The sequence below is a fragment of the Coregonus lavaretus genome (assembly GCF_964263955.1).
Source record: "Coregonus lavaretus genome assembly, chromosome: 23".
In the NCBI taxonomy this organism is placed as follows: Eukaryota; Metazoa; Chordata; class Actinopteri; order Salmoniformes; family Salmonidae; genus Coregonus; species Coregonus lavaretus.
In genome coordinates this window covers 34234759-34523116 of record NC_140010.1, presented here as the reverse complement: position 1 = coordinate 34523116, position 288358 = coordinate 34234759, and the positions used below count along the sequence as shown (strand labels likewise).

The 288358-nt window shown below is 43.2% G+C and overlaps 6 protein-coding genes and 3 pseudogenes across 9 annotated transcripts in view; 2 read left to right on the top strand and 7 right to left on the bottom strand.

Moving 5' to 3' along the window:
* The window catches only part of LOC311098696 (uncharacterized protein), an 11712-nt gene extending 9951 nt beyond the window's left edge, over positions 1–1761 (bottom strand). Inside the window, exons 1-2 of the mRNA XM_084139232.1 lie at positions 1128–1761; positions 486–576 (exon numbers count right to left, since the gene is read on the bottom strand). Of these exons, the coding sequence (XP_083995358.1) occupies positions 486–576; positions 1128–1517 (481 nt within the window). The 5' untranslated portion in view covers positions 1518–1761. The remainder of the gene's footprint in view (positions 1–485; positions 577–1127) is intronic.
* Positions 1762–50718: 48957 nt separating this feature from the next.
* On the top strand, positions 50719–68844 carry LOC311099098 (nuclear receptor subfamily 2 group F member 6-like). Its single transcript, XM_084139730.1, has 5 exons — positions 50719–51504; positions 52278–53039; positions 60723–60817; positions 62726–63304; positions 66961–68844. The coding sequence occupies exons 2-5, from the start codon at positions 52771–52773 to the stop codon at positions 67233–67235; spliced, it is 1218 nt and encodes a 405-aa protein (XP_083995856.1). The 5' UTR covers positions 50719–51504; positions 52278–52770; the 3' UTR covers positions 67236–68844.
* A 2943-nt stretch (positions 68845–71787) lies between these two features.
* Positions 71788–99631, bottom strand: LOC311150492 (occludin-like; annotated as a pseudogene). Its single transcript has 5 exons — positions 99215–99631; positions 98128–98276; positions 73893–74027; positions 72315–72502; positions 71788–72068 (listed from the first exon to the last, which is right to left on the bottom strand). The product of its transcript is annotated as an occludin-like (transcript).
* Positions 99632–102712: 3081 nt separating this feature from the next.
* On the bottom strand, positions 102713–134380 carry LOC311150491 (occludin-like; annotated as a pseudogene). Its single transcript has 5 exons — positions 133676–134380; positions 132576–132737; positions 116330–116464; positions 103117–103304; positions 102713–102870 (listed from the first exon to the last, which is right to left on the bottom strand). The product of its transcript is annotated as an occludin-like (transcript).
* Positions 134381–146896: 12516 nt separating this feature from the next.
* On the bottom strand, positions 146897–153956 carry LOC311098792 (MARVEL domain-containing protein 2-like). Its single transcript, XM_084139361.1, has 6 exons — positions 153821–153956; positions 151966–153186; positions 150097–150305; positions 149699–149870; positions 149331–149381; positions 146897–149006 (listed from the first exon to the last, which is right to left on the bottom strand). The coding sequence occupies exons 2-6, from the start codon at positions 153097–153099 to the stop codon at positions 148890–148892; spliced, it is 1683 nt and encodes a 560-aa protein (XP_083995487.1). The 5' UTR covers positions 153100–153186; positions 153821–153956; the 3' UTR covers positions 146897–148889.
* Positions 153957–162216: 8260 nt separating this feature from the next.
* LOC311098695 (small conductance calcium-activated potassium channel protein 2-like) lies at positions 162217–216420 on the bottom strand (the record flags this gene model as incomplete). Its single annotated transcript, XM_084139231.1, has 9 exons — positions 162217–162522; positions 164453–164522; positions 167289–167416; positions 176864–176974; positions 177212–177353; positions 188064–188482; positions 189199–189294; positions 194404–194853; positions 215242–216420. The coding sequence occupies 9 exons, from the start codon at positions 216418–216420 to the stop codon at positions 162217–162219; spliced, it is 2901 nt and encodes a 966-aa protein (XP_083995357.1).
* Positions 216421–264159: 47739 nt separating this feature from the next.
* Positions 264160–266132, bottom strand: insl3 (insulin-like 3 (Leydig cell); the record flags this gene model as incomplete). Its single annotated transcript, XM_084187988.1, has 2 exons — positions 264160–264452; positions 265946–266132. The coding sequence occupies 2 exons, from the start codon at positions 266130–266132 to the stop codon at positions 264160–264162; spliced, it is 480 nt and encodes a 159-aa protein (XP_084044114.1).
* Positions 266133–275382: 9250 nt separating this feature from the next.
* On the bottom strand, positions 275383–278651 carry LOC311150489 (potassium voltage-gated channel subfamily V member 2-like; annotated as a pseudogene). The gene is made up of 2 exons: positions 277540–278651; positions 275383–275604 (listed from the first exon to the last, which is right to left on the bottom strand). The product of its transcript is annotated as a potassium voltage-gated channel subfamily V member 2-like (transcript).
* A 3539-nt stretch (positions 278652–282190) lies between these two features.
* On the top strand, positions 282191–283948 carry rps28 (ribosomal protein S28). The gene is made up of 4 exons (XM_084139260.1): positions 282191–282262; positions 282561–282608; positions 283088–283212; positions 283817–283948. The coding sequence occupies exons 1-3, from the start codon at positions 282224–282226 to the stop codon at positions 283208–283210; spliced, it is 210 nt and encodes a 69-aa protein (XP_083995386.1). The 5' UTR covers positions 282191–282223; the 3' UTR covers positions 283211–283212; positions 283817–283948.
* Positions 283949–288358: the final 4410 nt, after the last annotated feature.

The window sequence follows — 288358 nt, the reverse complement described above, 5'->3', positions numbered from 1 at the left end:
AATACTTCTGAACAACGATCAGATTTGATCCTGAATTCAATCCGAGGAGCACTGTCAAAAATGCGCCTTTTAAAGGCAATGTTCCTGCATTGCAGAGATCATATTCACAGTAAACACTGCAGATGTGGGCTCAACAAAAAATTCCCTTTAAACCAAACAAGGCGGCTTGGATTGAACCCCAGCCCTGTGTTGGTTTTAAGTGAATTCAGAATGACGAATAAATCATTTAAATGATAATTTCACTATTTGTATTCTTACTACAACAACAAGCATTTTCCAAAAACTGTGAAGACAAAAAATCATTGCAAAGTTGTAATTTGCACCTTGCTTATTCTTGTCCAAAGAAGTACCAGTTAGGAAAGCTAGGTATAGGAAAGCTCATCTGTGAATTATAAGGATGAGATTCTGTGTGGACGTTTGAACATGTGTAACACTAGTGCAGAGTAGAGCAATGAAAGCATTGGTTCGTCTTACAGTTGTCTTACCATTTGGTGGCATCGCTGGTGTCATGGGTCTGGAGCATCGGTTCATGCTAAGTTGAATCTGACAGCTTTTCTTATCATTATCACACTGAATCTGTGGATATTAATAACAGATATGCATCACATTTTGTCAGCCAAATAACATTTGAGTGAAAGTTTCACCCACTATATACAGTACATGCACATTATTGTTGACACTTATTTTATACATCTATTTTATACAACTGACAAACTTAAATCTGAACATAACTAGTGATTGTTAATGTTTATGACTGTAGTAACACTGTTTTAACCTTTTCAGGTATATATTTGCTGAAATGAACGGATATAATGATCGCTGAAATAATGTATATGATATGCATAATAGACCTGAATATAGTGTGTTTTTTGTTAGGTGTGTTATTTCATGTTCAATTACACTCAAATGAAAAATAATGTAGCATGTTTTATTTGTCTATCCACTAATACAACTAAACTGACATTTTAATATTCAATAAACCAATTACTGTGACCCCACTGTATGTATTGTACTGATGTCGTTGTGTTGAATATAAAAAATGAACCATTCTCTAAAGTATTTCAAAATATCTAAAACATCCACCACAACCCTCTAGCATTGATCTCTGAACCAGTCTCAGCTCTTACCGCTTGGTCTCTGAGATTGGTGATGAATATGCCAGACCTGTTTGCCATTTGACGCAGATTCATCATCTCCCTGTTGTTGCGCATCTTGTCAGTCTGAGTGGCATTCAGGAGAAGCGTCAGGTTCTTTCCATGCTGCCGGAGGTTCATGTTGTTAATGGAGAGCCGGTTGAAGCTCTTCTCCAGGTCTTGGACCCGGCTCTCGGCTGCCGCGTCCAGGGACCTCCCGTAGACCAGGAAGAGAATGAGGCCGACGATGATGAGCGACTGGATCAGAGAGGAGAAGAAAAACAGAACCTTCATGTAGTAGCCGCAGCTCTTCCCTCTGGGCTTCTGGATCTTCCTCCTGGCCTCCAAGCCAAACTTGGCCTGGGAGTAGCTGCTGTTGTACATGGGTGCTCAGCCTCTGAGGCACAGAACAGTACAGCACACCCTTACTGAGAAACAGCCAAGCCCAGACAGAACTAAGACGGTTCAAATGGGTTCCACTTCTTGAGGACCAAATGAAATACCAAATAAATAGAAAAGATGTGAGATATCTTAGGCAAGCAACCAAACTCAGTCCCTGGTAGTGGAGTGGTTTGGAGATAGTATCTGACTTAAGTGACACAGTGGCAGCCCAAACAGCACTCTCCTAAGCGTTGTGTGAGAGTGAGAAGACAGGATTGTGTAAACATCGTCAGGAGTTTTATAAACGCCTCGCCACACTTCCCATTCTGGGAACTTCTTCCTGATCCCCTCCCCACCCCTGGACATCATGTCAGGGGTTAACATAACATTACGCACACACAAACACATACATATAACATCATGCACAAACACACACGCACACGCACACACACACACACACACACACACACACACAGGAGGTGGTTCAGACCATACTCACACATTGTTTTTTACCCCTGGCCCCCTGTGGTGTCAGCCGCCCCTTTGTTTGACAACATGTCAGCACATGTGACAAGAGATAGTGGTCCTGAAATTACATGCTCCAAAGAGAGGAAGAGATAATAATCTTAGGAAAAGTCTTCGGGTATAACAGTCCTAAGTACTATTTAATAAGGTGTACCTACACTGTACCAGTATATGTACCTAACATAGGTTTTAGGGACTCAATCAAGGGTTTTTCTTTATTTTACAATTTTTTACATTGTAGAATAATAGTGAAGACATCAAAACTATGACATAACACATATGGAATAATGTAGTAAACAAAAAAGTGTTAAACAAAACAAAATATATAAACAAATCAAAATATTTGAGATTCTTCAAATAGCCACCCTTTGCCTTGATGATAGCGTTGCACACTCTTGGCATTCTCTCAACCAGCTTCACCTGGAATGCTTTTCCAACAGTCTTGAAAGAGTTCCCAAATATGCTGAGCACTTGTTGGCTGCTTTTCCTTCACTCTGTGGTCCGACTCATCCCAAACCATCTCAATTGGGTTGAGGTCAGGGGATTGTGGAGGCCAGGTCATCTGATGCAGCACAAAAACATTCTAAATAAATCACAGGCAGTGTCACCAGCAAAGCCCCACCCCCCCCTCCAAATGAGAGCCAGTTTCATCATAGCGGTTGACGGTTTTTGCGACTGCACTTGAAGAAACTTTCCGGATTGACTGACCATGTCTTAAAGTAATGATGGACTGTCATTTCTCTTTGCTTATTTGAGCTGTTCTTGCCATAATATGGACTTGGTCTTTAACCAAATAGGGCTATCTTCTGTATACCTTGTCACAACACAACTGATTGGCTCAAACGCATTAAGAAGGAAAGAATTTCCACAAATTAACTTTTAAGAAGACACACCTGTTAATTGAAATGCATTCCAGGTGACTACCGCATGAAGCTGGTTGAGAGAATGCCAAGAGTGTGCAGAGCTGTCATCAAGGCAAAGGGTGGCTATTTGAACAATCTCAAATATAAAATATATTTTGATTTGTTTAACACTGAATTGGTTACTACATTATTCCATATGTGTTATTTCATAGTTTTGATGTCTTCACTATTATTCTACAATGCAGAAAATAGTAAAAATAAAGAAAAACCCTCGAATGAGTAGGTGTGTCCAAACTTTTGACTGTTACTGTACATGTTCACACTCTTGACATTAACCATTGTTCTGACCTTTGTTCTGACCTTTGTTCTGACCATTGTGCTGACCATTGTTCTGAAGATATAATTGGTTCTGAAGATTTGATCTGTATATATTATCTTCCTCCATAACTGCCTTTCTCAAAATGACACATTGTAAAGACCTAATTTCCCAAAACAATACCACATTTTTTATGGGATCATTAACATAGTTTCCGGTCCACGGCTCCACTAGTTAAGTGACAGGACAATAGTAGGCCTACACGTTGTTCCACAAAAATTCTCATCAAAAATCAGAGCCAGCAAGCCTTTGATACTGTGCGTCTCAACCCAACTTGCTGACGTGGGCAGCCATTGTTGCCGTGCCAACCCCCGTCTTTAGAGGAAGCAGTAATTCATCAAGGTATTAGAATTGGCCATTTCCGAGTTTTTACCATCAGGACAGATCACAGATAAAGCTTGGGAACAAAAGCAGGATATCAGGGACAAACACAGAAGTACACACAAAATGTTGAATATTGAGATTGAATTGGGTTGTTTATTTGGAGCATAAACAAACGGTATTCTGGTCAATGCTGTTAGAATAGAATTTGGGTTCGGACCCCGTGCGTAATAAAACGTGCATCCCCTTGGTTACCTGTCTCCTAGAATTCTATTCTGGCGACTCAACTCCTTCACTCTAATGTTGTAGACAGCCCTTTAGGACTATCACAGAACATGTTATAGTTTTCAGCCTATAGTTTCCACCTAGGAATACAGAGAAGGAACTGCCAGATGTGTCATAATAGCCCAGAAGTAAAGCCGCACTGGGAGCCAAACTTAAAATGGAATACATTGAATACATGGAGCAGGGTAAAAAATCTAATTAAAACACGATTTAAATGTATTTTCGGAAGGGCTGTGGTCCCCATTCAATTAATACATTAAATATATACAGTGCCTTCAGAAAGTATTCACACCCAATGTTTCCTCTAAACTGCACATGCGCGGGCACGCAGCTCCCCAGGGACTGGCACTCAGAAGAAAATCAGCCTATGCAGAGAAGCACGAGATTAAATTTCACTCAACTTTCTAGAGTTTTCCCCGTTAGTTAACACTATCAACTTTTCCCTTTACTGTGGGAATAGTGATCGAATCACTGCAATATTAGCCACTTTCAACGCAACATACCGAAACAAAACAAACTATGCAAGACATTTCCTTTTTTTACCCTTTTCGGAGGACAAATATATACAGTGGGGAGAACAAGTATTTGATACACTGCCGATTTTGCAGGTTTTCCTACTTACAAAGCATGTAGAGGTCTGTCATTTTTATCATAGGTACACTTCAACTGTGAGAGACGGAATCTAAAACAAAAATCCAGAAAATCACATTGTATGATTTTTAAGTAATGAATTTGCATTTTATTGCATGACATAAGTATTTGATACATCAGAAAAGCAGAACTTAATATTTGGTACAGAAACCTTTGTTTGCAATTACAGAGATCATACGTTTCCTGTAGGTCTTGACCAGGTTTGCACACACTGCAGCAGGGATTTTGGACCACTCCTCTATACAGACCTTCTCCAGATCCTTCAGGTTTCGGGGCTGTCGCTGGGCAATACGGACTTTAAGCTCTCTCCAAAGATTTTCTATTGGGTTCAGGTCTGGAGACTGGCTAGGCCACTCCGGGACCTTGAGATGCTTCTTACGGAGCCACTCCTTAGTTGCCCTGGCTGTATGTTTCGGGTCATTGTCATGCTGGAAGACCCAGCCACGACCCATCTTCAATGCTCTTACTGAGGGAAGGAGGTTGTTGGCCAAGATCTGGCGATACATGGCCCCATCCATCCTCCCCTCAATACGGTGCAGTTGTCCTGTCCCCTTTGCAGAAAAGCATCCCCAAAGAATGATGTTTCCACCTCCATGCTTCACGGTTGGGATGGTGTTCTTGGGGCTGTACTCATCCTTCTTCTTCCTCCAAACACGGCGAGTGGAGTTTAGACCAAAAAGCTATATTTTTGTCTCATCAGACCACATGACCTTCTCCCATTCCTCCTCTGGATCATCCAGATGGTCATTGGCAAACTTCAGATGGGCCTGGACATGCGCTGGCTTGAGCAGGGGGACCTTGCGTGCGCTGCAGGATTTTAATCCATGACGGCATAGTGTGTTACTAATGGTTTTCTTTGAGACTGTGGTCCCAGCTCTCTTCAGGTCATTGACCAGGTCCTCCCGTGTAGTTCTGGGCTGATCCCTCACCTTCCTCATGATCATTGATGCCCCACAAGGTGAGATCTTGCATGGAGCCTCAGACCGAGGGTGATTGACCGTCATCTTGAACTTCTTCCATTTTCTAATAATTGCGGCAACAGTTGTTGCCTTCTCACCAAGCTGCTTGCCTATTGTCCTGTAGCCCATCCCAGCCTTGTGCAGGTCTACAATTTTATCCCTGATGTCCTTACACAGCTCTCTGGTCTTGGCCATTGTGGAGAGGTTGGAGTCTGTTTGATTGAGTGTGTGGACAGGTGTCTTTTATACAGGTAACGAGTTCAAACAGGTGCAGTTAATACAGGTAATGAGTGGAGAACAGGAGGGCTTCTTAAAGAAAAACTAACAGGTCTGTGAGAGCCAGAATTCTTACTGGTTGGTAGGTGATCAAATACTTATGTCATGCAATAAAATGCAAATTAATTACTTAAAAATCATACAATGTGATTTTCTGGATTTTTGTTTTAGATTCCGTCTCTCACAGTTGAAGTGTACCTATGATAAAAATTACAGACCTCTACATGCTTTGTAAGTAGGAAAACCTGCAAAATCGGCAGTGTATCAAATACTTGTTCTCCCCACTGTATATATTTTTTATTACAGCTTTTCTGCTACATATACATACATTTTACATACATGGTACTTTTATATAAAGCAGTCATATAACAATAATCAATTACCAAACATAAACTCTTTAATCCCACCCCTCAGCCACTCTCATCCAATGTCCCCCTGTAGCTCAGTTGGTAGAGCATGGCGCTTGCAACGCCAGGGTTGTGGGTTTGATTCCCACGGGGGGCCAGTATGAAAAAAAAGAAATGTATGCACTCACTTAACTGTAAGTTCCTCTGGATAAGAGCGTCTGCTAAATGACAAAAATTTAAATATCACCATAGACCCCTCTCGTTTGGTTTCCATGTGCCATATATTTTTCAATTTTGCTGTGATGATTTACATACATTTTCAACCTTTCTAATCATATAGTATCCACAGAGTGTGAGCTAAAGATGAAAACCTTTCCTACGAGTATTATTATATTATTTATTGACTGACTATGGCTTTCCAAATTGTCCAACACTGCTATTTGTAAGGTTAATTTTAAGTGAATGTTGTGATTTTTTAACCATTCCTGGACCTGTGAACAGAAACAAGCTACATAGGGGCAATACCAGATCAAATGATCTAGTGATTCTGTCTCTTTGCAGCAGAATCTAGACGGAATCTAAAGCAAAAATCCAGAAAATCACATTGTATGATTTTTAAGTAATTCATTTGCATTTTATTGCATGACATACGTTTTTGATACATCAGAAAAGCAGAACTTAATATTTGGTACAGAAACCTTTGTTTGCAATTACAGATATCATACGTTTCCTATAGGTCTTGACCAGGTTTGCACACACTGCAGCAGGGATTTTGGCCCACTCCTCCATACAGACCTTCTCCAGATCCTTCAGGTTTCGGAGCTGTCGCTGGGCAATACGGACTTTCAGCTCCCTCCAAAGATGTTCTATTGCGTTCAGGTCTGGAGACTGGCTATGCCACTCCAGGACCTTGAGATGCTTCTTACGGAGCCACTCCTTAGTTGCCCTGGCTGTGTGTTTCGGGTCGTTGTCATGCTGGAAGACCCAGCCACGACCCATCTTCAATGCTCTTACTGAGGGAAGGAGGTTGTTGGCCAAGATCTGGCGATACATGGCCCCATCCATCCTCCCCTCAATACGGTGCAGTCGTCCTGTCCCCTTTGCAGAAAAGCATCCCCAAAGAATGATGTTTCCACCTCCATGCTTCACGGTTGGGATGGTGTTCTTGGGGTTGTACTCATCCTTCTTATTCCTCCAAACACGGCGAGTGGAGTTTAGACCAAAAAGCTCTATTTTTGTCTCATCAGACCACATGACCTTCTCCCATTCCTCCTCTGGATCATCCAGATGGTCATTGGCAAACTTCAGACGGGCCTGGACATGCGCTGGCTTGAGCAGGGGGACCTTGCGTGCGATGCAGGATTTTAATCCATGACGGCGTAGTGAACCCTCCAGGTTCCCTTGGAGAGTTCATCAATGAGCTTGACGCCTTGATAAGTTCATTTCCTGAGGATGGCTCACCCCTCACAGTTCTGGGTGACTTTAACCTCCTTACGTCTACCTTTGACTCATTTCTCTCTGCCTCCTTCTTTCCACTTCTCTCCTCTTTTGACCTCACCCTCTCACCGTCCCCCCCTACTTACAAGGCAGGCAATACACTTCATCTTTACTAGATGCTGTTCTTCTACTAATCTCACTGCAACTCCCCTCCAAGTCTCCGACCACTACTTTGTATCCTTTTCTCTCTCGCTCTCCTCCAACACTACTCACTCTGCCCCTACTCAGATGGTAATGCGCCGTCGCAACCTTCGCTCTCTCTCTCCCGCTACTCTCTCCTCTTCCATCCTATCATCTCTTCCCTCTGCTCAATACTTCTCCCTCCAATCTCCTGATTCTGCCTCCTCAACCCTCCTCTCCTCCCTTTCTGCATCCTTTGACTCTCTATGTCCCCTATCCACCCGGCAGGCTCGGTCCTCCCCTCCTGTTCCGTGGCTTGACGACTCATTGCGAGCTCACAGAACAGGGCTCTGGGCAGCCGAGCGGAAATGGAGGAAAACTAGACTCCCTGCGGACCTGGCATCTTTTCACTCCCTCCTCTCTACATTTTCTTCCTCTGTTTCTGCTGCTAAAGCCACTTTCTACCACTCTAAATTCCAAGCATCTGCCTCTAACCCTAGGAAGCTCTTTGCCACCTTCTCCTCCCTGCTGAATCCCCCCCCCCCCTCCCTCTCTGTGGATGACTTCGTCAACCATTTTGAAAAGAAGGTTGACGACATCCGATCCTCGTTTGTTAAGTCAAATGACACCGCTGGTCCTGCTCACACTGCCCTACCCTATGCTTTGACTTCTTTCTCCCCTCTCTCTCCAGAATAAATCTTGCGACTTGTGACGGCCGGCCGCCCAACAACCTGCCCGCTTGACCCTATCCCCTCCTCTCTTCTGCAGACCATTTCCGGAGACCTTCTCCCTTACCTCACCTCGCTCATCAACTCATCCTTGACCGCTGGCTATGTCCCTTCCGTCTTCAAGAGAGCGAGAGTTGCACCCCTTCTCAAAAAACCTACACTCGATCCCTCCGATGTCAACAACTACAGACCAGTATCCCTTCTTTCTTTTCTCTCCAAAACTCTTGAGCGTGCTGTCTTTAGCCAACTCTCTTGCTATCTCTCTCAGAATGACCTTCTTGATCCAAACCAGTAAGGTTTCAAGACTGGTCATTCAACTGAAACTGCTCTTCTCTGTGTTACGGAGGCTCTCCGCACTGCTAAAGCTAACTCTCTCTCCTCTGCTCTCGTCCTTCTAGACCTATCTGCTGCCTTTGATACTGTGAACCATCAGATCCTCCTCTCCACCCTCTCCGAGTTGGGCATCTCAGGCGCGGCTCACTCTTGGATTGCGTCCTACCTGACAGGTCGCTCCTACCAGGTGGCGTTGCGAGAATCTGTCTCCGCACCATGTGCTCTCACCACTGGTGTCCCCCAGGGCTCAGTTCTAGGCCCTCTCCTATTCTTGCTATACACCAAGTCACTTGGCTCTGTCATATACTCACATGGCCTCTCCTATCATAGCTACGCAGACGACACACAATTAATCTTCTCCTTTCCCCCTTCTGATAACCAGGTGGCGAATCGCATCTCTGCATGTCTGGCTGACATATCAGTGTGGATGACGGATCACCACCTCAAGCTGAACGTCGGCAAGACGGAGCTGCTCTTCCTCCCGGGGAAGGACCGCCCGTTCCATGATCTCGCCATCACGGTTGACAACTCCGTTGTGTCCTCCTCCCAGAGTGCAAAGAGCTTTGGCGTGACCCTGGACAACACCCTGTCATTCTCCGCTAACATCAAGGTGGTGACCCGATCCTGTAGGTTCATGCTCTACAACATTCGTAGAGTACGACCCTGCCTTACACACGAAGCGGCACAGGTCCTAATCCAGGCACTTGTCATCTCCCGTCTGGACTACTGCAACTCGCTGTTGGCTGGGCTCCCTGCCTGTGCCATTAAACCCCTACAACTCATCCAGAACGCAGCAGCCCGTCTGGTGTTCAACCTTCCCAAGTTCTCTCACGTCACCCCGCTCCTCCGCACACTCCACTGGCTTCCAGTTGAAGCTCGCATCTGCTACAAGACCATAGTGCTTGCCTACGGAGCTGTGAGGGGAACGGCACCTCCGTACCTTCAGGCTCTGATCAGTCCCTACACCCAAACGAGGGCATTACGTTCATCCACCTCTGGCCTGCTGGCCCCCCTACCTCCGCTCAGCCCAGTCAAAACTGTTCGCTGCTCTGGCACTCCAATGGTGGAACAAGCTCCCTCACAACGCCAGGTTAGCGGAGTCACTCACCACCTTCTGGAGACACTTGAAACCCCACCTCTTTAAGGAATACCTGGGATAGGATAAAGTAATCCTTCTACCCCCCCTTACCCCACCCCCCAAAAAATAAAATAATAATAATAATAATAATAATAATTGTAAAGTGGTTGTCCCACTGGCTATCATAAGGTGAATGCACCAATTTGTAAGTCGCTCTGGATAAGAGCGTCTGCTAAATGACGAAAATGTAAATGTAAATGTTTGTTACTAATGGTTTTCTTTGAGACTGTGGTCCCAGCTCTCTTCAGGTCATTGACCAGGTCCTGCCGTGTAGTTCTGGGCTGATCCCTCACCTTCCTCATGATCATTGATGCACCACGAGGTGAGATCTTGCATGGAGCCCCAGACCGAGGGTGATTGACCGTCATCTTGAACTTCTTCCATTTTCTAATAATTGCGCCAACAGTTGTTGCCTTCTCACCAAGCTGCTTGCCTATTGTCCTGTAGCCCATCCCAGCCTTGTGCAGGTCTACAATTGTATCCCTGATGACCTTACACAGCTCTCTGGTCTTGGCCATTGTGGAGAGGTTGGAGTCTGTTTGATTGAGTGTGTGGACAGGTGTCTTTTATAATAGGTAACGAGTTCAAACAGGTGCAGTTAATACAGGTAATGAGTGGAGAACAGGAGGGCTTCTTAAAGAAAAACTAACAGGTCTGTGAGAGCCGGAATTCTTACTGGTTGGTAGGTGATCAAATACTTATGTCATGCAATAAAATGCAAATTAATTACTTAAAAATCATACAATGTGATTTTCTGGATTTTTGTTTTAGATTCCATCTCTCACAGTTGTACCTATGATAAAAAATTACAGACCTCTACATGCTTTGTAAGTAGGAAAACCTGCAAAATCGGCAGTGTATCAAATACTTGTTCTCCCCATTCTGTTGGTGGCAAGAATTGTATATAATAATTTAAATTGAAAAACTAGAAGTGTTGACTCAAGTGTTGTTTTTTGTACCAGTTCATAAACCATGTGCCATGGAATCGGTACATCGAAAATCTCTTCCCATTTATTTTGCAACCTGTATGGCGCAGCTGTCAACATTTATGTCCTCAAATGAAACAGGTATACTTTTCTATTTATGCCAATTCCTTTCAGCCAATTTGTATCTTTAATATATGGCAGGCAAACAAGTTCCATACCTTCTCCCTTTTCCACTTGCCTCCTCCATTTTTGTGGTAATGGTGCAACCAGTTGGTTGTAAGTTTGGATTGAGCAGACATTCCAATATATTTTCGATAGCTGCATATGTGACATAACTCCACAGTTTCTATTCATTATATCATTTATAAATATAATACAAATTGTAAACATTTTTCCATAAATTATGTTTTTTTATTAATCAGTATATTTGAGTTTAACCATAACATTTGTTGTAATATTTGTTCTATCTTTTCTGGAGTATAAACTGAAATTGTAACAGCTTTGTATGGCTTGTTTAAGAAAAGGCAATACTTTAAACAAAATGTCATTTTCAATTAGTCGGAAATGAAAAGTTGTAATCTGTATAAAGGCAAAAAGGCCATTTTTGAACAAAGGATGAGCCTTTCTTAATAATCTACTGGAGAAGCATTTTGGGTTTAAGTATAACCTATGTATGAGTGAAGCTTTTAGTGAGAGTTTTAAAGCTTTAATATTTATTCATTTTAGCCCCCCAAACATATTAATTATATAAATAGGCACGTTTAATTTTGTCTGGCTTAGCATTCCAAATAAAATTAAATATTGTTTGCTCATATGATTTTTTTAAACGAGTCGTCTGGAGTAGGCAGTGCCATTAGTAAGTAAGTAAACTGTGATAGGACCAAAGAGTTCATCAATGTGATTTTTCCATAAATAGACAAGTATTTATTATGTGAATACCAAGTACACTACCGTTCAAAAGTTTGGGGTCACTTGTTTTCGAAAGAAATGCATTTTTGGAGCAAACTTGGATTAGCAAACACAATGTGCCATTGGAACACAGGACTGATGGTTGCTGATAATGGGCCTCTGTATGCCTATGTAGATATTCCATTAAAAATCAGCCGTTTTCAGCTACAATAGCCATTTACAATATTTACAATGTCTACACTGTATTTCTGATCAATTTGATGTTATTTTAATGGCTTTTCTTTTGAAAACAAGGACATTTCTAAGTGTTCCCAAACTTTTGAATGGTAGTATATGTCTACTTCACCATCCGCCCATTTAATTGGTAAACTACAAGGTAGTGTAAACACTGTGTCTTTTAACGATCCAATACGTAATATGTTATCCAAGTCATAATTAGGTTTTAGTCAAGAGAGGCTAGAAAAGTGATCAAGATCTTCAATGAGACTGTGCAGGGATCCAGATTGCGGACTTAAGAAAAAACTTGAGTAATCGGCATATATTGACACTTTTGTTTTCATCCCCTGGATTTCTAACCCATTGATGTTCTTGTTGGATCTATTTTTAATAGCTAGCATTTCAATGGCCATAATAAATAGATATGGAGACAACGGACAGCCTTGTTTTACTCCTCTTAAAAGCTCAATACTTTCTGAGAAGTAACCATTATTTACTATTGTACATCTGGGGTTACTGTACATAACTTTAACCCAATGTATAAGAGATTCACCAAAATTAAAGTAATCCAGGCATGTATATATTAATTCTAGTCATATTTTATCAAATGCCTTTTCAAAATCTGCTATGAAGACCAGGTCTGGTATCTTTGATGTTTCATAATGTTCAATTGTTTCAAGTAATTTTCGTATATTATCTCCAATGTATCGTCCATGTAAAAAACCTGTCTGATCATTATGAACCATATCTGGTAAAACCTTTTTTATTCTATGTGCTATGCATTTCGCCAGGATTTTCGCATCACAACATTGAAGTGTAAGAGGCCTCCAGTTTTTTAAATGGACTGGATCTTTATACTTACCACCTGGGTCCTGTTTTAGTGGTAATGAAATCAGACCTTCTTGTTGAGTACCTGAAAGTCTACCATTTTTATAGGAGTAATTAAAAAATGTTAATGCTAATAATGGATCCCCGTCCCCGTGGAAATTCTGTAAACGTTATATGGAGGCCAATTAGATGGTGGTCCGATCGCATTCGGTCTCCTATTAATACTTTTTTTTAAACTTTTGATGCCAGCAAGAATGAGACCAGGAAGTAATCAAGATGGCTAGCTTGATTAAGCCTCCTCCATGTATATCTCACCAGGTCAGGGTTTTTCAGCCTCCATATATGCACTAGTTCTAATGTATCCATGATATTCGTGATCTCCTTAAGTGCTTGAGGGTGATAGTTTGTAGTGTGATTTCCTTTACGATCCATTGAGGTACTTAAAATTGTATTATAATCTCCCACCATAATAATAGATTCATTCGTTGCTTGTGAGCTCAATAGATGATTATATATATTTTAGAAGAAGTGTGAATCATCATTATTTGGCCCATATACAGTAGATTAATTAGCCAGATCTGTTTTTGGTCCAATAGCATATTTAAAATAATCCATCTTCCTTGAGGATCTGTTTGTACAGTTTGCACAATCGGATCAAAGTTTTGTATTAATTAGTATAATCACCCTTTTTGAGTTTCTTTGCCCATGAAAAAAATATTTTTCTCCCTCCCAGTCCTTTTTCCACCCAACCTCATCTACATTTGTAGAGTGAGTTTCCTGTAAACAATAGATATTATATTCTTTCTCTTTAAGCCAGGTAAAAATTGATCTTTTTTTATGATCTGCTGAGCCATTACAATTGTAACTGGCTATAATTATTTCCCCACTTACCATGATGATACCCAAGTTTCAATTATACTTACCACAACCAATGTTTGTAAACTTACCATTAAAAAGCACCATGATGATTAAGTGTCCATATAGCTGTACCATAATATTTGCACTGTTAAGCATACTGTAGCTGCAACTTTGTAAACCTCCAATTGTCCTAATATTCCACCCACTAAAACCCCAATTTCTAGGTCTGTTGTCACTAAGACCATCAAACCATCTCCCTAACTCATGACGCACCTTTGTGTCCTAAGGAAAACTCTTGGCCGCCAATTGGCGTAGGCCAGAGGGAAATATGGGCAGTCCCATGATAACATAATTCAATACTGCCACTCTTCACTAACACATTCTACTGCATATCTATATGGGAGAATTTTAAGAGAACTAACCAAATAACATGGTAAAACAGTCAGAAAAATAATAATAACAACAATAATAGATCATATTAATAGAAATAATAACAGCACAATCTTATAAATGCATGCTCATATTTAGAAAGTCCTAGCAAGGCTATAAGCATGTCAGCCCAGCCTGCTCAGTTCCAATTGTTCAAAATGTTTTGAAAAAATGAAGAGAAAACGACCTATATATATGCAAGACTTATTAGTATGCAATACATTTTGTTGTAGGCAGAGCACATCCGATTAGGATTCTATTCAGGGGCGCAACGTTCACTGGGCACGGGGGGATATGACCCCCTCACATTCAAAAATTGCATTTTTGTCCCCCCCAGTTTTATCATTGCACTGTGATACAAAAAAGCGGCATCGGTGTGCTTCAGGACCATGCGGACGCCATCAGAGCGGCGGGTAGGCTGTTTGACAGTTTCAGCCGACTGGATTTAGGACCAAGCAGATACCACAGAGCTTGCAGACAGGCTGTGTGAAGGCAAAGCTTCTGACCAGCATGGTGCTGCTGTCTGCAGCTGCTGTCTCTCTGTGTTACGCTTTTTCTCAGAGTTGTAAAAGCAAGCTGAACAGAAACTGGCTACTCTTTATTTGACTGATGTAGCTGGCAAGGTAACTGCTGTTGTCAGATAGCAGTATATAACAGCTGTTGTGGGTATGGAAATGTTTTGTAGCCTTTTTGTCCTGTTTCAACAGAAGTCAATTCACTTGGCTAGTTTTCGCCAGTTGATATACCATTAGAGCTAGCCAAAAGTTGGCTAACGTTAGCTAGCTAGCTCACTAACTCTAGGTATAATTTTTTGCCTCAATCACACTAGACCTGAATCAAACGATGAAACCAGCGGCCAACCGATTGAAGACTGATCTTCAGACGTTTTTTACCAGCGCAGTGTGAGTTTTTCTATTCGATTCAGTATAGCAATGTAACGTTATTGATCTGTCAGTTTCCCTAGCTAATTCCCTACTTTTCACACTGACATGATATAAACAGCGCTACACACTACACTATGTTATGATCTTGTGAAGGCTGGCTGAATTCTGGCAAAGAGTATGTTATTTTATCTCAGCATGTCTACAGATTCTCCCTTTTTCCTGTTTTTGTTTGCTTGGAAACGTTGATACTGGAGACTGTTATCAGAAGAAACTGTGTAACCTAGCATTTATAGCAGCTAAGAAATGCATTGCCATTAATTGGAAGGTTGGTTATCCTCCCACAATGTCACAATGGATGGCAGAAATGTCAAGTTATGTATCACTAGATTTGATTAATTACAAGATTAAGAGTATACTGTACAACTTCCATAAGGTCTGGGTGCCTTATATGGAATAGCCTACTGTATGACAAAAGGGGTCTGTATTGAAAATATACTATTATTTTAGTCGAGCAGTCGCAAAATATATATATATTTTTCATGGCACATGAGACACCTGTGTGATTCGTGCCTCTATCAGTGGACTAATCCATTGAGGAGGCCTTGGGGATGCCACGGTCCAAGAATATGGGGAATGTGGCTCAGATGCACAAGACACTTCTCTCTCCCACCATTCCGTGGGTATTCATAACTTCATTGTGTGCATTGTTTGCTATGTCTATCAATTCCCCATTACATACATCACCGGTAGTAGCCTACGTTTACTGTTAATTCCAAGAATTTCTAATCTGCAATGTTTGTTTGGTTATGGTAAGTTTGTTCATGCATTCAAAGTATTATTATTACAGTAATTTACTGTTCGTTCTCATTGTCGGAGTGAACATGTGTTTTGCAGAACTCACAACCTATGCTACACTTGTGAGAAACAAGTTTTTGTTTATTTCATGACATTTACAAGTTTTGTCAATTTATTCAATCGTCTTTTGTTTGAAACACTCCAGTCAATGTTGAGCAAGGATACGCACCTGATTACACATATAGAAGTAGCACTAGTCTACCTGGCCTGCGCGCAACTGTATGCCTATAAATGTGCCCATTTGGGGATGTCTGATAGTATTTCAGAATCTTTATTTTTTTATTTTTTTTATTTTAGTCATTTAGCAGACGCTCTTATCCAGAGCGACTTACAGTTAGTGAGTGCATAAATTTTTTTTTCATACTGGCCCCCCGTGGGAAACGAACCCACAACACTGGCCTTGCAAGCGCCATGCTCTACCAACTGAGCTACACTGGGCTTTTTCTTAACTCAACACCACTATTGAGCTGTGGAGCTTCTCAAAGTAATTTTTCTTCACCTCAAACAGCAAGTAAACAAAGTCTGTTTTTAGAATCAATTCAGGATGACAATAGTTCCTTAAAGTATTTGAACAATATTTCCAGCTCTCTCCCTTTCGATAACCACTCGGCATTAAAGGGAAAAATGTAATGCTCTGATCCAGTGATAAGTATTTTCTACCTGCAGGCTGCAATGTTTTTATGTGTTGGTTTTATGTAGGTTATTATTACATATTTGGCAATGGCAATAAAAGTTACTTTTAGATTTGTATAATTTTCATTTAGATTTAGATAGAATGTAGATTAACCACTGACAATGATTTTGAGATACGAAGACTATTATAAATGAAATAAAACAAAGATTTGCATATGAAAATCATTACTGGTGTGCAGAATGGTATAAATGGTAAGATAAATTGGCACTCCAAATAAAAAAGGTTGCCGACCGCTGGTGCAGCCTATTACCAGCAACTTCAGGAACGTAACGGCAAAATCTGTGAAGGCCAGCAGCAGTGGGAGAAGGAGGGTAGGGAACAGGGTTTTTTCTTCTGGTTAGGCTATCTTGATCTCTGGCTCCCTCTTGAGTCATTTGTGTGTCTTCATTATTTAATAAAACAGCGTGCTTAAAGCATAAGACAAGTTCAGTACATACAGTTGATTTTATTAAAACACATAGGGTGTGTCTATATAGTATACGGAAAAATACACGTTTTCAAATTTCGAAGGACTACTCTTGGACCGAGATTTATTTTTTGTCGGGGTAAGCCCTAGTAGAAATGCAGGAAATGAGCTTTAGATGCCCCAAAAAATTCTGAGGGTGGACCCCCTGCCAGGTTATGTCCCCCCCACTTCTAAAACCAAAGTTGCGCCCCTGATTGTATTGCATTGACAGGCATGACTCAGCCCCCTACTCTACACAGACTGGTGTGCCATAACCAATCAGAGCTGCAGTAGGCCTATATGCAAATACACCATTGCCATATATCGATCTGTGCCTTTCACTTTGAACTGGACTGTTTTACAGCATGAGTGGTCGCGATTATTATGCGCTTGTTTTGAGATCAAAGCGAGAGCTGCACGTAGCTACATGTGCACATTTGTTCAAATTCTTTGCTAGTTAGTGAGTTATTAGCCCAGTTATAGATAATGTGTTGTCAGCAATGTGAGAGTGATTGCTTCCTACAAGAGCACAAAACGTTTACATTTCTAGCCATCTTTCAAAAGCGAGTCAGGTAAATACCTTTTTTTTATGTATTAAAGGGAGCAGTGTTGTATTTTCAGACAGGGTTGAATAAGCTAAGTAGCCAATTGGCAGAGTGTAGCATGATTTGTCTGATTCTCTGTAATAATGGTATGGGAATAATAATGCATTTTATTTTGTAAAGTGGTTTCTTACATCCAACAACACAACAAAATGTTCACTCACCTCCTTGTCTGAAGGACAAGTGGATAAACAGGTTATTGTTAAGCCCTGCATGTTTTTTTCAAAGTCTCATGGAATGTAGGCCTACATTGAACACCACACATTGGTTGTTACTGTAGGCTGAATGATAGAACTGCTATATCTATGTTAAAATGTTATGTGATGCATTTTCTCCATTGTTTTTTATGGTAGGCCACTCTGGTAGGCCTACATTATGACCAAATAGCCACATTAGCCTGACTGGCCACTGTTAAAACAGTAAATTAAAGCGGGTACAGCCTCAGTGTTCACAGTAAACACGTGCCAGAAGTTGCACAGAAATTTCAAGTTTGCGCTCAGCAGACCTGAAATTTGCTAAGTGCGAAAAATATTAGAGGCAACATTTTCCACATTTAGTTGTGTTACAGCCTGAATTTTAAATTGAGATTTTGTGTAAATGGCCTACACACAATATCCCATCATGCCAAAGTGGAATTATGTTTTTGACATTTTTACAAATTAATAAAAAATGTAAAGCTGAAATGTCTTGAGTTAATGGAACCCCTTTGTTATGGCAAACCTAAATATGTTCAGGAGTAAACATGATTTTATTTTTTTACACCCAGTCACTACTAACTCAGTTGCTGGAGAGGAAGGACCGCTCAGGGATTTTACCATGAGGCCAATGGTGACTTTAAAACAGTTACAGAGTTTAATGGCTGTGATAGGAGGAAATTGAGGATGGATCAACAACATTCTAGTTACTCCACAATACTAACCTAATTGACAGAGTGAAAAGAAAGAAACCTGTACAGAATAAAACAATATTCCAAAACATGCATCCTGTTCCAACAAGGCACTAAAATAATACTGCAAAAAAATTTGGCAAAGCAATTCACTTTTTGTCCTGAATACAAAGTGTTATGTTTGGGGCAAATCCAATACAACACATTAATGAGTACAACTTTCCATAGTGTCAAGCATAGTGGTGGCTGCATCATATTATGTGTATGCTTGTAATCGTTAAGGACTGAGGAATTTTTAAGGATTAAAAAAACTGAATGGAACTAAGCACAGGCAAAATCCTAGAGGAAAACCTGGTTCAGTCTGCTTTCCACCAGAAGCTGGGAGATTTCACCTTTCAGCTGGACAATAACTTAAAACACAAGGCCAAATATACAGTTGAAGTCGGAAGTTTACATACACTTAGGTTGGAGTCATTAAAACTCGTTTTGCTAACACACTATAGTTTTGGCAAGTCAGTTTGGACATCTACTTTGTGCATGACACAAGTAATTTTTCCAACAATTGTTTACAGACAGATTATTTCACTTATAATTCACTGTATCACAATTCCAGTGGGTCAGAAGTTTACATACACTAAGTTGACTGTGCCTTTAAACAGCTTGGAAACTTCCAGAAAATGATGTCATAGCTTTAGAAGCTTCTGATAGGCTAATTGACATAATTTGAGTCAATTGGAGGTGTACCTGTGGATGTATTTTAAGGCCTACCTTCAAACTCAGTGCCTCTTGGCTTGACATCATGGGAAAAACAAAATAAATCAGCCAAGACCTCAGAAAAAGAATTGTAGACCTCCACAAGTCTGGTTCATCCTTGGGAGCAATTTCCAAATGCCTGAAGGTACCACGTTCATCTCTACAAACAATAGTACGCAAGTATAAACACCATGGGGCCACGCAGCCGTCATACCACTCATGAAGGAGACGCGTTCTGTCTCCTAGAGATGAACGTACTTTGGTGCGAAAAGTGCAAATCAATCCTAGAACAACAGCAAAGGACCCTGTGAAGATGCTGGAGGAAACAGGTACAAAAGTATCTATATCCACAGTAAAACGAGTCCTATGTCGACATAACCTGAAAGGCCGCTCAGCAAGGAAGAAGCCACTGCTCCAAAACCGCCATAAAAAAGCCAGACTACGGTTTGCAACTGCACATGGGGACAAAGATCGTACTTTTTGGAGAAATGTCCTCTGGTCTGATGAAACAAAAATAGAACTGTTTGGCCATAATGACCATCGTTATGTTTGGAGGAAAAAGGGGAAGCTTGCAAGACGAAGAACACCATCCCAACCGTGAAGCACGGGGGTGGCCGCATCTTGCTGTGGGGGTGTTTTGCTGCAGGAGGGACTGGTGCACTTCACAAAATAGATGGCATCATGAGGAAGGAAAATTATGTGGATATATTGAAGCAACATCTCAAGACATCAGTCAGGAAGTTAAAGCTTGGTCGCAAATGGGTCTTCCAAATGAACCCTGACCCCAAGCATACTTCCAAAGTTGTGGCAAAATGACTTAAGGACAACAAAGTCAAGGTATTGGAGTGGCCATCACAAAGCCCTGACCTCAATCCTATAGAACATTTGTGGGCAGAACTGAAAAAGCGTGTGCGAGCAAGGAGGCCTACAAATCTGACTCAGTTACACCAGCTCTGTCAGGAGGAATGGGCCAAAATTCACCCAACTTATTGTGGGAAGCTTGTGGAAGGCTACCCAAAACGTTTGACCCAAATTAAACAATTTAAAGGCAATGCTACCAAATACTAATTGAGTGTATGTAAACTTCTGACCCACTGGGAATGTGATGAAAGAAATAAAAGCTGAAATAAATCATTCTCTCTACTATTATTCTGACATTTCACATTCTTAAAATAAAGTAGTGATCCTAACTGACCTAAAACAAGGAATCTTTACTCAGATTAAATGTCAGGAATTGTGAAAAACTGAGTGTGAATGTATTTGGCTAAGGTGTATGTAAACTTCCGACTTCAACTGTACATTGGAGTTTCTTACCAAGATGACATTGAATGTTTCTGAGTGGCCTAGTTACAGTTTTGACATAGCCCTTTCCTGCAGTAGAATGACCAGAAGCGCCCTCTAGTGGCCTCATATATCTTTCATAATTAATAAACATCATTAAAATATATATATATATAAATGTCAACGGTTTTGTTATATTTCAGTCTTCTGTGATGTATATAAAGTGTAATATTGGGATGCAAACTCAAAATGTAATACATTTCAACTCTATATCTGACATGGTACAGGTGTCTTTTTTTTTTAAAGCCCATTACCCTGTGTGTGAGGTGTATACTTTTGTTTCAAAGTAGATTTGTTTAAGACTACCAAGAAACACTGTGGGACACTGATTTAGCCCACTGCAGTGAAAGGTTAAAATAGCTTGAAAATCTATGGCAAGACTTGAAAATGGCTGTCTAGCAATGATCAACAACCAACTTGACAGAGCTTGAAGAATTTTTGAAAGAATTATGTGAAAATATTGTACAATCCAGGTGTGCAAAGCTCTTAAAGACTTACCCATAAAGACTCACAGCTGAATCACTGCCAAAGGTGATTCTAACATGTATTGACTAAGGGGTGTGAAGAATACTTATGTAAATGAGATATTTCTGTATTTAATTTGCAATTTGCTAAAATGTCTAAAAACATGTTTTCACTTCGTCATTATTACATTTTAGTCATTTAGCAGACGCTCTTATCCAGAGCAATTTACAGTTAGTGAGTGCATAATTATTTTATTCCCATAATGGCCGCCCGTGGGAATCGAACCCACAATCCTGGCGTTGCATGCGCCATGCTCTACTAAGTGAGCTACACGGGATTATGGGGTATTGTGTGTAAATGGGTCTACTTCATCCATTTTAAGCCTGTTACACAACTAAATGTGGAATAAGTCAAGGGGTATGAATACTTTCTGATGGTAGTGGGGAGCAATTTTATAGTTTTTTCACTGGTCCATTATTTTCCCATTTAGGTCTATAGCAACCTTATATTATTTGCAGCCCTCCTGTGTGAAGGGGAGGAATGGCAGAAAAGACTGTCATATGACCCTAAATATTTTGATGTGTGGTGTCATTTGGGAGTGAAATTGATAGACTACATATAGACTACAGCTGTAGCTCAGCTGGTAGAGCACAGCGCTTGTAACGCCAAGGTAATGGGTTCGATCCCCGGGACCACCCATACACAAAAATGTATGCACGCATGACTGTAGTCACTTTGGATAAAAGCGTCTGCTAAATGGCGTATTATATTATTATTGCTTCTGTTGACCGTGAGAACCACAGGTTCTTTCAAGTTTTGCACTGCATCAAGTTTTGCACTGTATGTTCTAAAGGTTTGTATAAAAATAAAGTGTATAGGTTATTAGGCTTACTATTTCCTTTTTCATGGCATCTAAACTGATTGGATCCCCCACACCTACAGAACGAACGTGCTTGTCAAGGGCTGAGGTGTAAGGTGTGTAGAAGTCAGGCGCAGGACACCGAAGCTAGTCCAACAAAGTTTACTGAAGTTTACCAATAGGCAAAAATACAGAGAACGGCCTCAACAATAAACAGAGGCGAGCAATTACGCAAACTGTGCGTAAAACAAATAAACAAGAAAACAGGTACAAAACACGCAGCACAACGGACAGGCGAAAAACAACACACAATCTAACCTAAGCAAAACACGGAACTTATAGGACAAGTAATCAGCACACAAACGGACACAGGTGTAAAAGACAGACGAAAGCAATCACACCAAGAAACATGGAGCGGTGGCAGCTAGTACTCCGGGGACGGCGAACGCCGAAGCCTGCCCGAACCAGGAGGAGGAGCAGTCTCGGCAGAATCCGTGACAGTACCCCCCCCTTGAGCCGTGCGCTGACCCCGGCCTTGGGGACGGCCAGGAGGACGCGGACCCGGGCGCGTGGGATGCCCACGGTGGAACTCAGTCAGGAGGGACGGATCTAGGATGTCCCTCCTAGGCACCTAGCACCGTTCCTCCGGACCGTACCCCTCCCACTCCACGAGATACTGGAGACCACTCATCCGGCGCCTCGAGTCCAAGATGGTCCGGACCCTGTACGCCGGGGCCCCCTCGATGTCCAAAGGGGGCGGAGGGGTCTCTCCTATCTCATCTTCTTGGAGTGGGCCAGCTACCACCGGCCTGAGAAGAGACACATGGAACGAGGGGTTAATATTCTTGTACTCAATAGGCAGTTGTAACCTGTAACACACCTCGTTCAACCTTCTCAGGACTTTAAAGGGCCCCACAAACCGCCGACCCAGCTTCCGGCAGGGCAGGCGGAGGGGCAGGTTTCGAGTCGAGAGCCAGACTCGATCTCCCGGTGCGTACACCGGTCCCTCACTGCGGTGGCGATCGGCGCTCGCCTTTTGTTGACGGATGGCACGCTGCAGATGGACATGGGCAGCGTCCCACGTCTCCTCCGAGCGCCGAATCCACTCGTCCACCGCAGGGGCCTCGATTTGGCTCTCGTGCCATGGTGCCAGGACCGGCTGATAACCTAAAACACACTGGAAAGGTGTTAAATTGGTGGAGGAGTGGCGGAGAGAGTTCTGGGCCATCTCTGCCCAGGGGATGAACCTAGACCACTCCTCCGGCCGGTCCCGGCAATAGGACCTCAGAAACCTACCCACATCCTGGTTGACACGTTCAACCTGCCCATTGCTCTCTGGGTGGTACCCCGAGGTAAGGCTTACCGAGACCCCCAAGCGTTCCATGAACGCCCCCCAAACTCTGGAGGTGAACTGGGGACCTCGGTCAGACACAATATCCTCGGGGACCCCATAGTGCCGGAACACATGGGTAAATAGGGCCTCAGCGGTCTGTAGGGCAGTAGGGAGACCCGGCATTGGGAGGAGACGACAGGCCTTGGAAAACCGATCCACAACGACCAAAATGGTGGTATTCCCCTGGGAGGGGGGTAGGTCGGTCACAAAATCCACCGATAGGTGGGACCATGGTCGTTGTGGAACGGGCAGGGGATGTAACTTACCCCTGGGCAAATGTCTAGGCGCCTTACACTGGGCGCACACCGAGCAGGAGGAGACATAAACCCTCACATCCCTAGCTAACGTTGGCCACCAATATTTCACGCTAAGGCAGTGCACTGTCCGGCCAATACCTGGATGTCCAGAGGAGGGTGATGTATGAGCCCAATAAATCAGACGATCACGAACCTCGAGCGGGACGTACGTCCGTCCCACAGGACACTCGGGGGGAGTAGGGTCGGTACGCAGTGCCCGCTCGATTTCCGCATCGACCTCCCACACCACCGGAGCCACCAAACAAGACTCCGGCAGTATGGAAGTAGGCTCAATGGACCTCTCCTCTGTGTCATACCGCCGGGACAGGGCGTCTGCCTTACCGTTCTGGGACCCTGGGATGTATGTGATCTTAAAAACAAACTGGGTCAGGAACATGTTCCACCTAGCCTGACGAGGGTTCAATCTCCTAGCTGCCCTGATGTACTCCAGGTTACGGTGATCAGTCAGAATGAGGAAAGGGTGTTGAGCCCCCTCAAGCCAATGCCTCCACACCTTTAGGGCCTGGACTACAGCTAACAGCTCCCTGTCCCCAACGTCATAATTTCGCTCCGCCGAGCTGAGCTTCTTGGAGTAGAACGCACAGGGGCGGAGCTTAGGTGGCGTGCCGGACCGTTGTGACAGGACTGCCCCTAAGCCGGCCTCGGACGCGTCTACCTCTACTTGGAATGGTAAAGAGGGATCCGGATGCGCCAGCACCGGGGCCGAGGTGAACAGGTTCTTCAGCTTGGCAAATGCCCTGTCCGCCTCAGCTGACCACTGCAACCGAACCGGACCCCCCTTTAGCAAGGACGTAATGGGAGCTGCAACCTGTCCAAAGCCCCGGATAAACCTCCGGTAGTAATTAGCAAAACCCAAGAACTGCTGCACCTCTTTGACAGTGGTTGGAGTTTGCCAATTACGCACGGCCGACACACGGTCTACCTCTATCTCCACACCAGACGCGGACAACCGATAACCCAAAAAGGAGACAGACTCCTGGAAGAACAGGCATTTCTCTGCCTTGACATACAAGTCATGCTCCAACAGTCTTCTCAACACTCGGCGCACCAGGGCTACATGCTCGGCTCGTGTGGAAGAGTACACTAGGATGTCGTCGATGTATACTACCACACCCTGCCCATGCATGTCCCGGAAAATCTCGTCAACAAAGGATTGGAAGACTGAAGGAGCATTCATTAACCCGTATGGCATGACGAGATACTCGTAATGACCCGAGGTGGTGCTAAATGCGGTCTTCCATTCATCCCCCTCCCTAATGCGTACCAGATTGTACGCGCTCCTGAGATCCAACTTTGTGAAGAACTGCGCTCCGCGTAATGATTCTGTCATAGTCGCAATCAGTGGAAGAGGGTAACTGTACTTAACCGTGATCTGATTGAGACTACGATAGTCAATACACGGGCGCAAACCCCCGTCCTTCTTCTTCACAAAGAAGAAACTCGAGGAAACCGGGGAAGTGGAGGACCGTATGTATCCCTGTGCCAAGGACTCGGCTATGTAAGTTTCCATAGCCGCTGTCTCCTCTTGAGACAGTGGATACACACGGCTCCGCGGAAGTGCCGCTCCTGTTTGGAGATCTATCGCACAATCCCCCTGTCTATGAGGTGGTAGCCGTGTAGCCCTCGTTTTACTGAACACAAGTGCTAAATCCTCATACTCAGGGGGAATGCGCATTGCGGGCACTTGGTTCGGACTCTCTACCGAGGTCGCCCCTAAGGAAACACCTAGACATCTCCCTACACACTGGGCAGACCACTCCATAAGAGCCCTCTGTTGCCACGCAATGGTAGGATCATGGGTGCTTAACCAGGGAAGCCCCAGCACCACGGGATACGCAGGAGAGTCAATCAGATAAAACTGAATGGTCTCCTCATGACCCCCCTGCGTCGTCATCTTTAGTGGTGCTGTGACTTCTCTGATCAGCCCCGACCCCAACGGCCGGCTGTCTAGGGCGTGAACAGGAAAGGGGGCTTCTACCGGCCGAAGGGGAATTCCTAACTTATAACAAAATGCACGATCAACAAAATTCCCAGCTGCGCCTGAATCTACTAGCGCCTTATGCTGGGAATGAGGTGCCACCTGTGGAAATCTCACAGGTATACTCATGTGACCAACAGAGAGCTCTGGGTAAGTGGGGCGCCTACTCACCTGAAATGACTCCCCAGTGCGTGACCTGTTGTCCCCTCTCCCAGGAGACCCTCCCCAGCACCTGGCCGCGGTGTGTCCTCCACGGCCACAGTTGGTGCAGGGGATGGCCCCCCTCGGGTTCTCTCTCCTCCTCTCTCTAGCGCCAGCACCCCCGAGCTCCATGGGAATCGGCTTGGAGGTGCTGGAGGGTGGAATGGACGACCCCCACTCGGGACGTCCGCGGGTAGCCAGCAGGGTGTCGAGACGGATGGAGATGTCTACCAACTGGTCGAAGGATAGGTTGGTGTCCCTGCATGCCAGCTCACGACGAACGTCCTCTCGTAGGCTACACCGGTAATGGTCGATGAGGGCCCTCTCATTCCACCCCGCATCCGCCGCTAGAGTCCGGAACTCCAGGGCGAACTCCTGTGCGCTCCTCTTCCCCTGTCGGAGGTGGAACAGACGCTCCCCCGCCGCCTTCCCCTCAGGTGGGTGATCGAAGACAGCCCTGAAGCGGCGGGAGAACTCCGCGTAGGTGATGGTAGCGGTGTCTATTCCCCTCCATTCGGCGTTGGCCCACTCCAACGCCTTGCCGGATAGACAGGAGATGAGGGCGGAGACGCTCTCGTACCCCGAGGGCGCTGGGTGTATGGTAGCCAGGTAGAGTTCCACCTGCAGGAGGAACCCCTGACACCCGGCTGCAGAACCGTCATATGCCCTCGGGAGCGAGAGCCGTATGCCACTGGGTTCCGGTGCTGAGAGAGGAGGACTGGCCGTTGGTGATGGGATGGTGTGAGAAGGCGTGGGCACCTCTCCAGTCACCAACCGGCGCAGAGTGTTGGACACCTCGTTCATGGCGGCCACAAGTTGCCGGATCATGGTGTCTTGATCGCTGATCCGATCCTCCAGCGACTTGGGTGCCGCCACTGCTCCTGCTGACTCCATGATGGTGTGTAGTTCTGTCAAGGGCTGAGGTGTAAGGTGTGTAGAAGTCAGGCGCAGGACACCGAAGCTAGTCCAACAAAGTTTATTGAAGTTTACCAATAGGCAAAAATACAGAGAACGGCCTCAACAATAAACAGAGGCGAGCAATTACGCAAACTGTGCGTAAAACAAATAAACAAGAAAACAGGTACAAAACACGCAGCACAACGGACAGGCGAAAAACAACACACAATCTAACCTAAGCAAAACACGGAACTTATAGGACAAGTAATCAGCACACAAACGGACACAGGTGTAAAAGACAGACGAAAGCAATCACACCAAGAAACATGGAGCGGTGGCAGCTAGTACTCCGGGGACGGCGAACGCCGAAGCCTGCCCGAACCAGGAGGAGGAGCAGTCTCGGCAGAATCCGTGACAGTGCTATACAGCACAAAACCCGCCACATGTTCTCCAATCCAGACCACCCACTCCACCACTGCTTTGATCTCCCATCAGGTCAGCGAAATCAGTCAATTAAATGGCGCGCAGTGCATGCTTTGGGAGGAGTTTCATCCCATGGGCTATCATTATTATGAACAACTCCCCATATGGGCACACTGTAAAACCGGATAATGTCTGGCTACTCAAACATTTTGAAGAAACCGATTACATAAAAAAAACAAGTTAAGAAACTTAAATAGCTGAAGTGAGCAGTACTACCTACATATGAGTAATACAAATGCAGTTTGTTTTTGTAAGGTATACTTAAATTTAACGCCCCCACTAAGCCACGCCTCCAATAATTTCCCAGTGTGCCTTGCCTTTTCGATTGACTTGTAGAGTTACCACCCATGACTGTATTTGTTAATGACAGAGACATAGTTGTTAAATTCGTTCACTTTCAGTCCTGTGGCTTTCACCAAGCGAATATTATCATTATAATTGAACCATTACATATATCATAAGGCCTTATACAGTGGCCTGAATCTCATAGTCCACAGGCCACGTAAGGCCTGCAAATAAATTAGCAAAAAAAAATTCCAACCAGGATTTCTGGAAAACCTGGGAAATGTACCCAGATTTTGAAACCGTAACTGTAAATCACATTACGCTGGCTTGCAAAGTGATGTGTAATTCCTATTGGAATCTAGCCAGTGTTAGGCTATCCCACAGTTAACATTTTTATTCACCTGCAACCTGCATTTATAATGACTGCCAGGGTTAAGAACAGTGGGAGGAAACTACCTCAGCCATTTAAACTGGAACAACGAATTCAGTAACGGGTACAATAATTCAGTGATTGGATTAGTTTAGAAAATAAATTATAGAAATACTTCTCATTTAGTTTTGAGTCAGTGCCACATACACATTTTAAGCAATTGTTACACGCCTCAGATTGAGATGTGGACAGCAGATAATAAACCTGAATTAACAGGATAAAATTATGAGACGGAGAAACGTTAGTGGTGTTCAGTAGTAGGCATTCTCCAAGATTTATAAAAATATTATATTTTCTTCATCTTTTTTGTTGTTGTCAAAATCAATTATGCATTACAACTCGATTGTAGTATTAAATCTTCCCATTCCATATTCCAGTATTCAAAAAAATAAAAGGTCTCAGGTTCAAAAAACCTATCACCATACTTCAACACATTCACATTATATATAACTTACTGTACTATCAGTGTCAATCTCGAAAAAGTTGTAAATTACTGGAGGCCTGTGCTAAACAATGCTACAACAATTACACTATAAACCACCAACATGTAAGCTAACATTGACCGAAACCAACTAGCCTAGAGCTAGCTAGTGTCCAGCCAAGCTAAATTCGGTTAGCATCAAGCTAGCGAACTGTTAAATGTCATTGTTGTACAAATAAACACTTTAACACATTTTATCGTCACCTCGCACTTTTACATATATTCCCTGATCTAAACTGAGCCTTGGTTCATAGAAAATAAACAAATAGGAGCTAAAACGTTGTTGAAAAAAAGGACAAAAAGTTCAGACGCCATCTTAATGCCTTCTCTTACATATGTAAACCATTAGCAACCTAGCCAACTTCCATTACTTACAATGGGGAAAATACCAACTCCCTCCAATTGCCTTCAAACGTCACCAAACTCATGAACTATGTAATTAACCATGTTACCTCAATATTTTGAGAGTCATATTGCACTGTTGCACATTACATACCTGAATTAACAGGATAAAATGATAAGACGGAGAAACGTTAGTGGTGTTCAGTAGTAGGCATTCTCCAAGATTGAAGAAGAAACCCCCAAGACCTCACAATCTCACTAACGCTCCCATTTGACATCACAGCTCCCCCTAGTGGCACTACTCGTATACATTAATGTAAATGCAAATACCTAGGAGGCCTAGAAAATGATATAAGGGATGGCCCCATAAAATAACTAACAAAATAAAACATCAAAAATATGACCATACATATTTGTGTGTGTCACACGCTCCCTGACAAAAAGAAAATGGCTCCTGACATTTAACCCTTATTTACATCTCAAGTATAAGTGCTTCACTTTAGATTCTTTCTTGCTTTCCTAATACACTTAAGTGGGAATATGGTGAGGCACTAGTGTGGGGTAAGGTAAGGTTTGGTAGGGCTGTGCAATGTGGTAAAGTGTAATTCTCCAGACTGTCGTAGGTGGTACCCCATAAAACTCTACAGTGTTGATTGCAGTGTGTAGGATGGCTGCCCTTGCGTCCGGTAAGTGAGTAGCTGTGCAGGCCTTCTCTCACGTGTGGGCCTCCTAGCCTGTTCAACCGGAGTGTTAACTAGTGGGGGGGTTCACTATGTGTCTTTTCTCTCCTACCGATGTTCTCTGTCCATTTCCATCTTCTGTATCTGACCGTACTGGTTCAGCAGGTAAGTATTCCTCTTCTTGTTCTCCTTCAGAGTCTTCTGGTCTTCGGATTTCTCTTTCGGTTGCAACAACTCGGGTAGGTACCATGTCTTGTGTGGGTCCTACATGGGCTGGATTTCTCTGAGGCTCATAGGTAAGTCTCACATTGTCTGTTCTTTGCTATTTTCTTACAGGTATTCTCAGCCAGTAATGTGCTCCTGAGCTTTCTTTGTCTGAATCTGTTGTATCACTGTTTTGGGTCAGCTCTCTCTCTTGTTCAGCTCTTTTGTTTCTGCTTTTTCCTATTTTCTCTTTAGGTGGGTTTGTCTGTGCAGGCTGCGGCGGTAAGTCTACAGGTAAGTCGTTGACTAGGTGCAGGAGATTCTTGTTCCCACCGGTCTCTGGGCAGACTTTGTACACCAGGTTGTCACTCACTTGCTTTTTCACTACATATAATGGGCCTCATTCACCAACCGTTCTTACGAGGTAATGTGTTCTTAAACCCCACTTACGCACTTTTTACGAAGATTCTGACATTCACTAATGTTTTCTCATCTTGGATTTGTTCTTAGCTAAGAACAAAATCCACGCACACTCAAGAGCATTCTTATGCACATTTGAGTGATGACAGTTTGCTCCAAATAATTGGTTACTGCATTTTATTTAATTCTACAGTTATTTACAATGATAGTATTTTACTGTAATGTATTTCTGATCATTTGTTGAAAAAAAATCATAGTATGCAAAGAAACACTAACACTGCAATTTACATCAGCAATTAAGCTGATTAAATCCTGCATTATGTGGTGATTGATCGCGCTATTTATAGGGCCAAAATGGGCCTGTTTCTGCACATCAGGAATGCTATCAAAATGGCACATCTATTGCTGCCTGACGACATTGCAGAGCGTGCTCTGAGAAGGGAACGCATCGTTGAGGATCACGTTGATTTATTTGCAGAGACTGACGAGTACTTGATCGGATGGTTTAGGCTTCCAAGACACGTTTTAATGGAGCTGTGTGATACTTTCGAGCCAGCGCTGCGAAGCCATACCCAACGGTCCAATCCCGTACCACCTCATGTGCAGGTACTCTCCACCTTGGGATTTTTAGCCACTGGGACATTTCAGCGGGAGTTAGCAGACCGGGTGGGCATATCACAGCCATCCATCAGCCGCGCTCTCCCACGAGTTGTGGATGGAATAAATCAACTGGCCACACAATATATTTTCTTCCCCTACACAGCGCAACAACAGCTGCCGGTCAAGAGAGGGTTCTACTCTATTTCGGGTCTGCACAACGTAATCGGGGCAATAGACTGCACTCACGTGCGCATTAAGGCACCCTCACCAGACCCATTCCCATACCTAAACTGCAAGCAATATCACTCAATCAATGTACAAGTCATCTGCGACTCAGACAACCATCTCTTGAACGTGGTCTCCCGCTTCCCAGGAGGTGCACATGACGCTTACATTTTGCAGAACAGTTCTGTGGGAATGTGCCTGGAACAAGGAGCTGCTGGAGCCGCATGGCTCATTGGTAAGCATCGTTCAGTAATTTCAAATTCCAATAGTTGGTTTCAAAGAGTGGGTTTCTTCATTCATGACTTGTTTCATTAGGAGATCGGGGGTATGCCCTTGTGCCCTGGCTAATGACGCCACTAACAAACCTTCAGACGCACCAAGAGGCCTCTTATAACCAGAGGCACGCACGCACCCGCTCCACCATTGAGCGAACCATTGGTATTCTGAAGGGACGCTGGATGTGTTTGGACACAGCAGGTGGTAAGCTGCTTTACAAGCCAGAGAAGGTGAGTAGGACTACTTGTTTTATTCAGGTTTGAAAAATGGAGAACATGTTGTAGAATAATCTAATTCTAACAATTCATTTTATTTAGTTTTTCTAGCTTTTGATCATCTTTACACCGTTTTTAGGTTTGCAGAATAATCATGGCCTGTTGTGTGTTACACAACATTGCTATGAAGCGTGGTGTTCCACTTCCACTTCAGTCACCACACCAGGATGTGCGTCCTGACCCATTGCTGGGACCAGACAACCGACTTGGCGTGGAAGTCAGACAACAAATAATTTATTGTTTTTGATTTGTTTTGTCCTTTAAATACCACTAATTAAACACATGAAATTACACAGGTTTCAGTGCGTGTTCTTTATATTTTCTAATGTGTGTTTATGTCTTTGAGTGTTTCTGATATTGTGGCCAGAGTAGAAGCAATTTCACAGAGACTTTGCACAATCCGCTCCTGGTTATCCAAGACCGCATCGGAGATGACACGTGCAGTTGGACAGGACCTGGGGGCACGTACAGAGGCAGGCCTACTGCAGTAAGGCCGAATGGTGTCAGGTTCCTCTTCACAGAGGGGTTGCCTGGATTGGAGATCTGTAAATAACAAAAACGATACTGAAAGTAAAACAGTCAGAGTGCACTGATGTTTTGTTGTTGTTGATGTTTCAGTTTGTTCAATATAGGCCTACTGCAAAAACAATAGGATTTCAAACTGAATAAACTAGGAATTCAGGTGAGGTCTCATTCACAGTCACATAGGCCCAAATTTGGTTTGACAAACTGGTGTAAAATTCCTTTCCAATGGTTTCACCGTTGCTTTCAGTTAAATTATGTCATGAAATTGTATAAATTCAGAAAGACTTGCTTACCGTCTGATTCCCTGGTGGGAGATGGACTTGGAGGATATGAAGCTGTTGACATAGGGCCCTGGTCAGTGTCCAGTTGCTCCGCTGATGGCACACCTGAGAGTGCCGTCTCACCAATAATGGCCCCGATGCGCTGGTCAATCTCAGATAACTCAGGGCCTGCATGCCCCCCTCCAGTGGTCAGCATATGTCTCTTATGTTTGGCAATGGATTTTTTGGTCTCTGATTTTAAGTAAAACCATTTCTTTTTTACATCTTCAATTGAGCGACGTTGTCCAGAAACAGAGTTCACGTAATCCGTGATCTCCTTCCATGCCTCCGTTTTGTTGGTGGCTTTAAAACCACTACTAAATATCAGGCCTCGTTTGGCATTTACCTGTTGCAGTAGAATTTCTATTTCAGAATTACTGAAGTTCCTTTTCATTTGGTGATCGGTGGCCCACCACCGTCTGTACGTCTTTTGGACATTCTCCAACTTTTTTTGCACACGGCCCTGAAGTGTCATGTCCTTATATCTGAATTTGCGGGGCGTTTTCTTATGCTAATTAGGAACAACTGGCACACGCTTTCAATTACGAAGACGTGGGATTCATCAATCCTAAGAACACAGGTGCGAACAAATCTCTGTTGTTTAAGAACATGTCATGAATCCGACGTAGACTTTTCTTAGGGAGTTTATTAAGAACAAAGTTTAGAAAATTATTAGGTAGATATTGGTGAATGAGGCCCATTGTCCTTTCCCAGTATGACCTTAACTTTCCAGGACCACCTCTCTCACTCAAGTTTCATACGAGGACTCTGTCGTCGGATTGCAGAACCACTCTCCTCATGTGACGTCGTAGTACTTTTTGCCTCTTGCACTTGCCTGTTTGTTGTTCTCAGACACAATTCTGTATGCTTCGGTCATTCTTTCAGTCCGCTTTTCAGCATAACTTCTAGGTGTGCGTGACTCCTCTCTTGTTGCCAGGTCAAACAGCAAGTCTACAGGTAGGCGCGGGTGGCGACCATATAGTAAGTAGAAAGGTGAGTATCCAGTCGCTTCATGTCTGGTGCAGTTGTAGGCATGTACAACTTGTGGAAGATGCTCTTTCCACCTGTCCTTCTCCTTTTCCACAAGCGTTCTCAGCTTCTGAAGTAGGGTCCTATTGAATCTTTCGGCCGGGTTACCCTGAGGGTGATAGGGAGATGTCCTTGAGTGACCCACTCCTGTCATTTGCTGCAGTGTTTTGAAGAGTTCGTTCTCAAACTCTCAACCTTGATCATGGTGTAACTTGGAGGGGTATCCGAACCTTGGGATGAAGTCATTGAATATATTTTCAGCTGCTGTTCTTCCGGACTTGTTCTTGGAGGGGTATCCGAATCTTGGGATGCAGTCATTAAATATATTTTTGGCTGCTGTTCTTCATACGGGATAGCGTGTCTGCATCTATATTGACTTTGCCTGGTCTGTACTTAATGTTGAACCTAAAGTCTGACAGTTCCCCAACCCATCTGTGGCCTACTGCTAGCTTGGCTGTGCTCATGACATATGTCAGGGGATTGCTATCCATGTAGATGGTAAAGTAAGGGGCCTAAAAGAGATAGTCCCTGAACTTTTCACACACAGCCCACTTCAAGGCAAGAAACTTGAGTTTGCCAGAGTGAAGGTTGTAATTATTCTCAGCTGGTGAGAGGGTTCTTGATCCATACCCAACGACCCTCAGCTTTCTGTTTTGGCGTTGGTAAAGAACAGCTCCAAGCCCCTGTTCGGAGGCATCAGTGTGGAGCGTGACGGGCAAGTCAAAGTCGGGGTAGGCTAAGACAGGCGGACTGGCTAACGTGTCAATCAGTTGCTTTGGTGTGTCTCGGTCCATTCCACTGTTGTCCTGGATGACAACTGAGCACCTTTTCCTTTCTCTTCCCGTGGTTTACATGATGGGACTACGGCTGTACTGTTTCTTCACTTGGAGTAGTTCGTAGATTGGCTTCGCGATTCTTGAGAAGTCCTGTATGTAAGTTTGGTAGTAACTTAAGAATCCGAGTAGTTTGCGAACGTCCCCAACAGTACCGTCTTTTTGTCTCTCAAGGCAAAGACGGCTTCCGGGTCCTTAGGGTCGATCTGAACTCCATCTGCAGAGACCAGACGTCACACGTACCTGACTTCTCTCCAGAACAGTTCAGACTTGGTTGGTCTCAGCTTCACTCTGTGGCGTTGAAGGGCTTTCAGTACTCTTCAGAGTCCTTCCACGTGCTTTTCGAAGGACTTGGCGTAGCAAAGGACATCATCCAGGTAAGGAATGCAACATTCGTCTCACAGGGTATCTAGCATCTCCTCCATGCTCCTCTGGAATGCTGCAGGAGCATTTGATAAACCAAAAGGGATTCTCAGCCGTTCATACAGACCCAAGGGGTGATAAACACGGTCAAGTGTCGTGAACCTTCAGCCATGAACCCTTGGTGGTTATCTTTGCCTTGGTCCAGGATTAAGAACCAGCTATAACCACCTAGAGTGTCCATGAGGTCCTGAATCTGAGACAGTGGGTGCCTATCTGGTACAGTCTTCTGGTTCAGCAACCTGTAATCGATGCATAGTCTGAGTGTCCCATCTATCTTGCGGACGCATATGACCGGTGCAGAGTAAGGCGACTTGGACTTGACTATCCACCGTTTAGCCAGCAGGTCTTGGACGTATTCTTTCACCTCCTTGTAGAGCGGCTTTGGGACAGAGGTGTATGTTCTCTGGACAGGGTTGTCATCCTTAAGGTTGAAGGTCATCTGTAGGCTCGGGATACATCCAATGTCGTCATCATCACGGGTGAATGCAGCTCATTCCTCATAGAGCATCTGTCTCACCATCTTCTGTTGTTCCTCCTCGAGATGGCTGACATCAACTGGGGGGTGCCACAATCTGCTGCGTCACCTCTGTCACTGTTTGGGTTTCCTGCAGTCCACACTGTTGACTCCCACGCCTGGTTTCCTCTGGTGGTCTGGTTGGTCTGTTTCAACTATTTTTGCTATGGGATGGATGATGCTGATGGCAGTTTTCTGAGGCAGGGTAACGTCATGCTTGGTGTAGTTACCGATAGGAACTTCAACATAAGGGTTCTCAGTTTTGTAGATCTCAATCAGTCCCTCTCCAACATCCGGCTGCTCCAGCTGTGTGCTTACTTCGTTTGGTTCAAACAGCACCACTTGGTTGGATAAATCAAAACTGGCACCTTACACTTGACATAAGCGACTTGGCCTGGGCGGATGACAACATCCTGGAACCCTACTTTCACCTCAGCATGTTCATCGTCAGTGCTTTGGGTGCGTATGAACTTACTATTGCATTAGATTGTTGTCACTGGATCTCCAGAGCTGCACCGAGCAGGCTGGCTATTGTAAGCAGCACCTGTGCTCCACTATGTTGTCCCTTTATCAGCTCTTGGATGACATTGAACCCTAGGAGTGGTCTCTCTAGTGTCATGTGACTAACCAGAAACGGTACCTTTATTGACAGATCTGGATCACCATTTCCCGGGAGGTCCATCTTCACCTCAACCCAACCATCGAAAGGGATAGCATCTACGTTGACAGCCATGACATCAAGGGGCTTTGTTCCCATGAGTTCGGTCAGTGGTCTGACTCTTTGATCAGGTAAGTATTTTTCCTTCCATTTGTGGTCCAGAATACTTACTTGCGCACCAGTGTCTAGTAGAATGTTTACTGCATAGCCATTCATGTAACACTTGAGTATGCATTTTTTTCAAACTATCTACTTTGTCTTGTGTTGGCTGACTGGTATGTGATGAAATGTGCAGTTTACTTGATCTGTATTGGGCGCGAGAACCGCATCAGGCTGGGACTGTTGGTTTAGGCTGGTCACTGGCTGTCCCCCTGCAATGACCAGACCTCGTTTCCCGAACGCTTAAGTTTTTTCAGACAACCCACGGCTCAGTGTCCCTCTTCTCCACATGCAAAGCAATGGTGGCAGTCTGTTGCACCTCTCTCTATATATCTTGAACATCTGTATGGTCTCTCTCTTCTTTGGAACGCTGGCTTACTGGAAGCACATTGACACGACAGAACATTTTGCTTCAGTCCTACCAATCTGTATAGGAACTGCTGAGGTGTCTCATGTTCGTGTTGCTTCGCACACATCAGTTCCTGGAAGAGTTCAGTGCTGCTCTTTTCTCCTAAGTGAGACTGGAGCTCTGCAACACCCATTTCATCCTTACTTATTAGCATGTCTTGAAAGTGTCCTGGTTTGATGATGCGGAAGACGTCTCTAATGATTTCAGCTTCATTGTGTTTTTCGTTTAACCCCTCTTCTATTTGTCTACATACGCTCTTATAACTAATGTCAGATGTGTTGTACCCTATTTGACCCCCATGTATTTTAAACTCCCTGCGCTGCAGATATGGTGTTGTGGGGGTCTGGACAATTCAACTCTAAAATTGCTTAATTGTTTCAAATAATTATTATATACGTGACGATAGTCACATCTATTATAGGTATTGGTTGAAGCTCAGTGTTAAATTCAAATCTCCCTATCATCATATATAAGGCAATATGACACCAATCTCTGTGAAAATTCGCAAATCAACTTGATTGGAGGTACACAACACACTCCCCTTCTCTCGTCATGAGCCGTCCGTCCATTACCGAGAACCACATACCTGATTTTTTTACAGGGTCATTAGCAATTGCGTTTTAAGAGTATTTCTTGCACCTACATAGCTCTAATTTGAGACGTCGGATTAAAACGAGACCGTAGCTTTCATAAAGTGACCATTGGACTTAAAAAATGCCGGATTGACTAAGTTTGTAGGTGCAATATTTTTTATTAAATGTATAATTTATCGCTCTAACGTGCACATTTCTGTTCATTAAAAAACAATGATGCGCTACCTTTTTGTATCATTTCTGAAAATGCTAACATCTCTTTTAGCCGAAACTCAGAGTTCTAATTGTAAAGTGGTTATCCCACTGGCTATAGGGTGAACGCACCAATTTGTGAGTCGCTCTGGCTAAGAGCGTCTGCTAAATGATGTTAATGTGCCCTTGAGCAAGGCACTTAACCCTAATTGCTCCTGTAAGTCGCTCTGGATAAGAGCGTCTGCTAAATGACTAAAATGTAATGTAAATGTAATTCTAACACCTGGGCGGTTGCTCGGCAACAACACAGCTGCTTGCACCATGCTGCCTGTCAAAAGAAGTGTATGCGAACAAACCTAGGTTACATAGCTAGCAATATGGCGGTATTCAAGCTAAGGTTAATCAATAAATGCTAACAGATACTTCGATTAGCTAGGTAGATAACTAGCTAATGTTATCTAGCTAATGTTATCTTGCTTGTACAAAGTCCAGCAGTTAGCCTCTGTAGCTAGTCAGCTGAAAGCTTGCTAGCTAACGAGCAGGCAAATAAAGGTAGCTAGCCAATTAATGTGGATTTGATTTGATTAGCTAGGTAGATAGCTAGCTACCTAGCTAATCCCTACGGTGAAGCATGGTTGTGGGAGCATCATGCTGGGTGGATGTTTTTCAGCAGCAGGGACTGGGAGACTAGTCAGGATTGAGGGAAAGATGAACGGAGAAAAGTACTGAGAGATCCTTGATGAAAACCTGCTCCAGAGCGCTCAGGACCTCTGACTGGGGTGAAGGTTCACCTTCCAACAGGACAACGACCCTAAGCACACAGCCAAGACAACGCAGGAGTGGCTTCGGGACAAGTCTCTAAATGTCCTTGAGTGGCCCAGCCAGAGCCTGGACTTGAACCCGATCTAACATCTCTGGAGAGACCTGAAAATAGCTGTGCAGCGACGCTCCCCATCCAACCTGACAGCGCTTGAGAGGATCTGCAGAGAAGAATGGGAGAATCTCCCCAAATACAGGTGTCGTGGAAATTATCACCAGGGACACCTGAAGTCAATCTTAAATTAATAATTGTTTTATTAACAGCAAGCTGGAGAGGTCACAGTCAAACTTCGATGCATAAAGTACCGGTCTGAAGTGAGCTCTGCCGGGGCATTCTCGTTAGTTCTCTTATATACTGCTTACACAGACAAGTTATATTTGCATGATTTAGCTTATTCATTATTCATAATTCATTCATAATTAACGTTTGGTTCATGCATGTGACCGACCAATAACTGACAAGGCTTTTTCTTTCTAAGCTGAGACCTTGAAACTGAGATATCCCTTTCCGTTCTCAAAACAAGGTTCTGGGCATACTGCCAAATTGCAGATACTGATAGTGAGGATTCCTCCCAGGCACGTTCAATCAGTCACTTGCATGAACACAGAAATTGGTTATTAGAACAGCACAAACATAGAACACAGAAATTGGTTATTAGAAAAGCACAAACATTACATTTTCCATCACACAGGTGTGCCAAGCTTGTAGCGTCATACCCAAGAGGACTCAAGGCTGTAATCACTGCCAAAGGTGCTTCAATAAAGTACTGAGTAAAGGGCCAGAATATTTATATAAATGTAATATTTCAGTTTTTCATTTGTAATACATTTGCAAACTATGGGTTATTGTGTGTAGATTGATGAGGGGGAAAAAACGATTTAATCCATTTTAGAATAAGGCTGTAATGTAACAAAATGTAGAAAAAGTCAAGGGGTCTGAATACTTTCCGAATGCACTGTATACTATTCTTCAGATATACTACATATTCTATCCATATAGTGTCTATACGTCCCATCACATACAGTGGGGAAAAAAAGTATTTAGTCAGCCACCAATTGTGCAAGTTCTCCCACTTAAAAAGATGAGAGAGGCCTGTAATTTTCATCATAGGTACACGTCAACTATGACAGACAAATTGAGATTTCTTTCCCCAGAAAATCACATTGTAGGATTTTTAATGAATTTATTTGCAAATTATGATGGAAAATAAGTATTTGGTCAATAACAAAAGTTTCTCAATACTTTGTTATATACCCTTTGTTGGCAATGACACAGGTCAAACGTTTTCTGTAAGTCTTCACAAGGTTTTCACACACTGTTGCTGGTATTTTGGCCCATTCCTCCATGCAGATCTCCTCTAGAGCAGTGATGTTTTGGGGATGTCGCTGGGCAACACAGACTTTCAACTCCCTCCAAAGATTTTCTATGGGGTTGAGATCTGGAGACTGGCTAGGCCACTCCAGGACCTTGAAATGCTTCTTACGAAGCCACTCCTTCGTTGCCCGGGCGGTGTGTTTGGGATCATTGTCATGCTGAAAGACCCAGCCACGTTTCATCTTCAATGCCCTTGCTGATGGAAGGAGGTTTTCACTCAAAATCTCATGATACATGGCCCCATTCATTCTTTCCTTTACACGGATCAGTCGTCCTGGTCCCTTTGCAGAAAAACAGCCCCAAAGCATGATGTTTCCACCCCCATGCTTCACAGTAGGTATGGTGTTCTTTGGATGCAACTCAGCATTCTTTGTCCTCCAAACACGGCGAGTTGAGTTTTTACCAAAAAGTTATATTTTGGTTTTATCTGACCATATGACATTCTCCCAATCCTCTTCTGGATCATCCAAATGCACTTCAGACGGGCCTGGACATGTACTGGCTTAAGCAGGGGGACACGTCTGGCACTGCAGGATTTGAGTCCCTGGCGGCGTAGTGTGTTACTGATGGTAGGCTTTGTTACTTTGGTCCCAGCTCTCTGCAGGTCATTCACTAGGTCCCCCCGTGTGGTTCTGGGAATTTTGCTCACCGTTCTTGTGATCATTTTGACCCCACGGGGTGAGATCTTGCGTGGAGCCCCAGATCGAGGGAGATTATCAGTGGTCTTGTATGTCTTCCATTTCCTAATAATTGCTCCCACAGTTGATTTCTTCAAACCAAGCTGCTTACCTATTGCAGATTCAGTCTTCCCAGCCTGGTGCAGGTCTACAATTTTGTTTCTGGTGTCCGTTGACAGCTCTTTGGTCTTGGCCATAGTGGAGTTTGGAGTATGACTGTTTGAGGTTGTGGACAGGTGTCTTTTATACTGATAACAAGTTCAAACAGGTGCCATTAATACAGGTAACGAGTGGAGGACAGAGGAGCCTCTTAAAGAAGAAGTTACAGGTCTGTGAGAGCCAGAAATCTTTCTTGTTTGTAGGTGACCAAATACTTATTTTCCACCATCATTTGCAAATAAATTCATTAAAAATCCTACAATGTGATTTTCTGGATTTTTTTTTCTCAATTTGTCTGTCATAGTTGACGTGTACCTATGATGAAAATTACAGGCCTCTCTCATCTTTTTAAGTGGGAGAACTTGCACAATTGGTGGCTGACTAAATACTTTTTTCCCCCACTGTTTATATTTATACTCTGGACTCTGACATTGCTCGTCTTAATATTTATATATTTTTTCATTCCATTCTTTTATTTTTAGATTTGTGTGTATTGTTGTGTATTGTTATATATTACTGCAGTGTTGGAGCTAGGAACACAAGCATTTCGCTACACCCACAATAACATCTGCTAAATATGTGTATGCGACCAATAACATTTTATTTCATTTGACACACACCCATAATTCACACCTACTCATTCAAGGGTTTTTCTTTATTTTTACTATTTTGTACATTGTAGAATAATAGTGAAGACATCAAAACTACTAAATAACACATATGGAATCATGTAGTAACCAGAAAAGTGTCAAACAAATCAAAATATATTTTATATTTGACATTCAATATAGCCACCCTTTGCCTTGATGACAGCTTTGCACACTTTTGGAATTCTCTCAACCAGCTTCATGAGGTAGTCACCTGGAATGCATTTCAATTAATAGGTTTGCCTTCTTAAAAGTTAATTTGTGGAATTTATTTCCTTCTTAATGCGTTTGAGCCAATCAGTTGTTTTGTGACAAGGTAGGGGGGAATACAGAAGATAGCCCTATTTGGTAAAAGACCAAGTCCATATTATGGCAAGAACAGCTCACATAAGCAAAAAGAAATGACAGTCCATCATTACTTTAAGACATGAAGGTCAGTCAATACAGAACATTTCAAGAACTTTCAAAGTTTCTTCAAGTGCAGTCGCAAAAACCATCAAGCGCTATGATGAAACTGGCTCTCATGAGGACCGCCACAGGAGTGGAAGACCCAGAGTTACCTCTGCTGCAGAGGATAAGTTCATTCGAGTTACCAGCCTCAGAAATTGCAGCCCAAATAAATGCTTCACAGAGTTCAAGTAACAGACACATCTCAACATCAACTGTTCAGAGGGGACTGTGTGAATCAGGCCTTCATGGTCGAATTGCTGCAAAGAAACCACTACTAAAGGACAACAATAAGAAGAAGAGACCTGCCTGGGCCAAGAAACACGAGCAATTTGACATTAGACCGGTGGAAATATGTCCTTTGGTCTGGAGTCCAAATTGGAGATTTTTGGTTTCAACCGCAGTGTCTTTGTGAGATGCGGTGTGGGTGAACGGATGATCTCCGCATGTGTAGTTCCCACAGTAAAGCATGGAGGAGGAGGTGTTATGGTGTGGGGGTGCTTTGCTGGTGACACTGTCTGTGATCTATTTAGAATTCAAGGCACACTTAACCAGCATGGCTACCACAGCATTCTGCAGTTATACGCCATCCCATCTGGTTTGGGCTTAGTGGGACTATCATTTGTTTTTCAACAGGACAATGACCCAACACACCTCCAGGCTGTGTAAGGGCTATTTTACCTAGAAGGAGAGTGATGGAGTGCTGCATCAGATTACCTGGCCTCCACAATCCCCCAACCTAAACCCAACTGAGATGGTTTGGGATGAGTCGGACGGCAGAGTGAAGGAAAAGCAGCCAACAAGTGCTCAGCATATGTGGGAACTCCTTCAAGACTGTTGGAAAAGCATTCCAGGTGAAGCTGGTTGAGAGAATGCCAAGAGTGTGCAAAGCTGACATCAAAGCAAAGGGTGGCTATTTGAAAATATATTTTGATTTGTTTAACACTTTGTTGGTTACTACATGATTCCATATGTGTTATTTCATAGTTTTGATGTCTTCACTATTATTCTACATTTTAAAAAATGGCAAAAATTAAGAAAAACCCTTGGATGAGTAGGTGTGTCCAAACTTTGACTGGTAGTGTATATATACTGTATATATTTCTGTAAAGATTTTCATTCATAGGTTGAATGTCAATAAGAAGTAATATACACTGCTCAAAAAAATAAAGGGAACACTTAAACAACACAATGTAACTCCAAGTCAATCACACTTCTGTGAAATCAAACTGTCCACTTAGGAAGCAACACTGATTGACAATAAATGTCACATGCTGTTGTGCAAATGGAATAGACAACAGGTGGAAATTATAGGCAATTAGCAAGACACCCCCAATAAAGAAGTGGTTCTGCAGGTGGTGACCACAGACCACTTCTCAGTTCCTATGCTTCCTGGCTGATGTTTTGGTCACTTTTGAATGCTGGGGGTGCTTTCACTCTAGTGGTAGCATGAGACGGAGTCTACAACCCACACAAGTGGCTCAGGTAGTGCAGCTCGTCCAGGATGGCACATCAATGAGAGCTGTGGCAAAAAGGTTTGCTGTGTCTGTCAGCGTAGTGTCCAGAGCATGGAGGCGCTACCAGGAGACAGGCCAGTACATCAGGAGACGTGGAGGAGGCCGTAGGAGGGCAACAACCCAGCAGCAGGACCGCTACCTCCGCCTTTGTGCAAGGAGGAGCAGGAGGAGCACTGCCAGAGCCCTGCAAAATGACCTCCAGCAGGCCACAAATGTGCATGTGTCTGCTCAAACGGTCAGAAACACTCCATGAGGGTGGTATGAGGGCCCGACGTCCACAGGTGGGGGTTGTGCTTACAGCCCAACACCATGCAGGACGTTTGGCATTTGCCAGAGAACACCAAGATTGGCAAATTCGCCACTGGCGCCCTGTGCTCTTCACAGATGAAAGCAGGTTCACACTGAGCACGTGACAGATGTGACAGAGTCTGGAGACGCCATGGAGAACGTTCTGCTGCCTGCAACATCCTCCAGCATGACCGGTTTGGCGGTGGGTCAGTCATGGTGTGGGGTGGCATTTCTTTGGGGGGCCGCACAGCCCTCCATGTGCTCGCCAGAGGTAGCCTGACTGCCATTATGTACCGAGATGAGATCCTCAGACCCCTTGTGAGACCATATGCTGGTGCGGTTGGCCCTGGGTTCCTCCTAATGCAAGACAATGCTAGACCTCATGTGGCTGGAGTGTGTCAGCAGTTCCTGCAAGAGGAAGGCATTGATGCTATGGACTGGCCTGCCCGTTCCCCAGACCTGAATCCAATTGAGCACATCTGGGACATAATGTCTCGCTCCATCCACCAACGCCACGTTGCACCACAGACTGTGCAGGAGTTGGCGGATGCTTTAGTCCAGGTCTGGGAGGAGATCCCTCAGGAGACCATCCGCCACCTCATCAGGAGCATGCCCAGGCGTTGTAGGGAGGTCATACAGGCACGTGGAGGCCACACACACTACTGAGCCTCATTTTGACTTGTTTTAAGGACATTACATCAAAGTTGGATCAGCCTGTAGTGTGGTTTTCCACTTTAATTTTGAGGGTGACTCCAAATCCAGACCTCCATGGGTTGATAAATTTGATTTCCATTGATAATTTTTGTGTGATTTTATTGTCAGCACATTCAACTATGTAAAGAAAAAAATATTTAAAAAGATTATTTCATTCATTCAGATCTAGGATGTGTTGTTTAAGTGTTCCCTTTATTTTTTTGAGCAGTGTATATGTGTGGTATGACTTTACAATGTGCAGCTACATTATGCACCACATAGCTATATAAGAATCGGTTCCTAATCTACTGAAACTTTTCATGGCCAAGCTGTTTTATTTAAAAATGTTGGGTATAATTTTGACCCACCCTTTGTTTTTCAATTCATTTGGACAGTGAAACTATAACTGTTAATTTGTCTCCATGCTCCAGCATTTTGAATTTGAGATTAAATGTTTTATATGGGGTGACAGTGCGGAATGTTACCTTTTATTTAAGGATATTTTTTTTATACATATCTGTTTTATCGTTTAGAAATTAATGCACTTTATGTATCTAGGTCCCCCATTTGAATGTGTAATAAGTATTTGGACATATTCACTTATAGTGTATTACATTTAGCCAAAAGTTTAGTATTTTGCCCCACATTCCTAGCACGCAATGACTACATCAAGTTTGTGACTCTACAAACATGTTGGATGCATTTGCAGTTTGTTTAGTTTTTTTCTTTCAGATTATGTTGTTGTGCCAAATAGAATTGAATAGTAAATAACATATTGTGCCATTTTGGGGTCAATTAAACATTTAAGTTTCTTATTTACAATACAAGTGACTGGAAAATGACATAATACATTATTTATCATTCAATTCTATTGGGCACAACATAATCTGAAAGAGAACCAAAACAAACAGCAAATGCATCCAACCCATTTGTAGAATCACAAGCTTGATGTAGTCATTGCGTGCTAGGAATATGGGGCAAAAAAACTACACTTTTGATTAAATGTAATACACTATAATTGAATTTGTCCAAATACTTATGACACCTTCAAATGGGGGTCCTAGATATATAAAGTGCATTCATTTCTAAACGATAAAACACACATGTTTGAAAATACCCTCAAATAGAAAGGTGACATTCTGTACTGTCGCTTATTATAACACATTTAATCTCAAATTCAAAATGTTGGAGTATAAAGCCAAATTAAAAGTTTTAGCTTCACTGTCCAAATAAATTCAAAAACCAAGGGTAGGTCAAAATTATTCCCAATATGTTTAAATAAAACAGTTTGTCCATGAAAAAGTTACAGTAGATTAGGAACGGATTCTTATATAGCTATGTGGTGCATAATGTAGCTGCACATTGTAAAGTCATACCACACATATATTACTTGTTATTGACATTCAACCTATGAATGAAAATCTTTAAAAAACACACACATATATATATATATATATATATATACAGTGGGGAGAACAAGTATTTGATACACTGACGATTTTGCAGGTTTTCCTACTTACAAAGCATGTAGGGGTCTGTACTATTTATCATAGGTACACTTCAACTGTGAAAGACGGAATCTAAAACAAAAATCCAGAAAATCACATTGTATGATTTTTAAGTAATTCATTTGCATTTTATTGCATGACATAAGTATTTGATCACCTACCAACAATTAAGAATTCCAGCTCTCACAGACCTGTTAGTTTTTCTTTAAGAAGCCCTCCTGTTCTCCACTCATTACCTGTATTAACTGCACCTGTTTGAACTCATTACCTGTATAAAAGACACCTGTCCACACACTCAATCAAACAGACTCCAACCTCTCCACAATGGCCAAGACCAGAGAGCTGTGTAAGGACATCAGGGATAAAATTGTAGACCTGCACAAGGCTGGGATGGGCTACAGGACAATAAGCAAGCAGCTTGGTGAGACAGCAACAACTGTTGGCGCAATTATTAGAAAATGGAAGAAGTTCAAGATGACGGTCAATCACCCTCGGTCTGGGGCTCCATGCAAAATCTCACCTCGTGGGGCATCAATGATCATGAGGAAGGTGAGGGATCAGCCCAGAACTACACAGCAGGACCTGGTCAATGACCTGAAGAGAGCTGGGACCACAGTCTCAAAGAAAACCATTAGTAACACACTACGCCGTCATGGATTAAAATCCTGCAGCGCACGCAAGGTCCCCCTGCTCAAGCCAGCGCATGTCCAGGCCCGTCTGAAGTTTGCCAATGACCATCTGGATGATCCAGAGGAGGAATGGGAGAAGGTCATGTGGTCTGATGAGACAAAAATAGAGCTTTTTGGTCTAAACTCCACTCGCCGTGTTTGGAGGAAGAAGAAGGATCAATTTATAACATTAAAAATGCATCCAACCCATTTGTAGAATCACAAGCTTGATGTAGTCATTGCGTGCTAGGAATATGGGGCAAAAAAACTACACTTTTGATTAAATGTAATACACTACATTTTTGACATGCGTTTTTCTGGATTTTTTTGTTGTTATTCTGTCTCTCACTGTTCAAATAAACCTACCATTAAAATTATAGACTGATCATTTCTTTGTCAGTGGGCAAACGTACAAAATCAGCAGGGGATCAAATACTTTTTTCCCTCACTGTAGATGTTAGTATATATTTAAAGCTTTTTCAACAAACTGGTTCCTTTTATTTTTATGTCAAATGGTCCAGGACCATCCTCAGACAATTGCTTTTATTTTTTGTGTAATTCTAATTTCTGGAAAAGGCTTAAAATAAAGGTTAAAATCTAGGTCATGTGACATGATCAACCAAAACAAATCATTATACATCATCCTAATCACTTTACAGACATTTTCCCCGAACCCAAAAGTAGAGATATTTCTAAATAAAAAGTTGTGCTCTAAAGTGTTAAAAGCCTGAAACAAATCTAAAAACTAAATAAAGTTATCTTTAGTATGATGTCACTTTAATCTAGGATATCTAATACCAATCGCATTGTATGGTTATGAATAGTCCTTCCTTTAATGAAGGCTGATTGAGTTTCACTGATTATATAATCTAGGCTTTATTTAAGCCTATTAGCATAGACATGGGCTAGAAGTTTATAGTCATCTCCCCTCACCTGGTTGTCTAGGTCTTAAATGAAAGGGAAAAACAAAAAACAGCAGACACTAGGCCCTTCATGGAATGAGTTGGACACCCTTGACGTAGAGAATCCCGCACATGCGGAGGCCCTCTCTGACCTTTAGGTCCATGAAAAATCTGCAGCCACTCCGTAGAACAGGGGTGTCAAACTCATTAATCGAAGGGCAGAGTGTCTGCAGGTTTTTCATTTTTTCTTTCAATTAAGACCTAGACAACCAGGTGAGGGGAGTTCCTTACTAATTAGTGACCTCAATTAATCAATCAAGTACAAGGGTGGCGCGGAAACCCGCAGACACTCAGCCCTCCGTGGAATGAGTTTGAGATGTGCCGTAGAAGAATTGGATCCCTGTAGGTGAGTCACAGAAGAGAGGGGGAGTGTGGTAAATGTTGTAGTAGCTGGTTACCAGACTATTGTTTTACCCCTCCTGAGACAAATAAACAATGTGGTGCTAAATACTTGTGTGTGTATGGGAAGTCTGTGCTTTACATGTCATCATGCTTTAAAACACACTTTCATCTAAAGGAGGTTGGCCAATGGCAAGGCTGGTCCTATAGCTTATAGCTTATTTTTGTACATATATTATGCGATTTTCATTATGTGATATGAAGATATTGTACCATTGTTGAGTCTGGAGAATATCCATTCATTAGTCTGTGCGATATCAAAGCATGAGTGATAAAAAAAGAAAAAATGCTAAGGGTTTTTCTATTTCAATATAAATACTTTCTTATTCAACTATCAGGCTTTGACGGCCACAGCCAGTCATTCAGACCTAATTTAATTTGAAAATAAATGACTTCGGTAAGTGCCAGCCTTCTGTAGGCTTGTGATAAGACTACTGTGTTCATAGGGACTTGAGGTATTTTGAATACTGTATGCAGATTCCACATTTAAACCATTGCCACTGCCTTTTAAGCCAAGCAGGATTGGTTCCTTCCAAACACCATATTAACTCTCATCAGAGGGCCTTCTGTGAGAGAAAATACTTAATCCCTTCTCAATCCAGCATATGTTTTCCTTTGACATGGACAAAGGGCCCTGTATTTGTTACCAGACTTGCCCATTCCTTTGGGTTCAAAGGTGAAGCTGGTCTCAGAGAGAAGCTGTCCCTGCAGGTCAAACGGTTTGACAATCATTGGAGCGCGATGAAAATGTCCTCCTCGTGTAAACCACTGTGCCGTCCATGATCAGTTTATGTTAAAACCTAGTACTTTCCATATGCCGCTATGCTTGAGTTCACAGTCGCCAACACCCAGGGTTCAAATAACACATTGACTATTGCGAGTGCCTTAGGCTGGACCAATTTCTAACATTTACGGGGGTGTCCTGGTTTGTTGTGAGAGTGCCCAGCACCCACGTAATCTGAAACCCCACCAACACACCCCTGGACCCCCCTCATTAACCCACACCTACAACAACATCAAGCGAGCTATTTTGTGTGAAGAGTTTCTCATGTTAAAACAAAGTAGAGCTAGCCTTACAACAAATGGAGCAAACTATTTCTGGTAGGAAACTTCAGTCAGTTCTGTCCTCTTCCTTCAGCTAATGATCAGTCAGTGGTTTGATCTGCAATAATGGAATGAAGCTGCCATGCTACTCTGTATCTCAAATTACAGAGATCAAATGTATGTTTTTGGGGCTGTAACTCTCAGTAGTACTATAATACCCTGTGTGAGTGACTAATATCAGGTTACACTTAGTTGGAAAGCAATGTAGTAGGTAATTAGGCCATACTACTACCACTGGGTAAGCACTGTGTGTGTGTGTTTGTGTGATGTTTACGCCTGGCTGTCGGTTCAGTGTCAGTGGAGCTTGGCAGACATCATTGCAGTCTTTCCTTACTGGACCGCTCGCCGAGAGCAACCACATTCCTGACTGGTGGTTCAAAGGCCAAAGCACCCCACCCCCAATGCACTCACACACATGCACATGCACACACAAAGCATGTGAGCACTAAATAGATTCACACACTGACGCACACACACACGCACACACACACAAACCACATGAGTCCACACACTAACTCAAACACCAGACACATACCAAACAGCAAGTAAAGGCTAAATGTATCTCTTCCGCATTACTTTTGGATCTACAGCAGCTATCATCGATGTGATCGTTGAACAAGGAACAAGCACTCTTAGGAATGTACCAAGCCCTTGCTATGGTAGCAGGCTGTTAGTAGTACCTTGCCTTGACAAACTGCTGCTGTGGAGGTTGAAGCAAGGAGTAGTGGTTTTAACAGGCTTTTGCTAATATAACGCTTATGTCGGATTATAAGAAATTATTGTTATTTCATGACGCAATTCATGTAGCTCATCCCAAAAGGATTGGTCGTAATAATGGATCTTGAAAATGTTGTGGAAGAAAAGGAAGGTCAACACTTTTAATAGTGGTCCTTTGTAGCTCAATTGGTAGAGCATGGCGCTTGTAATGCCAGGGTAGTGGGTTCGATCCCCGGGACCACCTATATGTAAAAATGTATGCACACATGACTGTAAGTCGCTTTGGATAAAAGCGTCTGCTAATTGGCATATTATTATTATTATTATATCTTCGGCGCCCCCATCCCCCTCCACACACACTCCCACACACATTCACTTCCACACACATTCACAAGGAGCCATTATTTGGGGAGGCTAATCTTGACCAACAATAGATGTGACAATCAACAGACACACAGGCTTAATTAAAGTGACTTTCATTCAGCTTAACACACCTCTGATGATCCATTAGCCACACAATGGCCAGGACAATACTACACTGTCCCAGTGACACACACACACACACACACACACACTCACACACACACACAGCCAGGGGGAAGGTTTTGGGTTCAGGAATTTCTTGGAATTATCCATATTATCTGGATCTAAACAAGGAAAAAAGTTATGTTGGTGACACTTTTTTAGGTACTTGAAAACGTCTTTCTGTAACAGTAAAATATAAACTTTTCTCTCAGTTCAAATACCATCATATAAAAGCGTCTGCTAAATGGCATATTATATTATATTATTATCATAGTAATATGTCTGATCAGATCCATGACATGTTTCTCTGCACTCTTAGCCAGGATTGTTTTTCTTCTCTCCTGCCCTTGTTTCTTTATCTAGGATGACCCTGGGTTTAGCGAGGCAGGGGGGTGAAAGTCAGTGTGACCTTTGGGGCTAACCTCAGACACAAATCACCATGTCCTTCACAGAGCAAGGGAGCAAGGGGACAGAGAACCTTTGTGAAATGGCGATGACCAAAATGTGGCGTTTTTTTGTTGTTGCACAATGAGATGGGTCTTAAGCTGTCTATTCATGGGCCAGGAGCTAAGATCAAAGTGCAAGCAATAATTTGCAGGGTTAATGCATTACACAGAGAAAACATTTGTAGGCCTACTTCATATTACTGAAGTCAAAGTTTGTTGAGGAATCTGTGTTTTGTTATCAACATTTTCAGGGGGGATTCAGCTTTGAAATGTAAAGATTTAATGTAGCCTATTGCATAACCTGCCTGTGGGAACAGAGTAAATAAACAAGTAGCTTGACATTTTGCCATAAAAATCCCAGCCAATGTGATGGGAGCAGATACAGAGCCATGCTAAGAGGTGTCTTGTTTATTTGTCGGAGGGCTTAGAGTTGTTTGGCATGGTCGGCGGTAACTCTGGCCGTGTGCTTAGATTGAGGCCTTGGGGTCATGCCTCTCTCCAAGGAGAGCGAACCTCCACATTATTTTTCTGTGTGTGTGCGGCAGCCCCACAGCACACTATCTGCTCTTTGACTCCAATGTCCATATAAGGCAGCTGGTGCCATGGCAACCGCAGGGATTGAATAGCAGTGTCAAATCCCTGAGCTCACAGATGACCCCCTCCCCACTCCCTCTCTCTCTAACTCCCCCTTGCTTGTTCTCTTGCTCTGCTCTCTCTCTCTCTCTCTCTCTCTCACACACACACACACATGCTGAGGAAAACTGAGGGAGAAGGACAAACACACAGACACAGAGAGAGAGGATGGTCTGTGGGGTGGCTTGCAACAGCCAGTCTGTCTAGAGCCTAGCCTTTTTACATTTTAATTCAATTTGTGGACTCTGGAGCCAAAGGGAGAAGAGAAAGCCCTGTCCCTTCCCCCTTGCCTCAGCCACGGGAAGCACCTACACGGACTGAGCACAGGGCTAGGCCACAAGTCATTAGTGCTCGGTGGGAAAGAACTGACAAAAGACTGGAGTATGCGCTTAGAGTAGCTCCACTGGCTTCTGAGGCGTGGAAAGGAGGCTTTTTGGATTTCTACCTCATCTGTGCTCTCTATTTTTGGAGCGGCTGAATCAGAAACTGGTCTAGCCACTACCACAAAGGATATTGCTAAAGCCTAGCCCTCTGCAACAACAAACAAGGAAGAGAGGGCACTTCCTTGAGCTGAAGATCATTTTGAAGAGAGCCAGAGAGACTGGTTGATTTAGTTAAACAGAGGGGGTAGATGTAGCCACAGTTGAGACTTGATAGTAGTTATTTGTGTGCCTTGATGATATTGGCACACAGTGAGCCGTGAAAAACATCAAGTTGTTTTGCTAATGGTGACCTGGAAGAGCTCTTTGTCAACCAGAATGTTGTTGGTGCTCAGAGGATTGCTGGAAAACCCGTCTCTTGCCTCGCTCTGTCTGTACCCTCACTCCCTCCGTGGCTGTAAGAGTGATCTAGCAAAAACAAGACATTGAAATTTTATATGAATGCACTTCCAAAGGTAAGCATACAAGGCTTTTGTATTATTTATTTCTAATGCCAGGATATAAGTAATATATTCCAGAAAGGCAGAAGGACTAGGACTCTACATTAACACTATAAGGAAGGTAAACGGCATGACTGTTTTATGAGGGGTGGCCACTGCTTCGTCTCCAGGTATGTGCTAAGGACTAGCGAGGTCCTTTTTCAGCCATTATTCTTGCCAAAGAAAGAAGGCAGTGAGAGAGAATGTCCATCTCTAGTCATGTGCAAAGTGCTAGTGAATGCGTAACCCATTCTAGACACTAACTACCTTTAGCGCTTATCGACAAAAGTATATTCTGTTCCGGGGAGTTTTGTTAAGAGCTTCGGCGCTCGTTCTGAACTTTAAAATGCATGGCTTGCAGTAAGATTGTGGAAACATAAGGACTAGCATGCTCTGAACACCTGTGTGCAAGCATAACTGGGGAGGAAGTGTAGTTCGTCAACTGGAGGCACACATAGCATATGGATCTGTGCAAAACAAATATTTTTTATTTGAAAGATTCTTTCTTGCTGATATTAAAGATAAGGGGCATATCAGTATATGTTTCGAAAACCGCTTCGCAAGTGATGATTATTTACGTTTCTTCACGTTAAAACACAGTGTCGGAATTGTAGTTCACACGCAGCCAACCGTGTGCGAAGCTAACCGGTGAAAACCCTAAGGATAATAAGGGTTTTCGAGAGCTAGTGAATGGGATGTGTTTTGGTCCGTCCGAAAATGTGTGTTTGATTCATTGTTTCCTGTGAAAGGTTCTGTTTCTTGGCTGAAGTGTTAACCATTCGACTTCTATAAGACAACCGTCGGAGGACATGGACCAAAGGAAAAAACACAAAAAGAGTGAATAATTGAAAAAGGAGAAAGAAAAACAGGGGGCATTGGAAGCCACAGGCATGCAAAACAAAAGTTTCTAAAGTGAAAGGCTTAACTATTTCCAGGTCATAGTGAAAGGGGAGGAGACAATACAGCTCTATTGTTTTTTTTGGGGGGGGGGACAAACATTCTACACCATTTATACTCTTCTATACATTAAAAGAGGGTGTGGGTATTTTTCAAACAGACTATTTTATGTTCCGACACAATTTGAGAACCAAAAAGCTAAACAAATTATTAAATGAGAAGACAGAGAACCTTCAAATATTAAACTCTGAACAGCGGAGCACAAAAGAAAGTCAGAAAGTTTAGACAGCAGCAACCAAAAGCTTTGGCTGTCTCCCATTCCTTCTGTGGTCTGCTAACCAAACAATGGCCATGGTGAGTGGGGGCTGGGGAGATCCCAATGGGGGCACTAATGGGCTGGGGGAGAAGGGCTATCTGAGGGGAGAGGAGGAGGACGGTTCGCCCCAGGCAGGGGGCAGCGACATGGAGGCCGGGGACGAGGACAAGGCATGTGTGGTGGACTGTGTGGTGTGTGGGGACAAGTCCAGTGGGAAGCACTACGGTGTGTTCACCTGCGAGGGCTGCAAGAGCTTCTTCAAGAGGAGCATCCGCCGCAACCTCAACTATACCTGCAGGTGAGACTTAATGGATAATTGTGATTATGTAATTATGGATTCTCAAAGTGGATTGATAATTATAATAGAGCTGCACATGTAACTTTTTGGCCGACCCGACCAAATTCACATAGAAATGTGTGTTATAGATCTGTCATTCTCATTGAAAGCAAGTATAAGAAGTGGTAGATCTGTTCTATGTGCCCTATTTCTATGCTTCCCGTTCTTAAGTTTCATTTTTGAGTGTTTTAATTTCTGTTTTGTACACCAGCTTCAAGCAGCTGAAAATACAATATTTTTGGTTATGGAAAATATATTTCACAACGGTTTAGATGGTATAATGATTATCTACACTATACTTGCTTGTTTTGTCACATAAACTGAAATTAGGCTACCTATTAGAATTTTAGCAACCAGGAAATGGCGGAGTGATTTCTGCATAGTGCATCTTTAAAGTGCTCAAAGCAATTTACATTGTAAGGGGAAAATGCACCTTTTCCTCAACCAAACTGTAACATACACCTGGGTAATTAATATGAATAGCTATGTCACTGAGCCTTTATTTCTGATCCCTTAGTTTGTCTGTTATGGATATCCCATCTGTACAAAGCAAATGGATGCAAATAGCTAGAATGAGTCTTGCATTAAAACATTGTTCACTGTACAGAGCTGTTACAATTTCCCACAGCAGTGTGCATACCGGATTTGTGTCATCCCTCACTTAAAGGAAAATATCCCTCAAAAACAATTTTTTGGACTTTGTTTCATTAGTCTGTCTGTTTCATTAGACTGTTGACACAGTCCCAACATTTTTGGCATGTCAGCAATCAAGTTTTCAAGATATAGAACTTTCAAAATACAGAAAGTGTCACAGTATGATGCGTTTTGCATCATATTTTGAAAGTTCTATATCTTGAAAACTTGATTGCTGACATGCAAAACATTTTAGGACTGTATCAACGTTGAACTAATGAATCAAATACCAAAATACCGTTTTTGAGTGGTATTTTCCTTTAATTGAGAGCCTTTCATGATATGAAAGGTCTCTGAAGAGAACAGCTGAATTAAACATTGTATGACACACCATCATTGTTTATTGGCAGATGTCTTGATTGTCAATATTATTAGTAGACAACAATATGCAACAATTGAGGGTTGAATATAAACCTATATTGCATTTAATGGTATTGTTCAGCTCTATATTGCGATATTTTGTAATGTACTGTGCTGTTTTGCGGTGTGCTATTTATTGATTTACTTTTTTTTCCCCATCTGCCAGAAGATATCATACAAATTCATACATTTTCTTGTACAAAACTGGCCTCGAAGTCAGATGATTGAATTTCTTCCCCAATGCAATTTAGTCATCCTTACATCAGCCACTCTGCCCATATGAAAGATCCATGAGCATGATACAATATTAATGCCATGGATCATTTAAGGAAAGACAGTGATTGGGTCATACAGTATATACACAGCAAATTGGCCAGTGTTACCTAGTGTTGATCTTTCAGTGTAACATTTCTAGTGTTAATTCAGAAGTTAAATTAACTCTGTAAGAGTGAAAATAACACTCAGTGGTGTAAAATAACCCCAGTGTTGGTGTTAATAACCAGTGTTGAGTGTGATTGTGTCAGTTTTACTATGCGGAGAGTAAAACATTCCCATCAAAACCACATCCATCATTATCAGATTTCCCAGCATGCTCTACTGCAGGTAGATTTTTTTTGGTAACACTTCATTTTAAGGGGTCCTTATTACACTGTAACAAGTATTGTAGTTAATTGTGATTACTCATAGTTACACTGTAATAACAACATGTAACTGGTTGTAATTGCGGTCTGTAATTACAGAGGCGTAACAACAAATGCTTTTTACCATGCTTGTTAGAAATGGACAAGTTTCCACTAAATTCACCAATTTAGTGTTTTGTTTCTTCTCAGATGCATCTGACGCAGTAATAACTGTCACAAGGTTGTAATCTCTTGTGGACAGATGTGCTGGGTGTCCGAGATTACAAAGGTTGGAAGCTCAAAAGGCTTTAATTACCTACCTGTGAATGCGCACTCTTCTAAATCTCTACTCAATGTTGTTGCTAGCACTTGCCCCCAAAAAGTGTACCATCTGGGTTAACATGGTTGAGTTTACAATAACAGATATAGGTCAATCTCACTGACTGGGGTCTACCATGCTGGTGTCATCCCAGATGATAATTTAAAAAATTACTTATAATTAATGTGTATGTTACCCATTATGACAACCTGAACCTCCTTGCCATCCAAGTAAGAATATAAACCCACAAGTACCTCACAGAGTACATGTAAAATCTGCATAAGTACAATGTAATTACTTGGTGTTACACAGGATTTTGCTAGTTAAAATGAAGTGTATCTTGACGTGTACTTACTTGTAATTATTGTGTACCTACAAAGTACATTACCCATTCTAGCAATCTAATCATCAGCTTCTGAAAGCGCCATCCAAGTGAGAAAATAAACACACTAATACAACAGAGTGCATATCTGTAATATCTGCATAAGTACAAGGTTGTCGATAGTTCTTACACAGAATGTAGCTATTTAAAGTGAAGTGTAACTTTATAGTTACCTATGAGCAATTTCTATATAATTACTTATTATTCATTACCAAGTGAAAATACCTACAAACAAAAGAGCTTCTACTTTAGTAAACTTTATTGAAACATGAAAAAATATCTTACATTTCTTTCAAAATAATAAGGATTTTATTGTTAGATTAGTAATTTGATTAATTTGATTAAACAAAGATATATAGGCTCACTCAATAACATAAACATAACTATTTAAGTGGTGAATCAAATCTGTATCCTATAGTATGGTGAGTAGCCTAGATAGCTAGCTAATTTAGAAAAGGGGAGTGTCTTTCTCTGACCTTTTTAACATTACAAGTAACAATGGAATTAGACAATTATGTCTGACTGTCTTCATCCGTTTGTTTCTTGTAAGCATCCTGGAGTCTGAGACTTGTGGGAATATGTGGTAGAGAAGAAGAATGTATGACAATTTAGCATAGACACTATACATTGCCACTAGTTATCATCATCATGATTTCTATACTTTAGGCATATACAGTGGGGAAAAAAAGTATTTAGTCAGCCACCAATTGTGCAAGTTCTCCCACTTAAAAAGATGAGAGAGGCCTGTAATTTTCATCATAGGTACACGTCAACTATGACAGACAAATTGAGAAGAAAAAAAATCCAGAAAATCACATTGTAGGATTTTTTATGAATTTATTTGCAAATGATGGTGGAAAATAAGTATTTGGTCACCTACAAACAAGCAAGATTTCTGGCTCTCACAGACCTGTAACTTCTTATTTAAGAGGCTCCTCTGTCCTCCACTCGTTACCTGTATTAATGGCACCTGTTTGAACTTGTTATCAGTATAAAAGACACCTGTCCACAACCTCAAACAGTCACACTTCAAACTCCACTATGGCCAAGACCAAAGAGCTGTCAAAGGACACCAGAAACAAAATTGTAGACCTGCACCAGGCTGGGAAGACTGAATCTGCAATAGGTAAGCAGCTTGGTTTGAAGAAATCAACTGTGGGAGCAATTATTAGGAAATGGAAGACATACAAGACCACTGATAATCTCCCTCGATCTGGGGTGCCACGCAAGATCTCACCCCGTGGGGTCAAAATGATCACAAGAACGGTGAGCAAAAATCCCAGAACCACACGGGGGGACCTAGTGAATGACCTGCAGAGAGCTGGGACCAAAGTAACAAAGCCTACCATCAGTAACACACTACGCCGCCAGGGACTCAAATCCTGCAGTGGCAGACGTGTCCCCCTGCTTAAGCCAGTACATGTCCAGGCCCGTCTGAAGTTTGCTAGAGTGCATTTGGATGATCCAGAAGAGGATTGGGAGAATGTCATATGGTCAGATGAAACCAAAATATAACTTTTTGGTAAAAGCTCAACTCATCGTGTTTGGAGGACAAAGAATCCTTTGTTAAATCCAAAGAACACCATACCTACTGTGAAGCATGGGGGTGGAAACATCATGCTTTGGGGCTGTTTTTCTGCAAAGGGACCAGGACAACTGATCCGTGTAAAGGAAAGAATGAATGGGGCCATGTATCGTGAGATTTTTAGTGAAAACCTCCTTCCATCAGCAAGGGCATTGAAGATGAAACGTGGCTGGGTCTTTCAGCATGACAATGATCCCAAACACACCGCCCAGGCAACGAAGGAGTGGCTTCATAAGAAGCATTTCAAGGTCCTGGAGTGGCCTAGCCAGTCTCCAGATCTCAACCCCATAGAAAATCTTTGGAGGGAGTTGAAAGTCCGTGTTACCCAGCGACAGCCCCAAAACATCACTGCTCTAGAGGAGATCTGCATGGAGGAATGGGCCAAAATACCAGCAACAGTGTGTGAAAACCTTGTGAAGACTTACAGAAAACGTTTGACCTGTTTCATTGCCAACAAAGGGTATAAAACAAAGTATTGAGAAACTTTTGTTATTGACCAAATACTTATTTTCCACCATAATTTGCAAATACATTCATTAAAAATCCTACAATGTGATTTTCTGGATATTTTTTCCTCATTTTGTCTGTCATAGTTGACGTGTACCTATGATGAAAATTACAGGCCTCTCTCATCTTTTTAAGTGGGAGAACTTGCACAATTGGTGGCTGACTAAATACTTTTTTCCCCCACTGTAGCTAGCTAGGTCTTGCTAGTTGTTGTGTTATCCAGCTAGCAATAATAGTGCTTGTGTTGACACAAGTATGTCTCACGTGATACCCTTGGGGTACGGACACCCTGAGAACAAGGTTCAGGGAAGATAAGACCATCGAGCCCAGCTAGCGTTGGCTAGTGAGTAGCGACCATAGCATATTTGCCAGCTTTAGGTAGGTAGCTAGCTAGTCAAGGTTAAAAAAACTATCTAGCTAGCTAGAGTGCTAGCTAATCCCAAAAAACTCAAGAGATTGCATGGAAAGTATATTATGTAGATGGTTACTAGCTAGCTAGCGTTTTTGTTTTGTTTTTTTGTTCTTTGTATTTTTTTATTCAGACATTTTCAAAAATCAAAACAGGCAGAATTCTGCTAGCTAGCCTAGTTAGTAGGTCCAACAAAAAAAACGACAGCTAACGTTTGCTAACACCAGGCTAGCTAGCTAGCAAATGCTAGCTAACTTGTAATCTATGCTAAATCGTCCAGCAGAATTCATGTATCCAAAAAAGCAAAACAAATTGCATGGAAAACCTACTTACTCTCTCCTGTGTTGACATTTTTCTCCAACAACACTTTGTTTCTTTCGCGGCAATCTTTCATGTATGGATTTTGCACACTGACCTTCTTCTCGACCCCTCTGGACAGAACTTGACATGATGCCTTAATTCCTGGGATAAATAAATAATTGCACCAATGCATCTCATCCAAAACTGAGAGTGTTCCTCAACAGTGAAACCTTTGCAAGGTTACATGATGGAATAAGAGTTTGTTTTATGACCATTTTAAGTGCATTTATAAACCCTTATTCAACCAAGCTTAATAGATGTGTTGGTTGTTTAGCAACAAAACTGACGCATGAGTAACTATGGGGCAAAACAGATAGTTGGCTTAGGTTGTTGACAACATGTAAGCTATATTTTGTCTAATGTTTTTGAAAACATAAATATATTAGCAAAATGAGCACTTGCTGTCGCTCAAATACATTTTTACAGTTGTTGGTTAGCTCGCTAGCGAATTTGAGCCATATTAGCATTGACATGAAATCAGTCAAACACCTCAAAACAAGATATGGTATCCAGAACAAGATGAAACGAGCCACTACCGATTCCCCACATGGCAGTTTCTTGTCATTCTTGCTAACACTGGCCATACAGAATCACAACAACACGCTGACTTCTGCCACATGGAAGCGCGCACATCGTTTTTGTGATGTTGTCAGCTAACCCATCTATAGGCTTACAATTTGGCAAGCACGAATTACTATCTCACAATTTTAACCATAGCTTTTTATGAATGTGTAAAAATTAAAATAAAATATAGTTAAAGTAATTGACACATTGTCAAATGCACCGTTAAATTATTTAACAATGTAAAGTTTGTTTTTATGTGAACCGTTTGTGAACCTGTTTTTGCCATTGGGTCTGGGCATCAGACTCCAGATCTTTATTGCAGAGTTGTGTCAATGAGGTGTTTGTTTTTCAATTGACTTACGCTTATCACATGGTTTGTGCAGGCTGAAATATGGTGTGTTGGGATGCTATCGGAAACATAAACATTTGTAACAAGCATGGTAACAAGCATTTGTTGTTACATCCCTGTTACCACCAGTTATATGAAGTTATTACGGTGTAACTATGAATTATTACAATTAGTTACAATACTTTTTACAGTGTAATTACATATGTAATTACATTGTAATAAGGACCCCTTAAAATGAAGCGTTACCCATTTTTAGGATATTTTCTTATATTTGTGTTTTTGCATGTTATATTTGTGTTTTCGATTGATTGATTAGTCTTATGCTACACAAAGATATATAACATACATTTTTTATAAACTAATCCAATCAGTTAGTTAGATTTATTGCACCTGTTACTGAAATGGTTGTTCCAGTTTAAATGGTTTAGGTAGTCTCCTCACAATGTTCCTAACCCTGACAGTCATTGTGAACGCAGGTTGCTGGTGATTTTTCTTCTCCAAATGTTGGATATCCTAACTCTGGTTGGATTCCAATAGGAATTACACATCACTTTGAAAGCCAGCATAATGTGGCTTGCATGTCTGATGTGGCCTGTAAACCAGAAGGTTCCTTACACCGCTGTGTTAGGTTCAAACTTGGCAATCAAAGTAAGGCCTTATGATATATTTATGTATTGTAAGAGTTTGCTGTCCATAGGATCATAGGACTGAAAATGAACGAATTCAACAACCATGTCTCTGTCACCAACAAATATGGTGACGCGTGATAACTTTATAATTCACTCGACAAGGCAAGGCACACTGGGAAATTATATTGGGGGCGTGGCTTTCAAATCGTTGTTTTTGGCCACTCATGAGTGGAAGTGTTGCACAAGTTGCTAACATAAGAGCATGTGGCATTAAACATGTGTAGATATTATTGTAATGTCCTTAATCCAACATGAGTGACCTTGTTAAGAGATACTGATCTCTTTGCGTAATGGTTAAAAATACTATATGAGGTGTTTTTGTGTAACACCATTGGTGCAAACTATATACACTTCCTAGTGTTAAAAATACTATATGAGGTGTTACTGCATAACACTAAATGTGTTAATTCCTTAACACTGACACACTTTTCAGTGTTAATTTAAAAGTAGAGAATTGGCCGTGCACTTATATAACCTGGTTCTGTAAACCAGCTTATAGCTATAATATATTTAAATAGAAGCTTATTTTGAATCACATCTTGTTTTATGCTTCATCTTTTTACAGCTACCCTCTATTAATGTTATGCAATCATTTAGATATGGTCTGGTAACTCACAACTGCCTGGGAATGTTTTATATCACATTGAAGTGACCTTCCTCCATTAAAGTGATGGTACACATACTGTATATGCTACTATAGATTTCTGCCAAGGGTTATGTAGCTGTTGTAAGTGTCAGCTAAGCTAAATGTCCTTATCATTTGTGGATGGCATAGCAGTGATGACATGTTTTGATCTTATATTTCAGGTCGAATCGAGAGTGCCAGATTGACCAACATCACCGTAACCAGTGCCAGTACTGTCGCCTGGAGAAGTGCTTTCGAGTAGGAATGCGCAAAGAAGGTACTTTTCCTGTCCACATACAATAGAACACCTGCATATATAGGTTTCTGTGTAAATTCATGCAGAATATGTTTATGTTGACTTAAGATACATGAACTCCAGGCAAGAAGAGACAGTGTAGATTTCTGCCCTAAAAAAACAAGTTTATTTCAAAGTTATTTTTTTTTACCATTACATGGTCACCCACATGAAACAATACTACAGTTTATTATAGAAGTATTATCCCTCGATCATGTGTAGTACTACCTATAGAATGTTCTAGTATACTGTAGAATACTATAGTAAATACTACAGTATTATCCCCCGCAAAAACACTGTAGTAAATACTACAGTAATGTCCGCACAAACGCTACAGTCCGCAAAAACAATATATATAAAAAACTAAATTAAATACTACAGTATTTAATTTGCATATACCTTGCCCATTCCCTTCACCCATACCACAATTTGTGCTCAAGGAGAAAGCATCCACTTCTATGTCAAAGATAAGAAAACAAAAACACACTATAGTAAAACCTACATTAATTTCTGTAAAAACACTACAGTAAATACTACAATCTGCAAAAACACTACATTAATTACTATAGTATATACTACAGTTTCTATACTATAGTTAACTGTAAATATTACAGGATCCACTGTAGTGGTTTTGCAGACTTTAGTCTGCAAAAACCCTACAGTGAATACTATAGTATTTTTTCATGTGGGCCATAGTGCATGTCACATATAACTACCCTGGCCCTATCATAGCTAAGCTTGCCATGCGTGCAGTCTCGATGCAATGCACTTTGTCATTTAATCTAGTGCCTGTGTGAGTGAGTGAGTGAGTGAGTGAGTGAGAGAGTGAGTGAGAGATATACAGGAGCAAGCCACCTGCGCCCCTGAGCACCAGTCATTCACACAGATCACTGTCTGTATCTCAACTGTAACTATAGCCCCAAGTTATGTAACCCAGTATATGCAGTGGTTGGTTGTTTTTCCATAGTCATTTGAATATATATAACATTCCATCTGTTTGGAAGTGGTGATGGTTCCACCGTTACCCTGGTTGTATGTCATCTTATACTTTAGCCTAATGAAGCCCTAAGTAAAATACAGTATCCCTATGCCATTGATATGAAGCATTATTGTAGCCTAAGGTAAAGGGTCTGTAGCTTGAAGCTCAGAACGATATAGCCCACAATGATTTAATTGAGCTGTTGCAGAAAATGTAGAGGAATGCAACTCTAAATGCTGCCTCTTCAGTCTAATATCGATGACTCTGCCTTCCGTTATCTGCATATTAGAGTTGAATTTCCCTTTCCCCCTCAAGGTTAAATGACTCACTCAATGGCTTAATACGTTAACTATGGTTGGGAGCATTATAGCAGTATTTGATATAGCCACGCTCTATTTCATCCTTACAAAGAAGCAAAATCATTTCATTTTCTTTCTGAGAGCAATCAATCTGAAAACAAAAGCCATAATGTCATATTTTATCCCACTTTTGGTAATACAAATCTTTACACAGTAAAAAATGAACTCCAGAGGAGAATTAATCAGAGGAAATGAAATTGTAATGGATAATTCTGCTTGCTGTCTTTGTTTTATTCTTCGAGATAACCTTCAGTTGGAGGATTCTCGAAGAATGCGTGTCCTCCGTTTCGCCCTCTTTTATTGAGGAATCTGTCTGCTCCCCATTGTGCTCACTTTAATCTGGAATTAGATGGTCCTTATCTGGTCAAGACCGTCTGTTGTTAATCTGCCAAACCTCCTACTGCGAGAGAGCATACCCAAATCATTTTCAACTTCTCCCCCCCTGCCCTCCCTACTTTTCACCCCAAATCCTAATCCCTTTCGTCCTCCCCATTTCCCTGCCCCTTCTTAACTCCATCCCAACCCCCCTTTGTGGCCCCATCCCCACCCCAGCAGTTCAGCGCGGACGTATCCCCCCATCACACTCCGGCCTCAGCCCCACGGGCACCCCAGTAGGTGGCGGTAGTGGCGTAGGAGGGGCCGATTTCTACAACAACAATGGTGGGCAGCCTGTGTCAGAGCTCATCTCCCAGCTGCTGCGTGCCGAGCCCTACCCCAGCAGCCGCTACGGCCACCAGTACAACCAACAGGGCCAGGCCACCGGCGCGGGAGGGGCCGTCATGGGCATTGACAACATCTGCGAGCTGGCAGCTAGGCTGCTCTTCAGCACCATTGAGTGGGCCAGGAACATCCCCTACTTCCCAGAGCTGCCTGTGTCAGAGCAGGTGGCTCTCCTCAGGTTGAGCTGGAGCGAGTTATTCATCCTGAACGCAGCCCAGTCCGCCCTGCCCCTCCACATGGCCCCACTGCTGGCCGCGGCGGGCTTCCATTCCTCGCCCATGTCGGCCGAGCGGGTGGTGTCCTTCATGGACCAGGTGAGGGTGTTCCAGAACCAGGTGGAAAAGCTGAGCCGGCTCCAGGTGGACTCTGCCGAGTACAGCTGCCTTAAGGCCATCGCCCTCTTCTCGCCAGGTGAGATGTCTGTTTTATTTTATTCCCACCTTGTACTGTATGTGGATTTAGATGACTGAGTCTGTTGAGATTTGTTTTGACATGCTGATACTTTTTGGCATGCATGTCAGACTTTTCAACCTACATTCTGAGACTTTTTGGCATGCATGTTAGACTTTTTGACCTATACAGTGGGCAGAACAAGTATTTGATACACTGCCGATTTTGCAGGTTTTCCTACTTACAAAGCATGTAGAGGTCTGTAATTTTTATCATAGGTACACTTCAACTGTGAGAGACGGAATCTAAAACAAAAATCCAGAAAATCACATTGTATGATTTTTAAGTAATTAATTTGCATTTTATTGCATGACATAAGTATTTGATCACCTACCAACCAGTAAGAATTCCGGCTCTCACAGACCTGTTAGTTTTTCTTTAAGAAGCCCTCCTGTTCTCCACTCATTACCTGTTAACTGCACCTGTTTGAACTTGTTACCTGTATAAAAGACACCTGTCCACACACTCAATCAAACCGACTCCAACCTCTCCACAATGGCCAAGACCAGAGAGCTGTGTAAGGACATCAGGGATACAATTGTAGACCTGCACAAGGCTGGGATGGGCTACAGGACAATAGGCAAGCAGCTTGGTGAGAAGGCAACAACTGTTGGCGCAATTATTAGAAAATGGAAGAAGTTCAAGATGACGGTCAATCACCCTCGGTCTGGGGCTCCATGCAAGATCTCACCTCGTGGGGCGTCAATGATCATGAGGAAGGTGAGGGATCAGCCCAGAACTACACGGCAGGACCTGATCAATGACCTGAAGAGAGCTGGGACCACAGTCTCAAAGAAAACCATTAGTAACACACTACGCCGTCATGGATTAAAATCCTGCAGCGCACGCAAGGTCCCCCTGCTCAAGCCAGCGCATGTCCAGGCCCATCTGAAGTTTGCCAATGACCATCTGGATGATCCAGAGGAGGAATGGGAGAAGGTCATGTGGTCTGATGAGACAAAAATAGAGCTTTTTGGTCTAAACTCCACTCGCCGTGTTTGGAGGAAGAAGAAGGATGAGTACAACCCCAAGAACACCATCCCAACCGTGAAGCATGGAGGTGGAAACATCATTCTTTGGGGATGCTTTTCTGCAAAGGGGACAGGATGACTGCACCGTATTGAGGGGAGGATGGATGGGGCCATGTATCGCGAGATCTTGGCCAACAACCTCCTTCCCTCAGTAAGAGCATTGAAGATGGGTCGTGGCTGGGTCTTCCAGCATGACAACGACCCGAAACACACAGCCAGGGCAACTAAGGAGTGGCTCCGTAAGAAGCATCTCAAGGTCCTGGAGTGGCCTAGCCAGTCTCCAGACCTGAACCCAATAGAAAATCTTTGGAGGGAGCTGAAAGTCCGTATTGCCCAGCAACAGCCCCGAAACCTGAAGGATCTGGAGAAGGTCTGTATGGAGGAGTGGGCCAAAATCCCTGCTGTAGTGTGTGCAAACCTGGTCAAGAACTACATGAAACGTATGATCTCTGTAATTGCAAACAAAGGTTTCTGTACCAAATATTAAGTTCTGCTTTTCTGATGTATCAAATACTTTTATCATGCAATAAAATGCAAATTAATTACTTAAAAATCATACAATGTGATTTTCCTCTACATGCTTTGTAAGTAGGAAAACCTGCAAAATCGGCAGTGTATCAAATACTTGTTCTCCCCACTGTATGTCGACCTGCTACATTTTGAGACTTTTGACTACTGTGCATACTTACATATTCAAACTATTTACTTGCATGCTGGGACTTTTGACTAACATGCTGAGACTTTAACATATGCACTACATGACCAAAAGTATGTGGACACCTGCTCGTCGAACATCTCATTCCAAAATCATGGGCATTAATATGGAGTTGGTCCCCCCTTCGCTGCTATAACAGCCTCCACTCTTCTGGGAAGGCTTTCTACTAGATCTTGGAACATTGTTGCGGGGACTTGCTTCCATTCAGCCATGATCATTAGTGAGGTCGGGCACTGATGCTGGGCGATTATGCCTTGCTCGCAGTCGGCGTTCCAATTCATCCCAAAGGTGTTCAATGGGGTTGAGGTCAGGGCTCTGTGCAGGCCAGTGAAGTTCTTCCACACCGATCTCGACAAACCATTTCTATATGGACCTTGCTTTGTGCACGGGGGCATTGTCATGCTGAAACAGGAAAGGGCCTTCCCCAAACTGTTGCCACAAAGTTGGAAGCACAGAATCGTCTAGAATGTCATTGTATTCTGTAGCGTTAACATTTTCCTTCACTGGAAATAAGGGGCCTAACCTGAACCATGAATAACAGCCCCAGACAATTATTCCTCCAACAAACTTTACAGTTGGCACTATGCATTGGGGCAGGTAGCGTTTTCCTGGCATCCGCCAAACTCAGATTTGTCCGTCGGACTGTCAGATGGTGAAGCGTGATTTATCACTCCAGAGAACGCGTTTCCACTGCTCCAGAGTCCAATGGCGGTGAGCTTTACACCACTCCAGCCGACGCTTGGCATTGCGCATGGTGATCTTAGGCTTGTGTGTGGCTGCTCGGCCATGGAAACCCATTTCATGAAGCTCCCGACAAACAGTTCTTGTGCTGATGTTGCTTCCAGAGGCAGTTTGGAACTCGGTAGTGAGTGTTGCAACCGAGGACTGACGATTTTTACGCGCAACGCACTTCAGCACTCGGCGGTCCCGTTCTGTGAGCTTGTGTGGCCTACCACTTCGCGGCTGAGCCGTTGTTGCTGCTAGATGTTTCCACTTCACACTGTATTTCTAATGGGAAAGCATATCACTCTACATCAGGGCTTTCCAACCCTGTTCCTGGAGAGCTACATTCCAATATGTTTTCGCTCTAATCTAGCACACCTGATTCTAATAATTAGCTGGTTGATAAACTGAATCAGGTTAGGTACAACTGGGGTTGGAGCGAAAACCTACATGAGGGTTGCTCTCCAGGAACAGTGTTGGAGAGCACTGCTCTATGTTATCTAAGGATAACCAAGCACCTGTTGACTGAATGAAATGACAACGCCTGAACACGGGTATACTGGTAGATTTGAGGAGTGTGGTACCCTCACCTGGCACAACAATGCAAGTGCAGAGTACAATCACAGGCCTTATGTAAATGTATGGTAGTGTGGTGTTTTTCAACTCCGGTCCTCGAGTAGCCTACCCAACAGCACACATTTTATTGTAGTCCCGAACTAAAACACCTGATTCAACTCATTGAGGGCTTGATGATTAGTTGACAAGTTGAATTGGGTGTCCCGTTTAAAAATAAAATGTGTGTGCTCAAGGACGAGATGAGAAAAACTGTGGTAGTCAACATTGTAATTGAAAGGTCTGCACTGCACACTTACCCTGAGAGCATAACATGTTGACATGTAAATAAAACAATTTTGAATTACCCAAATCAAAAATACCCAAACAAAAGATAGAAATGATACAATGTGTACAAAACGGGAAAACAGAAGCGGTACAACCTAACCTTTTTAGTTGTCGGATACAATCTTTTTCTTGTTGGTGCAAACTGAAAGCAACCGTTCATCTTTATTTAGGGTCCCGTCTCAGTTAAGTACTGCTCCCTCCTACTTTGTCTCACCTCAACTATCTCTTCCTCCCTTCTTCCCTCTCAGATGCCTGTGGCCTGACAGACCCGGCCCACGTGGAGTCTCTGCAGGAGAAGGCCCAGGTGGCTCTGACAGAGTACGAGCGGATGCAGTACCCAGGTCAGCCCCAGCGCTTCGGCCGCCTGCTCCTCCGCCTGCCCGCCCTCCGCGCGGTGCCCGCCAACCTCATCTCCCAGCTCTTCTTCATGCGTCTGGTGGGCAAGACGCCCATCGAGACGCTCATCCGTGACATGCAGCTCTCCGGAAGCTCCATCAGCTGGCCTTACGTCCCTGGACAGTAACCCCCAAAAGGAAGTCTCCGTCTGGGCAGTGACGACAAGAACCACAGGTTCCTCTGACTCATCAGGATCCATCTGTGTGATCCTATGCTAGCGCCAGCTGGACATCATACATGTTGTACTGCCTCCATGAACTGAGCTCTCCATACCAGCCTAGTGCCAGCTGGGTCTATTGCCAGCACACTGGTGCCAACACACCTATTGTGCACCATTATGGCAACCCAAGTCAGCCATGCCATCCGCATGCCATAGTGACTTACATACACACATTAATGTCCCGCCAATAGAGGTCACTGAAACCATGCCTCATTTTCCACATCTCATTGCCTTTGGTGCAAAGACTTTTGACAACTACATCAGACCTTTGGTTGGGTTTCAAACCAAGACAGAGATCACACTTGGTGAAATTCTGGAGAATTCTGGTAGAAAAGCTTCATATATGCAAACACAAAAGTGGTAAGAGGAAAGGAGAAGGTGCTAGTGGCTGAAATGGAACTGGGACAAGACATGTCACCCAAATCTTCATCGTCCACAGAAATTTAACTCAAAACTGAATTGTCCTTAAAGCTAGAATCCTTACTTGCTACATCCATTTTTGGACTTATAAATTAATTATATATATACCCATTTATTCTGCAAGAATATAACTTATAAATGCCTCATGAGCTTAGTTCAACACCAGAGCCCAAAATATGAGCTTGTTTGTAAAACATGTAAATGTAAACAAACACTGTATAGCCTCAAAACATCATTAAAACGACATTGTTAAAACGTACATACAGTATCTCCAGGCCTATCCCTCAGCTTTTTACCAAAACAGAGGCAGGGTACCCGCTTTGTTATTGTTTCAATTAATGATTCTAGCTTTAAAGAGGTTATAGATTTGACATTTGAACTAGTAGATCAGCCAAGCAGATAAAGTGGAGAGACTTACAGAGGGACTCAATAACTGTTTCCACCTATCTCTCATAGGGCTCTTACTTGTTGTACTGGGCAACTTTTAAAACACCACAGTTACACAAATATGGATTGATACCTCACAAGACAACACAATACTATCGACGGATTTCTTCTTAAGGCAACCTCTCTGTCATTGTACAGTTGTTCACCACAAACTGCCTTCTTTTCAACGACTGCCTTTTCAATATTCAATATGAATTCGAACACGGCAGTATGAGTAGATCATTCATCTGGACATATTCTTTAAGATGACCACCGTTTTTTTCAATACGGACTGATATTTCAACTACACCTGAAGAGGATGAATGACACGCTGATTGTTGAAACAAGACTCAAGTGACAAAAAGTATTTCATCAAAAAGGTGGTGGCCAAATGGTTTCCCTATGACATATGACCATGTTGAAAACAAAGAGCAAATACAGTTGGTACTTTCAATATGCCAAGAAATCGCATCAAAACCAATTTTAAGTGTAAGAAGTGTATATACTGTAAAGGTGGGGAACCAAAGGCTTTAACATTTTTATCGATGGTATAATTTTTAGATGCCAGGTTGTCCTGCTGCATGTCACAATTTAATTTTGGATCTGTTAAAGTTCTACAAGGTGTTTCATATCTACGAAATGGGATTAGAAAGTAAAGTTCTGTTTTTAATGTTGAGTTCACAGTTTCTTTTTTTAAACATGAATATTTTCATGTGAAAATACCTCTACCATCCCTCGAGATGTGTCAAAAAGATGTGATTCTCCATGGCGGTGAAAATGACACTACTACACTGGTGTAGAACAAGAGGCTACTCCTGAGCCAATTGTGAAACCACCACAAAGCAATGCATTCCAGTAGCTCACTACACAGCACTTAGGTGATATGGGAGTTTGTTGTCATGGCTGTTTGGTGATGGGACTGCTGCGGCCAAAATGACAAGGTGAGTGTGTGGATCGTTTCTCTCCTTAGTTGTGTCAGTTACCTCCATAAGAATGTCAGTTAGATGTGGGCAATATGTTTTGTACTCACAAGCTAATAAGAGATGTAATGAATTATTTGTATATACACTAGATGAGTTTGGGTTATGTGTTGAAGCCACCGCGTCTCGATCTTGGCACTCCCCCACCTTGTTGAAAATATTTTGGAAGCTATAGAAATGCATTTATTAATGTCTACATTCATTTTTGCCACATTTATTATTTTACAGACGCCTTAATTCATACTTTTAAATTACATTATGTGAGGTAAACAAAGTATAATTTTTTGAGATGACTAATGTTACCATCCCTACTACAACAAAAAATACTTAAATACATGTAATTTTGTCATTTAAACATCTAATTGACATACTGTAGAAATCCATTTGTTCCTATGAAGGACTGCTCCTACTGGGGAGTACCAATATGGCCGACCAGTGGCTTCAAAGCCTCTCAATGGCCAATACATAGCATCAGCAATCCAAGATTTATATACAGTTGAAGTCGGAAGTTTACATACACTTAGGTTGGAGTCATTAAAACTTGTTTTTTCAACCACTTCACAAATGTCTTGTTAACAAACTATAGTTTTGGCAAGTCGGTTAGGACATCTACTTTATGCATGACACAAGTAATGTTTCCAACAATTGTTTACAGACAGATTATTTCACTTATAATTCACTGTATCCAGTGGGTCAGAAGTTTACATACACTAAGTTGACGGTGCCTTTAAACAGCTCGGAAAATTCCAGAAAATGATGTCATGGCTTTAGCAGCTTCTGATAGGCTAATTGACATAATTTGAGTCGATTGGAGGTGCACCTGTGGATGTATTTCAAGGCCTACCTTCAAACTCAGTGCCTCTTTGCTTGAAATCATGGGAAAATCAAAAAAAATCAGCCAAGTCTGGTTCATCCTTGGGAGCAATTTCCAAATGCCTGAAGGTACCACGTTCATCTGTACAAACAATAGTATGCAAGGATAAACACCATGGGACCACGCAGCCGTCATACCGCTCAGGAAGGAAACATGTTCTGTCTCCTAGAGATGAATGTACTTTGGTGCGAAAAGTGCAAATCAATCCCAGAACAACAGCAAAGGACCCTGTGAAGATGCTGGAGGAAACAGGTACAAAAGTATCTATATCCACAGTAAAACGAGTCCTATATCGACATAACCTGAAAGGCCGCTCAGCAAGGAAGAAGCCACTGCTCCAAAACCGCCATTAAAAGCCAGACTACGGTTTGCAACTGCACATGGGGACAAAGATCTTACTTTTTGGAGAAATATCCTCTGGTCTAATGAAACAAAAATAGAACTGTTTGGCCATAATAACCATCGTTATGTTTGAAGGAAAAGGGGGGATGCTTGCAAGACGAAGAACACCATCCCAATCATGAAGCACGGGGGTGGCAACATCATGCTGTGGGGGTGCTTTGCTGCAGGAGGGACTGGTGCACATCACAAAATAGATGGCATCACGAGGATGGAAAATTATGTGGATATATTGAAGCAACATCTCAAGACATCAGTCAGGAAGTTAAAGCTTGGTCGCAAATGGGTCTTCCAAATGGACAATGACCCCATGCATACTTCCAAAGTAGTGGCAAAATGGCTTAAGGACAACAGAGTCAAGGTATTGGAGTGGCCATCACAAAGCCCTGACCTCAATCATATAGAACATTTGTCGGCAGAACTGAAAAAGCGTGTGCGAACAAGGAGGCCTATAAACCTGACTCAGTTACACCAGCTCTGTCAGGAGGAATGGGCCAAAATTCACCCAACTTATTGTGGGAAGCTTGTGGAAGGCTACCTGAAATGTTTGACTGAAGTTAAACAATTTAAAGGCAATGCTACCAAATACTAATTGAGTGTATGTAAACTTCTGACCCACTGGGAATGTGATGAAAGAAATAAAAGCTGAAATAAATCATTCTCTCTACTATTACTCTGACATTTCACATTCTTAAAATAAGAATATCCTAACTGACCTAAGACAGGGAATTTTTACTAGGATTACATGTCAGGAATTGTGAAAAACAGAGTTTAAATGTATTTGGCTAAGGTATATGTAAACTTCCGACTTCAACTGTACATCAATAGATGTAATACTTGCCATGAAATCGTTTATTAATCTCTGAAAACAATGTACAAACCATGGGAAGACTAATTGATCAACAAACCTACTGAATTGTATACGGCTTTCTTCAAAGAAAAACTACTGTAAATATCGTTTTTTACAAATGTCGGGAATGAATGTGTTGCATGATCACATTGCAAAACATTATATTTTAGAATGATTTACAATATTTCCTTATAAAAATATGTTAATTGTTATTCTACATTAAAAACATTAAAGACAGAATATTATACAGCACAATAACATGCAAAAGGTAATGCATAGCTTTTGTAATCTGGAATAGGTGTAAACAGCCTCATCATTTCAATCTACCTATTGTAAATCATTTTCCAAGAAAGAACCATTACAGTGTTGCATCTTGAACCAGTGTGAGGCGACATCAGACAAAGTTCCTATTGTTCATGCTCTTTACCTGTTGTCACCATCATACGATATTCCATGAGAGCATGAGTTGGTGTCTTTTGTCGAGAACTGCTGGAAAATATAGGATAGTGCTTAATCCTTGATGTACAGTAACATGAGGTATGCCCCCCTGGGGCAGTTTTCACTCACCCACTTCAGGTCCTTTAGCCGGTTGTATTCATCAGCCACTCTCTGAGATATAGAGGAGAATGCTAAAAAATAGCAGATGTCCAGGGTGTCCAGCTCTCGGCTCAGTTTTTGCATCTGGTCGCTGATGTCATGGATCTCGGCACACGGGCTCTTGTAGCTCACCAGGTAGGAGTCAAACACTTTCTTATACTGTCTGCCTGTCTGATGTTATCTCAGGGTACATGCTGAAGAGACACATTACACAGGAAAAAAGGAGACACATTTTGATCAATACTGCAATTTTCTTGAATGGCATCTTGAATGTAGCGCTTTCTGTCATGCTTTCCCACTAGCATATGACATGGCTGAAACAGCACACACAGCAGATAATGGTTGGATGCTGTCTGTCTGTTTTAATGTTTAATCTATCGCTCAATCCCTTGTTCCATCCATCCATCCATCCATCCATCCAACCAACAAATATGGCCCACCTATGCAAGTGGTCACGTTGGTCTTGGTCCAGTTCATTACCAGTATCCCCACCAGTGGTGTAGCCGGTCTCACATTGGGTCTCCTCCTGTGAAGGGGGGGTAGGTTCCCGTTCCCTCTCCCTGTGAATGGGGTCTTCCTCAGGCTCTCTGCCCCCATAGGCACACGTCCATTGGTGTTGTCATAGTAACTGGAGATAATATCAAACTGTCACTAAAGTTGTTAACCTTTGTAACGTCCCTCTTTATGTTTGATTATTTATGCTTATAAGAGGTCGGGCGTTTGATATAGTTTAGTTGAACTTTACTTTGAGTATGCTGGCATTATATGGTTATTCACAGGGCTTCCAAGCACAACTATTGGTCCTGTGTAAAACATGGAACTGGAATCTTTCTTTACAAATACACAGACTGGATTATGGAATAATGTTCACAGCTTTACAACCTTTAAAACAACATGAAAACATGATGGTGTTATTATTTAGAGCATTCAGTCAATACTGCATGAACGTTGATATGGGAAAATCATTTCTTTGGATTGACAACAAAGCAGAGGTGGAAGGTGACACGTTGATAACCACTAGGCAGAGAACATCTAAAAATAATGAATTCATTTTCAAACTGTTATGAGCTGTTTTTGTATCGTTTTCCTGTTTCTAATCAGACTTTACAGCTGTGGATTGGGGTAATATTATTGTTACCAATAAGAATATTGTGACTATTGACTATACAACTTTGGTCTAATTGACTAGGCCAAGACTAAGGCAATTCACCCTGGGTTGAGGCTATCCACTATAGGTAGACACTATGGTAACTCACCCCCGTTAGAGACTATCTACTCTACATCGAGACTATAGGAACTTTGGGTCGAGACTATCCTCCCCAGACTAGCCTATTTACCTGGACTGGACTATTCATTTCTGTTCTATAGGTCACTATAATTAAACTATACTGAACAAAAATCTAAACGCAACATGCAACAATTTCAACGATTTGACTGAGTTACAGTTCATATAAGGAAATCAATCAATTGAAATAAATAAATTAGGCTCTAATCTATGGATTTCAATGACTGGGCAGGGGCCCACCCACTTGGGAGCAAGGCCTACCAACTGGGGAGCCAGGCTCAGCTAATCAGAATTAGTTTTTACCCGCAAAAGGGCTTCATTACAGACAGAAATACTTCTCAGTTTCATCAGCTGTTCAGGTGGCTAGTCTCAGACGATCCCGCAGGTGAATAAGCCGGATGTGGAGGTCCTGGGCTGGCGTGGTTACACGTGGTCTGCGGTTGTGAGGCCGGTTGAACGTACTGCCAAATTCTCTAAAATGACATTGGTAGAGAAATTAACATTAAATTCTCTGGAAACTGTTTAATCATCTTCTTGATATGCCACACCTGTCAGGTGGATGGATTATCTTGGCAAAGGAGAAATGCTCACTAACAGGACTGTAAACAAATTTGTGCACAAAATTTGAGAGAAATAAGCTTTCCATGCGTATGGAACATTTCTGGGACCAACACTTTACATGTTGCATTTATATTTTTGTTCAGTATAAACAGTATCACGCCTTTTGACTCACACATTGCCATTGTAGGTCTCCTCACTGTAGATGCAGACTTTTCCGGCTCCGTTGGAGACAACACTGTTCTCTATCCTGAGGTCAGGGACAGCCTTCTCTGATAGGACCACAGTAGTACTCTGCAACATAGTCCACCTGAAACAACATAATAACATTGGTAATTGTTTAAATATTTCATACATATTTGTTTTTGTGCTTGTGAGGGTGTTTTGCCTCAAAATAAAATGCCATGTTGTTCAACACGAATGCTATGAAACAGAACGTCGCAGTAGACACTTAAATGCATCTTGACCAGAATGTCAAGGGCATTCTCATTAGGTCTTATGTCTCAGGTCTAAGCCTGTGCACCACTTATACACCATAAGAGCAGTAGAGAGTAGAACTGGAGAGTAGGGCATGCCAGGTAACTTGTTTTTTTTTATTATAGATGTTCAACAGTACACTGAACAAACAACACAAGCCCTTTTCAATGAAAACACACACACAGACACGCACACACAACTTCCCAAAACAGCCCAAGTCAAAGTGAGACATTCTGACTGAAAATGAACTCCAACATCCATCAAACTCAGGGGCCAAAAGTCTCTTCCTCCAGGTGTCTGGGATGATCAGTGTCTTGCCTGGAAGCCTTTCTTTCCTTCTATTCTTAGAAGGGAAGTCACAGTCACTCAGGGGGGAGGCGGTGCACAGAAACCTGGATTGGAAATTCACTGAACTACTTTCTGCATGGAAGGAAGGGTCATGTGAGCGATGAAGGCAGAGTGTCTTTCTGCATCACCAGGGGCAGAGAGAAGTGAAGTTGAAACTATTTTTGGAGTTCCCCAGAACCTCTGAGTAAGCACGGAAGAGAATCAACCAAATGTATCTGATAAAATGAACAAATACAACAGGACTTTCTGATAACACTTTTTTGAAACGCCTGTGTATCATGCATTATAGACAGTACCTTCTAAGACTTGCTACAAGCAGTCATAAGAACTGAAGGTCAAGGCTCCTTATAGGAACCTTTAATAAATTCATAAAGGCTGTAAGTAGATTCATAATACACACCAAAGTTGTCCTTGTATGCCACAACCCAACATCAAGCACTTCCAGCAACGACCTACTTCTCTAAAACATAATCACTGGGAGCAGATAGACAACAGAGTCTGGTGAGACTAGGAGTCTATGGCATGGATCAGATGGGCTGCGCGCCATTACTGTTCCCAACTGGAGTATGTTTAAAACCTCAAAGGCACTGTCTAGTGAAAGAAATCAATTCAAACCACATACAAACAGCATGATCCTTTTGCCTGTTGTATAATTCCTTCAGGCATCTACGCGATCTCCTCCTCTCACCTTTTCCCTTAGCTTGTGGACTTCAGAGCACAATACAAATCAGTTGTCTGTGACCAGGCGAAAAAACCTTTCCAAGCCAAACCTTCATATCATAACCTCTAACCGCTACACACAGCCTACATCGTTGTCACCATAGTAGCCAACGTCATAGTCAACATAGCTACTAGATCTAACACATTAGTAAACCCCCTACAATCATGCAGTACAGTGTACAGTCAGCAAGCAGTTTAGCAGTTAAACCAGCGGGCACCGGTGGCAATAAATTAATGAAACCAAAAGCTTACCTTGACTTGGAAGAGTTCCAATGTTGGATAGCCATAGCCAGCTAGCTAACATAGCATCCCTCTCTGTTTGAGCCGGGTGTTTGAGTAGGCTAAATTAGCTAGCTACAATCGCTAGCTAAGTGAAACTGAAAGTGAAAAGAATACAACAAAATATCTCTCTCTCTCTCTCTTGCGTCTCCTTCATCTTAAAATAAATAAATGTGTTCAAAAATTGTCTTTCTCTCTCTTTGAGTCAACTACTAACCACATTTTATGCACTGCAGTGCTAGCTAGCTGTAGCTTATGCTTTCAGTACTAGATTCATTCTCCTATCTTTTGATTGGGTGGACAACATGTCAGTTCATGCTGCAAGAGCTCTGATAGGTTGGAGGACGTCCTCCGGAAGTTGTCATAATTACATGCACAGTCATTTAGCAGACGCTCTTATCCAGAGCGACTTACAGTTAGTGAGTGCATGCATTTTTTTCATACTGGCCCTTCGTGGGAATCGAACCCACAACCTTGGCGTTGCAAGCGCCATGCTCTACCAACTGAGCTACACGGGGCCTATAACTACGGTGCAAGTCTATGAAAGGGGGTGAGAACCATGAGCTTCCTAGGTTTTGTATTGAAGTCAATGTACCCAGAGGAGGACGGAAACTAGCTGACCTCCAGCTACCCCATGGTGATAACCTACAGAACGCTGTTGAGGCTACTGTAGACCTTCATTGCAAAACAGTGTGTTTTAATCAATTATTTGCTAACGTGAATATATTTAGTATACTTTATCTAAAAATGATAACTTTTGTAATGTTTCACTACTTTAATTTGCAATGCAAATAGTCCAGGTAGCCATGATTAGCTGTTCAGGAGTCTTATGGCTTGGGGGAAGAAGCTGTAAAGAAGCCTTTTGGACCTAGACTTGGCACTCCGGTACCGCTTGCCGTGCGGTAGCAGAGAGAACAGTCTATGACTAGGGTGGCTGGAGTCTTTGAGAATTTTTAGGGCCTTCCTCTGACACCGCCTGGTATAGAGGTCCTGGATGGCAGGAAACTTGGCCCCAGTGATATACTGGGCGTATGCACTACCCTCTGTAGTGCCTTGTGGTCGGAGGACGAGCAGTTGCCATACCTGAAGGTGATGCAACCATTCAGGATGCTCTCGATGGTGCAGCTGTATATTTTTTTGAGGATCTGAGGACCCATGCCAAATCTTTTCAGTCTCCTGATGGGGAATAGGCTTTGTCGTGCACTCTTCATGACTGTCTTGGTGTGTTTGGATCATGATAGTTTGTTGGTGATGTGGACACCAAGGAACTTGAAGCTCTCAACCTGTTCCACTACAGCCCCGTCGATAAGAATGGGGGCGTGCTCAGTCCTCTTTTTTTTCCTGTAGTCCACAATCATCTCCTTTGTCTTGATCACGTTGAGGGAGAGGTTGTTATCCTGGCACCCCACGGCCAGGTTTCTGACCTCCTCCCTATAGGCTGTGTCATCGTTGTTGGTGATCAGGCCTACCACTGTTGTGTCGTCGGCAAACTTAATGATGGTGTTGGAGTCGTGCCTGGCCATGCAGTCATGGGTGAACAGGGAGTACAGGAGGGGACTGAGCTTTGAGGGCACTATGGTGTTGAACGCTGAGCTGTAGTCAATGAATAGCATTCTCACGTAGGTGTTCCAGGTGGGAAAGGGTGGTGTGGAGTGCAATAGAGATTGCATAATCTGTGGATCTGTTGGGGCGGTATGCAAATTGGAGTGGGTCTAGGGTTTCTGGGATAATGGTGTTGATGTGAGCCATGACCAGCCTTTCAAAGCACTTCATGGCTACAGACTTGAGTGCCACCGGTCAGTAGTCATTTTGGCAGGTTATCTTAGTGTTCTTAGGCACAGGGACTATGGTGGTCTGCTTGAAACATGTTGGTATTACAGACTCAGTCAGGGACATGTTGAAAATGTCAGTGAAGACACTTGCCAGTTGGTCAGAGCATGCTCGGAGTACACGTCCTGGTAATCCGTCTGGCCCTGCGGCCTTGTGAATGTTGACTTGCTTAAAAGTCTTACTCACATTGGCTACGGAGAGCGTGATCACGTAGTCATCCGGAACAGCTGATGCTCTCATGCATGCTTCAGTGTTGCTTGCCTCGAAGCGAGCATAGAATTGATTCAGCTCGTCTGGTAGGCTTGTGTCACTGGGCATCTCACGGCTGTGCTTCCCTTTGTAGTCTGTAATAGTTTTCAAGCCCTGCCACATCCGACGAGCGTCAGAGCCGGTGTAGTACGATTCAATCATAGTCCTGTATTGACTCTTTGCCTGTTTGATGGTTCGTCGGAGGGCATAGCGGGATTTCTTATAAGCGTTCGGGTTAGAGTCCCACTCCTTCAAAGCGGCAACTCTACCCTTTAGCTCAGTGCGGATGTTGCCTGTAATCCATGGCTTCTGGTTGGGGTATGTACATACGGTCACTGTGGGGACGACGGCATCGATGCACTTGATGAAGCCAGTGACTGATGTGGTGTACTCCTCAATGCTATCGGAAGAATCCCGGAACATATTCCAGTCTGTGCTAGCAAAACAGTCCTGGAGCTTAGCATCTGCATCATCTGACCACTTCCTTATTAACTGAGTCACTGGTGCTTCCTGCTTTAGCCTTTCAGGGCCAAGTCTAAGTCAAGTCTCAAGTCTTTTAGGGCCAAGTCTAAGTCAAGTCTCAAGTCCCTTTTGGCAATGGCTTTCTGCCTGCTGTGGTTAGGTCTATAAACCTTGTAAATTATTTGAAGAGACTCCCTTGTTCATTAGTCCACACTTTTATGAAAGAAAGCACATCATGCACTATTTAAATCAAAATGTAGACAGTTTACATTAATAAAAGTAACTGTACTGGATATGAAAAAAAAGCAAACATAACATTTTAAAGTGCATGGTATTTTGTGGCAGCCATTGTCTATATTTCACTTCATTCTGTCACACAAACAGAACATCTGTAGGTGAGGGAAGATATATTACAAGTATCAATGTAAACTAAAATGAATGACAACTGTTCAATAACTGCACTACTAAAGTGTCCTATATATCAAACGTAATGACCTTTATCCCTAAAATATGCTTGAGCTTTGGAAAGTATTTGGCATGGATTCTCCAAAAATCCAAGCAATCAACTTCATTTTCATCAGAAGTTACTTGAATGTAGCAAATAATCTCTGCACTGACAGATGACTTTATCTTGCTGATCTTGCTGATCTTGTTGCGGTAGCCAGAGAACAGTCTGGAGGTTTTGGCAGGTGGTTGTTCTTCTTCTTCTCCACTACTGCTCTCCGTAACGGTGACTTTCCGTGCCTCAGCCAAAACAAGGTAAAAAAAAAAGTCCTACAATTATGTAAATAATCAAGAATATAACAGTATATATTGTACATGAAAACAAATCATTATTATTTGAATGCAAGTAACATAGAAAACATTGCATGTTGCAATGCATTGTACCTACCAATCAGACTCTCCTTCAATTCAGCTTTATCTTCATGTGGTATAAGGACATCATGATCAAGCCAGAACAGGCAGAAAGATGGGTCCAGCAGTGTAGCCATTATGTATACATTGTCACCAAATGGAAGTTCTGTTGACTGTTCATCCGAGTGCTCCATTTTGACATTCACAAACACCCCCTGGAATCGGCGTTTGAGTGACTGCTGCAGTCCAAATTTCCAATAGCTCCAATAGCTGGCTCCATTCCCTTGGTGATAAGCAGAGCTCCTTGTGTCCTTGGGCCTCAAGTAGAGTATTGAGGCTTTGTTGATTCAGATTGGTGACTGCTTTAACAAGGCAGAGGATGGGATTCCATCTGGTAGACACAGCAGCAGGGATACTACGATTGGCTCCGAACTCAGCTTCAAATGCTTCTTTCAGACCACAGGTAGTATGTAGTAAGCTGCAAAGTTTAGTTACCTTAGCAATCAGACTGTTTATGATTTTTGTTTCCTTTAGTCCATCTCTAATCACCATATGTAATGAATGGGCAAAGCACTGTAAGCGCTGTTGCCTGCAGTTGGTTTGGATAGCTTCAACATCAGCATTGTACTCTTCACAAAATTCTTCCCATAGGCTGGGGTTATCCACATCATGATCATCATCATCATGATCATTACTTGCTTTTGGGAAACAAACTGTGAAGGCCTTTTTCATATTTGCAGCGTTATCACATATGATATCATCTAATTTATGTTTTATGCCAACATTATCACATATTACTTCAAATGTATCTCTGATTCTTTCCCCAGTGTTTGACCCTGTGAATCTATCATAGCTCAACAGAACTGACTCCAGTCTGGGAGTTTTTTCTCTTCCATGGCCATGTAATGGGCCGTTACTCCCATGAAGGGCCTCATGGTCCTGTCAGTCTATATATCTACAGTGACAGACATTGATTCTGTCTTCTCTAGGGTACTTTTGATTGTAGCCTTTTTGTTCAGTGTTAAGTCATGCAGGTGCCTGGTCAACGTGGGCCTACTTACTGGTCTATATTTGTCATCTACCACTGATATGAAATGCCTAAAGTGAGGGTTGTCCACTAAGGACATAGACAGGTTGCAGGAAATGATCAGGTCTTGCAGTATAGCCTCTGTTATGGCATTCTGCCTGGGGTGGCCCTGGCTGTACACATGGACACCTGTGGTGGTCAAGAATGAGTCAATGCTGCTCTGTCCTTCTGTCCCTGCGCTGGCCACCTTTGCTTTGCAGAATTCAGTGAACCTGCAGATGAACAACATGATGGATATTTGTTGTTGACTTGAGATGGAAGTACAAGGACACAAACAAATATATATGGTCTATGGGATTTTTCAGCAGAAATGTCCAAGAAGTTGCATGCTTTGAACTCTCGTTTTATAGTAAGTTACCTCCAAGGACCAGGCTACAACAGAAAGTATATTACATCTCAGAGTGATATGCATATCGCCGAGATGTAACTTAATAATCTCTGCTAACAAGTAGGCCTAGCTATCTGACAACCCACCTCTTAACCTTTCAAGAAATATTAGACAGTAATACATTTCCTGTTAGCTAAAAGATGACACACAAGAAAGCTAGCTATATCAAGCTGGCATCTGCTAAACAGGCTATTATTAGTCTAACCACATTGTAACGTTGTTAGCTAGCTAGCCTAACTGACCTTTCGCGGTGGTTGCGCCATCATCTTTAATGTTAATTCCACACGTTTAGCAAACAGCATTTCGTTTTTTGCCACTGGCATTATACTGCAGGTTCTTGTAACCAAATTGAATAACGAAAGCCTCACCAACTGATGACATTGTTGCTGATTACAATTGTTTAGCTGTAGTACTACAGTGACGTACAAATGACACAGACGTTCTAGAACGCTTTTGAGCCCTCTGTATTAAACTACTTTCTCTTTGTTACAATGCCGCCTGTTCCATGTTATCTGACAGAATGCACAACAAAAACTTATCCCAGTACTGACTTGCATTGTTCACAACTCTCTCATCTAGAGTCCAAGTCAAGTCTCAAGTCAATTGATCACGAGTCTAAGTCAAGTCGCAGGTCATTTTCTTTGCGACTTAAGTGCGACTCGAGTCCGAGTCTCAGGCTTGAGTTTCCATCTCTGTGAGATACTCTACCTCAGGTGAGCAAAAACCTCGAGACTTCCTTAGTATTAGATTTTATGCACCAGCTGTTGTTTACAAATATACACAGACCGCCACCCCTTGTCTTACCGGAGTCAGCCGTTCTATCCTGCCGATGTAGCGTATATCCTGCCATCTGTATGTTATCCATGTCGTCGTTCTGTCACGACTCGGTAAAACATAAGATATTACAGTTTTTAATGTCCCATTGGTAGGATAACCTTAATCTTAGGTCGTCCAATTTATTTTCAAATGATTGAACATTGGCTAATAGGATTGATGGACGAGGCAGTTTACTCGCTCGCCGTCGGATTCTTACTAGGCACCCCGACCTACGTCCACGATATCTCAGTCTCTTTCTCATGCGAATGACAGGGATTTGATCCTTGTCGGGTGCCTGTAGAATATCCTTCGCGTCCGATTCGTTGAAGAAAACATCTTCGTCCAATACGAGGTAAGTAATCACTGTCCTGATATCCAGAAGCTCTTTTTGGTCATAAGAGACGGTGGCAGAAACATTATGTACAGAATAAATTACAAATAATGCGGACAAACACACATAATTGTACAATTGGTTAGAGGGCTGTAAAATGGCAGCCATCTTCTCCGGCACCATTGACTAAGGCCCTTCTCCCCCGATTGCTCAGTTTGGCCGGGTGGCCAGCTCTTGGAATAGTCTTGGTGGTTCCAAACTTCTCCCATTTAAGAATGATGGAGGCCACTGTGTTCTTGGGGACCTTCAATGCTGCAGAAATGTTTTGGTACCCTTCCCAAGATCTGTGCCTCGATACAATCCTGTCTCAGAGCTCTACAGACAATTCCTTCGACCTCATGGCTTGGTTGTTGCTCTGACATGCACTGTCAACTGTGGGACCTTATATAGACAGGTGGGTGCCTTTCCAAATCATGTCCAATCAATTTAATTTACCACAGGTGGACTCCAATCAAGTTGTAGAAACATCTCAAGGATGATTGGTAGTGGGTTCGATCCCTGGGACCACCCATACACAAAAAAAAAAATGTATGCACGCATGACTGTAATTCGCTTTGGATAAAAGCGTCTGCTAAATGGCATATTATTATTATTATTATTATTATTATTATTATTATTATTATTATTATTATTATTATTATGATCAATGGAAACAGGATGTACCTGAACTCAATTTCGAGTCTCATAGCAAAGGGTCTGAATACTTATGTAAATAAGGTATTTCAGTTTTTTATTTATAATACATTTGAAAAAATGTCTAAAAACCTGTTTCCGCTTTGTCATTATGTGTAGATTGTGTAGATTGATGATGAAAAAAAGAATGTAATACATTTTAGAATAAGGCTGTAATGTCACAAAATGTGGAAAAAGTCAAGGGGTCTGAATACGTTCCGAATGCACTGTAGGTTCACAATAATTACAAGTAGCCCTCAAGATACACTTTATTGTAACTAGCTAAATCCTGTGTACCTAGTAATTACATTGTACTTAGGCAGATATTACATGTACTCTGTGTTGTACTAGTGTGTTAATCCTTCCACTTGGATGGTACCTCCGGAAACCTTCAAATGAGGACCAGTTTGTCAGCATGGGTAATGTACTATATATAAGTACACAGTAATTACAAGTAATTACCTCTCAAGATACACTTAATTTTAACTAGCTACATAGTCATTACATCGTAATTACTATAGTAATAGTAATTCAATTTTCTTAGGTAAATATTACATTTAATATGATATTACATATTACAGTACGCTGTGTGTAATTTAAAACGGTGTGTGTTTATTGTCCCACTTGGATGGCAAGGAGGTTCAGGTTGTCATAATGGGTAACATACACATTAATTATGAGTTAATTTTGTAATTATAATCTGGGACGACACCCATATGAGGTTGACCTATATCTGATCTGTTTCTGTAAACTCAACTAATTAAGCCAGATGGTACACTTTTTGGAGGCAAGTGCTAGCAACAACATTGAGTGGAGATTTTGAAGAGTGCATTCACTGGCGGTAATTAGAGTCTATTGAGACTCCAACCTTTGTAATCTCGGACACCCAGCACATCTGTCCACGAGAGATGACAACCTTGTGACAGTTGTTACTGAATCGAATGCAGCTGAGAAGAAACAAAACACTAAATTGGTGGAAACTTGCACATTTGCAACAAGCATGGTAACACACATTCGCTACTTGGTAACTTTGAGTTATTACAATTAACTTCAATATTTATAAGGACCCCTTAAAATGATGAAAAATGAAAAAAATGAAAATGAAAAGTGTTACCCAGGTCACTCCTCACAAGGAGCTATTGCTACCATATCCACAACTATGAGGTTATAGTACCTCTGTGAATTGTTAGCCGTTAAAAATAGAATGTCTGAATGAGGGAATAGTTAATTTTTTTCATTGCTCTGTTTTCATCTTTCTGTTTGGATTCATGTTTTACAAACTGTCAATGGCTCTTTCAATTTAATGCACAACAACTATTTCCATATGGTCAATGTGTGCCATATAACTGTTCAAACAACACAGTGCCAGGATTGGCCGAAACCATTTAGTGACTACACAGCCATGAAATGACTAATGGTGTCACGGTTTACTAAGCCAGAACCCAGAAGCAGACCAGGACAAGGTGAGTTGAAACGAAGGTGAGTATTTATTTAACAGATTCAAAAAACGATGTAGAATAATCCAGGGGACAGAGCGGACGGCGGAGATGAGTTGGTGGAGGTGCAGTGGTAGATCCAAGAAAGGCTTGGCAGCCACCGACAACCAGGCAGGGGTTGGGTGAAGGTTCCGGGAGATTGACTGCAGATAGAAAAAAAACGGAGGTAAGTACACGGCAAGCCAACAAGGTGCAAAACAACAAAACTAACGCTAGAAACTCCAAGGCTGATACACTGACAAACATACTGTTCATGGCTAACGATCCGGCAGGGAATGGATGTCAGGTCAGGGCTTAAGAAGGGTGAAGATCAGGACCAGGTGTGCAGACCGCTGATGAGATGCAGGTGCGGTTAATCGGGAGATCTCCCGCCTAGCAACGTCGCCCGGCAACCAGGCCGGGAGCGTTCACGAACCCTCAGGAAACTGGAGATTCCGAGCAGAAAAATGGCAACACAGGCAGGAACCGACTCAGGATGCAGGGTTCATGACAGTACCCCCCCTCCGACAAACGCCACCGGGCGGACTACCTGGAGCGCCAGGATGGAGGCGGTAGAAGTCACGAAGGAGGTCAGCATCAAGAATCTGGCGCCGAGGAATCCAACTCCTCTCTTCAGGACCATACCCCTCCCAGTCCACGAGATACTGGAAACCCCGGCCCCGCCGTCTGGAATCCATAATGCGGCGCAACGTGTAGGCAGGACCACCTCCGATCATCCGAGGGGGAGGAGGAGGAGGCGGAGGGGGTAACAGAGGACTGAGGAGAACAGGCTTGAGGCAGGAGACATGAAAGGTGGGATGGACTCTGAGCGTTCTAGGTAACTTGAGTCGAACCGCAACAGGATTGATCACCTTCTCCACCACAAATGGACCAATGAACTTCGGTGACAGTTTCTTAGACTCAGTCCGCAGAGGAAGATCCCGTGTGGCCAACCAGACACTATCTCTGATGGTATAGGTGGGGGCGGGAATCCGGCGACGATTCGCCTGGAGCTGATACCGGTCAGAAACTCTAAGGAGGGCCTTTCTGGCCCGATGCCAGGTCCGGTGGCAACGACGAATGTGGCCCTGAACAGAGGGCACTGAGAGATCCTTCTCCTGAGAAGGAAACAAGGGAGGTTGGTAGCCATACAGGGACTGGAAGGGAGACATCCCAGTGGCAGATGTAGGGAGAGTATTGTGGGCATACTCAACCCAAGGCAACTGAGAGACCCAGGAGGTGGGGTTGGAGGAGACAAGGCAGCGTAGCGTGGATTCCATCTTCTGGTTGGCTCTCTCCGCCTGACCATTAGATTGGGGGTGAAAACCAGATGTGAGACTGACTGTAGCTCCAATGGCCAAACAGAAAGACTTCCAGACAGCAGAGGTAAACTGAGGGCCACGGTCGGAAACTATGTCACTGGGCAACCCGTGGACCCTGAAAACCTCCCTAACCAGGATCTCGGACATCTCAGAGGACGAGGGAAGCTTGGAAATGGGCACAAAGTGGGCGAACTTGCTGAATCTGTCCACGATAGTCAGAATGACCGTGTTCCCCTCAGAAGAGGGCAACCCAGTGACAAAGTCCAGGGCCAGATGCGACCATGGTCGCCGGGGAATAGGGAGGGGGTGAAGTAGTCCAGAGCTGGGCCGGTTGGCACTCTTATTCTGCGCACACACTGGACAGGCAGCAACAAACCTCCGAGTATCTTCTCCTATGGCCGGCCACCAAAATCGTCTGCGAAGTAACGCCATCGTCCGGGCCACGCCAGGGTGTCAAGCCATCTTGCTGGCGTGGGACCATTGGAGGACAGCAGAACGAACCGACTCAGGCACAAACAAACGACCGGGTGGACCGTTACCGGGACCGGGCTGCGTCCGAAGGGCCGCCATAACCTCCTCCTCAATCCTCCACATAACTGCTCCCACGACACAGTTCCGGGGAAGAATCGTCTCGGTCTTGGCCCCACTCTCCTCCGTCTTGGAGAACATCCGTGACAAGGCGTTCGCCTTGCCGTTCTTATACCCAGGTCGGAACGTCAGGGAAAAATTAAAGCGTCCGAAAAACAAAGCCCACCTGGCCTGACGGGAGTTGAGACGTCTAGCCGATTGCACGTAAGCAAGATTCTTGTGGTCGGTCCAGACAATAAACGGTTGCTCCGCCCCCTCCAACCAGTGGCGCCACTCCTCCAAGGCAAGCTTCACCGCGAGAAGCTCCCGGTTACCCACATCGTAGTTCCTCTCCGCAGACGAAAGACGACGAGAGTAGTAGGCGCAGGGATGGAGTTTCCCGTCAGTGGAGCATCGCTGGGACAGGATGGCGCCAACCCCCACATCAGACGCATCCACTTCCACGACGAACTGACGGGCCGTGTCAGGTTGAGAGAGAATCGGTGCGTTGGTGAATCGCCTCTTCAAATCCAGGAACGCTCGGTCCGCCTCAGGGTTCCAACTGAAGGTCCTGGTACTGGAAGTCAGGGCAGTTAAAGGAGCGGCCACACGGCTGTAATCCCGGATGAATCTGCGATAGAAATTCGCAAACCCCAGAAACCTCTGGAGCTGCAATCTCGTACCGGGCTGGGCCCATTCCAGAACCGCCCTAACCTTCTCCTGGTGCATCCTAATCTCTCCCCTGGAGATGATGTACCCGAGGAAGGATGTAGTGTGGGCGTGAAATTCGCACTTCTCGGCCTTCACGAACAGGCGATTCTCCAACAATCGCTGCAGAACCTGCCTGACATGCTGGACGTGGCTGGAAGGTTCCTTCGAGAAGATAAGAATGTCATCCAGGTAAACAAAAACAAAGAGACCGATCATATCTCTCAGGACGTCATTCACCATACTCTGGAACACTGCTGGAGCATTGGTCAGTCCAAACGGCATCACCTGATACTCGAAGTGACCCATCGGTGTATTGAAACCCGTCAACCACTCGTCCCCCTCTCTGATCCGGACCAGGTGATACGCATTGCGTAGGTCTAGCTTGGTGAACACAGTAGTACCCTGTAAGGAGTCGAAGGCAGAGCTCATCAAGGGCAGGGGATACTTGTTTTTGTCCGTGATATCATTCAACCCCCGATAATCAATACACGGTCGAAGAGAGCCATCCTTCTTACCCACAAAGAAGAATCCTGCCCCCAGGGGTGATGATGAGGGACGAATGAGACCAGCTGCTAGGGACTCCTTGATGTAGGTCTCCAAAGCCTCACGTTCAGGTCGGGAGATGCTGTATAACCGTCCCTTGGGATAGACAGCTCCAGGGAACAGGTTTATGGCACAGTCATATGGTCGGTGGGGAGGGAGTGACAGAGCCCTCTGCTTACTGAACACTTCCCCCAAATCGTGATATGTCTCGGGAACCAGGGACAAATCTGGGGGTCTAGCCTCAATCACCTGACTGGGAACAGAATGGGAACAGGCAGTCTTGAGGCAGTTAGCATGACACTCAAGGCTCCAACTAGTTACCTTGCCAGTCACCCAATCGAACGTGGGATTGTGTTCTTTCAGCCAGGGGTATCCAAGGACCAGAGGAACATGGGAAGAAGGCAGAATGAAGAATGAGATCACCTCAGAATGATTCCCTGACAACAGCATCTTAACCGGTTCAGTCCTCATCGTGATACGTGCCAGACTACTGCCGTTCAGAGTGGTAGCTTCAATGGCTTCCGGTAATCGCTCCTTGGAAAGCCCCAGCTGTTCCACCACTTCGGCATCAATAAAGCTTCCATCGGCACCTGAATCGACGAAAGCGTTAATCGCTAGACTCTGATTCCTGTTCATGAGGGTAGCCGGGAAACGGGGTCTGACAGAGGTATTGAGAGGTTGAAACTGGCTCGCTAAAAGTCCTCCCAACTTTAGCGAGCCGAGCAGTTTGACGACCGCCGGGAACAAGTGGACGGGCCCCATTGCTTCTCCCTCCTTCTCTCTCGAACTCGGTTATACACCCGAATAGACAAGGCTACCAAGTTGTCCAGGTCACTAGGCTCCGGATAGGAGATCAACTCATCCTTGAGCTGCTCCGACAGCCCCTGGTAAAAGGCCGCTTGCAGAGACTCCTCATTCCACCCACTCTCTACAGCCAAAGTCCTGAACTCGTTCACGAAGTCGGCAACGCTGCGAGTTCCTTGGCGAAGCGAAAACAGGCGCCTAGCTGCATCCATACCTCGGACGGGATGGTCAAATAGCTTCCTCATCTCGGCCGTGAACTCCTGGTATGAGGCCATGCAGGTGTCCTGTTGTTCCCAAACGGCTGAAGCCCACTCCAGAGCTCGACCACGCAGCAACCCAATGACAAAGGCTATCCTAGCCTTGTCTGTGGCATAAGAGTGGGGCTGTAGATCGAACACTAATCCACACTGCATAAGGAAAGAACGGCATCTTCCCAACTCCCCCTCATATTTATCAGGCGTCGGAACCTTGGGCTCACGGAAGGGCACAGCTCCAGAAGCGGCAGGCGAGATGGGTGAAACCGGTCGTGGATTCTCCACCGGCAAACTGAGCTGAGCCTGGATCTTCGTCAGACTGGTAGAAAAGTTCCGAACGGACAAAGCTATCTCCTGTAGCGCCGTGCTATGTTGTCCCAACATCTTCTCCTGATGGGTAATGGCATGGCGAACAGAGTCCAGGTCCGCTGGGTTCATTTCTGGCCGGATCGTTCTGTCACGGTTTACTAAGCCAGAACCCAGAAGCAGACCAGGACAAGGTGAGTTGAAACGAAGGTGAGTATTTATTTAACAGATTCAAAAAACGATGTAGAATAATCCAGGGGACAGAGCGGACGGCGGAGATTAGTTGGTGGAGGTGCAGTGGTAGATCCAAGAATGGCTCGGCAGCCGCCGACAACCAGGCAGGGGTTGGGTGAAGGTTCCGGGAGATTGACTGCAGATAGAAACAAAACGGAGGTAAGTACACGGCAAGCCAACAAGGTGCAAAACAACAAAACTAACGCTAGAAACTCCAAGGCTGATACACTGACAAACATACTGTTCATGGCTAACGATCCGGCAGGGAATGGATGTCAGGTCAGGGCTTAAGAAGGGTGAAGATCAGGACCAGGTGTGCAGACCGCTGATGAGATGCAGGTGCGGTTAATCGGGAGATCTCCCGCCTAGCAACGTCGCCCGGCAACCAGGCCGGGAGCGTTCACGAACCCTCAGGAAACTGGAGATTCCGAGCAGAAAAATGCCAACACAGGCAGGAACCGACTCAGGATGCAGGGTTCATGACAAATGGACTTTATGAATGATACATCTCACGTCACAATAGGACTCCAGGACCTTATATGGGTCCTAAAAATGCCTGTTATCCGCTGGCTGGTTAATGATCAATCCGAGTGAAACCAGGTGTGCCATAGACAAACACCCGAGAGACAGTGAAAAGAGGTAATGTGACTCCATAAACTACAGCCACTCAATGATCACAACACAAGGCTATGTTTATTCTTCCAACCACTATCTTGAGAGCTGATATCACCTTTAGGTTATCCCCCAATGGTGACCATCCACCTTTGCTATCTATTTAGCTGTCCAGGTGATAGGTTGGGACCTAAAAGGAATGAAGGCCAGGCACCACAGGCTAAAATGACATTTTTGCATGTACTTATACATTTTGTGATTTTGGGGTATTTTGGTCCAGTAAAAGTAAAAATACAAATGTCAAAAAGTTGATGAAAATGTATATTTTCATTAGTTTATCATACTACCGTCATCAAAATGTAAGAAATTGTAACCACTTTTAAATGGACATACATCCATAATTTCAATACTCACTACATTGAATCACACATTTCATAGAGAATGTTACAAACTGGACTATATGTAGTGACTTACTTTGAAGAGATGGTGATTGAGTCTAAATAGGTGTATGGCGTTTGGTAGTCTAAATTCAGTGTCCTTGTCTTTAACTGCAATTTCCTGAAAGTCAGACTCTTTTCCACACATCAACTCATTTTTCTCAGCCTCAGAAGCATCTGCATTAACCAAATTGCGTGTGGTTATTTTCTAGATTAAATTTTCTTCTGTTAAAAAAAGGGCAAAAAATGCATTTTATGTACCTTTCTTTAGTATTTTACAGTTAGAAAGATGAAAAAAGTATTTATCCACAATCGACTATTTGTAAGTTTGGAATGTCTTAACAAAATGAAACCAGAATATCTAGGCTGAATTCATCCAATGTCCAGAAAAATGTATTTGCGTGATATGCAAATATGAACATATTTAATGAGACATCACCTAATTTGTATATTTTCAAACAATATACAGTACCAGTCAAAAGTTTGGACATAACTACTCATTCAATGGTTTTTCTTTATTTTTTACTATTTTCTACATTGTAGAATAATAGTGAAGACATCAGAACTATGAAATAACACATTTGGAATCATGTAGTAACCAAAAAAGTGTTAAACAAATCAAAATATATTTTATATTTGAGATTCTTCAAATATCAATCAATCAATCAATTTTATTTTATATAGCCCTTCTTACATCAGCTAATATCTCGAAGTGCTGTACAGAAACCCAGCCTAAAACCCCAAACAGCTAGTAATGCAGGTGTAGAAGCACGGTGGCTAGGAAAAACTCCCTAGAAAGGCGAAAACCTAGGAAGAAACCTAGAGAGGAACCAGGCTATGAGGGGTGGCCAGTCCTCTTCTGGCTGTGCCGGGTGGAGATTATAACAGAACCATGCCAAGATGTTCAAAAATGTTCATAAGTGACAAGCATGGTCAAATAATAATCAGGAATAAATCTCAGTTGGCTTTTCATAGCCGATCATTAAGAGTTTGAAAACAGCAGGTCTGGGACAGGTAGGGGTTCCATAACCGCAGGCAGAACAGTTTAAACTGGAATAGCAGCAAGGCCAGGCGGACTGGGGACAGCAAGGAGTCACCACGGCCGGTAGTCCCGACGTATGGTCCTAGGGCTCAGGTCTCTCAGTTGGCTTTTCATAGCCGATCATTAAGAGTTGAAAACAGCAGGTCTGGGACAGGTAGGGGTTTCGTAGCCGCAGGCAGAACAGTTGAAACTGGAATAGCAGCAAGGCCAGGCGGACTGGGGACAGCAAGGTGTCATCATGCCCGGTAGTCCTGACGTATGGTCCTAGGGCTCAGGTTCTCAGAGAGAAAGAGAGAACGAGAGAATTAGAGAGAGCATACTTAAATTCACACAGGACACTGGATAAGACAGGAGAAGTACTCCAGGTATAACCAACTAACCCCAGCCCCCCGACACATAAACTACTGCAGCATAAATACTGGAGGCTGAGACAGGAGCGGTCCGGAGACACTGTGGCCCCATCCGAAGAAACCCCCGGACAGGGCCAAACAGGAAGGATATAACCCCACCCACTCCGCCAAAGCACAGCCCCCGCATCACTAGAGGGATATCCCCAACCACCAACTTACAATCCTGAGACAAGGCCGAGTATAGCCCACAGAGGTCTCCACCACAGCACAAACCAAGGGGGGGGCGCCAACCCAGACAGGAAGATCACGTCAGTAACTCAACCCACTCAAGTGACGCACCCCTCCCAGGGACGGCATGAAAGAGCACCAGCAAGCCAGTGACTCAGCCCCTGCAACAGGGTTAGAGGCAGAGAACCCCAGTGGAGAGGGGAACCGGCCTGGCAGAGACAGCAAGGGCTGTTCGTTGCTCCAGCCTTTCCGTTCACCTTCACACTCCTGGGCCAGACTACACTCAATCATATGACCTACTGAAGAGATAAGTCTTCAGTAAAGACTTAAAGGTTGAGACTGAGTCTGCGTCTCTCACATGGGTAGGCAGACTGTTCCATAAAAATGGAGATCTATAGGAGAAAGCCCTGCCTCCCGCTGTTTGCTTAGAAATTCTAGGGACAATTAGGAGGCCTGCGTCTTGTGACCGTAGCGTACGTATTGGTATGTACGGCAGGACCAACTCGGAAAGATAGGTAGGAGCAAGCCCATGTAACGCTTTATAGGTTAACAGTAAAACCTTGAAATCAGCCCTTGCCTTAACAGGAAGCCAGTGTAGGGAAGCTAGCACTGGAGTAATATGATCAAATTTCTTGGTTCTAGTCAGGATTCTAGCAGCCGTATTTAGCACTAACTGAAGTTTATTTAGTGCTTTATCCGGGTAGCCGGAAAATAGAGCATTGCAGTAGTCTAACCTAGAAGTAACAAATGCATGGATTAATTTTTCTGCATCATTTTTGGACAGAAAATTTCTGATTTTTGCAATGTTACGTAGATGGAAAAAAGCTGTCCTTGAAACAGTCTTGATATGTTCGTCAAAAGAGAGATCAGGGTCAAGAGTAACGCCTAGGTCCTTCACAGTTTTATTTGAGACGACTTTACAACCATCAAGATGAATTGTCAGATTTAACAGAAGATCTCTTTGTTTCTTGGGACCTAGAACAAGCATCTCTGTTTTGTCCGAGTTTAAAAGTAAAAAGTTTTTTGCCATCCACTTTCTTATGTCTGAAACACAGGCTTCTAGCGAGGGCAATTTTGGGGCTTCACCATGCTTCATTGAAATGTACAGCTGTGTGTCATCCGCATAGCAGTGAAAGTTAACATTATGTTTTCGAATAACATCCCCAAGAGGTAAAATATATAGTGAAAACAATAGTGGTCCTAAAACGGAACCTTGAGGAACACCGAAATGTACAGTTGATTTGTCGGAGGACAGACCATTCACAGAGACAAACTGATATCTTTCCGACAGGTAGGATCTAAACCAGGCCAGAACTTGTCCGTGTAGACCAATTTGGGTTTCCAGTCTCTCCAAAAGAATGTGGTGATCGATGGTGTCAAAGGCAGCACTAAGGTCTAGTAGCACGAGGACAGATGCAGAGCCTCGGTCTGATGCCATTAAAAGGTCATTTACCACCTTCACAAGTGCAGTCTCAGTGCTATGATGGGGTCTAAAACCAGACTGAAGCATTTCGTATACATTGTTTGTCTTCAGAAAGGCAGTGAGTTGCTGCGCAACAGCTTTTTCTAAAATTTTTGAGAGGAATGGAAGATTCGATATAGGCCGATAGTTTTTTATATTTTCCGGGTCAAGGTTTGGCTTTTTCAAGAGAGGCTTTATCACTGCCACTTTTAGTGAGTTTGGTACACATCCGGTGGATAGAGAGCTGTTTATTATGTTCAACATAGGAGGGCCAAGCACAGGAAGCAGCTCCTTCAGCAGTTTAGTAGGAATAGGATCCAGTATGCAGCTTGAAGGTTTAGAGGCCATGATTATTTTCATCATTGTGTCAAGAGATATAGTACTAAAACACTTAAGTGTCTCTCCCGATCCCAGGCCCTCGCAGAGCTGTGCAGATCCAGGACAGCTAAGCCCTGGAGGAATACGCAGATTCAAAGAGGAGTCCGTAATTTGCTTTCTAATGGTCATGATCTTTTCCTCAAAGAAGTTCATGAATTTATCACTGCTGAAGTGAAAGCCATCCTCTCTTGGGGAATGCTGCTTTTTAGTTAGCTTTGCAACAGTATCAAAAAGAAATGTTGGATTGTTCTTATTTTCCTCGATTAAGTTGGAAAAGTAGGATGATCGAGCAGCAGTGAGGGCTCTTCGGTACTGCACGGTACTGTCTTTCCAAGCTAGTCGGAAGACTTCCAGTTTGGTGTGGCGCCATTTCCGTTCCAATTTCCTGGAAGCTTGCTTCAAAGCTCGGGTATTTTCTGTATACCAGGGAGCTAGTTTCTTATGACAAATGTTTTTCGTTTTTAGGGGTGCAACTGCATCTAGGGTATTGCGCAAGGTTAAATTGAGTTCCTCAGTTAAGTGGTTAACTGATTTTTGTCCTCTGACGTCCTTGGGTAGGCAGAAGGAGTCTGGAAGGGCATCAATGAATTTTTGTGTTGTCTGAGAATTTATAGCACGACTTTTGATGCTCCTTGGTTGGGGTCTGAGCAGATTATTTGTTGCGATTGCAAACGTAATAAAATGGTGGTCCGATAGTCCAGGATTTTGTGGAAAAACATTAAGATCTACAACATTTATTCCATGGGACAAAACTAGGTCCAGAGTATGACCGTGGCAGTGAGTAGGTCCAGAGACATGTTGGACAAAACCCACTGAGTCGATAAAATATCTACCCTTTGCCTTGACGACAGCTTTGCACACTCTTGGCATTCTCTCAACCAGCTTCACCTGGAATGCTTTTCCCACATATGCTTAGCACTTGTTGGCTGCTTTTTCTTCACTCTGCCGTCCGACTCATCCCAAACCATCTCAATTGGGTTGAGGTCGGGGGATTGTGGAGGCCAGGTCATCTGATGCAGCACTCCATCACACTCCTTCTTGGTAAAACAGCCCTTACACAGCCTGGCGGTGTACTAGGTCATTGTCCTGTTGAAAAACAAATGAGAGTCCCACTAATCCCAGTACCTTTTTCTTTTGTAAACGTTTCAGTATGTTCTCTGTGAAGTAGGCTACGGGAGTTATGTAACTTTTTCCACCTTGGCTTAGTGCTAGCGCGCTAGCGGACCGACATCTTGAATCTATCTATTTTGGATTTCGTCCCGGTGAAGCACCACCCTGTCACTTTGGTCCCTAACTCAGCCTGCACTCTTTAAAATGTTTTACCATCGGATGGGCCCCAACCATCAATCTGTAAATCTTTGCTCTCTCTTTGCTTTTAATCTGTGGTTATGTTTTAGTTGTGTTGTTTTAGTTGTGTTGTAGCTGGTCTCCAGTAGTTGGGCTCTAGCTTGCTGACCATAACCGTGGTAGTTGGCTAAGCTGGCTAGGCTAATAGCTTGTTGGCTAAATAGCTAACGTTAGCTGGCTGGCTAGCTTGCTGGCTAAGATAGCTACAGTGGGGGAAAAAAGTATTTAGTCAGCCACCAACTGTGCAAGTTCTCCCACTTAAAAAGATGAGAGAGGCCTGTAATTTTCATCATAGGTACACGTCAACTATGACAGAAAAATGGAGGAAAAAAAATCCAGAAAATCACATTGTAGGATTTTTAATGAATTTATTTGCAAATTATGGTGGAAAATAAGTATTTGGTCACCTACAACCAAGCAAGATTTCTGGCTCTCACAGACCTGTAACTTCTTCTTTAAGAGGCTCCTCTGTCCTCCACTCGTTACCTGTATTAATGGCACGTGTTTGAACTTGTTATCAGTATAAAAGACACCTGTCCACAACCTCAAACAGTCACACTCCAAACTCCACTATGGCCAAGACCAAAGAGCTGTCAAAGGACACCAGAAACAAAATGGTAGACCTGCACCAGGCTGGGAAGACTGAATCTGCAATAGGTAAGCAGCTTGGTTTGAAGAAATCAACTGTGGGAGCAATTATTAGGAAATGGAAGACATACAAGACCACTGATAATCTCCCTCGATCTGGGGCTCCACGCAAGATCTCACCCCGTGGGGTCAAAATGATCACAAGAACGGTGAGCAAAAATCCCAGAACCACACGGGGGGACCTAGTGAATGACCTGTAGAGAGCTGGGACCAAAGTAACAAAGCCTACCATCAGTAACACACTACGCCGCCAGGGAATCAAATCCTGCAGTGCCAGACGTGTCCCCCTGCTTAAGCCAGTACATGTCCAGGCCCGTCTGAAGTTTGCTAGAGTGCATTTGGATGATCCAGAAGAGGATTGGGAGAATGTCATATGGTCAGATGAAACCAAAATAGAACTTTTTTTTACTGCTCTAGAGGAGATCTGCATGGAGGAATGGGCCAAAATACCAGCAACAGTGTGTGAAAACCTTGTGAAGACATACAGAAAACGTGTGACCTGTGTCATTGCCAACAAAGGGTATATAACAAAGTATTGAGAAACTTTTGTTATTGACCAAATACTTATTTTCCAACATAATTTGCAAATAAATTCATTAAAAATCCTACAATGTGATTTTCTGGAGAAAAAAATTCTCATTTTGTCTGTCATAGTTGACGTGTACCTATGATGAAAATTACAGGCCTCTCTCATATTTTTAAGTGGGAGAACTTGCACAGTTGGTGGCTGACTAAATACTTTTTTCCCCCACTGTATATGCAGGTAACATTCCTTGATAACTGGTTAGATGGCATGATGTATTTCCAAAACTTTGGTTTACTTAAATGTAGCTGTAAGCTAGGTGTTGATAGCAACTGGCTGACTAATTCAGTGCTAACGTTAGCAGGCTGGTAGGGCTAACGTTACCAGGCTAGCAGGGCCAGTTGGCTAGCAACTTTGCATGTTGATTTGTAACAATACATTCTTAAAGTATTTACTTGTAAGTTGGCTAAAAATGTAATTCAAACCAGTGTAATTCAAACGAGTGCAAACGATTTGGTTTAATTTATACATTAAGTTATTTCTGTTGGAGTTTACATTATAGGGAATAGGCTGAATTGCCAGGTCCTCCATATTACATCACCCCGGAACATTTTCTGACATGACTTCGGCATTCTTCGGAATTCTGATTGTAATAACTCCAAAAATATAAAAGTGAGGTGTAACTATTGCAGTATTGCAAATCCATATGTTACATGTGGTTGCGTTTATGCTTCCTACCCTTTAATTGTAGAGCACTGGGTCAAATATAACATTTTTGTGATGTAGGGGGTGATTAAATAAATTAGTTACATATACTGAACAAAAATATAAACGCAACATCTAAAGTGTTGGTCCCATGTTTCATGAGCTGAAAAAAAAGATCCCAGAAAATGTCCACATGCACAAAAAACCAATTTCTCTCAGATTTTGTGCACAAACTTGTTTATATACCTGTTAGTGAGCATTTCTCCTTTGCCAAAATAATCCATCCACCTAACAGGTGTGGCAAATCAAGAAGCTGATTAAACAGCATGATCATTATACAGGTGCACCTTGTGCTGGGGACAATAAAAGGTCAATCTAAAATGTGCAGTTTTGTCACACAACACAATGCCACAGATGTCTCAAATGTGCAATTGACATGCTGACTGCAGGAATGTCCACCGGAGCTGTTGACAGAGAATTTAATGTTAATTTCTGTACCATACAGTGCATTTGGAAAGTATTCAGACCCCTTCCCCTTTTCCACATTTTGTTATGTTACAGCCTTATTCTAAAATGGATTAAATAAAAAAAGAATCTCATCAATCTACACACAATAACCCATAATGACAAAGCAAAAACAGGTTTTTATAAAAGTTTGCACATTTATAAAAAATAGAAAACAGAAATACCTTGTTTACGCAAGTATTCAGACCCTTTGCTATGAGACTCAAAATTGAGCTCAGGTGCATCCTGTTTCCATTGATCATCCTTCAGATGCTTCTACAACTTGATTGGGGTCCACCTGTGGTAAATTCAATTTGTTGGACATTATTTGGAAATGAGCAAAAACCAAGCCATGAGGTCAAAGGAATTAATCGTAGAGCTCTGAGACAGGATTGTGTCGAGGCACAGATCTGGGGAAGGGTACCAACAAATTTCTGCAGCATTGAAGGTCCCCAAGAACACAGTTGCCTCCATCATTCTTAAATGGAAGAACTTTGGAACCACCAAGACTCTTCGTAGAGCTGGCTGCCCCGGCCAAACTGAGCAATTTGGGGAGAAGAGCCTTGGTCATGTGGGTGACCAAGAACCTGATGGTCACTCTGACAGAGCTCCAGAGCTCCTCTGTGGAGATGGGAGAATCTTCCAGAAGGACAACCATCTCTGCAGCACTCCACCAATCAGGCCTTTATGGTAGTGGCCAGACGGAAGGCACTCCTTAGTAAAAGGCACATGACAGCCTGCTTGGAGTTTGCCAAAAGGCTCCTAAAGGACTCTGACCATGACAAACAAGATTCTCTGGTCTGATGAAACCAAGATGGAACTCTTTGGCCTGAATGCCAAGCGTCACGTATGGAGGAAACCTGGCACCATCCGTACGGTGAAGCATGGTGGTGGCAGCATCATGCTGTGGGGATGCTTTTCAACTGGGAGAGACTGGGAGACTAGTCATGATCGAGTCACCATGTCCAAGAGAGATTTAGATGGTTAAAAATGTCACGCCAGGGTAAGCCTACATTTCCCTGTTTGGCCGCTAGTTTTTATGGGTATTATGACACCTCTACTGTGGGGCTCTATAAAGCCCTTTGTGGAGAAAAACTTACTCTGATTGACTGGGCCTGGCTCCCCAGTGGGTGGGCTTATGCCCCTGCCCAGTCATGTGAAATCTTTAGATTAGGGCTTAATGAATTTATTTAAATTGACTGATTATATGAACTGTAACTCAGTAAAATCATTGACATTTTTGAATGTTGCATTTATATGTATGCTCAGTAGAGTTATACCAACCAACCACATTAAGGATTTCCTTGGCCAACATGAGTAGGAAGAGACTATTGCAGGGAATTTCAGGCCCTATTTACCACAATAAATTGAATTCTCCACTTACCCATGTTCCTCTGGTGGCCTGAGCAGTGACCGGTCCCAGATCATGTTGGGTTTGACGTGGCGCATTATCTTACTGTGGGTTTTGTAGGCATAATATGCAGCTACACACAGTGCCTCCACTACAAAGAACCCAAGCACCAATGTCACAGCCTGAAACAAAGGATAGATTAGATGTGTTCTTATCACTACAGATTATTAATTTATTTAGGTGATGAAAGAGTATCTATAAAGAAATTCAATATAATAATTAGCCACACTGATTTACATGTATTAACTTTATAAAACACAAAAAGGGGACAACAGTATTTGTATAGCATGTAATAGTAAACTATGAAGGTTTACAAAGTAAAGATGTACAGTATATTGAAGTAAAGATTTGACTAGGGTTGTGACGGAGTCACACATTTGTTCCTCTCCTCCATTCCTGACCGTCACAGAGTGTGCCCTGTTTTTGTAAGCCATTGGTTGAAGGTATTTTATGATACTAGTTTCCTATAAAACCTTGCTGAAACAAGGAGCAACAAAGTTTTATTAAGTTACCACGGAAACGGACTCAACCAGCCGTCTTCAATCAGCTGCATGTTCCACAACACAAACTTCTAAAACTGGCTAGTTTTGTCTCCTCTCATCTCTCCTTATATCGAATGTTAGATGTGAACCAGACTTACTTTTACTTTACTGCTTTTAGGTAAAGTTTGTTGACTTGAAAATGAAGTTCATAAAAAACATATATATATCCCACTGGGCACAGAAGTCAGTTCAACATCTAGTTTTGATTTACATTTGGTTGAGTTTTCAACTAACGTGAATTCAACGTGAAATCAATAAAACATTTTATCATGTCATTGGATTTATGTTCAAAGTTGGGTAAAAAAACGTTTTAATGCCCTTACGTTGATGACTTTTTGTAAATCCAATCAGTTTTCTACATTGATTCAATGTCATCACATAGATTCTTTGGGTTGAAATGACGTGGAAACAATGTTGATTCAATCAGTTTTTGCCCAGTGGGATATTTTAATGTCTTCATCCATAATCGTCGGTTACAAAATTATACAATTACCGTGTCAGCCCTAGCTTAGACCCACCTCTTCAGGGTCCATGTAGCAGTAGTGTTGGAGATACTGGTTGTATATGGGGAAAACCCCGGGGAACCCCGCTCCCACACTCCCACTCAGACCGGGGCTTCCCTTGATGTTCTGGCACATCATCAGCATAGGGTTATAGAGCATGCTTTGAGAGCTCTGTGACATGGGGTTGACCCCGATCCCAAATACAATGTCAATGATGCCCTGCAGCATTGCCAGGACCACATCACAGATTAACATGGTCAGGTAAAACCTCCTACCGCATATGGCAAGCGACTGAGAGAAACTCCCCACATGGAACCTCAGAGAAACCAGGAAGTTAATGGCCTCAATGGATATCATGGCTGACTTGGACGAGTAGGGGGTCATGTAGGAGTGTGATGAGGTGTGAATGAAGGAGTCAGGGGCAGGAGGTAAAACACCGAAGTCCAGAATTTATTCAGTTTACATAAATAAAACGCACCAAGCATTAAAACGAAACTATCACAAGGGAAATATTCCACCTCTGTAGCTCAGCTGGTAGAGCACGGCGCTTGTAACGCCAAGGTAGTGGGTTCGATCCCCGGGACCACCCATACACAAAAAAAAAATGTATGCACGCATGACTGTAAGTCGCTTTGGATAAAAGCGTCTGCTAAATGGCATATTATTATTATATTATTATTATTATTATTATTATTAACAAATGGAAGAGTAGCTCAACCGAGCTACTCGCTCTCACAAAGAAACAATCACTCACAAAGACAAGGGGAACAGAGGGAACACTTATACACATACTACTAAGGGGAATGAGCACCAGGTGTGTGTGATTGACAAGACAAGAAATGACAAGTGGAGTGATGAGAATGGGATCGGCAGTAGCTAGTAAGCCGGTGACGACGAACGCCGAAACCTGCCCGAACAAGAACTGGTGGCAGCCTCGGCGGAAGTCGTGACAGTACCCCCCCCTTGACGCGCGGCTCCAGCATAGCGCCGACCCCGGCCTCGGGGACAGCCAGGAGGACTCGGAGCAGAGCGAGTCGGATGGCGACGGTGGAAATCCCTCAACAGGGAGGGATCGAGGATGTCCCTCCTTGGGACCCAGCACCGTTCCTCCGCATCGTACTCCTCCCACTCCACGAGATACAGAAAAAAACGAGTCCTATATCGACATAACCTGAAAGGCCGCTCAGCAATGAAGAAGCCACTGCTCCAAAACCGCCATAAAAAGCCAGACTACGGTTTGCAACTGCACATGGGGACAAAGATCGTACCTTTTGGAGAAATGTCCTCTGGTCTGATGAAACAAAAATAGAACTGTTTGGCCATAATAACCATCGTTATGTTTGAAGGAAAAAGGGGGATGCTTGCAAGATGAAGAACACCATCCCAACCATGAAGCACAGGGGTGCCAGCATCATGCTGTGGGGGTGCTTTGCTGCAGGAGGGACTGGTGCACATCACAAAATAGATGTCATCATGAGGAAGGAAAATTATGTGGATATATTGAAGCAACATCTCAAGACATCAGTCAGGAAGTTAAAGCTTGGTCGCAAATGGGTCTTCCAAATGGACAATGACCCCAAGCATACTTCCAAAGTAGTGGCAAAATGGCTTAAGGACAACAAAGTCAAGGTATTGGAGTGGCCATCACAAAGCCCTGACCTCAATCCTATAGAACATTTGTGGGCAGAACTGAAAAAGCGTGTGCGAGCAAGGAGGCCTACAAACCTGACTCAGTTACACCAGCTCTGTCAGGAGGAATGGGCCAAAATTCACCCAACTTATTGTGGGAAGCTTGTGGAAGGCTACCTGAAATGTTTGACCGAAGTTAAACAATTTAAAGGCAATGCTACCAAATACTAATTGATTGTATGTAAACTTCTAACCCACTGGGAATGTGATGAAAGAAATAAAAGCTGAAATAAATCATTCTCTCTACTATTATTCTGTCATTTTACATTCTTAAAATAAGAATATCCTAACTGACCTAAGACAGGGAATTTTTACTAGTCAAATGTCAGGAATTGTGAAAAACAGAGTTTAAATGTATTTGGCTAAGGTGTATGTAAACTTCCAACTTCAACTGTACATCAGTAGATGTAATACTTGCCATGAAATAGTTTATTAATGTCTGAAAACAATGTACAAACCATTGGAAGACTAATTGATCAACAAACTTACTGAATTGTATACGGCTTTCGTCAAAGAAAAACTACTGTAAACATATTTTTTTACAAATGTCGGGAAGGAATGTGTTGCAGGATCACATTGCAAAACATATATATTCTAGAATGATTTACAATATTTCATTATAAAAATATGTTAATTGTTATTCTTCATTAAAAACATTAAAGATAGAATATTAGACAGCACAATAACATGCAAAAGGTAATGCATAGGTTTTGTAATCTGGAATAGGTGAAAACAGCCTCATAATTTCAATCTACCTATTGTAAATCATTTTCCAAGAAAGAACCATTACAGTGTTGCATCTTGAACCAGTGTGAGGCGACATCAGACTTTAGTTCCTATTGTTCATGCTCTTTACCTGTTGTCACCATCATACGATATTCCATGAGAGCATGAGTTGGTGTCTTTTGTCGAGAACTGCTGGAAAATATAGGATAGTGCTTAATCCTTGATGTACAGTAACATGAGGTATGCCCCCCTGGGGCAGTTTTCACTCACCCACTTCAGGTCCTTTAGCCGGTTGTATTCATCAGCCACTCTCTGAGATATAGAGGAGAATGCTAAAAAATACTACTACACTCTTAGAAAAAAGGGTTCCAAAAGTGTTCTTCAGCTGTAGGAGAACCCTTTGAAGAATCCTTTTTGGTTCCAGGTAGAACCCTTTTTGGTTCCAGGTAGAACTCTTTTGGGTTCCATGTAGAACCCTCTGGGGAAAGGGTTCTACATGGAACCCAAAAGGGTTCTACCTGGAACCAAAAAGGTTCTACTCGGAACCAAAAACGATTATTCAAAGGGTTCTCCTACAGCTGAAGAACACTTTTAGGTTCTAGATAGCACTTTTTTTCCTAAGAGTGTACTCAAACAAGGTTATTCATAAAAGTTACAGGCACTGTCAGTTTTTCCACAATTTAAGAGGAAACGTCACACAAATCAATTTTCCAACTCATAAGGCTGGTTACCCGGGGCTTTTTATTATTTGCGTATCCTTAAGCTGATTCAGAAAGCGAAAGAGCAAAGGTTAAAATACCACCTACTCCTTAGTAGTACAAATTCTAGGTGAAAATATTGAAAACTTGACTCCTTTTACTGTTTTTTTTCTTTTTCTAATAATCTGATTTTGTTCTAAAAAATTAGTTACAAATATTTTATTAAAAAGTAAGCCTGTGTGCGTGTGTGTTTGTGTGTGTGTGTGTGTGTGCTGTAATGGTGCTTGTAGTGGGGCTTGTTGAAATGAATTACCAAAAAGTTACTTTTCACATTTCTACACAAATATCAGAATAGTGGAATGTAAGACAAAATATATCCATATTGTTTTTGCCCAAAAGTCTAATAGCAGATGTCCAGGGTGTCCAGCTCTCGGCTCAGTTTTTGCATCTGGTCGCTGATGTCATGGATCTCGGCACACAGGCTCTTGTAGCTCACCAGGTAGGAGTCAAACACTTTCTTATACTGTCTGTCTGTCTGATGTTATCTCAGGGTACATGCTGAAGAGACACATTACACAGGAAAAAAGGAGACACATTTTGATCAATGCTGCAATTTTCTTGAATGGCATCTTGAATGTAGCGCTTTCTGTCATGCTTTCCCACTAGCATATGACATGGCTGAAACAGCACACACAGCAGATAAGGGTTGGATGCTGTCTGTCTGTTTTAATGTTTAATCTATCGCTCAATCCCTTGTTCCATCCATCCATCCATCCATCCATCCAACCAACAAATATGGCCCACCTATGCAAGTGGTCACGTTGGTCTTGGTCCAGTTCATTACCAGTATCCCCACCAGTGGTGTAGCCGGTCTCACATTGGGTCTCCTCCTGTGAAGGGGGGGTAGGTTCCCGTTCCCTCTCCCTGTGAATGGGGTCTTCCTCAGGCTCTCTGCCTCCATAGGCACACGTCCATTGGTGTTGTCATAGTAACTGGAGATAATATCAAACTGTCACTAAAGTTGTTAACCTTTGTAACGTCCCTCTTTATGTTTGATTGTTTATGCTTATAAGAGGTTGGGCGTTTAATATAGTTTAGTTGAACTTTACTTTGAGTATGCTGGCATTATATGGTTATTCACAGGGCTTCCAAGCACAACTATTGGTCCTGTGTAAAACATGGAACTGGAATCTTTCTTTACAAATACACAGACTGGATTATGGAATAATGTTCACAGCTTTACAACCTTTAAAACAACATGAAAACATGATGGTGTTATTATTTAGAGCATTCAGTCAATACTGCATGAACGTTGATATGGGAAAATCATTTATTTGGATTGACAACAAAGCAGAGGTGGAAGGTGACAAGTTGATAACCACTAGGCAGAGAACATCTAAAAATAATGAATTCATTTTCAAACTGTTATGAGCTGTTTTTGTATTGTTTTCCTGTTTCTAATCAGACTTTACAGCTGTGGATGAGCACTAGGGTTGGGGTAATATTATTGTTACCAATAAAAATATTGTGACTATTGACTATACAACTTTGGTCTATTTGTCTAGGCCAAGACTATTCATGCTAAGCCAAGGCAATTCACCCTGGGTTGAGGCTATCCACTATAGGTAGACACTATGGTAACTCACCCCCGTTAGAGGCTATCCACTCTACATCAAGACTATAGGAACTTTGGGTCGAGACTATCCTCTCCAGACTAGCCTATTTACCTGGACTGGACTATTCGTTTCTGTTCTATAGGTCACTATAATTAAACTATACTCAAACAAAAATCTAAACGCAACATGCACAATTTCAACAATTTGACTGAGTTACAGTTCATATTGTTACGTGAATTATTTAACAAACTATTTCAGTGTCTCTGTGCGTCTCCCAAAAGGTTGTAAGTCTTTTGGATTTAAGAAACGGACAGAGTCCCAGTCTGCATAGTCAGAGATTTAATCATTGAGAATTCTGTCATCACAATTTCAGAGTCCATCTTTTATACTCACACGTCATACAAAAATCCCTCCTCTCTTTAGGCGGGCTGTAGTTTTCCACTTTAAAACTGCTCTCCTGACCATCACTACACACACACACACACACACACACACACACACACACACACACACACACACACACACATGCACTCTTCCAAGCCTAACAGTTTCTCTCCTCCCTAAATTCCTCAGTTATCTTGGTTTCTCAGTTGTCTGTAGACAGTTCTCCTTGTCCTTTGTTGTCTGGTCTAACTCTTACTCACATTGCTAAATAGTAGCTCAATGTCATAGTCTTTACTGGTCCTACACTCACACATTCTAACACATTTCACACAGTTTCAGGGTGTAATAATTAGTCTTTAATAATTATTCTATCAATCCACCCTTTGACTAAATATTACACACATACTCACAAAATATATGTTGTTATAGAAATGAATCACACACATTGAAGCATATAAGTTGATTTGCATATAAAAACATTAAAAATTGTCTCATTCAATACAGGTTCATCAGGGTTACCCCATGATTAAAAGCGTAACGTTACTCTTTAGCAATGGTACCTAACCTGTTTACCCACTATCTGGAAACAACAGTCTAAGCCTATAGTGAAGAACATTTGCTTCATCACATCCTGCATCATTGGTTAACTAGTACATCATACTTAAAACAAGACTTTAATACACAAAAGATCATTACAATAACTTTGAAACTAGAGATTTGTAGTTCTAGGTAAACATCCAGTCACAGTTCTTCGTTAGATTTTCACTGCAACCTTCACACATTAGAACTAAGAAAAGTTTCATCCAGTCTCAAACTATCTGAATAGTCGTCATCTTCCACCAAGCCTGGTGGGTCATATTCTTCATTCGGTTGGTCGGAGTCCAGGATTGGGCCGTATCTCACCATCTTCTGTGATACTGCATGCTCCAACGCCTTGCTCACCAACCCTCGGACACAGGGAATAAGACAACATCCACAAAGAACAAGTATACCCATAGAAGCTATAGCTGCACCCAGAATAGTTACAACAATAGTTTTCCATTTACCAAACATTTGATCAAACCAACCAGTCATTGATGTATTCACCCCCCAGTTCTCAGCCCATCCTTTACTTAATGTAGTGAGACCTGCCAGTGCTCTAGTTACTGTACCATCTGGGGCTGTATTGTTGGGGATAAACATACAACAATGACCTCCCACCATCTTGCAAATCCACCCTTCTCTGCTAAACGCATTTCGAGAACCAAACTATTCTGCAGGTCATGAGTGAGATGGCGGATAGTTGGCCTGAGATTCTCTTCACTGCATCCCCTGTCTAATTAACGAACCTTTGTAGATGTAATTAATCCAGTCAACATTTTTATCAATTGTAACCCACCAGAAAAACGTTGTTGTAAACCCTTCTCCAATTTGATCTGTGATTCACATTACTTTGGTGTCTATAACATTGATAATCTCTGGGGTTCATGGTGAATTGGGGTGCCTTAGTATTATCCTTTTTAAGAGTGGTTATTTTAATATCAGAACAATTAGGTGGGGTTTGGTTTGATCCCAAATCTATCACACAAGAGAACATGGTCTGAGGCATAGGTGCAGTTCAAAGGTTGGCCTACCTGCTGAACAGGCATAACAATTAGTTTGACCCAACGCCCTAGCTGTGTAGTTCATCCACCTTACCCAGATGTTCTCATTTGAAATTCCTTCTACTTCTCCTTGGTTCATTTCCTGCAAGAGGAAATATTCTACCCTTGGTGGGTTAGTGCTATTTAGGATTCATTCTGAGGGCCTTCCAAGGGGTATTAGACTATTTGTTGATACCTCTGGTGATAACATTGGATCTACCTGCTGATCTGTCTCGGAGGTGGAAGATTCATTTCTCTCCTGAAAAATGAACCTCAAACATATATCTGCCCCGAAATCATCAACACAGGCCCAATAGTTCCTTGCTATGTCATCTTGCATAATTGACTTTACCGTTATCACCAGTTCCGTTTTACATTTATCATGGGTTTGTTTAATTCCCCATCGGTGTAATGCGTCCATTCCATTCTCATAGTATGTTCCCCAGGTATGTTTAAACACCCTTGCCCAAGGACATGAGCGTTCCCCAGTGCAAATGTATTTACCATACCTTCTAGGACCTAACTTTGTTGTACACGCCCCGTTCTTACCAAAGCCTCCAAAACCTCCTATCTCTTCATGGGAGAAGTCGAATGGTATCTTGAATCCCCCATCTTGTCCTAAACTGACTTTAACTATTAAAATAATCATTCCCCCAATAGTCTTTCTTGGTTTCAGTAATTCTATGAGATCGAATCAGTGCATCATTTCCCTGTTTAGGTTGACCTGGATAATCCATAATATGGTTAAAATGATGATGCAGCTCAGAGTCCCCCAAAATCCCCAAAACCGCCATCCCAATCCTGTCCCTGACCCACCTGCCTGGTACTTCCCCATACCCACAGCTCTATAAACACCCCACAGTGATGAAAGGTCGGGGTAGTGTTTCTTCGTTAACAGAGTTTACCCCTGAACCCTTGTGGGGCAGTTCTTCTCTTTAACTCTGTGTGTGTTCAACGGTGTTGGTATGTGGGTCTACCTTTTTGCAGTTGGTAACGTGGACCCAAGTGGCTCTCTCAGCTATTCTTATAGCGAAGGCAGTTACCAAAAGGACTTGGTATGGTCCCTCCCAGCGTGACTGCTTTCAATCCTTTTTCCTCAACGATTGGATCCACACCCAGTCTCCAGGTTATATACTATGAATCAACTTCTCCTTTAATTATCCTGTAGGAAACAAATTCTTACACATACGGGTATGGTTAACGAACAATTTTCTCATGTGTTCTGCTAGTATATTCTCTAGTTCTATGTCTGCCTGTTCTGGTCCTGCCAACTGTGGCATTCTGTAAGGTCTTCCAAACACTTTAAAATATATATATACAGCGGGGGAAAAAGTATTTAGTCAGCCACCAATTGTGCAAGTTCTCCCACTTAAAAAGATGAGAGAGGCCTGTAATTTTCATCATAGGTACACGTCAACTATGACAGACAAATTGAGAATTTCTTTCTCCAGAAAATCACATTGTAGGATTTTTTATGAATTTATTTGCAAATTATGGTGGAAAATAAGTATTTGGTCACCTACAAACAAGCAAGATTTCTGGCTCTCACAGACCTGTAACTTCTTCCTTAAGAGGCTCCTCTGTCCTCCACTCGTTACCTGTATTAATGGCACCTGTTTGAACTTGTTATCAGTATAAAAGACACCTGTCCACAACCTCAAACAGTCACACTCCAAACTCCACTATGGCCAAGACCAAAGAGCTGTCAAAGGACACCAGAAACAAAATTGTAGACCTGCACCAGGCTGGGAAGACTGAATCTGCAATAGGTAAGCAGCTTGGTTTGAAGAAATCAACTGTGGGAGCAATTATTAGGAAATGGAAGACATACAAGACCACTGATAATCTCCCTCGATCTGGGGCTCCACGCAAGATCTCACCCCATGGGGTCAAAATGATCACAAGAACGGTGAGCAAAAATCCCAGAACCACACGGGGGGACCTAGTGAATGACCTGCAGAGAGCTGGGACCAAAGTAACAAAACCTACCATCAGTAACACACTACGCCGCCAGGGACTCAAATCCTGCAGTGCCAGACGTGTCCCCCTGCTTAAGCCAGTACATGTCCAGGCCCGTCTGAAGTTTGCTAGAGTGCATTTGGATGATCCAGAAGAGGATTGGGAGAATGTCATATGGTCAGATGAAACCAAAATATAACTTTTTGGTAAAAACTCAACTCGTCGTGTTTGGAGGACAAAGAATGCTGAGTTGCATCCAAAGAACACCATACCTACTGTGAAGCATGGAGGTGGAAACATCATGCTTTGGGGCTGTTTTTCTGCAAAGGGACCAGGACGACTGATCAGTGTAAAGGAAAGAATGAATGGGGCCATGTATCGTGAGATTTTGAGTGAAAACCTCCTTCCATCAGCAAGGGCATTGAAGATGAAACGTGGCTGGGTCTTTCAGCATGACAATGATCCCAAACACACCGCCCGGGCAACGAAGGAGTGGCTTCGTAAGAAGCATTTCAAGGTCCTGGAGTGGCCTAGCCAGTCTCCAGATCTCAACCCCATAGAAAATCTTTGGAGGGAGTTGAAAGTCCGTGTTGCCCAGCGACAGCCCCAAAACATCACTGCTCTAGAGGAGATCTGCATGGAGGAATGGGCCAAAATACCAGCAACAGTGTGTGAAAACCTTGTGAAGACTTACAGAAAACGTTTGACCTGTGTCATTGCCAACAAAGGGTATATAACAAAGTATTGAGAAACTTTTGTTATTGACCAAATACTTATTTTCCACCATAATTTGCAAATAAATTCATTAAAAATCCTACAATGTGATTTTCTGGATTTTTTTTTCTCATTATATCTGTCATAGTTGACGTGTACCTATGATGAAAATTACAGGCCTCTCTCATCTTTTTAAGTGGGAGAACTTGCACAATTGGTGTCTGACTAAATACTTTTTTCCCCCAGTGAGGGAAGAAAAGTATTTGATCCCCTGCTGATTTTGTACGTTTGCCCACTGACAAAGACATGATCAGTCTATAATTTTAATGGTAGGTTTATTTGAACAGTGAGAGACAGAATAACAACAAAAAAATCCAGAAAAACGCATGTCAAAAATGTTAAAAATTGATTTGCATTTTAATGAGGGAAATAAGTATTTGACCCCTCTGCAAAACATGACTTAGTACTTGGTGGCAAAACCCTTGTTGGCAATCACAGAGGTCAGACATTTCTTGTAGTTGGCCACCAAGTTTTCACACATCTCAGGAGGGATTTTGTTCCACTCCTCTTTGCAGATCTTCTCCAAGTCATTAAGGTTTCGAGGCTGACGTTTGGCAACTCGAACCTTCAGCTCCCTCCACAGATTCTTCTTGAGCCACTCCTTTGTTGCCTTGGCCGTGTGTTTTGGTTCATTGTCAAGCTGGAATACCCATCCACGACCCATTTTCAATGCCCTGGCTGAGGGAAGGAGGTTCTCACCCAAGATTTGATGGTACATGGCCCCGTCCATCGTCCCTTTGATGCGGTGAAGTTGTCCTGTCTCCTTAGCAGAAAAACACCCCTAAAGCATAATGTTTCCACCTTCATGTTTGACAGTGGGGATGGTGTTCTTGGGGTCATAGGCAGCATTCCTCCTCCTCCAAACACGGCGAGTTGAGTTGATGCCAAAGAGCTCGATTTTGGTCTCATCTGACCACAACACTTTCACCCAGTTCTCCTCTGAATCATTCAGATGTTCATTGGCAAACTTCAGACGGCCCTGTATATGTGCTTTCTTGAGCAGGGGGACCTTGCGGGCGCTGCAGGATTTCAGTCCTTCACGGCGTAGTGTGTTACCAATTGTTTTCTTGGTGACTATGGTCCCAGCTGCCTTGAGATCATTGACAAGATCCTCCCGTGTAGTTCTGGGCTGATTCCTCACCGTTCTCATGATCATTGCAACTCCACGAGGTGAGATCTTGCATGGAGCCCCAGGCCGAGGGAGATTGACAGTTATTTTGTGTTTCTTCCATTAGCGAATAATCGCACCAACTGTTGTCACCTTCTCACCAAGCTGCTTGGCGATGGTCTTGGAGCCCATTCCAGCCTTGTGTAGGTCTACAATCTTGTCCCTGACATCCTAGGAGAGCTCTTTGGTCTTGGCCATTGTGGAGAGTTTGGAATCTGATTGATTGATTGCTTCTGTGGACAGGTGTCTTTTATACAGGTAACAAACTGAGATTAGGAGCACTCCCTTTAAGAGTGGGCTCCTAATCGCAGCTCGTTACCTGTATAAAAGACACCTGGGAGCCAGAAATCTTTCTGATTGAGAGGGGGTGAAATACTTATTTCCCTCATTAAAATGCAAATCAATTTATAACATTTTTGACATGCGTTTTTCTGGATTTTTTTTGTTGTTATTCTGTATCTCACTGTTCAAATAAACCTACCATAAAAATTATAGACTGATCATTTCTTTGTCAGTGGGCAAACGTACAAAATCAGCAGGGGATCAAATACTTTTTTCCCTCACTGTATATATATATATATATATATATATATATATATATATATATATATATATTTTTTTTTTCATTTTTTTTAGTAATTCGTTATACCATAGGCCACAAAGTGTTTCCTAACCTGCTCTACCATCCATCCCTCCCGTTGACACATGGCTCTGCCCGTGTGTCAATATTGCAGCATATCTAAACAGTAATTTCGAGAGAATTGGTAAGCTGTCTTTGACCCATATTCCTTCCTTATTTACTGCACCTTGCTTCACCCATCTGTGAACTTCCTTAATTGGGGCCTTACTGTAGCGCTCTATAAGTATATCTCTATCTATCGAAACGTCCTCTTTTGACAGCTGACTGGGACCAGAGAAGTGTTTTAACCCTGCTGACAACATTTGATAATACCTCAACTTACTTCTATCCCGTAAAAGTAATCCAAGATTAGTACAATTGACTAGCAACAGGTATCCCTCATTCAGGGAAAGCTCTCTCTCTCTTCTGTTATTTTATGGTTAGAATCATATATATTATTACCAAATTATAAATTTCTTCACACTTTTCACAGTACTATAAATTACCCTCAACTTGGTAAAATAAACTATCTTAAAGTCCTCCTCTCATGCCTTTAGAATTTACCAGTGTGGATGATCAATTAACACCAGAAAGTCAAAACAGAGTTCAGAGGCCATTGAAATCATTCAACGAACTGTTCCATCCCATAGTATACTAAACATTACCATCATCCTAAATATTTCATAAATGTTACTTATCCCAAGTGTTCATTAAGTCCTCATGACATTTATTCTCATAAGAAATCATATATACTCTAAACTCAGTAAAAACAGATTTTTTTCCATAAAAGTCACTGTGTGTGCTCCTTTAAGATTTATCACCTTTGACCTGTTGAAATCCCCCTAAAATTGAAATAACAACCCTTTATAAACATCATACAAGGTGTGTTGTTTTTTATTTGAAAAACCCAATTGAAAAACAACAACAAAAATAGCCAGGCCCCACTTAATTTGGTAGCTCACTTTTATGACCTAAATACTGCCTAACTCCACTAAACTGCTCCCCCTAGCCCTGGGCAACATTCCAATGAGATAAGCGAATCTCTTTCTCCTGGAAGAGAAATTATACATTTTGTTAACCTTCAATTGCCATCAGTAATCTAAAGATGGTAAGTACACACAAAACATGATACAGATATCCCCAGTCCTAATTCATCAATAATCGTTTGTATCAATCTAATTTCTCATAACTGATCCATAAAACCACTCAAAATTCCTTGAGTATACAATGATTATGTTTATTTGATTACCCTTCAGATCATATCCTCTTTAAATCTCACAATGATTATTGAACCCCTAAATCTGCTCCATGTGATCTCATCTCAAATGATCCATTATCAATTATTTGATCAACAATCTGTCTCCCCTTCTATTGTTCCTGTCACCCCTGTAAATGTCATATTTCATTCATTAGCCAATACAATCACATACTCTGTGTAAGTAAGACATTATATTTTATCCCAGGCATGCCCTTAACATAATGCTATAGGATACTTCCATCAATCCTGGAAGACACTACATAATACCACGTTTCATTAAGTTCACTACACCTTCTAATATAAACCTATATCCCCTTTCTATTAATTTAATCATCGCAACCTGTTGCATTGATGTTTTTTAAATATAAACCTATTGTTTAATAAATCCACTGTTTGCATTGAACACATCTCTCAGTCTCTCTAGGTATTGACTAATGGTCTCACTGTCTCCCTGCTTACACTCGTGGACTTTGGAGAAGTCGGCATGTCTGTGACAATATTCTCTCAGATTATCACAGAGTTGTGCCAATTTATCTCCATAAGCCCCTCCTTCTGCCCACTCTAGAACCAGCGCATTCCCATCTCCGGAAACCCAGTTTCCTCTCACTGCCGCCCAGTCCTTTAACACTATCTGTCTGACTGCCCTCTCTAGTTCCCCTGTATTCAGCTTAAAGCTGGCGGTCAGCCCTTCCATATCTCTTCTGAACTGGTGTACCCCCGTTTTAGGGTGGGGTTTCCCTTCCACTGCTCTCACTATATCTCTCTGCTTCGTTAACTAAATCCTGGCATTAGTAAATTCTATCCACACACCACCAAAAACGAATAACATTTTTGCATACACATAACTAGAAAACATGAATTTAATGCCATTCTTGCTTAAACAATGCAATTCAACATTTCTCATCACCCAATTTCTATTACTTTTTTCACACAGGAAACCCTGTACAATCTCTATCCTCTATTGCTGACTTTCCATCTAACATTACTTTTCAACATTTCTCAAATCTAATTACCTCTGTTATCAACTAAAATTATAGCCACCTCTTATGAAACCCCAATCTGTCATTGTTTAGAATACAGCAGATATAGGTAACTGTAGTAGTAGGCTACAAATAACACCAAACACCAAACACATGCCGTAGTTGACCAGAATATATTACATTTATCTCCATAGTATTAATATCCAATGTAGTGATTGACGTTCCTTAATGGAAACCCTAAATTGGTTTTGTACAATATTATAATAATTATGTCTCACCCATGATGCATGTCTACGTTTGGGTAAGCAAGTTAATATATAATTATTATTCCAATTATTATTTTATGAAGTCTCTAGCCTCTCATTCAACACAAATCCCCATCATCAAATATACTCCCAGCAGAACTGGGAATAACAGACTGTGATTTCCAGGACACTGCCCCTTTGTTTCTGGCCTCACTATCTCCCCGAGAGTTGGCACTCTCTTAAGGTCTCTCTTATTCCTCTTTTTCTCTCCCAATCTGCTCTTGGTAAACTGCATACTTTTTTAACCTCAATCAGTGTTGCTGTGCCGTTCTCCACCCTATCAAAGTATTTTTAATGGTCCTGCTTATCTCTGGTCTCATTCCACTGAGGAACACTATATTTTTAATTGCTGATGGTAGGGTGTATCATTCCCCTGTCTCTGGTCTGGCTCGGGTATGCCACTGTTTGCGTTAAACACATCTTTAACCCTCTCTAAGTACTGGCTGACAGTCTCACTATCCTCTTGTTTACACTCATGTACTTTAAAGAAGTCTGCATGACGATGGTAATGTTCTCTGAGGCTATTACACAATTCAGTTATTTTCCCAACATACTCTCCGTGATCGGCCCATGGCAAAATTGCCCTCTGGGCATCCCCTGAAACCCACTGTCCTCTAATGGCAGCCCAAACCTTACTATTCCTGTTTTGGGGTACGTCATTCCTTCTACCGCTCTGGCCACGTCCTCTGTGTTCATGGCCTGTCTGCTAAATGGCATATTATTATTATTATTACTGTATACATCTAAGGTTGCTGGGGCCCCTTCATTCCCTGCCAATAGATTAGGTAAGGCTATCAGTGGGTACTGGCCCCCTCCTACTCTCTCATCTCCTGACTCATACTGACTCCCTCCTGAGCTTAGCTCTGAATCCTCCTGTTCCTCTCTTTTCTGTTTCTTTAGATCATTACCACAATTTACATGCATTTGTTTAATCATGGACTCTAGTTTAATTACTCTCTTTTCTGTTTAATTTAGATCAGTACCACAATTTACATGCATTTGTTTAATCATGGATTCCAGTTTAATTACATAAAGTCGCCCAGTAAAGCCTTTTTTTTCCCAATTAGGTCCATAATACACATTTCGTTTGTCTCCAATTTCCATGTATTTCTCGTCCCCAGTAAATTCTGGGACCTCTTGTGAGGATTTGCCTCCCATGGTTGGTACTGTTAAAAATCCCTTAGCCACCTCTTCTATATAACAAGTTATTCAAAACAGTTTCACACCACACCTGGAATCACCCCTTCCTGTATAGGTACAACAGGTTGACTAGTCCCCCAGAATTATCTCCTACTCTACGGAGGAATTTATCCCCACAATGTAATCTTGATAATTCCTGACAGTCCCATACAACAGGAATGGGTTCTCCCTCCTCTCTATACAACCACATGGAATTATTCATAGATGTCACTTTTGAGCAAATATTAGGTCTCACACGTATACAACCTTACATGATTATTGGTTAACACCATCGGTAACCCAGAGTTTGTAAGGCTCCAGTTTCATGAAACGGATAGAGTTACAGCAAAATCTACAGTTGTTTGTGACTTTTGACTTTACTAATATTCTATTTCTCACACATGCTATTTTAATTCCTTCTGGTGTACTTTTTGTATTTGTTTAACCCAGATTATTTGTTGACTGTTCTATAATCTCTTACAGGTTACATCCCTTAGGTGTACTTTTAATAGTTCCTTCTATTTCAACACCGGGTAGTTTCTTTTGGTAATTGGCCTATTACCATGAATCGTTACGGACCCACCAACCTTAAATTGGCTACAACCTTAAATCGGCTACCGGCTACAATCTTAAATTGGCTACCTTAAAATGGCTACGCATTGATCAATTTGCTACTTTAAATTATGACGTTACCCTCAGTCAATATTTTAGCAAGTTCTCAAATCAATTTCACCAAGTAATGAATAAAGAATACTGACTTTATCCTTGCAGCCGAGATTCAATGTAGGTTTGGATTCCGTCACCGTCTCTGTCATTAATCAGGTGTCTTCTGGCCTGTCTTAACCCTTAATGTCAAAGGGCAGGACTTTCTATTTACGAATGTATCATTCGCCCGTCGATGGTTTTCAGAGTTACCTGGAATGACAGAGGCAGGTATTGGATTCCGGCTCAGAAGGACCAAGCTGTTACGTGAATTATTTAACAAACTATTTCAGTGTCTCTGTGCGTCTCCCAAAAGGTTGTAAGTCTTTTGGATTTAAGAAACGGACGGAGTCCCATTCTGCATAGTCAGAGATTTATTCATTGAGAATTCTGCCATCACAATTTCAGAGTCCATCTTTTATACTCACACGTCATACAAAAATCCCTCCTCTCCGTAGGCGGGCTGTAGTTTTCCACTTTAAAACTGCTCTCCTGACCATCAGTACACACACACACACACACACACACACACACACACACACACACACACACACATGCACTCTTCCAAGCCTAATAGTTTCTCTCCTCCCTAAATTCCTCAGTTATCTTGGTTTCTCAGTTGTCTGTAGACAGTTCTCCTTGTCCTTTGTTGTCTGGTCTAACTCTTACTCACATTGCTAAATAGTAGCTCAATGTCATAGTCTTTACTGGTCCTACACTCACACATTCTAACACATTTCACACAGTTTCAGGGTGTAATAATTGGTCATTAAAAATTATTCTATCAATATAAGGAAATCAATCAATTGAAATAAATAAATTAGGCCCTAATCTATGGATTTCAATGACTGGGCAAGGGCGCACCAACTGGGGAGCCAGGCCCAGCTAATCAGAATGAGTTTTTACCCACAAAAGGGCTTCATTACAGAATGAAATACTTCTCAGCTTCATCAGCTGTCCAGGTGGCTGGTCTCAGACGATCCCGCAGGTGAATAAGCCAGATATGGAGGTCCTGGGCTGGCGTGGTTACACGTGATCTGCGGTTGTGAGGCTTGCCAAATTCTCTAAAATGACATTGGAGGTGGCTTATGGTAGAGAAATGAACATTACATTCTCTGGAAACAGCTCTGGTGGACATTCCTGCAGTTAGCCTACCAATTCCATGTTCCCTCAAAACTTGAGACATCTATGGCATTGTGTTGTGTGACAAAACTGCACATTTTAGAGTGGCCGTTTATTGTCCCCAGCACAAGGTGCACCTGTTTCATGATCATGCTGTTTAATGATCTTCTTGATATGCCACACCTGTCAGGTGGATGGATTATCTTGGCAAAGGAGAAATGCTCACTAACAGGACTGTAAACAAATTTGGAAAATTTCTGGGATCAACACTTTACATGTTGCGTTTATATTTTTGTTCAGTATGAACAGTATCAAGCCTTTTGACTCACGCATTGTCATTGTAGGTCTCCTCACTGTAGATGCGGACATTTCCGGCTCCATTGGAGACAACACGGTTCTCTGTCCTGAGGTCAGGGACGGCCTTCTCTGATAGGACTACAGTAGTACTCTGCAACATAGTCCACCTGAAAGAACATAATAACATTGGTAATTGTTTAAATATTTCATACATATTTGTTTTTGTGCTTGTGAGGGTGTATTGCCTCAAAATAAAATGCCATGTTGTTCAACACAAACGCTATGAAACAGAACGTCTCAGTAGACACTTAAATGCATCTTGACCAGAATGTCAAGAGCATTCTCATTAGGTCTTTTGTCTCAGGTCTAAGCCTGTGCACCACTTATACACCATAAGAGCAGTAGAGAGTAGAACTGCAGAGTAGGGTATGCCAGGGAACTTTTTTATATTTTTTATAGATGTTCAACAGTACACTGAACACACAACACAAGCCCTTTTCAATGAAAACACACACACAGACACACCCACACAACTTCCCAAAACAGCCCAAGTCAAAGTGAGACATTCTGACTGAAAATGAACTCCAACATCCATCAAACTCAGGGGCCAAAAGTTTCTTCCTCCAGGTGTCTGGGATGATCAGTGTCTTGCCTGGCAGCCTTTCTTTCCTTCTATTCTTAGAAGGGAAGTCACAGTCACTCAGGTGGAAGGCGATGCACAGAAACCTGGATTGGAAATTCCCTGAACTGCTTTCTGCATGGATGGAAGGGTCGTGTGAGCGATGAAGGCAGAGTGTCTTTCTGCATTACCAGGGGCAGAGAGAAGTGAAGTTGAAACTATTTTTGGAGTTCCCCAGAACCTCTGAGTAAGCACGGCAGAGCATCAACCCAATTTATCTGATAAAATGAACAAATACAACAGGATTTTCTGATAACACTTTTTTGAAACGCCTGTGTATCATGCATTATAGACAGTACCTTCTAAGACTTGCAATAAGCAGTCATAAGAACTGAAGGTCAAGGCTCCTTATAGGAACCTTTAATAAATTCATAAAGGCTGTAAGTAGATTCATAATACACACCAAAGTTGTCCTTGTATGCCACAACCCAACATCAAGCACTTCTAGCAACGACCTACTTCTCTAAAACATCATCAATGGGAGCAGATAGACAACAGAGTCTGGTGAGACTAGGAGTCTATGGCATGGATCAGATGGGCTGTGCGCCATTACTGTTCCCAACTGGAGTATGTTTAAAACCTCAAAGGCACTGTCTAGTGAAAGAAATCAATTCAAACCACATACAAACAGCATGATCCTTTTGCTTGTTGTATAATTCCCTCAGGCATCTACGCGATCTCCTCCTCTCACCTTTTCCCTTAGCTTGTGGACTTCAGAGCACAATACAAATCAGTTGTCTGTGAACAGGCGAAAAAATCTTTCCAAGCCAAAACTTCATATCATAACCTCTAACCGCTACACACAGCCTACATCGTTGTCACCATAGTAGCCAACGTCATAGTCAACATAGCTACTAGAACTAACATGTTAGTAAACCCCCTACAATCATGCAGTACAGTGTACAGTCAGCAAGCAGTTTAGCAGTTAAACCAGCGGGCACCGGTGGCAATAAATTAATAAAACCAAAAGCTTACCTTGACTTGGAAGAGTTCCAATGTTGGATAGCCATAGCCAGCTAGCTAACATAGCATCCCTCTCTGTTTGAGCCGGGTGTTTGAGTAGGCTAAATTAGCTAGCTGCAATCGCTAGCTAAGTGAAACTGAAAGTGAAAAGAATACAACAAAATATCTCTCTCTCTCTCTCTTGCGTCTCCTTCATCTTAAAATAAATAAATGTGTTCAAAACTGTTCAACTATTGTCTTTCTCTCTCTTTGAGTCAACTACTAACCACATTTTATGCACTGCAGTGCTATCTAGCTGTAGCTTATGCTTTCAGTACTAGATTCATTCTCTGATCCTTTGATTGGGTGGACAACATGTCAGTTCATGCTGCAAGAGCTCTGATAGGTTGGAGGACGTCCTCCGGAAGTTGTCATAATTACATTTACATTTTTAGTCATTTAGCAGACGCTCTTATCCAGAGCGACTTACAGTTAGTGAGTGCATACATTTTTTTCATACTGGCCCTTCATGAGAATCGAACCCACAACCCTGGCGTTGCAAGCGCCATGCTCTACAAACTGAGCTACACAGGGCCTATAATTACTGTGCAAGTCTATGAAAGGGGGTAAGAACCATGAGCTTCCTAGGTTTTGTATTGAAGTCAATGTACCCAGAGGAGGACGGAAACTAGCTGACCTCCGGCTACCCCATGGTGATAACCTACAGAGCGCTGTTGAGGCTACTGTAGACCTTCATTGCAAAACAGTGTGTTTTAATCAATTATTTGCTAACGTGAAAATATTTAGTATACTTTATCTAAAAATGATAACTTTTGTAATGTTTCACTACTTTAATTTGCAATGCAAATAGTCCGGGTAGCCATGATTAGCTGTTCAGGAGTCTTATGGCTTGGGGGAAGAAGCTGTAAAGAAGCCTTTTGGACCTAGACTTGGCGCTCCGGTACCGCTTGCCGTGCGGTAGCAGAGAGAACAGTCTATGACTAGGGTGGCTGGAGTCTTTGAGAATTTTTAGGGCCTTCCTCTGACACCGCCTGGTATAGAGGTCCTGGATGGCAGGAAACTTGGCCCCAGTGATATACTGGGCGTATGCACTACCCTCTGTAGCGCCTTACGGTCGGAGGCCGAGCAGTTGCCATAGCGGAAGGTGATGCAACCATTCAGGAATGTTCTCGATGGTGCAGCTGTATATTTTTTTGAGGATCTGAGGACCCATGCCAAATCTTTTCAGTCTCCTGAGGGGGAATAGGCTTTGTCGTGACCTCTTCATGACTGTCTTGGTGTGTTTGGACCATGATAGTTTGTTGGTCATGTGGACACCAAGGAACTTGAAGCTCTCAACCTGTTCCACTACAGCCCCGTCGATAAGAATGGGGGCGTGCTCAGTCCTCTTTTTTTTCTGTAGTCCACAATCATCTCCTTTGTCTTGATCACGTTGAGGGAGAAGTTGTTATCCTGGCACCCCACGGCCAGGTCTCTGACCTCCTCCCTATAGGCTGTGTCATCGTTGTTGGTGATCAGGCCTACCACTGTTGTGTCGTCGGCAAACTTAATGATGGTGTTGGAGTCGTGCCTGGCCATGCAGTCATGGGTGAACAGGGAGTACAGGAGGGGACTGAGCTTTGAGGGCACTATGGTGTTGAACGCTGAGCTGTAGTCAATGAATAGCATTCTCACGTAGGTGTTCCAGGAGGGAAAGGGCGGTGTGGAGTGCAATAGAGATTGCATCATCTGTGGATCTGTTGGGGCGGTATGCAAATTGGAGTGGGTCTAGGGTTTCTGGGATAATGGTGTTGATGTGAGCCATGACCAGCCTTTCAAAGCACTTCATGGCTATAGACTTGAGTGCTACCGGTCGGTAGTCATTTAGGCAGGTTATCTTAGTGTTCTTAGGCACAGGGACTATGGTGGTCTGCTTGAAACATGTTGGTATTACAGACTCAGTCAGGGACATGTTGAAAATGTCAGTGAAGACACTTGCCAGTTGGTCAGCGCATGCTCGGAGTACACGTCCTGGTAATCCGTCTGGCCCTGCGGCCTTGTGAATGTTGACCTGCTTAAAAGTCTTACTTACATTGGCTACGGAGAGCGTGATCACGTAGTCATCCGGAACAGCTGATGCTCTCATGCATGCTTCAGTGTTGCTTGCCTCGAAGCGAGCATAGAAGAGATTCAGCTCGTCTAGTAGGCTTGTGTTACTGGCCATCTCACGGCTGTGCTTCCCTTTGTAGTCTGTAATAGTTTTCAAGCCCTGCCACATCCGACGAGCGTCAGAGCCGGTGTAGTACGATTCAATCATAGTCCTGTATTGACTCTTTGCCTGTTTGATGGTTCGTCGGAGGGTATAGAAGGATTTCTCATAAGCGTCCGGGTTAGAGTCCCACTCCTTGAAAGCGGCAGCTCTACCCTTTAGCTCAGTGCGGATGTTGCCTGTAATCCATGGTTTCTGGTTGGGGTATGTACATACGGTCACTGTGGGGACGACGGCATCGATGCACTTGATGAAGCCAGTGACTGATGTGGTGTACTCCTCAATGCTATCGGAAGAATCCCGGAACATATTCCAGTCTGTGCTAGCAAAACAGTCCTGGAGCTTAGCATCTGCATGATCTGACCACTTCCTTATTAACCGAGTCACTGGTGCTTCCTGCTTTAGCCTTTCAGGGCCAAGTCTAAGTCAAGTCTCAAGTCTTTTAGGGCCAAGTCTAAGTCTAAGTCAAGTCTCAAGTCCCTTTTGGCAATGGCTTTCTGCCTGCTGTGGTTAGGTCTATAAACCTTGTAAATTATTTGAAGAGACTCCCTTGTTAATTAGTCCACACTTGTATGAAAGACAGCACATCAGGCACTATTTAAATACAAATAAATGTAGACAGTTTACATTAATAAAAGTAACTGTACCGGATATGAAAAAAAAGCAAACATAACATTTTAAAGTGCATGGTATTTTGTGGCAGCCATTGTCTATATTTCACTTCATTCTGTCACACAAACAGAACATCTGTAGGTGAGGGAAGATAAATTACAAGTATCAATGTAAACTAAAATGAATGACAACTGTTCAATAACTGCACTACTAAAGTGTCCTATATATCAAACGTAAAGACCTTTATCCCTAAAATATGCTTGAGCTTTGGAAAGTCTTTTGCATGGATTCTCCAAAAATCCAAGCAATCAACTTCATTTTCATCAGAAGTTACTTGAATGTAACAAATAATCTCTGCACTGACAGATGATTTTATCTTGCTGATCTTGCTGATCTTGTTGCGGTAGCCAGAGAACAGTCTGGAGGTTTTGGCAGGTGGTTGTTCTTCTTCTTCTCCACTTCTGCTCTCCGTAACAGTGACTTTCCGTGCCTCAGCCAAAACAAGGTCCAAAAAAAAATCTTACAATTATGTAAATAATCAAGAATATAACAGTATACATTATACATGAAAACAAATCATTATTATTTGAATGCAAGTAACATAGAAAACATTGCATGTTGCAATGCATTGTACCTACCAATCAGACTCTCCTTCAATTCAGCTTTATCTTCATGTGGTATAAGGACATCTTGATCAAGCCAGAACAGGCAGAAAGATGGGTCCAGCAGTGTAGCCATTATGTATACATTGTCACCAAATGGAAGTTCTGTTGACTGTTCATCCGAGTGCTCCATTTTGACATTCACAAACACCCCCTGGAATCGGCGTTTGAGTGACTGCTGCAGTCCAAAATGTCCAATAGCTTCAATAGCTGGCTCCATTCCCTTGGTGATAAGCAGAGCTCCTTGTGTCCTTGGGCCTCAAGTAGAGTATTGAGGCTTTGTTGATTCAGATTGGTGACTGCTTTAACAAGGCAGAGGATGGAATTCCATCTGGTAGACACAGCAGCAGGGATACTACGATTGGCTCCGAACTCAGCTTCAAATGCTTCGTTCAGACCACAGGTAGTATATACTAAGTTGCAAAGTTTAGTTACCTTAGCAATCAGACTGTTTATGATTTTTGTTTCCTTTAGTCCATCTCTAATCACCATATGTAATGAATGGGCAAAGCACTGTAAGCGCTGTTTCCTGCAGTTGGTTTGGATAGCTTCAACATCAGCATTGTACTCTTCACAAAATTCTTCCCATAGGCTGGTGTTATCCACATCATCATCATCATCATCATGATCATTACTTGCTTTGGGGAAACAAACTTTGAACGCCTTTTTCATATTTGCAGCGTTATCACATATGATATCATCTAATTTATGTTTTATGCCAAAATTATCACATATTACTTCAAATGTATCACTGATTCTTTCCCAAGTGTGTGACCCTGTGAATCTATCATAGCTCAACAGAACTGACTCCAGTCTGGGAGTTTTTTCTCTTCCATGGCCATGTAATGGGCCGTTACTCCCATGAAGGCCCTCATGGTCCTGTCAGTCTATATATCTACAGTGACAGACATTGATTCTGTCTTCTCTAGGGCACTTTTGATTGTAGCCTTTTTGTTCAGTGTTAAGTCATGCAGGTGCCTGGTCAACGTGGGCCTACTTTCTGGTCTATATTTGTCATCTACCACTGATATGAAATGCCTAAAGTGAGGATTGTCCACTACGGACATAGACAGGTTGCAGGAAATGATCAGGTCTTGCAGTATAGCCTCTGTTATGGCATTCTGCCTGGGGTGGCCCTGGCTGTACACATGGACACCTGTGGTGGTCAAGAATGAGTCAATGCTGCTCTGTCCTTCTGTCCCTGCACTGGCCACCTTTGCTTTGCAGAATTCAGTGAACCTGCAGATGAACAACATGATAGATAGTTGTTGTTTACTTGAGATGGAAGTACAATGACACAAACAAATATATATGGTCTATGGGATTTTTCAGCAGAAATGTCCAAGAAGTTGCATGCTTTGAACTCTTGTTTTATACTAAGTTACCTCCTAGGACCAGGCTACAACAGAAAGTATATTACATCTCAGAGTGATATGCATATCGCCGAGATGTAACTTAATAATCTCTGCTAACAAGTAGGCCTAGCTATCTGACAACCCACCTCTTAACCTTTCAAGAAATATTAGACAGTAATACATTTCCTGTTAGCTAAAAGATGACACACAAGAAAGCTAGCTATATAAAGCTGGCATCTGCTAAACAGGCTATTATTAGTCTAACCACATTATAACGTTGTTAGCTAGCTAGCCTAACTGACCTTTCGCGGTGGTTGCGCCAGCATCTTTAATGTTAATTCCACACGTTTAGCAAACAGCATTTCGTTTTTTGCCACTGGCATTATACTGCAGGTTCTTGTAACCAAATTGAATAACGAAAGCCTCACCACCTGATGACATTGTTGCTGATTACAATTGTTTAGCTGTAGTACTACAGTGACGTACAAATGACACAGACCTTCTAGAACGCTTTTCAGCCCTCTGAATTAAACTACTTTCTCTGTGTTACAATGCCTGTTCCATGTTATCTGACAGAATGCACAACAAATATGTATCCCAGTACTGACTTGCATTGTTCACGACTCTCTCATCTAGAGTCCAAGTCAAGTCTCAAGTCAATTGATCACGAGTCTAAGTCAAGTCGCAAGTCATTTTCTTTGCGACTTAAGTGCGACTCGAGTCCGAGTCTCAGGCTTGAGTTTCCATCTCTGTGAGATACTCTACCTCAGGTGAGCAAAAACCTTGAGACTGCCTTAGTATTACATTTTATGCACCAGCTGTTGTTTACAAAGAGTCAGCCGTTCTATCCTGCCGATGTAGCGTATATCCTGCCAGCTGTATGTTATCCATGTCGTCGTTCTGTCACGACTCGGTGAAACATAAGATATTACAGTTTTTAATGTCCCGTTGGTAGGATAACCTTAATCTTAGGTCGTCCAATTTATTTTCAAATGATTGAATATTGGCTAATAGGATTGATGGACGAGGCAGTTTACTCGCTCGCCGTCGGATTCTTACTAGGCACCCCGACCTACGTCCACGATATCTCTGTCTCTTTCTCATGCAAATCACAGGGATTTGATCCTTGTCGGGTGCCTGTAGAATATCCTTTGCGTCCGATTCGTTGAAGAAAACATCTTCGTCCAATACGAGGTGAGTAATCACTGTCCTGATATCCAGAAGCTCTTTTTGGTCATAAGAGACGGTGGCAGAAACCTTATGTACAGAATAAATTACAAATAACGTGGACAAACACACATAATTGTACAATTGGTTAGAGGGCTGTAAAATGGCAGCCATCTTCTCCGGCGCCATTGACTAAGGCCCTTCTCCCCCGATTGCTCAGTTTGGCCGGGTGGTCAGCTCTTGTAAGAGTCTTGGTGGTTCCAAACTTCTCCCATTTAAGAATGATGGAGGCCACTGTGTTCTTGGGGACCTTCAATGCTGCAGAAATGTTTTGGTACCCTTCCCAAGATCTGTGCCTCGATACAATCCTGTCTCAGAGCTCTACAGACAATTCCTTCGACCTCATGGCTTGGTTGTTGCTCTGACATGCACTGTCAACTGTGGGACCTTATATAGACAGGTGGGTGCCTTTCCAAATCATGTCCAATCAATTTAATTTACCACAGGTGGACTCCAATGAAGTTGTAGAAACATCTCAAGGATGATCAATGGAAACAGGATGCACCTGAACTCAATTTCGAGTCTCATAGCAAAGGGTCTGAATACTTATGTAAATAAGGTATTTCAGTTTTTTATTTGTAATACATTTGCAAAAATGTCTAAAAACCTGTTTCCTTTTTGTCATTATGTGTAGATTGTGTAGATTGATGATGAAAAAAAGATTGTAATATATTTTAGAATAAGGCTGTAATGTCACAAAATGTGGAAAAAGTCAAGGGGTCTGAATACGTTACGAATGCACTGTAGGTTCACAATAATTACAAGTAGCCCTCAAGATACATTTTATTGTAACTAGCTAAATCCTGTGTACCTAGTAATTACATTGTACTTAGGCAGATATTACATGTACTCTGTGTTGTACTAGTGTGTTAATCCTTCCACTTGGATGGTACTTCCGGAAACCTTCAAATGAGGACCAGTTTGTCAGCATGGGTAATGTACTATATATAAGTACACAGTAACTACAAGTAATTACCTCTCAAGATACACTTAATTTTAACTAGCTAAATAGTCATTACATAGTAATTACTATAGTAATAGTAATTCAATTGTCTTATAAATATTACATTTAATATGATATTACATATTACAGTACGCTGTGTGTAATGTAAAACGGTGTGTGTTTATTGTCCCACTTGGATGGCAAGGAGGTTCAGGTTGTCATAATGGGTAACATACACATTAATTATAAGTAATTTTGTAATTATAATCTGGGACGACACACATATGAGGTTGACCTATATCTGATCTGTTTCTGTAAACTCAACTAATTAAGCCAGATGGTACACTTTTTGGAGGCAAGTGCTAGCAACAACATTGAGTGGAGATTTTAAAGAGTGCATTCACTGGCGGTAATTAGAGTCTATTGAGACTCCAACCTTTGTAATCTCGGACACCCAGCACATCTGTCCACGAGAGATGACAACCTTGTGACAGTTGTTACTGAATCGAATGCAGCTGAGAAGAAACAAAACACTAAATTGGTGGAAACTTGCACATTTGTAACAAGCATGGTAACAAGATTCGCTACTTGGTAACTTTGAGTTATTACAATTAACTTCAATATTTATAAGGACCCCTTAAAATGAAGTGTTACCCAGGTCACTTATGAAACCAGCTCCTCACAAGGAGCTATTGCTACCATATCCACAACTATGAGGTTATAGTACCTCTGTGAATTGTTAGCCATTAGAAATAGAATGTCTGAATGAGGGAATAGTTTAATTTTTTTCATTGCTCTGTTTTCAGCTTTCTGTTTGGGATCATGTTTTACAAACTGTAAATGGCTCTTTCAATTTAATGCACAACAAATATTTCCATATGGTCAATGTGTGCCATATAACTGTTCAAACAACTCAGTGCCAGGATTGGCCGAAACCATTTAGTGACTACACAGCCATGAAATGACTAATGGACTTTATGAATAATACATCTCACGTCACAATAGGACTCCAGGACCTTATATGGGTCCTAAAAATGCCTGTTATCCGCTGGCTGGTTAATGATCAATCCGAGTGAAACCAGGTGTGCCATAGACAAACACCCGAGAGACAGTGAAAAGAGGTAATGTGACTCTCCATAAACTACAGCCACTCAATGATCACAACACAAGGCTATGTTTATTCTTCCAACCACTATCTTGAGAGCTGATATCACCTTTAAGTTATCCCCCAATGGTGACCATCCACCTTTGCTATCTATTTAGCTGTCCAGGTGATAGGTTGGGACCTAAAAGGAATGAAGGCCAGGCACCACAGGCTAAAATGACATTTTTGCATGTACTTATACATTTTGTGATTTTGGGGTATTTTGGTCCAGTAAAAGTAAAAATACAAATGTCAAAAAGTTGATGAAAATGTATATTTTGTTAGTTTATCATACTACCATCATCAAAATGTAATAAATTGAAATGGATCCAATTGTTTTTCCACCATTCGTTCTTATCATAGGGTATTTTAGAAACGCTTAAAATAAGGGCTGTGTTTCGTGTAGGCTTTCCCTGGCGTGATGTTTTGATAACTGTGTAAATCTCTCTAGGACAAGGGGACTTTTATCAATATATTCGCCTGTATTTACCCCCCAAAAATGGGTAAGGGTACCAACGCTAATTAGCTGTCACGGTTTCGGCCGAGGCTGCTCCTTCTCCTTGTTCGGGCAGGCTTCGGCGGTCGTCGTCCCCGGAGTACTAGCTGCCACCGTTCGTTGTGTCTGTGTGTGTTTGGTTTGGTCTGATTTGTTACACCTGTTGCTCATTTCGTCTTGATTATGTGTCCTTTAAGTTCTCGTTGTTTCTGTCTTGTGGTTGTGTGTAGTTGTTCTATGTCAGCAGGTGTTGCCAGTCAGTTTGTGCTCTATGTTATTAGAGAGTCCGCACGTTGTGCGTTTGTTGTACTTTTACGCTGAGTGCGTTTATTTTTCCCTTGTTCAACCGGCTCTGTTTATAGCCGTTGTTTCTGTGGACTTTATTAAAGTGTTTTTGGACTTGCATCTGCATCCTGCAATTGATTCCACACCACACCTACGCCAGGCCTTGACAGAACTACACACCATTTATGGAATCAGCAGGAGCAGCAGCAGCGACCGAGTCATGGGAGGAGCGCGTCCGCGGACAGGATGACAGGATAGCCCAGATCACCAACGCATTACAAGGAGTAATGAATACCCTGCATCGCCTGGAGACCAGTTGGGCACCCACGCCTCCTCCCACTGTACCACCAGCACCGGTTAGTCCCTTAGTCCACGCTCCGGAACCCAGTGGGATTCGGCTCTCGCTCCCGAGGGCGTATGATGGTACCGCTGCCGGGTGTCAAGGTTTCCTCCTACAAGTAGAACTCTACCTCGCCACCGTACACCCGGTGCCCTCGGGACACGAGAGCGTTTCCGCCCTCATCTCCTGTCTCACCGGCAAGGCGTTGGAGTGGGCCAACGCCGAATGGAGGAGAATAGACCCCGCGACGATCACCTATGCGGAGTTCTCCCGTCGCTTCAGGGCTGTATTCGACCATCCACCTGAGGGGAAGGCGGCGGGAGAACGTCTATTCTACCTCCGACAGGGGAAGAGGAGCGCACAGGATTTTGCACTGGAGTTCCGGACTCTAGCGGCAGACGCAGGGTGGAATGAGCGGGCCCTCATAGACCACTTCCGCTGCAGCCTACGGGAGGACGTCCGTCATGAGTTGGCCTGCAGGGACACCACCCTCACGTTTGACCAGTTAGTTGACATGGCCATTCGCCTCGACACCCTGTTGGCCACCCGCGGACGTCCTGAGTGGGGGTCGTCCATTCCACCCTCCATCACCTCCGAGCCTAGTCCTATGGAGCTCGGGGGTGCTGGCGCTAGAGAGGAGAGGAGAAGGAGCCCCAGGGGAACCAACCCCTGTACCTACTGTGGCCGTGGAGGACACACTGCGGCCAGGTGCTGGGGGGGGTCTCCTAGGGGGAGAGACAGCAGGCCACGCTCTGGGGAGTCCCTCCAGGTGAGTAGGCGCCCCACTTACCCAGAGCTCTCTGTTGATCACCTAACCATACCTGTTTGCTTCCCACAGGTTGCACCTCATTCCCAGCATAAGGCGCTAGTAGATTCAGGCGCAGCTGGGAATTTTATAGATCGGCGATTTTGTGCTGAGTTAGGGATTCCCCTCCTTCCAGTCAGTAGTCCCTTCCCTGTACATGCTTTAGATAGCCGTCCGTTGGGATCGGGGTTGATTAGGGAGGTCACAGCTCCACTTAGGATGGGGACGCAGGAGGGTCATGAGGAGACTATTCAGCTATATCTTTTAGACTCTCCTGCGTATCCGGTGGTGCTGGGGCTTCCCTGGTTGATTACTCATAATCCCTCTATTTCGTGGCAACAGAGGGCTCTCAAGGAGTGGTCTGTCCAGTGTGTAGGGCGATGTCTGGGCGTTTCCGTAGGGGCGACCTCGGTGGAAAGTCCAAACCAACTGCCGGCATTGCACATTCCCCCCGAGTATGATGATTTAGCAATTGTGTTTAGTAAAGCGAAGGCGACGCAATTGCCACCACATAGACAGGGGGATTGTGCGATAGACCTCCAGGTAGGAGCTGCGCTTCCGCGGAGCCATGTGTATCCTCTGTCTCAAGAGGAGAAGATAGCTATGGAGACTTACATAGCCGAGTCTCTGAGACAGGGATACATACGGCCCTCCACTTCCCCTGCGTCCTCGAGTTTCTTTTTTGTGAAGAAAAAGGATGGAGGTTTGCGCCCGTGTATTGATTACCGCAGTCTCAATCAGATTACTGTGAAATACAGTTATCCACTCCCTCTGATTGCGACTATGACGGAGTCTTTACACGGGGCGCGTTTCTTCACAAAATTGGATCTCAGGAGCGCATACAACTTGGTGCGTATTAGGGAGGGAGACGAATGGAAGACAGCATTTAGTACCACCTCGGGTCATTACGAGTATCTCGTCATGCCATACGGGTTAATGAATGATCCTTCAGTCTTCCAATCCTTCATTGATGAGATCTTCCAGGATATGCAGGGGCAGGGAGTGGTCGTGTACATTGACGACATTCTAGTGTATTCTTCTACCCGAGCCGAGCATGTAGCCCTGGTGCGCCGAGTATTGAGGAGATTGTTGGAGCATGATCTGTATGTCAAGGCAGAGAAATTTCAGTTTTTCCAGGAGTCTGTCTCCTTTTTGGGTTATCAGTTGTCTGCGTCAGGGGTTAAGATGGAGGTTGACCGTGTGTCGGCCGTGCGTAATTGGCAAACTCCAACTACTGTTAAAGAGGTGCAGCGGTTCTTGGGTTTTGCGAATTACTACAGGAGGTTTATCCGGGGTTTTGGACAGGTGGCAGCTCCCATAACGTCTCTACTAAAGGGAGGTCCGGTGCGCTTGCAGTGGTCTGCTGAGGCGGATAGGGCTTTTGGGAGACTGAAGGACCTGTTTACCTCGGCGCCGGTGTTGGCGCATCCGGATCCCGCACTCCCATTCCAGGTCGAGGTAGACGCGTCTGAAGCCGGTATAGGGGCCGTGCTCTCGCAACGATCTGGCACGCCCCTGAAACTCCGCCCCTGTGCTTTTTACTCTAAAAAGCTCAGTCCGGCGGAGCGAAATTATGACGTGGGGGACAGGGAGCTGCTAGCCGTGGTCCAGGCCCTAAAGGTGTGGAGGCATTGGCTTGAGGGGGCTCAACACCCTTTCCTCATTTTGACAGACCACCGAAACCTGGAGTACATCCGGGCAGCTAGGAGACTGAACCCTCGCCAGGCTAGGTGGAATATGTTTCTGGCCCGGTTCGTTTTTAAGATCACGTACATCCCTGGGTCCCAGAATGGTAAGGCAGATGCTCTGTCCCGGTGGTATGACACGGAGGAGAGGTCCGTTGAGCCCACGCCCATACTCCCGCCGTCTTGCCTGGTGGCACCGGTGGTGTGGGAGGTCGATTCCGAAATCGAGCGGGCGTTGCGTACCGATCCTAGCCCTCCACAGTGTCCTGTGGGTCGGACGTACGTGCCGTTCGAGGTTCGGGATCGACTTATATATTGGGCTCACACGTCACCCTCCTCTGGACATCCAGGGATTGGCCGGACGGTGCACTGCCTTAGCACTAAGTACTGGTGGCCAACGTTAGCCAGGGATGTGAGGGTTTATGTTTCCTCCTGTTCGGTATGTGCCCAGTGTAAGGCACCCAGACATTTGCCCAGGGGTAAGTTACAACCCCTGCCCGTTCCACAACGACCCTGGTCTCACCTCTCGGTGGATTTCGTTACTGATCTTCCCCTCTCCCAGTGAAATACCACCATCCTGGTCGTTGTGGATCGGTTCTCGAAGGCCTGTCGTCTCCTTCCCATGCCGGGTCTTCCCACTGCCCTACAGACCGCTGAGGCACTATTCACTCACGTCTTCCGGCATTACGGGGTACCCGAGGATATAGTGTCTGATCGAGGCCCCCAGTTTACCTCTCGAGTCTGGAGAGCGTTCATGGAGCGCTTGGGGGTCTCGGTGAGCCTTACCTCGGGGTACCACCCGGAGAGCAATGGGCAGGTTGAACGAGTAAACCAGGATGTGGGTAGGTTTCTGAGGTCATATTGCCAGGGCCGGTAGGAGGAGTGGGCGAGATATGTTCCATGGGCCGAGATGGCACAGAACTCTCTCCGCCACTCCTCCACTAAACTAACCCCTTTCCAGTGTGTGTTAGGGTACCAGCCGGTTCTGGCACCTTGGCATGAGAGCCAGATCGAGGCCCCTGCGGTGGATGAGTGGGTGCGGCGCTCGGAGGAGACGTGGAACGCTGCTCACGTACATCTGCAGCGGGCCATCAGTCGACACAAGGCGAGCGCCGATCTCCACCGCAGTGAGGGACCGGTGTACGCACCGGGAGATCGAGTCTGGCTCTCGACCAGAAACCTGCCCCTCCGCCTGCCCTGCCGGAAGCTGGGTCGGCGGTTTGTGGGGCCTTTTAAAGTCCTGAGGAGGTTGAACGAGGTGTGTTACAGATTACAACTTCCTATTGAGTATAAGAATATTAACCCCTCGTTCCCTGTGTCTCTCCTCAGGCCGGTGGTAGCTGGTCCACTCCAGGAGTGTGAGATAGCAGAGACTCCTCCGCCCCCGCTGGACATCGAGGGGGCTCCGGCGTACACAGTTCGGTCCATCCTGGATTCGAGACGCCGGATGGGGGGTCTCCAATTATCTCGTGGAGTGGGAGGGGTACGGTCCGGAGGAGCGGTGCTGGGTGCCGAGGAGAGATATCTTAGACCCGTCTCTTCTGACTGAGTTCCATCGTGGTCATCCCACGCGCCCTGCTCCGCGTCCTCCTGGTCATCCCCGAGGCCGGGGTCGGCGCACGGCTGGAGCAGCGCGTCAAGGGGGGGGGTACTGTCACGGTTTCGGCCGAGGATGCTCCTTCTCCTTGTTCGGGCAGGCTTCGGCGGTCGTCGTCCCCGGAGTACTAGCTGCCACCGTTCGTTGTGTCTGTGTGTGTTTGGTTTGGTCTGATTTGTTACACCTGTTGCTCATTTCGTCTTGATTATGTGTCCTTTAAGTTCTCGTTGTTTCTGTCTTGTGGTTGTGTGTAGTTGTTCTATGTCAGCAGGTGTTGCCAGTCAGTTTGTGCTCTATGTTATTAGAGAGTCCGCACGTTGTGCGTTTGTTGTACTTTTACGCTGAGTGCATTTATTTTTCCCTTGTTCAACCGGCTCTGTTTATAGCCGTTGTTTCTGTGGACTTTATTAAAGTGTTTTTGGACTTGCATCTGCATCCTGCAATTGATTCCACACCACACCTACGCCCGGCCTTGACATTAGCTGCTAATGTGGCTATCATAAAGAACTACAAATGCCATGATCTGGACGAGACTTCCGAACTGAGGCAAAGGTAAAAATCTCTGGATTAAATATCTAATGTTAGCTCAATTTAGTAATACATAAATTGTCTGCATTTCTTTAAATAGACAATTCTGTGAACTGTCTTGTGCAAGTTTGAAATTGACACAATACCTGTTAGCAAAGGTGTCAGCTAGAGATGACGTGCAGGAGTTTGCAGGGATTTGTGGTCTTGCATGATGTCTACTTTGATGCTAATTTGCATTTTTGAATCTGAGAGTAAATAGAGTCGAATATATTGATAAAAGTCACGATGTCCAAGAGATATTTAGATGGTTAAAAATGTCACGCCAGGGTAAGCCTACATTTCCCTGTTTGGCCGCTAGTTTTTATGGGTATTATGACACCTCCACTGTGGGGCTCTATAAAGCCCTTTGTGGAGAAAAACTTACTCTGATTGACTGGGCCTGGCTCCCCAGTGGGTGGGCCTATGCCCCTGCCCAGTCATGTGAAATCTATAGGTTAGGGCCTAATTTATTTATTTCAATTGACTGATTATATGAACTGTAACTCAGTAAAATCATTGAAATTGTTGAATGTTGCATTTAATATTTTTGCTCAGTAGAGTTATACCAACCAACCACATTAAGGATTTCCTTGGCCAACATGAGTAGGAAGAGACTATTGCAGGGAATTTCAGGCCCTATTTACCACAATAAATTGAATTATCCACTTACCCAGTCCTGCACATCATGTTCCTCTGGTGGCCTGAGCAGTGACCGGTCCCAGATCATGTTGTGTTTGACGTGGCGCATTATCTTACTGTGGGTTTTATAGGCATAATATGCAGCTACACACAGTGCCTCCACTACAAAGAACCCAAGCACCAATGTCACAGCCTGAAACAAAGGATAGATTAGATGTGTTCTTATCACTACAGATTATTCATTTATTTAGGTGATGAAAGAGTATCTATAAAGAAATTCAATATAATAATTAGCCACACTGATTTACATTTATTAACTTTATAAAACACAAAAAGGGGTCAACAGTATTTGTATAGCATGTAATAGTAAACTATGAAGGTTTACAAAGTAAAGATGTACTGTATATTGAAGTAAAGCTTTGACTAGGGTTGTGACGGAGTCACACATTTGTTCCTCTCCTCCGTTCCTGACCGTCACAGAGTGTGCCCTGTTTTTGTAAGCCATTGGTTGAAGGTATTTTATGATACTTGTTTCCTATAAAACCTTGCTGAAACAAGGAGCAACAACGTTTTATTAAGTTACCACGGAAACGGACTCAACCAGCCGTCTTCAATCAGCTGCATGTTCCACAACACAAACTTCTAAAACTGGCTAGTTTTGTCTCCTCTCATCTCTCCTTATATCGAATGTTAGATGTGAACCAGACTTACTTTTACTTTACTGCTTTTAGGTAAAGTTTGTTGACTTGAAAATGAAGTTCATAAAAAACATACATATATCCCACTGGGCACAGAAGTCAGTTCAACATCTAGTTTTGATTTACATTTGGTTGAGTTTTCAACTAACGTGAATTCAACGTGAAATCAATAAAACATTTTATCATGTCATTGGATTTATGTTCAAAGTTGGGTAAAAAAACGTTTTAATGCCCTTACGTTGATGACTTTTTGTAAATCCAATCAGTTTTCTACATTGATTCAATGTCATCACATAGATTCTTTGGGTTGAAATGACGTGGAAACAATGTTGATTCAATCAGTTTTTGCCCAGTGGGATATTTTAATGTCTTCATCCATAATCGTCGGTTACACAATTATACAATTACCGTGTCAGCCCTAGCTTAGACCCACCTCTTCAGGGTCCATGTAGCAGTAGTGTTGGAGATACTGGTTGTACATGGGGAAAACCCTGGGGAACCCCGCTCCCACACTCCCACTCAGACCGGGGCTTCCCTTCATGTTCTGGCACATCATCAGCATAGGGTTATAGAGCATGCTTTGAGAGCTCTGTGACATGGGGTTGACCCCGATCCCAAATACAATGTCAATGATGCCCTGCAGCACTGCCAGGACCACATCACAGATTAACATGGTCAGGTAAAACCTCCTACCGCATATGGCAGGCGACCGAGAGAAACTCCCCACATGGAACCCCAGAGAAACCAGGAAGTTAATGGTCTCAATGGATATCATGGCTGACTTAGACGAGTAGCGGGTCATGTAGGAGCTGGAATAGCTGTAGCTGTTTCCGTAGAATCCACAAGAGCCACTGCCAGCCCCTATAAAGCCCATTCCTATTCCTGCTCTGTGCATGTCCCAGACCAACATGGAGGCTACACAGGCAAAAATTAGGAAACGCATGATGACTGTGGCTCCCTCCATGGTTTTGACAAGCCCAGGAGCAGAGAACCATTTGTAAAAGTGCTGGGGCATCTCCTCCATATAGAAGTTGCTATTTGGGGAGTGCATGCTCCTGTGGGTGTAGAATCAATTGGAGGTAGTAGTGTAGGGAGGGCTACAGATGGGTGGGCTGTCATAATGCCGCGGCTCATTCATGATTCAGAGAAAAGTGAGGCTTGCAAAACAAGAGAAATACACCATATCATGCCATCCTAATATACTATCATTATAAATCACATCTTATCACAAATTATATAAATCATATCATAATATAAAATGACATCACTTACTATTACAACCAATTGGAATGACACATAGGCTAGATCTGGAATGTCTCTCTTCTCTCCATGTGTTTGCCCAACCTATAATATTCTCTTTAGGTTTGTTGCCAACAATGCTCCCTCTCCCTCAGTGAACCACAGAACTTATCAGTCCACTGCAACTCAACTCAGTGGACCTCAATAATTCAGACAGACATCAGAAGGCAGCTGCAGCAGGTGCAGTCATGCATGCACAGCGAATTGGCCAGTGTTGAATTTTCAGTGTAACATTTCTAGTGTTGATTCAGGAGTTAAATTCACTCTGTAAGAGTGAAATTAAAACTCAGTGGTGTAAAAGAACCCCCAGTGTTGGTGTTACACTGTGGAGAGTAAAACATTCCCATCAAAACCACGCCCATCATTATCATATTTCCCAGCATGCCCTACTGCAGGTAGCTTTTTTAGGATTGTTTTTAATATCTGTTTTTGCATGTACATTGATTGATTGATTGATTAATCTTATGCTACACAAAGATAAATAACATACATTTTTCTCAACTATTCCAATCAGTTAGTTAGATTTATTGCACCCATTACTGAAATGGTTATTCCAGTTGAAATGGTTTAGGTAGTCTCCTTTATCAACTTTCCTAACCCTGACAGTCACTCTGAATGCAGGTTGCGGGTGAATAAAAATCCCAATTGTTGGTCATCGCTGGCTGAATTCCAATAGGAATTTCACATCACTTTGCATATCGGCATAATGTGACTTGCAGGCCTGATGTGGCCTGTAAACCAGGAGTTCCCTAACACCACCCAAAAATGATTTACTGTAACACTACAGGTGCTAATTTCTTACACTCAGAAAGTGTAACAGCTTCAGCACTAAGCAAAGTGAGTCCAATTTATCTAAATCAAGTGTTATGTTTTACACTGTAGGTGTTGCGTATTACGCTACAGTAGAGCTATGCAAACACCACAATCAAGTTAATCTGAACACTTTAAGAGTTGAATGGGGAACACTGCAACAGAGATCAACTCTTTAACAGTTTCAAAAGTGTTATTTTAACACCAGTTCAGTGGGACTCATATGTTCACAGAAACTAGTGTACATTGAACACTTTCCGAGTTACATGTACACCATTGATTTTGCTGTGTGGTGTTTTCCACAAGGTGCTCCACTGTGTTCTCTACCTCTCAGCTGCTTACTTGTCGTCCAGGTGTCATGTGTCCTGTCCACAGACCATGTGATGAGTATACAGGTGAAGCTATGACATAAGCAATGTAATGAATGATGATAGTGTCTGTGCCCTTACGGTTACCCCTGTCACCACTCTAACCTGAATGACTATGTATAGTCCTACACTTGCGCACACACACATACATACACACGCATGCGTGTACACACACACAAGCACACACAAACAAACACAGCTGTGTTCTCTCTCTGACAGGCAGGATACAGTAAATAATTCAAGAGTGGAACTGGGCAGACTCATGAAAGGCTGACACACATCAAAGCAAGCAAGTTCAGGCTTCAGTCACCCAAAATACACGTTACTGCTATATTCGATGGCCACTGTCCATATCCTGTGTTAAATTATTACTATTAGTGAAAACTAATTATAATTGTTTTGCATAAAATACAAAAAATAGGTCTACAGACCACATTAAAAACACAATAATAATTTGCCCAACTAACAAACTGCAGGCCTATAAAGAAAAGTAACAAGAGGCCTATAAAGAAAAGTAACAAGAGGAAGCTTTTAAATGGTTATATCCTGTAAATGGTTAAATCCTGTAAATGGTTAAAGGCACCCTCCAGAGGAAGTTGCCGCCTCTATTTTGAGGTAATTCCTGCCCTAGAGCGGAAATACTCGTTTAGGTTCCACCTCCGAAGAATGGTGTATGCTCCTAATACATATTCTCGAATTGGGTGTAGGAATGTCGTGGTGATTTTCACGTGGAGTGGAGAAAAAAAACCAAATAGGGCACTGCCAGCTGTCAGTGTAGCTAGCTAGCATGCAAACCTTATCTAGCTAGCTAGCATGCTAACCTTACCTAGCTACTTAGCTAGCTATCTTGCTAACCTTGTTATCTGTTGTTGCTGTTTTTTTTAACTACACCATATTCAAAAGATTAGCCAACTGGCTAGGCTATGGCTGGTTGTGGAGATGGATTTGTCATAAGCATTTAGGAAAAACTTCACCACAGATGGATGGGGGAAACCAGTAATTTGACTTCGCCATCTATTGTAATCTTCAATGTTGAACGATTTGGGATAGAGAGGCGTTTTTCTACATTGTATGGACACGGTACAGCAAAGCCAAGCCAGACCATGCTCATGGTTTTCACAGGGGAAGTGAAATTATATGCTACAATGACTTTGCACACATACTGTAAATAGATACATAAATAAATGGATAAATGAATGCACACATAAATAGATATATAATTATTTAAATAATTAATTCCACTTTCTTTCATTTTATTCATTTATATTATTTCTTCATTTATTTATTTATGTATTTCTTCCTCCATATGAAAATGAGGGGGTGTCAAGCAAATGCATGTTGTTTTTTTTACTATTTTCTACATTGTACAATAATTGTGAAGCCATCAAAACTATGAAATAACATATATGGAATCATGTAGTAACCAAAAAAGTGTTAAACAAATCAAAATATATTTTATATTTTTCAAATATCCAACTTTGCCTTGATGACAGCTTTGCACACTTGGCATTCTCTCAACCAGCTTCACCTGGCATGCTTTTCCAACAGTCTTGAAGGAGTTCCCACATATGCTGAGCACTAGTTGGCTGCTTTTCCTTCATTTACATTTTAGTCATTTAGCAGACGCTCTTATCCAGAGCAACTTACAGTTAGTGAGTGCATACATTTTCATACTGGCCACCCGTGGGAAACGAACCCACAACCCTGGCATTGCAGCACCATGCTCTACCAACTGAGCTACAGGGGACTTACTCTTCACTCTGCGGTCCGACTCATCCCAAACCATGTCAATTGGGTTGAGGTCGGGGGATTGTGGAGGCCAGGTCATCTGATGCAGCGCTCCATCACTATCCTTCTTGGGAAAATAGCCCTTACACAGCCTGGAGGTGTGTTGGGTCATTGTCCTATTGAAAAACAAATGATAGTCCCACTAAGCCCAAACCAGATTGGATGGCGTATCGCTGAAGAATGCTGTGGTAACCAGCAAAGCACCCCCACACCATAACACCTCCTCCTCCATGCCTTACGGTGGGAAATACACATGCAGAGATCATCTGTTCACCCACAACGCGTCTCACAAAGACACGGTGGTTGGAACCAAAAATCTCAAATTTAGACTCTAGACCAAAGGACACATTTCCACCGGTCCATTGCTCGTGTTTCTTGGCCCAAGCAAGTCTAATTCAAACGCATTAAGAAGGAAAGAAATTCCACAAATTAACTTTTAAGAAGGCACACCTGTTAACTGAAATGCATTCCAGGGGACTACCTCATGAAGCTGGTTGAGAGAGTGTGCAAAGCTGTCATCAAGGCAAAGGGTGGCTATATTTTGATTTGTTTAACACTTTTTTGGTTACTACATGATTCCATATGTGTTATTTCATAGTTTTGATGTCTTCACTATTATTCTACAATGTAGAAAATAGTAAAAATAAAGAAAAAGCCTTGAATGAGTAGGTGTTCTAAAACTTTTGACCGGTAGTGTAGATATGTATCAATATGATATGTCACCTTTTTTTGGTGTGGAAATTGCAGATCAAATCAATAATATGCTGCTGTGCCGCATGCGCACTATAAAAACACACAAAAAGAACAAATGGAACATTGTCCTTGCTTGACTTGTGAGCAGTTTTGGAACACTGAGCCATTGACTGTCTGGCTGCACCAGGTGGCTGTGTTTGCTTTTGACAATAAGGCACCAGACTACAGCCATATAGTTTTGAACCTAGAAGACCAAGAGACGGGAGTAGGCAAGGAGTCGACTGGGATTGGCCAGAAAATCATGGTAAGCTAACATTACTGAGTGAGTATCAAGGTAGCTAGCTTGGCTACAACTGATAAAGTTTTACAGCCAGACTCAGTTTTACATTTAGCTAGCTAGATAATGAACTAAACTGAAATTTTCATAAACCATTATTATCTAGCTAGCTACTGTAGCTAAATATCTGTCAGATGTGAAGGAAGCAGGACCGTGGCATGTGTCAGAAGCAATGCATGTTGGCTAGCTCATGTTAGCTAGATCACTTATTAAGCAATAGAGTGAATCCTTAATTTATAGGGTTGTCATTTACCTAGGTAGCTACCTAGGATAATTCTCGACATCATCCATCTTTGAAGCAGTTTGCTTGCAACATTAGGTCTCAACAATCACATGCGTCTAAGCTGGCAGCTAGCTAACTACAGTCAAATAAGGAGGAGAATGATGTCATGGTGGAATAAGTCACCTATGTGAAGCTAGCCACAATACAGATTAGCCACAATGGTGGAATTTGCTTTTCGCCTTAGCAATTTTTAGTGAGATGAGACGTGGAGCATAGTATAAATAATAGCTTAGCTAAATCAAATCAAATCTAATTAAATTGTATTTGTCACATACACGTGTTTAGCAGATGTTATAGCGGGTGTAGCGAAATGCTTGTGCTTCTAGCTCCGACAGTGCAGTAATATCTAACAAGTAATATCTAACAATTTCACAACATATACCCAATACACACAAAACTAGTGAGGCATGGGATTTAAAAATATATACATATATGGACAAGCAATGACAGAGCGGCATTGACTAAGATACAGTAGAATATTATAGAATAGAATACAGTATATACATATGAGATGAGTAGTGCAAGATATGTAAACATTATTATAGTGACTAGTGTTCCATTTCTTAAAGTGGCCAGTGATTTCAATAGGCAGCAGTAGCCTCTAATGTGCTAGTGATGGCTATTTAACAGTCTGATGGCCTTGAGATAGAAGCTGTTTTTCATTCTCTCGGTCCCAGCTTTGATGCACCTGTACTGACCTCGCCTTCTGGATGATAGCGGTGTGAACAGGCAGTGGCTCGGGTGGTTGATGTCCTTGATGATCTTTTTGGCCTTCCTGTGACATCGGGTGCTGTATGTGTCTTGGAGGGCGGGTAGTTTGCCCCCGTTAATGCGTTCGGCAGACTGCACCACCCTCTGGAGAGCCCTGCAGTTGTGGGCGGTGCAGTTGCCATACCAGGCGGTGATACAGCCCGACAGGATGCTCTCAATTGTGCATCTGTAAAAGTTTGTGAGGGTTTTAGGTGCTAAGACAAATTTATTCAGCCTCCTGAGGTTGAAGAGGCTCTGTTGCACCTTCTTCACCACACTGTCTGCGTGTGTGGACCATTTCAGTTTGTCGGTGATGTGTACGCCAAGGAACTTGAAGCTTTCCACCTTCTCCACTGTGGTCCCGTCGATGTGGATAGGGGGGTGCACCCTCTGCTGTTTCCTGAAGTCCACGATCATCTCCTTTGTTTTGTTGATGTTGAGTGAGAGGTTATTTTCCTGGCACCACACTCCCAGAGCCCTCACCTCCTCCCTGTAGGCGGTCTTGTCATTGTTGGTAATCAAGCCTACTACTGTTGTATCGTCTGCAAACTTGATGATTGAGTTGGAGGCATGCTTGGCCACGCAGTCATGGCTGAACAGGGAGTACAGTAGGGGGCTGAGCACGCACCCTTGTGGGGCCCCAGTGTTGAGGGTCAGCGAAGTGGAGATGTTGTTTCCTACCTTCACCACCTGGGGGCGGCCCGTCAGGAAGTCCAGGACCCAGTTGCACAGGGCTGGGTTCAGACCCAGGGCCTCGAGCTTAATGATGAGCTTGGAGGGTACTATGGTGTTGAATGCTGAGCTATAGTCAATGAACAGCATTCTTACATAAGTATTCCTCTTGTCCAGATGGGATAGGGCAGTGTGCAGTGTGATGGCGATTGCATCATCTGTGGATCTATTGGGGTGGTAAGCAAATTGAAGTGGGTCTAGGGTGACAGGTAAGGTAGAGGTGATATGATCCTTGACTAGTCTCTCAAAGCACTTCATGATGACAGAGGTAAGTGCTACAGGGCGATAGTCATTTTGTTCAGTTACCTTTGCTTTCTTGGGTACAGGAACAATGGTGGATATCTTGAAGCATGTGGGAACAGCAGACTGGGAAAGGGAGATATTGAATATGTCCATAAACACACCAGCCAGCTGGTCTGCGCATGCGCTGAGGACGTGGCTAGGGATGCCGTCTGGGCCGGCAGCCTTGCGGGGGTTAACATGCTTAAATATCTTAATCACGTCGGCCATGGAGAAGGAGAGGCCACAATCCTTGGTAGTGGGCCTCATCAGTGGCACTGTGTTATTCTCAAAGCGGGCGAAGAAGGTGTTTAGCTTGTCTGGAAGCGAGACGTCGGTGTCAGCGACGTGGCTGGTTTTCCTTTTGTAGTCCGTGATTGTCTGTAGACCCTGCCACATATGTTGTGTCTGAGCCGTTGAATTGCGACTCCACTTTGTCTCTATACTGATGTTTTGCCAGTTTAATTGCCTTGCGGAGTGAGTAGCTACACTGTTTGTATTCTGCCATATTCCCAGTCACCTTGCCATGGTTGAATGCGGTGGTTCGCGCTTTCAGATTTGCGCGAATGCTGCCATCTATCCACGGTTTCTGGTTAGGGTAGGTTTTAATAGTCATAATGGGCACAACATCACCTATACACATCCTTATAAACTCAGTCACCGTTTCAGTGTATATGTCTAAATTATTTTCGGAAGCTACCCGGAACATATCCTAGTCCGCGTGATCAAAACAATCTTGAAGCGTGGATTCCGATTGGTCAGACCAGCGTTGAATAGTCCTTAGCACAGGTACTTCCTGTTTGAGTGTCTGCCTATAGGAAGAGAGAAGCAAAATGGAGTCGTGGTCAGATTTGCCGGAAGTTCGAATAGCAATGGTCGAGGATTTTAGCAGCGCGAGTACAACAGTCAATATGTTGATAGAGCTTCGGCAGGCTAGTCCTCAAATTTGCTTTGTTAAAATCCCCGGCTACAATACATGCAGCCTCAGGATATGTGGTTTCCAGTTTGCATAAGGTCCAGTGAAGTTCTTTGAGGGCCGTCGTAGTATCGGCTTGAGTAGATAATACGGTCTGTATTTGATTGTGAGATATTCTAGGTCGGGTGAAGAGAAGGACTCGAGTTCCTGTATGTTACTACAAGTACACCATGAGTCGTAAATCATGAAACACACACCTCCGCCCTTCTTCTTCCTGGAGAGATATTTATTCCTGTCTGTGTGATGTACTGAGATCCCATCTGGCTGGACCGATTCCGACAGAATATCCTGAGAGAGCCATGTTTCCGTGAAACAGAGTTTGTTACAGGCCTTGATGTCTCTCTGGAAAGAAATCCTTGCCTGTAGTTCATCGAGCTTGTTAACCAGAAACGTAACATTAGCGAGTAGAATACTTGGAAGCGGTGAGTGGTGTGCGCACCTCCTAAGTCGAACCAGCAGGCCACTCCGAGTGCCTCTCCTCCGCCGGCGATGTTTTGGGTCAGCCGCTGGAATCAGTTCAGTTGCCCTGGGGAGAGCAAACAAAGGATCTGCTTCGGGAAAGTCGTATTCCTGGTCGTAATGCTGGTGAGTTACCGCCGCTCTGATATCCAATAGTTTTTCCCGGCTGTATGTAATGATGCAAAACACTTTCTGTGCTAATAATGTAAAAATAATACATAAAAAAACAAAATACTGCAAAGTTTCCTAAGAGCTAGTCGCGAGGCCACCATCTAGCTATAAATTCACAGGAGAGGAGGTAGGGGGCCCAAGTGGGTAACTGGGGGCCCTGCCTTGATTGGGTAATTGATTAATAAAATACAATAAACTGCATAATAACTGACTTGTCAATTGTGTGAGACAGGGGCTGGGCCCAAGAGGCAAAAAACAAACCAACAAACTATTACGTTATTATTATTATTATTATTATTATTATTATATATTTAAAAAACAATATCCAACCACAGGAGCCCACTTTCAATGTTCAAAATACACCCGAGAGCATAATTTAGCCACAGAGGATCAATAATATAAAAATATAAAAAACAGTGGATTACATTCGATTACAAGCTCATATAGGAAACACCAACATACAGTGTCTTAAAAGGGTGTTGGGCCACCACGAGCTGCCAGAACAGCTTCAATGCACCTTGGCATAGATTCTACAAGTGGACCTATAAATAAAAACAATGCCCTGGTGCCTATGATTTCTTAATCCGGCCCTGGTGTCCATCTCTCTATCCTCAGGTGAGTCTGCTGCGCTATGGATCTTGAGAGCAGCACATCAAAAAACCTGCCACCCTGTTGTCAGCTATCTGCAGACAGTTCCCTGAGGAAGGATGCAACTATCAAGGCTTTCAAAGGCCACATTTTGGAGATGACCAAATGCAATAAAGCTTTGCATAAACAACTCATTAAAATATATATTTTCTTTATTACAAAATAATAACTTTTTCATAGCATGTTTGTCACGTTGGTCTTCACACAAACTTTTACTAACTTCTGTGGTAACAAAGACAAAGACAACACTTATCTTATAATTCAAAAGGATTCGGAGAAATGCAAGTCTCATGTTCAGGGTGATTACAGTTTTATTCATGTATATCAGACACATCACACAGGTGTGTCAACTAAAATATACTGTATATCCCAGACAAAATTGAATGGGACAAGTAGCCAAAGTGAATAGAAGTCAGTGATTGTGTCCGTAGCAGTTTGTATGAATTTGAGTGGTAACATACAATACGTGTTGACAGCAGTGGAGGCTGCAGAGGGGAGAACGGCTCATAATAATGGCTGGAACAGAGCGAATGGAATGGCATCAAACACATGGAAACCATGTGTTTGATATATTTGATACCGTTGCACCTATTCCACTCCAGCCATTACCACGAGCCCGTCCTCCCCAATTAAGGTGCTACCAACCTCCTGTGGTTGACAGAATGGCTGTGAGACAGAGAGAGAAAGAGTGTTGCTGTGCTCCCAGGTAAGGCCCTTCCTTCCGGTACCACTGAAGGCCCCAGTATTCAGTCAGGCAGCTTGAAGATGTGTCACCATACAGGCCCATGTCACAGCATGCAGTGGCCTGATGACAATGCATTATGTACCTTTCATCGCCAAAGCCGTGTTAAGTTTTACTGCACATGTTGAACAATTCAATTATTTTGTAAGTGTCATTGATATATGGAAATTCACATACAATATTCAGTTAATTAGCATTGACTAATAGGGGTAGGCAACCCTGGTCCTGGAGTTCTCCATGTTTTTGATTCAACCGATCTGGAAGACCAGGTGTGTTGAATTTAGGCAATTACTGAACTGATCCATTAGCTCAGTGATAGAACGTTCAATTGAACGGAAGCGGTGCTGTACTGAACGACCAGTTGAAAAACAGGGAAGTATTGGGTTGTGGGTTCAAAATGCACCTTAAAATACGTCACTCGTTGCTTCAAGCCACACCCCGGCACACCCACTGAACGGAGCAAACGTAGCTCAAAGTCTGTTCAAGAACGTTTTGGGAAAATGTGTCATTCAGTACAAACCGTTCCGCAACATGTAAAACGTTCAAACGAACTGAACGCACCCCTGCAGCACTCCAGGAACATGGTTGCCTACCCCTCCTCGAGGGTTCTGTGGTGTAGCAACTACTGTGCAAAGTATTGGGTAACAGCTTTCTTCCAGGGCCCATATTCACAAACTGTCTCAGAGTAGGGATAGTGATCAAGAATAACCTCCCCCTTGTCAATGTAATTGTATTCAGTGTGAAGGCAAAACTGATCCTAAAATCAATACTCCTACTCTCAGATTCTTTGTGAATATGGGCCCTGGCCTATCAACATGCTGGCCTGTCAGCAATGCCACTCCACCTGAAATGCAACAAAAACATGAATAAGAATTAGCTTAGTCAGTCAGTAACTTAGCTAACTAAATCAAATCAAATTGTATTTGTCACATGCGGCGAATACAACAGGTGTAGACCTTACAGTGAAATGCTTACTTACAAGACCTAACCAACAATGCAGTTTTAAGAGAAATAAGTGTTAAGTAAACAATAGATAAGTACAAAAATTAAAGCAGTAAAATAACAGTAAAAATAACAGTAGCGAGGCTATATACAGGGGGTACCGGTACAGAGTCAATGTGCGAGGGCACCGGTTAGTCGAGGTAATTGCGGAAATATGTACATGTAGGTATAGTTAAAGTGACTATGCATAGATAGCAAACAGAGAGTAGCAGCAGCGTAAAAGGGGTGGGGGGGGACACAATGCAAATAGTCCGGGTAGGAGTCTTATGGCTTGGGGGTAGAAGCTGTTAAGAAGCCTTTTGGACCTAGACTTGGCGCTCCGGTACCGCTTGCCGTGCGGTAGCAGAGAGAACAGTCTATGACCAGGGTGGCTGGAGTCTTTGACAATTTTTAGGGCCTTCCTCTGACACCGCCTGGTATAAAGGTCCTGGATGGCAAGAAGCTTGGGGATCTGAGGATCTGAGGACCCATGCCAAATATTTTCAGTCTCCTGAGGGGGAATAGGCTTTGTCGTGCCCTCTTCACGACTGTCTTGGTGTGTTTGGACCATGATAGTTTGTTGGTGATGTGGACACCAAGGAACTTGAAGCTCTCAACCTGCTCCAGGTAATGAAACACACATGTAAATGTGCACAAGCCTAACTATATGAAAACAACACAGCCTATTTGCAGTGAAATTAGGAGGGGCATTTTTCTTGCCAACTTTCAGTCACCAATAAACAGGCAGGGGCACAAAGTAGTTTGACATAAACTGTTGAATATTCAGGAACTAGCTAGTCTTTAAAATATAGCTAAAATATACAATTAAAAATATTTTACTGAGTTACAGTTCATAAAAGGAAATCCATCAATTTAAATAAATAACCCACTTTGAAGCCAGGCCCACCTACTGGGGAGCTAGGCCCAGCCAATCAGAATGAGTTTTTCCCCACAAAAGGGCTTTATTACAGACAGAAATACTCATCAGCACCCCCCCTCCTCAGACGATCCCGCAGGTGAAGAAGCCGAATGTGGAGGTCCTGGGATGGCGTGGTTACACATGGTCTGCAGTTGTAAGGCCGGTTGGACGTACTGCCAAATACTCTAAAACGACGTTGGAGGTGGCTTATGGTAGAGAAATTAACATTACATTTTCTGGCAACAGCTCTGGTGGAAATTCCTGCAGTCAGCTTGCCAATTGCATGCTCCCTCAAGAGGTTCTTTCTCCATCGTTTCGGTGCTTCCCTTGTCTTTGTTTTGTCTCGTGGGCATATCACCACTCTTGGCTACAGTGGTAATCAGTATGGGTGAAGTTATGAGGTTTTAGGATAAGTTTGTTAAAGATTTATCGGGAGGTCTCAGTCACGCTTCTTCCTAGCTTCGCTGCATCACGTGACCTCCTACAGGTGGAGTTATTAAATAACATTCCAAATTCTGTATCACCAAGCAAAAAAAATTGTCGTGCAAACTGATAACGTTCACTTACCTGAAATATCTGTAATGACATGTTTCTTCTTGCATTATCACATTGTTAAATTTTCTAAGTTAAGAATTTCTTTTCAAAGTTTAACATTACAGGTATTCTCACTTTGAATATACATTCCGAAGCTATCATCTATTCCTTACGCATATACATCTCCTCAAACTATCAAAATCGTTAACCATGTAAACACAAACCTCAGCAGCAGAGCTGTCTTGAGGATGTGCATAGGCTGCTATTTAGCCATATTCAGGATATTTTCAGCTGACCTTTAAACTTGGCGATACTTCCTTTGTTTCTTGATTTAGAATAAACTTGTGTCTTATAAATGTCTGTGTGCAGTTAGAGGTGGTACTCCAAAAATCAGGGAATATTCCGAAAAACATTCAATCCACATGGCCGAGGTCGCGTCACATAGAAATGACTAGTTCCTGCAAAAATGCTCGGAAATGCAAATTGTGTCATGTGCGAGGATGATGCGAGGATGATGGCGGGGAACATCCTCACGCGGTACAAAACATGGATTTAATGGATTTTTTGTAGAACCCCCTGCAACTGGACACGGACATTTATAAGATACACTTTTTTCCCTGAATTGAGAATTAAGAAAGTATTGCCAAGACTAGGTTAGTTGAAAAATATAATGCAGCGTTTTCCGTTAGCAACTTTGGAGTCATCACATATTGGCGTTACAAGCCGTAACTACAAGAATGTGCACCCTACCTTCTCTTGTGAATGCTCCAAAACGATCGCTCGCTCCTTCAAAATGTGGAGAGATATGTAAAGGTGGAGGAGAGATATGACACTTCTGGAAGATGTTGTAATTTGCACCTGCTGTATAGGCTAGCTGCATAACTCTTGACATTAATAGATTTTTATTAACAACAAAAAAGAAAGTTGCTCAAATAAATGTTTATACATCCATTCTTCTTTCCCCAGCTAGCACATAACGTTCTGAGAACCATATGTTTCTTAGAGCTTGGTTGTCCTATAGTTATTTTGCATACAACCTCCCACAACTTTCTGTGAATGGTGCAGGATAGTTGCTTGGCTTTGGAGCATTCTCAGCACATTTAAGGAACTTGACAAAGGTTATTTTCTTGATATTTCATTAATAATATAAGCCATTTAGCAGATGCATTTATCCTAAGTGACTTACACTAATGCGTACATATCTTTTACATATGGGTGGTCCCGGGAATTCAACCCACTACCCATGCTCTACCAACTGAGCTACAAATGAACACAATACTTATTACTTTAACAGAACCTTTCCTAAAATTTAAAAAATTGTTACATTTAATTAAAATGTTGGTAATGTTCTAGGAACATTCTCCAACTGGGTTGACATTGGGAATATTCTCAAATAGTTCAGAGAATATTAAGAAAAAATGTTCTTCTGTGGGATTTTAGTACTTCAGCATAATGTTTCCTACAGGTTTCCTCATGGTTCTATTTAAAGCCATGTTCTCAAATTGTTCCAAGAATGTTAAGAAACAATGTTCCTCTGTGAGAATTTCAGTACTTCAGCATAACATTTTCTACAGGTTTCCACATGGTTCTATTTGAAGTTATGTTCTCAAATTGTTCAGAGAACGTTAAGAAAACGTTCCATAAAAAAACACAATAAAACTTTTGTAACGTTCAGTGAACGTTCTAAGAATGTTATTTAAAAACATATACATTCTGTTCTCAGTATCAACAAAACTCTCTATCCTCTATCTTGTTAAGTGTGTTCAGGTCTGTTGGCCGTCCCCACTAATTGGCCACACCTGATCTTAATGAGTGCTTGTTTCCTTTGAAATGGGGTCCCTTTGAATAGACTAAAAGGAACAGCCTTGTATGCGTAAAAAAACATGGCATGCTATCTCCATCCTGGTGGCGCAGTGGACTTATTCCATGGATTGATTATAGGTTTGAATCTCATTGATGCTGTGTCACAATAAAAAAGAAATGTGTTTGCACGATTAATGCCTTTCCATGTGTCCTATCTGTGCTTGGAGTTAAAAAAAGGTTAACCCAAAATAAGCTAGCAGTGTTATTCAAAGTCTTATTGAAACATTCAGTGAAAGTTTTAAGGAAGTTAATTAAAACCCTCCAATTAACCTATAATTTCCATTATCAGAGCGTTAATAAAACCTCCTACGAAAACATTCAAGGAACCAGGGTAAAACGTTCTCAGAACCTCCCTGCAACCTAAAACTAAACGTTCCCAGAACAGGCGAAATTGTCACTTCTGTTCTCAGAGCTTTTTAAAAAACCTTCAGTTTTACTGGTCAGGAAATGTATGGCTTCGTTCCCACAGCCAATGTGAAACCAAAAACATACATTCCCACAACTTCCAAGGAACCAAATGTGCTAGCTGGGGCATGTCATTAGTTTACTGTATTATAGCTTGAAATTGATTGTTGGTACTCGACTGCCCTTTTTAGCATTTAAATTTCATATGAAAAACTCTCCAAAGATTTGATAGTGTATTGCCCTGTAGGCCTACAAGTGTAAATGCAATGTTAGTCGATACAATGGGAATTTATCGCGTTAGCATTGTCCACAAAAGTCCAAAGGTATGTATAGAATTGCGCTCCGTTTATGAGTTCATTCACTTAATGACTGAAACTCACACACAATATTCCTGGGAAAGTAATCTTTACAGTAGTACAAAAACTGTTGTAGGCTATAGTGTAACAACACACAGTTTACTGATTTGTACAGATATTTACTGAAACCTACATAAGTAACACACCACAAACACAATTAGTGCAGACATAAACTCACAGAGAAGACAATAAAAGACGTGACAGGAACAGAATAATAATGGCCCCTTTGTTCCCTCAGTGTACGTGCTGTTTCTTCACGTCCTACCCTTTGCCATTGTGTCTTGGTCGAAATTGCGGATCCTGTTCTTGATGTGGTTTAATTTAGCTTTCAGATTGTCACATCGTTCCTTCTTCTCCAGGAAGGCAGGGTCCTGTGAAGTCACACAGAAACACACATCGTGTCGACTGCAGCTCCATCACTCCACCTCTTTCCCACATAGCCCCAGATTTTTTTGTAATGTAGATGTGGTAAATTAGAATTTCCAGAGGCCCCATTTCAAAGTGGTAGCAATATTATTTACATGAATGTGCAGCTTTATTGAAAAAATATAATATTACCTGGGTGTTTACACAACAGTAACAATTCTAATAAATCTCAGTTAAATGTTAAAATGATTGCTGAATGATTTTGGAATTGTTTCAGCATGAGCGAGGAAATGTGAGAGGAATGTTAGGGACCTCTGTCGATCACTTACAGTCTTTTTTTGCTCGTACTTCTTCAAAATCCGCTGGATTCTCTTCTGCTCCTACATGATGGACAGAACAAACACCCACAATTCAATTGGTTAAAAGGATGACAGATATTTATGTTTAAAAATAGTATCATGCAGATGACACATGCTATTTTTAGTGGAAGCCTTTGTGCAGTACATGGAATGTAATGTACCTCTTATTGATCAGTGACTGTGACAATGAGATTACAAAAATGCTCATTATATTGAGTTCAAGTGTAGTTACACTTCCAGATAGAGGAAAGTATTGTGGTGTATCTTATCATAGTGAGATATCGAAATCACCATCAAGGCTCAGGCCCAGATTTAAAGTGGTAGATGAAATCACTCACCTCATGACTATTGCCATCTTTGAGGAGTTTACCCATCATGGCATCCAGCTCTCTGAACTTCATGAGGGTGTCACTGATGTCTTTGTGAAGGTCTTTGTACTCCTGATACTGGTCGTTAAAGACAGCTTTGTATTTCTCCCTATCCTCCAAAGAGGAGATTTCTGGATACTTCCTTTAGGAATAAGACAAGACACAAGACTATGTTAGATAATGCTAATGTATTATTACCTACCATACCATTATTACACCTAGCCTAATACAATTAAACAAAATACGAGCACTCCATGTCATTTTAAAAGTCACTAATACCATTGATTCTGTCTCTTCATATGCACCTCAGCTTAACATCCTTGCTCAAAATCTGTATCAGGATATTAGGCATAGATCCTCTCACTCACATGACATAGTCTGCGATGACTCTGGACTTCTGGGCGTACCCTGTGGGGTTGGCTCTGTTACGGCTGCCTGGCTCCTCTTGCTGAAAGTCTGTGATGTGGAGGAGTTTGGTTGCCCTCACTGAGCTGTCCATCTCATCCTCAAACACAATCCTCTTGGTCTGGGGATTGGGAGATTTGATCTGGGCCACAGGGATGGGCCTCAGATGCTCCTGAAGCCAAAGTTGAAGCATAGGGTATCATGCAGCAACTCAAAGTATATAGGCTACCAGAGCATCCAATGACACATGTACACTTGTGCTGAAAGGGTGAAAGAAACCTGCCTCATTCGTAAGTGATCACTCTACAGTAGGGATGGGCAACTGGCAGCCCGCAGGAATTCAGTCGGGGTCTCAACTTACAGTTGAGAGTTAGAATAGTACAATACACAAGGTGCAATTTTGAAATGTTGTGCATCAGCAGTTTTTTTCTTATGTAAGTCACTGACTGACAGTCGCTCAATTAGCCCATGTCAGCAAAAAAAATAGAAGATTGGTAAGTTAGTCTTGCCAGCAAACTAAACTTGTAGGAATCATGGTCGAATTACTGACCGGCGGACCCCCATTGATTTTGCTATAGTCACTCTCACTCAGATATCATATTAAAAACTGCTAAATAAAATCTCCACCACAGGAGGTTGGTGGCACCTTAATTGGGGAGAATGGGCTCGTGGTAATGACTGGAGCCGAATTAGTGGAATGGTATCAAATACATGGTTTCCATGTGTTTGATGCCATTCCATTTGCGCCGTTCCAGTCATTAATATGAGCCGTCCTCCCCTCAGCAGCCTCCTGTGATCTCCACCCTATGGCAAAAATGTGTAGAATTGCAGGAAACTAGCTGTAAACTGCACATGTGGGTACTCAGACCCGCGAGCCACTTCGGCCCCCCTTTTTGTGTCCCCCACCTGCTCTACAGTAAAAAGTTGCCCATCCCTACTCTACAGTAACTGCAACTGTGTGAAGTTATCTATGTATTTAGCTGTATGACAATTGTTCAGCTTTATCTAAATTAATCCTTTTAACGGTCTCCCTCCAGATATGCAAAACGTATGGTAGAGAATCATAATGTTCCTATATGTCTTCAGTTGGTAAACTAAGCTTATTTGGCTACATTAGCTCAGCTGAATGACGCAATCACTGTTTTTGCTCCTCGCCTTCCGCCTGTGCTTATCTGGCATGAAATACATTAACTCTGTTGTTCTTTACCTTTAGTTGGTTGCTGCTAGAATTGATAAAGCTGGACTCCATTTACAAACAGTAATAAACTTGGGCTGTAACAGCCAGCGGCAGTGCTATATGAAACAATGGTGTCCCCATACGTATCCACATGAGTAGTTTCACTGCTGCTGTTTTGAGACCCAATGTATTGTTGGCTCATTCCCAGTCATAATGGTACTTTCCATGACCTCTAAGTGCTGATTGATCCATGCTTACATACTATACATCAGTAGTAGTTTCACTGCCATTGTTTTGAGACCCTAGGCATTGTTGGCTCATTCCCAGTCATAATGGTACTTTCCATTACCTCTAAGAACTGTTTGATCTGACACCATTCCCACAACAACTTTCAGATGCCAATGGGCAATAGAAATACCATGAGTCAGGTTCCTGCAGTAATAAGTTTCATACCTCAGTCAGAGGAAAGGGCAACGTAGAGAGTGTCAGATTAGATTAATACACTAGACATTAGATTAATACACTAGATTTACCTCACTTGAATGGTGAGATGAGTGTCTGCTAAATGACAAAAAAAAATTATACAAAATAAATACACAAAAGATGATAGAGGATCAGTGAGCACTGGGATTTAAAAAAAAATCCAACCACCCACCTGGTTCTCAAAGAACTCCACCTCCCTGCGGGCGGCCTCGTGCCTCCACATCTTCAGACACACCAGGAAGCTGATGAGGTACATCAGCATGTTGATGAAGATGAAGGCCGTGCCAGCCATCTGGCCCCCGTCCACCCGACACAGGCTGGACATTATGGGGTTAATACCTATAGTCATGTAACACAACCCCCCACGGTTGAGATCATTCAGGTACACGATACCAGCAGCCATGTAGAGGAGGAACAGGGCAACGTTGATGATGCCTTCAGTGAGAGGCCACCAGGGTGAGTCCAGGAGGATGGTGCGGTAGTACATAGTCATCCCTATTACCAGTAGGAGGATGGTTACAATCCACGCCACCCCAACCACTGCTAGCACGAATGGAGTCATAGGTCCATTATAGGAGTACCCCGATGTGCCATATCCATTGTTATACGCACCATTGTACAGTCCATAGGCGTTCGACCACTCACTGTCCTTATGGATGGAAGCACAGACACAGGCGAGGACCATACCCCCAAAGAGAAGCTCAAACCCAGCCAGGAGTCTCAATAACCCAGGCCAGGATTTCATATAGGAGTATTTCAGCTTGTAGACCTCCACCTTCTCAGCATAGTACTCAGCTGGATGGATACTGGTCAGCTCTGATTCCTCTGGAAGATAATGGAGTAGGTCATTGTCTATAGGAATGTCCCTCAACAAGGGCCTATGAGAACTCTTGCTGGAGGTCCCCAGTGAGTCCTGAGTGTCCCAGTACCTCCTCTCCAGTATGGGACTGACAGGTGGACTCACCCTGGTCCCATTGGGCACAATCTTGACCCCTGTGGAGCCCAGGTCAGAGTCAGCATCACCCTTGCTCCATTTCTGGAGAATACTGCCCCATGATTGGGGGAGGAGAGTTCTCAACCTGTCCTTAAGGGTTCCCTCGTCCCCACCATCTCCCACTCCTTGTACGTATGGGGGAGTGCTGGATGAGTGGGCAGTGGAGTTTACGTCATCTGAAAGGTCGTCCTCTAAGGCCCTCTGAGGTGTTAGCTCTAGCGGGACATTGTTCAAGGAGTTTTTCTTCAAAGAGGAGTTCCCATCCACACTCTCCGGGTCTCCTCTCTTGAATATCTTATTCCAGTTTTTCATACTATGGGCTGATATACAGTAAGGGGGCTCTGGGTTTAGCTAATCATTGAGGATGGAAGAAATATTAATTTTCTTGTTGTAGAGGAACTGTGTGAATCATAGAGGAGCAAAAACACAACAGGGTTAGGCCTATTTTAATAAGGATTTCACATTTTTGAATACGTGTGCTGTGTATATTTTTGCTTTTAATAATGGTTGATATTGACAAACATTTCGACCAATTAATCCTACATGACATTTTCTACTCACTCCCCTTTATGATGTAGCACAGATACTCATATATGTCAGCTGTAAATAGTGCTCCATAAGAATGTTTGATCTTAAGAAAGAAAATGAAAGAAAATGGTGGAATGTTTGTGAAACACTTTGTTTTTTTAGAGCGCTAGGAAAGCAGCATACAATAGCCACTCACAGGAGTTTGAGGAAAACTCATTTATCACATTGTGCAGTCAAAGTCACTCACAAAATTGCTTTCTGGTCCAAACCCTACATCTTTACAGTCAGCTACTCAACACACAACACAAAAGAGACTTAAAACTGACCTTTGGCTCCTTCACAATAAACGTACACTTAACGTCTACACAAAACTTATATCTGTCATCATAAAACCTTCAAATAAAGTCTTAAATAAATCCCTTGATGATTTTCTTTATGGTAAAAATCGGATATATATAATGTAATGTGGAAGTTAAAAACATCCTTTAAAATGTAGGCAGCTTACCTTGTTGTTGCTAAGGGCAAACTCCACACTGGCCAGTTGTGAGTTTAGCAGACGTTTGAGTGCTGTGAGGCAGAAACCATTCTCAAAATGGATGCCTCTACAGCAGGCCCAGCCAGACCCTCTCAGGTGACTCAGCTGTGTTATCGCAGGCGATCGAGCTGAGAGGGAAGCAGAGCTTAAACATTAAACCTGAACAGCCCTCTGTTGATGCTGCTGATTGGCTGGCACCGCTAGGCTAATCTCTGTGGGAGAGCGGGTATAAATATTTACATTCAAAAGCTAGAGACAACTCTGAGAGAACACTTCCCAAACTTCTCAGATGCTCACTGTATTTTACTTCAACAGGTGTTTTGAATATGATTTGGAAGAGATCAGACTTCACATTTCCCTATGAAATAATTACGTTTATTCTGAAAAAGATTATCTCTGGTAATACAAAATAAATTCGACACATTAATCAAGGGCATCCCCCCAGTTTGATATCAATCCTACTGTATTAATCACATTACAACCACTTTCTAAGATCTGCAAAATAGCTTATCCCATAATCATAAATAGAGCCAAGTCTGGCACTAGAGGGCACCATACTCCAGTTCTGAGAGCACAACCCCCAGCAGCCATGTTCCTGCCTCTCCTGCCTCTGTTTCCTCAGTCATATACTGTATAAAAAGGCTTTGGACCTGATTTATCCCTGTCTGATTTGGACATGGCTGGACTACAGGTCTGTCTTTACTCACTTTCAGCTTTGTCAGGTTCAGTGCCGGGCCTGAATCCCTCTGTGCCTCGATCCAAACCGGCAGCTAGTAACACCTCACCTGTAGTGAGGTGTTTCCCTCCAGGGTTGGAATGATTTAGGAGCTGCTGACGCTGAGCTAACTAGATCTTGCTTCCACAGGAATTTGGGCCTAATGCTTGCCTCTGTGTGTATGTTCTTCAGAATCTGCCATGACTGTAGCATTAGTCAAAACAATGGCCAGCTCTACCTGTATTAAGCCATCCATCAATCAATCTGATTCAATCCTCACTCACAGAGGTTGATGTTACATTCCACAGCGTTTCCGTATGAAATAAGATTTAAAAACCTAATGATATCAAGAAATAATCATTGTCTTCTCTCAACAATGCACTTAGAGCAATTCAATTATGTTGCACTCACTGACATTCCAACTGACACTATCATGAGTGTGGATATGAGAGTGCATTGCGCAATGACATTGTTTTATCATCCAGCTAGCTTTTCCTCCATGGTCAACAATATTGTACAGTATTAAGAACGTACCCTAAGCTAACTATACAGCTAGCTTGAAATGTCGCGGATGGACCCATCCAATACCTTTTGGGTGGCTCAAACCATTGGAATGTTGTCAAGGAAGGCGGTCGCGTGTGTTAGCAAAGCAGAGGTCCCGAGTTCGAGCCAGGTATGAGCCGACTATTGCGGGTAAGTGGTACTCGCTAAGCAAGCAACGTGACGTTCGTAACATGTGCACATTTATATGGGGAGAAACCTCAAGGCAAGGACATCTGAAGTGAATAGCCCCAACCCCCCTCACATACAACCTCCTACCCCCTGAGTGAGCACTGTATCCCCCCACGGTCTTACCGGCCTCAAGCCACCTCATCTAATCGTGTCCTCTGCTATCCTCTGTGCTGACACCACAGGGGCATGTTCAGTTGGGAACACATAGACATGGAATGCATAGAATAGATATGAATCTCTTTTCCAGATGGCAGAGGATCTTGTCTGTTCTGTACATTAAGCTTCTAGTCAGCTGGTGTTGTTGTGTTGATGTTGTGTTTTTGTGCAAGGTGAAGGTCACTTATTCAGTTGAGAACAATGTTGATAGCATTGCAGATAGAAATGTAACATAGATAGAGAATGAACAGATGGGAACTCTCTTCCACATGACAGAGAATCAGATCTGTTCTTTACATTAAGTTTCTCTGTAACTGATATTATGTTGTTGCTCTAAGTGTCTTTCCCTGTTTATTAAATGGCATTGGTATCTCTGACTTTGATCACTGAGTAGAGGTTGATGTAATGGATGACAAAACACCAATCCAGACGGCTGCCGAGTGATGCAAATGTTCGCTATTACTGTAGATGGACACGCTCTAAATTGAAAAATGGTGAGATATGATCATAGATCTGAATCTCTGGCCTTGGTTGGAGTGATTGTGCCAGATGGAGGACATGTCCAACACACATGCACACACTGCTTCATGGCTCCGATCCTGATGCATGGCCCAGGGCACCGGAATGGGCCTCTCTCTCTTCACAGCTAAATGAAGCAGAGGAGCCACGCCAGCCTGCCACAGACAAGCTCATTTGTAATGTTTCATCCTGTTTCCCTCAGACCTCCGAGTGAGCAGGATGATGGATACAGAAATGGGAGACGCTCGCTCAAAGAAACATCTCCACAGGAAACCCCTATCCTCCTCCTCCTCCTCCTCCTCCTCCTCCTCACCACTGTCCATCGAAAAAAAGACAGAAAATATAGATACATTCCTATCCTCTTTGATATCCCCAAGTGTATGCCCAACCACATTGGCTGAAAGTGATTGGAGGAGTATTAGCATATTGCACCTGGTAGTAGCCTCCGGGGCAGAAAGGGAGAGGCAGTGGGCACATAATTCAATAAATGACTTCCTATGCCAATGACTTCCTATGCATCCCAAAGGGACCTTTTTACACTTCAAGTCCTCTGTGAGGGTTGCATAATACCGAGGGGTGAGTGGCCACACTTATTGGAAAAGAGGTGTGTCTTGACCTCTCCCATGATTGGCCACTCTGTATAATTAGCGTCAGAGGATAGTTTTATACATGTAGACATAAATAGCCTTGTTAAGCCGGGCCTGTACATTAATGGGTGTGGCCCCGTAGCCTGTCCATTTGTGACGACAGCTCATAGTTCACCTTAGAATGGGGCCTAAGCAGCCGGATGTCCCCTGGAAGACTGTGTTTATGTTTCAATACAGACTCCGGTAATGTTTTAGGACGTTCCACTCCACAGGGATTATTTACAGGAATAGCACACGTTTTCTGTGGCTGACACAGCACCATTCTGGCTCTCTGTCGGCACTTGACACAGCATGTTCCAGTTTCTCTGCTCCTGGGGGCTCCACTCAAAAACAAATGTGCTCGTGAGAGGTTGGGGAAACTGTCAAATATGGATTTACAGAGTATTCAGAACTGATGCAAAAAACACATTCAGTCATAATTACCACATGAAATGTGTTATGATGATACCTTATTCTATCAAAAGGGAATCTGAGGTGCAGTATGTACTGTAGGTGTGGTTGCAGAGGTAGTGAGGGTGATCAATACCACACACTTGTTTAACTTAGAAGTATTTACAGTACTATTTAACACTTTGTCAAATATTTTTCTTTCAAAATATTATTTATCCCACTGTTGACAAAAATTGGAGAGCGAAATCATAGCTGAAGATAGTCCTTAATGACCAGATGTTCTCCTCTTTGTGGTACAACTGTCACCTGCAAATGAAATAACAATATACTGTATACAGAGAACATACCATCACCGATTGCCATCCATTAAAGCTGGTTTATTCCGCTACTACAAATGCATTATGTGGCGGTGTACACACAATAATGGTATACGTTACTTGATGAGTTTTCATCCTGTTTAACCCAGTTTAAACACAGTCAGATGCCAGCTTTGAGAAGTAGCCTGTTCTCTTTGATAGACGTGAGAATTTGTTATTAAATTCAGATTAGCCTAACCAGATATTATCCGCATATGAATATGAATTTCCCTCTCTCTCTTTGTAAATTTGTGGAATTTTTAGCGAGGATTCTATTTTCAGAAAACAAGGCCTCTGTTTTGCTGTAACAGCTATTGTATTGATGTTTGGGCAGTTAACGTGTAGAAAAAGCCAGGGGCATGTCATAAGGAAATATAATGTCTAGAACTGAGTTCTCTAGTATAATGTGAAATACAGAGAGCAATACCCTCTGTATACATTACTTTACTATTTATATTTCTGTAATGTTCTGAACATTGCGCCCTGCTGCATCTGCCCCTACGTTATTACATTAGTCCCATTTGCTCTGTGACATCCACAATGAGGTCATATTCACGGGACACCCACTCTTGCTGCTTTCAAACCCCATGGGGCAAAACGGACATCTGTCAGTAAATTCGTTATGGCTCCAATCTTTCTCTCTCCCTCTCTTTTTGCTTCCTCTCTGCAAGCTGAAGTACCTCTACTCTCTGGAGAGGACATTCAAGCACCTGTGATGTCTGTTTACTGGTGCTAAACTAAGTATCACGTACTAAATGCAATCTGGAGATGGACGTGGGGGTTCCCCCATCTATTGACTGAATTTTCATACCAGTAAAATGGTTGTTGAAGAAAAAATATAATGAAAAATATAATTGAGTATGGAGCTTTTATTTTTGGTGATGACAGATGGAGTTAAATCTCAAACATATAAGGAGGGTAACCCTGGTATGCTTGGAACAGGTGAGAGCACAATCGAGTAGCCCTCCAATCATCTTGAAGGTGCAACACTGATTTAAAGAGAGAGTGTACGTAATGGAGTGATATCCCTCAGTTGGAGTGGATGGTTAGAGTGTAGGGGGGCAGTGAAGAGTCATGCTTGATTAACTCAATAAAAAAAGAAAAAAAAGATTCATGCTTGATTAAGTCCAATTCACATCAACCTGAACATGTTTTTAAACCAAGAGCTCTCTTTCTGAACAGCCTGACCGCTAGTGGATGCTTACAGGTACAAACTTGGTCGACTCGTCGGAGGAAGACAGACTACAACGTCTAACCGACTTTCTGACATGGTTTGTTCTCCTTACTAAAGCCATATCGTAATACAGTGTTTTCTTGAGTGATAAAGTAAAAACAATTATTTTATGGGAGATCCATTACCTTTTTGAAGAAGGTCAAGGTAATGAGTATCTTGTACACCTTGTGGTACTGTGAACCAATTTACTGTCTATAACCATCTAAGTATTTATTTAGTACTTTTTTATATACAGTACCAGTCAAAAGTTTGGACACACCTACTCATTCCAGGGTTTTTCTTTATTTTTACTATTTTCTACATCATAGAATAATAGTGAAGACATCAAAATTATGAAATAACACATATGGAATCACATAGTAACCAAAAATATATTTTAGATTTTAGATTCTTCAAAGTAGCCACCCTTTGCCTTGATGACAGCTTTGCAAACTCTTGGCATTCTCTCAACCAGCTTATACTGGAATGCTTTTCCAACAGTCTTGAAGGAGTTCCCACATATGCTGAGCACTTGTTGGCTGCTTTTCCTTCACTCTGCGGTCCAACTCATCTCAAACCATCTCAACTGGGTTGAGGTCGGGGGATTGTGGAGGGCAGGTCATCTGATGCAGCACTCCATCACTCTCCTTCTTGGTCAAATAGCCCTTACACAGTCTGGAGGTATGTTGGGTCATTGTCCTGTTGAAAAACAAATGACAGTCCCACTAAGCGCAAACCAGATGGGATGGTGTATTGCTGCAGGATTCTGTGGTAGCCATGCTGGTTAAGTGTGCCTTGAATTCTAAATAAATCAAAGACAATGTCACCAGCAAAGCACCCCCACACCATCACACCTCCTCCTCCATGCTTCATGCTTCACACATGCGGAGATCTTCCATTCACCTACTCTACATCTCACAAAGACACAGTGTTTGGAACCAAAAATCTCAAATTTGAACTCATCAGACCAAAGGACAGATTTCCACCGGTCTAATGTCCATTGCTCGTGTTTCTTGGCCCAAGCAAGTCTCTTCTTATTATTGATATCCTTTAGTAGTGGTTTCTTGGCAGCAATTCGACCATGAAGGCCTGATTCACGCAGTCTCCTCTGAAAAGTTGACGTTGAGATGTGTCTGTTACTTGAACTCTGTGAGCCTCAGAAATTGCAGCTCAAATAAATGCTTCACAGAGTTCAAGTAACAGACACAACTCAACATCCTCTGTGGTCCTCTGTAGCTCAATTCGTAGAGCATGGCGCTTGTAACGCCAGGGTAGTGGGTTCGATCCCTGGGACCACCCATATGTAAAAATGTATGCACACATGACTGTAAAAGCGTCTGCTAAATAGCATATTATTATTATCAACTGTTCAGAGGAGACTGTGTGAATCAGGCCTTCATGGTCGAATTGCTGCAAAGAAACCACTACTAAAGGACACCAATAATAAGAAGAGACTTGCTTGGGCCAAGAAACATGAGCAATGGACATTAGGGTGCCTACTTTGAAGAATCTCAAATATAAAATATATTTTGATTTGTTTAACACTTTTTTGTTTACTACATGATTCCATATGTGTTATTCATAGTTGTGATGTCTTCACTATTATTCTACAATGTAGAAAATAGTAAAAATAAAGAGAAACCCTGGAATGAGTAGGTGTGTCCAAACCTTTGACTGGTACTGTATATATGGATAATTTAGCTATTGTATTTGGAATTTTAGGTATATACAGTACCAATCAAATGTTTGGACACACCTACGGATTGACTGACCTTCATGTCTTAAAGTAATGATGGACTGTCGTTTCTCTTTGCTTATTTGAGCTGTTCTTGCCATAATATGGACTTGGTCTTTTACCAAATAGGGCTATCTTGTGTATACCACCCCTACCTTGTCACAACACAACTGATTGGCTCGAACGCATTAAGAAGGAAAGAAATTCCACAAATTAACTTTTAACAAGGTACACCTGTTAATTGAAATGCATTCCTGGTGACTTCCTCATGAAGCTGGTTGAGAGAATGCCAAGAGTGTGCAAAGCTGTCATCAAGGCAAAGGGTGCCTACTTTGAAGAATCTCAAATATAAAATATATTTTGACTTGTTTAACACTTTTTTGGTTACTACGTGATTCCATATGTGTTATTTCGTAGTTTTGATGTCTTCACTATTATTCTACAATGTAGAAAATGGTAAAAATAAAGAAAAACCCTGGGATAAGTAGGTGTGTCCAAACTTTTGACTGGTACTGTGTATATATATATATATATATATATATATATATATATATATATATATATATATATATATATATATATATATATATATATTTTTATTTTCATTTTAAAACAGGGAATGCATTTGTTATACAGTAACACATTACTGCAACTCTCTAGATTTACAACTCTAGAAATTCTAGGTTCCTAATAAAAAAAGTAGCATAAAATCAAAATGTAAATCCAAAGTCATCCAAAAGGTTTTGCTCAATCGTCATTTTTGCACAGAACCATGCAAGGGGAGGGGTTGGTTTCTCAGTTCGATCGGTATCGTGTGCGTGTCGCCGTTTACCAGCAGACTTCAAGCCATGCCATTATCTGAAGACCTGTGGAAGCTCTGATTTGTAATGATGGAAAAGGTAGACTACATTTCATAGTTTTGTGTGAGTATGAGTGCGCAGCATTCAGCTGGAAGTCAATTCTCTCTTAAACACATTCTCACTCATTTTTCTCTCCACTCTTTCTCTTTCTCTCTGGCCTATTCAGATTTTAGTGATTAGTATAAGTAGAAAAAGAAATAGTTTTCAAAACATTTAGAGATATCGTGTAATGGAGGCAATGTTATGCATTACATTAAGACAATTTCTTTGAGTTTTTGAAGAGGAATGTATCTGAAAAAGGAATGCAATGCTTGTATTCAGTGTTAACATCATAAAAAACTTGCTCTGAAATTAGTAATTAAATAACCCTCTACTATTTGTACATTCAGGCACTGAAAAATCACATGTCAATATGTAACTAAAAAAGATAGTCACAGTCAACTTTCCCTTGGTAAGAACAAGGAAACTGAAACTTTGAAGTTGGCATTCATGTAAATCTTCCTACTCAGTAGTAATGTCATGTGCATTCCCCTTGCTCTCCTTTTGTATGACCCCCCCCCCAGCTTTCAAAGGCCCTCTTATACCACCACCTTGACTTACGTGGAAAACGATTACTCTTGTAAAAGGGAAGTCTTCCGTTTTTAAGTTTCCCTCCATGCAGACGCAGGTGTCCTCCAGCCCCTCCCCCCCCAGGTGTGATAGCCAGCTCTCACCCCAGCAAACCTGAACTCAAGTCAGTTTAACTATACAAGGGCTTTTACAAAAAAAGCTTACTTGAACAGCCATACAATGGCTAAAACATAAACCATATCTCTACTTGTCTTTTTTAAGTCATTTAGGTTGTTGTTTGGAGGATGTGTCAAAGTTTTCGCATTGGAGCAGTTTCCAGTTCAGTCCTGCCCTGGGAGTTCAGTCACAGCGGTGTTGGTTTTTGGATGTGAAGGCAGAGTGGGGTTTAGGGGGGTTAGGGGAACGTTATGGGGCTCCAAAGGAGAAGTTGTTGTCGGGGATGTTGCGGTTTAGGGCAGTTTCGAGGGCGAGGTCTAGCCGCTGTCAGAGGAGGTGTGTGGCGCCGTGGAGGGCGAGCGGCGCCGGCGGGCGGTGGATGTCCAGGAGCGCTCTGAACGTTCGGAGCGCTCTGATCCCAGCGAGGCAGGCCGGAAGCGTTGCAGGAAACTGTCCAGAAATTCCTGCTGCTGCTGGGTTATGGCTTGGGAGATGAGGCAGGGCAGCGCCTGTAGGCTGCCCGTCACCGAGTCCAACTTGTCCTCCAGCATGCCGATGCGCTTGTCCAGCTCCTCGCTGCGCTCCTGCAGCTCCGACACCAGGTCGTACATCACGTTCTGGGTCTGCAGGAGGAGGGGAGAGAGGTGGTGATGGATCTATTATGGCATACTGTATGCTAACTGAATTTACTGTGTACATAAAAATGTAGTCGTTTGACACTCGCCATAAATTACGCTAAAACTTAAATATTGTGTTCTATCAGTATTATTGATATGGTCCATAAATTGCAATAAAACATAAATATTGAATTCTATCAGTATTATTGGTATGGTTCATAAATTGCACTCAAAGCATATGTATGTAAATACTGTAATATTGTATGTTGCAACTTTCTGCCAAAGGGCCAAAGATGGAAATTAGCCTGGTAACTTTGATCTCACATCAGTTGCGCATGACCCCTTACGAGGTAATAATGAACAAATTAATAAATAATTAAATCATGCTAGAATTAACGAGCAAACAACTAGAATCTGAATCTAAGGATCTCAATATCAGAGTTGACGGGAAAGATAAAAATATCTGGGGTAGAAGGGGTAGTAACTAGGGCAAGAATGTATTTATGAGGATCTTTTTTTATCAGCAATTTCTAAACACTCAATCACTGAAAGTCTATTTATATACAGCAGGGTTCCCCAACTGATGTGATTTTGTTTTAGTCAAATATTATATATGTTTGGGCTACATGCAGCCAATTTGCAGTCTACAAATTATTATGTTCCGGCACCCTGACCATCCGCTCAAGCGGCTGAATCTAATTGATGATCCCTGATATACATATGCATTTTGGAAGTGTTCTACCTCCGTAAATTCCACCGGTCCTAGTTCTGGGACAATTCAGGCTCAAGGATGTCTTTCAAAATGTAGACTAATACAACAGGACCCTAGCCCCGCAGTTAAATTAATGAGAGAATGCATTTCTCTGAGCTAATTGGTCATTTTTCATCATCATATTCTGTCATTAGCAGAATCATAAACTGAGGGAATAATCTACAAATGACTTCACGGAAAAGCAAAGCCCTGCTGTCTGTTGAACTGAATAGGCTACTGTCCAGCAAACAGGGGACGTTCTAAGGACATTAGGCGACGTTCCGATAAGGTCCCTTTAAGGGTTTTGGCGAGACATTATCCCACTGACGTTCTGAGAACGTTCTAGGAACATTTAAACATGATGATAACCTTGGGACCATAAGAAGACATTCAGTACAGGTTATTTTAATGTCCATTATGGAACGTTACGTAAAGGTTCCTATTTGGTTCTGATAGGACGTTATCCAAGGGGACATTTCATGATGGTCAAGAGGACGTCGCGTGATGGAACTAGACAAAACCTCCAGGGGACCGTGACACAACATCTCAAGAACATCCTAAAAACGTCCTCGGGGACATCCCCAGAACAAACCCGGGAACTAGATAAAACCGTCAGGGGACTATGACACAATATCCCTAGAACGTCCTAAAAACGTCCTTGGGGATGTCCCCAGAACAAACCGGGAAAATAGACAAAACCTCCAGGGGAACATGACAGAACGCTCTAAGAACGTCCTATAAACATCCTTGGGGACGTCCCCGGAACAAACTAGGAACTAGACAAAATCTCCACAGGACCATGACACAATGTCCTGAGACTTAAGGCAACCATTTTGTGACGTTCCGGGGACGTCCTAACGACTCATTTTTATTTGCAGGGTAATGACCACTGAGAAGTTGAATAACGCACATACAGTTGCAGAGTTTACCTGTTATTTACATGGCTATCCAATGCTCTATCCCCTAGGCCTAGACAGACTGCTTTAACCACATGTGTAGAGAGAGGGGTGGGGGTCCGGCAGTGCAAACACACATTAAAGCACCAGCTTCAGAACATTTTAAAACAGTCACCTGGAGTGCTAATGCCACACACATCAATGTGGTGGCCGGCGGCCAGCTGCGGCCCTTTGAAAAACCCTGCTGCATGGTCTTTATAAGCCAGGGCCTGGATCGGGGTCTTCTTACCTTAGCCAGGTCCACTAGCGTGTTGGCTTGATCGTTGAGTTTCCTCTGCTCCATCTTCACACTGCGTAGTCTGGGCAGAGGCAGGGGGGGTTGGAGAGGGGAGAGAGTGGGGATAGAGGGCAAGGGGCAGGGGTTGGGAGGGTGGTAGGTGGGTCATCAGGGTGAAAGAGGAAGGTGGATGGGTGAAAGGGGGGGGGAAGAGCAACACATCTTTGTCAGGAGAACGCTCTCTGGGAGCACGTGGAGGAGAGAGAGCAGCCTGCATGCATATATAAGCATTCTCAGTCTTGATCATCGCCATACCAACACATGCAAAAACGCAAAGAAATCTATGAGTCAAAACAAAATAAAAGTCCCCCCCACACATTTTAAAAAAAATATTTGTTTTTAAAATAAAGCCTTTCATAAAGGTGACATGCCTCTGTATGCTTCCAGCTGTTACATCTTTACAGCTAGCTCAGTGGCAGGCCGTCAGAGAAACATCAGTCATTGGGTGAGCTTGCAGTGACTTGTGTGTGACGTGCACTTATGGTGTGGAGGGTGCATGTGAGGGAAGGGCCAGAGCCTGTGAATGTGGCATACAGTAACTCTTGCAGTGGCACTTTAAATTCAATCTATGGCACTGACCGATAAAACACTGAAAAAAGTGGTTACGTTAAATTACTTTGTTCATTTAGGATTTTGACGTACTACACTTCCTAAATACTGCAGCTGCCTTCTTGATCTGGTCGCCCTTGGAAATGGGATTTCTTATCTAGGATAAGGTAAATAAAGGTTAAAGAATGTTGTATCACTTTCAATGAATACTGAAATAGAGATTTGTGCATTGGTTTGGAGTGATGACGCCAGTAATGACATCACGCCAGTCAATCTATGGATCAACATTCTGGTGACTTGATCAGGTAGAAAGTCCTCTATAGGGCTAATTCTGAGGCAATAACATTCAAGGACATTCATTCATGTGCAAATTGAGAGATCACAGCAAAGGCTCTGTTTTCAGCTTCATCTAATGAGAGAGGCTTGGTTTGGCACTGTCCTTTCTAGCTTGTGCCTGTGAGGGAAAGGCACCTAAGCTGGGTACAAAAAATGCTCTAAAACTGTTTTCCAGGGTACTACTATGGTGAGTAAAGATACCACTTGAGTTGTGCTCTTTATTGTGAGTGTCTGATATGGCTGAGTGTTGATTTACCGTTTTAAAAAAAACACTCCAAAACAAAAACAGACTTTTTAAACCCTCAAGATAGGTGTTTAATACAAAATCAGGAGCAAGGATGGGTCTGCCAATGCAGGTTAATATAGCCTACATATTGTAGCTATATTAATCATGGTAACATCATAGATGGCGACTTCATTGATGAATGGACTCTGGCCAAGCCGACAAGCTTATACTGCCAGATGCCTCTGACTTTCTTCAGACACCCCACTACCATGTCATCATCAGTGGTAATGTTGATGCTTTTTGTCATTCCATTCAGAGGATGGGGGTAAATGGAACATTAAAAGGAAACCAAAACAATCGGCATCCAGCATTTGAAGGTTCATGCATGTCAAACGTAGACATGGAGAGAGAGAATGTAGAGAAAACAGGAGGAACATAGAAGACTCAACTTACTTCTGAGCTCTGCAGTGATAGAGCAAAACAAAGACAGAACACAGTACAAAGTTTTAAACCCCACAACATCCACGAAACAAGTGAACCATTACACTTCTCACTGTAAGCACAGGGTAAGGGTTGGGGAAGGGCAGGGAAGGAGGGCCATTACAGTACATTGTAGTGTAGACTGAGGATGGTGTGTGTGTATGTGTGTATGTGAGTGTGAGTGAGTGTGAGTGAGTGTGTGTGTTAGAGCTTTGCTACCCAACCCGAGCCCGACGGGCCCCGTCATTATACATCGGGTTAGGGCCGGGTAGGGCCTGTTTTTTCCTCAATAACTAGGGTACGGGCAGGGCTCAGGTATCACTAAATTGATCACTAACATTTTGAAGCTGAGCCATTTGCGCGTGCTCTGCTGCGCAGTACTAAGATCATAACATGGTGTCATATTAAGATAATAACATGGTGTCAGAAGTGCTTCAACCTCATCAAATATAAGACATGACAGATTATTTCACAGAAAATAATAATGTTCCTTGAGTTTAGAGTGACGAAAAGTAGCTAACAGCTAACTGCTGTCTCATGTCTCTTCATTGACCAGAGCAGCCCAAGCGGGATCCTATGGATACTCACAGACTCAGAGCACCATGAACAGTGCGCATGCAGAGCGAGCTGCGCGCTGGGAGCGAGTGACAGACAGAGAGGAGCAGCTAATGGATTTACTAACGGAGGAAGTTGTTTTAGATTTTGGGTTTCAGGCAGGGCCTTAAATTTGGCAGAAGCAATCAGGCATGGGTAGGGCTCGGGCTTAAAATTCATGCCCGTGCAGGGCTCTAGTGTGTGTGTGTGTGTGTGTGTGTGTCAGGTGCAGCTGCATTTTGTGTGTGTGTGTTATTATTTTAGTGTACTACTGAATAACACAACTAGCTAACTGAACACATAGGATATTGTCACAGGAAATGGCAGAGAGAGTAGGAAAATAAGGACATTATAACAAACACTACCAGTGATGCTGCTGGCTAGAAGTGCTGTTAGGAATACACAAATACAGCTAAATACTGTTAGTAAGATAGCAGTGCAACTAAAACCACTATTACTTCCTACTGCCTCAACAACAAATAACAATAAAGACAATAACATATATTTAACAACTTTGAACAGGTGGTAAAAAACAACTAAGTGTTCACATACGTTTCAGGCATGCTTACAAGGAAGTCATATTCTTTGGGAAACGGTACTTACTGATGGATGGCCTGTAGAAACTTGCGCTGGTGTTTGCGCACCTTAGCGTGATCTATCTTCTTGACCAGCTTAGTGTGTTTGTAGATGAGCCATGTTTCCCTGAGTACATTGGCAGCTGTGTTCTTTACCTGCGGACCAATGAGGAAACGCATGTGAACCCTCACAAATCAAATCAAATCAAATCAAATCAAATTGTATTGGTCACATGCGCCGAATACAACAGGTGCACACATTACAGTGAAATGCTTACTTACAGCCCTTAACCAACAGTGCATTTATTTTTAACAAAAAAAGTAAAAATAAAACAACAACAAAAAAAGTGTTGAGAAAAAAAAGAGCAGAAGTAAAATAAAATAACAGTAGGGAGGCTATATATACAGGGGGGTACCGTTGCAGAGTCAATGTGCGGGGGCACCGGCTAGTTGAGGTAGTTGAGGTAATATGTACATGTGGGTAGAGTTAAAGTGACTATGCATAAATAATTAACAGAGTAGCAGCAGCTTAAAAAGGATGGGGTGGGGGGGCAGTGCAAATAGTCCGGGTAGCCATGATTAGCTGTTCAGGAGTCTTATGGCTTGGGGGTAGAAGCTGTTGAGAAGTCTTTTGGACCTAGACTTGGCACTCCGGTACCGCTTGCCGTGCGGTAGCAGAGAGAACAGTCTATAACTAGGGTGGCTGGAGTCTTTGACAATTTTGAGGGCCTTCCTCTGACACCGCCTGGTATAGAGGTCCTGGATGGCAGGAAGCTTGGCCCCAGTGATGTACTGGGCCGTACGCACTACCCTCTGTAGTGCCTTGCAGTCGGAGGCCAAGCAGTTGCCATACCAGGCGGTGATGCAACCAGTCAGGATGCTCTCGATGGTGCAGCTGTAGAATTTTTTGAGGATCTGAGGACCCATGCCAAATCTTTTCAGTCTCCTGAGGGGGAATAGGCTTTGTCATGCCCTCTTCACGACTGTCTTGGTGTGTTTGGACCATGATAGTTCGTTGGTGATGTGGACACCAAGGAACTTGAAGCTCTCAACCTGTTCCACTACAGCCCCGTCGATGAGAATGGGGGCGTGCTCAGTCCTCTTTTTTTCCCTGTAGTCCACAATCATCTCCTTTGTCTTGGTCGAGGGAGAGGTTGTTGTCCTGGCACCACACGGCCAGGTCTCTGACCTCCTCCCTATTGGCTGTCTCATCGTTGTCGGTGATCAGGCCTACCACTGTTGTGTCATCGGCAAAGAGGCAAGGTGTCACGGTTTCGGCCGAGACTGCTCCTCCTCCTGGTTCGGGCAGGCTTCGGCGTTCGCCGTCCCCGGAATACTAGCTGCCACCGTTGTATGTTTCGTGTGTTGATTGCTTTGGTCTGTCTTGTACACCTGTGTCTGTTTGTGTCCTGATTACGTGTCCTATAAGTTCCTTGTTTTGTGTTAGTTAGATTGTGTGTTGTTGTCTGCGTGTCGTTTGGAGCTGCGTGTTTTGCGCTCTGTTTGTTTTGTTTAGTGTTTACGCATGTTTGCGTATTTCCCTCGCCTCTGTTTTTCGAGGTCGTGTCTTGTATATTTTTCACTTTGGACTAGTAAAGTTTGTTGGACTAAACCTCTGTGTCCTGCGCCTGACTCCTCCACCACATCCACATCGGTTCCTTCTGACAGAACAACACACCCCATTTATGGAGTCAGCAGGATCAGCGGCGGCACCCAGGTCGCTGGAAGAACGGGTCAGCTATCAGGACACCATGATCCGGCAACTTGAGGCCGTCCTGGGTGAGGTGTCCAACACTCTGCGCCGGTTGGCTACTGGAGAGGTGCCCACGCCCTCTTACACCATCCCATCACCACCGGCCAGTCCTCCTCTCTCAGCGCCGGAACCCAGTGGCATTCGGCTCTCGCTCCCGAGGGCATATGACGGTTCTGCAGCCGGGTGTCAGGGGTTCCTCCTGCAGGTAGAACTATACCTGGCTACCATACACCCAGCGCCCTCGGGATACGAGAGCGTCTCCGCCCTCATCTCCTGTCTATCCGGCAAGGCGTTGGAGTGGGCCAACGCCGAATGGAGGGGAATAGACGCCGCTACCATCACCTACGCGGAGTTCTCCCGCCGCTTCAGGGCTGTCTTCGATCACCCACCTGAAGGGAAGGCGGCGGGGGAGCGTCTGTTCCACCTCCGACAGGGGAAGAGGAGTGCACAGGAGTTCGCACTGGAGTTCCGGACGTTAGCTGCGGATGCGGGGTGGAATGAGAGGGCCCTCATCGACCAGTACCGGTGTAGCCTACGAGAGGACGTTCGTCGTGAGCTGGCCTGCAGGGACACCAACCTATTATTCGACCAGCTGGTGGACATCTCCATCCGGCTCGACACCCTGCTGGCCACCCGCGGACGTCCCGAGTGGGGGTCGTCCATTCCACCCTCCAGCACCTCCGAGCCGATTCCCATGGAGCTCGGGGGTGCTGGCGCTAGAGAGAGGAGGAGAGAGAACCCGAGGGGGGCCACCCCCTGCACCAACTGTGGCCGTGGAGGACACACCGCGGCCAGGTGCTGGGGAGGGTCTCCTGAGAGAGGGGACAACAGGTCACGCACTGGGGAGTCATTTCAGGTGAGTAGGCGCCCCACTTACCCAGAGCTCTCTGTTGGTCACATGAGTATTCCTGTGAGATTTCCACAGGTGGCACCTCATTCCCAGCATAAGGCGCTAGTAGATTCAGGCGCAGCTGGGAATTTTATTGATCGGGCATTTTGTTATAGGTTAGGAATTCCCCTTCGGCCGGTAGAAGCCCCTTTTCCTGTCCACGCCTTAGACAGCCGGCCGTTGGGGTCGGGGCTGATCAGAGAAGTCACAGCGCCACTTAAGATGACGACGCAGGGGGGTCATGAGGAGATCATTCAGTTTTATCTGATTGACTCTCCTGCGTACCCCGTGGTGCTGGGGCTTCCCTGGTTAAGCGCCCATGATCCTACCATTGCGTGGCAACAGAGGGCTCTTATGGAGTGGTCTGCCCAGTGTGTAGGGAGATGTCTAGGTGTTTCCTTAGGGGCGACCTCGGTAGAGAGTCCGAACCAAGTGCCCGCAATGCGCATTCCCCCTGAGTATGAGGACTTAGCACTTGTGTTCAGCAAAACGAGGGCAACACGGCTACCACCTCATAGACAGGGGGACTGTGCGATAAATCTCCAAACAGGAGCGGCTCTTCCGCGGAGCCGTGTGTATCCCCTGTCTCAAGAGGAGACAGCGGCTATGGAGTCTTACATAGCCGGTCCTTGGCACAGGGATACATACGGTCCTCCACTTCCCCGGTTTCCTCGAGTTTCTTCTTTGTGAAGAAGAAGGACGGGGGTTTGCGCCCGTGTATTGATTACCGTAGTCTCAATCAGATCACGGTTAAGTACAGTTACCCTCTTCCACTGATTGCGACTATGACGGAATCATTACGCGGAGCGCAGTTCTTCACAAAGTTGGATCTCAGGAGCGCGTATAATCTGGTGCGCATTAGGGAGGGGGATGAATGGAAAACAGCGTTTAGCACCACCTCGGGTCATTATGAGTATCTCGTCATGCCATACGGGCTAATGAATGCTCCTTCAGTCTTCCAATCCTTTGTTGACGAGATTTTCCGGGACATGCATGGGCAGGGTGTGGTAGTGTACATCGACGACATCCTAGTGTACTCTTCTACACGAGCCGAGCATGTAGCCCTGGTGCGCCGAGTGTTGAGAAGACTGTTGGAGCATGACTTGTATGTCAAGGCAGAGAAATGCCTGTTCTTCCAGGAGTCCGTCTCCTTTTTGGGTTATCGGTTGTCCGCGTCTGGTGTGGAGATAGAGGTAGACCGTGTGTCGGCCGTGCGTAATTGGCAAACTCCAACCACTGTAAAAGAGGTGCAGCAGTTCTTGGGTTTTGCTAATTACTACCGGAGGTTTATCCGGGGCTTTGGACAGGTTGCAGCTCCCATTACGTCCCTGCTAAAGGGGGGTCCGGTTCGCTTGCAGTGGTCAGCTGAGGCGGACAGGGCATTTGTCAAGCTGAAGAACCTGTTCACCTCGGCCCCGGTGCTGGCGCATCCGGATCCCTCTTTGCCATTCCAAGTAGAGGTAGACGCGTCCGAGACCGGTATTGGGGCAGTCCTGTCACAACGGTCCGGCACGCCACCTAAGCTCCGCCCCTGTGCGTTCTACTCCAAGAAGCTCAGCTCGGCGGAGCGCAATTATGACGTTGGGGACAGGGAGCTGTTAGCTGTAGTCCAGGCCCTAAAGGTGTGGAGGCATTGGCTTGAGGGGGCTCAACACCCTTTCCTCATTCTGACTGATCACCGTAACCTGGAGTACATCCGGGCAGCTAGGAGATTGAACCCTCATCAGGCTAGGTGGAACATGTTCCTGACCCGGTTTGTTTTTAAGATCACATACATCCCAGGGTCCCAGAACGGTAAGGCAGACGCCCTGTCCCGGCGGTATGACACAGAGGAGAGGTCCATTGAGCCTACTTCCATACTGCCGGAGTCTTGTCTGGTGGCTCCGGTGGTATGGGAAGTCGATGCGGAAATCGAGCGGGCACTGCGTACCGACCCTACTCCCCCCGAGTGTCCTGTGGGGCGGACGTACGTTCCGCTCGAGGTTCGTGATCTACTTATTTATTGGGCTCATACATCACCCTCCTCTGGACATCCAGGTATTGGCCGGACAGTGCACTGCCTTAGCGTGAAATACTGGTGGCCAACGTTAGCTAAGGATGTGAGGGTTTATGTCTCCTCCTGCTCGGTGTGCGCCCAGTGTAAGGCGCCTAGACATTTGCCCAGGGGTAAGTTACATCCTCTGCCCGTTCCACAACGACCATGGTCCCACCTCTCGGTGGATTTTGTGACCGACCTACCCCCTTCCCAGGGTAATACCACCATTTTGGTCATTGTGGATCGGTTTTCCAAGGCCTGTCGTCTCCTCCCACTGCCGGGTCTCCCTACTGCCCTACAGACCGCCGAGGCCCTATTTACCCACGTGTTCCGGCACTATGGGGTCCCCGAGGATATTGTGTCCGACCGAGGTCCCCAGTTCACCTCCAGAGTCTGGGGGGCATTCATGGAACGCCTGGGGGTCTCGGTGAGCCTTACCTCGGGGTACCACCCAGAGAGCAATGGGCAGGTTGAACGTGTCAACCAGGATGTGGGTAGGTTTTTGAGGTCCTATTGCCGGGACCGGCCGGAGGAGTGGTCGAGGTATATCCCCTGGGCAGAGATGGCCCAGAACTCTCTCCGCCACTCCTCCACCGGTTTAACACCTTTCCAGTGTATTTTAGGGTATCAGCCGGTCCTGGCACCGTGGCACGAGAGCCAGATCGAGGCTCCTGCGGTGGACGAGTGGATTCGGCGCTCGGAGGAGACGTGGGACGCTGCCCATGTCCATCTGCAGCGGGCCATCCGTCAACAAAAGGCGAGCGCCGATCGCCACCGCAGTGAGGGACCGGTGTACGCACAGGGAGATCGAGTCTGGCTCTCGACTCGAAACCTGCCCCTCCGCCTGCCCTGCCGGAAGCTGGGTCGGCGGTTTGTGGGGCCCTTCAAAGTCCTGAGAAGATTGAACGAGGTGTGTTACAGGTTACAACTGCCTATTGAGTACAAAAATATTAACCCCTCGTTCCATGTGTCTCTTCTCAGGCCGGTGGTAGCTGGTCCACTCCAAGAGGATGAGATAGGAGAGACCCCTCCACCCCCTTTGGACATCGAGGGGGCACCGGCGTACACGGTCCGGACCATCTTGGACTCGAGGCGCCGGAGGAGTGGTCTCCAGTATCTCGTGGAGTGGGAGGGGTACGGTCCGGAGGAACGGTGCTGGGTGCCTAGGAGGGACATCCTCGATCCATCCCTCCTGACAGAGTTCCACCGTGGGCATCCCGCAAATCTAAAAAATCTTGGGTGGTCTCTGGGGAGATAAATCTAGCTAGCTATGTCAGCCATTGGCTAGGCCATCAGAAGCTTGATAGAATGCATCTGCCATTAACTGTATTAGGGCAAAATGTTGGAGTGACTGTGGAATCAACCAATCACATTGACTTGTAATGGGTGGGACCGTTTTCACAAAAAGTATTGAAACTGTTGCCTTCACGAAGGCTAACAGGTCGATATGCAATAGCGAGCAGTAGTTTTCCCACAGTCTAGCTAGCTAGCTTCTGTTGTAGGCTAGTTTGCAGCAGCTGCAGCAGGTGTTATCGAAGAGGATGTTGTTGCTAATTTGTTAGCTTCTCCCTTTTCAAGAATAACTTTCAACAAGAAGTTAAGTTTCAAATGATCATAATCTGGTGAGTGGAACTGTGTTTTTTTATTGCAACTCGCATGCTGTTAGCCATCTCTTTGAAAACAACTTATGTGTGTGAAGCATTTACACTTTAGATCACTGGTTACTTTGTGTGCTAAACGTGAAATGCTTAGCCTAATAGTTGTGTTTTTGTATTCTTATGATTGGGACCTTATGTCTCAGTGAATGGACTGCTGTCTTTCCATCTGCCCTATGCAGTGGTGTAGTGGTGCCTGGAGAAGTGGGTCCTGTGTTAAGGAAAGGTGCCCAGTGTGAAAAATCCTGTTTTCCTATAGATTTTTCAGATTTTCACTCTGAAAATAACACTTTTTCAAATAAAGAAATTACAAAAATTTGAGGTCTGGGAAAAATCTAAAATATATATTTTGGGAGGGTGTAGTAGCCCTTTAATTAAATTGAGCAGAACAAATGCACTCCCCATTGATACAAATCAGCATTATATCATTCTGTCAGGTACAGTGGATTGCGAAAGTATTCACCCCCCTTGGCATTTTTCCAATTTTGTTGCCTTACAACCTGGAATTAAAATGGATTTTTGGGGGGTTTGTATCATTTGATTTACACAACATGCCTACCACTTTGAAGATGCAAAATATGTTTTATTGTGAAACAAACAAGAAATAAGACAAAAAAACTGAACTTGAGCGTGCATAACTATTCAACCTTCAAGTTGGATGGTGTACAGCAATCTTTAAATCATACCACAGATTCTCAATTGGATTGAGGTCTGGGCTTTGACTAGGCCATTCCAAGACATTTAAATGTTTCCCCTTAAACCACTTGAGTGTTGCTTTATCAGCATGCTTAGGGTCATTGTCCTGCTGGAAGGTGAACCTCCATCCCAGTCTCAAATCTCTGCAAGACTGAAACAGGTTTCCCTCAAGAATGTTCCTGTATTTAGCGCCATCCATCATTCCTTCAATTCTGACCAGTTTCCCAGTCCCTGCCGATGAAATACACCCCCACAGCATGATGCTGCCACCACCATGCTTCACTGTGGCGATGGTGTTCTCAGGGTGATGAGAGGTGTTGGGTTTGTGCCAGACATAGCGTTTTCCTTGATGGCCAAAAAGCTCAATTTTAGTCTCATCTGACCAGAGTACCTTCTTCCATGTGTTTGGGGAGTCTCCCACATGCCTTTTGGTGAACACCAAACGTGTTTGCTTATTTTTACCTTTAAGCAATGGCTTTTTTTCTGGCCACTCTTCCGTAAAGCCCAGCTCTGTGGAGTGTACGGCTTAAAGTGGTCCTATGGACAGATACTCCAATCTCCTCTGTGGAGCTTTGCAGCTCCTTCAGGGTTATCTTTGGTCTCTTTGTTGACTCTCTGATTAATGCCCTCCTTGCCTGGTCCGTGAGTTTTGGTGGGCGGCCCTGTCTTGGCAGGTTTGTTGTGGTGCCATATTCATTCCATTTTTTAATATTGGATTTAATGGTGCTCCGTGGGATGTTCAAAGTTTCTGATATTTTTTTATAACCCAACCCTGATCTGTACTTCTCCACAACTTTGTCCCTAACCTGTTTGGAGAGCTCCTTGGTCTTCATGATGCCGTTTGCTTGGTGGTGCCCTTTGCTTAGTAGTGTTGCAGATTCTGGGGCCTTTCAGAACAGGTGTATATATACTGAGATCATGTGACAGATCATGTGACACTTAGATTGCACACAGGTGGACTTTATTTAACTAATTATGTGACTTCTGAAGGTAATTAGTTGCACCAGATCTTATTTAGGGGCTTCATAGCAAAGGGGGTGAATACATATGCACGCAACGCTTTTCAGTTATTTCTTTTTTAGAATTTCTTGAAACAAGTAATTTTTTTCATTTCACTTCACCAATTTGGACTATTTTGTGTATGTCCATACATGAAATCCAAATAAAAATCCATTTATATTACAGGTTGTAATGCAACAAAATAGGAAAAACACCAAGGGGGATGAATACTTTTGCAAGGCACTGTAGGCCTACATGGCAGTCAACATTTTATTGGGAAGGTTTTTTGAAATGTTCATGCAGACAGTGCATGGTGACTGAATTGCACATCACAAATAGCCTAATAACCAAGACTATGGACCAAACTTTTTCAATACATCGTTTGCATACCCATTGTTGCCTTAGTTAGCAGTTACTATAAGTTGAAACGTCTTTCCTACCTACCGGCTAGAGATGTCATTCTTCTGTGAGCTGCTCCATGGACAACCAATTGAGAGATGCGCGCTCTTGCTGCCTGCAGATGATGTTCTGCTGAAACTATGTGTGCTGAGCGCATGTGAATATATTTCACATGCTTTGCGATTGTCTAGGCTACTTTGTGCATGATTTCTCTATTGTACTACATAATTAATAAATCGTATACCTTCACTACACTACTTTGATATGCAACAGAAGGGATTGTTTCAATAGGCGATATGATATTAGTGTTTCAAGAAAGGAGTATATATATTTGGCCTGGCTAATTGCTTTTATGCGCTGACTGAATGGAAGCTGATAGTTATGAGTTTTTTACTCCCCTGGCCTCACTGTCCGAGACAGAGTCCAGACCGAGTGAAAATGTATCTGAAACCAAGACAAGACTGAGACACTCAATATGTGGTCTCGAGACCGGACTCGAGAACTACAACACTGGTGTCTCGAATAACACCTGCTTTGTAACATATGCTCTATATGGATTTACTTTTAGGGAATTGAGAAAGGTAGACTTGTAGGGAACTGAGAAAGGTAAACCGATGAAAATACATCTTATAATAATCATAATAATATTTAATATATGCCATTTAGCTTTTATTCAAAGCGACTTTCAGTCATGTGTGCATACATTTTACGTACGGGTCGTCCCAGGAATCAAACCGACTACCTTGCAATTACCAGTAGTGTAAAGTACTTTAGTCAATTTTTGGGGGTATCTGTACTTTACTTTTCTATATTTTGGACAACTTTTACTTCACTGCATTCCTAAAGAAAATAATGTACTTTTTACTCCATACATTTTCCCTGACACCCAAATGTTTATGAATGTCTTTACTTTTACTCAAGTACGACAATTGGGTACTTTTTTCACCAATGGGCATTATAAGCGCCATGGTCTACCAACTGAGCTACAAAGGACCACCTGGACATTAATTTGTTCTTTTTAACAGTTATTAATACCGTGTTCCGTCAGGAACCATAAACGACAGTTCTTGTATTATTTCTAGACAACCTCCCATACAGTAAGTGATGTGACATTTACTTTAGTGCTCAGTGGTGGAAGATCAATGATGCCACTAAAGTGAGAGCATGAGTGACTCACTCGTTTGCAGAGTTGTGTGTCCATCATGAAGTTGTGGACATGCTTCTCAGCCTTGGTCAACTCCAACTTCCTGGCTACCACGGCGACCACCAGCGCAGTGCAACCCGCTCCCTATTGGTCAGAAACATAGTCAGGCCCATAAATCAATTAACCTCTGAAAGGTGACTGCTGAGTTGAGTCATTGTATTAGTTTGGAGGAAATGTTGAGCTGCTCTAGAATAAAGCAAGTTGCAGAAACAAGATTTCAGATTTCAAACATGGCTGTTTCGTGGGAATAGTATGCCTAATAGTCATTAAATATTGCATGAAACACACACAAAACCTCATTTCTAATGACCGATAACATACCATGATCCCTGTAAGCAGACATACGCCTTTCCCACAGTACGTGTTAGGTACCATGTCTCCATAGCCAATGGAGAGGAAGGTAATAGAGATGAGCCACATGGCTCCCAGGAAGTTACTGGTCACTTCCTGTGTGTCATGATACCTAAAGTAAGGAAGAGAGAAACAGAGGAAGATACCCATCAGTGACACCCAATACTGCAAAGGGAACCTGAGCATGCTGGAGAGGCCGTGAACTAACAGAGGTGGTTGCTGTTAAAGAAGCTATACAATGTGTGCAAAGGGTTTCACCTTTCGTCATGCCTGCACTCCACATCTAAAAGGCACCCAATCGATGTTGGAAACAAAATGGTCAAACGTTATGAAGTTGTGCCATTGCATTCCAATCTACCATAGTTTTTTAGTCAATGCTCTGTGGTAAATTAAGATCAACATTCAATCATTCAATGAGTAGCCAAATTATAATGATATGGAAGGGAAAACATAATTGATTTAAATAATCATTTTAAAGAATCTGATAAAATGCTCATGGTGGTTTGAGAATTCTCCACAGCGAAACACTGAACATATACTGTATGTATCAGTGTCTATCAACCAACATGAGAAGATAGATGATTTCACTTGAGAAGCATTTAAAAATGGACATAAATCCAGATGTACACGTGAAATTACAAGATGATTGGAATGAGGAAGTAACATACAGTAAGTTATGCAGCTATGCATTTAAGCGTTATGAGAACCGAAGGCAATTAACTTTAAGTTTGAGTTTTACAGGATTTTAATACCAACTAACCACTGGTATTCTAAAATACTATAACCATTTTGATCAGCGCTCATCCCCAACAAATACAAAATCAATGCAACCAAATAATTTGCCTTTACAACATTTTGGAGTGTCAATTCTCGTTTCTTCCAACATGATGGGGAAAAAGAACTTTGGATCTCGAGTGTGAAGAGATTTAACTACCCAAACAAAGGTTTGGTTATGAACATCATCCCTTCAAACTTCATCACTTCACTTCATTTTTTGGTTTGTTGAAAATGGCAGCCAACCATGCGATAGCCAAATGCCCCCCAAAACACAGCAGATATATAATTGATTGAACATTGATAAAGACATTCCTATCCCTTTGCATTGTGGGGAAAAGTTCCAAAATATACATGTCCAGCCCAACCCTCCCTTTCTTTACATACCATTTCCCTGATTGGCTAAGGAGCTGTCTAGGAGGAGTCAAAATACTGAGGCTCATTGCTCAACTGGATTACTAACAACTCTCAAAAGTACACAGGGTGACTATTAAGGATATAGAGCAAATGCCAGATTGCTGGTCCATTTTTTATGTAGTGGGCCTGTCTAACTTTTTTGTGCAAAATTAGAATTATCTGGCTAATAATGGGGGCCTCAAGGAATACAATGGGCCAGTGTGGGGGCCTCAAGGAAATAAATGGTCCATTGTGGGGGCCTCAAGGGAAAAAAAGAGCTGGTGTTTTGAAATGCTAGAGACGATATCTGGTCTGAGTCCGCCCCTGATATAGAGGATGATGTTTTCTGCTCCCAGAGATTTTTTTCGAAAGGGACCCTTGTTATACCAATTAAGAATATGCTAATGACTCGATTATGCAGCAGTGACCCAGCATATGGAATTAAAATGGCCGGAACAATTCCACCTATTCAAGGCAGAAATACAGTTTGGAACAGCTGGGGCAGATGAACTATGTTGGAACTCAAAAGTTTCCTCAAAAGAAAGGCTTCTTAAAAAATCTCCTCCTAGACAGTTCACTTTCATTAACAAACGAATCATGCCTTCAGCAGCTGCTAAACTCTTATCTGCTTAACTCAACTCTGCTTTCATGCTCAATGTCAGGAAAAACATCATTATCCTTTTTTTCCTCAGAGTGAATAGTGTGGGTTCAAGCTACCGTATGGCATGCAAAAAAGCAAGTCGATACAATACCATGCAGGCATTAAAAAGATGTCCGCATCCTGCATGCTGAAAAGCCAGTATATTGAGAGCAAAGAAAACGACGACAAAACCTGAGGTCTATTTAGAAATTAAAACCATCCTTGACAAATATCGCAATATTGTCAAGTGGATGGGGGTTGAATATTTACTAAGACAGTGTTTTATCTGTAAGCAGGAGTAAAAACGCATTAAGAAGCTCAATGTTTTTGACGTCCCTGTCTCTTTCACCTGGATTCTTAGCCTTCAATAGCATGCCTTCTGACAAGGCTTAGAGCAAGGAGGGAACCGCTATAGTGACTAATTCGCTAATTTTAGACAATCTATGATTAAAACGGGCAGAGACATGAGTCATTCCAGATCACTAATTCTGTGACAGAACCTTGTAGAAGTCGTGTCTGTCAACATAATACACTGCTTCCTATTTTACCATCTGAATAATGTGAAGTTAAGTTGTAAAGGTGAAATATGTCCTTAGAGTTATTTGCTACTACGTCGTGTTAATTGTTTGGTGAATCATGATGAGTTCCACTCAATCGGCTTGGTTCATCAGGGTTGGGTAGATATGTAGTTTACTCACTGAAACTGTCTCAAATTGCATGGATACTCTTGACGGCACCAATAACGCCTTTGTAGGAGGAGTACTGTGAAAGCGATTAGAGCATTACACAATTCTAGAGGTTCGCTTTCCATTTCCGTAATGGTATAACACGGTGTAAGTTTCCCTGTATCGGGATGTATTTGCTTTAAGAATAAGTTTGATTGTGAATCTCTACTTTTAAGGCTGGACATCGTTTGGTGCGGAATTACATTTTTTTGTTGCATACAAAACTGTAGGTAGGTTTTCACAAAAATCCCAGAATCTTGAAAAGGACACAAATAGACAAATGTCCATAGACTACAGTAATATGGGCACTAGAAGCTATGGACGCAGAACCAATCGATGGCATTTAGAAGCTCTCAATATACTGTGTAGAGTATTGGCATAGCATGGAGAAGAGCTGGCACCACTTTCGACCTAGTGCGAGACAATTGGAATTGTCTGAAATAAAATGTCTCCCACCCTTGCAAAATATCCCATAGAAGTAGGCTTTCAAAACATCCTTGTGTTATAGACTTTTCATTGTTTGTATGATCGCTTTCTCAAAAAACTCTGTATTTCCTTACTTCGTCAGCAACTCTATTTGCAAGTACACACAGCTGAGAAAACTAGACATCAATGCACCTTCCAAAAAGGCTTTAGAACATGTGAATACTGTAGCTCAGTTGGTAGAGCATGGCGCTTGCAACACCAGGGTTGTGGGTTCGTTTCCCAAGGGGGGCCAGTATGAAAATGTATGCACTCACTAACTAAGTCACTCTGGATAAGAGCGTCTGCTAAATGACTAAAATGTAAAAAATGATTCACACTGTTGAAAACAACCTGACCTGTGACATCACCATATATCTACCGCATCAGCCAACACAAAAGAGACCATTGAAGAATGTCAATGTCATAAACAACATCACTGTCCTGGGTGGTGTTGAAGTACCAGCCTGGTCTCATAGACTAGATGTAACATAATACATTTAAATCTGGGACACACAAATTAGTACAATATACAGTATGTTACATTTGGTATTGTTACATACTTCAGAATTTTGGCAATTAAGCCCTTTATCTATTTCCACAGAGTCAAATGAACCAGTGGATACCATTTTTATGTCTCTATGTGCAGTTTGAAGGAAGTTGCTAACTAGTGTTAGTGCAATTACTAACCAGCGTTAGCCCAATGAATGGAAGTCTATGGGTAACTGCTAGCAAGGTACTGCTTTTTACTCTTTGTGTCATCTGGTCTTTTAACCCTGGCCATCTCCCCCAGCATTCTTTATCTCCCTCTCTCACCGTGTGTGGATGACCTCATGCAAGAGACAGATGGTTTGTCCCGGGGATATACAGTGGCAATAACTGACAATGCGTCCTCTAAGCTATTGGAGGGATTTCATGAACAAGGGATAAAATCAAAAGGCCTCTCTCAGTCATTACTCAAAACTTGCCAAAATCCTGTTGTCAGTTCAATGTAGTAATAAAATGTAACATATACACATTTACCAAAAAGATTGGTTGGAAAGAATTGTTTACTGTTACATACAGTATAAAGACAACATTACACAGTAGACAATGATAATGCCAAAAAAAGCATTATTTGTTGCTTGTATGGCATGCAAGTCTGATTAAACAATTAGACTGATGACTTGAAATTATCTGGCCAGGTTTTGAAACATTTTGTCTCACATTTTGTGGCACAAAGTCTCCACGCTACTCTCCACGCAGCCAGAAACAGTATCGCACTTGCAAAAAAACAGATTGGCTGGTGAAACGCATACTCGGCCCTCTGACCAGCAAACTGTCAATCAACACAGGTCAGGTGAGCCAGTTCATTCAGAAGGTTTTGGGGGGTCACGAGTGTGAAACTGAATGGGGAAAATATAATTTTAATAGGCTACATATAGCCTACCATTTGTATTTATATTAATACCTTTGCTTATTCGATCTGGTCAATAACATAGGCCTACGGCATTGGACCAAATCCTTATTTAAAAAACATCTAATCTGTGCTTCAGAACCAAAATGTTCCATGTCTTATTGACCAATGACCAGTCATTAGCATTGGCGCGCAAAGGCGGAAGCACATATCCAGATTAGTAACCAGAAAGTGCTTCTTTCAATTTCTCCAGTTTTGCCTGGCAACAACAGAGTAGCCTACCTACATTAATATTATCCATATAAAGTACCGTTTAGCAATCTGCTACGGACACATCTCTGCCACAACAATAGGCTACCTGGTGAATGTATTGATCATTTTCATATTTCAGATAGGCCTAGCTTGGGTGGGTTATAATTATATACCTCAGTTGTGGTACTGGCTATCTAAATATAGCTGTAACATCGCACTACCTTCAATACTTATGGGAATGAATTACGATATTTGTGAGGAAGAAAAAGGCTACAGACAGATCATGCTTTCCATCTGATCCTGCAACCTCCACTGCATACAAGCAATCATTTATATATACACTAGGTGACTAATTGGGGGCGTTGTGTTGAAGCCTCCATCTTGGCACTCCTCCACCTTGTAAAACATATTTTGGAAGCTATAGAAATGCATTTATTAATGGCTACATTTGTTTTTGCCACATTTATTCTATTACAGACACTTTAATACATACTTTTAAATTATATTATGTGAGCTAAACATAAAATTGTAATATAAAAAAGTATACTTTTTTTATTACTAATGTTACTGTCCCCACTATAACAAAAAAAATACTTAAATACATGTAATTTTGTCCTTGAAACATTTAATTGAAATGCTGTAGAATTCCATTCATTTCTATGGAGGACTGCTTTTACTGGGGAGTGTCAATATTGCTGACCGGTGGCTTCAAAGCCTCTCAATGGCCAATATATAGCATCCGCAATCCAGGGTTTATAAACATCATTGCATACAGGTAGGCCATATGAACCTGCTTGCTCTGGACTCCAGAGAAGTGACAATGTGACATGATATCCCCAGTTGATATTGACTGCTAACATGAATGACTTTCAGCTCAAAATGCAGGTGTAAAACACAGTTTATTTCTGTATCTTGCGTTTTGAAAAATGCATCACCGTTTATGGCTGAAATGACAGGCTACATTTGCACAGCGATTTTGCACGCGAGTTCACCCTATGTGCGCGTGCGTGGGCGGGGGTTGCAAGCTTTGAACAACTCCTTTTTTGGGGTCGCAGGTCAAAACGTTTGTAAACCACTGAGCTAGCGAACAGATTGCTGATTTGCTGTACAGCTATAGGATCGGGTGCAGTGCAAACTTTAAATTGTAGGGAGAGAGGATTGCCATAAATAAATATGTAGCTCCAAAAGTTGTTTGGTGATCAAGAATATTAACTGTTTACTTTGCAAGCTCACCAGCAATGGTGCATCAAGCAACAATTACTAGCATAAGCCTACTGGTCAATTGGTATGTCAAAATTGCTTGAAATTGATAATTTACTTATGAAGCTTGCATTTGGAATTTGTTGTTAAAATTAATTATTGCATAATTAAAATGTGTTGTACACAAAATAATGAAAAGGGCTGTCTGGTTTATATTTGTAGTTGAACAAGTTATTGCCTGTATAGAATTTTCTTTACTTGACTTAGAATGCACAACTTGGACTTGACTCGAGACTCGACCCGTTCTACTTGTGACTCGACTTGAGACTTGGACCTTGACACTTGAGACTTGCTTGTGTAATAATGAATTGGTCCCACCTCTGCCCTGAGCAAGCTACATTTTGGACAGGCTAATTTGCTCCTAATATAAGCCTCTGTAGGGGATAGAACATTAAAATGGGACTTGTCATATGCCTTAGCTTGTCCGTGTACAAACACCAGTCTAATTCATCATACTGTATCAAGCAAACTAATCGTAGCACATTTAAGGATTTGTAACGAGTGTTCATAAGTCTCCTTGATTTTGAGCAGTGGCATATATTATTTTGGAACAAATATGTTGAAATGTAAGAGGGGAGGGTGCCAGCGGCAGTAAACATATATAGATAGGATTAAACTCAACTGGTGACCTAATTAAAAAACTGAAAACCTAATTGTGTTCGCACATCCAGCCAAAATGCAAAGCAAGCACTCCACAAGGATTCTAGCAATATTTTCAAGGATTCTAGAAATTATATCTTTTCATTACCATTTACTAAACAAAATTGTAATAAAATCTATTTGAAACTAAGTCTCAATACTACGCAAGTGAAACAAGCCATAGCACAGCCAAAGCAACAAAAAATAAGAAAACCAAGCAAAAGTGTCAGATAGCACAAGACAACACAGAACATATCTCCTTTAAACAGCCATTGTGGCCTGAAGAGGAAAGCTTTTGTAGAGCCTCATGGAAAAGTACTGTAGTAACTACAAAAGCTCTCTTTGATAAACATAAACATCCTCCATGTTTCGGAACTTTGTTAGGTCATGCTTGTCCATTGTCAGTAAAAATACTGGATGGAATATCAATGGCATGATAAATACAGAGTGGGGGTATACTCCAATAGTACACAAAATACAACTCAGAATAACTTTTCTTGAAGGTCTAGAAGTCTACTTGGACCATCTTTCACACAACATACAGTGTGTACAGTTTGTGTGTGTGGAGTTAATTTTATATCACCACATAATGAGAACATTTTGAGAGTTTATGAAAGGCAAATTAATCCAATAGGGCCATTTCTGAACCAGAGATGCATACGCGCAAACTTGAACAGACCTACATATCCTTCATGGAATCTTTGTGGAATTTCAAGGTTTCACACACATATCTCTCAAGTCAGGATATGGCCTGTACTTCATTAACAGCCAAATCCGAATTTGAGAAAAGCACACAGAACTTGAACTTTTTACACAAACACCAATGCGTGATTTACACAAAACTTTGAGTTGTCGTGAAAGTTCAAGTTCAAACATACACGTACGTATCTCAGGTTAGGATTCCACCCTAGGTGTGTACTGTATCTTGTGGCAGAGTGACAACACACACTGGATATCAGTCAGTAACCAGCCAGTAACTCAACCCTGTTAATCTGTGGCGAGGGAAAGTCTCCTAACTTTCCAAAGCTTGTTACATGGCCAGAGGTCCTCAGGAAGACCGAGATGAGAAACAACGGTCTAATGTAGCCTTGAAAAATTGTGTTTCGTTTTCAGAGAGCGAGGGAGAGGGAGAGACAGTTAGAGAGAGGAGATAGGACCTGAGGGGAGACAGGCAAGGCATGCAAGTGTATCTGAGTTCTGACTGGATTAGGCCTGCTGGTTATGGATAAGGAAAGATAAATAAGTGGGGAGGATGAGGAAAAACTGCAAGCATGCCACGTTAGATGGGTACAGTAGTAGTAGTATGATATCCATAAAGGATCATGACGCAAAAGGGAGGGAGTTTGATAGGAAAGCCATAAGACTGAGGAGCTTAGATAAAGTAGGGAGCTCTGGAGCTGCAGTGACCAGCAGTGCTTCCATCTACTGTACCATCACGGTTCCTGCCAACTCCGCTGCCCAACCAACCAACCAACCCTCCCATCCACCCACCATGTGTCTTTCCTTCCCCCCGTCTAGGTGTATTCCAGACAGACTCTGTGCTTGTCCAATCTCACACTGTTCTGCCCTTTGGCTCAGGAGTGTGGCCAATGTAACGGCGCATCAGCAGATTAATTTCCAAACTTACGCACAGCACTTTGGAAAACAAGCGCCTCTTTTTTGGATGGGTTGGAATTATGTGATCGAGAGCAGTAAACATGAAGACTCCCATGCTGTTTCATTGTTTACCACAGGTGAGCACTCAATCCATGTTTTGAAACCTCAAACTGGAGACACTGCCTTTGCCTTGAAGAAAAAATACTCCTCATGACTCCATTTTGGAAACTGTGCTAGAATGGATAGCAACACTCTCACTATTCCCCATCCTAGCTGAAGAGCTTTTCGTGTAATGTTTATGGGTTAATGGGGTTATTATAATATGGTTAAATGTTAGAACTTTGGTTAAAATATTTGTCCAAATCAAGCCCAAATCCACATTAACGATTTTGTACCAGACAAATGACTTGACATTTATTTTCACCTCAAATAAGCACGGATGTCTTGTATGAATATTTATCTCAGATGAAATTCCTTTGCCACGTCTGGAGCAAACTGAATCAGCTGGGGAAGTGACAAAAGCCTGTAGAATACCTAACCATTACAACATCATTCAATCAATTCTGTGAGGGGAGACACACCATGAAATGGTGATGTGTGTGTGAACCCAAAGGACTAAAAAGCTTTTGTTCCTCAGCAAATCTTTTGAAGTAGATGCTAAAAAGAGTGGGTACATTATGGATCTATAACAATTGCATAAGGAAGAGGAATAAAAAAAATTGAATTGCCCTCAGGCTTGTTCGTGAAGGTGACTTGAAGGAGCTGCTCCATTTTATCACAAATTCCCTCCTCCTCCGCCTCCTCCTCCTCCTCCTTTTTACTACCGTAAAACAGTTTAGAAAGAGACGCTTGGTTCAAAGTGCTGCTCAAATCATAGGTTTCCCCTATGCTCATAGCCATTAAAAGCCTGGATGTGTTTTATATATATATATATATGGGTACCACATTAATCCCAACTAAGGGGGAAATACCTAGTCCTCCTTTGCCATACTCTGTTTGGAAAGGATAACAGTTTTATTTTGGGGGGCTATCCCTTGCCCACTCCCACCCCCCTCCCTCCCCCACTCAGGGCAGCAGTGGCGCCAGCTCAGTGCAAAATGATACGTTTTCCACTACAGAGCGAGAACTCACATGGTATCCCTATGGAGCAGCATAGTGGGGAAATAGAAAGTACAACACAACATTATAGACACATACACACGCACTCACACACACAAGACAAACACATACACATACATACACACCCAAACAAACGTAAACATGTTACTTTCAAATTGAAACCATAACTGGACTGCCTCATATAACATGCACTGCTGCGGACTAATTTGGCACGGAGTGGTGGTGGGCATATCATCTATCCTGACCCTATTAGTCACTCTATCGTGTTGACTCCAGCCGCATGTTGGGCCCAAGTACCATAAATATCCTTAGTACCATAGATACTGACTGTAGAGCTTGGTTACATTTCTCTATGTTTTTCCTTTGTAGTGTTGGGAGATTACTAGACAGATAAAACCCCATCAACAATGTCATCCATACTTTCTATTCATGATTTTCACTGTATTTGGCAACACCTGTATCTCTCATTGTTAAATTAAGACTTAAATACCAGTATGTCCATATTTGTGACAGTACCACTTTAAAATGGTGTTATGCAAGTAACTTCAGCAAGACACTATTCATTCCTGTAGACTATGATGAATAGAGTGTTCTTTTGAATGTGTGCCAACAAACTACTTGGTGAACTTGGATGCGAGTTGCACCTCACGCTACTGCTTTTCTTTTTCATGTGGAGGTGGAGCCAAAGGTCAAACACTGTTTTCTCTGCTGGCCCCTACGGCTCGAGGGTACAGGGGGAATTTGTTAGTGAGGTGTTAACAGAGGGAGGAAGTACGAGAGGATGTGGGAGGGAAAGGGAGGAAATAAAAAAAGCAGGCAAGACGTAGGAGAGCAACTGACCGAAAGACTGACTGACAAAATGACAGATTGGCAGCGAGCATTCCTGTTGACTGATTTGTTTGTTTGACTTTTTGACTTGCAGCCCTTTTCTCATAACGAGCCTTACAGGAGCTGACATCAACCCATCCCACCTCCCTCAGCCCCTACAAACCAAACAAGACAACTTAACATCAAAGAAATTATAAATTTCTCATTTTCTCTGCATAAAGCACGGGGTCTGAAAGTGTGCGCTCTTCCCTGCCTCCTCCATTTTCTCTGAGATCTGTGAGAATCCCCACCGCCCCCTTGAGATAAAGCCTGATGTGCAGTTTTGGAGGGAATGGGGATCCTTGGGGCTGCTCAGCATTACCAAAACAAACCATTCAGCAAACAAACAATTAGACACTCATGAATTATGGAAAAGCTGCTAAAATAGCGTAAAACAAGGACTAGGGACTCGTGTTGAGCTAATGAAACTTTTATTTTCTCACTCAGGCAGTAGTGTGTGTTTGTTTGTGTGTGTGTGGGGGGGAGGGGGGATACGACTCATCGAGACATTCCTGTGGACTAGTGAGAATGAATAGAACACGACAACACAACAGGACACCGATAACAGAAAATGAGACGGAGGGAGAAAGAGACGGGGGAGTGCCGACACACACAGTGCACAGCGGTGGGGCGTGCGTTTCTGTGGCGGGTGGAGGTGGTTTTCCCTCTCTAGGGAACTCCCTAGCTGTTGTTTACCTCTCGCAGACGCGCACCGTCCAGGCGGCGATGATCCAGGAGGAGATGCTGAAGACAAGCAGCACGGTGCCGGGGCAGATGGTCATGAGGGTCTTCATGACGAAGCGCGTGTTGAAGTTGATCTTGTTGAGGGCGCCAATGCTGCGCGACGAGGCGTCCGTGAAGAGCTTGCTGTGCAGCAGCATGACACGGCCGATCAGGTAGAGGCGCAGGAACATGGGGATGGAGAGGATGATGTCCACGTCGGCGTTGGCCGTCGACGGCGTGTAGGTGAAGGCAATCCGCGCCGTCCACGTGAAGCGGTAATGGCCCGGGATGGGGTGGATGGCGCACACCAGCAGCTCCAGCACGATGAAGAAGATGCGTTCGTATGTCATGGCTATCCTCCAGTCGTCAGCCCCATTGTCCACCATGAACAGCTGCGGAGGAGCACAAAATATCTTAGTTATGCACTATTTTACAGTCTTTATATACTTTCTTTTACAGTCTTTATATACTTTCTTTTACAGTCTTTATATACTTTATTTTACAGTCTTTATATACTATATTTTACAGTCTTTATATACTATATTTTACAGTCTTCATGTACTGTATTTTACAGTCCTCATTGGTCACACTTAACAGATGTGGGGTTAAAACCATGTATTTACCAGGTAATTATATAAGCAAGTAGTTTCTTACTGCAGTGTAGGTACACATTGTTACACAGTGCTTAGCTTTATACCAGGTTTTTAGACCATACAAACTTCATTAAATATTTAATAGATGCCCCTCTTCATATTTTAAATAGTCTTAAAATAAGTACCAGAGAGTACATTGTTGAGAGTACATTGCATTGTTGTCTCACAATTTCTCAGTAAATATCATATTATAAATCAGCTCAATTAGGACGGTAAAATATCTAATATACCCAATTAAGTTGACCTGTATAAATCAACTATAATATTACGATTTATTAATAATAGGCATCATAACACTCAATACAGTAGGATAATCAAACTCAATAACACTGCATGCTATACTGCATCCTTGAAATGTCATTTTCGAGCAATTCGGGCAATCGCCACACCACCACATAAATGACGGCATAATCAAATGGTATTTCCTGCAACATTGTTCCATTATTTCGACTCACCTGGATTTCCCGGGCATGGTACATTATTATAAGACCAAGCAATATAACAGTGGAAAGGCTGATAAGGCATTTCAGTGCAAATGAGTACGACGATTCCTGTAGTAAGAGAGAAAGATATAAACAAAAAAAATTTAGAGACAGTAATATTGACGACAAATATAAATATAGAAAATATATTAACATTATATTTAGTTCTTTATTGATGATTCATGTAGAACCTATGTTGACTTTCAGAAGAGTGATCATACCTGGGCTTTGCCTAAGAACTGTAAATGTAAAAGCATTAATATAAACTGCCTAATAAATCTTCAACTAAGTCAAGCAGTCTCAAGCAGTCTTAATGGTGGGCAAAGCATGTTGATTTTAGATTTCTAGTTGGACGGAGCAAACAATACCAAATAAATCCATCTAACTTCTATCTTCCAAAAAGGTTTCCCTCTGGAGTGACTGTATTAGTAGAGAAAAATAAGCAAAGCAGCTGGGGAGAGGAACACTGACAGCGCGGGCAAAAACAAACTGGTGAAAACACACCACCTATTATTAGCGTAAAACCTAACGAGAGAGCTGAGAAAAAAAAACAGCACCACAAAGTGTTGTCTCAAAACATGACAGTGGCAGAAAGTAGAGGTGAAACATTGGCTGTCTACAGTATGCTAACTACTAATTCATAAACGTCGCCACTAAGAGGGGAGAGAGGTATTTTCAATCTAATAGTAGATGCAGAAACGGCGCAGTTCTGTTGTGCATCACCTAGCATTAGCAGGACGTGACCCCACAGTGAGTGGTGCAAGTGATGAATTAGTCGTTTGGATGCTAGAGCTGCAACGCATATAAAGGAATCATAGATCTTTGGAATGAGGGCCTGCACTATTCGAGCTCCCGATGTGGGTAAAAAGCAATTTGATAAATCAGCTGTAATAGTGGTGGTGAGTAAAACGTGTTATGGTAATGACGGGGGGTTGTAATCACAATTCTGACAACAGCGACAAAAACAACAACGGGAATCATCATTCATAAACGTCACTAGCGATTGTAAAAGCTGCCCATTACTCGGTTGTCAAGGCCCGCGGACGTCCAAGTCGTTGTAAATGGATATTCATATGCTCTCTTGGGGTGTGGTCAAGAAAGAATGCGTTAGAATATGAGCCATTACACTGACCATGCAGCCAACAGACATGGTAATAGGCAGAGAGCAAATTAGCGAATGTATTTTTAGCAATCAACTAAATTGCTTTGGCTCTTAGGTCTCTGGCACCTCTCAAGACATTCTAATGTCTGAAATTATTTTTGAGAAGTCCCCAGTGAAATAACATTGAGTAAACCAATTAATCCACCTGCCAGAAGTTCAAGGATTCTTCAGTCCCAAAGCTCACTCCCTTTAATGCATCCTCCCCCCCCCTCCCCCCTTAATGGCTCAGAAAACCTTGATGTCCATGTGATGTGACATGCAAGATAGAAAATGACTCATCTGTATTGTAACAAGTCTTATGTGGGAGGAGTGCCATGTCGCTCAGGGATGGGGTCAGCTCAATTTCAACTCAGGTCAACTCCGAAAATGAATCTAAATTTACTTAAAAAATGGGTTAATACCCAGCAAAGAGTGGACGTCCTAAGGAAATTAGGCGATGTTCCCATTAGGTCCCTTTAAGGGTTTTGGTTCTATGAACGTTATAGGAACATTAAAACATGATGTTAACCTAGGGACCATAAGAGGACGTTCAGTACAGGTCCGGGTTTGGTCGCAGTATAACGTAATAAGGTATTTTGATGTCCATTAGGGACGCTACGAAAAGGTTCCTATTTGGTTCTGAGAGGACGTTATCCATGGGACATTCAATGATCACAAGGGGATGTTTCATGATGGTCATGAGGACGTCGCATGTTGGTCCCAAGGGAACGTTCTCTGGGGGACCTTTGTGTAGTTCCCTTTAATTTATCAGGACGTCACTGAGGACCATGTCAGGACCATGTCAAGACCTTTTTAGGACATTATCAGGACTTTCATTTTACTAGTATAATAATAATTAGGTGGGTACTTGTCAAATTTCACACATGTACAAGTGTGTATTAATACACTTGTTTTTTGCATATCCCAACTCTCCCTGAGACACCCTCGAATGTTGGTGGAGCATACTTTTCTGTTTTAATGTTACAGCTTTATCACTATGATAAATATAATACTTTTTCTTAAAAGGTGCTCAGCGAAATGACGTTGCCACAAGCAGCACCGTAGATATTGAGATGAGAGTGATCCAAGACTTTGCTCTCACACAGTCACACACAATATCTGCGCAAAACAGCAGCCGTGAACCAAGAGATTGTGAGTTTAAATGTTGAATAATAGTTCCTGTATAAACAAAGACAAAGAGCTGTGACTGGATCAGTGGTTCACCAATCAGGTCCTTATTGGAGGACAAGGGGTGATTTGTAATGAAGCTAGGGTGACCGTGCCCTGTGTAGAACAAAAAATAAAAAAACATTTTTGGGGGGGGTTTCTTTGCAACCATCAGGTGACGTCCCCGGGACAAACCGGGAACTAGCCAAAACCTCCAGGCGACCACTTCGTGAAGTTCTGGGGACGTGCTAACAACTTATTTTTGTTTGCAGGGTAGAAACCTTATAAACACCTATAGGCAATATTGGATTCATCAATTCAATTCAAATCAATTTACGGAATTGGCTGGACTTGACCAAAACCTTGCTGCTCTATCTTTACCTCATGCAGTTGTAAAAAAAAATACAGTAGCTGTTACAGCTATTACTTAGGCCAATCAATGCTGGCTCGTAGCATTGACTATGTGGTGACGCTAGCCAACAGTACAGCCTTGTAAACATTGGGGCCAAACCTTTCCCTAAATGCACTGTGAAAAGAATTCTGGACAGAAAGCACTGCCCAAATCCAAACTGATTGGTTGATAGAGCGAATGATAGGTCTGGGAGTCATGACCAGGCCGATGCGACCCTGAAATTACAGCAGCCTGCCGCCATGTTGGGTTGTCCTGACACTCCCATGCGCTGGTCAGGGATAATGTCCCAGCAAACAGGGGACGTCCTGAGGGCATTCGATGACCTTCCCATTAGGTCCGTTAAGGGTTTTGGCGCAACATTATGACGTTATCACATCGCGTGATGGTCCCAAGGGAATGTTCTCTGGGGGACCTTTGTCTAGTTCCCTGTAAGTTCCCAGGACGTCACTGAGGACCATGTCAGGACCTTTTTAGGAGGTTCTCAGGGCTTTCATTTTACTAGTTCTTAGGACATTGCGTGATGGTCCTAAGGGAACGTTCTCTGGATGACCTTTTTATAGTTCTCTTTTTATAGTTTTATAGTTGTCCCAGGGACGTTCTTGGGACGTTGTGTAATGGTCAGCTAGTTCCCGGTGACACAATGTCCCAAGAACTTCCTAAAATGTCCTTGTGGACATCCCCGGGACCAACCGAGAACTAAACAAAACCTCCAGAGGACCATGACACTACGTCCCAATAACATCCTAAAGACGTCCTCGGGAACGTCCACGGGACCAACCGGGAACTATAGAGGGGACCATGGCACAATGTCCTGACGACTTTAGGCAACCAACCGGGGACGTCCTAATGACTCATTATTGTTTGCAGGGGTCAGACACTTTGAAGTAGCTCTCTCAATTGTGATTGGGCAGCATCTTGTTTGACTGCTGGCTTCAAAGAGATTCTCAGAATACCAGCAGCTGTAAGGTTCTGTATTTATTTTCTTAGTTCACCTTGTGTTCTTGAACGTAGCCCTGTTTCTTTGTGTTCTTGAACGTAGCCCTGTCTTTCATTTTTGTTCATTGATTTCACCTGTGTTAGTTACTCACCTGGTCTCATCAGCTCCTTATTTAGTTCAGTTCTTCCTGTTTGTGCCTTGTGAGGTATTGTTCATTTTGACTCTACTAAGCCTTTTCCTAGCTCATTTGTGAGAACCAGTTTTAGCCTTCAGTCCTAGTTTTTGATTCACTTGCCTGTTTGCCTACCTGTGTATGACCATTGCCTGCCGGTGACCACGATTCCTGCCTTCTGCGAAGGCGTAATAAACACCTGCCACGCTCTGCGCGTGAATCTACACCTTTTTCTCCCTGAGTATTCATTACAGCAGCAGCCTAGTGAAAACAGCCCTTTGGCTAAGCTCTGCCCTCTGATACTGCAGCAGTTGTCTATTCCAATACCAAATCAAACCATTCAAAAAGGCCATCCTCATGAATATAATGTTGAGGCAGGTTTCTTTTTTAATCACAAGAATTCTCATTCTACTTTAATACACATATCTTTATGAAGTTTACTGTGTGTTCACCATGTTTAACATTACTGCATATCTAAACATAGCATAGGAAGGTCATTCCACCGAAAGAGTACGTTTTGGGTAGTGAAGTAAAAAAAGAACAAATGTAGCCTAATTTTAACATTCTGACAAAGATGTTCAACTTAATAAAAAACATGTTTTCCCATTTCGAGACGTTAAATACAAAAAGACTATACTAAGTGCCAATGAAGTGCCAAATAATGTAACAAGGTTGATGTTTCATCTTAAATCAGCAATAAATCCCCTTGTGACAGGGGGAATGGAAGCTTTTTGTGTGCAACAAGGAGGGGCAATTGAATACAAGCCTCACCCCAAACATATTTTTGTTTATTTCTAGCCTATCTATCTATGGCATGTTATGTTACGCTTGACGCACTCAGTTTTCCACGACAAAACCCCATAAAATGGCTAAAAAGAGTAGAAACAGCTCACCTGCTTTTACACTATGATTTGACTATTATATGCTCAATGTTTCACAACGCAGACCACGTGTAACTATGCCAGCCCAGGACCTCCACATCCGGCTTCTTCACCTGCGGGATCGTCTGAGACCAGCCACCCAGACAGCTGATAAAACTGAGGAGTATTTCTGTCTGTAATAAAGCCCTTTTGTGGGTGGGCCTATACCCTCCCAGGCCCACCCATGGCTGCGCCCCTGCCCAGTCATGTGAAATTCGTAGATTAGGGCCTAATTAATATATTTCAATTGACTGATTTCCTAATATGAACTGTAACTCAGTAAAATCATTGAAATTGTTGCATGTTGCGTTTTATATTTTTGTTCAGTATACTTAAAATATCAAAGGGACCAAAACGTACTCTATACGTGGAACGACCCAAGCGTATTGGAGGTAGGCAACAAACAAAAAGACCACCCACACTAATTACCTTGCCGTAAACTCCCCAGGACAGTTCTGTCTCCGTCACCATGACGACAATCCCAAACATCCCGAAGATGAGCGCGTAGTCACTGAGTCTCTTTCGCTTCTCAAAGAGCGCCCTCCGGTGGCCGAGCCTATAGCCGATGTCCTTGTTCTTCTTCACGGGAGCACCGTTCCCGTCCCTGACCAAGCTCTCGTTGGACGCCTTACTGGGGTCCTCGCCGTTGCCCTTGGAAACCACCACCTCCAGGCCAGAGCTGTGCAGCGTCTGGAGGGGCTGTGTCTCGGAGTCGAGCTCTGCTAGGTTGCGCCGCGACGACGCCAGGCTGCCCAGTGGTTTCACTACGCCGCCATTGTACTTGCAGGTGTTCATGGCTATCTGAGGGAGTCGGCCGCTGCTCTCGGAGAGGGAGGGCTTGGATCCAGCATGGCTCAGCTTCTTTTGCTCAGTGGTTGCCTGCCGGACAAAAAGACAAGAGGATGTTAGAGAAACAGAAACCAAATTCAACAGTGCATCATTGTCTGAGGGTGGAGGAATTTCTCTCCAATCGGTCTGGTGTCAGAGAATGGGAAATTACAGTATTGTCCTCTTTTGAGGAGCACCTTTCCTTTATAACTTCAATTTGAGTAATGTCCCATGGGCTGGAGCCAGAAGCACGAACTAGAAACACTGCTCTGCACTAAATCAATGCTTAGGGATGGCAATCTCTGTGTTATGTGTTCTGCTATACAAGGCACACATATCAGCTGTCCCTCACAAAAAGTGCATCCAGATCAACAGGGCAAAAACACATGAATGGTGAATGAAGATGGATGTATAAATAAAGCCATATAACTAATAGTGGACCCTACAAAGTGCACAAAGTTTCATCTTTGCGAGGCACAAATTTCAGTATGAAAGATTAATGTGCTGAGTGACCTTGTTTCCTGTTAAATAAACACTTTTTCCTGCAGAGATGGAGTGTCCAAAAGACTGAGACTGAGTTGCTTTTCTTTAAATCAGACAAAGGGAAAACAAGGACAGTCTTCAGCCAAAGACGCATCTTCGTTTCATCTGCTTGTCAAAAACAGCATCTAAATTGAAGCGGATTCCTGCTCAGACCTTTCTGTGCTATCTTTGAACCAGAGTGTGATTGCATTGCATCACTGGTTCAAGGAGAGGCAAGAGTTAAATGGGGTGAGAAAGCAGAGGTGCAGAAAATGTACAGCATGTACAATGCTAGCTAGTAGAGTACTACACTGGCATTCCAGTGGCATCTCCACAGCTCTTCAGGGAGTTCACTCAGATTATCATAATGGCTTGTAAAACTTGACTTCACATGGAACAGTGCATTTTCCGAAATAACGGGGGTGTTTGACAACACTGCCTTTTATTTGGCTTGAGTGAGCTCCCTAATGCCTCTAGATGTTTGGAAATAAAGTCTGATTGCCCATAATGGAAATGAACTAAGTCCGGCCCAGTGATGCTATCGCCTGACACAGACCAGACTAAAGGTTCAGGATTAGAGGGGGCCAGGGTGTTCTAATCCCCTTTACTGTATTAAATAGTTTTATCATCCGCGCCATTAAGACCCCTTTTTGAAACGTATCTCAGATAGTGGCACATTCCTACTATAAACCCAGCAACAATAAAGGTTGCTTGATGGGAATTGGAAGACCTCAAACTTCATTATATATATTAGCACCTCCCTTTTCACCTAGAAAAGGTGGGACAATTACAGTTACCCAGCGACGCCTGTTTGTCATGATTCATTTCCCCAATAAAATTACCCTTCTGAGGCTGAAAATAAAACACAATGACAAAGTTTGCTTTGTTAAATGATTAAATGACAATCGATCAAAGCAAATGTACATGACTGCCTTATCAGACCAAGGGAAGTAAACAGAGAGGAACCATGACAGGTTATTCCAATAAAATAATGAACAGTATTGATGGAACGAGATGGAGAGAACTGGAGGAATACGCTTCTCCTCTTGGCTTCAGGCTCTCTTGGTGGCTGAAAACATACCACTGACTGCTGACTGACTAACTCCTAGATGGGGGTGTCCATACCATTTAGGAGACAGCACAAGAGAAATACAAGAAGGTGAGATGGAGGTACAGTAATACCTAACCTTTTTCTACAGGCAAATCTCACATGGATATCCCAAAAAAGCTCATACTGTACCATCCTCACAACTCACAACACATAATCTATTCCATTTTGACATTTTAACTACTGTTCCTCTATTGTGATGCATTTCATTTAGGTGAATTTCCATGCATTTCAGTTAATTGTATTTGACTTCCATAGAATAAATAAAAAGTGTGATGCATGTAATAAATAAAACCACACCCGGCTCTTTGCCATGCAGAGCGTGCTCTCTCCCGTTTCCCATCCCGACAAAAAGTGTGGGTCCCAAATAGTTCATTACCCTATATAGTACTCTATGGGCCCTGGTCAAAAGTAGTGCAATATATAAGGAATAGGGTGCCATTTGGGACATGAAGGGCACAACAGGCCGCGGTTGCCCTTGTCCGCTGATCCTCCTTCAGAACGAGACATGGGGTAGTTGTCTGTCCCGGCGAACGCTTCAATTTCATTCTGAATGGCACACAGCATCCAGCCCGTATGAAATGGAGCCTCTTAATCAAATTGAAAAGCCACAGCGCAGAACTGTTTAAATGAAGCACTGCAACTCTCTGCCTCTCCTCCTCTAACTCCCCCCCTCCTTCACTCCCCTCTCCAGCCGGCTCCAATCTAATAGAATACCCTCTTTTTGGACTTGGAGCTACTTCACCGCAGTTTTGAATGCACACACAAGCCCTTGAAATTGAAATAGTGCACTGTACAGTCAACCCGTGTGTGTGTGTGTGTGTGGGGGGGGGGGGGGGGGGGGGGTTGGGTGTGTGTACGTGTACGTGTGCATAAGAGTGTGTGCATCACAGGAGGCTGCTGAGGGGAGGATGGCTCATAATAACGGCGGGAACGGAGCGAACGGAATGGCATCAAACACCTGGAAACCATAGGTCTAATGTATTTGATACCATTCCACTGATTCCGCTCCAGCCATTACCACGAGCCCATTCTCCCCAATTAAGGTGCCACCAACCTCTTGTGGTGTGCATGTATGTGTGTGTATGTGTGTGTGTGTTTGTGTGTGCATGCGTGCATGAAAGCCTCGGCCAAGCATCAGACCAGGCCTGAGACTAACGCAGAAACAGACGGTCTGCAGCCATGGATAACTAAAGAACCCAACTGAAAAATGGTGGGGAGAGTGCCTGCCTGCGAGCCAGCCTGTACGCCTGCATGCTTGCCTGCCTGTGTGTCTGCCTGTGTTTATTCGGACATGAGGCGCATGTGTGAAGGAGAGCCGACTCACGGAGGGAGAAAACAGAGGGAGACAAGGGGGGAGGGAGAGAGGGGGAGTGAGGAAAAGAGAGAAAGACAGGACAGACCCCTGGGGACGTCCCCAGCCTGCTCCTGTTGAGACAAAGAGCTGTAGGCTATAGCTGCCGGATTGTCACGTTGCACAGACACTGTCATATTTCTGTGACAGGCCAGCAGGCACCAGGGCTGGGCTGTCCAACCCGACCAAGAGCACCAGCCAGGATCTCAGTACGTCTAATTAGTGAAAATGTAATACACCACCACCTATTCAGACTATGCCTGTCTATGTGGCCTTTTCAGCAAATGTTCTAAGGAAAGATCTAAATGTACTTTGATACAGTAAAACTACAACGTTTCAATGTAAACACTGTCACGAATTACTTATAGAATCCTTGCTGTATACTATATAGTATACACAGTAAACAGTATAAACTCACTGTATACTGATATATGTTTAGTCTTTCTAAGGCAGTACAAGAAGTGTTTTCCTCAGTGGAATCAGTATGGGCCGTCCTTTGAGAAAAGCCTGTGGTGAACATTACTGCAGTTTGATAACAGGCACAATTACAAGCTTCCTGAAGCAGCATTATCATCCCCCTCTCTTCCTCGGAGATGAAAAAAAAAATGAATTATGGCTTAAACAAGACAAAACCCCCCACGGAGACGACAAGACAGGTATTTTGCCTGTGTTGAATGGTCATTGTTAGGGCTAATAATGCACTAGGCATTCAATAGCATCACAATAGTGCTCTAATTAGGACGCACCAAGGTGTCACAGTAGACACAGAGAATAATACTGTGATCAGAGTGATATAACTAAAGGGTTTGGGACTCTCTTGGGAGAACTATAGGACCTCATTAGTAGCATGTTTTACTTGTTCAATTACAGACAATTCAGAGAATGAATTGGAATTCTGTTCTTGGTTTCAAAAATTGTCCATAGAGCTCATTGAAATTGTACTAAATTCCAGAATTTGCTAGAATTGATAGTTGACTTGACTCCCTGAACGTGTTCAGTGCGTAAGTCGATTGCAGAATGTAAATGTAAACATAGATAATGGTAGCGCGTACTACCCGCGTATTAGTACATACAGATGTAGGATCTTAATTTGAGCCAGTTTGCTACAGCAAAGAAAATGTGAATTATTATGTGGATTATAATTAATGGACATTTTTGTAAGGGTTGATACATTTTTCATGAGGGAAAATCAAGTCCAACATTTCTACGTGGAAATTACAAACCTCAAATATACTACAACAGGGTGATCAAATAGAGATTCTTCATCTGTACACTACGACTTTTCTGTAATGCCTTAGACCACTGCTCCACTCAGGAGGCCCCTATACATACATATTTAAAACAACAACAATACAATACAAAGACAATATGAATGGCCGCTCCCATCAGTGGGTGCTCTGATCAGTGGGTGTGCTCGCCCCCACCCGCCCCGAGACGCCAGCAAGGCGAAGCTCCCGCCCCCAGCCCAAAGGGATTTTCCAAGGGGGGAAGGACCAAGCCCCGGCCGACGCCCGGGCGGGTGTGAAAGCGAGCGCGCCAGCATACACACTGCTCAATAACAAACACAAAACATACAATAATCACATTCCCACTCTCGCCCCTGATTGGAGGACCTCAAACATTTATACTGTGCATGTATTTATTCCCACACTCATTAATTCCAACCTTCAGACAGCCACAGATCAACCCATCTTTCCCAGTAAGTCATCATTCTACCATTTCCTTCTGAAATACATCCCTCCAGTCTACCATGGTGTCTCATTAGGGACTTGAACCTCCCCATCCGCAACATTTATGCAGAAATTGCCCCCAAAATAAAACATTTACCCAAGAGCACAATTATATTTCCTATTGACTGACTGTGGTCATTCAAATCCACCAACAATACAGTTTTCAGGTCCAACTGCGCCCTGCTATGTAAGGGATAAATGCAGATGTTCTGTACATTACCTTGGAAATAATGGGCAACTCAGCAGGATTTTACTGGAATTGTTGAATACCCGTTTCTGATTGCCTAATAGGGCATTCTAGAATGGACATTAAAACCAGATAACGAGACAGTTGGAAAAGATATTGGGACAGTTGGAAAAGATCAAATCAAATCAAATCAAATCAAATCAAATTGTATTGGTCACATGCGCCGAATACAACAGGTGCAGACATTACAGTGAAATGCTTACTTACAGCCCTTAACCAACAGTGCATTTATTTTAAACAAAAAAAGTAAGAATAAAACAACAACAAAAAAAGTGTTGAGAAAAAAAGAGCAGAAGTAAAATAAAGTGACAGTAGGGAGGCTATATATACAGGGGGGTACCGTTGCAGAGTCAATGTGCGGGGGCACCGACTAGTTGAGGTAGTTGAGGTAATATGTACATGTGGGTAGAGTTAAAGTGACTATGCATAAATACTTAACAGAGTAGCAGCAGCGTAAAAAGGATGGGGTGGGGGGGCAGTGCAAATAGTCCGGGTAGCCATGATTAGCTGTTCAGGAGTCTTATGGCTTGGGGGTAGAAGCTGTTGAGAAGTCTTTTGGACCTAGACTTGGCACTCCGGTACCGCTTGCCGTGCGGTAGCAGAGAGAACAGTCTATGACTAGGGTGGCTGGAGTCTTTGACAATTTTGAGGGCCTTCCTCTGACACCGCCTGGTATAGAAGATACCGGTACACCTTCCATTAATGACACAATAAGCGCCTACACATGCAGACTGTACTTGCTACAAAGTTACAGAAAGCTAAACCAACAACCATACAAACCGAAATTGGATACATTGTAAACACAGGTCCAACGAGGAAAGAACTTAGCTAGCCTTCTAGCTAGCGTTGATTTACTTTTGCAGAGACATCTTTTTTTGGAGCATCTGATCACCTAACGTGGTGAGTGATGAACATTAATTTATCTGGTCCCGGCTACTGTTGTAGGCATGACGCAAGTGGCGCTATGCTGTCAAATACTTCCACATTTCTAGTTTGACCAGCTGTTTTCAGCAACTGATATTTTTGAATTTGGTTGTCATATTGGCAGGTTTACTAGCAACACACTATTTAGCTAGCTTCTAACCTAGTGTTTGATATGCAATGCAATCTCCTTTTAATTAACAGTGTTGAGTGTCCTGATGAGAAGGCAAACTTTTCTAGCTATGTCAGGCAAAATCTGGCATTATCAGCTTATTGTTTTGGATGTATCCAAATGAATGTCAATAGAAAACAGCTACTTTGCTGTTGTTCTGGCTGCAGAGGTCGTGACTGTGTAGACGTAGCTAGTTGGCTAGCTAGCAGGAAGCTCCGCCTCGTCCCGCTGCGTCGTCCATTATTTCCAAAGTAATGTACAGAAAGTCGGCATTTATCCCTTACATAACAACCATTCCTGGACCTGACACCAAAAAGCCACCGATGGACAGTACCAAAAGAGATGCTCTATTGATTCTGTTTCCGCGTGGCAGAGTCTGCACAGGGCTGACTGTTCAATGGCAGATAAACTGGCCATACATCTGTTGCACCCATGAGTGAAGGCCGCTACACACACAAACTACACAAACACAGCAATGGAGCGTTGTTTTCCACGTAGTTCTACTTACTTTAGTGTGGCAAACATTTTTGAACGGACCGTATATGATGTCCAGTCGCTCTGCTTGCGTAGGACCCTTGAGAATGCTGTACCAATTCAACTGATATGTGGTAGTAGTGTTCCAACAATTAAATGTGTATAGGGGACAGATTGGAGTGGCAGCAAGTCTCAAACCTTTAATGGTTGAGTATTTGCCAAGTCCTTGGTCTGTTTTGCCCTGTAGTCACTGCAAGTTTGGAAGCCTTTGTTAAGGTCTCTAGAAGTGGAAGTGCTTCATATATATTTGGTATATATCCTGTACTGTATATGGGTCATTCTACAGAAGTGGGGCAAATTGGGGTTGAGAAAATAGCATTTTTTCCCCCTATTTTTCCCAAACTCTCAGCACGTCTTCCAACATATGTCAGGTAGACATCAATACTACTCACACACTTTGTTTGTCTTGCATATTTGAAATATTTAACTGAATTCCTTACCACCCCACAAAATTTGTCACTACCGAAGCATAGTGAAAAAAGTAGAAATAAAGGTTGAACCATGCACAGTAGTGATCATTTTGATTAACCTTCTATTACAGATTCATTTTAGAAATGTTATTTGCTTACCAAATTAACTAAATAGTAAAAACATTTTTTACCTAATTTTCAAAACCTTTCAATTGAATTTAGAGAAATATAATCTCTTTTGTTCTCTGTAAAATGTTCAATGTTGATTGTATAAATCTGAAACTATGTCACGACTTCAGCCGAGGCTGCCTCCCCTCCTTGTTCGGGCAGGCTTCGGCGTTCGTCGTCACCAGCTTACTAACCACTGCCGCCCCAATCATCATGACAATTGTCTCGTCTTGTCAATCACACACACCTGGTTCCTATCCCCTAATTAGTCTGTGTATAAGTGTTCCCTCTGCCCCCTTGTCCTTGTGGGTGATTGTTCATTGTGAGAGTATGTAGTTCGTGGAGCGACTCATAACATTGTGTTGCCAGGGTAGATTTTCCCCCTGTGCCTATGTATTATTGGATTCCGTTACAGTGCAATTGCCAGGGATGTTTGTTTCCCCTGTGCCTGTTTCGTTGATCGCTATTCGAGTGCATTTGTTTGTCAACAAAGGAATAAACTCTGTATTCTGTGATTACCCTCCTGCGCCTGACTCCTTTCACCACACTCATCACAAACTTGTTGATTGATTGAATTACTTATACATCGAATTCATTATGTTGTTAGATGTTTATCACTTTACCTATTTTATTTTGGCAAAATAAAATGCATTTTGGTGTCAAGTGTCAATCATAGAGATAAATGGACTGTAGATGGGTATAACTCATTTGAGTATAGACATTGTCATTGAGGGCTTCCACTATTTAAAAGTAGTCAACTGGGCGGGGATTCCTATGGGTTGGGAGTGATTAGCCAACTATCATAGAGCATTGTCTTCTTCAAATTGGGTAAGCCACAGACTAAGGTAATATCCAGGAGCCAAGACCAAGATTTATATCAGGACATTGGTCCCAAGATCCAGACACAGTGAGTTGAGACCATGACAAGTTAAAGACCGAATTTATGTGGTCTTGAGTGGTCTCAAGACCAAGACCACTAGATCAAGAATCCATGGGCCCTTTCTTCAATTGTAAGAAACACGAGTAAACTCGAGAACAGTAGAGTACAGTAGAGCAGAGCACAGCACAATACAGTACAGTAAAGTAGAGCAGTGGTTCCCAACCGGCACACATTTCCTAATCTTGATAATTTTTTTCAACACTCACTTATAAACGTGACCTGTGGAATGCACACGGAGTTTCGACTTGGGTGCACCAGTGCCATTCAGATAATAAATTGAATGGCACATGGTGAAGCTACATTTGTATCGTTGTTTCAAGTCCAGTACGCTTAGGCTGTTGTTAAATTTGTATCATTTGAGGGGCGCGCATCACGAGCAAGTAATTTGTATAATTTTACTTCGACTGTAAGAACCATTAGCACAGGCAAGTCTGATTAGGCTTAGCTATACCACAGCCTCTGCCATAGAAACAAACGGAGCATGGCTTTGTGTCCGTGGTTGCACCTTTACAATGCAGAAAACTGCTCAAACCGTTCAAAACTATAGACCTATTTTACCGGAGCTAGCGCAGGTTTGCGGGGTGCTCTTAAAGGGGTACATACATTTGTCATCATGAGTAAGGAACTATGCAAACTATGAAAATAGTTCAAATAAAGCCTATTTAATCTATTTTTTAAATGGTCACAGAAAATAGATGATTTGCAGTATGGATCAGATGAGTTGGAGGTCATTACCATTAAATAAATTAATAGGGAAATTGTAGGTGTGCCGCAAGAAATGTTTATCCTATCAAGGTGTGCCACGGTTCAATAAAGGTTGGGAACCACTACAGTAGAGTACAGTACAGCACAGTACAGTAAAGCACAGTACAGTAGAGTACAGTAAAGCACAGTACAGTAGAGTACAGTACAGTACAGTACAGTAGAGTACAGTAGAGTAGAGTACAGTACAGTAGAGTACAGTACAGTATAGTAAAGCACAGTACAGTAGAGTAGAGTACAGTACAGTAGAGTACAGTACAGTACAGTAAAGCACAGTACAGTAGAGCACAGTACAGTAGAGTACAGTACAGTATAGTAAAGCACAGTACAGTAGAGTAGAGTACAGTACAGTACAGTACAGTAAAGCACAGTACAGTAGAGCACAGTACAGTAGAGTACAGTACAGTACAGTACAGTACAGTACAGTACAGTAAAGCACAGTACAGTAGAGCACAGTACAGTAGAGTACAGTACAGTACAGTACAGTACAGTAAAGCACAGTACAGTAGAGCACAGTACAGTAGAGTACAGTACAGTACAGTATAGTAAAGCACAGTACAGTAGAGCACAGTACAGTAGAGTACAGTACAGTAGAGTAAAGCACAGTACAGTAGAGCACAGTACAGTAAAGTACAGTACAGTATAGTAAAGCACAGTACAGTAGAGCACAGTACAGTAGAGTACAGTACAGTATAGTAAAGCACAGTACAGTAGAGCACAGTACAGTAGAGTACAGTACAGTACAGTATAGCATATTATAGACGTCTAGGTTTTGTCAAAATAGATGTCAATGTTTGGCCTCTTGGAGGGTTGGAGCTGGCTATGCATCTCAACACACATTTTTTCCTGAAGTGTGCACTTGTCCACTATCCACATGGTGGTCCTCTGTAGCTCAGTTGGTAGAGCATGACGCATGCAATTTTAAAATGGTGATAGCCTCAATTGCGCTGCCCATGCTGTCACAGTCGCCATAATGGCACAGATACAAAGATGTATCTATGTATCTCTATGGTGTTTATTGTTTCAGTTGTGAATGTTTCGGTTTGGTCAATTATTTTGGACTTTAAAGAAGTTAACATATGACTGGCTATCTTTCATTTGGACAGATGTACATCCCAGCAAACATATATTTTAGTTCCAAAACCGTACTTTGTATATTTCCTGATATATTAGCTGTTCGGTAGTGACACTAATTAAAAATACATGAAGATTTACCAACTTGCTCATTCATTTCCCCAAAAAAATTTGCAGACAGACTACTCACCATGTGGCCATAGTGGAGAGGGGTGCAATCCCATCACCTGGTTATATTTGTAGGGGTGTGGCTTAAGGCACGTTCATTATACAGTCTTTCATGTGTGTGTTTCAGTAGTGACATTACATTTATATTTTAGTAACTTAGCAGATGCTCTTATCAAGAGCGACTTACAGGAGCAATTAGGGTTAAGTGCCTTGCTCAAGGGCACATCGACAGATTTTTTTACTAGTCAGCTCGACATCAAAAGGTGGGAAAGCATTTTTTAGAGAAAGATGCAACTGCAAATGGGGACAAAGATCGTACCTTTTGGAGAAATGTCCTCTCGTCTGATGAAACAAAAATATAACTGTTTGGCCATAATGACCATCGTTATGTTTGGAGGAAAAAGGGGGCTGCTTGCAAGACGAAGAACACCATCCCAACCGTGAATCACGGAGGTGTCAGCATCATGCTGTGGGGGTGCTTTGCTGCAGGAGGGACTGGTGCACATCACAAAATAGATGGCATCATGAGGAAGGAAAATTAAGTGGATATATTGAAGCAACATCTCAAGACATCAGTCAGGAAGTTAAAGCTTGGTCGCAAATGGGTCTTCCAAATGAACAATGACCCCAAGCATACTTCCAAAGTTGTGGCAAAATGGCTTAAGGACAACAAAGTCAAGGTATTGGAGTGGCCATCACAAAGCCCTGACCTCAATCCTATAGAAAATTTGTGGGCAGAACTGAAAAAGCGTGTGCGAGCAAGGAGGCCTACAAACCTGACTCAGTTACACCAGCTCTGTCAGGAGGAATGATGAAAGAAATAAAAGCTGAAATAAATCATTATCTCTACTATTATTCGGACATTTCACATTCTTAAAATAAAGTGGTGATCCTAACTGACCTAAGACAGGGAATTTTTACTAGGATTATATGTCAGGAATTGTGAAAAACAGAGTTTAAATGTATTTGGCTAAGGTATGTGTAAACTTCCGACTTCAACTGTAGGTGTAGCAACAATGCCTTTGTACTGTATTCATTTAACAATATGTTTGTTATTGCCTCGGATCGAATTAGAACATAACATGATGTAAAAAAAAAATGTCCTAAATTTAGAGTCTTAACTGTTTTTAAAAATAGTTTTTTGGGGGTAGGACTGCAATTTGCACCACTTCTGTAGAATCATCCATTTACAGTGGGTATCATAAGTATTCATCCCCCTTGGATTTCCTCACATTTTATTGTGTTACAAAGTGGGATTAAAATTGTCATTTTTTGTCAACGATTTACACCAAATATTCTGTAATGTCAGAGATTAATGAAAAATAAAACACTAATATACCTTAATAAGAAAAGTATTCACCCCCCTGAGTCAATACATGTTGTCAGCGATTGTGCAATACTTGCCCATTATTCTTTTCAAAATTCTTCAAGCTCTGCCAAGGTGTTGGGGATCATGGCTAGACAGCAATTTTCAAGTCATGCCATAGATTTTCAAGCAGATTTAAATCAGAAATGTGACTTGGCCACTCAGGAACATGCACTGTGTTCTTGGTGAGCAACTCCAGTGTAGATTTGGCCTTGTGTTGTACGTTAATGTCCTGCTGATAGGTGAATTCCTCTCCCAGTGTCTGGTGTAAAGCAGACTGAAGCAGGTTTTCCTCTAGGATTTTGTCTGTGATTAGCTCCATCCCGTTTCTTTTTATCCTGAAAATCTACTCAATCTTTTGCCGATGTAAAGCATACCCAGGGATGACAGAAGGGCATAAGTATAAGCATCTGCCTCTGGTTCCAAAGGGCCAGCTGCATGTTCGAATCCAGCAATAGAAAGGTGTTTTATATATATTTTTTAAGCCTATTCCAAACCTTAACCCTTACCTTAACCATTCGGAGTTAATGCCTAACCTTAAGAATTCAGAGTTAATGCCTAAACTTAACCTTAAACACTTGAACGTTTGGAACAACTGCGACATTTGACGTTTGAGAAACATGAATGAAGATCTAATTCTGACGCGAGACTGTGAGAGCTAGTTGATACACACAGATAGACAGACACATGCACGCTGACAGTCTTTCCCTGTGTGTCCCTCTGTTTCGCGGTATGACTCATCCCACCTCCACACACACATTTCAGAATACACACATTCAGGGAAGGCACACACATGCTTGTGCAGGCACACACGCGCGCACACACGCATGCACACAAACACACAAACACATACAGTGGGGGAAAAAAGTATTTAGTCAGCCACCAATTGTGCAAGTTCTCCCACTTAAAAAGATGAGAGAGGCCTGTAATTTTCATCATAGGTACACGTCAACTATGACAGACAAATTGAGGGAAAGAAATCCAGAAAATCACATTGGAGGATTTTTTATGAATTTATTTGCAAATTATGGTGGAAAATAAGTATTTGGTCACCTACAAACAAGCAAGATTTCTGGCTCTCACAGACCTGTAACTTCTTCTTTAAGAGGCTCCTCTGTCCTCCACTCGTTACCTGTATTAATGGCACCTGTTTGAACTTGTTATCAGTATAAAAGACACCTGTCCACAACCTCAAACAGTCACACTCCAAACTCCACTATGGCCAAGACCAAAGAGCTGTCAAAGGACACCAGAAACAAAATTGTAGACCTGCACCAGGCTGGTAAGACTGAATCTGCAATAGGTAAGCAGCTTGGTTTGAAGAAATCAACTGTGGGAGCAATTATTAGGAAATGGAAGACATACAAGACCACTGATAATCTCCCTCGTTCTGGGGCTCCACGCAAGATCTCACCCCGTGGGGTCAAAATGATCACAAGAACGGTGAGCAAAAATCCCAGAACCACACGGGGGGACCTAGTGAATGACCTGCAGAGAGCTGGGACCAAAGTAACAAAGCCTACCATCAGTAACACACTACGCCGCCAGGGACTCAAATCCTGCAGTGCCAGACGTGTCCCCCTGCTTAATCCAGTACATGTCCAGGCCCGTCTGAAGTTTGCTAGAGTGCATTTGGATGATCCAGAAGAGGATTGGGAGAATGTCATATGGTCAGATTAAACCAAAATAGAACTTTTTGGTAAAAACTCAACTCGTCGTGTTTGGAGGACAAAGAATGCTGAGTTGCATCAAAAGAACACCATACCTACTGTGAAGCATGGGGGTGGAAACATCATGCTTTGGGGCTGTTTTTCTGCAAAGGGACCAGGACGACTGATCCGTTTTAAAGGAAAGAATGAATGGGGCCATGTATCGTGAGATTTTGAGTGAAAACCTCCTTCCATCAGCAAGGGCATTGAAGATAAAACGTGGCTGGGTCTTTCAGCATGACAATGATCCCAAACACACCGCCCGGGCAACGAAGGAGTGGCTTCGTAAGAAGCATTTCAAGGTCCTGGAGTGGCCTAGCCAGTCTCAAGATCTCAACCCCATAGAAAATCTTTGGAGGGAGTTGAAAGTCCGTGTTGCCCAGCGACAGCCCCAAAACATCACTGCTCTAGAGGATATCTGCATGGAGGAATGGGCCAAAATACCAGCAACAGTGTGTGAAAACCTTGTGAAGACTTACAGAAAACATTTGACCTGTGTCATTGCCAACAAATGGTATATAACAAAGTATTGAGAAACTTTTGTTATTGACCAATTACTTATTTTCCACCATAATTTGCAAATAAATTCATAAAAAATCCTACAATGTGATTTTCTGGAGAAAAAAAATCTCAATTTGTCTGTCATAGTTGACGTGTACCTATGATGAAAATTACAGGCCTCTGTCATCTTTTTAAGTGGGAGAACTTGCACAATTGGTGGCTGACTAAATACTTTTTTTCCCCACTGTACTTAATACCAGGCCCCTCTGCTTTCAAACATACAAACACTTGCCGACCCAGTAAACTACATCATCCTATTATGTAGCCCTCATGACTATTTGACATCATAGGGCCAAACAGTCATAAATTCTACTCTGAGATTATTACAACAGGCAATATCCTTCATTGGTGCAATCACACAACTTTGTCTCACGGCGCTGAATTTACTGTCTCGGAATGCAATGGCAATGCATAACAATCCAACTTCAGTGTTCATTTTGAATGATGTAAGTCATTTTGAAACGAGCCTCCACTAAATTCCGACAAAGGCTGTTTCTTTCTCTCCCAAGGCAGAAACATCAATAGCAGGGAGAGTGCAGCACAACCTATAGTATAGGATGGATCAATACCATAACAAACTCAGTAAAGATTGACTCGAGAACTCGGTGGATACGTCCAGCCTTAGATTTATGATATGAGGAGGACAAGACAACAGAGTTTCAGCTTGGCAAGGGAGAGAGAAAGAAAGAGAGAGGGAGAGAGTTTTCCATGGTTCTGAGAAGAGAGAAAAGTATCATGGAAACTCTCCATTTCAAAGAGCAATGCATTAACATGGAGATAAGACCCAGGTTGTACTTAGCGTTTCACATCTGTTTTGTGGTAGGCTTTACCTTAAAGGGATACTTCGGGATTTTGGCAATGAGGTCCTTTATCTACTTCCCCAGAGTCAGATGAACTCGTGGATACCATTTTTATTTCTCTGCATCCAGTTTGAAGGAAGTTGCTAACTAGCGATAGTGTATTGCGTTAATGCTAGTTAGCATTATCTCACGAAACTACCTTTTACTTTCTTCATACTGGAAGCAGAGACATACAAATGGTATCCACAAGTTCACCTGACTCTCCCGATGTATCCCTTTAATGCCTTATTCCTTCACATAACATTTGTTTGAACTTTTTCACCTTCTTTGTTCAATATTCTTGGGAAAAAGACAGCTGCAAACCTTTTTCCATGTGCAACTGCAATCACCTCCATTGTGCATCTGGACCCTACTCAGACAACGGCTGCTATACCTCAGAGTCCAGAAGGACAATTACAGAAACACACAAGTTGAAACAAGATATCTGTCCTCCAGGCCTATTCTAAGAGAAAGCCCTTACCATATGTCACGTAACATGGCTCTGACTCCGGCAGCACCCTTTCCCAGTAGAAACTAATTGAATTTCCTTATCTGCTTTATAACCTCTTTTTCTGCTAAATGAAACAGAAGCCATTTGGAATAGCAGCACATTTGTATTTACCCGCCCACCCCCCGCCCAGACACTTACAGTCAGTTCACTAACATACTGTACTACTCGCTCAACCCGCTGTTGTTTTGAGGTTGTTGTAAGGTTGGGAGGCCCACGTATAATACACGCGGCTATCCCTATATGCTCAATAAGATTCTCCCCATGCCCGGCTATTAAGTCCAACATGATAAAAGTTCTGGGAATTGTGGTCACAGCCCCCAGCTACAGTTTACTTCTATGGTGTGTTTTTAATCCCCTCAGGGTCCTTTAGTGGAGAGAGAGAGAGAGAGAGAGAGAGAGAGAGAGAGAGAGAGAGAGAGAGAGAGAGAGAGAGAGAGAGAGAGAGAGAGAGAGAGAGAGAGAGAGAGAGAGAGAGAGAGAGAGAGAGAGAGAGAGAGAGAGAGAGAGAGAGAGAGAGAGAGAGAGAGAGAGAGATTACAAAATGGACTCCCCCGGAACTGGCCATGAAAGGGTTAAAAAAAATAAGCTGGTGCGGTGACAACAGGAGCTGGGATGGAGTCCGTGAAGGGGTTAACAATCAGATGGCCGTAATGGAGGGAGTCCATTAAGGGGTTAACAATCAGACGGCACTAATGAAGGGCTGTGCAGCTGTATGTACCACAGAGCCGCAGGATGAAACCACGAGGGCTTTCACTGTAGAAACACAGTGGGGGGGGGGTTCCGTATTCTTCTTATCTATACTTGTTTTAGTGTCGCACAACACAACAAGGCCTTAGAGATGGAAAGGTCTATAGCCACACTGACTGTTCACAATAATAACATATCAAACCACATAGCAACCACATAGCGATGAACATCATCATTGTTGTGTGTGTTCACAACAACATATCACACTACATAGCTATGAATGAGTGTTTGTTTGTGTGTGTGTGTTCACAATAAAAACAACATATTAAACCATCATGAGAAATAATGTCGAAAATCCCTCCTTTTTGTGAAAACATGAACAGAGATGGAGGTTGTCGTTAGGACTCAGAGGGGAGAATCTTCCCAGAGACAAATTAAATGCATCACAATATCATTGTGAAGAAAATTGGTGTTTCAACAGACAGTAGGTCTCTATGCCCTTTACGCTTTTAAGGGAAGATCGTGGCACGCAGAGGACAATGGTATACTAACACTCTTCCTCCCACTCACAAGTACACACTCTCTCTCTGTATTTGTCTTTCTCTATCTCGCATGCACACACACACACACACACTCATGCACACACACGGACACAAACACACACAATATCCAGTGAGAGATCTCCTTAACAGATACTGTTGGGCACTATTGCAGTGAGAAAGCACATACTTTACTGCAATGCTTCATTCGGCTGAGACTGTTGATCAACTGAGTCCCATTCAAATGATGTGCAAATAAGGACAACAATTTAAACACTATGCAAACGATGATTCACCTACCGGTACTCAGTACAATGGCATGTACTGTACATTTGTTCTATGATGGCTACACAAATACATGTATGTAAATATTATTTTCATGATGAATAATTCTCTTTTGCTTTCTATAAATTCAAATAAATGCCACACAACATCTAGTCTGTATTATAACTAAGTCCATAGGTCTATGGCAGAACCGGCTAATACATATTTCAGTGTGAAAGTGTTCAAATATGCCACAGAGACTGGACACCCTCCTACTATCACACATCTCTATGGAAAAGTTACACATTCATATTAGTGTTCTTTGTAAACAGTGGTTCAAGACAGTTACCAAGCATGAGAAGTCCTCTTTCTGCTCGATGGCGCCTTTATTCATCTGCCCAAGGGTTTTTCGTGAGGTTTACATAAACAGTGTTGTGTTTGATGCGGGAGAGAATTAAGTGGTGCAGTATCTCCGGTCAAATCCAAACCTTAGGGCACCAGGACCTTAGCCGGGGTTAAGACTTCAAACCAAATGGGTAAAATACAGTGAGTGCCTGGGTAACCGCACAATGGAAAAAAGCTACAGTACACATGCACTAACTGGGTTAAATGTAATTCACAGTGGTGAGAGATGCTTTCAGACATGCATATTGTAGTGCAGTCAGGGAACCATGAGTTGATTTAGTGTAAGATACAGTATCCTATCTCTGCTGTAAAGGCTATCTCATTCATTCTCACAGTGTATTACATACAGTAGAGTGAATTGCAATTTGCTGTAATATGAACTAAAATAGTGTTACAATAATTTTTCAGTAACACCTGCCAACTGGTACAGTTCCACTATGGTGTCAAAAATGCTGAGCATGATATTCTAGCAGGTGTAATGAAACACATCACACTGATTACACAAGTATGGGAAAAAAAAGTTTTAGAAAATGTATGCACTCACTAACTGTAAGTCGCTCTGGATAAGAGCGTCTACTAAATGACTAAAATGTAAATGTAATTACAATTGGAGCACATCACAAGTCTGTCCCGACTCGATATTATGATGAATGATCGATATCAAATTACAGTGACATTATTCATACTCTCCAGGTTCCTGTCCTCTGATCATGCTTTAACACAGGACGTAGGCAAGATCAATAACATAATTAGTCACCAAGCATATGCATGGCTGTGATACATTATATGGCTGACATAACTTGGCTATGATCGCACATAAATTACCATATAAAGGAACCTGGGTCATTTATTGCGCGAAGCGCTATGTGGACAGAGTGAAAACCCCCCAAAATTATGGTAGGTTACAACATGCATTAAAACGGGAAAGCAGCAGACGTCAAATACAGGCGACAAATTGCACTTGGGCGATCGGAGCAAAAACATCTGGCATATAGAGAGATGGCGGTCTACGGCAGCACTGCTCTGGCTATTTTTTCCCTTCATCTTTGTATCTTACTAGATTGCACGCAATTCAATATACCTCTCCTTGTGGGAAATCACTCAGATGAAACGCAAGAGAGTCATGTGAACTGTGCAAGTGGAAAGGATAGGAAGCCATCACCTATTAGAAGAACCGTAGCAGCTGTCCAGTGTGTATGTGTGTGTGTGTGTGTGTGTGTGTATAATGTATGTAAAACCTTGGAGGGCATTTTTTCCCTTCATTCTCTGTACGTAGGCAATGCCTTAGAGAGGCCCAGCTATACAATGTCAGGTTTTCCTCACCATAGCAACAAACATGGAATCTATTTCAGTTACCAAGCGTGGAGTAGCGGCACTTAAATGCAGACTCCCCCATCCCCCCCAATTCAATGTGAACGTGTTATCAGAGATCGGGACATTCACTCCCAGCATACAGGATATGGCCGGGTTCCACCCCAGTTAATGAATGAGGGTGACATTTGTTCATCGGTGTGTGTTTACTTGCAAGGTGTTGGCTGCCCTGGGCCTGAGGACGGGAAGGTAGCCAGTGGAAACATGCACGACACTGCACGCCTAATCGAGCTAAAACAAAGGGCCTTGTACAAGAGGCCTGGTGATAACCGATAGAGTTAAATCAACAAATACGATTCTTCTGGCAACGAATGGAGCCTTAAGAGCACCGCTAATCATAACAAAATAGGGAATCTGTCGACATTCCAGGCTCTCGGCTCACACAATAGCAATTACCTAAGTCTAATCGCATACCCAAAATAAATGCAGCATTAATAGTGATAGCCTTGATAAGACTACTCTTACAAAACAACTAGTCTTGATGAGCCTCTGTTACTTTGGAAAAGAACACATTAATTAAAAAACGTTCTCTAAAAACCGAGCAAAAAAGCAAAAGCCAACGAAGGTGCAAACACAGCAGCACAGCCTCAATATAAATCCAAGCATTATGTCATATGGCATCAGGTTGGTGGCAGTGGCATGGTGATATATACCGTATTGACCTCTTATAGCTCATATAGGGTGATTATGACCGTGTACCACTCCAGTTTGGCACGAGCAGTGCAAAGGCTTTCCTGTAATAGTGTAATAGCTTTCCCCTTCGTCTCTCCATCCATCCTGCTGATGACACACGCGACCCCATCTTCCCTTTAGAGGTATATAGGCTGGCAACATGAGCCAGTCTGAAGCTGGAGCCACTCACTTGTCCAAGGGGACACCTCTATACCATTAAGTGGCAAGAATGAAAGAGTACTTACACTAGGCTCATAATGGGACTAGCAAATTACCTTTGAAAGCACCAATGTTATTGAGGCTAGACACAATCTCACAGTGCCATCAATACGGAGCAGCTATTGAGTTTCGGGGTATGTTGCAGGATACTGTAATTGTATACACTTTATCAGTCTTGCGCTGTCTCAATTGTTTTGTTTAAGGGATTTCAAACATGGGAACCAGCCTCATTAAGGGCAAGTCAATAAGATAGATCCAGAAAGCTGTGAGTGTATCCGAAAACATGCAGTAGTTGTTCACGTGTCTGATAGACTAGACAAGCATTTAATACGTATAATATAGGCAATTCAAGTATTGTTATAATCATTTTTGTTATGGTTATTTTATGATGAGCCAGGGTGCATACATAATATGGAAATTCATATAGTTTAATGTAACAGCAATTCAAGAGGTATATATTTTTTGAAGGATTTAGTGGCAGAGATTACATAAAAATGTATATGACTTACTATATGACAGTCTCTGATATATATATTAGGCTACATGTCCATTATGTCATGGGTTGGCTTTTGCACAGTATTTGCATCCAAACCGTTCATTAGTTTGTACATTGCAGTACAAAGGATCCAATGAAAAACTGGACAATGGTAAGGTGCTTCAACACAAAACGTTTTGTCATAACTGTGGCACTATGCCAAAACGTGTAACAGGAGAGAGAAGCCTACTGTGAAGATTCAACAGACAGTTATCTCTGGCTGCGAGAGAACACATTTAAATTTTTCAACGCGCAAAAGACTCGCTGTTCCTGGAACATGGAACAGGTGTGTGTGAGAGAGAGAGATATATATATATATATACTAGGAAAGAGGAGGTGAGTGTGAGAAAGATATAGCGCGTTCGTGCGTGTGTGCGTGGGGGGTGTCATAGGTTACATTAGTGTTTTTTGAAGAAGCAGTCGCACAATTACATAGACCCTTACGAACGTTACCTGTGAAACTATGTGCACTAACACATACCTATCCATCGATTCAAATAACCCACATACAACGCTGTTAGGCCTATATCAAAGACTCATGTGACAGGCGTGGCCATGGAATGGAAACCTTATACAGCCAATTTACAGGTTACAGGTTTATCAGACCCTCATTATTTGTATCAATGGTGCATGAGCAAATTTGAAATGTACCTGATGATGATCGATGAGTATCCTCTCTTCTCCCTTATGCGGGCTCTCGGGCCACAGGTGATAGCTGGAGCCGTAGTTAGGGCTGCTCTTGCTGCTACTGCCAGTCGCAGACGCAGACGACCCGTACGGCTGCGTTGGTGGGTTTACACGGGAGTCGCGGCAATGGTGCTGCGGCTGGCTGGGGTGCTGTGGCTGGTTGACTTGGTTCGTCCTCCCCGGCTTATTGCGGTCTTGGTCACAGTGCTGCGGACGCCCCAGTGCGTCTTGCTGCTGCTGATGCTGTTGCAGCAGTGGTGCCTGGTTATTCCGACATAGCTCTCCTGAACCGTTGGCGCAGTAGTTGATAGGCAAGCTGCTCCCCACTAGTAGCTGTTGTTGAGCTCGCAATTGTGGGAGTTGCTGTAGCTGTTGCAGGCCCTGAGTCTGGGACTCGAATGCTCGCCGGTTAGCCTCGATTGACTCACATACATGTATAGTGCGCCCTTTCTGCGAGTTTGCTCGGGTTGCTTCAGGGGAGGGGTCCCTGTCCCTGTGTTGGAGTCTGCTGTGTTGCTGCTGTTGCTGCAACAACTGCTTCTGGTCTCGGTGCCCTCCTCCTCCTCCTCCTCCTCCCCGGCAGCGTTCCACGATGCTCGCCTGTTGGTATTTGGCACTGCTTTGGAAATGATCCCCGTGATTAGATTCCTGCAAAAACAGCAGAGAGGACGACGGCGGCAAAGATGGGGAGGGCTGCGGCGGGTGAGCGAGGGGCTGGCGCTGGTGAGAAAGGCTCGCCTCCTCGGAAAAACTGCAGTGGCAGCTCTGAAAAACAGGCTGCTCCGACTGCGGCTGGGAGCCGGCTGCGGCCCAACGGTTCTGCTGCAGGTGTGCTGGCTGCCCGGCGGGTTCACAGACCCGGTGTGAAGGTCGCTGGGCGATGTTGTAGCTTGTCAGAGGCGGGGGCTCGCCGTGCTGCGGCTGACAGGCATGGATACCTCTCCGAGAGGGCTTGCTCAGACAAGGCAGTTGGTGGTGGTTCAGGTAGTGCAAGGTGGTAGTCGAACGCTCTCTGAAAGACGGAGGAGGGGGCGGCAGACTGAAAACTGGAGCGACTGGGTTTGGGTCTTGGCTCTGCGCGCTGCCTCGCTCTTCGTCGGGGATTTGGTGCTGATAGACAGCTCCCGCGTATCGATGCCTCATCCCCTTAATAGCCGCGTCTTACTGTGGATGCTCCGTTGCCTTGTATAGCTCCGACACCCGTTCATTGCGATCAGTCCCAGCAGAATAGAGCCGACTCGTCTCATTGGTAGGTTTGACCAGGACCTGCCTTAAAACGTCACCGTAAGGCCAAAACACCGCCTTCGTTAGAAAATTAGTAGCCACATATGCACACATGTTAGTGGATAGAGCCTCAACGACAACAATGCGCGCAATTGATTTAGTTGATGCGATTACCAAATAGGGATGAGTGTTAAGATCCTTTGCAGGCTTGATCTATATGGACAATCATTTATAAATGCATTGGATCTTGACTATCGAATATCCACTGTTGCCACAACCACCATGCATATCATCAGACCACTTTTCCTCCAACTGAATCTGCTTTTGCTGTCTACCCTGAGAGCTATACCATAACTAGGCTTAGCCTACTCGGTTGTGTCACTACGAGAGTTTATAGGTCTATAATACGAGGTTCTATATACCGCTACGTCCAACCATTCAACATAAGCATGAAATGAAATGCCTAGTTAAAAAGTAATTTAATAACAATTAGACACGTCAAAAGACTTTACATACTTGGTCCATATAGTCCATTCGAGAAAATTGTTTTTAATAATCGTCAAAAACCCTCCTATCTTATCGTTGAGACTTGCAGGTCAGTGTTTAATATTTAATGAGTAGACATGGTTTTGGATTACCAGGTAGAACAATTCGGCATGATATCATGCACAGCCTGCATAGTTGAGCACAACAAAATGTGTAACCATAAGAGGTGCTCACAAGGCCTATCCTATATAAAACACTGTAGCTGCTGTCGTATTGCGTTACACACAAAGCATAATGATATAAAAGCATTTTGTTGTCTGGCAACATGGTAGGATTTGTTGTGTTTGCCATTATGACACAACCTGCTGATAGATCCGAGGGAGGGAAAGAGCGAGGGCGTGAGCAAGGGAGAGAGGAAGGGCAAAGAGAGGGGGAGCGCTGTCAATGGTTCTGAAAGAGTTAGCTAGTGAGCGAGCGACAAAAATAGCGCCAACTAACTTAAGGGTTGAACCCCAAAATGACATGTGAATGATGATATGTGTTTACGACAAAAAAGGAAGTTGGTAGAGGTTCACTATCTATTTCGAAGGGGAAAAAACATATATTCTTTAAAACTGATAATAGCCTATAGGCCTAACTTTTCATAAAACTCTAAAATGACATTTTTACAGTTTGTGTAAAAGCTGGAGAGAGTGGGTGGGCAAGAGAGGGGAAGCCAACTATTTTTCATCACACAATAGGAGTACTTCTTAATAAGTAATACTTTCCAAAGCTGGCTCAGCCATTTGGAGTTTTGATGGGCCTCAGACTGCAGATGTAGACTCTTTCCTCAATAGTTGGGGGAAAGGCTTGGGTACACTCTGTTTTATAGCTCCTGTGAAAGACTGAAGGAATTCGGAGTAGCCCTGGCCAGCGGCACATTAGAAACCTGATAATTTTCATTAAGTAATTGGTCGTTGTGACCTGTGTGGGTTCCTTGGCAAGATGGAGTTTCATTTGCTCGTTTGGGAAGCAATGTTACTGCTGCCATATAAATAATTAAATCAAACTTTACAACTCCTACAAAAACACAAACGTCCACGAACACGAGCGTGAACACACACAAGCACAAGAGTGCGCATTCCAAAACACACACACACACACACACACACACACACACACACACACACACACACACACACACACACTCACTCACAGACACTCCACTCCTCCCACCCTCTCTCTCTAGCAAAAAAAGATTGGCATGCCTATTTAATTCCTCTTGGATTTAGCCCACATACCGGTACCCATCCTTTTTAGCTTGACCATTTGCATTAGGAAGCATGGTGTGTGTCTAGCCTTGGTGACATCCAGTATGAAATACTGCGGAAGCTCAGTGACACATAAATGGTAGTGTAGAGAAGATGGAGGAGGGGAAGCAGTTATACCTAACACAGGAAGCAGATAAGAAGACTGTAACCACAGTGAAAGAAGAAGCCAGAGCAAAGCAGAGATGAAAGTGTCTGTGTGAGAGTGTGATGAAGTTGTATACACACTGAACCCAAATATAAACACAACATGTAAAGTGTTGGTCCTATGTTTCATGAGCTGAAATAAAAGATCCCAGAAATTTTCCATATGCACAAAAAACGTATTTCTCTCAAATGTTGGGCACAAATTTGTTTACATCCCTGTTAGTGAGCATTGCCAAGATAAAACATCCCCCTGAGAGGTGTGGCATATTAAGAAGCTGACTGAACAGCATGATCATTACACAGGTGCACCTTGTGCTGGGGACAACAAAAGTCCACTAAAATGTGCAATTTTGTCACACAACACAATGCCACAGATGTCGCAAGTCTTGAAGAAGCATGTAATTGGCATGCTGACCGCAGGAATGTCCACCAGAGTTGTTGCCAGACATTTGAATGTTAATTTCTGTACCATAAGCCGTCTCCAACGTCGTTTTGGAGAATTTGGTAGTACGTCCAACCAGCCTCACAACCGCAGACCACATGTACACTACCAGTCAAAAGTTTGGACACACCTACTCATTCAAGTGTTTTTCTTTATTTGTACTATTTTTTACATTGTACAATAACAGTGAAGACATCAAAACTATGAAATAACAGATATGGAATTATGTAGTAACGAAAAATGTGTTAAACAAATCAAAATATATTTGAGATTTGAGATTCTTCAAATAGCCACACTTTGAACATTCTTGGCATTCTCTCAAACAGCTTCATGAGGTAGTCACCTGGAATGCATTTAAATTAACAGGTGTGCCTTCTTAAAAGTTAATTTGTGGAATTTCTTTCCTTCTTAATGCGTCTGAGACAATCAGTTGTGTTGTGTCAAGGTAGGGAGGTATATAGAAGATAGCCTTATTAAAAGTCCAAGTCCATATTATGGCAAGAACAGCTCAAATAAGCAAAGAGAAACGACAGTCCATCATTACTTTAAGACATGAAGGTCAGTCAATACGGAAAATGTCAAGAACTTTGAAAGTTTCTTCAAGTGCAGTCGCAAAAACCATCAAGCGCTATGATGAAACTGGCTCTCATGAAGACCGCCACAGAAATGGAAGACCCAGAGTTACCTCTGCTGCAGAGGATAAGTTAATTAGAGTTACCAGCCTCAAAAATTGCAGCCCAAATAAATGCTTCACAGAGTTCAAGTAACAGACACATCTCAACATCAACTGTTCAGAGGAGACTGTGTGAATCAGGCCTTCATGGTCGAATTGCTGCAAAGAAACGACTACTAATGGACATCAATAATAAGAAGAAACTTGCTTGGGCCAAGAAACACAAGCAATGGACATTAGACTGGTGGAAATGTGTCCTTTGGTCTGGAGTCCAAATTGGAGATTTTTAGGTCCAACCACTGTGTCTTTGTGAGACGCGGTGTGGGTGAACGGATGATCTCCGCATGTGTATTTCTCACCATAAAGCATGGAGAAGGAGGTGTTATGGCGTGAGGGTGCTTTGCTGGTGACACTGTCTGTGATTTATTTAGAATTCAAGGCACACTTAACCAGCATGGCTACCACAGCATTCTGCAGCGATATGCCATCCCATCTGGTTTGGGCTTAGTGGGACTATCATTTGTTTTTCAACAGGACAATGACCCAACATACCTCCAGGCTGTGTAAGGGCTATTTTACCAAGAAGGAGAGTGATGGAGTGCTGCATCTGATCGCCTGGCCTCCACAATCCCCCGACATCAACCCAATTGAGATGGTTTGGGATGAGTCGGACCGCAGAGTGAAGGAAAAGCATCCAACAAGTGCTCAGCATATGTGGGAACTCCTTCAAGACTGTTGGAAAAGCATTCCAGGTGAAGCTGGTTGAGAGAATGCCAAGAGTGTTTAAAGCTGTCATCAAGGCAAAGGGTGGCTATTTGAAGAATCTGAAATATAAAATATTTGTCTCGTCAGACTCAACACCTATGCATGTGTAGCATGACATGATTCGGTTAAACAGTGCCTGTCTGTTCTCTGAGTCCAACAGGCTCTATGTGAATCTATCCATGTGTAATGAGAGTTGCCTTCTCCCTTGTATTCTCTTCGTGCTCACTGTGTAAAGCGGTGGAGCCGACAGCTGTTGTAGAAACAGGAGAGCGAGAAGGGGCTGTGTTGGGAGGCTGTGCTTTTTACATTTAAAGAGACACGCCGCGTTTCAAATAAATCCCTGCTCCTCTGCCTTATATTGAGGGGAGTTAGTGAGGGGGCGAGGGTCCTTGGTACAATGTTATGACACACAGATGAGGTGACATCCAATAGAAGTGATGCATTTGTACAGCATTGACAATAGCATGATTAATGACCCCTGAACTCAGAGATATGAGATGGTGACTCAAACAGGCCTGCCCATCACACCACACAGAGAGACAGAGAGAGAGAGAGAGAGAGAAAGAAAGAGAGAGAGTGAGAGGCATACCCTAGCATTTTCACATGTGAAATCACATTTTTACATGTTGAACTTAAATTTCACCCGTAAAACCATATGTTCACATGTATTACATTTAGAGTTCACATGTTAACCCCACCTTTTCACATGTGAGGAGAATAACTTGTTTTCACATGTTAAAAACTTTCACGTGAAAATCGGATATGCAGTTTCCCATGTGAAAAACATTCTCATGTGAAAATCTCACTTTCATATGTGGAATTGCAAGTTCACATGTGAAAATCAATCACATGAAAATCTAATTGGCAGGTTCACATGTGAAAATCTCACTTTCACATGTGTAATTACATTTTGGGGGGGGGTTGGTTAATGGATTAAGTTCAACTGGCAACATAGTTCTGCTGTATGAAGGTTGCTGCCTGTTAAAGGGGCAATAGTTAGTTGCTACATATACTTTTGGACTTATAAATTAATGATAGGAACCCATTGATTCTTTAAGAATAAAAGTATAAATGCCTCATGAGCTTAGTTCAACTGTCGTACCCCATCAGAACCCAAGATATAAGCTTGTTTTACGCCAATGTTTGTAAACATATTAAATGTAAAGAACCACTATATAGCCTAAAAACATGTTTAAAACTATAAATGTGATATCATGGATGGTCAGTACTTGCATCCATAGCCTAGTCTATGGATTTGAGAGTGGTTGCATTTCTCTAGCCCCATCCCTCAGCTTTACTGAAACCGTGGCGGGGAGTAGACTTTGTTAAGGTTTCAATTAAGGATTGCCACTTTAAACACTTTTAATAGAGTAACAGCGTTATGATGCAATCCTCAAGTGAGTGAGCTGTTTATTTTCTATAAATATCAAGCAAACCTGAAGGCGAGAAAAAACTTCATAGTATTGCAAACAAAAAGAATGATAGTGAAAGCAAAACATAAACCCAAAAGTATTGATAGCAAAACAAAATATTGCAAGGAAATAATTTCCAAATGCGAGAACAAATGAACTGTAAATGAATGCAAAAAAAATAGTTTTTTGATGATAATGCGATTAAATATCACGCCTCCCTCTTTCCTGCAATTTTCCTTATCTTTGGTTATGTTACCCTGGCCTTTGCTTTCGCTGTCTTCTTTCCAGTTTTGGCACATTAATTCTAGCAACATAGCACCCTGCATCCCACTGCTGGTTTGCCTCTGAAGTGAAGCAGGGTCTGTCCTGGTTGTCCCTGGATGGGAGACCAGATATAGTTGGAAGTGGTGAAAAAAAGAAAAATTCACAAGGGAAAAACACGTGAAACATTTACATGTGTCCAAAAGCCATGTAAAAATAAAATGTTTTGTATGGGTAGGCACCGTCGACCAGACAGATACTGGCAGGCAGCGGCACTTGCAGCCGAGCGCCCAATGGTTGAATATAATTTAGCTCTGACAGCTAGATCATCAGTTCGATTTTCTAAGGCTACTCAAATGACTAAGCATCCATCATTCAGAGCAAGGCAGGTACATGGCAAGCCGCTGGTAAATATCAGTTTGCATGTTAGTATCCAAGCCCCCATAAACGAATGGACCGGCATTGGGCGGACAACTTTGATGAAGTGTTTTCTATTACAGCCACAAACAATTGGGCCGCCGGACGATAAAGTGCCTCATGCAGGCAGCAGCTGCAGGCAGCAGCTGTAGTACAGCACGCTGGCGCAGGCCCATCGAGATCAGATCCATGTAAATAGATATTCTGAGGAACATTCAAGTTCATCCACCACTGTGAAAGCGCTGTGGGAGAGAAAGCCTGTTACTGTAAGTGACGCCGATGACGTAATGTGCCAATGCAAAGATAAGGAACCAATAACCAATTAGTTACCATGGCCGAAGGGATCGCATCCTCCTCTCTACACTGCCTGAACATGATCATGTCTTCTCATTAGGGAGGGGGTACACAGGGGTAGGGTTGGTGTGCCCGGGGGCGATATGAGGTTTTAAATGAATGATGGTTGGATGAATGGATGGATGGAGGACGAGGGGCGGGTTATAGTTATAAAGGAATGCAGTGGGATTCCTGTAGACAAAGGAGAATGTACAGTACTCTAACAACGACAAAGGAGCTTCCCCTGATGCTCATCATTTGAACCCCCTCCCCCAGGGAGCCGAATCATCAGATTCCCTCCACTGAGCCAATATTGTGGTCCCAGAGGAAGCAGGTTGGAGGAGCGGTTAAGGACAGGAGAGTGGACATGTTGAATGGGATGAGGACAATGAAAGAGAAGGCCGCTCTGAAGGGGGTCTGAGGCTTGTGATGTAAGAGATGGCCAGGAACGAGCTCCATACACCACGGTGCTTTGAAAGTGTGTATTGGTGGAGAGTGTGTGTGGGTGGAGAGGTCTGTGTGCAATAGAGGCTATCTGGGCGAAATATGGAGATGAGAGGTATAAGAGAAACTCATCATTCATGCGAGGTTCAAAGACTCACCCGAGCCTCTCATCCCTTCAGAGCCACAACAGCAACACACAAAGAAGGGAACTGACCACAGCAAGCGAGCACTTAGAACCGCGGAACCATATTGTCAGCTTGGCCATTGAAAGTAAATAACAGCCTTCCTGATTTAAGTGCTACACATTTAGTCCCCTGTGCAAAATCATTTGCCAAGCCTCTAGGACAAAACATTGACTTTTTAACTTCTATCACAAATGTTCTTCTCTATTCAGCATAATTTTAATCATGCATTTTCTTAATATCACTATACTGTTATTCTAGTAAAAATACAACATAATTTCTCTCAATATAATGTGAGAGAAATAGCCTACCTGATTCGTCTGTGGGTTGTGCAGGCTTCTCCTGGAGGAAGAAACGTCAACGGAGATTGTAAATGACAGTAAGAAAATCAATACTCATACCTAGATACAGTACTTTGAGTGTAGGCCTTTAGGCTCTGCTGACAGTCTTTTGTTGTCTGTGCCAATTGGGGCTCTGGGTAAAGAACCCGATGAAATATTGTTGCCAAGCATGTTTGACTGTAACATTGGAATTGTAGCGTCATTGGTCAAATTATTCCGACCATGGGGTGTTTAATACTTTTTTTTATCTCTTGTATTTTTTCCCATGGCCCAGGCTTGCACCACGTGCATGTTTACGACAGACTTCCACTGCATAAACACGTTTTTTGTTTTTTTTTGTGGGGCTTGCGTGTGTCCATTATAAAGGATTATGTCCACGGTCCTGAAGTGAAATTAATTAAATGGGGCGTTCAGTGTGATTTACAAGGTCGGTATAATTGAGATTTTACCAAACCAAACCAAAAATTCGACAGTGAAGATGGGTCTCTTAAAGAAATGCTGACAGTTGCGGTAATATATGTGACGTTCCTCTTCTAAATTAATGCAGGGATTCCTGGTTCTATTTTTAGGTCTTGGCAGTAGCGAGCCTTGCGGGGGCGGGTGGAGAAGGGAGAAGGGAGGAGGGGCGCGGGGGTTCCCATGCAGGCAGACTCCAACTGCAGCACGAATACTAAGCTCCCCACGGCGAGTCTGAATCGTGACCAGGTAACCGAATCAGAGTTGAAAAACTGAAGTGTCATTTTCACAGAGCTTTTGCGTCTTTTGGCTAGCGACATTGTTGCCATTTTGCTCATGATAAAATGCTGAAATACGTGTTGAAATGTCGAAATGCATGCAATTTAAGTTTAAGTCAGTATTTTGATATAAATTGCCGACTGCGAGCCTGGCCTAATCGCCCAACATCAGTGCCCGACATCACTAATGCTCTTGTGGCTGAATGGAAGCAAGTCACCGCAGCAATGTCCCAACATCTAGTGGAAAGCCTTCCCAGAAGAGTGGAGGCTGTTATAGCAGCAAAGGGGGACCAACTCCATATTAATAATGCCCATGATTTTGGAATGAGATGTTCGACGAGCAGGTGTCCACATACTTTTGGTCATGTAGTGTATCTTGAACGTGATAGGGACACCTTGCTGCAAATGAAACTAATGTCATTTTTTACAAACTCACTCAATTGGAAACCTTAGTTTATTAAATTCAAGCTTCAGGACCACTGTGGCTATAAGCAGAACTGAGGCTCATAATTCCATTTAAACCTTATGGTTTTTCTCCCCACAAGCCCCAAAAGAGGGTTCAATCCTGCAGTGGGGACACACTTTGGAGAGAAGAAAATGGAGGGAAAGAACAGGTCCAATGAGGTAAGGGATAAAAAAAAACCCGGAGATACCCTGAAAGGGAGGGGGAAAAACTGATTGCATTAGAAATGAGGGAGGAGAGCGATAGAAAGTGGGAAAGGAGGGGGGTAAATTCAGATGTTCTGGTCGATAATGCTGCCTTACATCCTATGAAAAGCCCCAGATCCAATCTGGCCCCTGAATGTGTTTATCTCTTCCCGTGGTAGGAGAGAGTGTGTGGGGCTGCTGTGTGCTCCTCCTGAAAGGTTTGGCTGAGTAATCACAGTGGAGGATTAGCTAGCTCTCTGCCTTAGTCTCCTCAAGGTAGCCTCGCCTGAGAAACTGACTGGGCTCCTCTGTTCTTCAGTCCCTACCCTACAGCACTGCAATTAGAGGTGCTTGCTGTTCTGTCTGCAGGTTTAAAGTTAGATTTTCTGCTTTTAATTTAAAGAAGAAGGGGCGGTGTGGTAATTAGTGATTGGGGGTTTGGGGGAAAATAAAGCTTTGACACCGTCTGATAATCTGATTACAGAACTCTCTGAACTGATAAGCATGCACATTTTAGTAGAGAATCTGTCTTGTCACACCGAAAGACTCATTTGTTACATAAATTGGTGATTGACTAGCCTGGTCCAAGATCTATTTGTGCTGTCTTGTCAACTCCTATGGTTATTTTCATGCCAGGGGAGTGATTAACAGCATCTGAGGCATCATTCCCATTCTTGCTGGAGAAGTCATTATGGGTGATCAATCAAGAATACTGCCAAATGCACTACAGCTTTGACTTCAACAAGTATTCAGACACCTTGACTCTTTCAACATTTTGTTAGGTTACAGCCTTATTCTAAAATTGATTAAATCTACACACAATACCCCATAATGACGAAGCAAAAACAGGTTTTTAGAAATGTTTGGAAAAAACCCAGAAATATCACATTTACATAAGTATTCAGATCCTTTACTCAGTACTTTGTTGAAGCACCTTTGACAACGATTACAGCCTCAAGTCTTCTTGGGTATGACGCTACAAGCTTGGCACACCTGTATTTGGGGAGTTTCTCCCATTCTATGCAGATCCTCTCAAGCTCTGTCAGGTTGGATGGGGAGCATCGTTGCACAGCTATTTTTAGGTTTCTCCAGAGATGTTTGATCGGGTTCAAGTCCGGGCTGTGGCTGGGCCACTCAAGGACATTCAGAGACTTGTTCCGAAGCCACTCCTGCGTTGTCTTGGCTGTGTGCTAAGGGTTGTTGTCCTGTTGTAAGGTGAACCTTCACCCCAGTCTGAGGTCCTGAGCGCTTTGGAGCAGGTTTTCATCAAGGATCTCTCTGTACTTTGCTCTGTTCATCTTTGCCTCGATCCTGACTAGTCTCCCAGTCCCTGCCGCTGAAAAACATCCGCACAGCATGATGCTGCCACCACCATGCTTCACCGTAGGGATGGTGCCAGGTTTCCTCCAGATGTGACACTTGGCATTCAGGCCAAAGAGTTCAATCTTGATTTCATCAGACCAGAGAATCTTGTTTCTCATGGTCTGAGAGTCTTTAGGTGCCTTTTGGCAAACTCCAAGCAGGCTGTCATGTGCCTTTTACTGAGGAGTGGCTTCCGTCTGGCCACTCTACCATAAAGGCCTAGTTGGTGGAGTGCTGCAGAGATGGTTGTCTTTCTGGAAGGTTCTCCTATCTCCACAGAGGAACTCTAGAGCTCTGTCAGAGTGACCATCAGGTTCTTGGTCACCTCCCTGACCACGGCCCTTCTCCCCCGATTGCTCAGTTTGGCCGGGCGGCCAGCTCTTGGAAGAGTCGTGGTGGTTCCAAACTTCTTCCATTTAAGAATGATGGAGGCCACTGTGTTCTTGGGGACCTTCAATGCTGCAGACATTTTTTGGTACCCTTCCTCAGATCTTTGCCTCGACTCAATCCAGTCTCGGAGCTCTATGGACAATTCCTTCGACCTCATGGCTTGATTTTTGCTCTGACATGCACTGTCATCTGTGGGACCTTATATAGACAGGTGTGTGCCTTTCTAAATCATGCCCAATCAATTGAATATACTACAGGTGGACTCCAATCAAGTTGTAGAAACATCTCAAGGATGATCAATGGAAACAGGATGCACATGAGCTCAATTTAGAGTCTCAAAGCAAAGGGTCTGAATACTTATGTAAATAAGGTATTTCTGTTTTTTGCTTATAATACATTTGCAAAAATGTCTAAAAACCTGTAATTGCTTTGTAATTATGGGGTATTGGTTTTAGATTGCTGAGGAAATTGTTTTATTTAATCCATTTTAAAATAAGGCTGTAATGTAACAAAATGTGGAAAAAGTCAAGGGGTCTGAATACAGCAGTCACATTAGTCTATAAGAGATTATGGACTAGTAAATGATAAAAATGACATGACCATTTATGCTAATGATCACATCACACCTAAACTGTATATGTGATTGGGCTAACAGAAATGGGCCAACAGAAATGTACTCGTCCAGCTGTCTCACAACCCACAGCATCTCCATTTGCCCTCTATCGCTTCACTGTTTCTCTTTAAAATGATTCTTTTTTAATCCCCTTTCCTCTGAGGAGTGAAATATGATTTCACAGGACATTAAGTGGGGTTGATATGGCCTAATTATGGATGTTGGTGACTTTCCCTGGAAGTGTGAAGGGCAAAAGGAGTGTTACTGAAATCATAATCCCCCTGACTTTGGCAGAAAAAGGATTAGTCGAGCGCTACCCTGAGTGTCCATGTGCAGCCTCCCACTGCATCTTGTGTCTATTTAACCCTATGTCTACTCAGAAGATTTTGACTCTGAAAGATTATATTCAAGCATCAAGAGTGTTTCGTAAATGAAGCCTTTCAATGTCCTAGGGCTTTGTGGCCGAAAATACATAGCCATACGGAAAATAGGTTCTTATAATCTAAGCCTTGTACTCTACTGTCGCTGCTCTGTATGTCTTTACTATATTAGTATAATGCAATTTAGTATAATCTCCTTTGTATGGGACCTAATGGCATGGTGACACCTGTTGTCTGTACAGTAGGGGTTTACCCATACCATATAATAGAGGTGACCCCATGTTTTCTTAATGGCTCTGACCCAAGTGTCATTACACGGGTGAATGAAGAGAAGTCCAGTCAACTGTAAACAAAGCGTTCCCTTCCACCTGACAGCCCGGAGACCAATTATCTCTCAACCCCTCTGATATTGTACCTCGGGCACGTGGGAGAAGCAACTACTACCAGGGTTCACGTGGAAAGAAGAAACACTGTTTCAATGGCATTCAAATGACAGATGGTGGTGAATGTCTGCATCACCTCTGTGGTGGTAAAGAGGTGGTACGATAAGAATCCAGCCCATGCCCACCAAGGCGTATCGGGCATGTGAGGTTGGCGGCGGCGCGGGACCGATGGTTGATTGATGGCGCACCATGACAACCTCTCGTTAGGGGTCACGCTGCACAAGGGTGCCACTCTGCACGATGATGGATGACCACAAAACACATAAAAATCCCCAGTCTTTTCTTAACCGTAATATATGTGAGAGAAATCTGTTTCACGATTCATTCCGTGCGGACGGTGATGGATGTGAGAGGGAGATGGAGAGAGGAAGTGAGTTTTCTTATTGTGTGTGGACGACAGACTGTGGGAATGTGAGTGAGAAAGTCCCCTTTTGAGTCCCCTGTCGATTCACGCCAGTCGCCACCGTCAACGTCGTCTCTCTCTATATCACACTCTTGCTGTCTTTCACATACAGACACTCTCGCTCTCTCTCTCTCTCTTTCTGTCAAACATACACATTACACACACACTAAGAAGTGTTACGAAATGCCCACTCACAGTCACAACATCTGCTCTATCACTGTATCTCTAGGAAAGAAGCTCTCAAGCTGTTCATGCAATGACACTGATGGTACATGGTATGCCTGAATGTTACTTACCATATACTGTAGGTATGTATGCATACAGAGGTGGCACCACAGGTTCAAAAGTGGTGTGGCAAAATGCGTACGTGTCCTTTCTGGGGCCTGGAGTTTTTCCTGATCTCATGAACTGGTCAGGTAAAACACTGGATCCTATTTGTAGGCTGTGACAAAATATGAGTATTATAGATAGCTTCCCTTTTCATCTGAGCTATGACTATAGGGCTGGGGAATTTCTTGTCGGGTCATGTGACTTGGAAACACTTCTGGCCAAAGGTGGATCAAACCCTTTCAAACTACAACAAACCTTGTTATTATTCATTCTGAATCTGATATCAAAAGAGCCAGAGACAACAACTTGAGTGAACAACATACTCTGCAGTTTAGTGAACTAAACTGAACAAAAATGTGTTGGTCCCATGTTTCATGAGCTTTAAAAAAAGAACCCAGACATTTTCCATACGGACAAATTTGTTTACATCCCTGTTAGTAAGCATTTATCTTTTGCCAAGATAATCCATCCACCTGAGAGGTGTGGCATATCAAGAAGCTGATTTAACAGCAGGGTCATTACACAGGTGCACCTTGTGCTGGGGACAATAAAAGGCCACTCTAAAATGTGCAGTTTTGTCACACAACACAATGCCACAGATGTCAAAAATTTTAAGGGAGTGTGCAATTGGCATGCTGACTAAAGGAATGTCCACCAGTGCTGTTGCCAGATAATTTAATGTTAATTTCTGTACCATAAGCCGCCTCCAACGTTGTTTTAGAGAATTTAGCAGTACATCCAACTGGACTCACAACTGCAGACCATGTGCATGGCGTTGTGTGATCAAGCGGTTTGCTGATGTCAACGTTGTGAACAGAGTGCCCAATGGTGGCGGTGGGGTTATGGTATGGGCAGGCATAAGCTACGGACAACGAACACAATTGCATTTTATCTATGTCAATTTGAATGCACAAAATACCGTGACGAGATCCTGATGCCCATTGTAAGGCCTTTTTTTGGGGGGTATCTGTGACCAACAGATCAGATGCATATCTGTATTCCCAGTCATGTGAAATCCATAGATTAGGGCCTAATGAATTTATTTCAATTTAATGATTTCCTCATATGAACTGTAACTCAGTAAAATCTTTGAAATTGTTGCATGTTGCGTTTATATTTTTGTTCAGTATACTATAGCAGGGCTGAGCGTTATGCAAAGAATGGTTACAACGTCTTTAAATATTAAGGGTACGGGGTGGCGAACAACCAATGGGTGGGTTTCCCTGTGGGTCCTGCTTTTTGTTTCACATCCATGGGCTTATTAACACTAAAGATAACAATTACATCATTAATACTACATAATATGGTCCTGTGTGGCTCAGTTGGTAGAGCATGGCGCTTGCAACGCCAGGGTTGTGGGTTCGATTCCCACTGGGAGAAATGTATACACTCACTACTGTAAGTTGCTCTGGATAAGTGACCAAATAAATGACAAAAATGTAAATAATACATAACTGTCCTATTAAATGTTCCAGCTGTCTTGATATCATAGCAAGAAACCATGTTGATATAGCAATGCTCCAAAAGGACTAATAGAGAACCATTTGTACAAACTGGCTGCTTTTTCATCAGCCCCAAACAAAACTAAAGGCGCAATCATAATGATACATAAGAAACTCTAAAATACTATCTTGGGTAAAGGCGAAGACCAAGAAGGCCGAATGTATTTCCTTTATTGATGTGTACGCTCCAAATTCATATTATCGTACGTTTTTTGATTCTCTGAACAGCATATTGTTAGAATTAACGGAATTCCATTTAGTTATTGGGAGAGACATGAATGCCATTTTGGAAATGCGGGACAAATCTAATAAGATCAATTACAGATCAATTACAGTCCACACGCAACCAAGGCTCTCCAACATATACTCTCTGATTACAACCTCATTGATGCCTGGTGAGCACATAATCATAAAGCAAAAGAGTACACTTTCTACTCAAAAAGGCATAAATCATTCTAACGAATAGATTTCATACTATTATCTACACCACGGGTGGGTGGGTGGATGAGGACTGAGAATGGGTTGGGTTTTAATTGGATGTTTTTGTAACTGTAACCCCCCTCTGAAAAAAAGACAAACCTAAATAAAAAGTTGGTCACAAAAAAAATATAACCAATAAACTTGTGTTGTTGTCCTGGTCTCCATCTGGCCCACAGGAGGTTGGTTCCCTGGTGCTCACTATAGGAACTGATTGCCTGTAAAAATCCATATATTCTATCATTAAATCAACTACTTTCAACATTTTAATTGAAAATAATATCCCCCTTTTGAAGTTCATATCAGTAGGTGTCACTATCCACTAGCTCTCTTTCTGCATTAGCCATCCATCTGTTATGGTTGGATACTGTCTGTGTAGACTGTTCTGTGGCGGGAATTTGAAGGTTTTTCACTTTTTAAGACAGTGAAATTTGCACAACAAACATTTGTGAATAATCACCAGCAGTGGAAATAGAATAATATGCCAACATTACTGAACTAATAAACTGTCTGACTAACCTTTTCAGGAACTTCAGTATCCCTTGGCCTTGGGTAGCAGCAGCAGAACGTTTTATAATTTTTATCCTGTGCCAAACACATTTAATCAGTGAGTCTAAATTATTAGCATTAGCTGCTGGCAGAATTATTGCATCAACCTAGCTAGCTAATGGTAGCTAGCTAGCAATCTAGCTAGGCTACTAAAGCTAATGTTAGTTGTTTTGTTAGCTAGCTATAGATTGGATCATTTTAGCTAGTTTTAAAGGAAGTCTAAACTGCTTTTATTATCACATAGCTTGTTTTCATGAAAATGTGTGTTCGTTCTCTTATGAGGCAGGCAACCAGGCAGGCAGGAGATGAGCATGAGGGAAGAAAGAAACCAAGTGCAGAGTCAAACAATGAGGTGCTGGTACAACTGTCGTGGATAATTATCACTATACTTTTTAAAAATCAAAAGTTCTTCCAGAGTTTTTGTAAAATGAAAACAGACTTTTATTACACGAAGCAACGAAAGCCGAGATGATCTGCAGAACATCTGTTTTCCCTGATTTGGAGCTCTCCTTTTATACAGACACAAATGCATAGTCATGCTTATACAACCTACACAGTTACTCCATTATATGTACATGATTAACATCCTTCGGTGTCACATGTTGTTTACTCGCGAGGGCTACGTGCGCTTCTCTAAATGGGGCCTCTGTCACTTATCTCATTATATTGGTGGCGTGACTCAAATAATTATATACATACGTACGTTAAAGAACAATCACACTCTGTATTGACTATATTCACTATCCAGGCATGCATCTGGAGTACAAAGTATCAATCATGTTCATTCTGTTTTACCCTTATCATTTGTGGTCCTTTGTAGCTCAATTGATAGAGCATGGCACTTGTAACGCCAGGGTAGTGGGTTCGATACCCGGGACCACCCATACGTAAAAATTTATGCGCACATGACTGTAAGTCGCTTTGGATAAAAGCATCTGCTAAATGGCATATTATAACACATTATAAAACATATCAATCAATACTTAAACATGGTTTACACATGTCATGTTCATAACCCATTCTCAACCACATACATTTAAGCCTGTCCCAGCAGCCATCCTCCCTGGACCTTAAGCCACTATGGTTTTTCCATGTGACTATGTGTGTCAGGTCATAAGCACAAACAAGTGACAACACTAGTTCCATTGTTACTTCTATCTCCACACAGCTACAACGGGAAGTTTTACCTACATCACATGTCATTGACATACCCAGACCAGCTGCTGGGAGTTAGAGGGAATCATCCATTATCAGAAGCACAGCTTTTGCACTAAAGAAATGTCTATGCTCTGTTTTAACCCTTTATTTGGTTCTTAATCCATAAGCATTTAAAGCATATAGGCGTTTCATTCTACAACATATGTACAAAAAAATCATCCATATATTCCCCCCTTTGGGACTTTCTAAGTCCCAACCAATAAAAAAAGGTTAACATAAAATGAGTGTAAGCATGTGCATATACTTATTCTTACCCTTGCCATCTGTGGTTACATTTTATAAGAATATATATTCAGACCAATGTATCTTCCTCATTGTCTGACCATCACGATGAGGACAAGGAGCCCAGTCGGGTACTGGGTACAAATCCGGAAGGTTTCCCTCTAAGCTAACCTCCAATTGTTGCTGTTGAGCTTTGTAACCATGACAGGCCCATACACCCCCTGCCACTACCCCATATAGACAATCTAGGTTGCCATAAGGGCAGTCAAGCGGTCCTCAATGTTCTGATAATGACCATCTGCTTCTGGGCCTCTACTCCGGGCCGGCGTTGGTCCCTTTCACTCAGGACCTTCTTCCGTCACTAGGGTCTCAGCATCCTCAACTTCCTCATCTCTCGGTCGTCGGTTTAGATGATACCAGGTCAAGCTCCCCTCAACCCTTATAACAGTTGGTGTAACCTGGATGAAGGCGTAGGGTACCACATGTCTCTGTTCGTTCTACTTCCTTCTGAAGACCCTGACGTAGACCTTCTCCCCCAGGACCACTGGTCGTGGTGGATTCGCCTCTGGTTTTAGAACTCTGCTTCTCTCCTGTTGGTAACTTCATATATGACAGCTAGTTGCCTGATATACCCTTCCAATTCCCTTTCCATGTGTTCTTGAGGCGGACCCTCATATGGTCCCCTAAGCACCGACACAAGCATGTCAACCTGTAAGCATTTCATGCCGTGTTAGATGCGTATTTCTGTTAGCTTGCATGCGATAACTACACCAAAACACCAAATCAAATTAGAATAATAACCCTTAATATCACCTTAACTTACTTGTATCTCATAAGGCCATTCAAGGAGTAGTACAATTTATTAGCGACAGGTGTCTCTCATTCAGGGCTAGTTCTCTTTCTCTGTCCTTGTTATGGTATGAATCATACATAGGCCTATTGCTAAATTATAAGCTTCTTCCTAATTATTAGTTTTCACACTACATACTGTATAAATCTCACACAATGTCTCTAGCTTTCTATGGAGGGTGATCAGGCCCCACCAGAAAGTCAGAACAAAGGCCAGAGGTCATTCAACCCCATGTAAGTGAATGTCTCTTTCCATTTCCTTCCCCTTTATCTAAGATATTATTTAACGATATTTTAAACATTTCAAACATTTTGCGTACCAAGTTTACATTGGGTTTTTTCAGGACATTTCTTATCAGGATAATTTACATGTGTGTACTTAAAACTCTGGCAATAGAAACTTCCAAAAATGTACTTTATGTGCCCTTTAAGGTGTATTATTTCTACCCTATGAAACCAAAAATAAAACCCTACCCAACTACAAATATTAATAATAGGTGGGTCGTGTGTGCTGGTGAAACGTAGGGCAAAAACAAACAAATGGCTTTATTTAATTTGGTAACTCTCTCTTACGGCCTAATTATAAAATTGCTGAGTTTTACTAACTGCTCTCCTCAGCTCACAGTCTCAGGAAACATTCCAAAGAGAGATATTGAAACTCCCATTCTCCTGGAACAGAAAATGTACATTTCGTTAACATTTACTATAGTACATCTTAATCAGCCACCCAAACGTTTTAACTATAAACAAACATGAAAATAATTCCACTGTACTCCATCAAATTAGTAATAGTTTGTTTCAATCTAATTCCTCCATTAAATTAGTAATCGTTTGTTTTCAATCTAATTCCTCGTTTATATAAATTGCTGTCCTTTGTAAGTAAATGCAAACAAGTGTCTACTTTCTCATGCCAAGGGTACACTAAAAAATGCTCCACATAAGTCTATTACTGAGAACCATTTTGCCTCTGGTGGAACATTTGTTAACAGTGTGTGTGGATTAGGCACCTCTGCTTTATCCTGAACTACTTCATTTACTGCTCTCAGGTCATGAACCAATCTCCACTTCTATTTGTCTGCCTTTAGTACTGGTGGCCTGTTACAGTCACTCTGTTTTAACCAGTACTCCCCCCTTTGGACACATGATTCACATCGTGATTCATGCATTCAAAAAAGTAAACAACAACATTGGCTGTTATCCCTTGGCCACTAAAAGTGTTATGAACCAGGTCTGTATGATATCAGATCCTAGAGCATCTTGTGCTTCCATTGGTGACCCTTGTTTTCCTATTACAAAATATTGCAATCTCATGGAAGCTGGTTTACCTCATGCCTTCCTTAACCATAGTTGTTCTAGCAAATTATTTTGATTTGAATCATATTGCAGTGTACAATGATAGCCTGATTTTGGTACTCTCATTTCTTGAACTTTAGCCCTGATACATTTTCCCCACTTCTTTAATACCTCTTGTATTGGTGATTCTATGTTCCCTATCCAGTATACATTTGCTCTTTTGTCTGTAGCCATCATCATCTGTGGACATATCCCTTCCTGAACTATCATTAGTCCCTCTGATGTGCATTTAATTTGGACCCCCATTCTACATTGTAGTCATTTAGCAGACTGTCTTATCCTGAGTGACTTACAGTTAGTGAGTACATACATTTTTCATACTGGCCCCCCATGGGAAACGAACCCACAACCTTGGCGTTGCAAGCGCCATGCTCTACCAACTGAGCTACAGGAGGCACGGAGCAATTGGGCTCCGTGCCTCCTGTCATCCTGATTTCCGGACCTTTTTTGGAATATCATTATATTCGTTTTTTTTAGATTAATACTGTTTTTTTGATTATTCTACACAGTGCATCTCTTCCTACTAGATTAACTGGAGTTTGTTCTGATACTAATATAGGTATACATGTAGCTTTTTCCTGCTTCTGGTTTTACTGGAACTGTCATATGTATTAACTGCATTTGTCATGAAAATTCTACTGTCTTTGCATATTTGCCTGATAGGGGGAGGTGAGAGGCATAATTTGGATTTACACATGAGTAAACTATTTGCATACATCACTGGTGTTATGCAAACTATAGAATAAAGTAATAACAATTAGAATTTGTCAAAGAAATGTTTTCCATTCAACTATTCAGACTTCTGCTTAAAATGTCTCTTACAGCTCGATACAGTCCAGCAAGTACAACTCTCCTTTACCCGCGAACTAAAATATGGCATTAGTAAAGTCTATTCACAAACCACCAATAACTAATAGTACATTTGCATTCATATTATTAAAATACATTACTTTCATTCCAGCCTACCTAAACAATTCAAATTTGAAATGTTCACTTCCCTATTAAATCACTTTCCTCTGTTATCAATTCAAATCATTGCCACAGCTATATTACAATTGCCAGTCCGCTGTTACATTTATGTAACTGTCCTTTCTGAATAGGCTATAGTTAATAAAACAAACACTTGCTATAATTGACAAGCATACATTCAATTCATATCCATATTCAATTAAATATTCCAAATTACAACCCCATTCACAGTAGTTTAAATTCCCAAATCATTAAACCACACAAAAAATTACTCTCAAAATCATCCCACTATTCCTGTTGAATAAGTGAGTCTTTCAATTTGAAACAAGCAAGCTGCTCAATCGTCACGTCCTGTATCACAAAATAAACACTGACTATCAATCTAAGCAACCCATAACCATAGTCTAACTGCAATCAGAAAACCTAGATTGTAGTCAGTAATGCAGAATCTATGCTTTATTGAAATGACAAGTAATTCCTCCTTTATTCCAATTATAATGGTCTGTAGTTTTAACATCTGGCACATAACACAATTATCAGAAAATAGCTTTACAGGACAAAGATCTCACAAGCTCGAAGGGAATGAATTAGCAGTCAACGAGTCAAATCTACATTAAATTATTTTGAAACCAGATCTGACGAGTTTAATCAAATGGATTATATTTTCCCCTACAATATACTACAATTCCTTTACTATATCACCTCTGCTTCGAAATGATAGATAGTTATTATAATGCTTAATCTTATTTCTATCAAATGATCTATGTACTGTCTCCCACCCCTCACATACGTCTACGTTTTGGATGCGCAAGTCAGCACTTATATATTATTCCACTTTTATCCGGAACAACAACTTTTAACTACCTAGACCCTTCCACTCAGTCATAGAATCCTCCCAGAATCCTATAAACTGGTCACTATTCACTGATGTTACACTATTCTATGCCAGGCAGTGTTGTACACACCCCAATATATCATTATATAAAAAGCGTATTATCCAATCTTCAGATTTAAAACTCATTCCCATATTCACACGACTCTCATATCACATTCACACAACGCTATTTCCCAACACACAATCAATATTCGTATAACCTGCAGGAATATTTTATTCTATAAAAGTGCCCACATTTGGAATGTTAACCCTATCACATTTGACATTTCACTATGGTCAATTTTACCATAATCCTACATTACTTCTACATTTCCCAACTGTAATGAAACCCTAAAAGATTGGCTGAAATACAATGTAAACGTTATACGACCACACCAGTACACATGTCCTGTTCCTCCAATAGGATTTCTCATACCTGTCACGGTTTCGGCCGAGGCGGCCTCTCTTCCTTGTTCGGGCAGGCTTCGGCGTTCGTCGTCTCCGGAATTCTAGCTGCCACCGTTCTATGTTCTGTGTTTCCTGTTTGATTAGTTTTGTCTGTTAGCCACACCTGTTTTGTGTTAGGTATCATTATGCACCCTATTTAGTTCCCTGTTTGTGTGTATAGTGTTGTGTGTAATTGTCGCTTGTCAGATGGTTGCGTAGCTGTGTTAATTTCCAGTACGCCAGTATTAGTAGTGTCCTCCTCTGTTGAGGAGAGTTTTGCGCACTGTGTTTTCGTGCGATCGTGTGTTGACGCCTGTGCGCGTCTGTTTGGCCTCCTGCCGTTTGTGGATTATTTTTGCATAGTAAAGTCTTGTTGGACTGTACCTCTGCTTCTGCGCCTGATTCCCCACCACACCATCACTACATCGTTGACAGAATTACACACCCTAAGCATGGAATCAGCGGGAGCCGAAGCAGCGCCGACGAGACTGGAGGTCCAGGTTCGGGAGCAACAGGAACAGATCCTCCAGATGGGAACCGCCCTGCAGGAGGTAATCACCACGCTCCGAGGCTGGGGCGCGCCTCCACCACCTTCCTCACCGCCAGCCCAGCCAGCACCATCGGCCAGCCTGCCCATTCCAGCGCCAGAACACCGAGGTATCCGACTCGCTCTCCCGAGGGCCTACGACGGAACCGCGGCTGGGTGTCAGGGATTCCTCCTCCAGGTGGAGTTGTACCTGGCCACCGTACACCCGGCCCCCTCGGGGCATGAGAGCGTGTCTGCCCTGATATCCTGCCTGTCCGGGAAGGCGTTGGAATGGGCCAACGCGGAGTGGAGGAAGATCGACGCCGCGAGTATCACCTACGACGAGTTCTCCCGTCGCTTTAGGGCGGTGTTCGACCATCCCCCGGAGGGGAAAGCTGCGGGGGAGCGTCTGGTCTTCCTCCGGCAGGGGAGGAGGAGTGCTCAGGAATTCGCGCTTGAATTCCGTACTCTAGCGGCTGACGCAGGGTGGAATGAGCGGGCCCTCGTCGATATATATCGATGTAGCCTAAGGGAGGACGTCCGTAGGGAGCTGGCCTGTAGGGACACCAGTCTCTCTTTCGACCAGCTGGTCGACATGTCAATCAGGTTAGATAACCTATTGGCCACCCGCGGACGTCCTGAGGGGGGTCCGTCCATTTCACCCTCCAGCGCATCCGAGCCGTGTCCTATGGAGCTCGGGGGCGCTGGCGCTAGAGATAGGAGGAGTCGGCAGGTGAGGGGGTCCATCCACTGCACCAACTGTGGTCGGGGAGGACACACCGCGGCTAGGTGCTGGGGATGGCCTCCTCGGGGAGACGACGACAGGTCCCGCACTGGGGATTCCCTCCAGGTGAGTAGGCGCCCCACTCACCCAGAGCTCACTGTTGCCCATTTTTGTATGCCTGTGCGTTTCCCGCAGGTGGCACCTCATTCCCAGTATAAGGCGCTGGTAGATTCAGGCGCGGCTGGGAATTTCATTGATAAGAAGTTTTGTTTAGAGTTAGGGTTTCCCCTTCTCCCTGTTGATGTTCCTTTTCCCGTTCACGCCCTAGATAGTCGTCCGTTGGGTACGGGCTTAATCAGGGAGGTCACGGCGCCACTTAGGATGTGTGCGCAGGGGAATCATCAGGAGATAATTCAACTGTTTCTGATTGACTCTCCTGCGTATCCGGTGGTGCTGGGCATGCCCTGGTTAAGTACCCATAACCCCGTTATTTCGTGGCAGGAGAGGGCTCTGATGGAGTGGTCTGCTCAGTGTGTGGGTAGATGTTTGGGCGTTTCCATAGGGGCTACCTCGGTGGAGAGTCCAAACCAGGTGCCCGCATTGCACATTCCACCTGAGTATGGGGATTTGGCTATCGCGTTTAGTAAGGCGAGGGCGACGCGGTTGCCACCCCATAGGCAGGGGGATTGTGCGATAGACCTTCAGGCAGGAGCTGCGCTCCCACGGAGTCATGTGTATCCTCTGTCTCAGGAGGAGAAGAAAGCTATGGAGGTTTACATAGACGAATCACTGAGACAAGGATACATACGGCCGTCCACTTCCCCCGCGTCCTCGAGTTTCTTTTTCGTGAAGAAGAAGGATGGGGGTTTGCGTCCGTGCATCGATTACCGTGGTCTCAATCAGATTACGGTGAAGTATAGTTATCCACTCCCGCTGATTGCGACCATGACTGAGTCGTTGCATGGGGCGCGTTTCTTCACGAAATTAGATCTCAGGAGCGCGTACAACTTGGTGCGCATCAGGAAGGATGATGAATGGAAAACAGCCTTTAGTACCACCTCGGGCCATTACGAGTATCTAGTCATGCCATACGGGTTGATGAATGCTCCGTCAGTTTTCCAATCATTCGTGGATGAGATCTTCAGGGACATGCAGGGACAGGGAGTCGTGGTGTACATAGATGACATTCTCGTGTACTCACCTACCCGTGTCGAGCATGTGGCCCTGGTGCGCAGGGTGTTGCGGAGGCTGGTGGAGCACGACCTGTATGTGAAGGCAGAGAAGTGTCTGTTTTTCCAGGAGTCGATTTCCTTTTTGGGGTATCAGTTGTCTGCGTCAGGGGTGAAGATGGAGGTAGACCGAGTGTCAGCCGTGCGTAATTGGCAAACACCAACCACTGTGAAAGAGGTGCAGCAGTTTTTGGGGTTTGCGAATTACTACCGGAGGTTTATCCGGGGTTTTGGGCAAGTGGCAGCTCCCATCACGTCTCTCTTAAAGGGGGGCCCGGTGCGTCTGCAGTGGTCAGTCGAGGCGGACAGGGCGTTTGAGAAGCTGAAGGACCTGTTCACCTCGGCTCCAGTGCTGGCGCATCCGGATCCCTCTTTACCATTTCAGGTAGAGGTGGACGCGTCTGAAGCCGGTATTGGCGCCGTGCTTTCACAACGGTCAGGCGCGCCACCTAAACTCCGCCCCTGTGCCTTCTATTCCAAGAAGCTCATCCCGGCGGAGCGAAATTATGACGTAGGGGACAGGGAGCTGTTAGCTGTGGTACAGGCCCTTAAGGTGTGGAGGCACTGGCTTGAGGGGGCTCAACACCCTTTCCTCATTTTGACGGACCACCGTAACCTGGAGTACATCCGGGCAGCGAGGAGGCTGAACCCTCGACAGGCTAGATGGAGTATGTTTTTGACCCGTTTCTCTTTTAAGATCACCTACATCCCTGGGTCACAAAACGGTAAGGCAGATGCACTGTCTCGGCGGTATGACGGGGAGGAGAGGTCCGTGGAGCCCACTCCCATACTGCCGGAGTCGTGTCTAGTGGCACCGGTGGTGTGGGAGCTCGATTCTGAGCTCGAGCGGGCATTACGCACCGACCCTAGTCCACCACAATGCCCGGAGGGTCGGAAGTATGTTCCGCTCGAGTGTCGGGATCGATTGATCTATTGGGCTCACACGTCACCCTCCTCTGGACATCCGGGTATCGGCCGGACAGTGCACTGTCTTAGTGCCAAATATTGGTGGCCCACGTTGGCCAGGGATGTGAGGGTTTATGTTTCCTCCTGCTCGGTGTGCGCCCAGTGTAAGGCGCCTAGACATCTGCCTAGGGGTAAGTTACTGCCCCTGCCCGTTCCACAACGACCATGGTCCCACCTCTCGGTGGATTTTATAACTGACCTTCCCCTCTCTCAAGGGAATACTACACTCCTGGTCGTTGTGGACCGGTTCTCTAAGGCCTGTCGTTTGCTCCCCATGCCGGGTCTTCCTACTGCCCTACAGACCGCCGAAGCACTATTCACTCATGTGTTCCGGCACTACGGGGTGCCCGAGGACATTGTGGCTGACCGGGGTCCCCAATTCACCTCCAGAGTCTGGAGAGCTTTTATGGAGCGGTTGGGGGTCTCGGTGAGTCTCACCTCGGGTTACCACCCGGAGAGTAATGGGCAGGTGGAACGCGTAAACCAGGATGTGGGCAGGTTTCTCAGAACATACTGCCGGGACCGGCCGGAGGAGTGGGCGAGATATGTGCCCTGGGCCGAGATGGCACAGAACTCTCTCCGCCACTCCTCCACCCAACTAACCCCTTTTCAGTGTGTTTTAGGGTACCAGCCGGTTCTGGCACCATGGCATGAGAGCCAGATCGAGGCCCCCGCTGTGGATGAGTGGGTGCGGCGCTCGGAGGAGACGTGGAACGCTGCACACGTCCATCTGCAGCGTGCCATACGTCGACAGAAGACGAGCGCCGACCTACACCGCAGTGAGGGGCCTGTGTACGCACCTGGAGATCGAGTCTGGCTCTCTGCCAGAAACCTGCCCCTCCGCCTGCCCTGTCGGAAACTGGGTCGGCGGTTTGTAGGGCCATTTAAAGTCCTGAGAAGGTTGAACGAGGTTTGTTATAGATTACAGTTACCAGTGGAGTATAAGTGTATTAACCCCTCGTTCCATGTGTCCCTTCTCAGGCCGGTGGTAGCGGGCCCACTTCAAGAACATGAGATCTTGGAGACTCCCCCGCCCCCGTTGGACATCGAGGGGGCACCGGCGTACACTGTAAGATCCATCTTGGATTCTAGACGTCGGAGGGGGGGTCTTCAGTATCTAGTGGAGTGGGAGGGGTACGGTCCGGAGGAGCGGTGCTGGGTGCCGAGGAGAGACATTTTGGACCCGTCGCTCCTGACGGAATTCCATCGGGGGTATCCGACGCGCCCTGCGCCGCGGCCTCCGGGTCGTCCCCAAGGCCGGAGTCGGCGCGCGTCTGGAGCCGCGCGTCAAGGGGGGGGTACTGTCACGGTTTCGGCCGAGGCGGCCTCTCTTCCTTGTTCGGGCAGGCTTCGGCGTTCGTCGTCTCCGGAATTCTAGCTGCCACCGTTCTATGTTCTGTGTTTCCTGTTTGATTAGTTTTGTCTGTTAGCCACACCTGTTTTGTGTTAGGTATCATTATGCACCCTATTTAGTTCCCTGTTTGTGTGTATAGTGTTGTGTGTAATTGTCGCTTGTCAGATGGTTGCGTAGCTGTGTTAATTTCCAGTACGCCAGTATTAGTAGTGTCCTCCTCTGTTGAGGAGAGTTTTGCGCACTGTGTTTTCGTGCGATCGTGTGTTGACGCCTGTGCGCGTCTGTTTGGCCTCCTGCCGTTTGTGGATTATTTTTGCATAGTAAAGTCTTGTTGGACTGTACCTCTGCTTCTGCGCCTGATTCCCCACCACACCATCACTACATCGTTGACAATACCCCTCCTGGTAATGTCACACACCTTCTGATCCCCTTCTAATCAGGACACACACCTTCTGATCCCCTTCTGATCAGGACACACACACACCTTCTGATCCCCTTCTGATCAGGACACACACACACCTTCTGCTCCCCTTCTAATCAGGACACACACACTCCTTCTGATTCCCTTCTAATCAGGACACACACACACCTTCTGATTCCCTTCTAATCAGGACACACACACTCCTTCTGATCCCCTTCTGATCAGGACACACACACTCACACACACCGGTTACGATGAGCAGCCTCTCGTGCCGAAATGAAACAATTTTTCAACTAAGTTCCCTGTGTATTGCATCCCCTGGGCTATATCCGCAGGATTTTTAAACCTCAATTTTCAACAATAGTGCATGCATGCTTAATTCTCATTCCAACAAAAACTCTGTACTTTTCCTAAATGTACTCCTTAATGCTGGAGAGACCCCTTCCGTACCTTACCCTCAGATTCAGCTTGATCGAATCACACAGTTTTTTAAATGCTAAAAGTAAGAACGTCGCTTACCTGTATATAACAGTGGCCACTGAATTTTGTGTGTGATTTGTCCAAAATTTCTCTGATGGCGAAGTACTCAACGATCCCTTCCACTCCTGGCTGGCTCGCCAATATGTTGTGGATAATTATCACTATACTTGTTAAAAATCAAAAGTTCTTCCAGAGTTTTTGTAGAATGAAAATAGACTTTTATTACACAAAGTAACGAAAGCCGAGATGATCTGCAGAACATCTAAGCTTGGCACGTCTAGCCACTGGAATTTCTGCCCATTCTTCAAGGCAAAACTGCTCCAGCTCCTTCAAGTTTGATGGGTTCCGCTGGTGTACAGCAATCTTTAAGTCATACCACAGATTCTCAATTGGATTGAAGTCTGGGATTTGACTAGGCCATTCCAAGACATTTAAATGTTTCCCCTTAAACCACTCGTGTGTTGTTTTAGCAGTATGCTTAGGGTCATTGTCCTGCCGTCCTAGTCTAAAATCTCTGGAAGACTGAAACAGGTTCCATCAAGAATTTCCCTGTATTTAGCGCCATCCATTATTCCTTCAATTCTGACCAGTTTCCCAGTCCCTGCCGATGAAAAACATCCCCACAGCATGATGCTGCCACCACCATGCTTCACTGTGGGGATGGTGTTCTCGGGGTGATGAGATGTGTTGGGTTTGTGCCAGACATCGTATTTTCCATGATGGCCAAAAAGCTCTATTTTAGTCTCATCTGACCAGAGTACCTTCTTCCATATGTTTGGCAAGTGAACACCAAACGTGTTTGCTTATTTATTTCTTTAAGCAATGGCTTTTTTTCTGGCCACTCTTCCGTAAAGCCCAGCTCTGTGGAGTGTACAGATTAAAGTGGTCCTATGGACAGATACTCCAATCTCCGCTGTGGAGCTTTGCAGCTACTTCAGGGTTATCTTTGGTCTCTTTGTTGCCTCTCTGATTAATGCCCTCCTTGCCTGGTCTGTGAGTTTTGGTGGGCGGCCCTCTCTTGGCAAGTTTGCTGTGGTGCCATGTTCTTTCCATTTTTTAATAATGGAAAGAATGGTGCTCCGTGGGATGTTCAAAGTTTCTAATATTTTTTTATAACCCAACCCTGATCTGTACTTCTCCACAACTTTGTCCCTGACCTGTTTGGAGAGCTCCTTGGTTTCATGGTGCCGCTTGCTTGGTGGTGCCCCTTGCTTAGTGGTGTTGCAGACTCTGGCCTTTCAGAACAGGTGTATATATACTGAGATCATGTGACAGATCATGTGACACTTAGATTGCACACAGGTGGACTTTATTTAACTAATTATGTGACTTCTGAAGGTAATTTGTTGCACCAGATCTTATTTAGGGGCTTCATAGCAAAGGGGGTGAATACATATGCACGCACCACTTTTCCGTTATTTATTTTTTAGAATTTTTTTAAACAAGTTATTTTTTTCGTTTCTCTTCACCAATTTGGACTATTTTGTGTATGTCCATTACATGAAATCCAAATGAAAATCCATTTAAATTACAGGTAGTAATGCAACAAAATAGGAAAAACGCCAAGGGGGATGAATACTTTTGCAAGGCACTGTACACACACACACACACACACACACATACAGATACACCCACATGCACACACTTGTGCTTACTCTCTCTGTCTCACACATACACACCACCCCCAGAGTATTGTTAGCCTATCAAATTGATTCCTTGTCAGGAATATCCCAGCAGCTAATAAATATTAGATAGGAAGCGGATAAAGCTTCTACCCAGGGAGGCTGCCAGTAAGGCAGGTGGTGATGCACACTCAGCAGTGAAGCGCTGCCCACAGAGATTCCCTGCCAGTTATGAATTCCCTCACAGTGTGTGTTGTGTGTGAATGTCATGTGGCTAAAAGAGAGATGTATTAATCTGTATCTCCATGAAACCTCCCATTGGATTTGTTTTCTCATCATGAACTGCGTATAGGATTGTATTGCAAAGCCTTGACCGTAAAGAGGGATTTCAGGGCTTAAAAGTTTACTTCCGTGAGAAGAGAGAAGGAAGCTGTGAATCAGCAATTCGGTGTGTGTCTAAAAGAGGAAGGGGAGAAAAAAGACATTTGACATACAAGTGCTCAAATAGCGTCTCTCGGGTTAGCCAGACCTTTAAGATAAATGGAGAAAATGGAGTAAAACCTTGTGTGGGGTGTTCCCATTACCAATTTTGTCTTCATGGGCAGAATCCTAATTTGAGTGTTGCTTGTGTAGCCTAACTCCGATTTAGGCATAAATTCAATTATATCAGTGGGAGATGTGTGTGAACATTTTAGTTATGCACATTTATCTCAAGTTACAGTGCCTTCAGAAATTATGCATACCCCTTCGCTATGACACTCCAAATTGAGCTCAAGTGCATCCAATTTCCTTTGATCATCCTTGAGATGTCACTACAACTTGATTGGAGTCCACCTGTGGCCAATTCAATTGTTTGGACATGATTTAGAAAGAAACACACCTGTCTATATAAGGTCCCACAGTTGACAGTGCATGGCAGAGCTGAAACTACACCATGAAGTCCGAGATAGAATTGGGATAATAATAATAATAAATAATAATATGCCATTTAGCAGACGCTTTTATCCAAAGCGACTTACAGTCATGTGTGCATAAATTTTTACATATGGGTGGTCCCGGGGATCGAACCCACTACCCTGGCGTTACAAGCGCCATGCTCTACCAATTGAGCTACAGAGGACCATATACAGTGGGGGAAAAAGTATTTAGTTAGCCACCAATTGTGCAAGTTCTCCCACTTAAAAAGATGAGAGAGGCCTGTAATTTTCATCATAGGTACACGTCAACTATGACAGACAAATGGAAAAAACAAATCCAGAAAATCACATTGTAGGATTTTTTATGAATTTATTTGCAAATTATGGTGGAAAATAAGTATTTGGTCACCTACAAACAAGCAAGATTTCTGGCTCTCACAGACCTGTAACTTCTTCTTTAAGAGGCTCCTCTGTCCTCCACTTATTACCTGTATTAATGGCACCTGTTTGAACTTGTTATCAGTATAAAAGACACCTGTCCACAACCTCAAACAGTCACACTCCAAACTCCACTATGGCCAAGACCAAAGAGCTGTCAAAGGACACCAGAAACAATTTGTAGAGCTGCACCAGGCTGGGAAGACTGAATCTGCAATAGGTAAGCAGCTTGGTTTGAAGAAATCAACTGTGGGAGCAATTATTAGGAAATGGAAGACATACAAGACCACTGATAATCTCCCTCGATCTGGGGCTCCACGCAAGATCTCACCCCGTGGGGTCAAAATGATCACAAGAACGGTGAGCAAAAATCCCAGAACCACACGGGGGGACCTAGTGAATGACCTGCAGAGAGCTGGGACCAAAGTAACAAAGCCTACCATCAGTAACACACTACGCTGCCAGGGACTCAAATCCTGCAGTGCCAGACGTGTCCCCCTGCTTAAGCCAGTACATGTCCAGGCCCGTCTGAAGTTTGCTAGAGTGCATTTGGATGATCCAGAAGAGGATTGGGAGAATGTCATATGGTCAGATGAAACCAAAATAGAACTTTTTGGTAAAAACTCAACTCGTCGTGTTTGGAGGACAAAGAATGCTGAGTTGCATCCAAAGAACACCATACCTACTGTGAAGCATGGGGGTGGAAACATCATGCTTTGGGGCTGTTTTTCTGCAAAGGGACCAGGACAACTGATCCGTGTAAAGGAAAGAATGAATGGGGCCATGTATTGTGAGATTTTGAGTGAAAACCTCCTTCCATCAGCAAGGGCATTGAAGATGAAACGTGGCTGGGTCTTTCAGCATGACAATGATCCCAAACACACCGCACGGGCAACGAAGGAGTGGCTTCGTAAGAAGCATTTCAAGGTCCTGGAGTGGCCTAGCCAGTCTCCAGATCTCAACCCCATAGAAAATCTTTGGAGGGAGTTGAAAGTCCGTGTTGCCCAGCGACAGCCCCAAAACATCACTGCTCTAGAGGAGATCTGCATGGAGGAATGGGCCAAAATACCAGCAACAGTGTGTGAAAACCTTGTGAAGACTTACAGAAAACGTTTGACCTGTGTCATTGCCAACAAAGGGTATATAACAAAGTATTGAGAAACTTTTGTTATTGACCAAATACTTATTTTCCACCATAATTTGCAAATAAATTCATAAAAAATCCTACAATGTGATTTTCTGGATTTGTTTTTCTCATTTTGTCTGTCATAGTTGACGTGTACCTATGATGAAAATTACAGGCCTCTCTCATCTTTTTAAGTGGGAGAACTTGCATAATTGGTGGCTGACTAAATACTTTTTTGCCCCACTGTAACTGGGGAAGTGTATAAAACAATTTCTAGAGTTGTTGAAAGTTTCCAAGAGCACAGTGTCCTCCATCATTGGTAAATTGAAAATATGGAACTACCCAGACTTTGCCTAGAGCTGCCTGTCCGACCAAACTGAGCAACCGGGCAAGAAGGACTTTGGTCAGGGAGGTGACCAAGAACCCAATGACCACTGACAGAACTACAGAGCTCCTTGGCTGAGATGGGAGAACCTGCCAGAAGGACAAAAGTCTCGACAGCGCTTCACCAATCTGGGCTTTTTGGGAGAGTGGCCAGACGGAAGCCAATCCTGAGAAAAAGGCACATGACAGCACGCCTAGAGTTTACAAAAAGGCACGTGAAAGACTCAGAGCATAAGGCAAAATATTGTGTGGTCTGATGAGACAAAAGTTTAACTCTTTGGCTTGAACAAAAGCGCTATGTCTGGAGAAAACCAGGCACAGCTCATCACCCGTCTAACACCATCCCTATTATGAAGCATGGTGGTGGCAGCATCATGCTATGGGTATGATTTTCAGCAGCAGGGACTGGGAGACTGGTAAGGATAGAGGGAACAATGAATGGAGCCAAATACAGGCAAATCCTTAATGAGAACCTGCTTCAGAGTGGAAATGAACTTAGACTGGGGTGAAAATGTACATTCCAACAGGACAATGACCCCAAGCATACAGCCAAAGAAACGCTGGAATGGCTTCAGAACGAGAATGTGAAAGTCTTTGAGTGGCCCAGCCAAAGCCCAGACTTGAATCCCATTGGAGTATGAAAAAAAAACAAATGTATGCACTCACTAACTGTAAGTCGCTCTGGACAAAAGCGTCTGTTAAATGACTAAAATGTAAAAATGTAAGATTGCTGTTCACCACCGCTCCCCATCTAACTTAACAGAGCTTGAGAAAATCTGCAAGGAAGAATGGGAGAACATCCCCAAATCCAGATGTGCAAAGCTGATACAGACACACCCAAGACGACTCAAAGCTGTAATCGCTGCCAAACGTGCTTCTACAAAGTATTTACTCTGTGGTGTGAATACTTATGTAAATGAGATATTTCATTTTCAATAAATGTTTAACAATTTCTAAAAACTTGTTTTCACTTTGTCATTATGGAGTATTGTGTGTAGATGGGTGTAACATTTTTATATTGAATCCATTTTGAATTCAGGCTGTAACAACAAAATATGGAATAAGTCAAGGGGTATGAATACTTTCTGAAGGCACTGTAGTGTACTAACTTTTTTGTCATAGGGAAATGTATTAATCTCCACTATGTCTCTCTATACAGTATTGCATTATTATTACAGGGATTCACCCTGTGGAAACAGAGTTTCCAGACGTTTCTGTACCTCAAAGTTCATATTCCACCCCATCTGTTGTGTAGATCTAATTAGCATAATGCAGGCTAACAGAATCTACACAACAGATGGCACAGAGTATGGACTCAGCTTGCCTATAGACCACAGTGAAGGTATGGAAGCTTTTAGCAAACTTGATTTGGGGGTGAACTATCCCTTTAATGCACCATGACTATCACTTGAATACACCATAACTATCTCTTTAATATACTATTGACATTCATATCGCCATAGCTTCATGTAGTAGGACATAGGACAAGACATGATCAGAACCAATGTTCAGAGTTTCTCAGTGATTAGGTGTAAGGATTTACTATATAGCATTCCTACAGTTATACTGTATTGTAAAGAAACAGGAATGGTATTCCCACAAAGCTAAAGGGGGAAGACTCTAAATCAATTGAATTTGAATTACCACCTTGGTCTGACACCTGGCTAAGTAGATTACCTGTTTCTGGTAATAAGCTGGTGGAGAGAGGCAGGAAATGCATTAACTGATAAGCTGGGCCTTGCTGCCCTAGCCTGCATCTAGTATACGGGCCACCCATCATCTGCAGGCCTGTATTAGGCCCAGGCCTAGGTCCAGGCTCTTGCGACGACACCACAGCAGCAGCTCCTCCTGCATTGTGTATTGATGAGTGCGGGTGGATAAGGTGACAGTGTTAAGTGAAACTAGAGCCCCCTGCAGTATCAGGGGGTGTGAATGAACATTTTAACGTGCTCGCTTAACAAGACAGGCCCGGATCTACTGTATAGGCCTGGGAGAGAAATTAAAGCTTCAACCACCACCACTGCAGGGAGAGAGAGAGGGAGAGAGAGCACCTCCACTGGAGCCTTAATTATGAATGGCAGCCAGAGCGAGCAAGCAAAGAGAGAGAGAGAGAGCACCCACTGCAAGTAGGAGGATGAGGGGGCAGAGGGGTGAGCAGGGGGGCAGGAGAGAGATAAAAAGTGGAAGGGGGGTGCGAGGTTGTGTCCAGACCTAGAGCTCAAGGGCGATTGTGGGGGTGTGGGTGGTGGTGGGCCGTGGGGGGTGGACACATACAGAAGAAGCCCATGCAATCTACCCATAGATGATTCTATTGCAAAACTCTACATATCCATTTGTAGAAATGTTGGTAAATTAATTTTTGTTTAAAGAACTTATTAAAGGGATTGTTGTGTTTTTTTACTATTTAATCATGGCATGGGGTTGTTCAATGACATTTGTTTAAAATCAATCACTTGATGGTTTCATTTCAGAGAGACAAACAATAATATTTTTTGCAAAATGCTATATGTCTCACTCTCAGAGACATACAGTGGGGAAAATAAGTATTTAGTCAGCCACCAATTGTGCAAGTTCTCCCACTTAAAAAGATGAGAGAGGCCTGTAATTTTCATTATAGGTACACGTCAACTATGACAGACAAAATGAGGAAAAAAAATTCTGAAAATCACATTGTAGGATTTTTAATGAATTTATTTGCAAATTATGGTGGAAAATAAGTATTTGGTCAATAACAAAAGTTTCTCAATACTTTGTTATATACCCTTTGTTGGCAATGACACAGGTCAAACGTTTTCTGTAAGTCTTCACAAGGTTTTCACACACTGTTGCTGGTATTTTGGCCCATTCCTCCATGCAGATCTCCTCTAGAGCAGTGATGTTTTGGGGCTGTCGCTGGGCAACACGGACTTTCAACTCCCTCCAAAGATTTTCTATGGGATTGAGATCTGGAGACTGGCTAGGCCACTCCAGGACCTTGAAATGCTTCATACGAAGCCACTCCTTCGTTGCCCGGGCGGTGTGTTTGGGATCATTGTCATGCTGAAAGACCCAGCCACGTTTCATCTTCAATGCCCTTGCTGATGGAAGGAGGTTTTCACTCAAAATCTCACGATACATGGCCCCATTCATTATTTCCTTTACACAGATCAGTCGTCCTGGTCCCTTTGCAGAAAAACAGCCCCAAAGCATGATGTTTCCACCCCCATGCTTCACAGTAGGTATGGTGTTCTTTGGATGCAACTCAGCATTCTTTGTCCTCCAAACACGACGAGTTGAGTTTTTACCAAAAAGTTATATTTTGGTTTCATCTGACCATATGACATTCTCCCAATCCTCTTCTGGATCATCCAAATGCACTCTAGCAAACTTCAGACGGGCCTGGACATGTACTGGCTTAAGCAGGGGGACACGTCTGGCACTGCAGGATTTGAGTCCCTGGCGGCGTAGTGTGTTACTGATGGTAGGCTTTGTTACTTTGGTCCCAGCTCTCTGCAGGTCATTCACTAGGTCCCCCCGTGTGGTTCTGGGATTTTTGCTCACCGTCTTGTGATCATTTTGACCCCACGGGGTGAGATCTTGCGTGGAGCCCAAGATCGAGGGAGATTATCAGTGGTCTTGTATGTCTTCCATTTCCTAATAATTGCTCCCACAGTTGATTTCTTCAAACCAAGCCGCTTACCTATTGCAGATTCAGTCTTCACAGCCTGGTGCAGGTCTACAATTTTGTTTCTGGTGTCCTTTGACAGCTCTTTGGTCTTGGCCATAGTGGAGTTTGGAGTGTGACTCTTTGAGGTTGTGGACAGGTGTCTTTTATACTGATAACAAGTTCAAACAGGTGCCATTAATACAGGTAACGAGTGGAGGACAGAGGAGCCTCTTAAAGAAGAAGTTACAGGTCTGTGAGAGCCAGAAATCTTGCTTGTTTGTAGGTGACCAAATACTTATTTTCCACCATAATTTGCAAATAAATTCATTAAAAATCCTACAATGTGATTTTCTGGATTTTTCTTTCTCAATTTGTCTGTCATAGTTGACGTGTACCTATGATGAAAATTACAGGCCTCTCTCATCTTTTTAAGTGGGAGAACTTGCACAATTGGTGGCTGACTAAATACTTTTTTTCCCCACTGTAAGTAGTAGTACTAGGTTTTAAACAGTGAAATGTAACAAATATTTTTTTTATATAAAGAACTGTACAAATGATGTTGTTGCGTATATGCCGGGAGTCAGGAAGTAGGTGCAGAAGGTGAGTTTAATAAAGATAAATGCAGATAAACAAAACAAGAGAAGTGAATCAAAACAATACTACCTAGTGACTGCTGGCTACTGAGGGCTAAATAAAGGGAGAGTATTCAAGGAAATAATGATGTCCAGGTGTGTGTAATGATAGGGAGCAGGTGTGCATAATGATGGTTGCCAGAGCTGGTGGTTAGTAGACCGGCGACGTCGAGCGCCGGAGCGAGAGTAGGTGTGACAGTTTCCGGCAGGGTAGGCAGAGCGGGAGGTTCCTGGTGGAGAGCCAGACGCGAACACCAGGATGGAACACGGGAGCCTCACTGCGGTGGCGGGCGGCCTGATCCTTCTGATTCCGGAACCACTCGTCCACTGCAGGGGCCTCGGTCTGGCTCGGTGTCCACGGAGCCAGGGCCGGTTGGTATCCCAGGATGCACTGGAAGGGAGTCAGCCCGGTGGAGGAATGATGAAGTGAGTTCTGGGCGTACTCCGCCCAGGGAAGGAACCGGACCCACTCCCCCTGTCGGTTCTGGCAGTAACTCCTAAGCAACCTCCCCAGCTCCTGGTTGATCCTCTCCAACTGCCCGTTGGACTGAAGCCGGTACCCGGATGTGAGGCTGACTGTGGCCCCCAGCTTCTCCATAAAGGCTCTCCATACCCGCGACATGAATTGGGGACCACGGTCGGAAACGATGTCCGCCGGAAGGCCATAGTGCCGGAAGACCTGCTGGAATAGTGTCTCAGCGACCTGGAGAGCGGTAAGTAGACCAAAGAGAGGGATAAAATGGCAGGATTTAGAGAATCTGTCAATAACAACCATAATAGTGGTAAAACCATCAGAAAGGGGAGATCAGTGACGAATTCTATGGACAGATGGGACAAAGGCCGCTGTGGCTGGGGAAGGAGTTTCCCTGCAGGAGCGTGCTGGGGAGATTTGATTTGGGCACATATGGAGCAGGAGTTGACATAGTGGGCGACATCCCGCACCAAGGTGGGCCACCAGTACTTAGCGGAGAGAGATTGAATGGTTCGGGTGATACCTGGGTGTCCATCTGCGAGGGTTGTGTGTGCCCAGGTCAACAGCCGATCCCTTACCCCTGTAGGGACGTAGGTGTGCTCCGGAGGGCAGGTAGCAGGCAGCGGTTCCCTCTACAGAGCATGGCGGATGTCCACGTCTACGTCCCAAAGCACTTAGAAACGATTCGAGATGGTGGAATGATTGGCGTACTTAGGATCGGAACATCTCCCGAATCGTGGAGATGGGACAAGGCATCGGCTTTGATGTTCTTAGAACCTGGGCGATATGACAGAGTTTAGCCAACTCGCCGTCCGTATGTACTCCAGGTTCCGATGGTAGGTGAGGATGAAGACTGGCTCCTTGGTGCCCTCCAGCCAGTGTTTCCACTCCTCTAATGCTACCTTCACCGCCAGGATCTCCCGGTCGCAGACGTCATAGTTCCTCTCTGCAGGAGACAGTTTCTTTGAGAAGTATGCACATGGATACAATTTCTGTGGGTTACCTTGGCATTGGGACAGGATGACTCCCACGCCCACTTCTGAGGCGTCCACCTCGAAGGGCAGCGTAGGATCTGGGTGTTTCAGTAACAGGCGGGTGTGAAACGCCCCTTCAGTAGGCGGAAGGCCTCATCGGCTACAGGGCTCCACATCAACTTATGAGGATCCCCCTTGAGGAGAGGCGATGGAGCTGAAGTTCTTAATGAAGCGGCGGTAGAAGTTGGCAAACCCCAGAAATCTTTGGAGCCCCTTTATGGTGGTTGGGACTGGCCATGACCTGACTGCAGGGACACAGACCCCCATTCTTCTTGGTCACGAAGAAGAACACTGCCGACGCAGGAGAGGTGGATGAGCGGACAAAACCCTGTTGGAGAGCCTCCTGGATGTACTCCTCCAGGGCCTTGGTCTCAGCCACCGACAGACGGTAGACGCAGCTGTGCAGTGGTGCAGAGCCTTCTATCAGGTCGATGGCACAGTCCCAGGGGCGATGAGGAGGGAGATAGGTGGCTTGGGTCTTGGAGAACACCTCCCGGAGATCCTGGTAAACCTCTGGGGTGTCGGCTGGAGGGCAACCACAGGACTCTCAACCAACGTGGAACCGCAGGGCAAGGGAAAGCAGGTCCTCCAGGATCCGGGTGACCAGTCGGTGATTTCCATCCTCGACCAGGAGATGGTAGGGTCATGACGTTGGAGCCACGGGAGGCCGAGTATGACTTTGTGCACTGGTGCGGTGATGATGAGGAAGGGAAGGCACTCATGGTGCATGGATCCCACGGTGAAGGTGAGTGGTGCTGTGACGTGTTTGATAATGCCGGATCCCACTGGTCGATTATCCAGGGCATGGACCGGAAGAGGAGAAGAGAGGGGGTACAAGGAGATTTTCATGAAGGAGAAGAGGGCCTGGTCGATGAAATTCCCCACGGCACTGGAATCCACTAGAGAGGTAGAAACAACACATGAAGGACAGCCAACCAATGAAATGGAGAGCCTTCCATTCCAGCTAGAATACTCAGTTCCAGCCATTATTATGAGCCTTCCTCCCCTGAGCAGCCTTCACTGTTTAAGATACTCTGTGAAGAGGTACGCTGATTTGTCGAATATACAACACGGCACTGACTTTGTGTTGATACGGTAAGTGTCAGGTGTAGTAAGTGTGAAAGGTGGAAAATGTACAAGTTATTTTGGATCCCCAGAGCACCCAATACAGCACAAAGGGTAACAGTTAAATACACAATCTTTATTGTAGAAAATGTATAGGGAGTAGACAGTACTCGTTGGTGGGGCGAAACAAGAACTAACACACATGGACAGTGGGGCCACCTAGGGTCCTACAGTGGCAAGAACTGACCCTAACCATGACGAGAGGTACAGACAGGCAGTGTAAACCAAAAGGGCAAATTCATGCAGCAAAAAGTAAATATCAAACACAGCAAATCCCAAATTTGGGATGCAAAAAAACACAATTCTGTTTCAATTAGTAGCACACTAAACCACAGCAACAACACAACACACTATGGCACAGCAAACTATGCGAACAAGGTACCAAAACTAGCCAGAGGAAACCAAGCATAAAGCATGTATAGCCTAACCTCTCTCTTTAGAGACATTGATAATGGTTTGACTACTATAAATAAATGCAGCCAATCAGGATACAGAACCAGCCACAACAGTCTAGACTCACGGTGGCTAAATAGCTGTGAATGTACAAAGTAAAGGTACTCCTTCCTCTCGGTCGCAGCCAGAGCCGACTGAAAAATAATACATTATTACACTGCCCATCTCACCAGAGTGGAGATTTAGCAGATGCTCTTATCCAGAGTGACTTACAGTTAGTGAGTGCATACATTATATATAATTTTTATACTGGCCCCCCTTGGGAATCAAACCCACAACCCTGGCGTTGCAAGCGCCATGCTCTACCAACTGAGCTACACGGGACACTCCAAGGCAATAGGCTCATTCAAACTTAACTTTAGGCATTGATCCCCATGCCAGTCGTCCTCGGCAGCCGTGTTCCTCCCTGGAGTGGCACTGCAACTTCCTCCTTCCTCCGGCGTCCTGGGTGAGTCTCTGCTCGGCTCTTTTATTCGGTGTCCATCGGATCTGGCGGCAAACGGGGACTAAGCTAATCTCTCCTCGTCTCCGAGGGCAGATAGCAGGCGGAGAATTCCAATTAACTCCAGGAAAAGAGACAGCAAGAGAGAGAGAGGCCGGTGCAAAACAACAATGCTGTTCTCCCCTCATGTCCTACAGTCCATACACTCATCCCACAGTTCTAGTACTTTAGGCTACTAAGCCAATATCACTGTCCATCACAGTACAATACAACATGTCCACTCGTGACATAAGTGTTACATTAATGGTAATAAGTGTTATTTAATTATTCCAGGTCTGATTATCATACAAAAGAAGAATCAGACAAAAAATTGACCAATTACATCAAATAAGTGTTTGAAGATTTGTATTGAAAATATTCCACTATTATGACATAGAAAGAGACAGACCAAATGAATAGCAAACAGCACCAGCTAAGCACCAGCATTCAGGAATATTTTGTCAACATCCCATTGGCAGTAAACAGCTCAGTCACAGGAGGGATGGAAGGATGGAGGGATGGAGGTGCAGTGGTGCGATGGGGAGCAGCTGTGACAGAGCAGCTGGGGTAATCGAGTTTGCCCCCCCCCCTCTCTCTCTCTCTCATCCCCCTCTCTCCTCATTCCCGCCTTCGCCCCCTCTCACTCACACACACACACTCTCCCTTCTCTCTCTTCATCTCTCTCCCTCCCTCAGAGTCTGTGGCAGGTCACATCGTCTAGCGAGAGGTGGAGGCATTTTCCTGGCACGGGTGCCAGCCACCGCATTCCAGGGCAGACGCGGGCACAGCTGAGTCTGTATGCCCTCTCCAATCAGTATCAACAGTAGGCCCCTCAGAGAACACACCCGCCATGGCATCGAACATTAGAGCGAGCAAAGGGCCGGATAGTAATTGCATCACATTAAGAGCTGGCGCTGCCAAGTGAAATGGTCGGAGTTATCGCAGCATACGGAGCCATAGCATCACTGTAGAGTAAACATAGAGGCAGAGAAAGAGAGAGACACAGAGAGAGAGAGCATAGTATCACAGTAAGGATACAAAAACAAGGCAATAGTAGCACCCTGTTAAACACGTTAGTGGAGAGAGCAGAGGATAATAATGGCCTCAGCCACATCACAACAACATACTGTGACGGCCGTGTCCCAATACTCGAAGAATACCCCTCACTCAGTCCTCCCTACGTTATTGGCACAGAAGGATAAGAAGACGGGATGGGATGCCACCACATTGCTGCTGTCAGGTAGCTGTTACCTGCCAGGTAGTTTGCAATCAGTGGCTATGAAGGAGAATATAAAAGGATGCTATTTACATAAAGAAGATTAGGACATTGGTCTATCGCATTACACCTGTGCTGTGTCAGTCCGGGCAAGAGCGTCTGCTAAACGGATGAGATGTAACGTATGCTACAGTTGATGCAGCATAGGGCAATAGCATCAGATTAGTCTTGAGGCAGCGAGGAGCGATTGCATCACATTAGAGCAAAATAGGCCTGCAGTAACAGTAGTCTGTCGCTCCCATACTGCCCTCTACCAGCTCAGTCTATCAGTTCAGTATCACTACCTCGCAGTGGCCCAAGGTTATCGTAAGGCACTGATAATGTCTTAGGTGTGTGTGTGTGTGTGTGTGTGTGTGTGTGTGTGTGTGTGTGTGTGTGTGTGTGTGTGTGTGTGTGTGTGTGTGTGTGTGTGTGTGTGTGTGTGTGTGTGTGTGTGTGTGTGTGTGTGGTTGTGTGTATATGCATGTGTTCCGGCATTGTGCTGACCTGATTAACTGGATATAATGACTTGCATATGGATGAACATACTATAAGGCCAGAAGTGATTAAGGCAGTGCAGTTAATTAATTGACTTTGGTCTGTAGTGGTAGTGGGGGGGACTATAGGCTAAAGTAATAGGCTCGAGGGGCTACTTAGACTGATGCTACGGTCCCCATGCACCAAGTCTCTTAATCTCCCCCATTACAGTACCTCACCACTGGGATCTATACAAGTACACCAAAAAATGAACTATTAGACAACCGTGGGATGATTCATTTCACCCATTTCCATCTTCAAAAAAGATTGCTTTGAAATGTCTTATAAATGTCACATAAATAGTGTATCTGAACATTACGAACTGTTAAACAAAATTAAGTGGATTCATAAATCCCTGGACATTGGATGGCTGAGCAGGCAGGGACGTGGGCAACTCGTCTCACTGAGGGACCCAACAAGGCCACTGTTGCCATCCTGTGATCATGACGTGTCACTACCAGCCACAGCAAACCATCACTCACCAGAGGCCATCCTGTAAACTAGTCGGCACCGTCATCCTCTTGATCATTTCATTGTCACTTCCTTCCTATTCTAAGATACTCGTCTTGCATGACACCAAGTCCTTCTGGGACTGAGGCTGTCCTAATATAAACACCGTAGTAATGGTTTCATCTTATATTGTATGATGTGCTTGATCTTTTTAGGCCTCTTGCAAGACGAACCCGATGTTAGGCTAAAAAAAGATCCTGATATAACCCAACAATAACCCATTTGTATGATATGAGCCAAAGATGTTTTCAACTTCTAGGGTTTATTAGGTGTTATATAAGGCAGATAATACAGTCGTAACACCTCCAGTCAACGGTGTGTATCAAAACAGCCTGAGACAGGGCTGCAGGTAAAACTGTCCCACTCTGCTATTCTGTACCTGAGGAGGAGATTCCCTAGGGAGGCATGATCACAGGATGTTTCTGCTGCAGCTGTCACTGGTCATGTCTTCTAACAGTTCCCACCAAACACAGAGCCCAGGTAGAGAGAGGAGAGATGGATTTAGTACCCTTTGTGTACCCATACATGCATACCAACATGCTTGCACATACTGTACACCTACACACACACACTTCTAACATTTCTAACCTTGACACTTTTACTGTTGGAAACAGGAGTCCTGTGAGACATTTAATATACATGAAAATTGACACCCACCAGTCCAACGTTCTCTCCTGGCTTGTGTGTGTGTGTGTGTACATGTGTGCATGCGATAGACTGTGGGCACTATGAGAAGGTGCTATTCTCTAATGCAGCCTTCTTCCTCTCTAAATCTAGGGCAGCGTGACAGAGCGTTTCGATTCATTACCATTGCAAGTTTAGCAGCTTTGGTTTCTCTTTCTGTCAAGAGTAAAAATGTACAGAGGTAGTCGTCTATCAAGGCAGTTTAACAGCTATCAAAAGCTATTTAATCTTGTGTTCATTATGAATAATTACTGGCTATACTGAGAATTATCTTATCAGAGTGGAGATTTTATCAGGAAGAGATCAAGTATCTGAAGGTAAATTGCACCGTTATATGTATTATAGAAACAAACTATAGACAAGAAGGAAATTGGTAGCAATTAGATATAGAAGTGACAGAATGAGCTCAATATCTGGCAAATCAGAGGTTCTCAGTCACTCACTATTTGGTCAAATAAGGGAAACTATGATAGTGAAATGCAGACAACGCAATGTTCAAATACAATAGATATCTGATGCCCTCTGGTGGTGGACAACACACTGCAAACACACTACCTGCCTTTCCAACCCCAATGGTCATGTCTAGAAGAGATCCAGCGTTTGTCAAATTAAAGTTTAAAAAATTGGACATTAATTTGACTAAAAAATTAATTCCTTCTAGCCATGACCCAACCCAACCAGTGTTGGTTGTGGACGGTTAATCCCATTTAATTTCACTCATTTCAGGACATGACAAGAAATTCTCAATACATTTTTTTCTCTCTCAAATTAATGACTATCACCCTTGCAGGAAATGCAGTAGACCTAATATAGATATGGTTCAATTTACAGAATAGCTGGTTACTCCCAGAGGCACCCCCATTAGTGTTGAAATATAAATATGTGCACCCCTATACAATTTTGGTTCATCCCACAATTTATAGGTCACCTTCAAAAGTCAATGTGCAATTTGAACCGCAACTGTGAAGGGAGGGAACGATCGGGCGATTGGGGACTATGTGGCAGACCAAATTTTCCAGAGGATAGAATAGACGCCGGAGGGAGCAATGAAGAGGTCATTGTGGACTGTGAGGTCGAGGATAGAGTAGACGCCGGAAGGGAAAGAAGGGGGAAAATGGAGTCCTTTGAGAAGGCAAGAAATAGATATTGGTAAGGAGAAATGCAGTATTATCATAAGGAGACGTATACTTGGATGAATGAGGAGGAATGGAGGGGAAAAATAGAGGCAGAGGAGGTCTAAGAGAGAGAGGGAGGAAGACTGTGAGTTTGAGTCGGTAAAAAATGGCGGGAAAAAGGGAGAAGGTTTGTTAAAGAAGAGTGGTAGGAAATGTAAGCAACGTGAGCTGAAGTCAGGAGTAGAAATGGAAGAGGGTGAAGTATCAGAGGTGGTAGGTGTGGTGAAGTGCTCGGAGCCTGAGGATTGCACAGCGGGTCAGGATAAAGATGAGTCTGTGTCAGTAGGAGTGAAGTTTGAAGAAAAAGTGGATCCTTGCCTTGGTTTCAAGATGGGTGAAAAAAGCGTTGGGTATAGTGGAATCGGTGAGGGTCACCAGAAGTGGTCTAGTGATAATTGTTTGTCTTTCTGTTGGGCAGAGGGAGAAGGCGCTCAGAGTTAAACAAATGGGGGAAATAATTGTGAATTGTTTCGCTCTTAAGAAAAGGGTGCCATTGAGAGGAGTGATTACTGGGGTAGCAGTAAATGTAAAAGTGGATCAACTGAAGGAGAAGATTCCCGGTGTTTGTGATGCTCGTCGTTTGGTGCGACGTAAACAGGGTGGTGTGAGTGGGGAAACAGAAGAGTCATTGTCTGTTCTTTTGAGTTTTGAAGTTGAGTCTTTGCCGGATAAAGTGAAGTTAGGATATATAAGTTATCCTGTGCGAGCTTATGTGCCGAGTACATTACGATGTTACAGGTGTCAAACTTATGGGCATGTGGCAGCAGTATGTAGGAGGGAGATTCCAAGGTGTGAGAAGTGTGCAGAAGGGCATGAGACTAAGGAGTGTGAAGCAGTGGGGAAAGTGGTGTTATGTGCTAATTGTAGGGGTGGCCATGGGGCTGGGGATCAGACCTGTCCAGTGCGAGACAAGCAGGTTGAGGTTTCCAAGGTAAGAGTAGAGAAGAAGTTGTCATATGCTGAGGCAGTGAAGAAAGTAGAGGAAGAGGGGTCAAGGGGGAGGAGTGGTGAGAGTAGTAGATATGTACCAGTACAGTGGGATAGGCAAGCAAGTGATATATGTTTCAGTAAGATTGGGTTTTTAGCGTTAGTAGCAATGGTTATTAATTGTACTGCAGGGATGGAACGCAAATCGAAGAAAATTGAGGTTGTGGTGGTAGCTGCAGAGAGATATTTGGGGGTGCGAGACTTGACAGCAGAAGAGTAACAGGGAGTGTTAAGTGGTGATGTCCCATCATTTCAGGTTGAGGGCATGAGGTAGGAGTGAGGGTATTTAAACAGTGGAGAAGGGTGGGGTTAATTATTAGTAGTAGTTTTGAAGTTGTGAGTGTAGTGTTATTTGGTAGGATATTTCTTTGCTTTGTTTTATTTTATTTTTCAAGGAAAGATAAGGGAGTTGAACTCCAGTCTAGTAGGTGGCGGTAATGCAACAAATTGGATGCCAACCGATGTTAAACCTCATCCATACTACGGGAGGTGAAAATAAAATGAGACATTTTAACAACTATTCCCTGGTTTTAAGCCAGGAAACCAACAAGACGTCTTTTTCCATATAGCCACTTCTAATAGACACCAAAATAGGGCTCGCCAGCTTGTAGTCCTACAAAACGGAAATGATTCACCTCTGGTTCGTTCAGCCATTCTCATGGGCAAAATGAATGGGGAAAGAATAGGGTTTTGGGATAAACGGCGAAATTTAGGTCTGAGGTTAACACAGGCTTAGGAGATCTTGTATGTTTTGTTCTATGAGATAACATCAGTCAATTAACATGACCTTTATGAGTTATGAAGCCATTTATGTGCTTTTTGTGCTTTTTTTATTACATACACTACCGTTCAAAAGTTTTTGGTCATTGTTTTCAAAAGAAAAGCAATTTTTTTTGTCCATTAAAATAACATCAAATTGATCAGAAATACAGTGTAGACATTGTTAATGTTGTAAATGGCTATTGTAGCTGGAAACGGCTGATTTTTTATGGAATATTTACATAGGCGTACAGAGGCCCATTATCAGCAACTATCAGTCCTGTGTTCCAATGGCACGTTGTGTTTGCTAATCCAAGTTTATCATTTTAAAAGGCTAATTGATCATTAGAAAACCCTTTTGCAATTATGTTAGCACAGCTGAAAACTGTTGTGCTGATTAAAGAAGCAATAAAACTGGCCTTCTTGAGACTAGTTGAGTATCTGGAGCATCAGCAATTGTGGGTTCGATTACAGGCTCAAAATGGCCAGAAACAAAAAACTTTCTTCTGAAACTCGTCAGTCTATTCTTGTTCTGAGAAATGAAGGCTATTCCATGCGAGAAATTGCCAAGGAACTGAAGGTCTCGTACAACGCTGTGTACTACTCCCTTCACAGAACAGCGCAAACTGTCTCTAACCCGAATAGAAAGAGTAGTGGGAGGCCCCGGTGCACAACTGAGCAAGAGGACAAATACATTAGAGTGTCTAGTTTGAGAAACAGGCGCCTCACAGGTCCTCAACTGGCAGCTTCATTAAATAGTACCCGCAAAACACCAGTCTCAACGTCAACAGTGAAGAGGCGACTCGGGGATGCTGACCTTCTAGGCAGAGTTGCAAAGAAAAAGCCATATCTCAGACTTAATATATTATTTTTATTGGCCAGTCTGAGATATGGCGTTTTCTTTGCTACTCTGCCTAGAAGGTCAGCCTAGACCACAGATGGCTCCATGTGAACTACAATCCCGACGCTATGTTTTAGCGTTTAGAAACGCTATTAATCCTCGCTAGCGATACGGTTTTGGAACCTTGCCTGGTGCAACTTTGCTAAACTGCATACAGTAAGTGTATCTTTTGTATTAGAAAAGTTATTTATTGCTCATATGAAAGTTAAGTTCCAAATGTTTCCAAAACCGTATCGCAAGCGAGGCGTATTCGTGAATAGACAGAGAGCTTGGGCAGCGTCAGAACATCGGTGTAATGCAATGGAATTGGAGTCATGAGAAAGGCAAATTGTAATCCAGATAATAACAAACTCCACAGGTGATAATAATAAAAAAAGTTGTAACTAAAATTAGCTAATAAATATGGTATAAATTAAATGATACAGCAAGATACAAATAAAAGGACATGATACGATTGACATGGTTGAAAACTGTATCTGTAGGCCTACTTGGTGTCTATCACTGCCAGTTCCACCTGTTAATTAGTGACTGGCACCATATTGCCATTAACCCCTTAAATGCTACTCTGCTGGTGAAATACGGGTAATCACCACGTGTCACAATAAAACTAACAAAAATGGTTTTTTATAAAGACATTCATTTTTCCCAAATAGTGTTTTCTATACACAATATTATGCATTCCATAATATAATTTCAACACATTTTATTTTGTATCAAAATGGCTCTAACACCATCTGAGCTGACATAACACTACAGTAACCATATATTAGCCCCTATTCTACAGAAAGGATGTTGGCTAAATGTTCCACTATACAGTGGCATCTGTAGTGTTTATCATATTTGATGGGATATTAGCCGGACCCCCCACTGTGCCGAGCTGGAGGGGTTAAAGGGATTTGTGTTATGGTGTTATAGTTGGAGCACTTGGCCCATGCACTTAGCCCAATCCGATTTATCCCTATCAGAGACAGTGAACTGGATTCAGTGTCTATTCAGACCGAGTATGTATTTGGAGCTGTAATCTGGCTACTGCCATACAGACTTTTGAAAGGATTTTCTCTGCCTTTTTCAATTATGTACACTGATGAAGATTGTAATGAGAATGGAAATAGCTTAGAGTGGAGTGAGAGGGCAGGCTGATCATGTATCTTTAATAGAGAGAGATGCTCTCTCTATGGTACATGGATCGATTGCATTTATACTGTATAGCACATTTCACTATAGGTTTCAAAGCCACTTAACATAATATGGAGCTCGCAACACACTGTGGAGAAGTGAGGGGTTATTGTCCCTATTTGAAGTTTGAAGTCAGAAAAGCATGGTTTACATAAGACAGACCATCTATTAAGTAACCACCACTCACCAATGATCTTCAAAAGCTTTATTACATTGTGATTCAAGATGAACAGGAAGATTTCTTGACAACTCTCATTTGGCATTATTTGTTGTCCTTCATTGTGCAGGTGAATATCAAGTATAATATTAATATAATAAATAATATAAATTATTATTATAAATAAAGCCTCTTTCGACAACATTCTTTTTGTCTTGATTTTGTCATTACCCAAGTCATTCAACAACAATATTCTGATCTTTAAATTAACACACAATTCATGATATCAAGAAAACGACATGAACATTTTAGTAAAACATTTTAGTAGAACTAACTGCATTAGCTCTAATGCAAAGGTTTGGCAACTGCAAAATGGCCCTTCAAACATCCCAACAAACGTAAATAAACCTGATTTTACCTTATTCATCATTCCAATGGCTAACCAATGGCTAACCAACAATTCTCCTTGTGAAATGTTACTCTAGCCTAGCATTAGCCTAGCATTATCTTTAGCTCAGCAATACTGGACCAGCTCGCTCATGGTGCAGCCGGACCGGCAGCACACCCCAGCAGGCCCCACGTCTCGGCGGGTACGGGAGGACACGGTGTACCCCAGAGGGATGGTTGAAGGCTCCATGTCCACTTGGACCTGTGGAGGTGTGCTGGGGAACCCTAGATGGGTCTGCTGGTCTTCTGTCAGACTCTCTGTGGAGTCCTGGTCGTCTCGCTGTGTCATCACATCTTCGCCAGGCTCTGCAGTCCTCAGGTTGGCAAACTGATTGCTGTTCAGCCAATCCAGAATTGCTCCTGTAGATGGAAAAAAACTGAATTAGGTATAATTTACAATTTAGGCAGATATCAGCAGAGGTGTCATGCCTATAGGGGGCACAAGGGCATGTGCCCCCTCATATTTGTCCTGTTTTGACATTTTGTAGATGTTAAATGAGTTACTAAACTTATTAAGCCTACATTTTATAAAAAGTATTTATAAAAATATCTCTCAGTGGTATTTTGCGGAGGGGGCACTCTGGCTGGAACCCCCTACTCTCCCTAGTAAGTGGTTACGTCCAAGGTGCACCACGGAGCAAGACAAATAGTAAAGAGTGACACACAGCCATTGATTTGATTTTAGCTGTCAGTGATGGGCAGCACTCGCAGGAGGTATGTTTGTAAATGAATTTGATCAAGCTACGTAGCCTATTCATTCCTTCTTGATGAATAAATAAAACAAACATGTTTTGTTGTTTCTCTGTGATACTAGCCACCTAGGAATTTCATAAAGTTGGCTTTAGCTAGCCAGCTAGGTAGGTTCCCAATCTCCCAACCTCATAACTAGCTACCAAGCCATTTCAGGCTACCAATCAAATTAGAGTAGCTTGTCTAACTACATTAGCTGGTATGCCTGCTGGAAGGTTGCTAGACTTTAGCAAGCAATTACTAAATGTACTGAATAAGACTCACATTCCTTTCAATCTTTTAACCAGATTTTGCAGAGATACAGAGAAACAAAAAAAAAGAACCACCGGTCAGTAGGATACAGACAGCTCAAGAGGTATGCTTAGATATGCAGAAAAATGCTTGGTTTAAATGTCATCTGGCATGCTAAATCTTTAAATATCATGATATTTTTGTATTAATTATGACGCCATGATATGTGCCTGTATTCAAGATATGTGTTATGATCCTATGTACTGTCGTTGTAATTTGTATATAATATCTTAGGGATGTTATTGCAGTATATTGAGATATGTGATTTACAGTCAGAATGACACCCTCAGTAAAATGGCAATTGAACAGGTAAAGAAGATATGCTGAGATAACCTATGCAGAAAAAAAGACATTTGTTCATAGAAGTAGGCATGATGATTATGGCTCTAGATTGCAGGAAAAGGATGTTTCAGGTGATTGAAAAATGCAAAATTCTACAACTTCCGGAGGGGTTTTCGTGAGGGGTTCTCCAACTCCATCCTCACATACTTCGTGCCCACTCTAAAATAATGGGTGAATGATGCCTCTGGATGTCAGCTTGGTTGAGAAGAGGATTCCATTTACCCTAACCTCCATTCTCGTCCCACTGGGTACAGACGTCAATTTAATGTATATTCCACTTTAGTTCAACGTCATTTCATTGAAATGACGTGTAAACAATGTTGATTCAACCAGTGTGTGCCCAGTGGGATGCTTTTCAGTATAAAAATACATGTATGCCTTTCGGATTCAACTAAACTGAATTCACGCACAAACAGCATCATAAAAATGTGGAAACAAGCTATTAGGTCCTTGAGAGTTGTGGTACTCACTGTGGCGGTTGACGTGGTGTTGTCCAAGCTCCGGAGCGGAGCGCTTCAGTCTGGAACTCCCACACGATGTGACCACCATACGGATAAACTCTCTCCCACACAGCTTCACCCTGGCATCCTGCCCCTGGGTCCCATACACCCCAACCATGAGAACTACCACAAGAGACACAAGACACTTAGCATCCATGATGTTGATGTTTGCGCCCAAGTAAATCACACAAACAGCAAATAGATGCAGCAGGTATGGTACGATGAGGTGAGGAGGGATGTGATGTGTAGCTACTTGTGAGAGCTTCCAAGGGCCTTATATAATGCCCTACTGTCTATGCCAGGCCAGGATTCTCGTAAGGAGCCATTCGGCCTTGGCCAAGGAAAAGGATGTCCTGATCTTGAGATCGCCACATGTCAAAGAGAGTTCCCCTCAAGGCTGGAACTCTCATTTGAGATAAATACATGTCAAATGGTGATCTATAGCATGGGGTTTATGAACTGGGGTTAGTGGTGCAAGTATAGGAAAATTGATACTTCCAGGTGATCTGAAATTGTTTTTCCTTTTCATTATAAAGATTTAGTTTACTCGTATACAAGAAAGCCTCTTATGGCCCCAAAACCATAGGGTGATCCATACATTGACCTGAAGGATAATAAGACTGCTATCTGTTATTGGTAGCCCAGTGGCTAAGGAGTTGGACCTGTGGCTGAAACGTGGTCGGTTCGAATCCTGGGCCAGGCGCTGGAAAAAAGGGAGCAGAGTGTAAGACACTATTGTATTGTTCCCTGTAACATATGGACAATAAAGTTATGTTGTACTGTATCCTACCATTATGAAATGTTTCATTATCTAACCCTGATGAGCCTCTACTATGAAAATATGCCACATTCCTTATTCCATAAATCTCCACATTTATGGACTTTCTATTTCTAATTATTTGAAAATGTTGATATGTGTATGTATTCTCTGTGATTAGTTGGCATATTTTCTTGGAGATAAGTTATTTACCAACTGTGGCTATGTTTCTGGACATATCTTGAAGAATGTCAAGGATAACGACTTCACCATGCGCATTCATACCACAGCTTCATATTTCAAACATTTGTTGAATACGCACTTTACACAATATTTGGCATTGAGCTATTGGGTTTCAGTTACATCTTGTTTTGTTCGCCTTAAAATAAAATATGCAGACAATAAATTTCAAAGCGCATCATATCTAGAATAGCAATACCAAAGAGTCCCATGGTGGAGTCACAGCCGTCACACGGACTCCTTTCACAGCATGAGTGTGTGTGTGTGTGGGTAGCCTTGGGTGCATTCCCTGTCTCTCCCTACTTGGCTCCAGGTTGATGCTAGAAGACACCGCCAGGCAACTGTCAAAAGCCCTTGGCTTCTCCTTGCTTTAATTGATGTTGAACATGCAGGTTAATATTTTTCGTCATGAATATTGTTCTGGAGGCAGCTCTGCAAGAGTGGTCACTAGCTGGCACAGCCACAAAGTCATAAAATCAGATTTTAAACCTAACCTTAACCACACTACTTACCCTAATGCCTAACCGTAACTTTAAATTAGACCAAACAACTAATTTTTGTTTTCATACATTTTTACAATATAGCCAATTTTGACTTTGCAGCTGGCCCATCTAGCAGAAATCGCTCAGTTCTCATTCCAGGGCAAGATTCGTGACAATAAATGTCAAATCAAATTTTATTTGCCACATATACGTGTTTAGCAGATGTTATAGCGGGTGTAACGAAATGCTTGTGCTTCTAGCTCCGACAGTGCAGTAATATCTAACAATTTCACAACAATACACACAAAAAGTAAGGAATGGGATTTAAGAATATACATTTTAGTCATTTAGCAGACGCTCTTATCCAGAGCAATTAGGGTTAAGTGCCTTGCTCAAGGGCACATCAACAGATTTTTCACCTAGTCGGCTCAGGGATTAGAACCAGCAACCTTTCGGTTACTGGCACAACGCTCTAACCACTAAGCTACCTGCCGCCCAATATATACAGATATGGACAAGCAATGACAGAGCGGCATGGACTAAGATACAGAATAATATTATAGAATAGAATGCAGTATATACGTATGAGATGAGTAGTGCAAGATATGTAAACATTATTAAAGTGACTGGTGTTCCATTTCTTAAAGTGGCCAGTGATTTCAATAGACAGCAGCAGCCTCTAATGTGCTAGTGATGGCTAGTTAACAGTCTGATGGCCTTGAGATAGAAGCTATTTTTCATTCTTCCTGTGACATCGGGTGCTGTTGTAAGTCGCTCTGGATAAGAGCGTCTGCTAAATTACTTAAATGTAAATATAATATAATATGCCATTTAGCAGACGCTTTTATCCAAAGCGACTTACAGTCATGTGTGCATACATTTTTACGTATGGGTGGTCCCGGGGATGCTCTACCAATTGAGCTACAGAGGACCACATAAATATATGTGTCTTGGAGGGCGGGTAGTTTGCCCCCAGTAATGCGTTCGGCAGACCGCACCACCCTCTGGAGAGCCCTGCGGTTGTGGGCGGTGCAGTTGCTGTACCAGGCGGTGATACAGCCCGACAGGATGCTCTTAATTGTGCATCTGTAAAAGTTTGTTAGGGTTTTAGGTGATAAGCCAAATTTATTCAGCCTCCTGAGGTTGAAGAGGCTCTGTTGTGCCTTCTTCACCACACTGTCTGTGTGGGTGGACCATTTCAGTTTGTCGGTGATATGTACGCCAAGGAACTTGAAGCTTTCCACCTTCTCCACTGCGGTCCCTTCGATGTGGATAGGGGGGTGCACCCTCTGCTGTTTCCTGAAGTCCACGATCATCTCCTTTGTTTTGTTGATGTTGAGTGAGAGGTTATTTTCCTGGCACCACACTCCCAGAGCCTTCACCTCCTCCCTGAAGGCGGTCTCGTCATTGTTGGTCATCAAGCCTACTACTGTTGTGTCGTCTGCAAACTTGATGATTGAGTTGGAGGCATGCTTGGCCACACAGTCATGGGTGAACAGGGAGCACAGGAGGGGGCTGAGCACGCAACCTTGTGTTGAGGATCAGCGAAGTGGAGATGTTGTTTCCTACCTTCACCACCTGGGGGCGGCCCATCAGGAATTCCAGGACCCAGTTGCACAGGGCGGGGTTCAGACCCAGGGCCTCGAGCTTAATAATGAGCTTGGAGGGTACTATGGTGTTGAATGCTGAGCTATAGTCAATGAACAGCATTCTTACATAGGTATTCCTCTTGTCCAGATGGGATAGGGCAGTGTGCAGTGTGATGGCAATTGCATCGTCTGTGGATCTATTGGGGCGGTAAGCAAATTGAAGTGGGTCTAGGGTGACAGGTAAGGTAGAGGTGATGTGATCCTTGACTAGTCTTCATGATGACAGAGGTGAGTGCTATTAGGGCGATAGTCATTTAGTTCAGTTACCTTTGCTTTCTTGGGTACAGGAACAATGGTGGCCCTCTAGAAGCATATGGGAACAGCAGACTGGGAAAGGGAGAGATTGAATGTCCATGAACACACCAGCCAGCTGGTCTGCGCATGCTCTGAGGACGCGGCTAGGGATGCCGTCTGGGCCGGCAGCCTTGCGGGGGTTAACATGCTTAAATGTCTTAATCACGTCGGCCATGGAGAAGGTGAGGCCACAGTCCTTGGAAGTGGGCCTCGTCGATGGCACTGTGTTATCCTCAAAGCGTGCGAAGAAGGTGTTTAGCTTGTCTGGAAGCGAGACGTCGGTGTTGGCGACGTGGCTGGTTTTCTTTTTGTAGTCCGTGATTGTCTGTAGACCCTGCCACATACGTCTCGTGTCTGGGCCGTTGAATTCCGACTCCACTTTGTCTCTGTACTGATGTTTTGTCAGTTTATTTGCCTTGCAGAGTGAGTAGCTACACTGTTTGTATTCTGCCATATTCCCAGCCACCTTGCCATGGTTGAATGCGGTGGTTCGCGCTTTCAGATTTGCGCGAATGCTGCCGTCTATCCACGGTTTCTGGTTAGGGTAGGTTTTAATTGTCACAGTGGGCCCAACTTCCTGATAAACTCAGTCACTGTTTCAGAGTATATGTCTAAATTAGTTTCGGTAGCTACCCGAACATATCCCAGTCCGCGTGATCAAAACAATCTTGAAGTGTGGATTCCGATTGGTCAGAACAGCGTTGAATAGTCCTTAGCACGGGTACTTCCTGTTTGAGTTTCTGCCTATAGGAAGGGAGAAGCAAAATGGAGTTGTGGTCAGATTTGCCGAAAGGAGGGCGGGGGAGGGCCTTATAACCATCTCGGAAGTTCGAATAGCAATGGTCGAGGATTTTAGCAGCGCGAGTACAAAAGTCGATATGTTGATAGAACTTCGGCAGCCTAGTCCTCAAATTTGCTTTGTTAAAATCCCCGGCTACAATAAATGCAGCCTCAGGATACAGTGAGGGAAAAAAGTATTTTATTCCCTACTGATTTTGTACGTTTGCCCACTGACAAAGAAATGATCAGTCTATAATTTTAATGGTAGGTTTATTTGAACAGTGAGAGACAGAATAACAACAACAAAATTCAGAAAAACGCTTGTCAAAAATGTTATAAATTGATTTGCATTTTAATTAGGGAAATAAGTATTTGACCCCCTCTCAATCAGAAAGATTTCTGGCTCCCAGGTGTATTTTATACAGGTAATGAGCTGAGTGCTCCTAATCTCAGCTTGTTACCTGTATAAAAGACACCTGTCCACAGAAGCAATCAATCAATCAGATTCCAAACTCTCCACCATGGCCAAGACCATAGAGCTCTCCAAGGATGTCAGGGTCAAGATTGTAGACCTACACAAGGCTGGAATGGGCTACAAGACCATCGCCAAGCAGCTTGGTGAGAAGGTGACAACAGTTGGTGCGATTATTCGCAAATGGAAGAAACACAAAATAACTGTCAATCTCCCTCAGCCTGGGGCTCCATGCAAGATCTCACCTCGTGGAGTTGCAATGATCATGAGAACGGTGAAGAATCAGCCCAGAACTACACGGGAGGATCTTGTCAATGATCTCAAGGCAGCTGGGACCATAGTCACCAAGAAAACAATTGGTAACACACTACGCCGTGAAGGACTGAAATCCTGCAGCGCCCGCAAGGTCCCCCTGCTCAAGAAAGCACATATACAGGCCCGTCTGAAGATTGCCAATGAACATCTGAATGATTCAGAGGAGAACTGGGTGAAAGTGTTGTGGTCAGATGAGACCAAAATGGAGCTCTTTGGCATCAACTCAACTTGCCATGTTTGGAGGAGGAGGAATGCTGCCTATGACCCCAAGAACACCATCCCCACCGTCAAACATGGAGGTGGAAACATTATGCTTTGGGGGTGTTTTTCTGCTAAGGGGACAGGACAACTCCACCGCATCAAAGGGATGATGGACGGGGCCATGTACCGTCAAATCTTGGGTGAGAACCTCCTTCCCTCAGCCAGGGCATTGAAAATGGGTCGTGGATGGGTATTCCAGCATGACAATGACCCAAAACACACGGCCAAGGCAACAAAGGAGTGGCTCAAGAAGAAGCACATTAAGGTCCTGGCCTAGCCAGTCTCCAGACCTTAATCCCATAGAAAATCTGTGGAGGGAGCTGAAGGTTCGAGTTGCCAAACGTCAGCCTCGAAACCTTAATGATTTGGAGAAGATCTGCGAAGAGGAGTGGGAAAAAATCCCTCCTGAGATGTGTTCAAACCTGGTGGCCAACTACAAGAAACGTCTGACCTCTGTGATTGCCAACAAGGGTTTTGCCACCAAGTGCTAAGTCATGTTTTGCAGAGGGGTCAAATACTTATTTCCCTCATTAAAATGCAAATCAATTTATAACATTTTTAACATGCGTTTATCTTGATTTTTTTGTTGTTATTCTGTCTCTCACTGTTCAAATAAACCTACCATTAAAATTATAGACTGATCATTCCTTTGTCAGTGGCAAACGTACAAAATCAGCAGGGGATCAAATACTTTTTTTCCCTCACTGTATATAAGGTCCCACAGTTGACAGTGCATGTCAGAGCAAAAACCAAGCCATGAGGTCGAAGGAATTGTCCGTAGAGCTCCGAGACAGGATTGGGCCGAGGCACAGATCTGGGGAAGGGTACCAAAAAATGTCTGCAGCATTGAAGGTCCCCAAGAACACAGTGGCCTCCATCATTCTTAAATGGAAGAAGTTTGGAACCACCAAGGCTCTTCCTAGGGCTAGCCGCCCGGCCAAACTGAGCAATTGGGGGAGAAGGGCCTTGGTCAGGGATGTGACCAAGAACCCGATGGTCACTCTGACAGAGCTCTAGAGTTCCTCTGTGGAGATGGGAGAAACTTCCAGAAGGACAACCATCTCTGCAGTACTCCACCAATCAGGCCTTTATGGTAGAGTGGCCAGATGGAAGCCACTCCTCAGTAAAAGGCACGATGGCCCACTTGGAGTTTGCCAAAAGGCACCTAAAGACTCTCAGACCACGAGAAACAAGATTCTCTGGTCTGATGAAACCAAGATTGAACTATTTGGCCTGAATGCCAAGCGTCACATCTGGAGGAAACCTGGCACCATCCCTACGGTGAAGCATGGTGGTGGCAGCATCATGCTGTGGGGATGTTTTTCAGCGGCAAAGACTGGGAGACTAGTCAGGATTGAAGGAAAGATGAACAGAGCAAAGTACAGAGAGATCCTTGATGAAAACCTGCTCCATAGTGCTTAGGAACTCAGACTGGGTCAAAGATTCACCTTCCAACAGGACAACGACCCTAAGCTCACAGCCAATACAATGCAGGAGTGGCTTCGGGTCAAGTCTGAATGTCCTTGAGTCGCCCAGCCAGAGCCCGGACTTGAACCCTATCGAACATCTCTGGAGAGATCTGAAAATAGCTGTGCAGCAACGCTCCCCATCCAACCTGACAGAGCTTGAGGATCTGCAGAGAAGAATGGGAGAAACTCCCCAAATACAGGTGTGCCAAGCTTGTAGCGTCATACCCAAGAAGACTCGATGCTGTAATCGCTGCCAAAGGTGCTTCAACAAAGTACTGAGTAAAGGATCTGAATACTTATGTAAATGTGATATTTCAGTTTTTTTATTTGTAATACATTTGCAAACAGTTCTTAAAAAAACAACTATTTTTGCTTTGTCATTATGGGGTATTTTGGGGTATTATTTTAATATATATATATATATTTTAAATATATATTTCCTGAGCTTTCTTATATCTCCAAACACTTCAAAACCTTGTTTCTTATGATTTATTTTTGACTGTCTTTATTACCATTTATGAATGTGTTATTAAATGTGTTTCTCTGGGCTATAGTAGTAAAGGCCAAAATATTATCAAATATATGATTTTATACAGTGGGGGAAAAAAGTATTTAGTCAGCCACCAATTGTGCAAGTTCTCCCACTTATAAAGATGAGAGAGGCCTGTAATTTTCAACATAGGTACACGTCAACTATGACAGACAAAATGAGAGAAAAAAAATCCAGAAAATCACATTGTAGGATTTTTAAAGAATTTATTTGCAAATTATGGTGGAAAATAAGTATTTGGTCAATAACAAAAGTTTCTCAATATCTCAATATCTCATTGTCATGCTGAAAGACCCAGCCATGTTTCATCTTCAATGCCCTTGCTGATGGAAGGAGGTTTTCTCTCAAAATCTCACGATACATGGCCCCATTCATTCTTTCCTTTACACGGATCAGTCGTCCTGGTCCCTTTGCAGAAAAACAGCCCCAAAGCATGATGTTTCCACCCCCATGCTTCACAGTAGGTATGGTGTTCTTTGGATGCAACTCAGCATTCTTTGTCCTCCAAACACGACGAGTTGAGTTTTTACCAAAAAGTTCTATTTTGGTTTCATCTGACCATATGACATTCTCCCAATCCTCTTCTGGATCATCCAAATGCACTCTAGCAAACTTCAGATGGGCCTGGACATGTACTGGCTTAAGCAGGGGGACACGTCTGGAACTGCAGGATTTGAGTCCCTGGCGGCGTAGTGTGTTACTGATGGTAGGCTTTGTTACTTTGGTCCCAGCTCTCTGCAGGTCATTCACTAGGTCCCCCCGTGTGGTTCTGGGATTTTTGCTCACCGTTCTTGTGATCATTTTGACCCCACGGGGTGAGATCTTGCGTGGAGCCCCAGATCGAGGGAGATTATCAGTGGTCTTGTATGTCTTCCATTTCCTAATAATTGCTCCCACAGTTGATTTCTTCAAACCAAGCTGCTTACCTATTGCAGATTCAGTCTTCCCAGCCTGGTGCAGGTCTACAATTTTGTTTCTGGTGTCCTTTGACAGCTATTTGGTCTTGGCCATAGTGGAGTTTGGAGTGTGACTGTTTGAGGTTGTGGACAGGTGTCTTTTATACTGATAACAAGTTCAAATAGGTGCCATTAATACAGGTAACCTCTTAAAGAAGAAGTTACAGGTATGTGAGAGCCAGAAATCTTGCTTGTTTGTAGGTGACCAAATACTTATTTTCCACCATAATTTGCAAATAAATTCATAAAAAATCCTACAATGTGATTTTCTGGGGGAAAAAATCTCAATTTGTCTGTCATAGTTGACGTGTACCTATGATGAAAATTACAGGCCTCTCTCATCTTTTTAAGTGGGAGAACTTGCACAATTGGTGGCTGACTAAATACTTTTTTTCCCCACTGTATATATATACCTACAATTCCAAACGAAATAGCTAAATGATCCATAGTATGACCATCTTAAAACAATTCCATATGTCAGCTTAGAACCCCCCCCCCCCCCCCCCCCCCCCCCCCTCCCCAATGGCTTAGACTTTTAAGAATTAATACACTAGGAAGGAACTGCTCAGAGATTTCACCATGAGGTCAATGGTGACTTTAAAAACAGTTACAGAGTTTAATGGCCGAGATAGAAGAAAACTGAGAATGGATCAACAACATTGTAGTTACTCCACAATACTAACCTAATTGACAGAGGGGAAAGAAGGAAGAATAACAATTATTCCAAAACATGCATCCTGTTTGAAACAAGGCACTAAAGTAATACTGCCAAAAATGTGGCAAAGCAATTAACCTTTTGTCCTGAATAGAAAGTGTTATGTTTGGGGCAAATCCAATACAACACATATACTACTGATTACCACTCTCCATATTTTCAAGCATAGTGGTGGCTGCATCATGTTATGGGTATGCTTGTAATTGTTAAGGACTGGGGAGTTTTTCAGGATAAAAAAAGAAACGGAATGGAGCTAAACACAGGCTATATCCTAGAGGAAAACCTGGTTCAGTCTGCACCAGACACTGGGAGATGAATTCACCTTTCAGCAGGACAATAACCTAAAACACAAGGCCAAATCTACATTGGAGTTCCTTAACAAGAAGACAGTGAATGTTCCTGAGTGGCCGCGTTACATTTCTGACTTAATTTGACTTAAGTCTATGGCGAGACCTGAAAATGGTTATCTAGCAATGTTTCTTGAGCTGAAAGGTGCATACTCTTGGGCCTGTGGTCTGGGTGTACTCCTGGGCCTTGAGCTTGGCGCAGTGATCGGAGAACTTGTTGAAGAAGATTGAGATGGGTATTCCATTGAGGATGATGCCAAAGGAGATGCAGCCAAAAGCCACGCAGCGACCCAGATAGGAGATTGGCACCATGTCACCATAGCCCACAGTGGAGATACTGACCTGTAGGACAAAGAGGGAAATGGTGTTGTTTTGTTAATCTTAAAGAACATCTCAGTCAAAGCCACATACTATACAGGACACCCTGGTTTATTTTGCTGACAGAACGTACTGTATATTTCCACTTGAATCAGAACTCGACCAAATGAAGGAGCCTAGGTAAAGGAAACAAGCCCACACCAACCTCCTCAAAACGTGTTATATTTTCTGCGCTTTATAGGTAAAAATACATTATTAGCCCTTCTTAAAAGAAAATGCCATCACACAGCACTTGGGAGTAAGCCTGACATTAATAAATGGTCTAGGTCATGATTATAGTTGATCAAGATATTAGTTACAACACTAATCATGTACAGTATGTCAGGTACAGAAACAGTTCTGGGAATAACTAAGACCAATTCAACCTCCAGTGAAACAGGAATTACATTATGATACTGAGGAATTCAAAACAAAAGTCAGGAAAGCATTTATTTCATGAAAACCTTGTTGTGCCTGTTTCCTCATGATGAAAGTGAACCTCAAACAGGAAATTGATCCTTTATGTATACCGCCACAGGCTACATCAATTGAGAGTTCAAATAAGTGGTAAATGGCTGAAAAAGCCATACGCAAATACACTATATATACAAAAGTATGTGGACACCATTCCAAATTAGTGGATTCGGCTATTTCAGCCATACCCGTTGCTGACAGGTGTATAAAATCGAGCACACTGCCATGCAATCTCCATAGACAAACATTGTCAGTAGAATGGCCTTACTGAAGAGCTCAGTGACTTTCAACATGGCACGGTCATAGGATGCCACTTTTTCAACAAGTCAGTTTGTCACATTTCTGCCCTGCTAGAGCTGCCCCATTCAACTGTAAATGCTGTTATTGTGAAGTGGAAACGTCTAGGAGCAACAACGGCTCAGCCGCGAAGTGGTAGGCCACACAAGCTCACAGAACGGGACCGCCGAGTGCTGAAGCGCATAGCAGGTAAAAATCGTCTACCCTCAGTTGCAACACTCACTACCGAGTTCCAAACTGCTTTTGGAAGCAACGTCAGCACAAGAACTGTTCGTCGGGAGCTTCATGAAATGGATTTCCATGGCCAAGCAACCGCACACAAGCCTAAGATCAACATGCGCAATGCCAAGCGTTGGCTGGAGTGGTGTAAAGCTTGCAGCTATTGGACTGGAGCAGTGGAAAAGCGTTCTCTGGAGTGAGTAATTATGCTTCACCATCTGGCAGTCCGAGGGACGAATCTGGGTTTGGTGGATGCCAAGAGTACGCTACCTTCCCCAATGCATAGTGCCAACTATAAGGTTTGGTGGAGGATTAATAATGGTCTGGGGCAGTTTTTCGTGGTTTGGGCTAGGCCCCTTAGTTCCAGTGAAGCGAAATCTTAACGCTACAGCATACAATGGCATTCTAGACTATTCTGTGCTTCCAACTTTGTGGCAACAGTTTGGGGAAGGCCCTTTCCTGTTTCAGCATGACAATGCCCCCGTGCACAAAGCGAGGTCCATACAGAAATGGTGTGTCGAGATCCGTGTGGAAGAACCTGACTGGCCTGCACAGAGCCCTGACTTCAACCCCATCGAACACCTTTGGGATGAATTGGAACGCCGACTGTGAGCCAGGCCTAATCGCCCAACATCAGTGCCTGACCTCACTAATGCTCCTGTGGCTGAATGGAAGCAAGTCCCCGCAGCAATGTTCCAACATCTAGTGGAAAGCCTTCCCAGAATAATGGAGGCTGTTATAGCAGCAAAGTGGGGACCAACTCCATATTAATGCCCATGATTTTGGAATGAGATGTTCGACGAGCAGGTGTCCACATACTTTTGGTAATGTAGTGTATGTTGCTAAAATAGAAGTGGCATACCATAGAAGAAGAACTGAAACATATTGTACAGATGACAAAACATATAGAAGATGGAGTTGTTCACTCACTGCAGCCCACCACCAAGCGTCAGGTATGCTGCTGAAAGGGGTGCCTGGCTGGTCCAGCTCCACAGATTGCATGAGGGCCGAGAAGGTGAAAATGCCTAGATTAATGAACAGGAACAGGCAGCACACCTGCTCTGACCACTGCCGGATGGTGAAGCCAAACGCTGCATGCCCGTGGAATGCTTGGCCAGCTTGAGGATGCGGAAGATGCGCATGAGCTTGACCACCTTGAGCACCTTGCTGACCCGGGCCATGGTCTTCAGGTCTGTGAAAAAATCTCAAAGATAATCTTGATGAAGTAGGGCAAGACGGCCAAATGGTCCACAAAGTTTAGGGCACTTTTCACAAAGTGTTTGATGTCACAGGTGGTGAGCAGCCTCAAGAAGTACTCAAAGGTGAAGAAGACGATGGAGATGATCGCCACACACTCCATGTAGGTCTTGTCGTAGATTGTGTACTTCCTCAGCTCCTTCACCGTGTTGAGGATCATCGCCACGATGGAGAAGAGGACAAAAAGGCTGGAGAACACGGCGAAGCCCTTAGCCGCTAACGGGGAGTAAGGGTTCTCCATCAGGTCCCAGAGGGCCTTGCAGAACACCCCCAGGAACATGGTCTTGAAAATGGCCTCCTCGCCCACGTGGGCCGGCTTGATCTCGTCGATCAGCTCCTGGTTGACCTACAGGCCATCTTTGATCTCATCCACCTTTTCCTCAAACAGGATGCGGCAACACCTCGGAGTGTCCCTCATGCGCAGACCCCAGAAGTTAATCTCCTCCTCAAAATTGAGCTGGCACAGACTCTCCATTACCCACATGACATTACTGCAGTAGAAGTGGAAGATATCATGGAAAAAGTGGGGTCCTGGTCAAAGAAGAACTCATTTTTGTGGACTGAATAGTCGTCACAGAGTGTCATCCTCTTCATAGGATCGGTAGAGGGCCAGAGAGCTAATCCTGCTTTTTGGGTAGAGGAGAACCAGGTAGTATTGGGATGTGAAAGACTTTCCCACTGACATTGATTGGGACTATGTTGGATCTCTTTTCTCCTCTGGCCTTTTCTCCTTCGGGACCACTGTCTGAGGAGCAGGGCTGCCTAGGTAGTCCATAGACATCCATTTTATGTGGTCCTCTGTAGCTCAATTAGTAGAGCACGGTGCTTGTAATGCCAGGGTAGTTGGTTCGATCCCCGGGACCACCCATATGTAAAAATGTATGCACGCATGACTGTAAGTCGCTTTGGATAAAAGCATCTGCTAAATGGCATATTATTATGCTTTCACAGAGCTCTCCTGCCCAAAGGGGAAGGTAGCGTCTGGTTCCTCTGTGCTCTGGGAGAAACTGGTGTTCAGCTTCACCCTGGCAAACAAACTGGAGCACCACTTTTTCAGGTGGCGAGGGTTTCTTGAAGGTTGTTCGATTGAAAATGTACGAGAGAAAAAGAAATCCTGCTCACCCAGTGAAAGTTAAGTCATTACATTTACATTTACATTTACGTCATTTAGCAGACGCTCTTATCCAGAGCGACTTACAAATTGGTGCATTCACCCTATAGCCAGTGGGTTAAAAAAAAATATATTGTATTCCATTATTTTTTTTTTTTATGTTGGGGTGGGTGTGGGGGGGGGGGGGGGTAGAAGGATTACTTTATCCTATCCCAGGTATTCCTTAAAGAGGTGGGGTTTCAAATGTCTCCGAAAGGTGGTGAGTGACTCCGCTGTCCTGGCGTCGTGAGGGAGCTTGTTCCACCATTGGGGTGCCAGAGCAGCGAACAGTTTTGACTGGGCTGAGCGGGAACTATGCTTCCACAGAGGAAGGGGAGCCAGCAGGCCAGAGGTGGATGAACGCAATGCCCTCGTTTGGGTGTAGGGACTGATCAGAGCCTGAAGGTACGGAGGTGCCGTTCCCCTCACTGCTCCATAGGCAAGGACCATGGTCTTGTAACGGATGCGAGCTTCAACTGGAAGCCAGTGGAGTGTGCGGAGGAGGGGGGTGACGTGAGAGAACTTGGGAAGGTTGAACACCAGACGGGCTGCGGCATTCTGGATGAGTTGTAGGGGTTTAATGGCACAGGCAGGGAGCCCAGCCAACAGCGAGTTGCAGTAATCCAGACGGGAGATGACAAGTGCCTGGATTAGGACCTGTGCCGCTTCCTGTGTAAGGCAGGGTCGTACTCTCCGAATGTTGTAGAGCATGAACCTGCAGGATCGGGTCACCGCCTTGATGTTAGCGGAGAACGACAGGGTGTTGTCCAGGGTCACGCCAAGGCTCTTCGCACTCTGGGAGGAGGACACAACGGAGTTGTCAACCGTGATGGCGAGATCATGGAACGGGCAGTCCTTCCCCGGGAGGAAGAGCAGCTCCGTCTTGCCAGGGTTCAGCTTGAGGTGGTGATCCGTCATCCATACTGATATGTCGGCCAGACATGCAGAGATGCGATTCGCCACCTGGTTATCAGAAGGGGGAAAGGAGAAGATTAGTTGTGTATCGTCAGCGTAGCAATGATAGGAGAGGCCATGTGAGGATATGACAGAGCCAAGTGACTTGGTGTATAGGGAGAAAAGGAGAGGGCCTAGAACTGAGCCCTGGGGGACACCAGTGGTGAGAGCACGTGGTGCGGAGACAGCTTCTCGCCACGCCACTTGGTAGGAGCGACCGGTCAGGTAGGACGCAATCCAGGAGTGAGCCGCGCCGGAGATGCCCAGCTCGGAGAGGGTGGAGAGGAGGATCTGATGGTTCACAGTATCAAAGGCAGCAGACAGGTCTAGAAGGACAAGAGCAGAGGAGAGAGAGTTAGCTTTAGCAGTGCGGAGAGCCTCCGTGACACAGAGAAGAGCAGTCTCAGTTGAATGACCAGTCCTGAAACCTGACTGGTTTGGATCAAGAAGGTCATTCTGAGAGAGATAGCAAGAGAGTTGGCTAAAGACATCACCAACAAATCCAATATCCCACACGTTTTCCATTCCTCTAAACAAAGAACAACGAAAGCAAGAATTTCTTCTTCCTTTTCCTTTTCTTACAAATTCAGCAGGGAGAGGAAACGCTATACTGTGTTTGTTTGGACTTGCAAGAAGATCAAGAGCATGTGTTGGGGATTCATCCTCCCCACGGATTCTCTACTTCCATTGCTGTTCTTTCTATCCTAACAGGAGTTACAAATACGGTCAGTGAGGATTAGTGTTGCGATTTAAGGATTTGGTGCTGGGAGGATGGAAAGGCATAGCAGAGACAGCAGTTGTTCATTTGTGACAGGGCTATTAAAGGCTTAAAGGTACATGCAGTTCAAACTGGACAGAAATTCATCACAGTAAACAACAACCTCATGTATACCTTCATATCTATGCATTCATTCCAACTTCAATTTATTCATGTGAATCCCATTGGCTGCAGTTTTATCGTGCAGATCACTTCCCCCTTATTTCCACTGGCCTATAGAGAGTATTTATACCTTAAAGCAGCAATCTGCAGTTATTACATACATTTTTGGACCTAATAAATTAATGATATGTACCAACTGTTTCTTGAAGAATAATACATTTTAGCGAACCTTTCCCAGAACCCTTTTCTTAACCTTAACTTAATTATCCTAACCTGCTACGTAGATTATCCTAGCCTGCTGCATTATTTCTCCTAACCTGCAACATAAATTCTCATAACCTTTGTTGTTAGTTCTCCTAACCTGCAACGTAAATGTATAGCTCTGTCTATGAATTTGAGAGTGGTTACATTTTTCCAGCCCCATCTCTCAGCTTTTCTTTTTTTTTTTATGAGGAGGGGAGGCACTTTGTTATTGTTCCAACTGCAGATTGCCCCTTTAAACACATAGTGAGGAATATTATTTCTCACAAAACTTTGGTCATGACTGAATTGCAAGAAGCACAGATTTTTAAATGAAAGGTACAGTCTAGATCATTGTATTTCATTATAGTCATGCAAGATCCACTCTGAAATGTAGCTGTCAGGCATCTGTGTTGAATTACAATATGGAGGAACAACACATTTAAAATGTACTTTAGTGGAGAATATTAGAATGGTTTTATAATTCGAAATGGCCAAGCATTCAAAACTTGGTTGGCTACTATAAGAAAATGACAAGACAGTTGGTGAAGGGAATATTTTGTCCCCACCAGCAGAGAGACAGACAGTCAGGAAGAGACAGACACACTGACAGTTTAGGGTAATAATGTGCTGTTGTCCAGTAATACCCTTCACATTTTCATTGATATATAGACAATATTTGTAAGTGCCATTACAAGTGCATTTGTTTTGTCTTTCAAAATTCAACTTTATTCAACATGCTTTAATAAGTTAACCAGGCGTTGTCTTTGCAATTAAAATATACCTATAAAATACTATAATATAATATATATTTTTGATGCAACTATAATTAGAAATCAACGGCATTATACTGATAATTCGTGTCATCATATATGGTTCGTCCCGGTTCCCCCACCCCCTATTCTACGCAGTGGTATGAACCAGAATACCGGAACCAGAAATGTACATTTCTTTTAAATAGACTATGTTTTTAATTCAGGGAGATGTATTTTTAAACGTATATCATACACAATATGAAATAATAAAATTCTAAAGTGCGTAAATGTATTAGAAATTGAAAATATTTGGGATTACAGTTTGAATATATACCGGACTCGCACCACGTGACTTCCTTTCCGGTCTAACCTGACAATATGGATGCCAGCCGCGTGCAGCCGATCAAGCTTGCAAGAGTAAGAAAACTCAATCCTATTTAAGAGACTTTCAAGAAATTAATGTATACATTCGTAAATACTCTGTTTCATTTGAGCTATTTTTTTTGTTGAAGTTCCTGCCACGTTTGTACTTGAACGGAGTATGGGGCCTCATAGCTTGGTGACCTGCGCGTGCTGGAAGTGCTAAATTACAGCAGCCATTACTTTTAGCTAACTAGCTTAACACTCGCTAGGTAGCTGAAGAACAGGCACTCTTACATCCCACGTTTCCTCAGATGTTTAGTTGGCTAACTAACCGTTTAAATGTATTATCCAGGTCACCAAGGTGCTCGGGAGAACTGGTTCCCAGGGACAGTGTACCCAGGTATGTGTTACTGAATAGCTAGTTCTAGTGTTAACTTGATAGCCAACCAGTTAATGATGTCGATTGTTAGCTAAGTTAGTAAGTTAACTAGCTAATGGTGATGTATTGTGCAATAGCTAGTAGTCATTGATCCCACTTCTGTTCCTCTGGCTATGCCACATGCTAATGTATAAGATTATCCTGCATAGCTAGCTAGATTGGTTGTGGCATGTGGTCACTAGCCAGCTAGCTAACATGTCATGGTAAAACAAAGTAGCTAGCTAATCAATGACAGATGTTGTGTATCCCATCCCTGAGAAGCTAGTTAACTAGGTAAACTGTCAATGGATTGAAATGCAATGTATTTATAGAAATGCACCAGTTTACTAAACACTTCAGGTGTGACCAGATGTAGTATTTGATTCTTTGGTTCAGCGTGTTATGGTAATAACTGTAAAGTGTGGCTGTTGCATGTTATGTATCCTGCCTGTCTCTTTCAGGTCCGTGTGGAGTTCATGGATGACAGTAACCGTTCCATCATCAGGAATGTGAAGGGGCCAGTCAGAGAGGGTGATGTGCTGACACTTCTGGAGTCTGAAAGGGAAGCCAGGAGGCTGCGATAAAGGTGTGTGCAATACTATTGTCCATGTAACACACGGCTCTCCAACCCTGTTCCTGGAGAGCTATAGTCCTGTAGGTTCACGCCAACCCCAGTTGTAACTCACCTGATTCAACTTATCAACCAGCTAATTATTCCAGGAACAGGGTTTGAGTGCCCCGACGTATAGTAGGGCAGTCATATGTACTCCTAGAAAGCAGTTGGGTGCGCATGTTTTTGCTCCAGCCTTATTCACCTGACTAAGTTAATCATGGTCCTGAGGAGCAGAATCAGGTGTGTTGAAGTAGGGCTGGAACACAATCCTGCGAGGGGTACCCATTCCTGAAGTATGTTTTCACATAAAGCTAAGGGAACTATAAAACAATGCTGCTAGCAATGGCCCTCAAGGGAAGTCAAAATGACTCAGTACTACCTCTGTAAAATTATTACTTTATAGTATATGGTAAGTAATTGTGTAGGTGGACTGGAAAGCCATTCAGCTCAACTCCAACTTGTATGTCGTCCCAGGGATAGGTGTATGTTAGAATTGTCCTTGGGTCTGTTATTTTGCTGTTTAAAACATATGGTATATGTGCATACATTTAATGAATTCCCACATCTTTCCTTGCAGTGCCCGGGGAAGATATGAGATGCCAAACCAACGCCTATGGCGCAGACGCCCCATCCGTTCACCTGCAATGGCCCCACATCTCACTTGTGCAGTTTTTTTTTTTTTTAAATAAAATTGGTTGTTCAAGGTGAAGATTTGTATTTTTCCTGTTCAATGACCGATGTGTGTAGACATGTTTTGAACTAAAGTTAACTGTAATGGGAGTTTATTTACTCGCTTGTCCTTGAATATGGTATGGATGCCACCTCTTGTCACTGATCCTATTTGAACATACAATTCCCACCTAGTACTGCAAAAATGTGTGCAGGTGCTGAAGTAGAACCTAAATAGGTTTGATTTTAATGATTGCTCTCCTTTTGTCAAAAGAGCAGCATACAGAAATGTACTCTACAGGGGGACGAAGTCGCAGCGGTGTAATGATTCGGTTATCACTGGAACTAAATTATGTACTACTAATGTGCAGTATCTGGAATGCTCCCCAACACATTGCACTCCTGTAGATTTGAAAGGATTTGCTAGACTGTGTGGAATTTTCACCATATTTCTTACGCCTATCCAATAGTTTCAGATCCACAGGGGAGGGTAGGAGGGCTACAGGAGGTTTTCAGCCTGACTTGGGACTAGCTTATTTGTAGGCCTGAACGGTGGAGCAGTGCCACTACAGTAATGTTTTTTTCATTAGATTGACATATTAAGAGGTGGAATGTGTCTGCACATCATGGAATGTTTTTCCCCTTTAGTTGGATTGGGTTTTGTAGCCTGATTTGAGGGGTTCCATGATAGCTTTTACTTATCCTTTGGTCAGATCAGGGTTCACTTCAGGTAAGGGCAGCAGGGGGGTTGCATCAAAGATGGTGGATAAATGAAGAGTCCTTTCTCAGGCTGTTTACCGTTGGGGAAAAAAAGTATGGTCATGTCTGCTTAAGGGGTGGCTCTCCCATAGACACCAATGTGACAGTAGTGGGATCTGGTCTGTTTAGTTCATTGACTATGAACCAGAAAAAAACATTTGCGAGTGGGATGTCTCGCTTCCTCCTACGTCTCTGGCTGCATGATGCTGTGTTAACATGTCGTTGGCCTACAAAAATGGATGTTCCTGATACTACAGTGTAATATGACAGGATGTATATTATCAATTGTATCATAGTGCCAAACATTTCCTACTGTGTCGCTATTTGTTTTCCCCATATTGGACATAGCTACGTTCTATTATTGAGCGTGCCGTTATAGCCTTATACAGCCACAGCCAAATCTAGAGTTTCACTGCTCTAGAACCTTAGGTCAGATATTTCATGCTAAAATCTTATTTACTTTGTTGAATTAGCTCATTTCCAGTAGAGGGAAGCATCGTTCCTAGTTTCTCTGAGATGACTATTTTCAAAGGTCCACAGAGAACATTTTGTGACATCTGCCACAGGGTTATTTTTACACCACTTTGCATGTTACACGAACAGTCACTAAGTGATATACTAACTTACAGAACTCATGAACTCCCTGTCTACAACATTTTGGGCCATATTCAAGGAAACATGCAAAAGGTTGCAAAAAATACACCCTTTCGTCAAAATGCAAGTGTGTTTTCTGTTTCACCCGCTAAGCAGTGTAAATAAAATAAAAATACCAGTGTTTTTTCTGCAGTGCAGGTTTGAATTCCAGCCTCAATGGACAAGGGTAAACAAGTCCATAACAGAAAAAAAAGCAGGTCAACCCCTTTTGCTATGTGTACCTTTTCAACACCTCTGTGTGGTTAGTTGGTGGTGAAAATGCTTTCTGTTCTGTAACCGCAACACTTACCTTTGACCTATTTCCAACAACTACAGGAGATGGACGTACTGTTTGTGGTACCTATTACACTCATCTACATATGTATTTGGACAGTGATGCTAAAATGTTAAATGTGGCTCTATTCTCCAGTATTTTGGATTTGAGATAAATGTATCATTTAGGGTGACAGTACAGAAGGTCACCTTTAATTTGAGGGTGTTTCATATATGATTCACTGTTTAGAAATGAGTGCACTTTATAGGTCTATGTATGAAATTACCCTCAAATAAAAGGTGGATTTCTGTACTGTCACCTCATGAAACATTTTGACATTTAAGCATCACTGTCCAAATACATATGTAGTGGAGTGTATATATTTTGAGACCAGAATGGCATATGAATGCTATCTAAATTAAGCTTAATTGACATTATCGTTATGCTTCTTGATACTGTGACAAATGCCTCACATATTCCTTTAAATTATTCAAATCAAATATGACTTATGTCTGACCTCCATTGTCTATCATTGCCTTTCATGCTTTTGTTTGTCTCATTCATCTTAACCGATCAATTGTGATTCTGTTCTCTTCTGGTAAATAAGGATGATGATTATGAAAGTAATCAATCAGATAATGTGAGCTCGTGTACATTTATCACAATGCTGTGTCTTGTTTAAGAGGGAATTTGGTGAATGGGGAAAACGTTTTGAATATGTTAAAAGGGTGACAGAGAAGATGATTTAAAGGACTTGACAGCGTAGCGCAGCATTTGCTGCTGTCTAGTACAGTACTGTGACTGATCAGTGGATCAACAGCTCGACACAAACAAAATAACCTATAGAGACCCAGTGTCATGGTGCAACTTTCACTCAGAAAGACGTAGTAAGTTGAAACCCAAAGTGATTTACTTCCGAACTATTACGGCCCCTCTCACTGGCATACATTTACAAATGGACTGGATCAACTTTTGCCAAGCTATTCATGGACTTCGATGAGTGGGTCCAATAACACATGGTATCGTTTGGCATACTGTGCGCTGTCATGTCTCAGAAGGCAGGTGGGTGAAAGACCAAGGGGTAAACATTGTTTTCATTCCTGAAGCAATATTTCAACATACTAAATGACTAAGATGCGTGAGTTGACCCCACTTTTATGTTTACAAATCATGAATAAGGTCTTGAGTTGTACCTAACCATGTGACCTAACCAGGAAAAAGAGCCCACAGTTTACCAGGGCCCAAAGTTTCAGGTAAAACTCAGGGTCTTAATAATGAAGTTTTGGTCAATGAAACCATCTACAATTATTGAAACAACATCTATCAACTCTGTATTTACCTCAGAGGAAAACACTACCAGTAGACTCTACCATATCGATCTCTAAACAACATGTTGTTGAGTTGTCACAGTTTATAATGAACGTTCACCAACTCAGTTGACATTACGGATATAAATATATTATCTCTTAGGGGCCTGAACCAGAGGATATAGTTTGACTGTCAAGGGGTAAGCTGATAACCTATGAGCCATATTTAGACACAAACAAGTCTCAATCACATTTGACACCCTTGGCGAAGTTTCATTGAAAGTGGCCCATGTCAACGACTAGGAAGAGCAGGCTGGCACTTGATACCAGAGGGAGAGATTCCAAGCATATTGCTTAACAGGCTTCTTAGTCAACAACAACATCTCCAAAAGGGGTGAAAACAAGGTTTCAGCTTACTTCACAACACTCCACACCACTCATATCTGAACCATCTACATGGGCAGCAGGTAGCCTAGCGGTGAGAGAGGCGAGCCAGCTTGTTTGAATCCTGGGTCCGACTGGAAAAGTCAGGAAGTGAATAGGCAACGGGAGGGTTGCTGGTATCAAATTCTAGATGCCATTGCCTGCCGTTGTGCCCTTGAGACAAAGCAAAAACCAGAATAAGAGGAACTCTGCCATACATCCTCCAAGATCATGACCACTAGCCCCCACCCAGAGAGACCAGCACCACCCTACACCACCAGGCCACTTCCAGAGAGGCCAGCTCCACCCTACAACATCGGACCCCTTCCAGAGTGGACAGCACCTTACTGTGACTAATGCCTGTGACATGACCCAGGTTATCACCAACTAGACTGTATACCAATAGTGTTGGATCTGTGACATTCACTTGTATTGATCATATCTTCACCTATGCTGCAAGAGCTTTGCTCCAAAGCAATATCAGTTCCCATAATGTAAGCATACTGTGTCCATAATAAGTATATAGGTTGTATGTTGGGAGCTTGTGGGAAGGAGCACAGTTAGAAAGATATGGCATATAGAAGCAAACCGGATGGACACCATGAAAATGATCGGAGAGGTTGAGAGTAGAAGAAGTTCAGGAGCAAAAAAAAATATATATATATATATAATAGAATTATTGTAAAATTAACTCTGTCCATAAGGTGTAGATAGTAAGTATAGACCGGAAGTAGAGGCCTGGGCATTGTTGTTCACTAATTTACTCCAAGTAGGGAAAGGATGGTGGGGTTGAAAAGTAATAAAGGGGAGTATATATATAAAAAATAAAAATAAACATGGGGGATTGGAAGTGATGCAGACAATTACATTGATAGAAGATACAATCTATCTGCAATATTAAGCTGATCCATTCCCCCTAAAAAAACAATAATAATAATAATAATAATAATAATATCAGTTCCCATTGGCTGTAGTGACCATAACATCGTGCCAATAACAAGGAAAGCCAAAGTACCAAAAGCAGGCCTTAAAGTTATTTATAAGAGATCATACA

What these genes read in the sequence shown, in the direction of transcription:
- LOC311099098 (XM_084139730.1), top strand. Translation starts at nt 52,771, where the DNA reads ATGGCCATGGTGAGTGGGGGCTGGGGAGATCCCAATGGGGGCACTAAT. An exon ending in AACCTCAACTATACCTGCAG is followed by an intron (nt 53,040 to 60,722) that starts GTGAGACTTAAT and finishes CTTATATTTCAG; the next exon opens with GTCGAATCGAGAGTGCCAGA. An exon ending in AGTAGGAATGCGCAAAGAAG is followed by an intron (nt 60,818 to 62,725) that starts GTACTTTTCCTG and finishes TCCCCACCCCAG; the next exon opens with CAGTTCAGCGCGGACGTATC.
- LOC311098792 (XM_084139361.1), bottom strand. Translation starts at nt 153,099, where the DNA reads ATGAAAAACTGGAATAAGATATTCAAGAGAGGAGACCCGGAGAGTGTG. An exon ending in TGGAGTTCTTTGAGAACCAG is followed by an intron (nt 150,306 to 151,965) that starts GTGGGTGGTTGG and finishes CTTTGGCTTCAG; the next exon opens with GAGCATCTGAGGCCCATCCC. An exon ending in GTCATCGCAGACTATGTCAT is followed by an intron (nt 149,871 to 150,096) that starts GTGAGTGAGAGG and finishes TTATTCCTAAAG; the next exon opens with GAAGTATCCAGAAATCTCCT.
- rps28 (XM_084139260.1), top strand. Translation starts at nt 282,224, where the DNA reads ATGGATGCCAGCCGCGTGCAGCCGATCAAGCTTGCAAGA. An exon ending in AGCCGATCAAGCTTGCAAGA is followed by an intron (nt 282,263 to 282,560) that starts GTAAGAAAACTC and finishes TGTATTATCCAG; the next exon opens with GTCACCAAGGTGCTCGGGAG. An exon ending in CCCAGGGACAGTGTACCCAG is followed by an intron (nt 282,609 to 283,087) that starts GTATGTGTTACT and finishes TGTCTCTTTCAG; the next exon opens with GTCCGTGTGGAGTTCATGGA.